Raw genomic sequence first — 288358 nt, forward strand, 5'->3', positions numbered from 1 at the left:
GTGTACACAGAGACAGTGACATTAAACTTAATATTATAACAAACATATTATAACAGGCAAACAGGCCAATGAGCTGGAGACTGATGTAGAAATGCTGGACCATGATTCTATCTGCTAGGCTGAGATATACTCAACAGGGTCTTGCCACGGGTAATGTCATCAGCAGGATTACTGTCTGAATCAACATAACTCCAGTTCTCAGATCCAACCAAATCCTGTATCTCAGCAACTCTTGTCCCCACAAACACTTTATACTGGCATGATTCAGATCTGATCCAGTGCAGCACTGTGGTTGAATCTGACCGCATGGTTGTCGGAGTGATTGTCAATGTGTGTTCTTGATTCAGCATCCTTGCCAACTGAGCTCCAGACAGTGCTGCACTAACCTCAAGACAGGGCATAGATAATTGTTTTTAGGTGCCACTTTGTATCTTGCCACGACAAATGCCACATTAATCTGGTTGCTCTCCTCTATCTGAAGATAAGCCACAGAACCATATGTCCTTTCAGAAGCATCACAAAATACATGTAACTTGATTGCAAAGGAGGACCTGTCACATGAAGGAATGCAGAGCCGGCCCTAGACAATTTCGGGCCCGAAGCAAACTGATACGGGGCCCGACCCCTGCAGCTAGGGGGTCCGGGGCAGAGCTCTGGCTGCCAAGCGATTTCCTACATTCTGAGCTGCAGAAATGCATTTTCCCGGGAATCTACAAGCATCACTTTTTGACGATTTCCGTTTTACACTGACAACCGTAACCGTAACACACGGACAGGAGCCAAATTTGCAGGCTGTCAGCGCAGACTGTCATACAAGGCCCTGAGTGAAGGGTATGAGTGATGGAAGTCAGAGCTGGCCCGCATAAATGTCTTTAGTGATGATACATTAACAGATTAAGCTACATTTTAGCCAGCTTTTGCTGTTTCCACCAGGCAGCACGTGGAGGTAAATAACTAGGCCAAGCACTTTTTTTTTTTGCTTTTTATATTTTTTATATATTTTTTTTATTTTATGAAGATGAGATCCACATTATTTTGTTTTTACATTTTTATTCGGTTTTAAAGCTTGTTTTCATACTTTCGAGATATTCAGATTTCCGTATAAAATAACTTACCAGCAGATATTGGAATCAGTTTTACACAAAAGACACTTTTCAAACCTTGGCACTGGCAAACTCACGAATAAGTTCAGAATAATCAAGAGTTTCGACTATCTCTTGTTCAATTGAAATCAATGCCAGACTATTCAGACGTTCGTGGCTCATGGAGCTTCACAAGTAATTTTTGATACGCTTGAGTTTTGAAAAACTCCTCTTCGCCGAAGATACCGTTATAGGCACAGTCAATGCTATTCTGTTATCTTCGACTAATGGAAGTTCAGTCCTGGTGCTAGTGCTGCTGCTGCTGCTAGAGCTAACCATTTTCGTTAGGAAGCGTTGCAAAGCGCCTTTTTGGGTAGCAAAGAATTCATCTTTTGCTGCTTTTTCTTTACATTTTTGAGCACCTGATATATATTTCTTTGGCGGTGGAACTGAAGACATTTGGAATACAATCATTTCAAACTGTGGAAATTCGGCAAGGCCTAACTACTATCTACAAGACGTTCTTTCTAACAAAATGGAAATATATTGATATGAAGGAAAGTGATGGCTTTACGAAGAGAAGGGCCCCTTTTATGCTCTGTCGAGAATGCAGTGCGGCGGAGCAGTCCTGACTGAAGCGTAAGTGGCCGCCTACTGTGGACAGAGGCACAGATGAGCCGTGGAGGCGGCAACAGACGCGCGGGCCTGAGTGAAGCGCAATGAAGATTGGAGTCCCGAATGGAGATGTCCACGTGGAGTAATTAAGTGATGGAATATGTTGCCCATGAATTATATATATAAAAAAATTAGTAATAGAGGTTGGAGTGAAGGAGTCTGTTGCTCCATTGGGCCGTCCGCAGTAGCGTCGCATCACAGGGAAAAAAAAAAACCTTGGGTGCAGTGGGTCCCCTCCAGCTGTGTGCCCGAAGCGATCGCTTCGTTCGCTTTGCCCTAAGGCTGGCTCTGAGGAATGTAACAGCAGGGAATGGTTATGTTCTGTAGGTTGGGAAGCTCCCTCATCCATTCCTGCCAGTCTTGTAGGAGGTCTTCTGATATAGGGTCATCCTAGTCTACAACCTTCCTCCACAACATCTGCACCAGGCTTTTGTCTCTGGTAGTGAATGGAATTATATACCCCAGTGGGTCATATTGAGTTGCCAGTATCCGATACATATTCCTCATTGCAGGTTCTGTGATAGCAATAGGGAGGTGTTTGTATCTCAAAGTGTCAGAGGGGCAGTGCCATATAAGTCCCAGTGTGGATTCTTGGGGGTCAGCTTTGTTTGTGGTAAGCCATAGTTCACTGCCTTTTGATTTGGCCTCAGTGGGTAGGTGTGCTACAACCTCCGGGACATTGCTGGCCCACTGTCTTATTTCAAAACCTCCTTTTGCCAGTAAGGATGTCAATGTGTTAATAGGCTTAATGGCCTGGTGTTGTGTCTGTAAAGATTATAAGCAATTATTAACATACTAGCAAAATACCCGCGCTTCGCAGCAGAGAAGTAGTGTGTTAAAGAGGTTATGAAAAAGAAAAGGAAACATTTTAAAAATAACGTAACATAATTGTCAATGTAATTGTGTTGTCATTGTTATGAGTGTTGCTGTCATATATAAATATATATATATATATATATACACACACAGACACACATAAATATATATATACATATACATATATACATACTGTATATATACATATCTACATATACAGATATATACATATATATATATATATTGTGATGGATGGCCGGCTACATATTCCGGCCTTCACCCCCAGGCCGCCAGGAGGAGCTCTCCCGACAGCATGATCGTGCCCCGAGTTCCAGCAGGTCCTCATGGACTATGTAGTGTTTATACACAGCCCTGCTGGATACCTTGGGGGCCACCGGGAGTCGCTGTAGGGGGGCTCGTGGGCTCTTATGTGCCCTATAACCCGGGAGTATGTCACGGTCACGTGACAGGAAGGAACGACGTGCTCCCGGGTTAAAGAAAAGGACTGTTTACCCTGACTCGGAAGGAATAAGGAACTGTGGACTGATTGGGCAGGAACACCTCCGGGTCAGGGTGTATAAAAGGACTGTGGGAAAGCCCAGACACTGAGCTGAGCTGGGAGGTAGGAGGGCGAAGTGTCTGGGTGAGGAGGATTGGTTTTGTGAGAGAAAATTATTGTATTTATATGAGTGTGGAGTGGAGGGTGCTTTGTGCACGTGATAGCAAAATAAATACTTGTTATTGTGCTTTTACATCGTGTCTGGAGTGGTACCTGAGGGTCCGAGAAGTGGACAAAGACTCTATCTGCTACAATATACATATACACATCCACATATATACATATATATATACACATGTCAACATATATATACACATATATATACACACATACATACACACACACACATATACATATATACATATACACATACATTTATATACACACATACATACATACATACACACATATATATATATATATATATATATACACACACAGACAGATATATATACATATATATATTTACATATCTACATATATATACACATATATATATACATATCTATATATATACACATATCTATATATATATATATATATACACATATATATATACATATCTACATATATATATATATATATACATATTACGATTGTTATAGTTCTCTTTGTATACCACGTTGTCAGTTCAGCACTCCGGTTGTAATATGACCAAGCTGTGCAAGCACACTCTTGAGAATGCAACGCATAGTTGTACAGGAGAAAAGCAATCTTGCCTCAAATCAATGGCAACCTTTTGTAGGTCTATGAACTTAATTTAAACTTTAGGTTTACACGGTGCTCTGTTTCCGACGTGCTGCGTTCAGTCAGTTCACGTGAGCCGCTCTTTTGTGTGATGTTGCGATGTCCACGGCTTTATTTAATGTTAGCTAAGACCCAGCACTTAAAAGTTTCTCGCTACAGCAATTTTAACTCCGTTACAAAGTCATCCAAAGTCTCGTTTATACCTCGTGTTTTCTCATTAAACTTGTATCTCGCGAATATGGTATTGCAAACGGCAGCGGGAGCGTTTCTATAAACTTAATTTAAACTTACGGTTTACACCGTGCTTTATTTCCGCAGTAGCGAAGTGATCACTCCTGCTGCGTTCAGTCAGTTCACGTGAGCCGCTCTCTTGTGTGATGTTGCAATGTCCATGGCTTTATTTAATGTTAGCTAAGACCCGGCACTTCAAAGTTTCTCGCTACAGCAATTTTAACTCCGTTACAAAGTGATCCAAATCTCATTTATACCTCGTGTCTTCTCATTAAACTTGTATCTCGCGAATATGGTATTGCAAACGGCAGCGGGAGCGTTTCTATAAACTTAATTTAAACTTACGGTTTACACCGTGCTTCGCTTCTTATTGTTTCGCTGCCTTCTCAATTGTGTAATGAATGTTTTCTTCAGCGCTCTTTGGGGCTGTTCCTTGTTTTGTACGTACTGCGTTCACAGTCAGTTCACGTGATTACGTGGGAGGCATGATGACGCAATACGCAACTCCGCCTCCCACGGCCAGCGAGCTGCAGTCCATTACAGTATATGGACAAAAAAGAGGTTCTAGTTATGACCGTTACGCTTTGAATTTCGAAATGAAACTTGCCTAACTTTTGTAAGTAAGCTGTAAGGAATGAGCCTGCCCAATTTCAGCCTTCCACCTACACGGGAAGTTGGAGAATTAGGGATGAGTCAGTCAGTCAGTCAGTGAGTCAGTGAGGGCTTTGCCTTTTATTAGTATAGATAAGGCCTGCAGTATTGACTCAACCATGTTCTCACTGTCAAGTAAGTTTTCTTTTATGTGTCTATGAAGGGCATATGTAGCACAGCATGGACTACAGGTAGGTTTAGGTTTAGGTTTAGGTTTATTTGTCATATATAGGTTAACACAAGGTCAACATACAATGAAATGTGTATGACGAGAAAAACAAGTCACTCAGCCTAGATCCAATAAAGCTAAAAAATAATTAAAAAAAATTACAAGTTAAAAATAGACTAGCCATATACTGTAAAATAAAATGTGTACGTTTTAAAAGAAGTTATAGAGCAATATGAGTTGAATGAGCAACAAGTACAAATGACAGTTATTGCACAGATAATGTTTTATAAGTACAGATGCATATTCCATAAAGTGCAGATGCATGTTCCTGTCAGTATTCAGAGTGTGTGCAGGTACAGTTTGTGTGTGAGTAGTGCAATGTAGATGTAATGCAATGTACTGTAATATTCAAAATGTGAGAAAACCATGGAGGCTTGGGGAACTACCCAATAGGCAAATAATACAAGGGGAAGGAACTGGTCCCAGTTCCTTCCATCCTCACTGACCACTTTGTATAGAATTTATTTTAGGGTCTGGTTAAACCTCTCTATAACACCTTCGCTTTGAGGATGGTATACCAAGTTTATAAAATGCTTCATCCGGAGTAACATAGCCATTTCCCTGAATGTCTTCATGGTAAAAGGCATCTCTTTGTCTGTTAGGACTTCTTTAGGGATGACAACTCTCATAAAGACCCCTACCAATCCCTGTGTCATTGCTTTTGTAACAGCTGTATGCAGAGGGACAGCTTCAGGATATTGGGTGGCATAATCAACAAGGACAAAAATATATTTATGTCCTCTATTCGAGGGCTCTTGGGGTCCTACTAGGTCAACCCCGATTCAGTCAAAGGGAATATGAATAAGAGGAATGGGGACTAGCATAGCTCAGTCCACTTCAGGAATTTGACTCAATTGACAATCCGGACAGGAAGTGCAAAAGCGTCAAACCTCCTCATTAATCCCCGAATCAGAGCTTAATGTGCTCTAGAGTCTTTTCAGTTCCCAAATGGGCCCATAGAAGATGGGTGTGTGCTAATTCACAGACTTGCCACTAGTAAGACTGCGGCACTAACAACAATGATCGTACCTCCCCCTCACACTTGACTCCTCAATAGAGAAGACTGTTATTTAGGGCAAAGTGTGGGCCCTGTGGAATAGGATGCTGAGTGTGTTGGAAATTAACCAGAACGACTGCATTTTTCGCAAACTTAATGGAATCATCATTCCATTGCTCCTCTTTTAAAGAGGCCAGAGTTTACCTGAATTGAAATTGTAATGTGGTGAGAGGATCAGAGTCGACCTCAATCAACATGGTTTCATCCTGAGACTTGTCTTGAGACGTTCCAGGAGTCACCACATCACACTGAATGGTCACATGACTCCTCAAGGCTGGCTGTAAACATGGCATGGAGGCAGCTTGTGATGAAATATTCTCATCTGTTACTAGTCCCAAAACTTTCTTAGGAGTGGGTTGTGTAAAACCACTTTTAATGTCAGACAAGTCTCGCCACAGTGTCACCAGATATGGAGGATTCTGGAGGACTGTTACTGTGAGTGTTTTTAGTGAGTCCTCGTATTTGATGAAACCTGTACCATCGGATTTCGTGGTGGATACAGGTCAGACTGGTCTTACAATCCAACCACTGTTGCTGTAACACAAAACGGCAAGCAAAAATGGAAATGCTACTGACAGAATCTTTTAAAGCTGTCACCTCATGCACATTAACTAGTACCACAACTGTGCAGGGAAGAGATAGAGGGTTAGCAAGGGCACAATACCCTTTTCCCTTCATCCAGCTACAATCCATGGGCTCGCTGAGCTGAGGGCAGTGGGGGGTATGGTGTACCAAATGTCCCCGCATTTGAAACAGCACGGGGTTTGTGTGCTTGTACTTCGGCTTCGACACGGTCTCCATGCTGTGGCGGGTGGGCTGTTCATTCAGAACACTTCCTATCCTGGTTTGGCATTTAGACCATTCTGTCCTCTCAGATAGCTGCCCAGTGATGTTCTGTGGTAACGATGGAAGCCTCTATATTTTTAACAGACGGCCACTGGACCAGCTGGGCAAGGAAATCAGGAAGGGTGTTTATCAGAAGATCAAAAGAGATTTGCTCAGGGACTTGTCGCAAGTCATTTACTACAGTAAAGTGTCCTGCCTTGCTTCACAAATCAAAGTCCTGTGAGTGTGTTGGCTTCTCTGGGTCAAATCGCTATTCATGACAAATCCTTGCCTGCTGGTCCAGGGAAACGTGATACCCTTTGAGGACCTCAATCTTCAGAGAATCATAATTGGTGACTGTCTCCTCCGTAAGGTCATAGGAAGTCTTCCGTGCTTCCCCCTTTAGGAATGGCACTATTATGTCAGCCCATTCCGCACACTCCAAGTGATTCCTGTTGGCTGTACATTCAAATATTAAAAAATAAGATTTAATATTGTTGTTACTCTGGAGGGACAGAGCCCACACCTTGTTGGACAGTGACACGTGCTTGTGCTTATGCCTCGGACTCAGCATTCATTATTCTCCCACGCCTGGAGTTTCAAGTTCAGGAGCTTTGAGGCCATATTAACCAGAATTGTGTTGAGGTCCTGCTCCTGGCTCATCTTCGAGAGCAAATTCTGCTGAATATGCCAATTGTGGAAATAAAGAGCAGAAGAAACAGAATGAAGTTTGGGGTAACCAGCCCGTAAACTTGGCAACAAGTAGGTTGAGTGAAAAAAACGGTCTCTCTCATTCTCTTCATTCATCAACCTCTCAAAGTACTCTTTCCATCTGCTCAACACACCCTCCTTACCTGTGAGTATGTTTCCGTCTTTATCCTTTTTCACCTTAACCTGCTGCACATTGTCACGGATGCCTCTTCACTGTATGGACCGGGGAAGCAAACCTGGTCAGAACAGTACCTCCCCTGGGATGCTAGATGGCAACCCCCCTGGGTTGCAGTGGTGCCTCGGATTCCCATAGGGCTCCATGGGAGATGGAGTTTCCTACCACCCTGTTGTGATCCGGGGGTGGCGCCAGGGAGTGCTGCAGTTGTTCCTGAGCCCATGTGGGCAGTTCCTCTGCCACACCCGGAAGTGCAGCCGGAAATAGGTCACCAAACAACTGAGAGCACTTCCGGGTGGGCTATAAAAGGAGCCAGCAGCCACCACTCTGAGAGCCAGAGTCGGGAGGAGAGGGACTAAGCTTGCTGGAGAGGAGTGGTGAAGATGGAGGGTGAAGAAAGGAAAGTATCGTGTGCAGTTCTGAGCTTTGGACTGTGTTGTGGGCTCGTGGAGACGGGGAAGACGTTCCACATGAGTGAAAAATAAAAGCACTTTATTTTAGTAGTGTGCCTCCAGTGTCTGTCTGTGTCAGGTTAAGTGCTGGTATAGCGCCATCTACAGTCACAACATCTTTCCCAGCTCGGTTCCTAAGTCTAGCCAATTGATACAGGTCCTTTTCTCCCTCCTTAGTGTCCAGCCTCTCATACAACTCATCATACTCCTTTTCTTTAGCCTTTGCCTCTCTCTTCACCTTACGCCTTATCTTCTTGTACTTCTGTCTACTTTCTTCATCTCTGATTATCCCACTTCTTCTTTGTCAGCTTCTTCTTCTGTAAACTCTACTGTACTTCCTACTCCCTCAGCTCAAAGTTGCAGTCTTCCTTTTTCAACTTCCACCATTTGATCCGTGGCTCTGCTCTCACTCTCTTCCTCTTCTAGATCTCCAACATCATCATACACCCTCATACCATCACACCATCATATGCTGCCTAACTACACTTTTCTCTGCCACCACTGCAGTCTTCAATCTCCTTCAGATTGACCCTCCTGCACAGGATATAATCTACCTGTGTGCATCTTCCTCCACGCTTGTACATCACCCTATGTTCCTCCCTCTTCCTAAAATATGTATTAACCACAGCCATGTTCATCCTTTTCGCAAAATCCACTATCACCTGATCTTTTTCATTCTTCTCCTTGAGACCATACCTGCCCATCACCTCCACATCCCCTCTGTTCCCTTCACCAATATGTCCATTGAACTCCACTCCAATCACCATTCTCTGTCCCTTGAGTACATTGTCCATCACTTCATCCAACTAACTCCAAAAATCTTCTTTCTTATTCATTGCACACCCAACTTATGGGCCATATGCATTAACAACATTCATCATCACACCTCCAATTTCCATCTTCATAATCATCACTCTCTCTGACACTCTTTATATTTCCAAAACACTCTTGACATACAGTTCTTTCACAATAACTCCTACCCCATTTCGCCTTCTATCCACACCATGATAGAACAATTTGAATCCACCTCCGGTCCACCTGGCCTTACTCCCCTTCCAATTAGTATCTTGCACGTACAATATATCAGCCTTCCTTCTCTTCATCACCTGACTTCCTCCCCTTACCAGTCATACTGCCAACATTCAATGTTCCAATGCTCAGTTCCACACCCTTTATCTTCCTCTGCTTCTCCGGCCTCCAGAAATATCTCCCCATTCTTCTTCAGCAACCAGTAGCCCAATTTCGGCCAGCACCCTGTTGGCTAACAGTAGTGGTGGTGGCCATAGTTAACCCGGGCCTCTAACAGTCAGGTATGGAAATCTGTATTGTTGGCAGCATATTGATCTGGCAAAATTTTACACCAGATGACCTTCCTGATGTAACCCTCCCCATTTATATGGGCTTGGGACCAGCAAGTAGAAACAAGCTGGTTTGTGCATCCCTTGTGGCTGGGTTACAGTAGAGACAATAATATGTTTAATTCATGAACAGAGTTCAAGATGTGACACAAAGACCTAAAGAAACAATAAAAAAATGGACAACTTCACACAAATCAGGGCAATTAAAAATGACAACATAATACAGAATCGTGTTTAAATGGCACACTCTTATAGTCATGAAGTCTAATTACAAATATATAAAAATGGACCCAAATATATCAATCTAATCATCATCTGAATATGTTTATTCATTGTCCATTTCAGCATGAAGTTGGATGTGAGGCTCCAATGTAAGTATGGCTGTAATATAAACATGTCTAGCATTAATATGCTTTTGATATCATCTGCACAGCTAAAAAATAGGCATTAATTTCAGAGAAGACATGCTGGTCAATACCAGAAAAGGGCTAATTTAGTTCTGGGTTTAATGCCTTTAGAGGAAACAAAACTATTACGTGTTAAACAAGGCAGCATGTGACGACACCCCAAAGCCACATAACCTTAAATGGTCTCCTCCTGCTGGTGTAATTTAACAGCCAGACACATTTCTTTAGGTTCCCTTCAGTGGAGGAATGACTGGCTTCAAAATACAATCAAACTTGTTATCCCTGATGTTTCGTAGTAGTGACTTTTAATATCCACAAAAAAAAAAACAATTGAGACATGGGTTTCAAGTCTAATAATACTTAACTCTTAAGATGTCTGGCAAAGATCTGCTTCTGTTACCACTTTTAACAGTTAAACTTAAGCATTTAATTGACAGCAGACACATTGGTCAACAGCAGAAAAGGGATAATTTAGCAATGGGTTTAATCCATTTAGAGGAAATGCGACCATTAACTGTTAAAGATGACAGAACGTGACGAAACTGAAAAGCCATAAACTGGGTAGCCATAAACTACCCCCTCCTGCTGGTGAAACTAAACAGCCAGATAAGTTTCTTTAGGTCCCTTTCAAAGGAGACACGACTCATCTTTCCTGTGTCAAATAGACGCGTTCCTAAAAAAAATGGAAATTTGCCTGGGTCAGCTTACTGCATCATCTTATGACAGACACCTGTGTGATTAACCTGCCGTTATAGCAAAACGGCTTTGTCAGCTATTAACCCTAAGTAGCTTGTAAGCAGTTAATTTTTCTGTCACAGCTGTCATCTCTGGCGTTTTGTATTCACTGCCAGTGTCGCTAAGAAAGCAAAGGAGAGGCGCGCTTCAACTCTCACAATACCTATCTTTAAAAAATGTTAAGGTACCTTCTGCTTGTGTAATCGGCATCAAAGCTAAAATTAAACACTTAAATAATATGAGAAATGTTGGTCAACAATAGCAAATGGTCCATGTATCTCTGGGTTTAAGCTCTTTAGAGTAAACGCGGCAAAAAGCAGGACAGCGACAAGAGTGCAAAGCCACACAGCCCAAAATGGTCTCCTCCTCCTGGTGCAGGCATCATTGGAATGAAAATAAAACCAAACATGTCATCCCCGCTGTTTCGTGGGCACTTCCAACCTCCGTAAAATAGCAATTGAGACTTGCTTTTCAAGAATCATAGCATTTACCCTTAAAAACATCTAAGAACGCACAGCTTCCGTAATGGACTTCACAGTTAAAACTAAGCACTTAATCGAGAGAAGACATGTGGGTCAACACCACTAAAGGGTTCATTTACCTCTGGGTTCAAGCTCCTTACAACAACATTTATTTATATAGCACATTTTCATACAAATAATGTAGGTCAAAGTGCTTAACATAAAGGAGGAGAAAAAAAGACAAAATAAATAAGAATTAAAATTAGGGAACACTAATTAACATAGAATAAAAGTAAGGTCTGATGGCAAGGGAGGACAGAAAAAAAAAAAAAAAAACACTCCAGACGGCTGGAGAAAAAAATAAAATCTGCAGGGGTTCCAGGCCACGAGACCACCCAGTCCCCTTCTAGGCATTCTACGTAACATAAATGACCTCAATCAGTCCTCATTGTATTCAGGGTTCTTATGGAAGAATTTGATGACTGACGGTCATATGGACTTCTAAGCAGACACTCATTTGAAGATCTAAAGTTACGATTTGGAGTGTAAGGTACAAGACATTCTGAAATATAAGATGGAGCGAGATTATTTAAGGCTTTGTAAACCATAAGCAATATTTTATAGTCAACTAGCAAAATACCCGCGCTTCGCAGCGGAGAAGTAGTGTGTTAAAGAGGTTATGTAAACATATATATACATAAACATATATACTTATATACATATGTACATATACACATATCTACATATATACATATATATATATATATATATACATATAGACATCCACATATATATACATATATCAACATATATATACACATACATATACACACATACATACATACACACATATATATATATATATATATATATATATATATATAAATATATATACTGTATATACACATACAGACACACATATATATATATATATATATATATATATATATATATATATATATATAGCAAAATACCCACGGTTTGCAGCGGAGAAGTAGTGTGTTAAAGAGGTTATGTAACCATATAGCTACGCAAACCCAGGAAGACATGGAATCGTTTAAATCAAGTATCATTACATCTTCCTTTCTTAAAGAGAAGTAAGGCAGTACTTATAAGCTTACATATTTATATATAGACATATATATATATATATATATATATATATATATATATATATATATATATATATATATATATATATATATCCGAAGCCGTGCAAGCACACTCTTTTGAGAATGCAACGTATAGTTGTACAGAAGAAAAGCAATCTTGCCTCAAATGAATGGCAACCTTTTGTAGGTCTATGAAGTTAATTTAAACTTTAGGTTTACGCGGTGCTTTCTTTCCGAAGTACCTGCACTCATGAATATGTCTGTATGTGTCAGTCGGTCAAATCCACGCGCTTCGCACCGGCGAAGTACCGTTTTTAAATTTTTATTAAGAAGAAAATAAAAGGTTTTTAAATTGAGGGAAAATATACAAATAACAGTTTGTTAAGGATCAGTTTTTTTGTGAAGCTGCCTTTACTCGAGTGATCACTTCGAGCTGACTTGGTGGCCAAGTGTAAGCGTTACCTGGAAGTAACCACCCATACAATCAGATTGTGAATCAGACTACGAATGCCGTGAATGTAATTACACACTCACTGCACTTGCTTACGGTAATCGAACCTCAGACGTCAGCGCTACAGGGGCTTAGCAGCGGTGAAGTATTGGTTTTAAATTTTAATTAAGAACAAAAGAAAACCTCAGAGGTTCGATTCCCGAAAGGGAGTGAAGTGAGTGTCCGGCTACCTACCAGGTAAAGCTTATGGTCGGACAGCAAGTGACGTAACATCAGCCACGGTGCCTTCAGTTGTGAGAAGCAGATCATAGAATGATTGAAAATAGTTTTGCATTTACCTTTTTAGTAAAAGACGAGCTTTTAAGCCTGAGAAATCACCCCGTAAATGCACACGTTTAATTGCACATGTGTTAATATGTATGGTTACACAGTATTAAAAGACAGTGAAGAACGTGATTTACCTTTGTTCCCGCGTTTGATAAAAGGCGAGCTTTTAAGCCTGAGAAATCACCCCGTAAATGCACACATTTAATTGCACGTGTTAATATGTATGCTTACACAGTATTAAAAGACAGTCAAAAATTAACGTCATTTACCTTCGTTCCTGCGTTTGACTCGTGCTGTAAATCTCTTCCTTGTTTTTAGGTCACGTGATTAGGTAGGAGGCGTGATGACGCGATACGTGACTCCGCCTCCTCCATTACAGTATATGGACAAAAAAAATATGTTCCAGTTATGACCATTACGCGTAGAATTTCGAAATGAAACCTGCCTAACTTTTGTAAGTAAGCTGTAAGGAATGAGCCTACCAAATTTCAGCCTTCCACCTACACGGGAAGTTGGAGAATTAGTGATGAGTGAGTCAGTCAGTCAGTCAGTCAGTCAGTCAGTGAGGGCTTTGCCTTTTATTAGTATAGATTCTAAATGAAACAGTTAAGCAATGTAATGACATCAAAACTGGAGAAATGTGCTCTGATTTTCTTTTCCTAGTTAAGATCCTAGCAGCTGCATTCTGCACTAGCTGCAATCGATTGATGTCTTTTTTGGGTATTCCAGAGAGGAGTACTTTACAGTAATCTAGTTGACTGAAAACAAAAGCGTGAACTAAATTTTCAGCATCTTGCAATGTTTAACTTTTGTTGCATTTAAGTGAAAAAATGCTGTCCTAGTAATCTGATTAATATGTGATTTAAAATTCAGGTCAGAGTCGATAGTTATCCCTAAATTCTTTACCTCCGTCTTGACTTTTAATCCAAATGCATCAAGTTTATTTCTAATAACCTCATTATATCCATTATTGCCAATTACTAAAATTTCTGTTTTCTCTTTATTTAGTTTGAGAAAATTACTACTCATCCATTCAGAAATACAAGAAAAACATTGTGTCAGTGAATCAAGAGAGTCGGGGTCATCAGGTGTTAAATACAGTTGTATCTCTTTAGAGTAAACGCATCCAGTAACTCTTAAACATGACATTATGTGACGACAGCGCAAAGCCAAACAGCGCTAAAATTGTCATCTCCTGCTGGTGCAATGAATAATCCAGACACGTATCTTTAGGTTCCCTTGAATGTAGGCATGAATGGCTTCAACATAAAACCAAACTTGTCTTCCCCGGTGTTTCGTGGGCACATACATCACTGTTCAAGTCTCACAGCATTTATCCCTTAAAAATGTGAAGGAACGCATAGCTTCCGTAATAGATTTCACAGTAAAAACTAAGCACTTTATTAAGAGGTAACACGTTGGTCAACACAAGGAAAGCGTTTATTTATTTCAGGGATCAAGTTCTTTAGAATGAACGTGGCCATTAACTCTTACAAAGTACAGCATGTGACGAGTGGCCAATACCACAGAGCACTAAATGGTCTCCTCCTGCTGGTACAATGAAAGAGCCAGACACATGTCTTTAGGATGCCTTGAATGCAGTAATGACTGGCTTCAAAATAAAAACAAACCCATCGTGTTTCATGGGCACTTCAAGCCTCCATAAAATAGCAATTGAGAAACACGTTTCAAGTCTCACTTCATTTATCCCTTAGAAATGTCTAGAAACACACAACATCCATAATGGACTTGACAGGTAAAACTAAACACTTGACCAACTTGTCTCCTCTCGGTTAACACAAGGAATGGGTTCATATACAGTACCTCTGGATTCAAGCTCTTTAGAGCGAACACGGCCATTAACTATTAAACAGGAAAGTAAGTGACGAACAGCAAAAACCATACAACCCTAAATGGTCTCCTCCTGTTGATGCATTAAAACAGCCTGACATGTATCTTGATTTTCACTTGAATGAAGTCACGACTGAATTCAAAATAAAACCAAACGCAATATCCCCACTGTTTTGTGGGTATCCGTCAATAAGGGCGCGCACGTAAAGGCGACCTTCAAAAGGGCGACCTCAATTGGGCGCGGCGAATAAAAGCGCACATAAATAAAAGTGCTCTTCAAAAGGGCGACCTCAATTGAGCGCCGAATAAATGCGCGCGCAAATAAAGGAGTGCTTCAAAAGGGTGACGTCAATTGGGCGCAGCGAATAAAGGCAAACGCAACAAAATTACAGAAAATTTATTAGATAAAGGCAGTGATTGAACGTATAAAAAGGTGAAAGCAAGAATATTAAAACATCCAATTAATTAATGCATGAACTTCTAATGAACTATTTCTAAAGCTCTCTATATTTCGTTGTTTTCAAAATTACAGAAAATTCGATTAAGGCAATGACTGAACATATTTCGTTGTTTTCAAAATTACAGAAAATTAGATTAAGGCAATGACTGAATGTATAAAAAGGTGAAAGCAAGTTACACTTGAAGCTGTAGATTATGTGCAATGCCACGTAGATATTCGAGATGCGGTCTATTAGCATAATCAAGGACAATTAATTTAATTCGCTCCGAAGGTCATCCTTTTGAAGCGCTCCTTTATTTGCGCGCGCATTTATTCGGCGCTCAATTGAGGTCGTCCTTTTGAAGCTCGCCTCTATTTACGCGTGCCTTTATTCAGCGCTCAATTGAGGTCGTCCTTTTGAAGCTCGCCTTTATTTATGTGCGCTTTTATTCTCTGCACCCAATTGAGGTCGCCCTTTTGAAGGTCGCCTTTTTGTGCGCGCCCTTATTGAATAGAACCGTTTTGTGCGCTGTTTTAGACTCTGAGAAGTATTAATGGACACTTGTGTTTCAGGTCTCACAGCACTTATCCCTTAAACGCTTCTAGGAGGCTTCACTTTTGTAATCAATTTCACAGTTAAAACTAAGCGTTTATTTGAGAAGAGATGTGTTGCTCAACAGTAGGAATGGGTTCGTTTAGCTCTGGGTTCTGGCTGTTTCAAGTAAACATAGACATTAATGTTTAAAACATTAGGACAGGACAGCATGTGACAGGAGTGCAAAACAAAATAGCCCTATGTAGTCGCATCCTGCTGGTGAACCGAAACAGCCACAAACCTATCTTTGGGTTCGTTTTAATGCAGGCATGACTGGCTTCAAAATAAAACCAAACGCGTCATCTCCGCTGTATTGTGGGCCGTTCTAGACAGCGCGAAAGAGCAATGGACCCTCGGGTTTCAAGTCTCACAGCACTTATCCCTTAAATGCTCCTAGGACAGCTCCGCTTCTGTAATCTACTTCACATTTAATACTAAGCATTTAATTCAGAGGAGATGTGTTGCTCAACAGCAAGAATGGGTTTGTTTAGCTCTGGGTTCTAGCTCTTTAGAGGATATGCAGACATGAATGCTTAAAACAGCAAAACAAAATAGCTCTATATAGTCTCATCCTGCTGGTGAACTGAAACAGCCACAAACCTATCTTTGGGTTCGATTTAAAGCAGGCATGACTGGCTTCAAAATAAAACCAAACGCATCATCCCCTGTGTTTTGTGGGCCGTTACAGACTCCACAAAATAGCAAAGGACACTCACGTTTCAAGTCTCACAGCACTTATCCCTTAAATACTCCTAGGAAGACTCCGCTTCTGTAATCGACTTCACAGTTAAAACTAAGCATTTATTTGAGAGGAGTGTGGAAAGCAGCCCGGACACAGACAGGTGGACAGCGATGGTTCACCCAACACACGTTTATTATACATACTATTATTTACAGTGAAGCACACAACTCCCCAAAACTCCCCCAGAGTCCAGGCCTCTTTATAATGCCTCTTTTTCTTCAGGCCGCCTCCTTGCCTCTCCTCCCGAGCTCCGACCTTCTCCACTCCCAACTCAAGCCATCGAACGGAGGGAGGCGGCCCCTTTTATCCCCACCTGGATGTGCTCCAGGCGCCTCCCGATTAGCTTCCGCTGGCACTCCCCAGTGTGGCAGAAGTACCAGCTGTGCACCCAGAAGCACTCCAGGTGTCCTTGGTCTTCTTCCCCCCAGCACTTCTGGGTGTGGCGGAAGTGCTGAGGGCCAGGGCTCCACAGGCATCGGGGCGCCCCCTGACGGTGACCACTGGGCCCTATAGGGTTGGGCTTCCAAGCTCAGTTCCCGTGGTCCCCAAAGCAACCAGTGCGGTCGCCCCCTCGTGGTCTGGAGGAGGCGTGAGCCCTCCTCTGGTCCTCCTGGGTGTCCCGGCTGGGTACCACCCCCAGCCGCTTGCCACAGGAGATATGTTTCTCAACACCAGGAATGGGTTTGTTTAGCTCTGGGTTCTGGCTCTTTAGAGTAAACATGGACATTAATGCTTAAAACACGACGGCATGTGATGGGAGTGCAAAACAAAATAGCTCGTGTGAGAAGGAGAGACCCAATATATTGTAAAGGTTTGGGGCAGCCACCCATATAATGTGTTCCTGGCTGCAAAAGTAAAAGGTCTGGTAGCAAGTAAAGTTTACAAGACAGAGTTCAAAACAGAACTGAATTCCAGAGGAACGGAGTGAGGCTTTATAGGAAGTCTGGGGGAAGTGATGTCGTGCTCAGGGTCAGGACCGGAAGTGATGTTGTCCTTGGGGCTGGGACCGGAAGTGGTGCGTCCCGAGTCAAGGTAGTGGCTCCTGGCAGGATTTCCCAGGAAAGGTCTGCAGGGATTATTTTCCAAGCCTTTCAGCTGCCTCCTATTCACACATGTGTGACATTCTATATAGTCTCATCCTGCTGGTGAACCGAAACAGCCACAAACCAATCTTTGGGTTCGATTTAAAGCAGGCATGACTGGCTTCAACATAAAACCAAACACGTCATCCCCGGTGTTTTGTGGGCCGTTCTAGATGCCGATAAAGAGCAATGGACACTCGTGTTTCAAGTCTCACAGCAATTATCCCTTAAACACTTGTATGAAGACATTCATTTTTCATCATCTAATGTGGTCTACCTCATTTGCTTTATGAAATGTCCTGACACTGCACTCTATGTGGGAGAAACTGGACAAACACTCCGCCAGAGAATGAACTTACACAAGTTCTACATCAAGCATGTTAACGCAGATGTTCCTGTAGTAGCAGCTCACTTCAACAGCCATGGACACTGTGAGAGGGACTTTAAAGTCACAGTGCTTATGGGCAACTTCAAAACACAGCAAGAGAGAAAAGAATGGGAAGTTAAACTCATGCTAAAATTTAACACATTACAACATGGTTTAAATAGAGACAAGAGTTTTATGGCCAGATATGAGGATTGTTTGCATCTCTTGGAATGACAGACAACCTGTCTACAGACCCACATTGTATTGTAAAACTCATCAGAAACTTCAAAAGACTTATCTTATGCAAAGATCTTGACTATATATTGTTCTCCTCTCTTGCTTAATGAATGTTAGCCTGAAAACATCTATTAATGTTTTACATTTAAGATGTCTCACTTAAAGGTTTTCCAATGTTGTATCTGCCCTAGTGTCTATATAAGCACAGGGAATTCCAGTTTCTGTATTACGTTTTGCCTGAAGAAGGGGCCCAAGTTGCCTTGAAAGCTTGAATATTGTAATCTTTTTAGTTAGCCAATAAAAGGTGTAATTTTACTTGACTTCTTACTACATTCATAATGGCTAACACGGTACAACACCCTAGTACTGTAATAAATAGATGAATCCAATACTGTATATGGAAATGTGTACAAGTTAAACATTAGTATCAAGTGTCTTTCTTCTTGGATGCTACTATAAAACAGAGAAAGGAAGCTGGAAGGGGACTGACCCCATTGATGCTATAAGAAACAACTGAATTAGAGATGTGTCAAAAAAGCATCCACAATTTAAATAAGCATTGTACAATTCATCATTTTCAGTTTAATATCCACTGATGCTAATAAGACGCTGTATATCTGTGTGGAGTGATAAGATTTTGGTGACAATGCTATACTACTTTAAGTCTATAAAAGATTTTAACTTTGTGATTTCTAGTGAGAAAAAGTAAAAAATGAATTCAGCAATTGTTTTTTGTTGGCAATTCTCTCCCTGATGTATCACTATTAAATTTTTCTGTTGATCTTCTCCCACCTCTGAACAACATTTTAGGCCGCCTGGGAGAGTGATTCACCACAGTGAATCTGTTGAGACCAATGCTGAATTGAAAGTTAAATTTTGACTTTGGAACTGATACCAGCTTTTGTACATCATTACCAGCACCAAAACTTTACTGAAGCAAATAACAAACAGTTCACACCCAGGTAGTGCAGGAATTGTTCAAATACTTTAATGGCGCCAATGTAATGGGTCATTGTGGCAACACTGAAAGTCTTACTGCAAAAGGCTTATCTTAAATCAGATTGAAACCGTTTCCTGCTTAACCTCATTGTTGTTAACAAAGAGCGTGAAATTGGGCTTAGAATTGTATGTAAATTCGGTCAAGCCAACGTCAGACTTGGGGTGACGTGTAATGCTCTGCTTTACAGTATTAAGTCCAAGTAATTCTCAGGACAGTATTCTGCTACCATCTAGTGGATGAAATAACATCATGCTGTTAAAAATCATGATTATTTCTATGTGTTCTGCCACTTTATGGTAACTCTAAGGCACCTCATCAATATTCATGACTGGGGCAGAGCCTTCAAACAAAAACACAATGGCAAATGTAAAGCCAGTTTTAGAATAAACGGAATCATTGCATAAATTGGGTGATAATGATGATGATGTGGATTGGTCATCAAACTTTGACATGGAGAGTGAAACTGATACCTGCTTGGATAGATTTCAACCTGCCAAGTGTCAGTGATGTTTGATGTCGGCTTTACACTGCTGCTGACAATTATGCACCTCTTCGTTGCACATTTGCGGATAACTCTCATCTAAAGACACTTGTTGATCTTGACTGTCTAGATTGTTTACAATTTGTCAATTATAGTCTGGAGGAGAAAATGGTTGTTGAAGTTAAACTGCTATGCTGAGCAGTGTCGAGAAAACTCACAAACTATTTGCTTGTTGTTGTCACTGGCGGCCTATTGCTGCAGATGATGTGTCTGTGTTTTTCACTTTCTTGGTACTGTAGGGCAGGGGTGGGCAACGTCGGTCCTGGAGTGCCACAGTATGTGTAGGTTTTTGTTCCAACCCAGTTCCTTAACGAGAACTCAATTATTGCTGATGAAGCACATATTGCTTAAGTGACATTTTAATGCTTCATTTTAGTAGTCTCGCTTGTTAAGGTTCTCCAACCTTAATTGCTTATTTCAATCTTAAACTGCTGCATTCAGTGTTTTAATTGCTCCTTATTAGCAATAAGATGTAAAACAGGGGTAGGCAATGTCGGTCCTGGTGAGCCGCAGTGGCTACAGGTTTTCATTCCAACCCAATTGCTTAATTAGAAACCAATCATTGCCAATCTCAGACCTTATTTAATTTTATGGCTTGTTAGTCTGTGCAATGTAAGGCTTTTATATCGTACATTTTTTTCCTTTCCAAGGATATCATCCAAATGATTTGAAGCCTAAAACAGATCATTTTCAGTCTGTCACATTTTTCTATTAAGTGTTTTATTAAATCAAACCGTGCATGATGAACACACACAGATGTAATTGGAAAAAAGCTAGCTGGAGAACTGCTGGCTGCTTTGTCTTTTACATCTTATTGCTAATAAGGAGCAATTAAAACACTGAATGCAGCAGTTTAAGATTGAAATAAGCAATTAAGGTTGGAGAACCTTAACAAGCGAGACCACTAAAATGAAGCATTAAAATGTCACTTAAGCAATATGTGCTTCATCAGCAATAATTGAGTTCTCGTTAAGGAACTGGGTTGGAACAAAAACCTGCACATACTGTGGCACTCCAGGACCGACGTTGCCTACCCCTGCTGTAGGGCATATGGGTAAACCAGTCTAGAGGCGGTACTGGTCCACAAACTGGTTGTTGCAGACACCCATTTTCAGCAAAGTCATGAGTGCGCGTTGTTTTTCACTTTTTATTAAACGCCTGCGTTTCACTAATAGCGATGACTATGATGAAGCCAATCACCCAGTGACTGTGTGCAAACTGTGGCATGTGTATATGGCGATCATCAAAAATATGCAGAAGGTGTACAGTATATTTCCAACCGTGACATAAGTACTGGCGAAAGTCTCATGAGTTACAAGGGAAGGCTGTCATGGATGTAGTATATCTGATCCAAATGGGCATGATTCATTCTACATAATGTGCAAAGCAAGCTCTGGGTATGTCTGGAACTCAATACTTTGCAACAGTAAAGGGACCAAGTGGGACAGCAAGTACAGTCAATACAGCGCCACCAAATCACCTGTGCTGTGGTGGACCCTTTTGTTGACCTAGGTTATTGTATAAAGATGGACAATTTCTATACCATAGAAAACTATCCATTAGCGAGAACACATCAAGCTGCACTGTGGCAAAAAGGCAAAATGACTCTAAATCAAGTGGAAGGACAAAAACTACTTTATCCTCCTTATCACTGTTCACAATGCAGCAACTGTCAATGTTTGTGTCAGTGGAAATGTGGAAGTCACTATGCCTTGAGCTAAGGTAGGCTACAATAACACAATGGGCAGTGTTGATTGTAGGGGTCCAGATACTGACATTCTTCCCAATCATGCACAAGCAACAGAAAAACTATTACAAAAAACAATTTGTCATCTACTCTAACAGTGCCTGTGTGTGTTGGTGTCTGCTTAAAAGCATATCACAAAGACCTATAGTAGGTCTGCATCAGTACAGCAGTGGGCACTAGACATACCTTTCCTACTGTGGCCATCTTGACGTTTTGGTATTAACATGTTTCTGGTACACATGGTAGCATTTTTGATTTTTGAATTTTTTCCAGAGGTAAACATAATGATGAGGAGACTACCAGAGAAATTTAAAATATTGAAAACAGGAGGAAGATGACAAACCCAGGACTAAACTATCCAGGAAATCAGATACAAATGTTTTCCTGCTGTTCTAGATAGATAGATAGATAGATAGATAGATAGATAGATAGATAGATAGATAGATAGATAGATAGATAGATAGATAGATAGATAGATAGATAGATAGATAGATAGATAGATAGATAGATAGATACTTTATTAATCCCAAGGGGAAATTCACATACTCCAGCAGCAGCAGCATACCGATACAAAAAAACAATATTAAATTAAAGAGTAATAAAAATGCAGGTAAAAACAGACAATAACTTTGAATAATGTTAACGTTTACCCATCGGGTGGAATTGAAGAGTCGCATAGTCTGGAGGAGGAACGATCTCCTCGGTCTGTCAGTGGAGCAGGACATTGACAGCAGTTTGTCGCTGAAGCTGCTCCTCTGTCTAGAGATGACACTGTTTAGTGTATGCAGTGGATTCTCCATAATTGATAGCAGCCTGCTGAGTGCCCGTCGCTCTGCCACGCATGTCAAACTGTCCAGCTCCATGCCTACAATAGAGCCTGCTTTCCTCACCAGTTTGTCCAGGCGTGAGTCGTCCTTCTTCTTAATGCTGCCTCCCCAGCACACCACCGCGTAGAAGAGGGCGCTCGCCACAACCGTCTGATAGAACAATAATAGAACAATAAGGTGCTGCAGATGTTGAAGGACGCTAGTCTTCTAAGGAAGTATAGCCGGCTCTGTCCTCTCTTGCACAGAGAATCAGTATTGGCAGTCCAGTCTAATTTATCATCCAGCTGCACTCCCAGGTATTTATTGGTCTGTACCCGCTGCACACAGTCACCTCTGATGATCACGGGGTCCAGGAGGGACCATGCTGAGAACACATCAAGTTTCTGAAGAAACAGTGCCAGGCGTTTTCATTCAGCTTGCTGTTTTGAGCATCAGCTCTCCAGCAGACTTAGATTAGCTTGTCTGGAAGTGAAGAGTCATCAGCAGACATGGTATTGTTTTGCTTTCTTCCCAGTAATTAACTGAAGGCCTTGCCACATGTCTCTCCTATTACTGGTGTGTTTAATTTGTACTGCAAGTGTTTCCTCAACCACATTTCACCAACCTGGCACTGGAATGGAATTAAATTGTACTACCATTCCACCATTCTTCTTGTTCCAACTGATTCAGTGCCTACAGCATATCGTAATATGCTAGCAGTGAGAAGTCAAGCAAGATGACCCCTTTTATTGGCTAACTAAAAAGATTACAATATACAAGCTTTCGATTACATCTTGCCTGAAGAAGGGGCCTGAGTTGCCATGAATGCTTGCATATTGTAATCTTTTTAGTTAGCCAATAAAAGGGGTCATTTTGCTTGACTTCTCACTACATTCATAATGGCTAACACGGTACAACACCCTAGTACTACAGCAATATGCTAGCTAAAATATGTTTGCTTTTATCCACCATTAAGGTTTTGCTTGAGTTTGTTTCTGTCTGCTTTTGTTTTCACTACTGTCGTAGGAACAAATAAATGAAGGTAATGAGTCAGACTGTATCAATATGCACAATGGTGTGTAAGCAGAAAAGGACCATTTAAAATAACACAAAAATATATCCATATAGAAACCTGACCATAACTGGTTATAAAAGTACATGACTACATCATGTTTGCAAAATGTATCACTTGCTCACAAAAAAGTATTATGTACACTTGCAAAATGTATTATTTACAATCAGAACGTCCTACGGGTTATTGCAAAATGTGTGGAACTCTCCATGAAAAACGGTGACTTTTGCCATTAATTTAAATCCAAAAAATGCTTCCAGCAAAATGTTGTATGCACCACTACAGTGATCTTTTGTGATGAAACATTTATAGCTATACGTATAACCAATAATGACTACTTGATTTCCACAAAAAAAAAAATCTTCATATACAACTGTTTTAGTAAAGGCACTCTGAAACAAGAAAGTAACACAAACTGAAATAAATTATTTATTCCATTTTAGTTAATTCTAAAATATACCATTGTAGGTTATACAATAAGATAAACAAGTTCAGTATATGTCACATCAGCAATCGAGGTAACAATCAAATTATTAAAAAATTATAATAAATAATAACATATTGTGCTATATCACAAATAGACAATAAAGTTCCGTAATTGCAAGATCAGGGGTTGAGGCAGCAGTATAGTTAAGTGTGTGAAATTCTGCAAGAATGCAGAATTCTAAGGTATTTCAAAAAGCATGAAGATGATGCATTTTTAATGCTTAAGTGCCTGTATGCCCTCAAAAAAATGTGCAATGCCATCTTTCTCAATTTGCTGGTCACAGCTCTTCAACATTTCAAAATTTTGGGAAGTGGCTCTTAACCATATTTCTAATGCAGAATGTTAAAAGCTTTTATCCTCCACTTGTAGGTACAACTACAAGTAAACGTTTGTGTAAATTGTAAACTCTAACATGAATGTTTTCTAAAATCTAATCTGATCTTTATCTATGTTATAAAAAACAAATATAAAAACAAAGTTGCTTTGGTATTGCCATATTTTAATTGAATATATTGTTTCAATATCCAAGGTATTACAAAGGATCTTCCAGTTGAAGATATATAATTTAGGCATGGGGTTGAGGTCCATGTTCTGTTTAAGATGCACAAACAGGAGAAATTCAGTACCATTGTTGTTCTACTCAGGAGCAGGAGTTCCTCCAAAAACCACTATAAAATCAGACCGTACTGCTAATGGTGGTCACAAGTAGTCCTAAGGCAACAGCTAGGGATCTGCAGGTGTCCTTTCTGGCTTACAAGCGTCTGTGTGCATGTGTTTAAAATAAGAAAAACATTAAACAAAAGCAGTGTTTGTGAAAGATTCCAAGACAGGAAACTGCAGATTTGCTCCACTTCGCTGGCACAAAGTGTGGATAGCAGAGTTAAAAGTTGCCTAAATTACAGTGTAAACGGTGGAGAAAACAAAAAATTGCATAATACCAAGAAAACCTTTTCCAGATTACGAAGAATGGCTCAGACATCATCATGATGTGGGACGGCTGTTCTCCTGTACTGCCTGAACAGGTACGAATATTGAAGGAACAATGAACTCCTGGTTGTATCAAGAAAGTTTACAGGAGAACATCATAGCATCACTCTGTGATATGATGCTCAAAAGAAACTGGGTCATGCGCCATAATCAAAATTCTAAATAAAAGAATAATTTAAGGACAGAATATCTTAACCATAATGAATTCCACATTTTAGAATGGCCAAGTAAAAGACCTCAGCCCTATTAAAATGCTGTGACAGGATCTAAAGTAACTCATTTTCACAAATGTACAAAGAATACCATGAACTGAAAACATTCTGTACGGAGGAAGAGGCCAAAGTAATTGAGAAATGCTGCACTGGTCTGAGTAAGAGCTGTAGTTTTGGTTGAGAGTAATGCTGCTAAAGGAGCTGCCACTAAATCTAAATCATTACATACTTTTCCATTCTTAACTTTGAATATGCAATATTGATAGATAGATAGATAGATAGATAGATAGATAGATAGATAGATAGATAGATAGATAGATAGATAGATAGATAGATAGATAGATAGATAGATAGATACTTTCACCTAAAAAGACTAATCTTGACATCATTTAAAACATGATCATAAGTCATATTGTGTCCTCGTAAGCAAAGAAGATTCTACTTGCAACTTGGTCTATTTGTAATGTGACACTTGCTGTAACTATATATTCCATTTCTTTTTGGATACTTTTTTATTACTTTGATTTCTTTTTCTATTTTTTCTGTTTTAAACCACAATGTTGAAATTTCTTCTATTAAATATATGTATATTTTGGTAACCACTAAGTAACTAGTTATTTACAGTATTTTTAGACTTTTGTTTTTCTTTTCGCCTAAGGACTATTTATAATCATACCATACTATATCTGGACTGTGCTATCACAGCTTACCTCAATTTCCAAGGGGACTACTTAGCATCTTACCCTAGGTTTATTGCAACTGGATTTTACTATCATATCTTAATTTTAATCTTTACTACACCACTGCTGGGGTTTTGTTTTGTTTTGGACGTGCTCTGTCTCTTGGCATGTCAGAGGACTGGGACTTTGCGAACTTTGGTCTTGCCTCATTTGGAGGCAAGATGGCTTGGGGGAGAAAGAGAGCAAGTTACTTCTTATTTATCCTTTTTACCCCAACCACCATAAGTGCCAACATGATTAAAGACTCTGTAGCCACAATACTTGGCAACAATATGAAATCAAGGTTAAAGCTATTGTATCAAATTAACGTTCTACTTTTACTTAAGTTTACAAAATGTCCCCAAAAATACAGAAGCAGTGTCTGTTTCACTGTAAGTGAATTTTGTGAGCTGGAAATGTCTCATTCATGATCTAAAGAGAAAAAAAGTATTTTCTCACCTAACAGATCTAAATGCCAAGATAGTACAGGAGACTCACTTAATAAGTAAGGTCCAGTTTTGGTTGCAAAGAGATTGGACTGGCCAAATCTTTCACTCCAGCTATACAAAGAAAACTAGAGGTGTGGAAATCTTAATACACAAAACAATCTCATTTGCAGTATCAGACGTAGTATCTGATTCTGAAGGGCGATATGTCAAAGTGATTTTGATAAATACTGTATCTACGTGCCTAATGTGGATGACAGAGATTTCATCCAAAATGTAATTGCATTTATTCCTAATGTGATCATTCATAAAATTATAATGGCTGGAGACTTTAGTTGTGTTTTAAATCCAAACATCGATAGGTCTTCGTCTACAGTGGTGAGAACATCTGCAAAAATAATCACACATTTTGTAATGGATCATAACTTATCAGACCCATAGAGATTTTTAAATTTAAGCTCAGGAACATATTCCTTCCTCTCACGAGTACATCACAGTTACTCAAGAATTAATTATTTCTTTATTGATAATCAGTTATTGCCTACTATCAAACCTTGCAGGTATGATGCGATTGTTATTTCCAACCATGCCCCTCTGATCATAGAGCTTAAACCACTGTGCCTTACACACTCTTCTCATAGCTGGCATCTTAGCCCCCTGTCATTAGCTGATAAGAACTGTACAGAATTCATCTGTAAGCAAACAGTTTATTTTTTTAGAGACAAATGTATCCTCAGAGGTCTCTGCAGGAATACTCTGGGAAACTCTGAAGACTTTTTTAAGATGACAGATTATTTCATATCTTTCCTACAAAAATAAATTGGAAACCAAGAAGACGCCAAAGCTAATCAATGAAATTACCAGAATATATCAAAAATATGCCAGGTGTCCACATGAGGAACTTTAATGGAAAAGACAGGTTTTGCAATCAGAATTTAACCTCTTGACAACTAAAGAAACAGAACTGCTCATCTTTAAATTGCAACATCATTACTATGAACATGGAGAGAAGGCTAATAAGATCTTAGCTCATCAAATCCAAAAGCAGTAAGTTCGCAATGCAATATCAGAAATTACCAACACAGAAGGAGATAAAATCAATAACTATAAAAATATACCCCCCACATTTAAAGGGTGCTATAAGTCCTTATATTCTGCCCAGTTTAAAGATGATAAGACACAATCTAATAAGTTTTTTGACGCATTACAAATATCACAGCTAGATAATCTTGGTGCAGAGGAAATGGACAAACCTCTGACTCTCAGAATTACTAGACGTTATAAACTCTGATGTTACCCAGTGGAATTTTATAAAAAAAAAAATTTCAAATAAGTTAGCTTCACTACCACTAGCAAAGTTTATAGAAGCTACAGACAAGAAAAGTCTACTTTAAACTTTTCGCCCAGCATTAATTACTGTCTTTCCAAAGAAAAATAAGGACTTCTTACAAAGTGCATCATACACACCAATTTCACTTCTTTTGAATAAAAGTGTGCTTTTTCCATTGAACTCTCTAGCAAACAATACTAGACTGGACACCTACTCATTTATTTCAGAAGATCAGTTCAAATACCTAGGGGTACACATCACAATATAAAGATCTTTTTTCAACAAAATTTGGCTCTGCATGGAAAAAAATAAAAAAAGATGTGAACAGATGGTCTACCCTCCATCTCACATTAGCACGGAGAATCAATACTGTCAAGATGAACACCCTTCCCAAGCTCCCATTTCTATTTCAGAGTATTCCCATATACATTAAAAAACGGTTCTTTTGAAATTCATTTATTTGGAGTTTGAAACATCCACACATCCAAAGGGAAACTACAGCAACCTAAAGAAAAGGGGGGCATGGCACTACCTAACTTTCAATTTTATTACTGGGAAGCAAATACAGTGGGGGAAATAAGTATCTGATCCCCTACTGAGTTTGTAAGCTTGCTCACTTACAAAGAAATGAACAGTCTCTAATTTTTATGGTAGTTACATTTTAATGGAGAGAGACAGAATAGCAAACAGAAATCCAGAAAAAACACATTACATAAAAGTTATTGTTTTGCATATCACTGGGAGAAGTAAGTATTTGATCCCCTACAGCCCAGCCAGAATTTGTTGTGTGCCCATGTGGCACACAGATGACAATCAATCAATTGATCAATCAATCACAGATACTCCTGATCTCAACTCGTTATGTGTATAAAGTACACCTGCCAACAGAATCCATTTCTTCTATTCCAACCTCTAAACCACCATGGGCAACACCAAAGAGCTGTCAAAGGACGTTAGGGACAAGATTGTAGACCTGCACAAGGCTGGTCTTTTTCTACCCTCTCAAACCTACACAGTATTTAATGTTTGGAAAATGTCCTAGATTATTTGTATATAGATAATGTCTTTACATCTTATGAACAATTATATTTCAAATTTAACTTCTCATCAATACAATTTTTCCACTACTTTCAAATCAGAAACTTTGCTAAAAGGAACCTGCCAGATTTTCCTCACCTCCCACCCATTTCTATTCCAGACACAGTACTGATCACCCTTGAAGATTCAGACAGCATCTCAACAATATATAAAAACATGTTATCTTAAATTTTCTTCCTTTCAAAGATCCTAGAATATGTTAAAGAAAGGATCATCTCTATAAAGCAGTGGAGACTGCCATGCATGGAATACATTCCAGCTACATATGCGCAAAGCATTCAACCGTCCAACTTAACATCTTTTATCGAGCACATTTATCGCATTTAAAATTGTCCAAAATGTATCCAAGGAAAAACTCAACATGTGAATGTTACAATTTAGCTCTAGGCTCACTGGGCCACATGTTTTGGGCATTCACCAAATTAACGTCAGTCTGGACAAACATCTTTGAATGCCTATCAGACAGCCTTGGTGTTACAATCACTCTTAACCCATCAACAGCTTTGTTTGGTGTACTCCCAGATGGACTTAAAGTGGAGAAGGACAAATTGATTATAATGGCTTATACTACACTACTAGCATGTAGACTTATCTTGCTCAACTGTTATAAGTCAGTGATGTTCTATACTATTTGAAACTGGAAAAATTAAATTCTCACTTAGAGGATCTGTTCAAAACTTTTTTTTTCAAATCTTAGAACAAGCATTTATAGTGGGGAAAAGGACACTCTCTTTGTTTTGTTTTTTTTAAAGATTTGCCCATGTTGTAGTCTCTCCTCTCTTTCTCTGAGGCAGTGGTAGAATTATGGTTTGTTAAGATGGAATACTGTTTTCTTCAAATAATATTAATAAAATTCAACAAAGAATATGCAATACACATAATGTAGTTACAAAAAGGTATAATTCTTGTTTATGCTATTTGTTTAATTAGCAGTCTTGATCAGTTATTAGGACTTGGTCTTGGTTGAAGACCAGACTACACTTTAAGTGCCATCCAAGCAGGAATGCAGAAAATTCCAAAAGGTTCTCAAACTTTTTATCTCAACTATTAAAATTTATTTATGAGGGGCACCACACATTTCATAAAAAAGGGGAGACATGACCTTTACGTAAAATATATTCAAATAATTAATGCCAAAATATGCTTAGGAAGACTTTATAAAAAAGGAAAATATCCTCTAAAAGTGTGTTGACATAAAAATAAATTAAAAATGCACCATCTCAAGCATGTTACAGCTGTTGCTATATTGTAAATTTTCTTACACTCTTAAACAAGTTTTTTATCTTATAGCTAGTTATGTTCAATAAAGGAGACAAGTGTAAATATTTTAGGATTTTAAAATGCAGTATGGGATGTTATGATCTTACTCAAGCTTAAATCCTGGAATCAGTTGTGCGAGGTAAAAATGTCTTTTACTTAAGTATGTGTGATTAGATCAGCACAACACCTAAACAAGATTAATAGAAGTTGTGAATTAAAACAAATCTATAAAATTAAGGCAAGATTTGAATTTTTAAAAACAACATGATTAAAACAAAATCTTCACCTTTATGATCATAGAACTGGAAAATGCATAGTCCTTAGAAAAGAAAATTGATTACATAAAAATAATTAAATTTGTAGCCAAAAAGTTTTCAAGGCTTTGCTGAGGTTCTGTTGATTGTTTTACCAACTCCAGTCCGTGGTGCTGGTATCTTGCTAGATGGTGAGCGACCTTTTACGCCTGAAACTCCTGGTTTAGTCACAGCCAGACTGTTGGCCTTACCTGCAAAAACAAACACTTTTTTATGGCACCATGCTTTTATAGATAGATAGATAGATAGATAGATAGATAGATAGATAGATAGATAGATAGATAGATAGATAGATAGATAGATAGATAGATAGATAGATAGATAGATAGATAGATAGATAGATAGATAGATAGATAGATAGTTTATTAATCCCAAGGGGAAATTAACATACTCCAGCAGCACCTTACTGATACAAAAAACAATATTAAAGATTGATAATAATGCAGGTAAAAACAGACAATAACTTTGTATAATGTTAATGTTTACACCCCCGGGTGGAAATGAAGAGTCGCTTAGTTTGGGGGAGGAACGATCTCCTCAGTCTGTCGCTGAAGCTGCTCCTCTGTCTAGAGATGACACTGTTTAGTGGATGCAGTGGATTTTCCATAATTGATAGGAGCCTGCTGAGCACCCGTCGTTCTGCCACAGATGTCAAACTGTCCAGCTCCATGCCAGCAATAGAGCCTGCCTTCCTCACCAGTTTGTCCAGGCGTGAGGTGTCTTTCTTCTTAATGCTGCCTCCCCAGCACACCACCACGTAGAAGAGGGCGCTCGCCACAACCATCTGATAGAACATCTGCAGCATCTTATTGCAGATGTTGAAGGACACCAGCCTTCTAAGGAAGTATAGCCGGCTCTGTCTTTTCTTACACAGAGCATCAGTATTGGCAGTCCAGTCTAATTTATCATCCAGCTGCACTCCCAGGTATTTATAGGTCTGCACCATCTGTACACCTCTGATGATCACGGGGTCCATGAGGGGTCTGGGCCTCCTAAAATCCACCACCAACTCCTTGGTTTTGCTGGTGTTCAGGTGTAGGTGATTTGAGTCGCACCATTTAACAAAGTCATTGATTAGGTCCCTATACTCCTCCTCCTGCCCACTCCTGATGCAGCCCACAATAGAAGTGTCGTCAGCGAGTTTTTGCACGTGGCAGGACTCGGAGCTGTATTGGAAGTCCGATGTATATAAGCTGAACAGGACCGGACAAAGTACAGTCCCCTGTGGCGCTCCTGTGTTATAGCCTATGCCCTTTGGATTACCTATTCTCTGTGGCTTCAATAAACCGAAACAACTCAGGATAGTTATAATGATAGAAGAACAAAGTACATAAAACAGATATTTTTCTAAAATAAGCCACGAAAAGTACTCCAAAGATGAAAGACCAGCCAAAGAAATTTAATTTCAGACTCAGTGTACTAATCCAGTTTATAGTCAAATGAAGAGCAGCACATTAGGGTAAAGTGTATAGTACATGTAATGAATATTAATTATTTACTTAGCAATATTTATTATCCCAATATCTGTATCATTTATTCTGAAAGGCTACATTTCAAAAGGGATTAAAGTTATTCTAAAGAGACAAGACAGATAACATAACCAGACATTCTTCAGACATCTAGGATGCAAGAGGAATAAACATCTACTACATTATAATCTGAAATGAGTGCATAATGATGGATGTTTGTGGACTATGGGTGCAAATTTTGGACAAGTGATTTAAGTGAGGCCCGTTTTCACCAAAAACTAAAATAAAAAAAACACCATGTTTCTATTCCAACATAAAGGTAAGACAACACTACAGTACTGTAAAAAGTTAATTTCATATCTATCTCTCCAGGACTCAATGAAAGACATAATTAATTCCTTGGTCCTCGATGTTTACAAATCTGTTATAAATTCCTAGTAAAAATATATTTTATTAAAGTACATGTTAAACTATATTTGAATTTGTCTCAATCTAATGTAGTATCAAGGTGCTGGAGCCTATCCCAGCAGCACTGGGTGCAATGGCACATATCCACATCACCCATTTTTACAAATTCAGTTTAGAATCATTAATAAACCTATGGGAGGAAAGGTGGAAGTATGGCGAGAAAAACCAATGCAGACAATGTGTGAACATACAAACTCTACTCAGATTGTGACAGGACTGTATGTTTCCTGGCATTATGAGGTAGCAGTCTAATAGTCCAGGCATGTATAGAAGGAAGCAGCTGGGAAAGAACCAGCCTGATGTTGCACCAGTGCAGCTTAAAAACTGTTCATTTGCAAAGCAGGGGGAGTCCTCCTTTATGGCTCACTAAGATGAGACACCTTCTTTGTCCTTTAAGCCTCCAATCTGTGACTGGCAGGCAGTGCTTTGCTGTGGCATTTCAGGTTAAATTCCTTAGCAGATGCAAATGGTGCTGTGATCCAGATTCACTCAGCGCACTGGGGGTGGGTGATTATTTATAATTATTTACACACACTCACTCACACACACGCACACACGGAAAAATGCCAGTATAGTTTAGCAGCTATCCTATCCATAGAGCAGGGGCAGTTCTCCTTTATGGCTCACTAAAATGAGACAGCTCCCTTGTAATCTAAAGACTTCAGGTCAGACATCACTGAGTGGATATTTGAGCACAGACATCTAAGTTATTGAAGGAAAATGTAATTGCCATGTTGATCACCAACACCTTTGCTGACTATGCCTTTAACATACTATTATAGGAAAATGTAAAATATGTTTTTTTGAATAATGTATACAGTATGGTAAGTCTGAAAATCATCTAGCTTTTTCATGTATATGTGAAAATATTGTACTTATTATTTTATACTCTCATAGTTATACTTGTCCGGAAGTACATTCCTCACAAAAATCTGACAAATTCCACTTAAGGACAGAAATAGAGGGTGATTGAGTGACTGATAGAGAGTCCAGTGTTTCCAAAATAAAAATGAAAGCTGCTTTCAATGTAATTAAACTCATTATAATAAACTAATATAAAATTATTAGGGCTGTCAAAATTAAACATTTTTTAATCATGATTAATCACAAAATATCACTTGATTAATGGCACGTTTAACTAAGGTAGTTCACCTGAGTCCAGTAGTACCCTGAGACTGCATTACAACTTTTTCTCTGCTCAAACTGCGAAGACTTGTGCCTTTCATACAAATTCATGATATGCAATACAATTGCCCCACGTTAAGGTAATGTTTATGAACAGCAGACCTAGCCTAATGTCTTCTCAAAGTTCTGTATCTTGAACTACAGTGGTGTGAAAAACTATTTGCCCCCTTCCTGATTTCTTATTCTTTTGCATGTTTGTCACACAAAATGTTTCTGATCATCAAACACATTTAACCATTAGTCAAATATAACACAAGTAAACACAAAATGCAGTTTTTAAATGATGGTGTTTATTATTTAGGGAGAAAAAAAAATCCAAACCTACATGGCCCTGTGTGAAAAAGTAATTGCCCCCTTGTTAAAAAATAACCTAACTGTGGTGTATCACACCTGAGTTCAATTTCCGTAGCCACCCCCAGGCCTGATTACTGCCACACCTGTTTCAATCAAGAAATCACTTAAATAGGAGCTGCCTGACACAGAGAAGTAGACCAAAAGCACCTCAAAAGCTAGACATCATTCCAAGATCCAAAGAAATTCAGGAACAAATGAGAACAGAAGTAATTGAGATCTATCAGTCTGGTAAAGGTTATAAAGCCATTTTTAAAGCTTTGGGACTCCAGCGAACCACAGTGAGAGCCATTATCCACAAATGGCAAAAACATGGAACAGTGGTGAACCTTCCCAGGAGTGGCCGGCCGACCAAAATTTCCCCAAAAGCGCAGAGATGACTCATCCAAGAGGTCACAAAAGACCCCAGGACAACGTCTAAAGAACTGCAGGCCTCACTTGCCTCAATTAAGGTCAGTGTTCACGACTCCACCATAAGAAAGAGACTGGGCAAAAACGACCTGCATGGCAGATTTCCAAGACGCAAACCACTGTTAAGCAAAAAGAACATTAGGGCTCGTCTCAATTTTGCTAAGAAACATCTCAATGATTGCCAAGACTTTTGGGAAAATACCTTGTGGACTGATGAGTCAAAAGTTGAACTTTTTGGAAGGCAAATGTCCCGTTACATCTGGCGTAAAAGGAACACAGCATTTCAGAAAAAGAACATCATACCAACAGTAAAATATGGTGGTGGTAGTGTGATGGTCTGGGGTTGTTTTGCTGCTTCAGGACCTGGAAGGCTTGCTGTGATAGATGGAACCATGAATTCTACTGTCTACCAAAAAATCCTGAAGGAGAATGTCCGGCCATCTGTTCGTCAACTCAAGCTGAAGCGATCTTGGGTGCTGCAACAGGACAATGACCCAAAACACACCAGCAAATCCACCTCTGAATGGCTGAAGAAAAACAAAATGAAGACTTTGGAGTGGCCTAGTCAAAGTCCTGACCTGAATCTAATTGAGATGCTATGGCATGACCTTAAAAAGGCGGTTCATGCTAGAAAACCCTCAAATAAAGCTGAATTACAACAATTTTGCAAAGATGAGTGGGCCAAAATTCCTCCAGAGCGCTGTAAAAGACTCATTGCAAGTTATCGCAAATGCTTGATTGCAGTTATTGCTGCTAAGGGTGGCCCAACCAGTTATTAGGTTCAGGGGGCAATTACTTTTTCACACAGGGCCATGTAGGTTTGGATTTTTTTTTCTCCCTAAATAATAAAAACCACAATTTACAAACTGCATTTTGTGTTTACTTGTGTTATATTTGACTAATGGTTAAATGTGTTTGATGATCAGAAACATTTTGTGTGACAAACATGCAAAAGAATAAGAAATCAGGAAGGGGGCAAATAGTTTTTCACACCACTGTATATGTATAGGCCTGTAGTCTGCTGTGATCCATTTGGTAATTAACAGTGGTTGGTTAATGGTTTAGATTTTGTTTCATTCATGGACATAAATTGAGTTGTACATTCATGGATAACAGTCTGCCATAGATTTTGCTCCCTAACAATATGCAATCAAAGCAAATGCTTAACTACAGCATACAGTATATAATTAAATATCACACAATATCTCTAGGCCTGGGCTTTTGAACCTTTCTTCTTGGCATAGCATCCCAGGAGTTGAACAAAATTGAAAAACTACTATTTTCTTATAGTCTTAAATTGTTAAGTACTTAACTTTTACTAGGAACAACTAACAGTGGTACTTCGTAACTCCCATCCCTCTACCTAATTTTGCACTTTGGGATTTTAACAAGTGATTACAGGATTTTTGTGTGGATTTGTATATCCTTTGGTTTTTCTTATGCACGTGAAATGCTTTTTTAATGGATGATTTTGATAAGGAATAAAAAACAGCCTCAAATTTCTTTATTTTTTATTTACAAAAATTAAAGAGTTACATATAAATCCAAATCAAATGGAGCAAAAACTATAGGTCAAAAAAGAGGAAAATAACTCAAAAGTCAAATGTGAAGGTTGAGTATCTTTATGTTTTAAAAGGCCATTATTGTCAATACTGGGTTCCAGTTTTGATATCTTTAAGCATAGTTTTTTTCTTCTTAGTTCAGACTAACCCTTTATTTTTTTAAGGAAGGATAAAAGTTACCAAACATTGTCTACTCTGTCTGAAACAATAGCTTTCTACTGTTCATTAATATTAATAATTCTAAAATTCAATATTAGATGTATTTATTGATAATAATTGTGAAAATTCATCTGTGTTCTTCATTTTATATTTTTCAGCCTAAGTCTGCCAATTTCTAAAACTAAAGCAGTTTAAAAACCGTTGTCTTGGATAGTACCAGTTGTCAGTTAAGTTGATTAAGGAAAAACATCACAATTTACCTTTAAAAATTGATTGCATGCATTAGCGCATTAACTTTGCCAGCCCTAATTATGTTACCTAATTCTACAGTGGTCAACCAATCTAAGTAAAACATTAGTAAGTGAAAAATAGATTGATAATATTACTATTCTGATCTGATTTGCTGTAATATGACATCAGAAAAGAACTGCAACTGTATTCTTGACATGGTTTCTAGTGAAAGAAATGTATTTCTGTCTGTGATGTTAATTATACATCAACAGTTTAAAATATAATTTGACTACACAGATTGTGCACTGCATGTATAGACAGACACATGTATAGACAAAGTGGTCTGAGCAGTGTACAGTCTTTAAAGGGATTAACAGCAGCGTTGGCATGACAGACCTAACAGACCTCTGAACTCCTGAAATCAAAAAACTGTATGTCAAATTTGAAAATTAAGGAGCATGACTGCTAAAAAGGTTTGGTTCGAGTACTCAGTATCTTTTAATTAAAAATTAGGATAGTGACAGAATAATCTAAACAGAATGCGTGAAAAATAAGTAGATGAGAAGCATCATTTGTTGTATCAAAGATACAAATAATGAGAAAACAAAGCAAGGCAATGAATTAGCATTCAAAAATTCTTATTAATCCAAACCCACCCTGGTTACATTACTTTTCAAACCCACCAACAGAAAAACAATTAATTATAAACAGGGAAGGTTTGCTTGATCAACTAAACTAGGCTAAATCACTGAATTCACTGAACTTTTTACTTAAAAATTTACATTTTGTGAAATAATTGTGGAAAATATCATGGTGACATAATACATTATGTATTCAGATCCCATGCTTTGACAAAAGATGGCACCAGCCGAAAGGGGGAAATGGGATACTGTTAAACATGCTGGATGATTCATCAGTGATGGAGAGTTCTTGAACAAAAGTTATACATTTGAAGTCCAGGAATTTGAACAAGCAGTGATGAAAAGTATAGCTGACATATCCAAAGAAATCAAGATGGTACAGGCAAATAGACCAGAAACTGTAGTCCAGTTCAGAAAAGTTGTTGAGTCATATACAGTATGAACCTTTGCTCAGTTCTCAAGGGATTTTGGGTACTATTGATTTGTGCTTTATTTTCATTTGTGTGTATGAAGGGTTGACTGGATGTTGATCAGTACTGTTTAACAACAAGAACTATTTCATGCTTAGCCTTAGCAAGTTGAAAGAGAAGAAGGACAGATTGTGAAACAATAGGCACATCTCAAATCCTGCAGTATAATGGTTTAAGGAGTGATCAGCTATGACACAAAAAACTATTTTGTGCTTATGGAATACAACATAATTAGCTCTTGTTTTGGCGAAAACATCTCTCACAGAATAATCACAATTGGCAAATATGTATCATGTCAATCTACAAACCAGAAACATTATCTATTACAAGACTGCCATCTTGTGACTGTCAAAATTACTACATCTGGGTCCAATAGAACATTTCAGGGATATGAAAGAGATCACCCAGTAGAGAGCTGAAGTGCACTACAACTTGCTATACAGCAAGATAACATCCAACACCTCTTCAACCAAATGCATGCTGGAATCGGTGCTTCTATTATAACTATTATCATTTTTATTATAGCTTTTAAAGCTGTGTGTAGTCTCAACTGATACTTAAAAAAATCGCAAATATTTTACATTGCTATCTGAGACTGAATTTACCTTAATCATTAGAGAATTAAAAACAAAATGTTTTTTTATTCTACCACTTGATAACATTATCACTGCTTCAAATCACTTTTTATAGCGTTTTGGTTTTACTTCCTTGTATAAACACAGAATTGTGGAGTATTCAGTGTCAATTCTCTTTAGAAAACAAAGGCTAAATTGCTTTAATAATATATTATTATCAATGCGTAAAAGTAGTTTAATGGACTTTAAGTCTTTTAGCGGTGCATTTCTTTGTCTTTGCTAACTGGTTACATGTTTATAAAAGAAGGATGCATCAACATGACTATATTGCTAAGCCTGGTATTTCTTTATTAAATGTTTTCCAACAGTCAATATAGCAACATTTAGGAAATTATTATATATATTTAACTGAAATTCAAACCAATTATTCAATTTATAGTGTTTAACTTGCTTGCATCTCCAAAGTTATGCTTAAGAACAAATTACAATATTTACCTTGGATTGACTGGGTTCTCTGTAGGGCCTGTATCCTTCGTGGGTTCATTTTACATCCATCTCTTCCCATTAAGTGAGACTTCCAGGCCTGTAGAGAGAGAACGTTTTATAGAATTTGTAATATTTAACATTTCTGTGAATCTCTGAGGGACGCAGAGTGGCATAAGTGTAGACTCAGGAACAAAACTTTGGAGTAGGTACAGTTACACTTCAAACAATATGCCAGTTAATTATTACATAATATACATCTCCAAGCAAAGGCCCAGAACACTTTCTAAAATTTACATATCATATGAAATATATGCTATTATATGATAACAGTACACAATTATTCTTTAAATGCATATTTCTGGTTATATAAACATTAATACAGAAGGCAATGTTGTTGGTTAAAAATAACCAAACTCATGTTAAAATGAGTAAGGTTGCCGGGAACAAAACACAGCCAGTTAAAGGAGAAAGACTGGCAAAAAAAAAATCAGTTAAAAGAATTTTAAGAGAAAAAAAATTCACAATGCTTTGTAACAAACAACGTTATAGCAGAGTCACAATTCTTTCAGTTCCTGAAAATGCTTAATCAGTGCATTATTTTTATTAACATAATACTCCTCCATGTAATGACCAAACATCTTCCAAAGTTTAATAGCTACATACTTAAGGTTCATTGTCACTGAATCACTTCAACCACCCCACCATTACATGTTCTGTCTAATGTAACAATATGAATAGAGTGACTTCTTTCATGAGTACAGAGGAAAAACATTGTAAAATTGTTTTGCTACTATTTCTTTTTATTTTTGAAATCAAAATATACACATTTTCCATAATATATATTGCACTGTTGCCAGGGTTGGTTCCTGCCTTGCAATCCAAAGGTTTGAATAAGAACGTTCTGAAAATAAACAAGAAGATAAATACATACTTCAATTTAGTATGATTTCCTGTATTTTACATTGGTACCATGTTACTTACTGTTCTGTATAGAACAGAAACCATCAAGGCGAAAGGAATGGCATTAAGAGTGTTTAACAGACCTAATGAAGCAAAAGAACATATTGCAAATGTAAGAAATGTGTGTTGTTTCAGATTACTAATGACAGAGGAGCTTTGTCTTGTTTCATGGAGCTCTGACAAAGCATAAATGCACACAAACTGAAAAAAAACTCTAAAAGTTAACTTCAGAAAGGAACATTTCAAAAAGTAATAACTAAGTTTTAAATAAATACAGTAGAATGAAATACTAAATGTCGAGAACAGAGTAGGCTAAGAACTATATTAGGCGTATGCAATAAAAAATGTGATGAACACGCTAGGATACTTGGCTTCAAACATGGCTGCTGACACAATCCTCACCTCTGACTCAAGGTGTAATATTCAGCCAATCACTTACCCTTCATTGCTCCATAAGCAAAAAAAAATGTCAAGTATCCTGATGTTGTAAGCTGTTTTGGTTAAAGTTTTCTGCCAAGTACTATACATAGTAATATACTACTGATGAAAGACAACAAGAAAAGCACCATTAAATCCATGGTTCACTAAACATGAAGAATACCCCAAGAGAGGCTGGACATGTAACTAAAAAAGGAGATGTTCTAGATGCAGTGTTTAGATGGGTGCAGAATTGGCTAAAACATGAAACAACAGGTAAGGAACTTTTTCTGATCTCTGATTCTTAATTGTACATTAGTTCGTTCTAACACTCTGGAATCCCTGTGTTCACTGCTCAAGTCATTTCAAATTGTCAGCACAGGTCATCATTATGAAACTGAGCTTTTTACAGTTTCAAAAGTTTTGGCAAATTGTCAGTTTCATATCTACTACTTTTGGGAACTCTCCAAGGCCATTTATAAAGCTTAGAATGCCTTGGAAGATTCAGAGTCCAAATTCACTGTTTGCTCTGGATTTTTAATGCATTCCCTTCACTTACAAATGTAAACATTCTTTCCTGTTCACTGTTAATAGTACTCCAGCACACTGCATACTATGTTAAGACTGCTAGCTATAAAAGATCTATTTATTACTTATCAGTTTGTCCACTACTGTTACTTGCCATTTTTGTTTGCCTTGAATCTTACTTTACAGTTTTATATTATAATACAGTTTTTAATAGCTTACATTTAACGTCCGTCAGTTAACAGTTTTTAATAGCTTACATTTAACGTCCGTCAGTTATACTTCCTTGCTTTGCATAGTTTGTTTCATTGCTGGATTTTTTTTTTGCTTTTATTTACTTTGACCTTTTTTAAATTACATTAGGTCAGTCAGTTGTATATTTGAATATGCATTACCTTGTTTGCCATGCAATGGTGCATATATTTCTTAGTGTTCTAGAAACTAAAGACTCCTCATCAACCCACCAATTAAGAATGAAATGCATAGCTAATGTTAGAGGAATTGATTGTTGAATTTCAGGAAGCAGACTATTAAGAAAACCTCTGAATGACTTGAGTGTCATTAATATTCACATAAAAAGTCTGACAAAGAAGAAGAAACCAACATAGAATGAGGTGGGTTTTGCTGTTTTTGCTAGGCTTTTGACAACATAGACGGTCTTGATAGAGATGCTGCAGCAGGAAAAAGAGCTATCTTTACCTATAAATTACTAAAATACATTTGTTGAATAAGCTGAACTAAGATGCTTATGAAATTCCAGTATTACCCAACATCTGTTTAGCAGGCCTTCTGAATTTTACATAATTATTAGTGCTACTAATAAAAAATGAGTTGGCATCTCTGCAGAATTTGCAGGCCAAGAAGCACCAGGAAGGATCTTAAGGTTGTACCCACAAAGTGACATTTGAGTGGCACACTTAGGCATCTATGAGTAAGAAATTACCTGTACCTGAAAATGGAATCTGATCCAAACAGAAGAAACTTAAAAAATTAAAAACTTAAAAAATTGGTGCTTGCATTGGAGTCTGGGTGTAGTCTCCCCTTAGAGCTCTTGGAGCTGGACACTCTTTGGAATCACTCTGAACTCCCTAAGGGATCCCTTGCTTTATGATCTGCTTTTATTGGCTATGACTCTGTACTAGTGACTCAACACAACCTGGAAGAAGATGCCTTATCTTAAGTAAGTTAAACACTTGTGCCATAAGGAGTGTTTCCTTATAAAGCTGCAGAGAACACTGTAAGGAGCATGTAACAGGTAACCTTCTAGATTTAACAAACATTTGGCTAAACTGTAAATTGTTGTGCTTGCAGCACACAAAACTAGCCAAGTGGTGTGATGCCTCCAAAATGCAACAAAACAGCTGGCCACAATTCTAATGAGCCTGGTCGGAGAAGAAACTCCCTAGGACAGACTGAGTTCGTACTTTACAAACTGGCTTCAGCCAACACCTGGCCAAATGTGATTTGACCTCTAAAGTTCAAAAAATATAAAAGCAAACTTATATATGTTTAAAATGTTAATATTAAGTATTAACTTAAAAAATTATCAAAACCCCTACAAGTTAGAGGATTACCGTAAACCACTGGCAAGCAGACAGATGAGCGGCAAAAGAATCTTAACCTCCTTAGCATTAGACACGTGCGTCACTCAGCTGTAAAAACAATACTAAAAGTGTTAGTTCCGAGTGTCACTTGGGCAATGGTATAGATGCTTCTCGCGCAAGACCAGGGGATTACTCGGGCTGTAAAAGTGCCAATAGCATTAGTGCCGAGCATTACTTGGGCAGTGGTAGAGGTGTGTTTTACATAAGCTTCAGGCCTGAGCATTACCCAGGCAACAGTGTAGACACGTTTTCTTCTAACCTCATATTGGTGTCTCGTAAGAAAAGCAGCAGTGACAACGTGGTGAATCTGTCTTCAGGAAGTGAAATTGAAACAATCAGTAAAACTGAAAGTGACTCTGGTGAATCTGAAAGTGACACTTGTGTCACTCGCCCATGTGCAGTGTATTACTCATATTATTATTATGCATCATTATTATTATTTGTATCATTATTATATTATTATATCATTATATACTTCTGACTTTGTACTTTTAGTGTTTTGGACGCATTAAAGTAGAAAGATGAGATTTAATAAAAATGTAATTTTTCACGCCAAAAAATGGAATGCTTTTTACATGTTTCTTTGAGAAAAAATGTAATGCTAAGTAGATTAATAAATGGAGGATTTAACAACAAAAATCATAAAATATAGCAAATGCTCAAAAGAGCAAACAAGAGGCAAAAGGAGTTGCTAAATGGGCAATCCAAAAACAAACAAGTCCCTGTACAAAAATTCTAAATCATAAACTTAAAACAGAAGTAAAGAGACACTGACAAAAACAGACAACCCACTTTTAACAATGATAGTCACAAAACTCCTCAAAAGTGCATTCAATGAACTGCAGGGACTACAATTTCCAGCAGTCGTTTTATAAGCGGTCCTTGGCAGTAATGCAGGGGGTGGATCCATCTCCTGTGGTTCCACCCCTAAAGCAGATGGGACATAAATTCATTTAACATGAGAATTCCTTCACACCTCTACCACCAGCGTCTTTTGTTTTGTAAATGCATCAATCATCACAAGCAGCCTGCTGTCCAATCCCCTGCCTTGACGGAGCTCAGCTCATGGGCAAAAATGTCCACCAGCTCAAGCCAAGGCTCCTTATCAGAGTGTGATTTGCCTGTAGTTGTATAGGGTAAATAATACAGTATATCGTTATTTGGAATACATGCATTTCATGTGTGTTATGTGTCTTCAAAGATCTGGGTAAGTGTAGGATGAAAGGAAATGCAAGAAATGCTGAACACATACCTAAAGCAAAAACTGTTTCCATGTTATACTAATAATGGTGAGAAGTGTATAATGTATGAAGGCTTTAGTCCAAATATCAAATAAACACGTGCGCTTTTATTCAAGTATATAACCAAAGCAAAAAAAAAAACATTTGATGTACATGTTGCTGTCAATGAGTTAAAAACCCAAGCTCAAATATCAATTGACAGGAAGTTGATATGTATTGTTGAATGGTGTAAAGGTAAGAACTGCTGCCTTATAACTCAAAAGTACCGGATTAGAGACCGGGCGCTCCACGCTTTGGGTAGTGAGCTGCAATTATTATTATTATTTCTACAATATAATAAAACATACATTTGATTTGAGTCTGCAACACCAGGTGTAAATTTTGGCTACTTGTAAAAGTTAGCGCTTGTTTTTTATTATTTAGTTTTATTCTCTCAGTGATGTTCACTTGGTACAACGAACTTGCCTTTCCCTCTTTGTGTTGATGGCATTTATCTCTATTTATCTCCCCCTGGACTGAGATTAAGAATGATTGCTCTAAATGAACTAAGAACGGTGTCTTCTGTGTCATAGGTTTGTCTGTCTGATCCATTTTCCATCCAGTCTTTTATTTCATTACATAAGCAATTATCTTATTTCATTAACCTTTTGTTTATTTATAAGTAGTAGCAAGTCCATGAAAATTGTCATAACAATAGTTTTGTCTGCTGGACACAATAAATGAGTATGTTTTTTACAGTCAATTTTGGTGATGAAGTCATGTACCTTGAAGATTTTGTGTAAGTGAAAACATGCAGTTCAACAAATGTTACTGATATTACTCCTAAATCTGGTGTTGTAACCACAGACAATGTCAAAGGGATTAACAGCTATTTTATCTTTTAGGAGGAGAGTGCTAAGCCTGTATATACATAAGCAATTATCTTATTTCATTAACCTTTTGTTTATTTATAAGTAGTAGCAAGTCCATGAAAATGGTCATAACAATAGTTTTGTCTGCTGGACACAATAAATGAGTATGTTTTTTACAGTCAATTTTGGTGATGAAGTCATGTACCTTGAAGATTTTGTGTAAGTGAAAACATGCAGTTCAACAAATGTTACTGATATTACTCCTAAATCTGGTGTTGTAACCACAGACAATGTCAAAGGGATTAACAGCTATTTTATCTTTTAGGAGGAAAGTGCTAAGCCTGTATACTAAACCCAACTCCCATTACTGACTATTAGAACCCCAGTTTTGATAGTGTTCAGGTATAAAAACATTTAGGACCACTCAATTGTATGAGAACTAGATGCTTGTCAATTGGATGCAAATATGGAATCACAACACTAGTATCACTTAGGTATATCCATTCATTTATTTACAACTAAGACATGTCCCTTATTTTTGCCAATGAACTACTAACAAACAATTAATAAAGCAGAAAAGTTATTAGGAATAATTGGAAGAGAAACTCACAACAAAATGATTTTGTGTATGCAGACATAACATTATTCAATCTCAGACCTTTTATTTTCACATGTTACAGATAATGGACAAATGTGTTTCTGGGTTCAAGGTAAAGGTGGATAAAGCTGTATTATTTCTGTTAATCCTAGTGCTCATCAATTTAAGTTTTATCAATCTCCTTTCACTGTAATACACAAATTCTCATACAGTCCTAGGACCTCATGTATAAATGGTGCGTACGTACAAAAATGTTGCGTACGCCCGTTTTCACGCTCACATTGCGATGTATAAAAGATAAACTTGGCGTAAAGCCACGCACATTCTCATGCCAGCCTTACCCTGTCCGTATGCAAGTTTACACTCGATTTTGCAAACTGGCAGCACCAAGCGTCAAAGCAGTGCTACTGTTCCTGTGTGGTTTCCCATTTGTTTTTAGATTCACACCCCTGACGCGGCTTTATCAAATACACTAAAATTAACTGCATATCATTTATAAATTTAAGGCATCTGATTGTAATCAACATGTAACAATATAATGGTCCATGGAATGGCCAAACTATTCCAAATACCATAACTGCTTTAGCATTGTTACTCTCGGTGCACCATTTAGAGTATTTTAACTCACTGTATCTGAGTTTTGAATCACAGCTGTACAGCAGCTGATCGGAAAGCTTTACAGTGGGCTATATTGAGAGTGCAGAGGATTATCAGGATACAGCTTCTACCCTGGAGAACATATTATAGCATACACTGCCTCAGCCATGCACACTGTCTATTTGAACGCCGGCCATCTAAACTGAGCAATCGGGGGAGAAGGGCCTTAGTCAGGGAGGTGACCAAGAACCCGATGGTCACTCTGTCAGAGGTCCTCTGTGGAGAGAGGAGAACCTTCCAGAAGGACAACCATCTCTGCTGCAATCCACCAATCAGGCCTGTATGGTAGAGTGGTCAGACAGAAGCCACTCCTTAGTAAAAGGTACATGGCAGCCCACCTGGAGTTTGCCAAAATGCACCTGAAGGACTCTCAGACCATGAGAAAGAAAACTCTCTGGTCTGATGAGACAAAGATTGAACTCTTTGGTGTGAATGCCAGGCGTCACGTTTGGAGGAAACCAGGCACCGCTCATCACCAGGCCAATACCATCCCTGCAGTGAAGCATGGTGGTGGCAGCATCATGCTGTGGGGATGTTTTTCAGCGGCAGGAACTGATAGACTAATCAGGATAAAGGGAAAGATGACTGCAGCAATGTACAGAGACATCCTGGATGAAAACCTGCTCCAGCGCGCTCTTGACCTCAGACTGGGGCGACGGTTCATCTTTCAGCAGGACAACGACCCTAAGCACACAGCCAAGATATCAAAGGAGTGGCTTCAGGACAACTCTGTGAATGTCCTTGAGTGGCCCAGCCAGAGCCCAGACTTGAATCTGATTGAACATCTCTGGAGAGATCTTAAAATGGCTGTGCACCGACGCTTCCCATCCAACCTGATGGAGCTTGAGAGGGGCTGCAAACAGGAATGGGCGAAACTGGCCAAGGATAGGTGTGCCAAGCTTGTGGCATCATATTCAAAAAGACTTGAGGCTGTAATTGCTGCCAAAGGTGCATCGACAAAGTATTGAGCAAAGGCTGTGAATACTTATGTACATGTGATTTCTCAGTTTTTTTTATTTTTAATAAATTTGCAAAAACCTCAAGTAAACTTTTTTCACGTTGTCATTATGGGGTGTTGTGTGTAGAATTCTGAGGAAAAAAATGAATTTAATCCATTTTGGAATAAGGCTGTAACATAACAAAATGTGGAAAAAGTGATGCGCTATGAATACTTTCCGGATGCACTGTATACTGTTACTAATTAAATGTGTGGGCACAGTGGCGATGAGCTGTTCTTGCCTTGCGCTGTATGCTTGGTGGGACTGGATGGATAGATGGATGCAATAATTAAATATGTAATACGAAGACATTTCAATGTTCCTTAAAAGTTTTGAAGAGTTGGTGTTCTAAGCTTAAAGGAAGCTTCATATTTATTAAAGAGCTTATTGTTTTCTCAATTGGTTATGTGGAGAAAGACAAGGAAGGACTGGGGGTTGGTACTTTTGAAAGAAACTGTACTGCTGCAATCAACTAATTCATCAAGAATCATGCAAGTCCCGGCAAGCATCTTGAACGAGGCAGGAACAATCTCTGGATGCGGGAGCCAGGCTCATCGCTACTACTGCACTACCGTGCCTCCATGTTTAATACATGCTTTAATTCATTTCATCTTAGTATTTAAAGTGTGCAAAGAGCCGTAATTTCATGAATTTAATGTGTTCTGTATCCTGTCGGTGCAAAAACGAAGGTCCGTTTAAGAAGCACGTAGTGATTCACACACATATATCACCTAAAAGAACACATACAATATGCAGCATTAAATGTGCTACTTTAGTTATGATGGTATCTGAGAAAATCTAGTAAATTTAACATTGATTTTAAGATTAACTTTAATGACAAAATAAACTACGAGATTAAAGTGGACATTTCAAACCTTTTATTTCACTGTGTCCCTATTTTTTTTTCTTTTCTCTCTACCCTAATACGCTTCCGTATGACACTCAGATGGCGGGCTACAACTCACCTTTTCATGTTGACTTTGATGTCTGACCACTTCTTTTTTATTTCGGGCACTGTGTGATTTTCTGAACTTAAACTTCCGAGTTTCTCCGCCACTCAGTATCACTCAATCAACTTCCTTTTGTTGTTTATACCACTGCTTAAGCCAACAAATAGTACGTTTTTCCTTGCCTCCAATTCTTTTTTTCACGTGATTTTGCCATTGTCTTTTAACCAAACACTGAATGGGGAAGGTGATATTTTTTATTGATTTGCATATTAAAAATGCAAAATTCCTGGAGGAGTTTACGCTGGCCGGCATTTATGCAGCTGAAGTATGTGGAAGTTGTCTTATGCACAGTTTTGTGCATCTGAATTTTTTTTGTTCATGCACACATTTCCACTTTTGTCCGTACACCATGTTTTAGTGTGAGTTCTATGCATTGCGTTATGCATGAGGCCCCAGGTCATCATTATTGGCAAAACTGAAATTTAAGTACAACATGCAAAATATCTCCTGGAGAAAAAATTAATCTAGTGAAACAGCTATGGTCTATTGACACTCATGTTTGGAACAGAACAGCAAATGATGAAACAACAATTTTAATAAACAACAGGAGGAAAAAAGCTGGAAAAACTAAGATTACCATGACGCTGGCATTAGCACCCTTTATATCAATGTGAAAAAAATGATTGTGTTTGACTCGTCTGTACTAACTTGGAAATTACACTCACCTGCGATAAATTGTCAGTGCCTACATAACTTGAATTACCCAATGAATGATAACATTAGTGCTTTAAAAAGTCTTATGTTATTCCCTGTTCCTTTTTCAGGATGGTGAAAACAAGGGAGCTCTCTGAGAACATCAGAAATGCAATTATCATCAAACACAAGGGTGCTAAAGGGTATAAGGCCATTCTGAAGACTTTGGCATCTCTGTTTCAACAGTGTGCAGTGTTATAAAGAAGTTTGCTCAGAATAGAACTGTCAAAAACCTCTCGTCGTGGAGGAAAGAAAAAAATTATTGGGAGAATTCTTTGGTGCAAACTGTGGATAAAACACCATGTAAAACATCCAAAGACCTAAAGGCTGAGCTATAACAATCTGGAGTCATGGTTTTGACACATACTATACGCTGCACACTAAACGAAGAAGGGCTTTATGGGCGAAGGCTAAGGAGGACCCCACTGTTGAAGAAAAGACATCTTAGGAATGACTTATCTTTGCCAGAGAGTACCTGGACAAACCACAAACCTTCTGGGAAAATGTTCTGTGGACAGACAAAACCAAACTACAGCTTTTTGGCAATGCATACCAGCATTTTGTTTATAGAAGGTGAAATGAAGCTTATAGCAAGGTGGAGGATTCATAATGATGTAGCGGTGTTTTGCTGCCTCTGGAGTCCATATCACAAGAATCATGAAATCAGCGGATTACCATGGTATTTTAGAGCAAAATGTGCTACCCAGCGTAAGAAAACAAGGTTTGAGTCAAAGATTAAGGATTCTCCAGCAGGATACTATGACATAAAAAAAAACACATATCCAAAAGCACACATGAATGACTGAAAAGGAAAAAATGCACAGTTTTACACTGATCAACAATGAGTCTGTTGAGGTTTAGATGAATGATCAATATGCCTTATTATTGGTTTAAGATCTACAGACTATTAAAAGGAGTTGCTTGAGATCTTTCTAAATGGCTTAGAGAGGCACTATTATATTACAGGCCTCTGCTTTTGGTTTTAATGTTGCCTGCTTGGTTTTCACTTGCCTTGTTTCCAATGAACCAAGGATGCTGTGGTTTTAGGGAACTGCTGGGACTTTTGATGCACCAAAGTCTAAACAAGTACAGCAAACCTTCAAGGCTCTTAAACTTAAAGAAAACTAAGCAAGATTGCACACTAGCACATAAACACTTTAAACATATAAACATTTTAAAATTACATTTAATTTTATATATTAAGGCTTACGAATATTCTAGATGATCAAGTTAAAAAGCAATCTGCATTGTATTAGCTAAGACTGAGCTATATGGGAATTTAAGAGTTGATTATCAAAACAGATGTTCACATTTAGCGCCAGCAGCTCAGCCCTTATCAGCACAGGTGCCTATAATTTTACTTTTACTGGATGCTGGTGACATTCCACGTCCCAAGAGCCAGTTTCTGTAGCCGAGGATCGGACCGCCAAGGTCCCCGCCTTCAGCCACCACCCAACTCACACTGCACCCGACCTCCTTGGCCCCTCCCATAGGTGGTGAGCCCATGGGAAAAGGGACCCACGTTGCCTCTTCGGGCTGTGCCCGGCCGAGCCCCATGGGTGCAGGCCCAGCCACCAGGCGTTCGCCATCGAGCCCCACCTCCAGGCCTGGCTCCAGAGTGGGGGCCCGGTGACCCGCGTCCGGGCAAGGGAAAACGCCGTCCAAAATTGTTTTTCTTCATAGGAGGTTTGTTTAACCGCTCTTTGTCTCATCCCTCACCTAGGACCAGTTTGCCTTGGGTGGCCCTACCAGGGGCATAAAGCCCCGGACAACAGAGCTCCTAGGATCATTGGGACACGCAAACCCCTCCACCACGATAAGGTGACGGTTAAAGGAGGGGCTTAGAAAAGGCATTCGACCGTGTCCCTCGGGGAATCCTGTGGGGGGTACTCCGAGAGTATGGGGTACCGGCCCCCCTGATAAGGGCTGTTCAGTCCCTGTACGATCGGTGCCAGAGCTTGGTCCGCATTGCCGGCAGTAAGTCGAACCCGTTTCCAGTGAGAGTTGGACTCCGCCAGGGCTGCCCTTTGTCACTGATTCTGTTCCTAACTTTTATGGACAGAATTTCTAGGCGCAGCCAGGGTGTTGAGGGGGTCCAGTTTGGTGGGCTCAGGATTGGGTCACTGCTTTTTGCAGATGATGTTGTCCTGTTTGCTTCATCAGGCCGTGATCTTCAGCTCTCTCTGGATCGGTTCGTAGCCGAGTGTGAAGCGGCTGGGATGAGAATCAGCACCTCCAAATCCGAGACCATGGTCCTCAGCTGGAAAAGGGTGGAGTGCCCTCTCAGGGTTGGTAGCGAGATCCTGCCCCAAGTGAAGGAGTTCAAGTATCTCGGGGTCTTGTTCACGAGTGAGGGAAGAATGGAGCATGAGATCGACAGGCGGATCGGTGCGGCATCCGCAGTAATGCGGGTGTTGCATTGGTCTGTCGTGGTGAAAAAGGAGCTGAGCCGCAAGGCGAAGCTCTCAATTTACCAGTCGATCTATGTTCCTACCCTCACCTATGGTCATGAGCTATGGGTAGTGACCGAAAGAACGAGATCGCGAATACAAGCGGCTGAAATGAGTTTCCTCCGCAGGGTGTCTGGGCTTTCCCTTAAAGATAGGGTGAGAAGCTCAGTCATCCGGGAGGGGCTCAGAGTTGAGCCGCTGCTCCTCCGCATCGAGAGGAGTCAGATGAGGTGGCTTGGGCATCTGATCAGGATGCCTCCTGGACGCCTCCCTGGTGAGGTGTCCCGGGCACGTCCAACCGGGAGGAGGCCCCGGGGAAGACCCAGGACACGCTGGAGGGACTATGTCTCTCGACTGGCCTGGGAACGCCTTGGGATTCTCCTGGAAGAGCTAGAAGAAGTGGCCGGGGAGAGGGAAGTCTGGGCATCTCTGCTCAAGCTGCTGCCCCCGCGACCCGACCTCGGATAAGCGGGAGACAATGGATGGATGGATGGATGGATGCTGGTGCAACAAGTAATTATTAATTGAACAGTTCATTTTCTCATATGTGGGTCACCCTGGTTCCAACTTAATGATGAGGACTGATCAATTAAAAGGCATGAAATGTAAACCATGATCAGATGATGGCCATCTCCAGGCCTGGTGGCAAGCATGACCTTCGAGTCCTAATGATTGTTATGGAAAGATTGATGATTATTAGGGGAAAGGACTTTAGAAGGAAAGATAATTGTTATGAAAACAGGTACAGCACAAGGTCAATATTACGAAGATAACATGTAAAGTAAATGACGAGAAATATCCAGAAAATGGGGATGTTTTGTGATTAGAAGTGAAATAAAAACGAACCGCACCCAAACCACTGGGCTCACTCCATGAACTGAGATGGCTTTATGTGCTCTGCAATTGTTTCTTACGGTCTGAAATAAATCTTAATTTCTGACTGCCTTTCTGAAGACAAGCCCTGATCTCAATCCCATTGAAAATCTGTGAAAAGAGCTGAAATCTGCCTTTGGGCAAACATTCAAGAGACTGAATAAATTACAAAGGAAGAATGGGAGAAAATTCCACCTGACAGGTGCAAGAAGCTTATAGATGGCTACAAAAACATTTGGAGGTAGTAATCATTGCCAACAGCTGTGCAACCAAATACTAAGGAAAGGTGTATTTATTACTGTCATATTTCTTGTTTCTTCTTTCAAGTTACTACATGTAAGTTGAACAATAATGTTTTTTTTGGTTAAAGTACACTGGACATCCAAATAAAATATTCTGATGATACAAATTTGGTACATTTCCATTTATTTCTGAATATATTGTACAAGTTATGCAGAAAGTGAAAAGGCGAGGCTAATTACAGCTGCAACAACTATTCGACATTATAGATAATCAATTATTAAAAACATCACTTTAATTGATTTGTTGGTTATGTTGTGACTATAAGCAAGTGGCAGAAAACAAATATGACCTAAGACTTCCAGGGTTTGGGAGTGCATTACTCTGAACGCTGGAAAAAAGTGTGTTGCAAAATGTGTAGGTCTGACCACATGTAGTACAATAGCACAATGGAGATGCACAAACGGAATCGTACTGTTACAGGCTCTGTGGAAAAGGAAGACTCGCCATTATCACCGTAGTTGAATGTTAACTTCTGCGTTATGTGATTCAAATACATAACGCAGCATCTGCTAGGTTAGGCATAATGACATGACTTCCAATTTGAAGTAAGGAATAATTTGACTCATACTCCAGCCCCCTATAATGCGAATAAAATATTAGCATATGAGACAAAGTGTTGTGATATGTGACTAAAAAATATGTGCCATTAGCCACTAGCTAGTAAATGTTCAGTTTTTCAATTGCCATATTTGTTTTTTCTGTTCGAGCAGAAAACTTTTTTCCCCAGTGTCATATGCAAAGGAAATCAAAATCTCAGCAAGAATGAATCCCACAGCATATCAACCGTGACTGACAGGATTATCATTCATTTCGAGTAAAACATAGGAACGGTATGGAAAAACAAAACTTACATAGTTGGCTATCGGACTTCAAATGGCTTTTATACAATCTGGAGGAAGACAGGATAATCTGCAAGTACTGCTACAGCAAGTCTAGTGTAGCCAGTAAAACAGATTTTGTGGCTTGATCACACAATTTTAAAATGTGAAAACATAAAACTTGAAAATCAAACAGAATACTCCCAACTGCAAATGACATGCAGCAGGCTATGACAGCGTGTTGGCTGCAAGTGAGTGTGCCAAAGAATCTGTAGTGGTAAAATGTTTCCAAACACAAAAAGGACGAAACGATGATGGAAAAAGATACCAACTTTAGTTAAAATAATCTTGACATATTACTAAGTTTCACACTTGCTTTGCTGTAAAAGGAAAACAGTCTGGACATTTCCTTAACATATCATAACTTATTTCAAACATTACTGCAGAGTTACTAAAAAAAAAAATCATGATGGTGCAGCAGATTATATTCTGTGGTGTTGTGGTGGTTAGATATTTACATGATGCTTTTGCCAGTAAACCTTCTTTTTCATAGACACTGAAAAAAGCTTAAATTACATTTAATTTTTGAAGTGTGGGTTTAGTGTGATTCTGAATACATATGGAAATTGCAAGGTTAGTTAATTTATTGAAAACAGTTGTGTTAAGTGTTACTAATTTCTATTTATTACTATTTATTTTCAATGTATTATTACATAAATGTTGTATAAAAAACGATATTATGTTTAAAATATCTACAAGAGGTTAATTAAAAATAAATTTCTGAAAATTTTATGCAAACGTGTATTTGGTGAAATGTTTCATTTCATGCACTTTGTGTTTAATTTCAAATTATTTTTTTACAATCCAACTAATCAATTAATCAACAAAATAATTGCCAGATTAATTGATTACCAAAATAATCATTAGTTGCAGCCCTAGTGCCAATAATGGTAACAGGACTGTATGTATGAATTTATTACCCAAACCCTAGCATAGATGGCTAAATACACTGATGGATAGATACATACATATTGCATAAAGGCTTGAGGACCTGTAAAAACTAAATTCCAGCCATATTATTGGAGAGAAACTGTCCAACATGTTTGAATGATGTTAAAAGAAATAACTGATCGCTGAATACTTATACAGAACTTACAGTGCCCTCTACAATGCTTGGGACAAAGACACATTTTTCCTTGATTTACCACTATGCTCTACAGTTTAAAATTACAAATCAAACAATTCAAACATGATTAAAATGCACATTTCAGTCTTTAATTTAAGAGTATTTGCATACATTTTAGACACACTATGTAGAAATGACAGCATTTCTTATACATGGTTCCCCCATTTCAGGGTGCCATAACATTTGGTTATAGCAATGGTAGGTATATTAAAGCAGTCATATTTAGTTCCTTGTTGCAAATGCCTTGCATGCAATAACTGCTTAAAGTATGTGATTCATAGACATCACCAGGTGCTGAGTGTCTTCTCTGGTGATGCTCTGCCAAGCCTCTAATCCAGCCATCTTCACTTCCTGTTTGTTTCATTGTCCCATTGAGTTTTCTCTTCAGCATATGGAAGGCATGCTCAGTTGTATTTAAATCAGGTGACTGGCTCGGCCATTCAAGAATTTTTCATTTTTAGGCTTTGAAAAACTCCAGTGTTGCCTTAGCAGTATGTTTGGGATCCTCATCATGTTGTAGGATGATGTGCCATCCAATGAGTTTGAAAGCATTTACTGGAACTTAAACATATGTTTCTATGCACTTCAGAATTCACTGTGTAACTGCCATTAACAGTTACATCATCAATGATGATACAGTAAGTGTGCCAGTACCTGTGGCAGCCATACATGCATAAGCCATAACAGCCCCCCACCATGTTTAACAGATGAGGTGGTATGCTTTGGACCTTGGGCAGTTCCTTTACGTTTCCACGCTTTGCTTTTGCCATCACTATGATATAGGATCATCTTTGTCTCATCTGTCTACTAGACCTTTTCCAAGAATTCTGCAGACTCTTTTAAGTCCTTTTTCACAAACTATAATCTTGCCATCCTGATTGTGGCTAACTAGTGGTTTGCAACTTTCAGTGTAGCCTCTGTATGTCTGTTCGAAAAGTCTTCTGCAGATAGTAGTCTCTGACACATACACATCTGCTTCATGAAGAATGTTTCTGATCTGTCGGACAGGTGTTTGGGGCTTTTTCTTTACCATAGTGAGGATTCTTCTATCATCAGCAGTGGAGGCCTTCCTTAGCCTACCAGTCCCTTTGTGATTACTGAGCTCACCAGCATGTTCTTTCTTCTTGATGATATTTCAGACAGTTGATTTAGGTAATTCTAAGGTTTTACCAATGTCTGTAATTGTTTTATTCCTGTTTTTCATCCTCATAATGGCTTCTTTGACTTTCATTGTCTTCATGTTGAACAATGGTAACTACAGACTTTAAAGGTAGTCTCTAAGTAGAAGCAAGCCTGGGTATCTTATGCCTGCACAAATGAAGCAACACAACACACCTGAGTAATCAGAAACACTTGTGACGGCAATTGTCCAAAACATTATGGTGCCCTGAAATAAGGTGGTGGTCCATGCATAAAACATATTGTAATTTCTGCATGGTTTGACCAACATTTATGCAAATACCCTTAAATCAATGTGTGCAATGTGCACTTTAATCATGTCTGAATTGTTTGATATGTAATTTTAAATTGTGGAGCAGAAGGGAATCATCAAGGAAGAATGTGTCTTTGTCCTAAACATTATAGAGGGAACTGTATATACTTCTTTCAGTGTATACCAGTATAAACCGACTTATGATACAAATCTGTGCGCTCTCTCTCGCCACCTGTTTCAGAATGTGAGAAAATGCAACTTGCTGAACAATCCAGAACAAACAGCTAAGAAACATTTATTGAATAAACAATTTAGCAGGAAAAATATTTACAAAAAGTGAAAGAATGAATATGAAAGGCATATCTCTAAATCAATGCAAAACAAAATTAGTAATGTCAGTTAAATACACCTATTGTTAAATACATTAATATGACATGTTAGTCTATAAACAGATACATTATATAAATCTTACCTCTTCTCCAGGTGAAAAGTTTTCATGACACAAAGGGCAGTAATTAGCAACTTTTTCTGACTTTGCAGCTGATGAATAAAACAAAGAAATGTTGTGTCTCCATCACTAAGGTTTTTCTAAGTAAGCTGACAAAGAATTTAAAATGATATACCCATATTAAACCAATATTTTTTGTTATAATAAGGCAGATAATTTAGAAACTGACAATAATCACACATCGAAAAGATTTTTTCAATTTCCTTACAAATAGATTGGAATGGGTTAAACAATATTTCATTACTTGGCTCCACATTCATCTGAAGTTAGTTGGGAGAATCAGTATGACAGAATCAACACCATGAAACTGAATATTACTTTTTCCGACATGTCCCTCTTTAAATAAATAAATATACCTGTATACTTGTTGCAAAACCACAATATAAGGGAGGTTTACCACACAACTGTTATAAACCACAATCTTAAAAGGGTAGATGATTACTTCACAGATCAACCATAATGCTGTCGCTCTTACTAGCCCCAAGAACATGGATTTCAACCATTCACTTCCCAATTTAAAGAATGTAAAGAACTGTATGAGGAACAAAGAAATGTTCATACTAAGAAAAAAATAGCACAAAATTTAGAAACAATTTTAGAAAAAAGACCACTGAGATGGAACTAACATACACTCATTAAAAAGTTGTACACCAAGTTCATATCTTGAACACCTTTTGTAAGTCCCATGCAAAGTCTCAAAATATGTTGGTATTGCATCCAAGGTTTGTATTTAGTATCTGCTTCCCAAAAGAAAAGTAATACTAATGATCCTGTTGGTTCTTGAAGAGTCAGCATTTCAAAGCATGTTTGAATCTGTATTGTCACCTGCAGTCCTCAGAAGCGCACTTCTGTTGAGTTTCAGATCTTTCTGTATTCTCACTGATCTCAGCACCAGATGATTCCCAAATCCAACCAATGAACATTCTCATTGGATTTGGCAGGTTACTCTTCGTGGGCAAGCTCACCTCTCTGCTGATTTTGATCTCTCTATGTTCTGTCCCCTTCAAGATTTATGAATCAAAATGAAAGGTGTTGAGACAGGTCTTCAGGGTTTGTCTAGGTAAGGTCACTCTTATTTTTGGGAAACCCATGCCCTAATGCTACAATGTGAATTTGTCAATATGTCACTGCCACTATACACAAACTAAGCGACACTCCAGAACAAGGATATCATTTACAAACACTATAGTATAATATATGGTGCTGCAACATAGTCCTAACTCCAAGATTCCTCTCAAAGCCAAAATACAGCTTAAGGTTAGTCACATATACTGAATCCACTTTTATAAACTGCTCAAAAAATTAAAGGAACACTTTGAAAACACATCAGATCTCAATAGGAAAAAAATCATGCTGGATATCTATACTGATATGGACTGGGGAATGTGTTAGGAACGAAAGGATTCAACATCGTTTGATAGAAATGAAAATTATCAACCTACAGAGGGCTCAATTCAAAGACACCTTGAAAATCAAAGTGAAAAAATGATGTGGCAGGCTAGTCCATTTTGCCAATATTTCATTGCAGCAACTCAAAATCGTACTCAGTAGTTTGTATGGCCGGGGCATGCTCCTAATGAGACGACAGATGATGTCCTGGGGGATCGCCTCCCAGATCTGGACCAGAGCGTGGAGGCCAGTCAATGGTATCAATTCCTTCATCCTGCAGGAACTGCCTGCATACTCTCACCACATGAGGCTGGGCATTGTCGTGCACCAGGAGGAACCCAGGACCCAGTGCACCAGCATAGGGTCTGACAATGGATCCAAGGATTTCATCCTGATACCTAATGGCAGTCAAGGTGCTGTTGCCTAGCCTGTAGAGGTCTGTGCGTCCCTCCATGGATATGCCCCCCCAGACCATCACTGATCCACCACCAAACCAGTCATGCCGAACGTCAATATGCCAAATCAGCACTACATTGAAATAAACTGTAGTTGTGCATCTGTATACAATGACTTCTTGGCCACTAGCATCACCCAGCTTTAACGCAAATATTTATCAATGGTAAAGCACTTGTACTATTTGAATTCATTACAGCCTGCAACTTGGATATGTTATGCTTAACTGAAACATGGCAAAAACCTGATGTGTTTGTGTCTCTAACTGAAGCGACTGTGTTTAGTTATGTGTACTTTGCAGGGCAGATGACTTGCTGTAACTGTAAATCAAAAGTAAACATCAAAAGAATACCAGTTGAATGCTTATTGTACTTCAAGTGTTGGTTCTAAAACTGATAACGAAATCTGGCCCTATCCTATTACTATTCTTCATCGTCCTCCACAATAAAATGGTTCTTTTTATCCTGATGTGACTGAACTACTAACACAGTTAAGTTCTCTCTCCCAGTAAGGCATTCTTATAGGTGATTTTAACATCACATTGACATTCCTACATTATAGCTGACCAATGAATTCCTATCCCCTGCTGGACTGTTGACTATCCTACCCACTCTGGTGGTCACATATTATACCTGATATGGACATATGGTTTATCTGTTGGCAAAAGCACTGATTTGGGCCTCCCTGACCATAAAGCAGTGTTTTCCACTACCTCAATGCATCTTCCTGCTCTTAAATATTAATGTCAAATTTCTTTCATAAACCTTAACAATATCTGTATCTCTATCTTGTCATTTTTGATACACATTAGATAGTCTTGTTGATCACTATAACTTCGCCTTCCTGTCAAAAACTAAATAAAATGGTTCCTTTTAACACTAGAATCACTGAAGCCTACAAAAATATTCGTAAGGCCAGGCCACCTTAAATTTCCTCACAACTCCTCATCAGTGTCTTTGTTTTGCAAATGTGTCAATCAGCACAAGCAGCCTGCTATCCCATCTCCAACTGAGGCAGCTGAAGCCAAGTCAGATGCAAAATTTTCAGAGCTGATGTCTGTGAGTTAGGTGTATGGAATTGTATAGGGTCAATAATATATCATTATTTGGAATACATACATTTCATGTGTGTTTCGTGTCTACAATGATCTGTGTAAATGTAGGATGACAGGAAATACAAGGCAAGAAATATTCAACACATAACTAAAACAGAAACTTTTTTCATGTTATAGTAATAATGACAAACTGCTGATGTGAAATGTATAATGTCTGAAGTCCAAATATCAAACACTTTCACAAACGGTATAACAAAACAAGTGCCCTTTTATTCATGGATATAACCAAAGAAAAAAGAAATTATTTAATTTACATATTGCTGTCAATGTGTAAAAACTGAAGCCCAAATATCAAAATAGACATGTCCACATGGCTGGTGCAGAGGTAAGAACAGCTGTCTTGTAATCAAGAGGTTGCGGGTTTGATCCCATGTCCTCCACTCATTTACCATATTGAGTAGTGAGCTGCTATTATTATTATTTCTATTTTTTTAAACATTTTATTGAATTTATTAAAAGCATGTAACTTTCCATACAAGCAAGTAAAATGACAAAACTAAGTTCAAATCAACCCCCACCCATGAGAAAGAGAGCAAGGCCAACAGCCAGAGTAAAACTTTAAGAGTAGAAGAAATTTCCCAATTTAATTGCTTATTCTAAAATGTTACTGATTACAGTACATCCTGCTAGGTTTTAAAACAGTTTTGAATAGATCCTGTAAGTGAGAATTTGATTTTTTCTAATTTCAAATAGTATGTAACATCAGTTGCCCACTGACTTAAAAGAGGTGAGTTAGGATTCTTCCAGGTGAGCAAGATAAGTCTACATGCCAATATTGAAGTAAGGGCAATTACAGTTTGTTTGTCCTTCTCCACTTTAAACCCATCTGGGAGTACACCAAACACAGCTGTTAATGGATTAGGAGAGATTACGATACCAAGGCTGTCTGAGAGGCATTTAAAGATTTTGGTCCAGAATGATGTTAATTTGGTGCATGCCCAAAACATATGGCCCAATGAGGCTGGAGCTCGACTTCAATGTTCGCTGGTTGGATCTTGCCTTGGAAACATTTTGGACAATTTTAAATGAGACAGATGTGCACGATGAAAGATTTTAAGTTGAATACTCATTTGCATGCTTTGCGCATATGGAGTTAGAGTGAATTCTGTGCATTGCTGCCTTACACTCATTTTCTAAAACGTTAAGTAAAAGATCCTTTTCCCACTGTTTCTAATTTGGAGTTAGTGAAAGGATTGTGTTGATGGAAAGTTAAATTTGGGAGTGTAATTGTTCATAGGATGCGAAGACGTTATCTATGTACAAATCTCTAAGTGATTTAATGTTTTCCAAACATTAAAAACGGCGTACATTTCAGAGGGAGGAAAAATGTAGTAATCATGCAGAGATGCTACAGATAAAATCTTCTCTATCTTGAAGTACTTCCTACATTGGTTCCATATTTTGAGTGAATGAAGCACAACTGGGTTGTTAGTATATTGATGATAACTCATATTTACTGGTGTACAAAGGAAGGAATATAAGAAAGTATAACAGGATTTTATTTTTATTCCGGACCAAGCCTGTGTGTGTTCATCTATTTGTGTCAATGTCCAGATTTTTAAAGCTAGTATATTTGCCACCCAGTAATAAAACTGAAATTTAGGTAGAGTCTTGCCACTCTGCCTTAGGACTTTGTAGTATCGCCCTTTGGATGATCCCTATATTAATATTATATAATTAAAATATACATTTGATTTGAGTCTGTAACACCAGGTGTACATTTTTGCTACTTGCAAAAGTTAGCTTTTTTTTTTAGTTTATCAGCACACCAGCAGCCCCGCGATTCTCGAAAGAATCGCAAATCCAAGAATGGCAATCACTTTCTGTTCCCTCCGATATTTGTAGGGATGAAATATCATGGAGGGTGGGTGCGTCCACAGTGCCACTCACAGTATGGTGGCGACGTTGACGTACGATTCCGCTAGTCATGAGACGTGTTTCAGAAGCACGTTGTAGGCGCCTTCGTGTATTGTTTTTAACTATGCAGTCTTGCATTTGGCAGCGGCGGTAGTGTAAACGACTTGCCTGTTGCCTCTGGCATCTGTGCATATATACTGTACAATCTGGCGTGCACGCTGTACCTCAGGTTTAGTTTACAGGTCGCAGCCATACGGGCTCGTTTTTGTATTAGTAATCGTTGAGCTCCTTCGTTTTGGAGCCGTGACCCCTATGCGGTCTCGTCTTTGTTGTTCTGTAGCTGTGTCGTTAGGTAGACGTCGTTTACTGTTAGGAATCATAATTCAACTTACTTTTAATACTGATTGGTAGATGCAAAAGCAAATGAACTATTGTAGGATCTAATGCATTCCATAAAGCTGTTACTTTCGGGTACATTGTTAGCCAAAAGCTTCCGTACATATTCAGGATATTCATCCAAAGGAGGCAGCTTAACTTGACCTTTTTGACAACAACGTGTAAACTCATCAGTTGTACTGCCAGTTTTTTCTTCAAGGAAGTTACGTGAATGACAATGACTGCAAATGACACTCATTAATCCCAATGAATTTTCATGAACAGTGGACTCATTATAGAATGCGTTCTCAGCTAACTGGCGGAATTGTTCAGCGTCTGTCCGTCGTTGCTGTCTTTGGCTTTTTCTTTGTTGGAATACTGAACATCTTAAACCTTTTAAACGACTTTGTAGCCCTTCTGCAGTTTCTTTTTGGATCCGTGCCTCTCTTGCATGTAGTGTTTCAGAAGCGCGTTGTAGGCGCCTTCGTTCATTGTTTTCATCCCTACGGGCTCGTTGTTGTATTTCCATTACTTGAGGTGTTTCGTTTTGGAGCCGTGACTTCTTTGCTTCTGGTGTTTGTGAAGCACATTGTAGGAGCCTCCGTTTATTGTTTTTATCCATGCGGTCTCGTGTTTGTTTCTCTGTTACTGAATTACCGTTATGTGATTCAAACATGCCACACAGACTGCTGGCACAGTGGATTAGAGCAAGTTTAGTTTACAGGTTGTGTTGTTTGGGCACCACCTACTTACTCTGGGAAGCCGCTGCGTTTGACTCTGGGGCGCCGCGGCGCAGTGCGCATGCGCTTCAGTGCGTCCGCCGTGCATAAATTAAACTGTCGTTTAGTAATATAGATGCTCCAACCTCAGTTTTATTCTCTCAGGCTCTCAGTCACTATCATGTGGTACAACGAACTTGCCTGTCCCTCTCTGAGTTGATGGTGTTTATGCCTGTGTTATAACTGGGAAACATCCCTTTGGGAGTTCCACCCTAGTGACCCCATCATCATCCTAGTGCCTACCTCCCACTCAAAATTGTTAGCCCATTGGCAAGGGCCATACGAAGTTAAGGAGAGAAAGGGGTTGGTCGACTATTTAGTAAAATAACTCTACGTCCAGCCAAGTGGATTATCATGTTAATTTGATGAAACCTTGGAGGGACAGGGATGTTGATCCTGTCCCCACTCAGCCACTCTCTTATTACGCTTATAAATTATCACTTAACTTTGGCTCAAATTTGACTCCCACTCAGAAACAGGAGCTGGAATCAGTAATGCTGTCAGTTCTGGAGGTAGTCAGTGAACAACCTGGCCAGACCTTGCTGATTGGGCATGATATCATCACCAAACCCTGAGTGACAGTCAGGAAACATCTCTATCACCTCCCGGAAGCAAAAAAAGCAGAAATCGAACATGAGATCAAGAGAATGTTGGAGGTTTTACAATGAATTCCATTAGCTTAATCAAGTATCCCAATTCAACGCTGATCTTATGCCATGCATGTACAACCTCCTCGAGAGGGTGGGGGCACGAAATATTTGACCACACCTGACATGACCAAAGGGTATTCCATTTGGATTGCATGGGGCAACAGACACCATCCAGCATCTGGCGGATAAAGTCCTACAGCCCCACAATTCCTATAGTACCGCCTATCTAGGTGACACTGTCATCTATTCTGGGACATGGAAGCAACACATAGTGTAGGTTCAAGCTGTGCTTCGAGCACTTGGTGAAGCCGGTCTTCGGATCAATCCCAAGAAATGTTTCTTCAGATTTAAAGAGGCCAAATAGTTGCCAAGTGGGCAGGGGAACAGTGTGACCACAGTGTTCTAAAGTTGAAGCCATCTTGAGATGGACCCGTTTGAGAACCAAGTGGCAGATCCAAGTCTTTCTCAGTTCAGTGGGATACTACCGCTGGTTCATTCCCCGTTTCTCAGAGAGAGTGGTGCCCTTTGGAAATTTGACAAAGAATGTGGTGGTATGAGATGAAAAGGCTAACTTTGCATTTCGTGACCTAAAGCAGGCTCTGACCTCGGCACCTGTATTAATTTCTCCTGATTTTTCTTTATGTTGCATTCTCCAGACCGATGCTTCGGACACAGGTCTTGGCACCGTGCTGAGCCAAAGCAGCGTTGGTGTCGAGTTGGTGTCGATGTTCATGAGCTGGAAACTGTTGGATCGGGAAACCAGGTATGCAGCAGTGGAACATGAACACTTGGTGACCAAATGGGCGATTACACAGCTGAGGTATTACCTCTTGGGCTGTGAGTTCACCCTTTTTACCAACCATGCTGATCTTCAGTGGATGCTGATACATAAGGAGTTGAACCCACATGTCAAATGCTGGTTTTTAGATCTTCAGACTTACAGGTTTTTGGTCATTTATCACCAAGGCTCTCTCCAGGCCAATGCAGATGCTGTTTCTCAGGTTCACAACCTCTCGGTTCGGGCCACCCATCCCAATGGGTCTGGGCTGAGGGGGGAGCTGTGTCACACAAGTGCATTTGGGAGACAGTTTACAGGCTCAAATACATGCAGATAGCCACTGAACCAGGGGTTGGTGCTGCTCTCTAACTCTTTTCCTCTCTCCCTGCAGAACAACTGAAGAATGCACACAATAACATCACTTCTGGTTCAACCCTCAAGATCCAACCTCTTCATGACGCCACTTTCGGTTCCAGAATGCCTTTCACCTATGACATAACTTCCTGCAACTAACTATATATACTGCCTCCATTTCTCTTTTTGTCAGTTCCATTTTGAACTCTGTCTGTGAAGACGTCATTTCCTTTGCTTGTGCTACAGCATATGAGGGATGCCCTCAAACCTTTGACGGTGTTTGTGTCCTCATTTTACACCTCCTTTTGTATTTTCCCTGTCACACTTCTCCATCTAGCTCCTTTTCCAGATTTTTACTAGTTTTATCTACATTTATTAATGACCTTTTCACCCCACTTACCAAAATTCTGTCTTCATGTCATAATCCCAATTGTTACGACAATAATAAATACATTTTTGACAATGGCTCTATGATACCTACTTTGAAAATTGCTTCTGTAACCCCAATGTAAAAAAAAAAAAAATCTGGCCTTAATGATGACAATATGAACAATGTTTGACCTATCTCTCACTAACCTTTTCTGTCCATAGTTCCTGAGTGTATTGTGGCCTCCGAACTCACTAGTTATTAAATTTGTAACAAATTGATGCAACCCTGGGGCAGCACGGTGGTGCAGTGGGTAGCGCTGCTGCCTCGCAGTTGAGAGATCTGGGGACCTGGGTTCGATTCCCGGGTCCTCCCTGCGTGGAGTTTGCATGTTCTCCCCGTGTCTGCGTGGGTTTCCTCCGGGCGCTCCGGTTTCCTCCCACATTCCAGACATGCAGGTTAGGTGGATTGGCGATTCTAAATTGGCCCTAGTGTGTGCTTGGTGTGTGGGTGTGTTTGTGTGTGTCCTGCGGTGGGTTGGCACCCTGCCCAGGATTGGTTCCTGCCTTGTGCCCTGTGTTGGCTGGGATTGGCTCCAGCAGACCCCCGTGACCCTGTGTTCGGATTCAGCGGGTTGGAAAATGGATGGATGGATGGATGATGCAACCCTTTCACTCTGGTTTCAGATTACAGGACAGCTGTAAAACTGCTCTGCTTCAGGTACTGTAACTAATGATTTGCTTATGACTCCAAACTATGGGCAAACCAATATATTAATTCTATTAGATCTTACTGCAGCATTTGATACTGTCAAGCATGATATTCTGCTATCCAGAATGGAGAATATTCTGGGTATCACTTGAAACACTCTCCAGTGGTTTACATCCTATCTGACTGATAACCAAGAGTTAGTCTTGGCAACTGCAGGTCTAACTTAGCACCAGTCATGGAAGGAGTCCCTCAGTGCTCTGTCTTCAGCCCTCCGCTATTCCATAGGTACATACTTCACTACAGCTTTGGCCTGCATTGTCATTTATGTGGATTATACTCAGATCTATTTTAATGTTAAAAGTAATAGTTCCTCAGAGATTTTTCAGCTCATAACTTGCCTCAGTGAATTTTAAAAAGGGATAGTATGTAACTCTTTAAATTAAACTGGAAAAAATTAATGCTAATTGGCACTAATCTTTTCATTTACTCTTTGTTGATGATATCATTAGGCCTTTTTCTTTTGCAAAGAATCTTAATGTCATTTTTTTTTATCCCCCACCCCCTTTCTTATTCTACCCATATAAATCACATTACAAAACTTTTTTACTTCCACCTCCGTAACATATCCTATGTTTGCTGACTCTCCTTTTCTGGTGCTGAGAAACTTGCCCATACCTTTATTAATTCCTGCTACTCTGTACTGGCAGTTGCCCCTTCTAATCTGTTATCACAACTCCAGATGTTTCAAAACTGTGTTGCAAGAGCCTTTACACAGACCCACAACAGGAAGCGCATAACATGAATTCTGTTCTGCCTTCAATGGCTCCCTCTGTCTTATGGGATTTTACATAAAATTCTATAATTAATCAATAAATATTTAAATGGCCTTGCAAGATATTAGTATATCAGTAACCTCCTCAATCAGCTATGTTCCTTTTCATCCACAAAGATCTACTGATTCTGGAAATGTTGTTGTGCCCCACACTAACCTGAACTTTATCAGTGACAGAGTCTTTAGCTCTAATGCACCCTGACTTTAGAAGACTCAGTTCATTCTTTTAAAAAAACTACTTAAAAACTCATTTGTTTAAGTAGACACTTAACTTACCTTGACATTCAGACCCTTCTTTCAGTTTACTCTCTCTGCCCTGGGGTCAGACTTACAAATCACAAAAAAGAGACTGGAAATGTGCATACACCGCTTTCCACACAAACATCAGGATTTATAAAAGAAAACCTGACAGGAGAACATAATTTACCTAGATTTTCAAAAAGCATTTGATACAGTCCCACACCAAAGATTAACTCTGAAACTAGAATCTATAAAAATCTCTAGTTGGTTAACTGGGAGGAGAGAAAGAGTACAGATAAGAGGAGAATGCCCCACATGGAGCAAGGTCATCAGTGAAGTCCCTCAGGGATCTCTCCTTGGACCATTACTTTTTCTGATCTATTTTAATTACGGTGATTCTAGTGAACTTCTTAAATTTGCAGATAGCACTAAAATTGGAGCGCAGGCAGCTCAACTGACTTGCTCATGGTCACAAAGCATTAATGTAGAAAAGTGCAAAATGAACATCAATTATAAATACAAGATGGGAGACACTGTTATACTAAGAAGCAAACTCTGAAAAGGATTTAAGGGTATATGTTGACACAAAATTGTCATTGTCCAAGCAATGCACAGAAGCAATTAGAAAGGCAAATAAAATGTTAGGTTATTTCATGAAAACTTAGGGTGTGCAAATGGAATCTTGATTAAATGTCAGTTTACACAAATCTTAAAAACCTCTTCTAAACCCAGAGAATCATAGATAAATGAAATAACTTACATAGTAGTTGGGTAAACAGTAGTTTTACTGAAACAGCTGTCACTAATGGTGAGGAATAGTAGTTCAAAGTACTGTCTTTGACATTATTTGAATAACTGTGCATTCATGCACATTTGTCACTGAATGTAACTGGCAGCTGTGCAATAATAAGCTCTGTCACAGGTAAGCATATCAATCAGCAGCTGGCCTTTAAGCTGAGTGGTAGAAACTGGTTCTTGTAATTCCCAGATATACAGACTCAGAATAAGACAGTGGCAATTTTTACCGAATAGAATCAGGAGATAAAATATAGTTCAAAACTCAAGCCAGAATTATAATGAAAAGTGACCAATCTGTCATCAAGCGTTCAAATGCTATCCGAAAATCAATGACCTAAATTCCATAAACAAGTACCAGTCTCAGAAAGTAGGAAGTGTATTTAGCTGACCTTAATGCCCTAACATGTTCCTGCTGTGGGATCAGTTGTTAGTGAGTAGTGGGTTTTTGTGCAATTATTATAAATTTGCAATTGTATGAGGCACTGTGCCAATATTAAAAACTGTAGGATGTTTAATCATAATTCTGACATACTGTACATATCCTTGATTCATTGTAATGTATTTGCATTTTGAGATTTAAAGTACAGCATATTGCATAACTGTTATTTTGCTAATATGATGATGTTCTCAATAAAATAAAAAATAAAGCAATATGCATTTTTGCTTATTTTTCTGTTAACCTACATTTCAGTACAGTTCAAAATCACATACAAAATAAAGTCATGAAAAAGTCAGCCTGATTATGTATTTGTAATTTAGTAAAATCTGAATACTTTTTCAAAGGTACTGTATAATGATTAACTTTCTTATATAATAATGCACAAAAGTCCAAAGTAAAACATAAAAAAGCAAACAGTTCAACTTACGATTACATGTTTTTGCACGGATATGCTCAATCAGTTCTTCTTTTGGAATTGCCTCCGTACAGCGCTGACATTTACCAAAACTGTCCTTTTTGTCACATTCTGTTAGTAAGTGATCTGTAAGGCTAGAAATTTCCACCACCTAAAAACAAATATTTAAAAACAGTTTTAGTCTCTTCTTTCACTAAAGAAGTCACAAAAAATACATATACTGAATATATATATATATACTGTATACATATATATCAACCTTTCTGTTATGGGTCTGAGTGTGCTACACTAAGCATGGAGAACAGAAAGAAGAGCAGAGAATTGTCTGAGCACTTGAGAACAAAAATTGTGGAAAAATATCAACAATCTCAAGGCTACAAGTCCATCTCCAGAGATCTTCATGTTCCTTTGTCCACTGTGCGCAACATAATCAAGAAGTTCACAACACATGGCACTGTAGCTAATCTCCCTGGACGTGGATGGAAGAGAAAAATTGATAAAAGACTGCAACGAAGGATAGTCCGAATGGTGGATAAACAACCCTGTTCAACTTCAAAACATATTCAAGCTGTTCTGCAGACTCAGGGTGCAACAGTGTCAGCTCGAACTATCCGTCGACATCTGAACGAAATGAAACACTATGGCAGGAGAGCCAGGAGGACCCCACTGCTGACACAGAAACATAAAAAAGCCAGACTGGAGTTTGCCAAAATGTACTTGAGGAAGCCAAAATCCTTCTGGGCGAACGTCTTGTGGACAGATGAGACCAAGGTAGAGCTTTTTGGTAAAGCTCATCATTCTACTGTTTACAGAAAACGGAATGAGTCCTACGAAGAAAAGAACACAGTACCTACAGTCAAACATGGTGGAGGTTCTAAGATGTTTTGGGGATGTTTTGCTGCCTCTGGCACTGGATGCCTTGACTGTGTGCAAGGCATCATGAAATCTGAAGACTACCAAAAGATATTGGGGCGCAATGTAGGGCCCAGTGTCAGAAAGCTGGGTCTGTGTCAGAGGTCATGAGTGTTCCAGCAGGACAATGACCCCAAACATACCTCTAAAAGCACTCAGAAATGGTTGAAGACAAAGCGCTGGAGAGTTCTGAAGTGACCAGCAATGAGTCCGGATCTAAATCCGATTGAATACTTATGGAGAGATCTCAAAATTGCTGTTGGGAGGAGGCGCCCTTCAAATCTGAGAGACCATGAGCAGTTTGCAAAAGAAGAGTGGTCAGAAATTCCAGTTGAGAGGTATAACAAGCTTGTTGATGGTTATAGGAAGCGCTTGATTTCAGTTATTTTTTCCAAAGGGCGTGCAACCAAATATTAAGTAGAGGGTGCCAATAATTTTGTCCAGCCCGGTTTTTGAGTTTTGTGTGAAATGATGTCAGATTTGGCTTTTTTTCTCTGTTTTTTTGTGTTGTTCAAATGCACATAAAGGAAATAAACGTGTATACCAAAACATTTGTAATTGCAACAATTTTCTGGGAGAAATGGTACATTTTCAAGGAAAATTCCAGGGGTGCCGATAATTTCGGCCATGACTGTATGTCTCTGTTTTGTTTTTTGTTTTTTTTTTATGACATCATAGACCATAAGGTGCATACTAATTCAGCGTGAGCAGGAACAATCAATAAAACTGAATAAAAAAAAAATCAAGGGGCGGTGAGATACGAAGAAGGCAGATTCACCAGTGTTTGTGTGTCAGCTTTTATCCCTCCAGATCAGAGAATGTTCAGTTCCATTGCCTCAAAACACCACTCACATCTAGTTACTCCCAGTTTCAAATAAAAACTAACAGCGTCAGATCCCTAGGGCGGTGGTATGTATCGCGCTCGTGAGTGAGAGAATAAAAGTGAAAAAAAAAAATGGTAACTTTCACAAGTCCTGTAAATATACACCGTCTGTTACAGACGCAAACCAAATGTATGTGTGTACTATATAATATTAACAATAAGAGCAGCTCACTATTGAAAACGGCAAATACAGGAGACAGACGGGATCGAACCCGGGGACTCTTGATTATAAGTCAGCTAATCTTACTGCTATGCCACGGAAGCTGTTGTATCGTCCTTGAACCTTTTGTGAAAGTGTTTATTTGATCTTTGGACTTCAGGCTTCACACATTATATAGTTTATGTCAACATTTTGTCATTCACTACTAAAATATGACAAACGTTTCTGTTTTAACAATTTGTTTACACAGATTATTATAGAAACGGAGCACACATGAAATGCATGTGTTCCAAATAACAATCTGTTATTTCCACTCTAAAACTCCAGCACTTGACTCCCAGATAATCAATCAAGGCATGAGCCTGGAGAAGTTTGTGCATGGTCTGTGGCGGTGGGGGATGGAATAGCAGGCTGCTTGCTGCTCATCTTAATCGGCACATTTACAGGACAAAAGACACTGAGGGAGAGGTGCGAACGGATTTAAGGTGGGCCGGATCTACAAGTTTTTTCGTAGGCTCTGGTAATTCTTGTGTTAAACATATTTTTCAGAGATATTGTGGTAAGGTGTCTTCAGAATTTAATGAATGTTTCGGGCACACACGTCACATCTCGTGAAGTATAAACCTGGCCTTAGGTGCCTTACTTTTCAGCTGACGATCTTGACTAGGGCTTATTTTTGGGGTAGGGCTTATATTACAGAGCAGCCTGAAAATCATACTAGGGCTTATTTTTGGAGTAGGTCCTATTTTCGGGGAAACACGGTGTATATATATATATATATATATATATATATATATATATATATATATATATTTGCAGCTGGAGATCCACAAAGGGAGAAAAATGAATCACATATCATAAAGTAGTTTTTATTCCTGAGCTTTCAACCCCTGCCAGGGGTCTTCATCAGAGGATAATGCTTAGACTTACAAGAATCAAAGGCATTATATAGCAAAACATTACGTGGAGGGGTTGGGGGGGGGGTGGCTAAGTCAGTGTGATGGGGGGGTATTGGGTGTACAGTTTATTTATTATGAACATGTATCCTGACCAAGTCAGGCGTCAGAATAGCACACAAACCCACAAACAATTTGCGCACGGTCCTCTTTAATGCTAAAAACAAAAAATCGATAGCAGAAACTAGAAACGCAGTTTATAGCATTCCATGCAGTTCTTGCTCAGCGGTATATATAGGACAAACTTCAAAAAGAATCGCAACACGTATACAGGAAAATTGCAATGCCGTCAGAAAAAAGGACTCACTTTCATTGATCTACACGCATACTAAATCAACAGGACATACATTTAACTGGGACAATGTACAAGTAAAATTTAAGGCCAGTACTAAAAGTGGCAGAGAGCTGGCCGAATCTTGGCTATCAAATGAGAATGCCATCAACAGACAGTTGGACATAAATCCAGTATATACAAACTTAAGAAGAACATGTTCATAATAAATAAACTGTACACCCAATACCCCCCCCCCCATCACACTGACTTAGCCACCCCCCCACCCCCTCCATGTAATGTTTTGCTATATATTGCCTTTAATCCTTGTAAGTCTAAGCATTGTCCTCTGATGAAGACCCCTGGCAGGGGTTGAAAGCTCAGGAATAAAAACTACTTTATGATACGTGATTCATTTTTTCTCCCTTTGTGGATATCCAGCTGCAAATATGCAAACCGTATCGTATCACAGACCTTCTCTTCCATATATATATATATATATATATATATATATATATATATATATATATATATATATATATATATATATATATATATATGGAAGAGAAGGTCTGTGATACGATACAGTTTGTTTGCATATTTGCAGCTGGATATCCACAAAGGGAGAAAAAATGAATGAATATACATATACACATATACAGTAGACTCCTGCAAAGTCACGGTTCAGAGTTCGTGGCCTCAGTCATTCGTGGATTTTTCCTTAGAACCTATCTAATAATTGTTAGCAGAAACAGTAAATACCCTCCGCAATTTTTATGGCTTTTTTCATGGCAACACTGTACTGTAGAGAGAACAGGAAGCAACTGTAGAGGAAAACATGGCTTGGGATGGTGAAAGTAGCCAATAGAATTTGAAACTGCAACTCCCAGCAGTCCCTGCAGTGGCTCTGATTGGTTTTCTGCTGAGGGTGCTGGGGCTGTTGGAGTCAAAGGATGTCATGAACGATTTTCATGATTTACTGTGTGTGTTTTGTTTGTGCTTTGTTGTATTTAGTGTGTAATCGCCGTAAGGGGAACAGGAGTGGTATCATTGTTTCCATTTATTTTATTTGTTTTCATTACATTCTTTATTTGCTATTTGATTACCAGTTTGCTTTGTTTTTGTCTCTGTTTATGAGTGCATGCTGGTCAGGCCAAGGCTGGGTGCATCCCTGGAATCTCCACCATAAAAATAAAAAATCACTGTAAATCTTAGTGGCACCGGACCGCTACAGCGCTATTCATTTCTCCTTGCTGCTGATTGACTGTGATGAATCTCCAGCTGAGTGTTCTTGTGTTTTCCGTTTTGTTCCTCTTAACCCTTAAACCGCCACAACCGGCTATAGTCGTTTCTCAGTGCCATTTGCGAGCATACAGGAACTGATCAGTCAGTGCCATACATTCGTTGAGCAGCCAGCTCACGACCACTGCCAGCCCCTTGTGAGCAGGGGGGTTGAATGCACCCCTAGAAGACATGGACGCTCCTCAAAAAACTCCTTAAAAAACGCTGATAGACTACCTTCACATTGCTCCCTTACTTGCTGGGTTTACTTGTGGCTGCTCAGCACCTGTCCTTTTTGGCTGATTGCTTTGTTTCTTTCTCCTCCCCCAGACATCCTCTACTCCTGTTGGTGGTCCCACTCCCATTGTGCTCCCCTATGATGTTTGTCAATTCTTTAATCGAGCTCGTTTTACTTCTGAAAGAGACATGTTTGTTTGAAGTGTTTGAATAAAGTTCCTGTCTCTACAATCTCTTGTGTTCTGTGCAATTCTGTGACCCAAGCGTGACACCCTGCAGCACTGCAGCCTCACTGTCCCTGGGATTGAGCAGCTGCACTAGACTAGCTTGCCAGCATCAGCGCTTACCTCTGTGTGCTTGCATGCAGCCAACTCAAGCGCAGTTGGCTCAGTGATTTACTGAATTTCATCAATGGCGTTAGTTGCATCTTGTACATAATGTTCCAGTAGTTTTTAAAATAGCTTTTACAGTTCTGTAGCAGTGTGAAAAATGATCAGTTCTGTAGTAATTGTGTTGCTCTTTACATGAAAAAAATGTGTTCCATTAAAATTTCACCTTTTCTTTGTGAATTGTGACATTTACTTAAAAAGTGCAGCAAAAAAGTATTTGGCGTCCAGAGATGTATTAACCCCTAAGTATGTGGCAGTTTAAGGGTTAAAGAAATGGCTTGCAACTTCTAAGGCTTCTGGCAATGAAAACACTCTTTCATTTTACATTCTAGCACTGCGGGAGACATAGCAGTACAGTATTGTACAGTATACGGGTTTACCTTTACATTTTTTTTTTTTGGTAATGTATTAAGCCGAGGTTGAAATGAAATTAAAGTGTTTTGGGGGCATATTTAGGGTTTAAACTATAAAAATAGGCATTTTTTTTAACCACATCCAAAATTCAAATTTTTTCACAATTTGCAGGTGCTCTAGGAACATATATATATATATATACATAGCCCTGGTTCCTAGAAACTATTGAAATCATCAGAACAAAAATTGAAATGCAGAGTTGGCAGTTTCGTTTTGCAGTCTATCAGTGGCTAAGCAGGTTTCTCTCTCGTTTGTTTTACCTTGGTAGTTTCACTTTGGCGATGGAGTCACTTTCTTTCAGCTTCATGCTGTAGCCTCGTACTTCTTCCAACTCGTTAACCGACTCAGCTCTTTGAGCTTCATGCTGTACCCTCGCATTTCCAGGCCAGACAGACACACTTCTATGCGTAGACGTTTTTATATATGTATATATGTGTGTGTATATATATATATATATATATATATATATATATATATATATATACACAAACTAGCAGTCAGAGGTTTTGGTACAGTTTTTCTTCATATTTAATGCAATAAATGACCTAAAATCATGAAAAGGTCAGTACTAAATTGCCAGAGGTATAAATTTAGAGTTTAGGTGGGCAAAAACTAACAATTTCAGAATATTATAAATGGGCCTTTTTCAGGGAACAACTAACAAGTTACAACCTACAGATGCTCTGCAGCAGTTAAAGTAAATTAAGCCTTACAAGTAGAAGCAAGCACTTTGCACAGGTGTCCCAAGTTCTGTTGATTACTTAAAACCCCCTGTCTGCCTTAAAGCAGAGTTGGAACAGACTGCGTTACTACACCCTCTGAAGTACTACTTGGACAATATTACAGTGTAGAAAGTTGTAAATTCCAGTGATAATGGCAAGAAAACAGTAATTAAATGAAATGAGACAGAGCATTATTACTCTTGGAAGTGTAGGCAATTTCATTTAGAGAAATTGAAGAAGAAAAAAGTGTCAGTGAGTATCGTGTACACAATTCAAAGGCAATTGGAAACTGGAAGAAACTCTAATAGGAAGAAATTTGAGAGACCCAAGGTCACAACCCAATCTGACGAGTTTCTGAGGGTCACCACGTTGCGTGATAGGCCCCTTACAGCAAAACAGCTTCAAGCACAACTTAGCAGTGGCTGAAAAAAAACAAGTCTCAATTTCTATAGTGAAGAGCAACCTTTGTGCTGCAGGCTTGACAGGGCAAGTAGCAGTAAAAAAAGCCATTCCTTACAGCACAAAATAGACCCTTGAAATACGAGCAATGGACTACTGCAGACTGGAAGAAAGTCATATAGATTGGTGAATCAAAATTTGAAATCTTCGGTTCATCATGTAGGATGTTTATACACCATCCAGTTGGTGAAAGCATGGTTCCTCAGTGTGTGTCGCTAACTGTCAAACGTGGAGAAGGAAGTGTGATGGTCTGGGGTTCTTTTGCTGGAGGCGGAGTTGGTAACTTGCACTGAGTGACTGGAATTCTGAATCGAAAGGGTTACCACAATCTGGCTGTTATATGAGCAAAAGGTGGCTACTTTGATGAATCAAAAAGTTGAATAAAATTTTGTACACTTAATGATTCCTTGACCTATTTTTACTTGCAATTGTTTATTTGTTCTATGCCTTGATTTCAAGAAAATTTAAGAGATTAAACGGGTGCATTTCCATATAAACACAAAAAAGTGGGGTGTTCTAAAACTTTTGACCGATAGTGTATAGATAGATATATTTACTTTTAACAAAATATGTGCCATGATTATTGGCACCCATGCATTTACTGCTTTGTACAACTTCCTTTGCCACTAGATAGATAGATAGATAGATAGATAGATAGAGAGAGAGAGAGAGAGAGAGAGAGAGAGAGAGAGAGAGAGAGAGAGAGAGAGAGAGAGAGAGAGAGAGAGAGAGAGAGAGAGAGATAGATAGATAGATAGATAGATAGATAGATAGATAGATACTTTATTAATCCCAAGGGGAAATTCACATACTCCAGCAGCAGTAGAGTCGCATAGTTTGGGGGAGGAACGATCTCCTCAGTCTGTCAGTGGAGCAGGACAGTGACAGCAGTCTGTTGTTGAAGCTGCTCTTCTGTCTGGAGATGACACTGTTTAGTGGATGCATTGGATTCTCCATAATTGATAGGAGCCTTTTGAGCGCCCGTCGCTCTGCCACGGATGTCAAACTGTCCCGCTCCGTGCCTACAATAGAGCCTGCTTTCCTCACCAGTTTGTCCAGGCGTGAGGCGTCCTTCTCCTTAATGCTGCCTCCCCAGCACACCACGGCGTAGAAGAGGGCACTCGCCACAACCGTCTGATAGAACATTTGCAGCATCTTATTGCAGATGTTGAAGGACGTCAGTCTTCTAAGGAAGTATAGCCGGCTCTGTCCTCTCTTGCACAGAGAATCAGTATTGGCAGTCCAGTCCAATTTATCATCCAGCTGCACTCCCAGGTATTTATAGGTCTGTACCCTCTGCACACAGTCACCTCTGATGATCACGGGGCCCAGGAGGGGTCTAGGCCTCCTAAAATCCACCACCAGCTCCTTGGTTTTGCTGGTGTTCAAGTGTAGGTGGTTTGAGTTGCACCATTTAACAAAGTCCTTGACGAGGTTCCTATACTCCTCCTCCTGCCCACTCCTGATGCAGCCCACGATAGCAGTGTCATCAGCGAACTTTTGCACATGGCAGGACTATGAGTTGTATTGGAAGTCCGATGTATATAGGCTGAACAGGACCGGAGAAAGTACAGTCCCCTGCGGCGCTCCTGTGTTGTTGACCACAATGTCAGACCTGCAGTTCCCGAGAAGCACATACAGGTCTGTTTGTAAGATAGTTCACGATTCATGCCACCAGGTATGAATCTACTCCCATCTCTGTCAGCTTGTCCCTAAGGAGCAGATGTTGGATGGTGTTGAAGGCACTAGAGAAGTCCAGAAACATAATTCTTACAGCACCACTGCCTCTGTCCAAGTGGGAGAGGGATAGGTGTAGCATATAGATGATGGCATCCTCCGCTCCCACCTTCTCCTTGTATGTGAACTGCAGAGGGTCGAGGGTGTGGCGTACCTATAGCTTCAGGTGGTGAAGCAGCAGCCGCTCCATGGTCTTCATCACATGTGACGTCAGAGCGACAGGCCAGAAGTTGTTCAGCTCACTAGGACGTGATACCTTTGGGATTGGGGTGATACAAGATGTTTTCCAAAGCCTCGGGACTCTCCACTGTTCCAGGCTCAGGTTGAAGATGCGCTGTAGAGGACTCCCCAGCTCCAGAGCACAGGCCTTCAGCAGTCGTGGCGATACTCCATCTGGACCCGCTGCTTTGCTGGCACAAAGTTTCCTCAGCCCTCTGCTCACCTGCGCTGCTGTAATTGTGGGTGGGTTTATTACTTAATTGCTACTAAAGCAGCACTGAGGCTTCTCCTATAACATCCTATAAGACTGAAGAACATAAGAGCAGGAAATCTGAGAGCATTCATCTTTATAGAATCTCCCAATTATCCAGTGTCTGAGAGACCCTCTCTTAGGCACTTTCCTCTTTAGCTCACCCCACAGATTTTCAAAATTGTTTAGGTTCGATTTTGTGTTCCTTTAGCCATGTTTGTGTTGATGTAGACATATGTTTTGGATAACTGTCGTACTGGAAGATCCAATGATGACCCAGTTTTAATTTCTTGGCAGAGTCAGCCAGACTTAAATTTTAAATCTGCGGTATTTCATGGAGTCTGTGTTGCTATGTACCCTAAAAAGGTTTGCAGGGGCTTCAGAGAAAAACAGGCATACAAATTCACAGAAAGTCCACCATAATTGACAGTGGGGATTATGGTCTTTTCTATATATCCATCCTTCTTTTTATACCAAACCCATCTTGCATGTTTGTTGCCAAAAAGTTTCATTTTCATTTTGTCTTGACTATAGAACCTGGTTCCAGTCAAAGCTCCAGAAGCATTTAGGAAACTCCACACGCTTACACTTGTGGTTAAATGACAGGAAAAGCTTTTTTTCTGGCATGCCTTCCAAATAATCTGTTGACGTTGAGATGGTGACTGATGACAATTTTGGAGACTTTGTGAGTCCAAGATGCTACATTTTTTGTATTTTTCCAAAAGTGTTCATTGGGGAATTTTTTCATCTTTCTTAACATCCTGCTCACAGAGCAATGGTCATATTCCAAAAAAGCTGGTGACAGTTCCAGTTGATTTGAAATTTTCGTTTATTGTTTTAACTGTAGATGTGGGCATTTTCAGGTAAACAGCATTTTTTCCAGCTGTTCACTAAAGGTCAAAACACTTTTTTTATTTGGATTGTGTGTTCTCTAATCTTTCCCATGTTGATAAATGAATAAGGCAATTGAATTTTTTACCACCTCTTATTTATTTCCCAATACAACAAGAAGTCATGGATTACTGTTTGAAAGCTTCTACACACTTTGATCAACTTAGAAAAGTCAGATATACAGTAAATGAAAACATGCATCAGTAACACTTTGTTCATTTGAATTTCTAGGGGTGCCAATAATTGTGGCACAAGTGGTTTTGTTAAAACAAACTTTTTCTTGATGACGAGTTATTTTTTCTAAGAATAAGTTTACTTCAATTAAAGGCTGGATTTCTCTAATTTTTTCAGTGTAAGATTAAAGGCAATTCACCAAAAGGAGATTATTTTACAATACTTTTTTACTCATTACTGCCAGCGGTGCCAGTAATTATGCACATACTACCAGTGTTACCCGGTTTTGTCTGGAAACAGACAAGGGGTGCCAGTTATAGTGCCATCAGTTAGTTTTGGCTTTTGTTGATGAACACTGCAAAACACAATTTTACAGGAAACTGTATTGTTTTAAATTGAAACATTATCAGTAGGAATAATGTAAATTTTGAGCATTTATTACTACTATTAGTATTATCATTATGATCATATGTTTAGAATTTATTTGTTTATGTAATTCACTCAAGCTTTATTTTTCATCAGTTATATATTCACACTTCTATTTTTTTTTGTTGCCATACCTATGGCCAAACACTAAAGCTTAAATACTAAATCATGTTTTACTTTAACTTGTTACAAAAGGCAAAGATGTTTACAGGCTGCACATTTAGGCAGCCCATGTAATATATTGAACATTTTAATTTTTGGGTTGTTTTCTCTAGTGATTGAAGTAGAAGAAAATAATTGCTAAACTACAATGCTTTGGAGGGTTCTTAAATGATCTTTCACATCAATCCCCCTTTAAAGGCTACACATGCAAATGTATATTCATGCAATTTCAGAGGGTAGGGGGCCACTTTGTAAGAAACTGCCTGTACTCTGAGGGTCAAAAGAGGAAAATAATGGTACTGAGTACTGGTGTGTACTAGCCCACTTCAAGCACTGTTTTTCTCCCTGTTGAAGTATTATAGTGGCATCTTTGTTGGTAGAGAAAAGAAGACACTGGGGTCTCAAATGTAGACAACCAAGAGAAAAACATTTTATGAAGGAGTGACGTTTAAAACAGGAGAGAAGCAAGGACTATACAGAAAAAAATAATATCGTGGACTATATGTACGGTGTCCACCCTCTCTCTCTCTCTTGTAGTCTCATTGGAGCTCTACAACTGTTTAAACTGACGCCGACACTTGTGATTTGTCTTGGACAGGAGTAAACCATTTCCCTCCCTGTCTTGACTTATCTGAAAATTATAGGTTGGACATTACACAGTGAGCTCCTCACTTATTGTGATAGTATGTGTTGCCAGAGGCAACTAAATTAATAAAGTATTAACAACATTGAATGAGCTTTATAAGTAAAATAAAGTTTTTTATTGTCTATAAAAGAAACAAATGGAAATCTTGCATATGTCAGTCATTTTCATTGTTGCTAATACATCATTGTTATGGACAGAATATGCTAGTATTCACAACAGACTCAAAAGTGTTGTACCAATGGCAAAAGTGGGCACTTGGCAAAACACCCATAGAGTATTGTGATCTGCAATTTTATAAGGAGGAGTTTAAATAGTTCAGTTGAGGTTCAAAATGGCACAATGAGGTGCAGAGTATGCAAGACTATCCATATCAAAATGAAATGCAATCCAAAGTGTAAAATTAACTGAAATGCAATGCATATTCCATCCATCCATCCATCCATTTTCCAACTCACTGAATCCGAACACAGGGTCACGGGGGTCTGCTGGAGCCAATCCCAGCCAACACAGGGCACAAGGCAGGGAACCAATCCTGGGCAGGGTGCCAACCCACCGCAGGACACACACAAACACAACCACACACCAAGCACACACTAGGGCCAATTTAGAGTCACCAGTCTACCTAACCTGCATGTCTTTGGACCGTGGGAGGAAACCAGAGCGCCCGGAGGAAACCCACGCAGACACGGGGAGAACATGCAAACTCCACGCAGGGAGGACCCAGGAAGCGAACCCGGGTCTCCTAACTGCAAGGCAGCAGCGCTACCACTGCGCCACCATGCCGCCCCAATGCATATTCACATAATGCATTTCATTTCAGCTCAATTTTTGTGTTATAATTAAAAAGAAACAGATTGCTCTCTTTCTTTGGGGTGGGGTTGATTTGTTTTCAATCCTATTCTTGTAAAATTGATCTATTTGTATGGAATGTTGTGTGATTTCAATAAAATCAATAAAATTAAAAAAAAAAGAAACAGATCAACTGATAATGTTTTTTTAGAATGGTACGCAATGGAAGGTCTTACATTTATTTTTACTAACACATCCTAATCTTTTTAAAACAAAACAAAATCAAACGATCAGATTGCCAAGAGGTAGAGCAAATGGCTTCAACAGTATGGGTAAAAGGCATTCAAATCATACCTGTGTGTTCTCAATCAGCATCAAGAGATACTCCATCTAAACCTTTAATGGTCTGCTCGTCCATTAGGTTGAGCTTATTTTGAATCCCAAGATCTAAATGAGAAATCAGCTGTACTTAACTCAATCTGTTTTGGTCATTTCTACTATTTAATTTAAGTAGGTTATGGACAAAATAGTCATTAGGTGGCACTGGGAGTTCAAGAAAAGAATGTTTTCAGGCAGCATCTGAACAGGAAGTAAGCCACTTTAAAACCACTGCTGACTTGTGTTATTATTTTCACAAAATTTTCAAAGATATGTTTATTTTTTTGATATAGCTTGGCACCAGAGGGTTTACTGAACACAATTATTCAACCAAGTAGCAAGAAATAAGTGTAATGAACTTGTAATATTTTTTTAAATGTGTTACCAAATGGTTGAGATGGTTGTTTTTAATAAAAGTACAGCCTAACATTAATTTTTCTATATTTTCATGTAGAATATGATGTGTTCTGATAATATACTGTAGTCAGAACAATGAATGTGTGGTTACTTTACTATGTATTTGCCACAATCTTTTTCTAATTTCTGTCTTTCAAAAGATGGGACATAAAATTTTATGATGCTAGGCCATGCAATACTTATCTGATACCAGATAATCCTGATGAATTAGACACTGAACATTTGAGTGACAATGATGAGACAGGGGATTCAGATTATGTACCCCTATCTATCTACAGATAAGAATTAGGTCTCAGAATGCACTTCTACACAAGAACCACAGTTTAAAAAAGGAAAAGTGTGAAAATACCCTAAAACCTGCTTCCTATGCAGTGGCAGTTGAGTCACCAAGCCGTCCCTTAGCAAAGTTCCCCTAATGGCCCAAAATAGATTAATGGATGGCAGTACAAGTTCAATAGGGTCCTCACTGGTCCAGTGACAGTTTGGTAACACTGGCCAATCTAATCACTACCCCATAATTGCTTAATTTTTAACACTGTTGTAGAGTAAGTAACACAACCTCACAGTAAAATGGCCAGGGTTCACATTCTGAGCCCTCCCTGTGTGAAGTTTGCATGTTTTATCTGTGTCCATGTTGGTGTCCTCCAGGTGCTCCGATTTTCCTCTCACAGTCCAAAATAATGCAGGTTAGATGGAGTGGTGGTGCTGATTTGTCCCTATGCTGTGTGTGTAAGTGTGCTCACCCTGTAATGGGCTGGTCCTTTGTCCTGGGGTTGTTCCGAACTGTGTCCATTGCTTGCTGGGGTAGGCTCCAGGAGCAGGGCAACCCTACCTTGGATAAGCAGGTATAGAAAATTGATGGAGTTTTTTCGGGTTCATGACCAAATTTGGGATCCCTGCCTATTTCCCCTCACAGGGCATGTGTTTTGGGGCCAATGTTGCCCCGATGTGCAATGGAAATCAACAATGCTTGCAGACACCCATAGAAATGTTCATATATCATTTTTTGGAAGCCACCTTTATTACTTGTCGCAAAAGAGATGGCACGTGGTGAGGAGTGGGTGTTCCATTATCTTCTGACACACACACACACAACTCTTCCCTCCTCCCATCTCAGAAACTGAAATCGCATCTCTGAACTTTATAAAGGGCACCCCCATTACTCCATGATTCCTCTCAATCTCCTAAATTATTTTCTATAGTTGATTGCATCTTCGGACTTTGCTAGGTGATCATTGAAGAAGCCCACTTATGTTTACTTCTTCTACTTCAAACACTGATGTTAATGATAAAGATAACAAGGTGGCACTAGATTAACCATTAAGTAAAAAAAGGCACATGCTTAGGATACTAAAGGAAAAGGAGCACCACACCATAGACTCTATGGACATAGACAAAAAGTAGGAGAAAACTAAGTATAAATATAGAAAGTAGGCAACAATAAGCATTATTTTTACATCTACACTGTTCCGTTCCATTCCATTTGAGCTAGTGTAGTGCTGAGGTGTAACCAATTGCATGGCTGTACTAGGGTCCTAAATTGGGATCCTGAGGTGGTTCGTCGTACAGTGGGTGCAGCAATGCACTGAATCATTGCATGCTCTCAGCGTCTCTCTCTTTTAATTCATGTGTGTTGAAATGCTGTATATTAACAAAGATAGAAAGCAATAGAGTGGGTGACCTTTTGTTTCATACAAATAAATATGTTTCTTCATTAAATTATCTTTCTAAAAAAATGTCCACCAACATTGATATCTGTGGAAAGATGATTTTGAAAATGAGTAGTGTGACAAGCGTAAAGACTTTCTTTGATAGGTCGTTTTGCATGATTTGGGCTTATACTTTTTTTGAGGTAGTATTCAGTTAATGTAGATCTAAATTATCTTTGGTTTGTCTTTATATCATTTTTCTTCATGTACATAAGAGTGTTTTGAAAGGCAATATGAAAATCTAACTAGGCTTGTTTATTTTTATTCTATGGAGAACCAAAGGAATTGGAAAGAAGAGCTTTTTGAGTATTTTTGATTGTCAATCTTGTTTCTTTTTTTTTGTTAAACAGTATAGTGTATACAGTATGCATTTTCAAAGACTATGGTTTGGTTTCTCAATAATAAACAGTCTTACTTGTATGCTTCTCACTAGTCTCTCATCAAACTCTGTCATCCATTTCTTGAAGGCTTGTGAGAAGACCGGTGAGAATTAGGAATCTCTCACTGGTGAAAGAGAACCACATCTCAAAAAACCTTCCCTTAAGTGGAGTGGATGTGTGAAGTTTTAGTGAAAGGAGCAGTTTAAAACAGGGATCCAATGAGAAACAATTCATTAAAAATTGAAGTATAAAATGAAAATTGCATTTGACATATGAATTTAGGGAAATTGTTGTTGCATACAATAAGAAAGCAGATAGGTGCAGTTTGTCTCAGAGAGGAAATTATTCCGGAACCTGAACTCCTGTCAAACCCCTCTCTCTAACCGCAAACACTTTACAGCAAACAGGCACATATTGTTATAAAATGTTAAGTATAACAAACATAACATTTCACCACCACCACCACATACACTTTCTCCCAGAAAAAAATAAAATTAGTATTGAACTATTCCTGAAATAACTAAACTATAGAGAACAGTCTTTTTTTCTTCTGTATCTGTTTCTTCCAAAAACCAAATATTACTTTAAAGTCTACTTAGCCATGAAAATCAGTAAGAAAATCTTTGAATCGGGCTGACCAAGTTCAGAGACGTTCAGGTCTGGAAATGGTTTCAGTTGGAGGTTACAATACCTCAGGGCCCTCAGTCTGCACAGGGTCTGGTGATGCTGAAGCTGAATCAAGCCACTTTGCTATAAAGCCTGAAGATTCACAGCTTGGGACTGGTAGTGTAGCCATTAGTTAGACATAATGTGGCAGGTCCAAACTGGCTTATTACTGTTAAAAGAGAAGATCAAAAAGATTTAAACTTGTGATCTTGGTGCAGCCTTTAGACTCTGACCCAGTCTGATACAGTTATGTCTGCTTTTTGGACATATTATTATGTACATGTACTGGAGTGGGCAGAGATGGTTGAACATGATCCAGTGAAAGCTGAAGTTCACGACCAATCATAAGAGCAGCCTGCAGTTGAGTTCTGTGTAACTATGTAGTGAAGAAGGTACAGTAGTGGAGGAGTATTGTGCCAGGAAACATAGATAGTATGCAGTCATGCTGAAAAATGAAGCAACTTGTGCTGCTTATGCAGGTTCTGGAATTTTCTGAATTGCATCTGTGTTAGACTAGACTGTGGCTAAACCATCTGCATGGAGCAGGAAACCAATAAACTCAATTGAAGGTGCAGAAAACACACACTCATCACCATTATGCCTGGTGAGTGCTGAAAATACTGTGCCAAGATGCTCGTCATGGGTAGAGGATGTGGGACTATGCACAACTATATCATCAAAGTAAATAAGAACTCTTGCAATCCCTGCCAAGACGGTCGACAATTATCTTTTGAAAGCAGCCTGGGCCTGAACTTAAGTCAAAATGGAATCCTGGTATATCGGATGACCCCAATGTGAGTGATACACGCAGTCACCTGCAGATATATTGATGAGAGATCTAAAATTGTAACAATACTAGATTCATAAAATTGTGTAGTTAACTCCTCTGATATTGGCAGAGGGTATTTGTCAGGAATGAATTCATGTTTACTGCCTTTAGATCAGCATAGATTTGTGGTTCCCATTATGTTTTTTTGGCAAAAACCAATTGGAAATCCATGAGGCAGTATGAATATGTTCTATAATTCCAGCCTCTAGGAGCCATTGCAGCTCAGAAGATACTCCTTCATAGAAACTCATTGGGGTCCGGCACGGTGGCTGGATGACAGGACACACAATAGACTCTAGCAAAGACTGGTAATGAAAGACAGAGAGAAACACCCAAGTCCATCGAAAAGAGATGGCCACTTCTGTTGCCAAGTAGAGCAGACATTGAGAATTACAGATTCACTAGTGTCAACAAGGGTAAAACCAAGGCTGTTAAAGACATCCAAGCCCAGGTGGTTGGCACCACAGTGAGAGACATGAAATGTGCATTTAGGAAGAAGCTTGGAACGATAGCACAGTGACAGCTCAATTGAACCCATAATGTTAATTTTAGAAGCTGGCATAGCCACAGAGAGTGGTGACAGAAGCACATAGATAGAGATCTGGAAAAAACTGCTTCTTAGTCTTTAGATTTAACAGAGACACTATTGCTTCAGTATCTAACAAAAACAGAAGGCATATGTTGTCTAGTTCCACCATGAAAGTTTTAAAAGAGGTATGCCTGGACGTCTCCTTTATGAATTGTCACTGGCTTTGACAATGCTGGAGCAGAACAGACAAACTTTTTGTGGAAATGATTGGATTTTTTCCCAGCAGTGGCATATATGACTACAAACAGGGTAGCCCAGAGCTCTTGTAGCGTGTGATGCAGAGCCACAAGTTCCATAAAACCGTTTGGGTTTTGGAAGAAGCTGTTGCATAAGATGCATATTGAGATGCTCATTGCAGCTGTCCGAGTGTTCTGTGCACTGCAGTACCTAAGCCACGTCTCCTGTCACTACTGACAAAGCAGGAGATGTGTTGAGTTTGGCAGTGAATTCCACTGCAGACTATATCTGAAATGCAATGTGAATAGCCTGTGAAAGGGTTAAATCATTCGACTCTAGCCAGAGATTTTCGCAGGCTTTTGGACTGTTAGTGTGCTCAGGCAGTTGATCCCTTATATTACATTTTGCGTGTCTCTGAGCTTGCATAAACTGGATAAACCTCTTACATTAGCCACATACTTGTGAACTGACTCGTCTGCCTGCTGTCACTGTTTATAAAATGGGATTCGGTGGAGGATAACACTCTGTGAATAGGATATGTGCATGTGATTAAATTGATGGTGGAGGCAGTGGGCAAAAATTATACTAATTGGACATTAAGAGTTGGTATCAGGGTAAAAATTAACCAAATACAGCAGCGCAGTCACATAATTTTGGACAATATTATAGGCCATGACCTGACTAATGCAAAGTTATGATGCGTCTTGAGTAGCTTCTCACTACTTCCTGCCATTATTAAATTCTTAGATGATTAACACATCAAGGGAGAAAAACCCATCCATTTTCTAAACCTGCGTATCCAGAACGGGGTCACAACTGAAATCCCTGGAAAGGTCGTCCATTCATCGCAGGGAAGGAAATCCTTTTCTACCAACACAGAATTCGAGGTTCACCAGGGAGTGATTTAATTCCAATACGTGTTTCACACCATAAATGTACCTTTTTCAACTGTTAGAGTGTTAGAAAGTAACTATTTAAGAGTTGATCCATATTTACACTAAAATGTTTATGTTCAACTATTTCACTGCACTTAAAAACCTTTGACGGACAGCCATGTTATATAGTACTGTAAAAATGTTGCATTAGTCTGATACGGGTTAGATGCACAGAAAAGGTTGTGAACAAGTCCTCTCAGCAATTGTAAATATATTTTAAATAATTCTTTAACTTTCTTTCACTTCTGTGGTGTGGTCTTGTCTCTGTGTTGAGGATTATTTTGATGTCTTAAGCAGACATTGAGAATTAAATTGCTGGATTTCCATTCTTCAGGAAAGCAGCCCTGTGTCTTTGTAATGGTATGTACAATATACTGTATATCCATTTTTCCGTTCTTACTTTTTTATTTTGAACAATAAATCTTGATAATATAATAATATAAATAATTAGGCCAGCTGACTCAATTCATTCTTTTAAAAAACAGCTTAAAACTGATTTGTTCAGGAAGGCATTTAATTTATCCTGACATTTTAACCCTTTCTGTCAGTTTACTTCACTGTGCTCAAGATGATTTGCATTTGTATAATAAATTCTGCTATTCGTTCAGGTCTTTCTTGTAGTGTTTGAATTTTTGTATTGTACTGTGTTTTACAGTCTGTTATTCTAATTCAAATGTTTGTGTTTCATGTATTTATCTTTATTTAGTGTTATGCTGACCTTATTTTGTATCCAATTTTGAGTATTTGATCTTTTTTTCTGCTTTCCCATGATGTTCATTTTGAAATTCTGTGAAGCACTTTGAGCAAGGAATAGGTGCTACATAAATACAATATATTGTTTTTTTTCAGCTGATTATAATGGTCCTTATGAAAAGAAACATTATAGTAAAACTACCCATTAAAATTAGGCGAACAGATGCACTTAAACTGGATTGAGTCTGAAAATGAAATGCATATAGATTATACTGTGATATATGCCGTAACTATGGTAATTTTTATTTAAATTGTGTGTCACACATGTGCACATGGGAGGCAGCTACAGGGCTTAAATTAGAGTAATTCTGAGTCAGACCGGGATGGGGCAGAGTGCACTGACTCTTTTTCTCGCTTTTCTGCAGACTGTTCACAGGAAATTCCACCTGGCCCTGATGACATCAATTCTGGTTCCGACCCCCTTTAACGTCACTTTCGGGTCCGAGCCTATGAATGAAAACCCTTCCGGTTCCGGCCCCTCTGATGTCATTTCCTATACTGGCCTTTAAAAGCCGCTACCTTTCCCCTATCCCATCAGTTCTGTTTTGGAGTCCGATTTTTGCACATCAGTGCTATCACTTTATTCAATTTTGCAGCCAGGAAACTGCATACGGGTGGCTGCCCCAAACCTTGCTATGGCTCTTTGTCAAGTTTGTGACATGTGATATAAACCTTTGGCCATACCACACATCCCTACTCTTAGGGGATCTGTCTCATGCAGACTCTCCTCTTCAGCTGATGCCACTGGAAAAGCCAATTCGACTCTTATTTAATCACCTGTGCCGTGGCATCCCTCTCAGTCCCTGGACAAGGCTTACTAGAAAGATGTGTAGTATACTTATAGGGATTTAGCAGTCAATGTGGTAGAGGACACCACCCAATCAATGAGTGCTCTTCTCAGCAAGCTGCAACATTATTATCTCTTACTCTGTACTACATTCTTTGAAAAAAGATGAGTTGATAAGGTAGGACTACAGACTGTCACTAGAAGATAGGCCAGTGGCAAAGCTTTTTGCTGTTTGTCATGTTTCAGCCAGGGTATCTCCCCTGGATGAGGTTCAAATCATTGTTTCATATCTTCAGCGTTCATTTTTGATTCATTGGTATTAATTTTATTTGTTTATTTGCATTTTTCTTTGTATTTGATTTTGCCTATATTTCAATGCCTATGTTATGTTCCATATGCTTTGTGGGCAGTCCCCCCAAAGGCTGGACCACCTGCCAATCACCCCCAGGAACTGCCTTCTACCTTATAAATCTGGATGGTCTCCCACAGTTCCTGCCAGATAAATGTGAATGAGTTTTGGTGAGTTCTTAATGCATTTTCTATGCTTTGATATTTACTGGGATTTTGACCTTTTTACTATATTTTTTGACTATGTTTCTGCATCACTGTATTGGGACTTTGTGTGCATTGGATTACCTTTGTGTTTTTGGGCAATTCATTTGCTTCTTGGGTTCCAAGCAGCTTCATTGTTTTCAACAGAATTTTATTAAGAATAAATATTTTATTTTATAAAGATTCTTTGAGACCAATGTATATATAGCTGGGGATTTTGAAAGTGTTTTCCTCCTCTAGTGAGAATTACTGGAAGTGCCTTTGAAACATTTGGGCCTTGTGTGCTTTGGAACTAAGTTCACTGTTAGAGTGCCAGCATTAGACTACTTGTTGCTCAAAACCATCCACAGCTTGCCTAAATATCTCAGTTACATCAGTCATGGCTAGTTTATTTTTCAGAATTAACATCTGTCAAATGCTCAGCAAAGTTCAGACATAGAAGACAAAAAACACAAGCTAACTGATCACATTAATGCAGACAAATATTTTTCTATATTAAGTATTTCAATAGGTAAAACAAACAAGTATCCACTCTTTAAAAATTTAACCAAACTAATAATTACCAACAAACATCATCAGAGTACTTAACCTAAGATTAAACATTTTCAGTGAGACCAGAATTTCACCTCACACTATTTCATCAAGTCAGATCGTCTGTTAAAGAACATGTTTATAGCAGTGACTGCATGACAACAAAGACATGTTTGGAAAGCCTTCTTCCACTTGACAAGATACCCCTTGTCTCACCTCTTGAAACTGATTAGTCAGTTGATTTCATTTAGTTTTGGCACAAATAACGTTGAAAAAAGAAATGCAATATTCTTTAAGTAGAAATTTGGTAAAATGAAATTAATTTGCTTTACTCTTATTTAAGGCATGTTTATCGTATCATAAATTGACATGAATTAAAATATATTCCTTTGTACTGCATTTCAAATAGACACCAACAGTACATGTGGCATTGAAAAGCAAAGAACCAATTCACTGATTTATTTTTAATTATGACACAAAATGATTGTGCCAGAATTAGTACATTGTACCTGCTGGATTGCATTTAATTTTGGCACTGATACTCTTTCATTGCAAAGAGTTATCCTGGACAAAGAATATATGCATGGTCAATGACTAATGATGAGTCCCAACATGAACCTGCAATGGCATGAAATCGTGATAGTGTTCTCATCAGTACTGGACCTACTGGCTAGATAATTATTTCAGATTTTTCTTATATTTACAAGTATTGTGATTAATCCATTCACTACAAAAACTTTTTAATCGATTCAGAATACTTCAAATTATTACAAGAAACTGCACGCTTGTTTTTATTTATCACATTTCTTTGTCACGCTTTTATTTTCTGATGCTACTAATGTCACTCCTAATGTTTGATTTGGTAGATGGCTCAAGAAATACTGCTGGTCTTGGTACTCCTGGGTGAAAAAAATATTATGGAGAACTACAGTGGTGTGAAAAACTATTTGCCCCCTTCCTGATTTCTTATTCTTTTGCATGTTTGTCACACAAAATGTTTCTGATCATCAAACACATTTAACCATTAGTCAAATATAACACAAGTAAACACAAAATGCAGTTTGTAAATAGTGGCTTTTATTATTTAGGGAGAAAAAAAAATCCAAACCTACATGGCCCTGTGTGAAAAAGTAATTGCCCCCTGAACCTAATAACTGGTTGGGCCACCCTTAGCAGCAATAACTGCAATCAAGCGTTTGCGATAACTTGCAATGAGTCTTTTACAGCGCTCTGGAGGAATTTTGGCCCACTCATCTTTGCAAAATTGTTGTAATTCAGCTTTATTTGAGGGTTTTCTAGCATGAACCGCCTTTTTAAGGTCATGCCATAGCATCTCAATTGGATTCAGGTCAGGACTTTGACTAGGCCACTCCAGAGTCTTCATTTTGTTTTTCTTCAGCCATTCAGAGGTGGATTTGCTGGTGTGTTTTGGGTCATTGTCCTGTTGCAGCACCCAAGATCGCTTCAGCTTGAGTTGACGAACAGATGGCCGGACATTCTCCTTCAGGATTTTTTGGTAGACAGTAGAATTCATGGTTCCATCTATCACAGCAAGCCTTCCAGGTCCTGAAGCAGCAAAACAACCCCAGACCATCACACTACCACCACCATATTGTACTGTTGGTATGATGTTCTTTTTCTGAAATGCTGTGTTCCTTTTACACCAGATGTAACGGGACATTTGCCTTCCAAAAAGTTCAACTTTTGTCTCATCGGTCCACAAGGTATTTTCCCAAAAGTCTTGGCAATCATTGAGATGTTTCTTAGCAAAATTGAGACGAGCCCTAATGTTCTTTTTGCTTAACAGTGGTTTGCATCTTGGAAATCTGCCATGCAGGCCGTTTTTGCCCAGTCTCTTTCTTATGGTGGAGTCGTGAACACTGACCTTAATTGAGGCAAGTGAGGCCTGCAGTTCTTTAGACGTTGTCCTGGGGTCTTTTGTGACCTCTCGGATGAGTCGTCTCTGCGCTCTTGGGGTAATTTTGGTCGGCCGGCCACTCCTGGGAAGGTTCACCACTGTTCCATGTTTTTACCATTTGTGGATAATGGCTCTCACTGTGGTTCGCTGGAGTCCCAAAGCTTTAGAAATGGCTTTATAACCTTTACCAGACTGATAGATCTCAATTACTTCTGTTCTCATTTGTTCCTGAATTTCTTTGGATCTTGGCATGATGTCTAGCTTATGAGGTGCTTTTGGTCTACTTCTCCGTGTCAGGCAGCTCCTATTTAAGTGATTTCTTGATTGAAACAGGTGTGGCAGTAATCAGGCCTGGGGGTGGCTACAGAAATTGAACTCAGGTGTGATACACCACAGTTAGGTTATTTTTTAACAAGGGGGCAATTACGTTTTCACACATGGCCATGTAGGTTTGGATTTTTTTTCTCCCTAAATAATAAAAACCATCATTTAAAAACTGAATTTTGTGTTTACTTGTGTTATATTTGACTAATGGTTAAATGTGTTTGATGATCAGAAACATTTTGTGTGACAAACATGCAAAAGAATAAGAAATCAGGAAGGGGGCAAATAGTTTTTCACACCACTGTAGATAAATATGTAAGATTTTGTAGGACGAATGTTTTCATAATAGATTCTTTCTCAGAAAATATATTTTAGTGAAACTGCATCTCTTACTGAACTCTCACCTTTCAAGTTTGCATGATGTCACATTGCAAATCAGTAGGTAATTTCTGATTGGCCACTCTAAATTTGCTCATTATGAGTGAATGTAAAATGTGTGTGTGTGGGTGTGTGGGTGCGTGTGTGTGTTTGTGTCCATGTGCTCTGTAATGAACTGGTGACTCGTCTAGAGCTGTTTTCCATTTTGCACATGCTGTTGTTGAATTCAGAGTTTTTTGAAAATCAATGCACATTTCTGTGGCGTTACATTTTTCAATAAGCCTAGGCTTCTGTTGCAAACAAAACAGATGCCAAAAATGGATAAAGACATGTTAAACATCTATGCATGGTAAATTGTGTGTGCACAGTTAACTTTATAAAACTTACAGTTAACGCACAGGTCAGCACATATTTGCACAGTTTACTATCTGTCAAAACATAATTATATCACAAATTTCCTTTCTGTCGGCAACACTCTCTCTCCTTAAACACTACTTGACTGCTTAGAAAAAGTAAGAACTGACCATAAAATGAAAATGTTGTAACACCAAGTTTTACATCTACTTATTAGTCCACAGAAAGATGAATTTATTCTTTTTTTAATCCAGTGCTGTGGCCGTGCCTGCATGAAATTGGGGTTCTTTCTGTTTAGGAATGAATGTGAGCAGAGCTATACTCTTTAAAAAGAGGAAATAATCTGTCAACAAAAATTATCAATAGTTATTTACAGTACAAAAAAACAAGGCTTCTTTAAGGCTCACACAATTTAAGAAAATTTTAAATAAAAGTTTTTAAGAAATCAACCGAATCTTTCTTTCCTAATCTTTTACCGACATTAATACTTCTAAAAGACTGTTCAATGAATATATAAGACTCTTTTTTTCTTTCCTTTATGTTGTAAGGCAACATACAGTACTTTACAAAACAATACAAGCTGAATACACAATAGCAATTTTCTGTTCACTAACTCTACCAAATCCAACAAAAAAGAGTTTTAACACTGCTACAAAAGCCTGTCCACAATATAACTCCTTCATTTGGAACATCATTCTCAAAGCCAATTACAAAGTGAACTACTTACAGCCAACATTCACTTCTTAGTGTCAATTCCATGAAACAACAACTGTTCTATTTTATTATGTTATGTTATTATATGGATTTATGTGAAACTAGCCATATTTAAATTTAATATTGCTGGAGTTGTGTTTTAAAAGTTCTAGATTTCTGCAATAATAACCACTTAGCCCCCAAGACAGTATAATACTGATGCAGCATAGGTGGCGTGCATCACCAGCCACATAAAATTGAGAGACCGCCTTGGCCAGAGGCAGGCTCTCTAGGTTAACATTAAACTATATTTAAAAGTGAGTCTTCCTCAGTGGTGTAGATTGTCAGAGACTAACCAGAAAATGTGGAGTGAGAGAGTTTGATTGCTATAAGATAATAGAAGTGGAACAGGAGAGAATGAAACGGAAGTAAAAACTGTTATAATTCATCAGTCAGTCAATCAGTCAGTCAGTCAGTCAGAGAACTCAATAGTTGTTGTATTACAGCTATTTTAGAAGGCAACCTGCAAACAGCAGGAAATTAAATAGACTTGTCAAGCACACAATTGGAGGAGTGGCAGCATTAAGTGGTGCACACAAAGCAGAAGAGATGACAATATCCCTTCATGACAAATGCAAATTAGGAGGGGTGGCAGAGTTTAAAGATTTATAAAATCATTAAGTGGGAAGAGCAATAAGAATCTGCACATGCACAATTGGCATGGGCTGTATAGAAGAGTTAGACACAATGTTGGTTTTATCTGAAATTCTCAAACTATTTAAGATCATGTACGTCACAAATCCAGTTCCATCTCTGAACAATGGACATAAATTTACTTTAGCAATGTGTATCCATTCATGTTGTGTACTGAGGGTGGAGAAAAGTCAAACAAGAGCAGAAACCAGCCCTGGAGTGAATGCCACTATATATATTTTACCATGTTCACCCATGCTGATTTAACATAGTGTCATTAACTTTGCTTTTGACAGAACAAGTGTTGCACCAAAATTTTATATCCCTATCAGCATTGTCCTTGCTTCCATATGTATAGGCACACACTGTATTAAGAGTGTTGCTTGATAAAGTGGCCGAATGCATGCAGGTCTTAGCAAATTTAGTTATTCTGTCATCTCATATACACTGCAAAATCAGCAACAGAACATTTGAGTATTGGACAAATCTAGCCTAAAAAAGCTGATTTGAATCATGGAAGCATCTGCCTGTTTAGAATAGTTAAAATAATCATGATGACATATTCAATGAAAGATGGTTTCTCCCTTCCTTTTTTGCTCATTAGAACCCTCAGAAAAGAGATGAATGAATACAAACAGATATGACAAAGATACTGTAAGTTTTTCTTAATTTAGAAAAGGGGTTGTCTTTAGTTAGTGTATCCTGTTTTAATATTATGTGAAAATTGTAAAAATACTGACTGCACAGATGTCTGGGACGTAAATGTGCGACTTGTGCCTTTAAAAAGTGTTTGATCTAATGCAGTTATTATAGCTATTGTTTGTATGGACTGAAAGTGGAGGGTATAGTGGGTAAACTTTGACTGTAAAATCATCTTATGAACATCAGCAGCAAAGGGTCGCTTTATTGAACTACAGTATATTTCCTATAAGGATCTATCCTGCTATCAGTTGCAAGAGACAGACATGAGTAGTTTATACTTGATCCACAGTGTGCTTCAGCGAACAGAACAATAAAATAGATAGAACCATTTTGTGAAATCCCATTATTGGGAAGTGGTTTCAAAAGGGGAACAATACATTGCATCTTTAATACGAAAAAAAAGTTTAGTCCACATTTGTATTTACAGTACACTATTTACAGTAAAAACTGTTTTGACTTTTTATATATTGTCTGTGGGTGTTTTCATGTACATATGCCTTACATGTTTGTGGTGTTTAGTTGTATATATATTTTAGTGTTATATAATATATTCAGTCTTTTTTTTAACACTTTTCCTGGTATGGATGCGTCTTATAAGTTGGTAGTGGAGCGGAAAATACAGTAGGGATTTGATTTTCACCTAACTTCATTTGTCCTACATTTTTAAAGGGTGGCAGCACAATCACTATGCAATTCTGTGTGTGACCCTGTCACATTGGGCTGAATGATTTGGGGAAAATATCTAATTGCAATTTTTCTGACAGATAATTTTCTGAAGTCAAGCTTCAGTTCAAAAGTCAAGCTTCAGTTCTGTGTAATAGATTTAAAACATGATGGAGCATTACCACATGACATACTATCAAAATATTAAGTGCTTTATATTTTAAAGCAAGGATGACATTTTTATTACATTTTTTATTGACATAGAACATAGAAAAATCAAATATAGATCATTTATCATAAAAGCTGTGACTTGTGGCTCAGGAGCAGCATCTAAATATTGCACATTCAAATAAAATTTATTTGCAGATAAGCAGCATTTCACTTTTGAACTTTTTTCACAAAGGCTGCCACTATAGGATAAAGTGAAGAACAACTATAATCTTAAAATTACTCCAAACAACAGCAGCCTTACATAATACTTTCACGTCACACTTTGCAGTCTCACCGGTGAGTAAAAAAAGTAAAAAATATTAATAATGATGTTGCAGGGCATAGTCCCAGCACTTGTAGCTTGCAAACATTTAGGTCCTTTTAGGTGGCTGCTTTTATGACTGGTTGTCCTGACAAGGATCAAAACAAAATTGGGCTAGTCAGTTAACAATGCCATGACAGTTTGAGAATGGTGGTAGTGCTGCTGCTTTGCAGTAAGGAGACTGTGGAAGATTGTGGGTTCGCTTCCCGGTTCCTCTCTGTGTGGATAGCGCTTTGAGTACTGAGAAAAGCGCTATATAAATTTAATGAATTATTATTATTTATTATTAAAAGAGTAGGAAGATCGAAGGCAGACTTGTTTGATTATTTTGGAGGCAGTCACTGCACCTCACCTGTTTAATTTTATTGCACTTTTTTAACAAAGTACTGATTTTAAAATAAATAAACAGCAGAGATGCTGACACATTAAGCAATCAAGCACAGGTTTAAAGAGATGATCTGTAACAACAGATCTGTGCCATATTGAGCATTAACAGAGCAGACCCCTAGCTCATATACCACTTAACCAAGTAAACAGAAGAAAAGCATTAAGCTGAGGTCTGCAAAATAATAATAAAACCAGTCAATAAACGCATTGGCGGATATAGAATATTAATCTAGTACTACAGACTATACTAATAACATGCTGGACATCAGAATGATGCATCACCAAGCCAAGCCGCATATATGAACAAAGCAAAAGAGACAACACGGCGGCAGTGTAGCATGTGCCCACAAGTGGCTAAGCACAGAAAGAAATCAAAGTAAAAACTGCCCCATACGGAGCTCCCTCGCTACAACTAATGTTTGACAGCTGAATTCTGTTGCCAATATGAGGATATTCTGGTGAAATATAAGGTACACAATCATGTAATTAAGAGGCATGGGCAATGTTCAACATTTTGCAATATCTGTAATTTATCTTATTTTAATTACTGCGTGATGCTTTGAAATTATTAACAGTCCACATTGGTGACTTTGGACGTACGCACAAAATCCTCCCAAAGATAATGCATAGTTACTGTCTATGTCGATTAACCAGTTTGGGTATGATATGTGATCAGACTGGCTAGAAGGGCTCCTATCAATTAAAAATCACCTTTTCGGTTCTTTGAGAATCTACAAGTATGTACAGTATGTACATTTTACACAAAAGAGTATTTTGTTCTTATTAAAAAATTATTAATGGATGGCCCTGGCAATCTGTTTGGACAGGCATGGACCCCTGAGGCCCACCCAGGGTGACAGGTCTGACTTGTGGATCAAGGAGCACAGCAGTGGGGCAGAAAAGAAAAGAAAAAAAGAACGTTTTGAAGGGGTCTAGCTGTACATTTTGCTAATGGAAAAAACAACAAGCTAATCATTCAAAATTATGAAAAGGCTGATTGTGGAACTGGAGTGCAAAAAATAGATCTGCAAAATAGTACATATTTGCATATCACAAGTAACACAATTTCAAAATTATTGCAGGTAAAATAAACAATCGTTCTTTTACAATCGAATGTCATCTTTTGTGTTTTTAAATAAATCTGAATTACACTCAAATAGCAATGTTCAAACTGACAGTCCTATTCATCAGATACACTGTATAACGTATACCTTAAATCTTAGCCTTCATGATTTGTTAATCGCTTTGTCTTAAATCACAATTTCATTTTGAACTCAATTAATCATTCAGCCCTACTGTCACCCCTCTAAAATTTGAGGTTCACTACATCTTGATTGCTCATAAGTGGAACTGAAAACAATTCAGTTGTACACAACTGTAAATACCCTGTGCCTAACCCAGAGTACCACCTATAGACTGATCCTTCCCTAGAGTACATGTATGTAAAGTAACAGAAACTAAGAATTTGTACCTAAGTTTTCTTCATGGTCCATACTGATTTTGCTTGAGCCACTTCTTAATTTTGCTATCCCTCTATTTTCAGCATGTTATCTTTGAATGTTATCTGTCTCCTCCTATATATACATTATATCCTATATATATATACATGCCACCTTTTAAACGTCTGGTAAAGGGCTGGTGCCTATCCCTACAATTTAGGGTGCAGAATTCACTCGTATTAGACCAATTTAGAGTTGACCTCATATGTAGTTCTTTGGAATGTGGGAGTAAAACTGGAGCACCCATCAAAAATACCATACAGACAAAGGGAGAATATGCAAACTCCACTTAAGCACTGGTTGGACCAGAGATTCAAATCTACTGCTCTGTATCTGTGCAGTCCTAGGGTACAACTCACAATTAAACAAGATAAATAGTTTATGTACATTAGCTCGCACTCTACACAAAAGCATTGATGGAATACTTTGTGAAAGTGCATTAATCCTGGTTGTACTCGTTCATTAAGGTATTTTAAAGTATTTCATAATGATGCTTCATTTGTCTTTAAAACAAAGTGAAAGAATTATTTACCATTAAATGATATTTTATCTATGTTCTGGCTTTCTCTGATCTTAGCACAGTATATGTAAAATATTTAAAATTTGTAAAAAAATTATAAAATAGCATGTTAAAAACACAATAAAAACTAGGTATAGTTATATTCAATATGAAATATTCATTAGTATATTGTTTTTAGGTAATGCTAAATTTAAAAAAACTCATAAAAAATGTCAATGTGACCAAAAGTGGAAAAATGGGTTGTGAAGGATTGCCGGCTTTTTACTCCGGTCCTCACCCCCAGGCCGCCAGGAGGAGCTCTCCCAACAGCGTGGACGTGCCCCGAGTTCCAGCAGGGCCGCCTGGACTATGTAGTTTTTATACACAGCCCTGCTGGATACCTTGGGGGCCACCGGGAGTCGCTGTAGGGGGGCTCGTGGACTCTTATGCGCCCTATAACCCGGGAGTACGTCACGGTCACGTGACAGGAAGAAACGATGTGCTCCCGGGTTGAAGAAAAGGACTGTTTACCCTGACCCGGAAGGGATAAGGAACTGTGGACGGATTGGACAGGAACACCTCCGGGTCAGGGTGTATAAAAGGACGATGGGAAATCCCAGACGCTGAGCTGAGCTGGGTGGAAGGGTGGCAACGCGTCTGGGAGTGTGGAGGATTATTGTTTATTGTTATTATTATTGAGTATTGTGGAGAGGAGGGTGCTTTGTGCACTTTATTATTAATAAACCATTATTTGGACTTTTACCTGGTGTCTGAGGTCTAGTCTGAGGGTTCAAGGGGTCACGGAGACCTCTATCTGTCACAGGGTTTAGAGAATTACTGATGAATGAATGGAATTTTAAAATTGTCACTGTTATTGCAATTTGTAATACAATGTTCAAATTTTTAATATGGTCGAAGTAAGGGATTTTCTACATTCCCCTTACCTTTACTCATCATACCTGTCTGCAGTGTTCACAGCGTTTCAGCATTGGACAGTGTTTCCAGTAATGCAGATCTAAGCCTTCTTCTGTAAAGGAGTCATCTCTCTCACCACAGAATATACATAAGCTAACACAAATACAAATAAATAACAGTTAATTACATATTCTTCTTTTTCTTCCGGCCGCTCCTGTTAGAGGTTGCCACAGCAGATCATCTTTTTCCATATCAGTTAATCACATATAAAATATCCATCCATCCATCCATTATCCAACCCGCTATATCCTAACTACAGGGTCACGGGGGTCTGCTGGAGCCAATCCCAGCCAACACAGGGTGCAAGGCAGGAAACAAACCCCGGGCAGGGCGCCAGCCCACCGCAGGGCACATACACATACACACCAAGCACACACTAGGGACAATTTAGGATCGCCAATGCACCTAACCTACATGTCTTTGGACTGTGGGAGGAAACCCATGCAGACACAGGAGAACATGCAAACTCCACGCAGGGAGGACCTGGGAAGCGAACCTGGGTCTCCTAACTATGAGACAGCAGTGCTACCACTGCGCCACCGTGCCTCCCATATAAAATAAAATAAAATAAAAGTGAGCCAATGTCAAACACATTTTCTACAATAGAACTTCAGATCAGAAACACAACTAGTATTCAGCATTGTTTCAGGTTTATTTTAAAAATGTATGGGTCCCATAAAGTTCAGTGACCAAAAGCACAACATCTCACTTCATGGCGTACAAATATTTCAAGTTCTTTGAACTGTCTTTCTTATTTTTTAAATGTTTTTTTATGGTTAAAGACCTACTTCTCACATTTACAAATAGTGGTTTTATCATTAAATTTAACAGAGCTTGATTTAATGACACAAACTTTTTTTTATATACATGTGCTGCTGTTTTGCCTTTAAAAATGTCTCATTTTTAAATATACTAATTTTGCCCTGAGAATAAAATTACAAAAATGCCCTGAGAATATAATTATTTTAACTGCTTATCAAATTTCACCATTCTATTAGAAGCTCAATGCATCTTGTACAAGCCATTTTCTTTCATTCACACAAGACAAGGGATAAAGCATTGTCATTTCCTTTTCTGTCTCCATCACTAAAACTGAGAGGGAGCTCACTTGACTGCAACCTGATAGATTTATCAGTTTACATTAACCAGCTTTTCAAACATTTCTAATTAATATTTCATTACTTCAACATTTCATTTGACTTAAACTTGAACTCAAATTATTATTAGAAAGATTTGTGACAACACATGATTTACAAAGACAGTTACCACCACAGAATGAAGCAAAGTGTGTTAATAACATGTTTAAGACACATTTTGATGGCTAACCCCTAGACATTCTTGATGGTAACATGCAGCAGCAGCAGCTCCAGTAGAAAATAGGTCCATTTCTGTAGCTAAGGCTACTGCATAATGCTAAAGCCACATGGGTCAAGAAAAACCCGAGCAGAACTCCTGAAAGTGTTGAGTATTGTGGGGAAGCTTTGGCTAACACACCTCTTAAGCTATGTACATAAAATACTTTTAAGGTATCAACACTTATTTTAGAATGCATTATAATATGCTTATGCAAAAAAGGGGAGCTAAACTTTTAAATGTATCCCTCATTTTCCTTTAGTAATGTATATACCAAGACATGTGTACACTAATATGAAAACGAATAATATTTTTTAATTGGAACTTATTAGTAGGCTTTCAAATATTCAAACATGCTTATTTTTTTGCTTTGCTGAACTTATTCTGAAAATGCAATGTAGCTGGAATCTTGAAACCTTGGCTAATGAAGCAAAACAATTTTAGAAGAAAAAAAAATAAAATGCAGAGGAAGCAAGCTAGAAATTTGTCAGACAGGTTTCAGCAATGCAGTTAGGGGACCCCATATGGCTGCAGGTTTTTGTTCCAAGCACTTCATTAAGTTATTTTCTCTCTTGCTGATCTCATTTAATTATCTGGTCTTTTTTCTCTTCTCTTATTTTGTATTCAAGGGAGAGAGAATGGTGATTGGAGCGGATTTCAATGGATATGTTGGTGAAGGGAACAGAGGGGATGATGAGGTGATGGGTAGGTATGGGGTCAAGGAAAGGAATAAAGAAGGTCAGTGGGTAGTGATTTTGTGAAAAGGATGAACATGGCTGTGGTGGCTACATATTTTAAGAAGAAGGAAGAACACTGGGAGACATATACAAGTGGAGGAAGAAGCACACAGGTGGATTATATCCTATGCAGGAGGGTCAGTCTGAAGGAGAATGGAGACTTCAAAATGGTGGCAGGGGAAAGTGCACTTAGGCAACATAGGATGGTGGTCTGTTGGACGATGCTGGAGATCAAAAAGAGGAGAATGAGGAAGAGGAAGGCCTAAGAGAAGGTTTATGGATATGGTGAGAGAGGACATGCAGGTGATGGGTGTAACAGAACAAGATGCAGAGGACAGAAAGATATGGAAGAAGATGATCCGCTGTGGCAACCCCTGATGGAAGCAGCCGAAAGAAGAAGATTAGTGACCATTTTGTACCCACTACTTTGATCTGCTACTAGAAATAAAACTTCTAGGTTCAAGAACCAAATTAAAGTTTTAATAGGACAAGGACTGCTTTAGTTTTTCTTTAGACTCAGTGGTAAAAATTAATGAAAAAAATTTTGTGATACACAAAAACCTCCTTGAAATTATTATGAAATGTCATCATTAGATCCTACTCAGTGAATGTAAAGGGAAACACTCATCATATTTTCACATTTTACCATCAATTCATGGTGATAAAGGCCTTTCATTTATAATTAATTTAATTTTAAAAAAATCACATAAAAATTCCTTACTTGTCTAAGTAATTTACAACAGAAGAGTGATCATCCCCAGAATCAGCTATTGCAGAAGGGGCCTTTTTTCCACCTAAGAAGAAAAAAAACCATTTATACATACAGTATATATACACATACATACATATATACCACCACCACCACCATGGACTCATCTCACCCAGAGAGATAGAGGTTAGGAACACGCACTGATACAGCACATTGCCTCACCCACCACATGACAAACCAACTCAGGATCCCACATATATATATATATATATATATATATATATATATATATATATATATTATATATATATATATATATTATTATATATATATATATATATATATTATATATATATATATATATATATATATATATATATATATATTATATATATATATATATATATATTATATATATATATATATATATTATATATATATATATATATATATATTATATATATATATATATATATATATATATATTATATATATATATATATATATATATTATATATATATATATATATTATATATATATATATATATATATATATATATATATATATGGCTTTGCTTACCAACTCCCCAGCCTGTGCTACGTGCCAGCCACTTCGTGTCTCTACCGCTCGCGTATGTGGATTTCACTTTCACTAAAAACAAATCTTTTAATTCTCATGGATACGCCTCTTCATTGGGAATAAACACTACTTTTCCCTGATGGCAACACGAATTAGACGATCTACAAATCTCTGACTTAAAGTTTAAATACAAACAATATATTCGATCTCTTTTCTCTGTTACGTTATTGCACTGAGTAATAATTTCCATTTGTTTGCGCTAATGCGATCTTTACTATCTTTTTTTGAGACGTTCGAACTTTAGTACTTTCATTATCTTTAACCTGCTCTGCATGTGTATCGCGCCAATGTTTTTGAATTCTTTATGATGTTCTACTTTGTCATCTACTCTTTGCCTTTTATTTCCGGCCCTGGGTGTGGTTAAATCTCTTGGCACAAAGTCTTGTCTCACCGGACCTGAAATTATCTCTCTGAAAAAGTCACGTCTCATCCCAGGATTTTTTTATAATATAATATATATAAGCCCGGGCTCCTAGAAACTATTGAAATCGTCAGAAAAAAAAATTAAATGTAGAGATATCAGGTACTTGAAAGGCAAAAGTATGACGTGTATTCTTTCTCCGAGGTAGAACCCTCGTCATCATCTGAGTTCACCTCTGCTATAGCACATCTTTATGTGAAAACAGCAGTGTCAGATCAGGGGGAGTGTGAATGTAACTGGGAGAATAAAACTGAATAAAAAAAACAACGCTAACCTTTACAAGTACCATACATTTACACCGGCTGTTACAAACTCAAATCAAATGTATGTTTTTATTCTAAAATAGTAATAATAAGAGCAGTTCACTTTTCAAAACAGAGTCGTGTGGGATCGAACTTATGACCCTTTGATTACCAGTCAGCAGCTCTTACAGTTACGCCACCAAAGCAGTCAGGTTAAAGATGCGTCAATGACGCACCCCAACATGGGTTCTTTTTCTGCAGTTATATTCTTGAATAAAAGCACACTTGTTTTGTTATACTTGTACCTTTTGTGAAAGTGTTTATGTGATATTTGGACTTCAGGCTTCACACATTATATGCTTCATGTCTACATTTTGTCAATTATTACTAAAACATGAAAAACGTTTCTGTTTTAACGATGTGTAGATTGTTCTGGACACGGAACACACATGAAATGCATGTTCCAAATAACGATATAGTATTTACTCTAGTCTATACAATTCTAAGCAACTGACACGCAGGTAAAAAGAATTGAGCTGAGAAAACTTGTGCGGTGGTGGGGGGATGTGAGAGCAGGCTGCTTGCTGCTTGCTGTTTATTGACACATTTAAAAGACAAAAGACGCTGATGGAGAGGTGCAAAGTGATTTAAGGTGGGACGGATTTACAAGTTTTTCTGTAGGCTTTGCCAATTCTAGTGCTAATCAGAACATTAGAAAAATCTAGATGAGAACAGGACATTCAGCCCCACAAAGCTCGCCATTCCTATCCAATTAATTGTTCCAAAACAACATCAAGTCTAGCTTTGAAAGAGACTAAATTCCTACTGTTTACCACAATACATAATAACTTTTTCCATGTGTCTATGGTTCTTTATATGAAGAAAAACATCCTAATGTTTGTGCAAAATTTACCCTTAACAACTTTCCAGCTGTGTCCCTGTGTTCTTGATGGAGTCATTTTAAAGTAACAGTCTTGATCCACTGTACTATTTTCCTTTGTACGTTTGAACACTTCAATCATGTCTACTCTTAATCTCCTTTTGCTTCAACTAAAATGGCTCAGTTCTTCATGACTCATTCTCTGTAGCCTTAGAATCAGCCTGGTCACTCTTCTCTGGACATTTTGTAGCAATGTTATGTACTTTTTACAGCCTGGACACTAAAACTGCATACATTACTCCAGATGATGTCTAACCAGTGTGTTATTAAGCTTGAGAATAGCCTCCTTAGACTTGTACATGACACATTATATTTTAATTTACAGTTGCTTGTATCTATAAATCATTAAATGGTCGAGGTCCGGCTTACTTGTCTGAACTTATCATGACTTACAAACCAGACCGCACATTAAGATCTCAAGATGCCGGTCTGCTTATGATTCCAAGGATTAATAAAATAACAGTGGGGGGTCGAGCTTTTAGTTACAGGGCCCCTAAACTGTGGAATGGTCTGCCTGCTACTATAAGAGATGCCCCTTCGGTCTCAGCTTTTAAATCCTGGCTGAAGACTCACTACTTCAGTTTAGCATATCCTGACTAGAGCTGCTGGTTAACTGTTCAGACTGCATCTCTGTTGTTAGTCATTAGCACTTAAACATAAGTAACATGACAGTTATAATTGTATACTAACCCTCACTTATTCTGTTTTTCTTCTCGGTACTCAAATGTGGCACTTGGTGCCACGGCCCACCTGCCAAGTTGTTTTGCCTGCCTAAGGAAAAGTCATCCCAGATGGAGGATCGCAGGAATCGTGGGAGAGAGGGGTCCTTTCATCGGATTGGCTGGCCCAGCACTGTTTCAGCTGTGGAATGGCCAAATGGGGGAGGCAGCTTGAAGGATGAGGTCTCCATGACTCTATACAAATACAAATCTTATTATGGGATATATCATCTACTGTTAAATTCTGCTCTGTACTACTAAAATTTATATATATTTTTTTTTTATTTCTTACTATATTGAGAAATTGTTCTGTGTACTGTACTGTATTGTATTGACCCCCTTCTTTTGACACCCACTGCACGCCCAACCTACCTGGAAAGGGGTCTCTCTCTGAACTGCCTTTCCCAAGGTTTCTTCCATTTTTCCCTACTAGGTTTTTTTGGGAGTTTTTCCTTGTCTTCTTAGAGAGTCAAGGCTGGGGGGATGTCAAGAGGCAGGGCCTGTTAAAGCCCATTGCGGCACTTCCTGTGTGATTTTGGGCTATACAAAAATAAACTGTATTGTATTGTATTGTATCTGCCCGATCATCATTTTTGTATAACGGGGTATTATTTGCCATTTTCCAGTCCTTCAGAATTTCATAAATGTGCAGTGAATTACTAAAAATATGCATCAAAGGTTTTTATATATGTACTCAATAACCTTCTTAAGAATTCGAGAATAAATATCACCTGGTCCTGATGATTCTTTTGATTTCAGCCTATTTAATTTAATCAGTTCTTCTCCATCTAAAATTTCCAAATCTTTTAGTACCTCCTTAGTAGTCCCTTTTACTGCTGGGGGGTTATCCACTGTCTCACATGTTAAGACCTTAGAAAACTGCAATTTTAGAACATCTGCTGTTTCAAAGTCTATATTTTTTTAATTCCCCTTTACTACTCCTGATGTGCTTCATCTCCTCCTTGACTGTTCTTTTACTACTAAAATAGTGAAATAATCTCTTTGGGTCATCTTTCACCTTCTCTGCTATATTCTTCTCTAACTGCCTTTTAGCTTCCCTAATATCCTTCCTTAATGGTTGCCCTCATGCTCACTCACATGGCCTACAATTCACATTGGAGTTATTAGCCATGTATACTTTATACAGCTGTTTTTTTCTTTGTTGCTTCTTTTTCAACTCTTTATTAACCAACTGTGAAGTTTTTTAAAATTTCCTATTACTACCAAGTTTTGTACCTGTCCTTTGTTATACAGTACTGTGCAAAAGTTTTAGGCAGGTATTAAAAAATGCTGCAAACAAAGAATGCTTTCAAAAATGGAAGTGTTAATCATTTATTTTCACCAATCAACAAAATGCAGTGAATGATCAAAAGAGAAATCTAAATCAAATCAATATTTGGTGTGACCACCCTTTGCCTTCAAAACAGCATCAATTCTTCTAGGTACACTTGCACACAGTTTTTGAAGGAACTCGGCTGGTAGGTTGTTCCAAACATCTTGGAGAACTAACCACAGATCTTCTGTGGATGTAGGCTTCCTCACATCCTTCTGTCTCTTCATGTAATCCCAGACACACTCGATGATGTTGAGATCAGAGCTCTGTGGGGGCCATACCATCACTTCCAGGACTTCTTGTTCTTCTTTACACTGAAGACAGTTCTTAATGACTTTGGCTGTATGTTTGGGGTCATTGCCCGGCTGCAGAATAAATTTGGGGCAAATCATACGCTTCCCTGAAGGTATTGCGTGATGGATAAGTATCTGCCTGTATTTCTCAGCATTGAGAACACCATTAATCCTGACCAAATCTCCAACTCCATTTGCAGAAATGCAGCCCCAAACGTTCAAGGAACCTCCACCATGCTTCACTGTTGCCTGCAGACACTCATTATTGTACCGCTCTCCAGCCCTTCGACGAACAAACTGACTTCTGCTACAGCCAAATATTTCAAATTTTGACTCATCAGTCCAGAGCACCTGCTGCCATTTTTCTGCACCCCAGTTCCTATGTTTTCGTGCATACTTCAGTCGCTTGGCCTTGTTTCCATGTCGAAGGTATGGCTTTTTGGCTGCAACTCTTCCATGAAAACCACTTCTGGCCAGACTTCTCCGGACAGTAGATGGGTGTACCTGGGTCCCACTGGTTTCTGCCAGTTCTGAGCTGATGGCACTGCTGGACATCTTCCGATTTTGAAGGGTAATAAGCTTGATGTGTCTTTCATCTGCTGCACTAAGTTTCCTTGGCCGACCACTGCGTCTACGATCCTCAACGTTGCCCGTTTCTTTGTGCTTCTTCAAAAGAGCTTGAACAGCACATCTTGAAACCCCAATCTGCTTTGAAATCTTTGTCTAGGAGAGACCTTGCTGATGCAGTATAACTACCTTGTGTCTTGTTGCTGTGCTCAATCTTGCCATGACATGAAACTGTCTTCCACAACCTCACCTTGGTAGCAGAGTTTGGCTGTTCCTCACCCAGTTTTAATCCTCCTACACAGCTGTTTCTGTTTCAGTTAATGACTATGTTTCAACCTACGTGTGACATTGATGATCATTAGCACCTGTTTGGTATAATTGGTTGATCATACACCTGACTATAATTCTACAAAATCCCTGACTTTGTGCAACTGTACCTATAAGAATTGATGCTGGTTTGAAGGCACAAGGTAGTAACACTTAATATTGATTTGATTTAGATTTTTCTTTTGTTCACTCACTTTGCATTTTGTAAATTGATAACAATAAACAATCATTATTTATATTTCTGAAAGCATTCTTTGTTTACAGCATTTTTTCACACCTGCCTAAAACTTTTGCACAGCACTGTATGTAAAACATTTTTAAACCTGTTCCACTGCTCCTTGATTGTCTCCAAACGTAAAAGTTTATCCCAGTCCATCCTCATTTGAGATTGCTGCATCTGCTCAAAATTTGCCCTAACAAAGTTAAACTTAAAAGTATTGGTCTCTGCGTTCTTGCTGTGTCAAAACACTGAGAATTGTATTATGTCATGGTCACTTGACCCTAGAGGTTCAATCACCTCTACACCCTCAATTCTATCCTGATTATTACAAAATACTAAATCTAGACAGGCCTGTGTACTGAAATTACTGTTTGTATTGGGGGGTTTATAACACACTCCTAAAATAAGACCTTGTCCCTTTTTATTTAGCCATGTTTCTGTCAAAATTATGCTCAGCTACATACAACTCCAACTCACTTGTTGTATTTTTGATACTTCTAGCATTGAAGCAATCTATTTTTAATGTATTACTCGTTTTATTTTTGCACTTAAACTTTGGGCTAGAATTTACTATGCATATTTATTTTTACACTACTGATTGTTCCTTTGTGTAAAGTTTGAAACCTGGCCTGTTCTAAACTCCCTGCACCCCCATTCCCTAGTTTAAATAATTTTCGACTACTCATACGCCTACTCATACGCCTCTCCAACACATTGGTGCCTCTCCAGTTCAGAAGTAACCCATCGTGGCAGAGTAAGTTCCATCTGTTCCAAAAGTAGTCCCAATGACCCATAATCCTACACTCTTTTACCCTACTCCAGGGCTATTCAATTACAAATTCAGTTGGGCTGAGCAAGACATTTTCAACAGCCAGTAAGCAGCAGGTAATGACAAAGTTTACTGTAAATCAACACAAATTAATGTATTTAAAAACAAGTAATATTTTTTCATTGTTTCCCTTTTAAATTTGGTCACATCTGACACAGGCACATTAAAAAATATATAAAAAAAACAAAAAAAAGCTATATCTGAAAAGAATCTGATGTAGTAGCAATACATTTTTTCTACTTTTGAAATAAAAAAGGAATTATTTTATTCATATGACCTGGGCACATCTCAAAGTGCATAAAAATATAAAAAAGTGCACAGTATTAGCATTAACATTTGTTTCCCTTTTGAAATATGAGATCCTCACCCAATTTAAATGGGTGGTAGTTTTTTTTTTCATAGAACTTTCACTCATACAGCTTTAATCACTCATATGACAGAGGTTAAATTTGAGTTCCACAACAACGCCTTTCCTGTGAAAATTTTTTTTTCCCCTGAGTAAATGTTTAAGAGCAAGGCTGCAAGTATGGCATGAAAGTGGATTAGTACATTTATTTTAAAATGTCTTTTATACAGAGTTCTTGGGTGTCAAGTAATGAATCATTAATTATAATTATTACTACTATTATTTTTACTAAATCATTTTCTATGTGTCTTTGTGGGCAGCACAGTGGCACAGTGGGTAGCGCTGCTGCCTCGTAGTTAGGAGACCCGGGTTCGCATCCCGGGTCCTCCCTGCATGGAGTTTGCATGTTCTCCCCGTGTCTGTGTGGGTTTCCTCCGGGTATTCCGGTTTCCTCCCACAGTCCAAAGACATGCAAGTTAGGTGCATTGGCGATTCTAAATTGTCCCTAGTGTGTGCTTGGTGTGTGTGTGTGTGTGTGTGCGCGCCCTGCGGTGGGCTGGTGCCCTGCCCAGGGTTTGTTTCCTGCCTTGTGCCCTGTGTTGGCTGGGATTGGCTCCAGCAGACCCCTGTGACCCTGTAGTTAGGGTATAGTGGGTTGGATAATGGATGGATGGATGTTTCTTTGTTGAGTTTCCATTGAAGAATTTATTGGTAATAGAACATATAGCGCACGCCAAAACGACTAAAGTAACAGCTAACGAAGTGCCATTTTTTGATACCATTTTAACAAAGTTTACTGTCCGCCAGCAATCACAGAGTAGCCCAATAAAGCAAAAGTAATACACTGGCACCTTAAAACGTAGATTTCATCACATTGCTGTGCATGACGAAACAGCATGCAGGCGACTGCTCTTACATGTTTACTGATGGACAGGTTGGCATTTTGCATGAGGTATGCGTTAAATCAAAAGAAAAAAGGCATGCAAAGATGTGCGAACACACGGAGATCGGTGACAATTACACCTTAGTGTGCCGCACCAAATCAGAAGGGACAACTGAATTCCACGGGGCACAATTATCTTCATAACAGGGGACCTACTGTATATGATGGGCAGATGAATTTCAAATATTTTGCATGCCTACCTTTTGTTGTGATGTCTGGTTGCGTCATATTCAACCCTTCATTCATTATTCTGGCACAAGCGTAACCAGCCTCTCACTGAAATTCACAGCCATCCCATCTGCAGTGCCGTGTACTTAGAAATATTTTCCCACACGCGTCTCCAAGTCTGACGTCATTTTCGCCGCAACTCCCTCGCAGCACAGGGTATAAACCAGCCTTTATGCAGCTCAGTGATATGCAAGGGGCAGCCCATACTGACACATATGTTAATGGCACATACGCTCAACAATAAAAAAAAATAGTCTTTTACATTTGTTACAATATAAATAGTTTAAAGTTTCAATGATTTCATTTACAATTGGCAAACTATATAGAAATGATAATCGCCAAAGCCTATTTTTGGTCACATTTACAATCATTTTATTTGCAGTCTGGAGCCCAGGTGGGACCATAGGCTGGGATATTCGGAGGTTGCTTCTGTGCTGCATGTGGCCCATAGGCCACCATTTGAATAGGCCTGCCCTACACCAAGATTTCAGCCATACGTTAAGCCTTCTAATCTCAGTCTCACCTGGACTGGTGTGTGGGGCAGGCAGAATGTCAGAGAAGACTACCTTGTCAGTTCTAATCCTCAGTCTGGCACAGAACTCTTTAAATTTGGATTGCAGAACTGGCAGACTACCTTTATGTACAGTCAGGTCCATAAGTATCTGGACCGTGACACAACTTTCATAATTTTATCTCTCTTCACCACTACAATGCATTTGAAACAAAGAAATCAAGATGTGACTGAAGTATAGACTTTCAGCTTTAATTCAAGTGGTTTAATAAAAATACTTTATGAGCTATTCAGAAAAGAGAGACATGTTATACAAACCCCCCCCATTTTCAGGGGCCAAAAAGAATTTGTACAAAATAAAATAATAATAAATATAAAGATCATTTTCAATATTTGATTGAAATTCCTGTATAGTCAATGACTCTCTGAATTCTAGAACCTTTGGCCTTGGCCATCTCCAAATTCTGGGTCTCCAACCTGGTAATACTTTGCCAGGCTTTTACGGCAGCTGTCTTCAGTTGCTGCATGTTTGTTGGACTTTCTGCCATCAGTTACTGTATGTCTTCAGCAAGAGAAATGCATGTACAATTGGGTTGAGGACAGTTGACTGACTGACAAGTGCATTCAAAAGCACTTGGTTTGCTTTCAGAGTATGTTTTGGCTCATTGTCCTCCTGTACTGTGCAAAGTGATCCTATCAGTTTTGCAGCATTTGGCTGAATCTGAGCAGACCGTATAGCCCTATACACTTCAGAATTCATCCTGCTACTTCTGTCAAAAGTCATATCATCAATAAATATTAGTGACTGACTACCATTCACAGTCATGCATGATCATGCCAGTAAACTGCCTCCAACATGTTTCACAGATGATGTGGTATTCATTGTATCATGAGTCGTTTCTTCCCTTCTCCATGCTCTTTGCTTTCCAACATTCTGGTATATATTAATTTTCGTTTCCTTTGTCCAAAGAAAACTGTTCCAGAACTGGACTGGCTGTTAAAAATGTTTTCTGGCAAAGTCTAATCTGTCCTTCCTATGCTTTAGGTTATTGAGAGTTCACAGAGACAGCTTCCAGATGCAAATTCCACACTTAGAATCAATTCAAGACTGTTTACCTGGTTTTTAGTTAATGAAATGATGATGGAACTGCTCTCACCTGGCTATGGAACATCTTGTCAGTCAACTGTCCAAATACTTTTGAGCAGATTGAAATAGAGGAGGCTATGCAGAAAAATGGCTGTCATTCCTAAACGGCTCATATTATATTTTTGGTAAACCCCTTAAATTAAAGTTGAAAGTATACACTTCAATCACATAATGATTGCTTTATTTCAAATTCATTGTGGTGGTGTACAAAGCCAAAATTATGAATATTGTGTCATTGTCAAAATACTTATAGACCTCACTGTATGTCATTTGTTCCAACAAGGACAATGTCAACTGGATCGAGCCCTGCTCTGGCCAACAGCCTATCAACCCATTCCAGGGAGGTCTCCCCATCTGTGTACCCGGAAGGAAACATACCGCACAAGACTAATAATTGAGTCTCCAACTACTACTACCTCTATCTTTCTAAGAATTGGTTTGAGGTGGCCCATTGTGGATCTTCATACCTGCCTACCACCTCAGAATCGTCAGAAACACTATTCAGCTCTACAAGGTCCTGAAAATGGTTTGACACTGCCAATTCTGAGGTTAATGCCCCCAGACAGTGTGCACTCTTTACCTTGCGACTTGTGATAGTGAGCCACCTATCTCTACCTGTCTGGTCTGGAATCTCCTCCTGCACCACCTTAGACTGGTGCCGCCAAGACAACCTCCAAAGAGTCAAACATCCAACAAACTTGCATTGCACTGTCCTCATTATTAAAATCTGACTTTGGATTACTAAAACTGTTCAACTTTTATTAAAATTAAATGCTTTTAACTTAATTGGTAAAACTAAAAAGATAAAGTTAAAAACTGGATTTAAAAAACTGCATGTATGCCCTTCTTTGAATTTAACTTTACTTTTCTCTGTCTATTCCTAACATTGCACTCCTTTTATTTGTTACATAATTTGTATTCTATTATATTAATAAACCCTTTCCCTCTAGCCCTCTTAATAGCTCTACTTTCCAGACTGCTAAGAACTGTTCCATCCAGTAAACGTATTTCACAGTTCTTCCTTCTTACTAAGAAAAAATGCTTACTGCAGAGCCCCTCTCTTAATCGCTTTGAAGTCAGGCACAAACCTGTGCTTAAAATTAATGCTTCTTGAGCCCTCACTTTCCATACTAATGTTAACACTTAACTGTACATGTGTTATATGGTGCTCTATCCAGTTTTTCTATATAAGCCTTGACTTTTTTCCACTGAGAAATCATCGTTACTTTAGCTATTTGATGCTACGACACCAGTTATTTATGATGACTTCCTCTATCGTCATATCACCTACTGCTTATTGTCTCACCTTGCAGACACTAGTTTCAATACAAAAAACAAGAATAAGAACAAGAACATTTATAAGTACAGGTAACAAGTAACTTTTCCAAATACTCCCCCAAACACTCAGCTGCTATGTGAACATTGACAGAATAAAACTGGAGCTTATTCAGTGCAGCCCCCCACGCCTGTCCTGATCTGACTCTAAGTAACAGCGCCAGCGTAAATTCACACCCGATCTGACGCTGTTCGTTTTCAAATAATATTGCATTAGTGCAGTGATGTTTTCTGATAAATTTTATACCCAATGTCCCATATATTTGTCTCTTTCTTTTTTTTCTCAGTGCTGCGTTGACATCGTGCACCAGAAGGCGTGAGCTTATTCAATGCAGCAGGAACACTCAATAAAACTGAATAAAAAAAATAAAGTGACAGTGAGATGCGAAGAAGGCAGATTCACCAGCGTTTGTGTATCGGCTTTTATCCCTCCAGATCAGAGAATGTCTAGTTCCATTGCCTCAAAACACTACTCAAATCTACCATTATTCCCAGTTTCAAATAAAAACTAACAGCATCAGATCCCTAGAGCGGTGTATGTATGGTGATTGTGACTGAGAGAATAAAAGTGAAAAAAAAGGTAACTTTTACAAGTACAGTTCTATAAATGTACATGGTCTGTTACAGACGCAAACCAAATGTATGTGTGTACTGTATAATATTAACAATAAGAGCAGCTCACTACTGCAAACAGCAAATACAGGAGACAGTCAGGATCGAACCGGGGACTCTTGATTATAAGTCGGCAATCTTACCGCTACGCCACAGAAGCTGTTATATTGTTCTTGAATCTTTTGTGAAAGTGTTTATTTGATCTTTGGACTTTGGGCTTCACACATTGTATAGTTTATGCCTACATTTTGTAACATTTGTTACTAAAATATGAAAAAGTTTCTGTTTCAACAATGTGTTTACACAGATTACTGTAGAAATGGAACACACATGAAATGCATGTGTTCCAAATAACGGTCTATTATTTCCACTCTAAAACTCCAGCAGTTCACTCACTCCTCAGATAATCAAACAAGGCATGAGCTGGGAGAATTTTGTGAACTTTCTACGATGGTGGGGGGATGGAATACCCGGCTGCTTGCCTTAATCGGCGCATTTACAGGACAAAAGACGCTGACGGAGGGGTGCGAATGGATTTAAGGTGGGCCAGATTTACGAGTTTTCTCGTAGGCTCTGGTAATTCTAGTGTTAATGCAAAATGTGAGTTGTGGACACCAACATTTTGTAAATGTTCAGGCAAAACAAGCTTATTCAGTTTGTTTGGGTTGAAATAAACTAAGAGAATAAACATTAGAAAACATGAGTAGCTCTCGGTCATTTTCATTTTGTAAAAGTAGCACACAGGGGAAAAAAGGTTGGAGACCCCTGGTCTATATTATGTTAGCTTTCTTCAATGAGTTTGTAGCTTTGAATGGCCTGCTCTTGTGAAAACTGTTCTAATGTTCTAATTGTAAAACCATCTCTAATCATATTCAGAACACTGAAATTGACCACCTCATACCTATGAAAATAACTTACTGCTATGATGAAACATGTAAAAAACAGTAGGCCAATTAATGTTTTTAAAAGTTTGACCTTAATAAGTTTAATGCACAACACTCTCTGTGCATAAAGCAGCTTTAATTTAAGGATATTTAGCATTAATTATTGTATAAGTGGAGTACACATATATTATATATATAAAATGTACACATTTGTTTTGTATTTGTTTAGCAGTTAATTTTCTTGAATTGTTAGATTTCCATGTATATCTAAATTATTTTTTTTCTTTCTGCTAAATATGTACTGTACATAAAATCATACATACCTGCTTTCCCAGCAATAAGCATGTCCCGTTCTTTATCCTGAAAATAATGAGGAAATACACAATAGTTAAATTATTTTGTTATTTCAGGTATATTACATTATGCAACATGACAAAAATAAGACTTCGTAGGCAAGAATAACTGAATACACAGTCTGATATTAACACTAGAATCCCTGAAGCCTATGAAAAAACTCATAATCCCAGCCCACCTTAAATCCCTTCGCAACTCTCCATCAGGGTCTTTTTTTTTGTAAATGTGTCGATCAGCACAAGCAGCAAGCAGCCTCCTATCCCATCACCCTCGTGACGGAGCGCGACTCGGGCAAAAACTTCTCCCAGCTTAAGCCAAGACTCTTTATCTGCATGTCAGGTGCTGGAGTTGTATAGGGTAAATAATATATTGTCATTTGGAATACATACATTTCATGTGTATTCCGCGTCTATAGCAAATGTAGGATGAAATGCGAGGCAGGAATTGTAGAACACATAACTATAAAAGAAACGTTTTTCGTAATTAATAATAATTGACAAAATGTAGGCATGAAGTGTATAATGTGTGAAGACTTAAGTCCAAATATCAAATAAACACTTTGGCAAAATATACAAGTATAACAAAACAAGTACGCTTTTATTCAAGAATATAACTGTAGAAAAAGAAATCGGGTAAGGGTATGACATTGATACGACAACTCAGTTGGTGCAGCAGTAAGAACTGCTGACTCGTGATCAAGAGGTCGCCGGCTTGATTCCAAGCATGACGGTTTTGAGTAGTGAGTTTCTCTTATTGTTACTATTATAGAATAAAAAATATATATTTGATTTGAGTCTGTAACAGCCGTTGTAAATTTATGGTACTTGTAAAAGTTAGCATTTTTTTTTTACATTCAGATTTATTCTCTCAGTCATGTTCACGCTCCCTCCGAGCTGACACTGCTGTTTTCAAATAAACATGTGTTATAACCAAGGTTATTATAGTTAAAGAAAACTAAAATCAAAACTGAAACTATTATTAAAAAAACATTTTCGTAAACTGAAATAAAATAATTAACAAAACCTAAATGAAAAACTAAAACTAAACGAAACTATTAAAGTTGCTGGAAAGACTAACTGAAATAAAATAATAATTTACTAAAATATTTTTAGTTTTCGTTTTTGAATGAATATTCTTGCCGTTAGACTTTAACCCTTGTAAGTTTTAACTCTAAAACAGAAAGTCATCCACCACAAGCCACCCGCATATATTCATCCAGTGAACAGCGGCTGTTCACACAGCATTTGCAGTGACAGAGCAAGCTGAGTGCAGGTGCGTAAAGCGTGTGAAATAGAAAGCGATTTGCGTGCCGCCTTTCCTTGTGCTTGTTGTATATCAAGATGTAATTCAAATGGCTGAAATCAGAATGTGCTGGTCAACAAAACGTTTACCATATGGACAGAAAAATCACGAGTGAGTAACGTTTCAGTTTATTTCCCAGGTGTCTGCTTTTTGTTGACAGCAATTCACCTGCCACTTCGCACAGGAGAAATCGTTTTTACTTTCTCATATACGAAGTATAAAGAAAGTATACTAATCATGAAAAAATTCGACCTTGATATTTTGATGAATCTTGACATTATAGACTAACAAGTGTCCAACAATACTGTTTTTTGGAGTTGTGTGTGTGCGCACGTGTGTGTGTGTATAAACACTATAAAACTCAAAAATGCACTCAAAAATGCAACTAGATAGTTGGATGAAATTCAGCATGTGGTTGTTACACCACAATTATAGATCTGTATTAACTTTTGGGTCAAATCCATCACCCGGAAGTGGTACTTTACCTGAACACACACTCGATTTTTTTTTAATTTATACAGCTGCAGAGTCCGATTTATTCAACTTTACTTTTATAATAATTGTTCAATATATTATTAATTGGATTTGTTGTTGATGGTTCCTTAATGTACATAATATAAAAATATAATCATTGTCTTGCGGTTTACTCCTCAAATATCCATCCCCATATCTGAGTATACAAGAAAGTCGAGGGGAGAGCACTCCCGGTTTTTGAAAATAAAACGGCACTGATCAAGAGACTGACTAGGTCATCATACAAGATCAGCATATTGTTGCTGACCAATCACTTTTGCTTTAAAAACATTGTTTAACAACGAAGCGATACAAACAAAGGTAGAGAGTCTGACAAGTGATGAAAAACTAAACATACTAATGGGTTTTTGTATTTGTTCCATTTTTATTAATTTATCTTTTTTAGTTCCTATTCACAACTCAAAATACCTGCTATTGATGAAAGTAATCCATTAGCAGAATTATATTTTAAAATATTTGTCTCCCTTTTTCAATGTTTTTCTCTCTCTCTCAAAATAGATAGTTGAAATAATAAACAATTCTTTTTGTTCTTAACATCAGACTTATAATACATATTGCACACCAGGGATTTTTCCTGCCTTGCATACAAGCCTGCTGGGGTAGACTCCAGATTTCCTGCAGTCCTACTCTGGATAAACAGGTTTAGATAATGTATATGTTGTTCTTAATTTCAGACTCTGTCTCTGTTGTTTTATGCCTGTCTGTACTCCTATTACCTGCTCTTGCTCTGCTCATTATGGGTTTACTGTCCTTTATGGTGGTCTATTCAAGACTCACTGCCCCTAACCTTGACACTACATGCTAGTTGTTCTTTGTTTCCCTCAATACAGCTAGGTGGGATCTGCACATTCATTCAAGTCTAAGAGCCCTGTTCTTCCTAAGCCCCTGTGATTTTCATGAGAAAATATTTAAAAAATTATAAAATTGTGTAAAATTGTTCATATTTAGTGTCTAGTTTTGATTATGCTTGTTTTTATTAGACAAAAACAAAACCAGATAGTAAACCATGTAGTGTAGTAAGCTACCACTAACATTAAACTCATATCCAAATCTGTTAAGTGTACAGTTCTGTCTGATTGTGACACAAAACTAATTCTTTAGGCGCTCCATGCCATATTTACTAAAACTAAAACTGAAACTAATATATATATAAATAAAATAGAAATGTCTTTGTGAAATAAAAACTAAACTAAAAGTAAAAATACACGATGAATGAAAACTAAAACTAAACTGAATTTCCAAGTAAGGTCAAAAAAATATAGAAATAAAAACTAATATAAAAAGGCAAAACTATAATAACCTTGTTTATAACAGATGAGGATGAGAGTTCTACATCGGAGGAAGAGAACAGAAGCCCTCCCCACAAGAAACATCCAGTCACACATAAGAACAACACAGCTGCACCAGGCATAAAAGTGAAAGATGGCACCATTTGGATGCAGCAACAGGTCAGGCGTCATCCTGCCAGTCAATGTGCCACATGTGTGTCCTTCAAAGAAAAAGTACGGCATGCCGAGCTCGCCAAGGTATTGTGCAAAGTCCTGTTTGTGATAATGTTTTGTGATGGTCTTTACATGAAAAACATTTCTTTGTGACTTATATAAACGTCAGTTCGAATGTTATTTACCTTGATTTATTTACTTATCTTCCTACAGTGTAAAGTCACAAGTAGACTGCAGAGCTTCCTGTGTTTGATCGACATGGGCATGCTGACAAAGTACACATGTAATACCACGACAAGTGCAACAGCAGTTTCCACCTGCAGCTAAAGACTCTTCAGTACACGAGCAACTTTCCACGCTAGTGTTTAGATCTGGATGGTGTATGTGCACAAAAAAAGAAGTCTTACTGACTGACGTGTCAGCTTTAGCATGTGAGCAATGACACTTCAGTATGTGAAAAATGGTATGAGAATGCAGTCAGACTTCATTTTTTGGGCACATACACTGTCCAGATCTGAAGAGGAGCTCACTACTCAAAAAGGTCGTGCTCAGAATCGAGCTGGTGACCTCTTGATTACGAGTCAGCAGTTATTACCACTGCACCAACCGAACTGTCGTTTCAATGTTGTACCCTTACACAATTTCTTTTTCTACGGTTACATTCTTGAATAAAAGCGCACTTGTTTGTGTTATACTTGTATATTTTAAGAACGTGTTTATTTGATATTTGGACTTCAGTCTTCACACATTATACACCTCATGTCTACATTTTGTCAATTATTACTAAAATATGAATAACGTTTCTTTTTAAGTTATGTGTTCAACAATCCCTGCCTCGCATTTCATCCTACATTTACAGAGATCGCTGTAGATGCGGAATTAACATGAAATTCATGTATTCCACATAACGATATATTAGTGCTGGGCGGTATACTGCTTCATACCAAAAACCATTTTTTATTTTTATTATATGAATTTTTCTTATACCGCAACACCGGTTTAAATAGCCTAAACAATGTGGCACAGCAGGAAACTGTTTAAGGAGGGACCTTTTTCACTGCTGCACTGCTAAGCACGCATACAACAGAGTACATGCGTTAGTGGAGGTATTGAACGGTGAAAATGGACAGAGAACATTCCGAAACAAGCTGTAGCAGACAATAAAGTTGAACATGATGACACAGAAGAACTTTCGCCGAAAAAAGGAGCCGTGTCTGTTGTCTGGAGATAGTTTGATTTTAAAAGGTCGGATGTGGACCATTATGTTCAAATATGTGAATACTGTTTCTATACTACTGGATAATACTGAAAGATAGTTTGGTTTTAAAAGGTCGGATGTGGACCATTATGTTCAAATGTGTGAATACTGTTTCTATACTACTGGATAATACTGCAAGCCAAGTTGTACTTGTTTTATTTTTTTTCAATACTGTGTAATGTACCTAGGTACTGTGTAATAGTGTGACGACATGTTGGCTTTAATCTCGACACTTATGACGAGAATAAAGTCGACATGTTGACTTTATTCTCGACATTTCTACTTTATTCTCACCGTTTATGTCGAGATTAAAGTCGACATGTTGACTTTATTATCGTAATTTGTCATTAAAGTAGAACATCATAAACTAAACTTCATCTTAAAATGAATATTTAATTTACTAGATTTTCTCAAACCCAGTCATAAGTTATGTAGCACATTAAATGCTTTGTGTTAAGTGTTCCCGGAGCCAAGTTAATCGCTATGTGCTTCTTAAACTGACTTCCTCTTGCATTAAGAGGAGGCACAGGCAGCACACAGAATACATTAATTTCATGATATTCCTGCTCTCTGAACATTTAGAATACTAAGACAAATACTTGATATCATTTTCATGATGAAATGCATTAAAGCATGTATTAATCACATGGGGGCAGAGTGGCGTGGAGGTTGCACTGCTGCCTTGCAGCAAGGGGGTCCTGGGTGTTCTCTGCCTTGAATTTGCATGTTTTTCTGGTGGGTTTACTCGGTGTGCTTCAGTTTCCTTTCAAAGTCGTGTAGGATGTGGGATTTTGTTACGTTACAATGACCCTGCTAGTGTATGTATTGCTCGTATTCACCCTGCGATGTGCTGGCGCCACGTTCAGGATTTGCTCCTGCCTCGCACACAGTGCTTGCTGGGATGGGCACAACCCTGAATGGTTGGCATAATTAAACATGTATAACAAAGATTTTTTTAAAGTTCTGAACACTCTGTGGTCTAAGTTTATAACTAGTTTTAATTTCACAAAGACGTTTATCAGGTGGCGATTGGTTATGTGGAGAAAGAAAAAGGAAGGATAGGAATTGGGGGTTTGTTATGTCAGACAGAGAAAGTACGCATGCAATAAAGAAAGTCTGCTCAGAAGAACATCCATTGAATTTTGTGTTTGTGTCACCAACCACCAGATCACGAACCCAACATTTACACAATATTTAAGTTAAACCTGTGCGATACCCATTCATACATCCAGTTTTTTTTGGAGCCTCGTCACACCTGCCATAAAGTTCTCTACACTGAACGTACACCTGGGGACTCCTTACTGCGAGGGAGCAGCACTACCGCCACACTACCGTGCATGTTTAATACCTGCTTTAATGCATTTCATCATGAAAATGATATCAAGTATTTATCTTAGCATTCTAAATTTTCAGAGAGCAGGAATATCATGAAGAGAATGTATTCTGTGCGGCGATAGCTGCCTGCACCTCCTCTTAGTGCAGAGGAAGTCAGTTTAAGAAGCGTGTAGCAATTAACAACTGGGTTGGGGAACACTTAACACAAAACATTAAATGTGCTACAATAGTTATGATGGGGTTTCAGAAAATCTAGTAAATTAAACATTGATTTTAGGATGAAGTTTAGTTTACAACATTCTACTTTAATGACAAAGTAAACTATGAGAATAAAGTGGAAATGTCGACTTTAATCTCAACATAAACTGCGAGAATAAAGTGGAAATGTCGAGAATAAAGTCAACATGTTGACTTTATTCTCGACACATAGTTTTTTTTTTCTTCACTGTGTCCGTATTTTTTTTCTTGACCGTGGCCCTAATACGCTTCCAGAGGGCTATACCACAAATAGCACTATAAATGCAAGTTGCAGTTTTATTTTTTATGTATATAGCTTAGCTTGAAGCAAGGTCCATATTAATGCAATTTGCCTTAATGATGGTTCAGTTTGTAAAGATGTCATAACCAAGTTGCACTTGTTTTATTTTATTTTATTTTAATTTGTTGAATACTGTGTAATGCACCTGGGCTTGAAGTAATAATATTATTACTGGAAGTTGCACTATTATTTATTTTATTGTTATTATTTATTAGTTTAAATATTATACAGTTTAATGATGGTAAAGTTGTTAAAAAGTCACTTTAACGTGTCAGTGGCCAGAGATTGTTAACATTAACAGAAAGTGTAGTTGGTTTACAAAAAATATTTACTATTTATTCCTTTCTAAGACATGTTCAGTGCAATACAACTTTTGACAAGCACCTCTGGATATTTTACTAAGTCTAAATGCTTCTTTGGATGGTTGAAAATATGTTGTCAAAATTTTAGTTTAAGTTGTTTGCAAACTTTGTTTAATAAAGAGGTTCTATATTTTGACTGCATCTGTCATGCAATGTGATTCCTTCTCTTCATTAGTGCCACCCCCATGAAAACTATCACTTTATGGGACCATGTAAACCTGCATTAATACTTGTGTGCACATTAAAATATTTTTTTATACAATGTACAATTCTCATGACAGTGGAATAGGTTGTTCTTAGCCAGTCTACTGCAGTAACTGCAGTGGAAAATGTGGCTAACATCCACTCATGCATGGGAAAAAAATACAGTGAAACCGGTATAATTTTGAAAAATACCATGATATAGAATTTTGGTCATACCGCCTAGCACTACGATATACTGTATTATTTAGCCTTGTCACACACGTGCGCATGGGAGGCAGCTAAAGGGCTTGAGTAAGGGCAATTCCGAGTCAGACCAGGATGTGGCAGAGTGTACTGATTCTTTTTTTCGCTTTCCTGCAGACCATACACGGGAGATTCCACCTGGCCCTGTTGATGTCACTTCCGGGTCCAAGCCTATGAAGGAAGACCTTATCGGCTCTGGCCCCTTTGATGTCACGTCCGGGCTCGTGCCTATGGCTGAAGAACCTTATGAGCCCGACCCATCTGACTTCACTTCCTGTCTTCCCCTTTAAAAGCCTCCACCTTTTCCCTATTCCCTCAGTTATGTTTTGGACTCGGTTTTGTGCACATCAGTGCTGTTATACATTTTGCAACTTTGCAGACAGGATACCAATATACGGGTGGCTGGTTTTTGCAACACCCTATACAACTTCAGACATCTTACATGCAGATAAGGAGCCTTGGCTTGAAATGGGAGAACTGTTTGCACAAGTTGAGCTTCGTCAAGGGGGGAGGGGTGGGAGGGCAAGATGGGATAGCAGGCTGCTTGCTGCTTGTGCTGATTGACAAATTTACAAAACAAAAGATGCTGATGGAGAGGTGCAAAGGGATTTAAGGTGGGCCGTGATTATGAGTTTTTTCATAGGCTTCAGGGATTCTAGTGTTAAACAGCAGCATGTGCTAACCAAAAGGGAAACCCCTTATACTTACAAAAAGTAGAAAGAAAGAGTTGTGCACTCTCTCCAAAAATAAAATACACTTATACTATAATCATGGTAGCCCTATAAAATGACCTTTGATTGCACATTCTGTTATTAGCTCAAAATAAAGCCAATTGATGTTAGACTTTTTTTAGTTAATCATTTAGGAAAAAATGCACCTCATTCATTCATCATTTTTAAAATAACAAAGATATTGTTGTTTGGTGACAGAATACATTGTCAAGGCAGTTCCTATACATGTCTGGAATCTAACATACTGCTCATAATGTTAATTTTTGTATATGTTATCAAAATTATATATGAATCATGAACATGAAACATTTCCAAATCATTTGACAAAAATGAACTGATACCTACAAAATACCTAAAATATCTAAGATATAGGATTTATATCAGATATACTTTCAAGAACATTTATCTTTTCTAAATAAGGATGTATGATAAAAACGTTATCAAAATGTGTCAGTGAAGACACCAAACACACATTTTGGATCCCAATAATGATCCAAAATCCAAAATATTTATGCTTGTTTTTATTCACAAGTTTGTCATTTTAACTGACAAGAGCATGCATGATAATCTAGAAGGTTAACTTTGATAATACACACCTTCCCAGATTGTACCTCTGCCTGAATTTCCTTTAAGGCAGCCAACTGTTCCTGCAGTGCAAGGATCTCTTCTTTTTTCTTCTTCTCTGCCTCCCGAGTAGCAGTTTTCCTCTGTAACTGTAAGAGCAGCAAGAAATTGCTTTAGAGCACAGTTGTTTTAGGGCACAACATTTAAAAGAAGTAACCAGAGAAAGAGATTATATAGCCCATATCTTGTTAACTGTTCATTACTGACAGACTTGCATGCAATCATAATTCACTATCTCTCATATAATCTCACACTTTCTTAGCTTTCTGTGTGATTACTATTACTCAAACTGTTTAAGCATTTGGTCTCCCAACCTTAATTGGTTCTGCTGGTATTTGTATATAAAACATATTTGTGCCCCATTCCAGCTCTGAGCACAATACATACTAATAAATATAATATCATTAGAATAAAATACAAATAATACCAGTTATGTTGCTGCATTAGGGGCCAATATGGCAAAGGCAAAGCCACAACAGATGTTGTGCAAAAAATAATATGCTACCCTCTATAGTTTAACTTATTATTGAAATATTTTAACAACCCTCAACTTTGTCTTCTTAAGGATTTTTTTCAATTGACACCATATGCTCCATGATATCTATTATCAAGAGAAGCACTGCTCTTCGTAGTATGTGAAATTGTCTATGTGTTGGGTACTGCATGCTTATTTCCATCTAAAGGGGCATGCTCTACTGGTCCTGCAGTATTCAAGGTTTACTCATTTGCGTGTGTGTGCACGTGTGCAACATGGACTTTCCAGTTTAGCATTAAGGTTTAAAAGCTGTAGCTCCTTAATACTCTGTGCTAAAATGAAGACTTTTGTGGTCCTAAATCCTCCATTTGAACTTCCAGTTGGACTTTTCATAAGAAAAGTCTATGCAGAACAAATAGTAAAAAACTTATGAAAAGTCCACTGCCATTTCCTGACTTAAAGGAAGTGACACTAATTTGGAATGCAAAGAGAAAAAACAGAAAGCAGATCAAGATCAAAAATACAAAGCGCAAGGCAGAGTAGGATTTTGATCTTCATTTCACCCACTAGTGAGGCAGAATGCCTGATGGTGCTAAATTTCAAAAATCTTTGTTGTCTTCATCATATTTTGTGGAAAAAAAGGCAGCAGTATGACAGGTTCCTGTTTAATAGAAGCACTGAGTCCTGGTGCAAAAAGAACAGGTATGTAGAAAATAATTTTTTCAGTTGTTTGTTGGCCTTGCATTGTCCAGCAAATGCCTAGCCACACTTGTGCTTGAGTGTTGCAGTGTGCCATCTGTGTGTTCTTTTCATTAGTCGGTGTGGCTTGTTCTTTTTCTACTCAAAGCCATTTTTTTCTAGACTTGAGGTGTTAGTGTTTTTATTTAGGCAGTTCATAGCCAATCCATTTTTCTGGGGAGTGAATGGGTGCGTGGCTTTTACTTCACTTAACCTTGTCATGCACAAGTGCATGGGGACCGGCTTAAGGACCCGATGTGTACCGTGAAACCTCATGCCAAGGAACAACGACGGGGTACTAACCTCTCTTTCTTTGTTCCCTCAGGAAAAACGAAGCAACACCACCATGAATACACCCAGACTCGCTAAAACTCAAGACACTTCTGGGTTCCCTCCTTCCCCTTGGTCCCCATCTGATGACGTCACTACCATCCATCTACCACTGCGACTCCTTCCCAGCATTCCATATCCACTTCCGTTCCCACCCCATAAATTGTCCTATTATCATTTGGTTTTTGTCTTTTGTTCAATGTACAAGCTGACCGTGAACTTTGAAAGTTTTTTTGCTACAGTATACGGGGACGGAAACCCCAACTCTTCATACTTTCTCGTGTGTTTTCTTTACACCTTTAAATATATACTTCTGTATTTTGTTAAATAATGACGATGTCAGAGGGTATCACAATAATTTGATGCTAGTAATACAGACCAGGTATTAGGATCCCATTGTTTGACTGATTTTTTTTGTGATATGAAAGGTACATGAAATTGCACATCTCACTTGTCATTTAGTAAAAAAAGGTACTGATATTATTACTATTTAGTTAAGTTAATGTTAACATTAGCAAAGTCTGAACATACAAAGGAAAATTCTGGTATTGCTCTATTCCAAACATAACAGTGAATAACAATATAATATAAACATAGGATTGGAGGGCTTTTCTCTTTTATATTTGTTTTATATATTTTGTGACAGATTTTTTGGGTACATTTTTGTTTATGTTAATCATACTTAAGCTGATTTTAACCCATTTTATATGTTCCTAGGGTTGTGTATCAGCACTGATATCCCAATTCGATTGCGTTTCACATTGTTTCGATTTGATTCGATATAGATTTTATCTTGATTGAATTAGTATGCACTAATATATTCAAAGTGTTGACTTTTTTAGAAATGACTTAACCATGCATTAAGAACATTAATATAATGTGACAAACTTCAGTAATACTTTACTTGAAGGTTGTCTACATAGTGAGTTCATAACATGTGCATAAGCATGGAATGTCATTCAAGAAGAAATACTTGATTAGTAATGAACAGTTAACATCAGTATTGGAAGATGTGGAGCAAAATATCATTGCTCTTTAAAAAAAAAAAAAAAAAAAAAAAAACGGCACTCATTCACAATTTAACTAACATATCAGAATCCACACACATTATGGGGGCATCCTTGTGTTAATACAATGCAATGGCATCTACTTTATAAAACATCTATATCATCTTTACGAATAATACTACTATAAGATAATCAAATACGTTGGGTTGGCACCCTGCCCGGGATTGGTTCCTGCCTTGTGCCCTGTGTTGGCTGGGATTGGCTCCAGCAGACCCCTGTGACCCTGTGATCTCGCTCGCTCGCCTGTGTGTCTCTCTCTGTTGCGCTGTGTGTTTGTGTGTCTCTCTCTCTCTCGCGCACCTGTGTGTGTGTCTCTCTCACACGCACCTGTGTGTATGTCTCTCTCTCTCTCTCTCTCGCACGCCTGTGTGTATGTCTCTCTCTCACGTGCTTGTGTGTGTGTGTGTGTCTCTCTCTCTCTCTCTCTCTCTCTCTCTCACACACGCCTGTGTGTGTGTGTGTCTCTCTCTCTCGCACGCGCGCCTGTGTGTGTCATGCTCTCTCGCTCTCTCTCTCTTGCTCGCTGCACAGGAAATGCACAGGGAGAGACTGAACACATACAAACCGAAAGGGAAACTGGCTTGTTCGTATACCGAGTGTGTGGCCGTGAACAGATGCAAAAGTTCGGCGAACTTTTTGATCAACCGATTTGTACGTGTTCCGAGACGTTCGTGAACCGAGGTTCCACTGTATCAGTCTTAAAAAACCTGATCTGAGCATCAGTATTGAGTAGCTTTGTAGCAAAAACACCAACAAAAATTATATTTTTATAATTTATATATTTTATATATCATTTTATATATACAATATAATAATAACAACAACAATAATAATAATAATATTTAATACATAATATAATTTATATATAATTGCGACTTACTTTTGTTTGAGCCTCTGTCGGCCGTCCATCTATCTTTGCAAATCCATCAAACAGAGTCTTGTAGAGAATATTTTTACGAATGTTGGCATCTTCAGATGGGAGGTAAGTTAGCACTGTGCTCTTATGCTTGTGGTACATGCTTAAAATTAGTCTTACTGCTGATTCACGAACCTCTGATGCACTGTGTTCTAGTGCTCCTGTAGTACACTAATGATAATAATAAAAACAAGAAAAAAAACACAGAGAATCCAAATAAATATGACGCTAGGAATTTAAAGTGCATTTTAAAGGCATATGACCATTATCTTTATATACATGACTGAATGCAACTGAGCTACTACATGCTGGAGCAAAACTTGTTGACCTGCATCTTTAGACCCGAACTTAATTGTGATGACCACCTGTTAGTTAGTATGCAAGCACCTGTAAATGCTAAGAAAATTTCTAGAGATGAGTATACTTTCAGTGCTCCTGCAATACAAGGAGACATGTACTGATACTCAAAGTTTTTGGAAGAATAGATGTCTTTGTAAACATGAATTCAGAACCTTTTGAGTTTTTATTTAAAAACTTAAAAATTCAAGATGATGGGCATAAACAATATTCATAGACAAAACAATACTTAGGAAGAAAATTAAAGAGTATTTGGACTGTAATTGTTTGCCTGAGAATGAAAAGAATACAAGTATATTTTTTTAAAAGGATGGTGTGAAAAATGTTAAATAAAGCTAATAATTTAGCACTGAACTTTAACTAATAATAAATTAGCACTGATTTATACATGCATGCACAAAAGAGTATTTCTAAGGAACAGATGAGCATATCGTCCCATTACATTTCTTCCAAATTTCTGCATCCATATAAATAAGATCGTGACATACAAAGCAAGGCACTTAAAAGTCATGAAGAATGCATTTAATGTAAGAAGCAAAGCATTATTCATCTTGCCAAACTGTACTAAAATTGTAAGGAATCTAATTTTTTACTCAAGATGTAAAGGTGTCATTAGAATGGATTTCTGAGTTTAAAGTAAGAGTTCAGGAAGTGTCTACTGTCTAATGATAATTGTATCTTTTTCCTAGCTTCAGAGGAGTTTATAATAATCACCCATCAAAGACTTAGTGAATAATCTAGACTACTTTAGCAACAACCCCTGGGGCCTCATGTATAATGCCATGCACAGAATTCATACTAAATCATGGTGTATGCACAAAAATGGAAATGTGCATACGCACAAAAAAAACTAGATGCATAAATCTGTGTGTATGCCAAGTTTCACACTCTTCCCCTTTACAAATCCTAATAAACGTGAAATTTAACGCACATGCATGTGCCTACAGCCCTTTCCCAACTTCTCCCAGAATTTTGCATTTTTTAATATGCAAACCAATAAAAATATCACCTTCCTTTCAGTGTTTGGTTAAAAAACAATGGAAAAGGCAGGTGAAAAAAAGAAGAATTTCACCAAATGCAAAGTGGAGGCATGGAAAAACATACTATTTGTTGGCTTACGCAGTGGTATAAGAAACAAAAGTGTAGCGGAGACACTTGATAGTTCAAGTTCAGAAAGTTGTTCAGTACCCGAAAGTGGTAAGATATCGCAGTCTACGTGAAAAGGTTAATTGCAGCCTACCATCTATTTAATCTTTTTTAGACAATATTACAAAAATTGATCCCCATGAGATGGTCAAGCGGTGATGATGCTGCTGTGCAGAGTACGTCTTCGGGGGCTGGCTGCACACACACCTCTGCCTCAGAAACAATTGGGAGGCCATCTGGCTGTGTGCTGACAGACACTGTTCTGGAGTCACAAAATGCTATAGTAGATGCTGTACGAGATGTGGCCAATAAACTAAGGAATATAAGGGCTGTACTATGTGATATTGACCACAAATTAAATGAATTGGTTAAAACGATAACATGGTTAAAATAAATGCTGCATCTGATTACCTGTTTTTACATTCTGCTAATTACATTCAAACAAAGTTGAAACGTTATCTGATCTGGCTGATCATGTTGTAGGTCAGGGTCAGGTCCATCATAGTGCATCTGTTCAGGCACATGCTTGCACACTGCAACACACTTTCTGTGTACTATAGAGCAGCACATTAATAGAGTGGAAATGCTTTCTATTTACATAAGCAAATTCTCTGGAGGTGCCTTTATAACCTAGCAACAGCACCAAGCGCCACAATGGACCGATTCGCCGCTCTTTACTTTGAGGTGACTCACTATCCTTAAAAGGAATGCTTGCCTTTTGCCACAATACTTGGAAAAAACACCTGCGACTGTGTGGAGCTGCCATTTTAATAGGTTTTCCCGCTATATATAATGTAATGTCAGCTCATTCTTTTAGTGATTCATCCCTGGCTGATGTAACTTGTCCAGCATAGTTACAATTGCAATATACACGCAGTTGACCGCTCTGATTACTTTTGGAAAATCGAACGTTAATTCGAATTGCACTGTTATGTTTGCCAATTCAACCACAGTACTGTATAAGGAAATCTTATATATCTGGATGACAAGCAGATAATACCATCCTCTATAGCTGGCATTGCATGATTCAGTGATGATTGTGAAATACCCGATCGGTCAGCAAGTTCAAATTGAAAAGCTCCTGCGACTAAAAATCCGACAGTGGACAGAACTTGCAAAGAAGCAGGTAGGGCACAATTCCTCAAAGTCTGCCCTTGTAAAACCTGCGCCAGTTCACCACACGTGTCCAAGAGGATAGCTGTTGGAAATTGAAATTGACTTAGAAGTCGTCATCATCTGTAAACACGTGCTCTCTTCTAATTCTTTCATTTGCAATTTCTTTTAACAACACTAAGGCAGCCATGATAGTTGGGATAGTTTGGCCATTCCATGCACCATTATATTGTTACAGAACGATTACGATCAAGTTAATTAAATTTGTAAACGATATGCAATTAATTTCGGTGTATTTGATAAAACCCGCATCATAGATGTGAATCTAAAAAAGAAAAGTAGACCACAGGAACAGTAGCACTGCTTTGATGCTGGGTGCCAACAGTTTACAAGCAGAAAAATGTGTACACAAGGGGGAACACTGCCTTGAAAATGTGTGTGGCTTTACAACAAGTTTAGCTTTTATGTATCTTGAAGTGAGCGTGGAAACGTGCATACGCACCGTTTATACATGAGGCCCCTGGTGCTTAAACAGACAATTATTTTTATGAAAGCTGAATACTAGCATGTTCTTGTCAACCAAGTAAATGCATGGGAAAATATTAAGCAGGATCTGATCACTTTTTCAATATGACAAAATACATTATTTTAACAAAGTACTTTTACATAGGGGTGGGCGGTATGACCAAAATTCTATATCACGGTATTTTTCTAAATTATCCCGGTTTCACGGTATTAGACGGTATTTTTTTCCCCATGCTTGAGTGGATGTTAACCACATTTTCCACTGCAATTACTGGCTAAGAATAACCTATTCCACTGTCAAGAGTATTGTACATTGTACAAAAAAAACATTTTAATGTGCACACAAGTATTAATACAGTTTTGCATTGCCCCATAAAGTGATAGTTTTCAAGGGGGTGGCACTAATGGAGAAGGTATCACATTGCATGACAGATGCAGTCAAAATATAGAACCTTTTTATTGAACAAATTTTGGAAAAAACAAACTATAATTTTGACAACATATTTTCAACCATACAAAGAGGCATTTAGACTTAGTAAAATATTCAGAAGTGCTTGTCAAAAATTGTATTGCACCGAATATGTCTTAGAAAAGGAATAAATAGTAAATATTTTTTGTAAACCAACTACACTTTCTGTTAATGTTAACAATCTCTGTCCACTGACACGTTAAAGTGACTTTTTAAACAACTTTATCATCATTAAACTGCATAATATTTAAACTAATAAATAATAACAATAAAATAAATAATAGTATTATTACTGATAGTTGCACTATTACTTCAAGACTTCAAGCCCAGGTGCATTACACAGTATTCACCAAATTAAAATAAAATAAAACAAGTGCAACTTGGTGATGACATCTTTACCAACTGAACCATCATTTAGGCAAACTGCATTAATATGGACCTTGCTTCAAGCTAAGCTATAACATGCAAATGCAAGGCAGGCACGCTGCCGTGCCCCCATATGATTACTGCATGCTTTAATGCATTTCACCATGAATATTATATTAAGTATTTATCTTAGCATTCTAAATGCTCAGAGAGCAGGAAGATAATGAAGTGAATGTATTCTGTGCGGCGATCGCTGCCGGCGCCTCCTCTTAGTGCAAGAAGAAGTCAATTTAAGAATCACTTAACACAAAGCATTTAATGTGCTATATAACTTATGACGGGGTTTGACAAAATCTAGTAAATTAAATATTCACTTTAGGATGAAGTTTAGTTTACGATGTTCTACTTTAATGACAAATTACGAGAATAAAGTCAACATGTTGACTTTAATCTTGACATAAACGGCGAGAATAAAGTAGAAATGTCGAGAAATAAAGTCAACATGTCGACTTTATTCTCGTCATAAGCGTCAAGATTAAAGTGGAAATGTCGAGAATAAAGTCAACATGTCGTCACACTATTACATAGTACCCAGGTACATTACACTGTATTGAAAACAAATAAAACAAGTACAACTTGGCTTGCAGTATTATCCAGTAGTATAGAAACAGTATTTACACATCTGACCTTTTAAAACTAAAGTATCTCCAGGCGACGGACGTGACTTCTTTTTTTCGGCAAAAGTTCTTCTGTTCATCATGTTCAACTTTATCGTCGGCTTCAGTTTCAGAATGTTCTCTGTCCATTTTCACCACGCAATACCTATGCTACAGCTACCTATTTGGTGGTGTAGCAGTGAAAAAGAGCCCTAGTGCAACATATCTGTGTTTAGCGGTGTAGCAGTGAAAAAGGTCCCCACTTGAACAGTTTCCTGCTGCGCCACGTTCCGAACGTCGTTTAGGCAATTTAAACCAGTGTTGCGGTATAAGAAAAATCCATATCATAAAAAAAATAAAAAACGGTTTTCGGTATGAACCGGTATACCGCCCAGCACTACTTTTACCTATAAATAAAATTAAAGTTTTCCCTGAACCAGTAACCATTTAGCTACTATGTATTTAAATCAACATTATTGTGAAAATATTTTATGTCAGACAACTGAAAAAACGTAGAAAGCAGTAGCTGCAATTATCTCTGTGGTTACCTAAAACATTACTTATACTATATGTGGTGTTATAGACAAACATTTCTATAAAGGGCTACAATCTGTACTGCATTTTCACAAGTTTAAAAATGATATTAATATTGAGAAAAAAATAATACCCATTCTATTTTAAGTACTACCCACTAACCCCAATACCATCACACTCATTTAAATAAGAAAACTGCAGAGGAAAGCTTTAAAAAGTAGTCTGTGTCTCCCTAACCTGGGAAACCTTTATTTGTTGTGCTATTCAAGCCGTCTTTTTCATTTGTGCTGTCGTGCATGGCTTTTATTTATTTTTCTTAATAAACAAGGGAACCTGACTGGTGCCCCAACATTCGAGGCAGCGCTGCTATTCTGTCCGCTGGTCACACCCCATAAATAACATAGTGAAACAGGTAGGTTCAGTTGTGTCTAATGTATTTAAAATCTGTAGAACATGAGACAAAAGCTTTGACTTTTCTATGTTAACATATGGAATCAAACAAAATAAATATATATACTGTATATTCACAAAATTAAATTGTTTCCAAATGTCACACTATACAGATTACAGGGGAAAAATCAAATTGTGTAAAGAGTTTATGAGTAACATAACAAAGACTCTTAATTCAGTTTAGGGTCATACAGGGTCTATCCTTGCAGCACTAAGCACAAGAAAGAATCTTACATTAGACAATGTGCCAGTCTACTGCATGGCCAATTCTCACAGGAACCATTTTAAAATCATCAATTAACCTAACACACATATTTTTGACATATATGAGAAAACTGGAGAATCCAGAAGGAAACTTTTGCCAACATGGTAAGTATGAAGCGAGCACCAATTAGGCAACATCTGACATCTGATCCCAGAGTGGTATGAAAGTAATTCTAACCACTTCCCAACAGTGACACCTGCATTTAAGAATAATATGGGTGAAAATAAACAGACAAGATAGAAACAATCAAGAAAGTGGGGTTCTTCTGACATACTGCCATATTTTAAAATTAAAGTATTAGAGTCATACCTTTTTCATACTGACTGATTTTTTTCACTTTATCTTAAATTACAATGAAAATAAGCATTTTTGCAGACAAAACAACAGAAAAAAAGATTTTCAAGAAAACAAGCAACCAATGGAAATTACCTCAATATAATACTGAACTATAACACAGCCACTGTCAGATTCCACATTACTGCAACTAATTTTCATTTTTTAAAATACTCATATTTTCCATACAGTTTATCAAATACTATTTACAAAATCCATGGTTTGGGTAAAAAATATGTAATTACAGATAATCATGGGCACAAACTGAATATATTCGGACAGTTTGTAACAATGTTTAGCTCTATCAATTTACATAGAACTGGGTTATACCTGCATAACATTGTCCACAGTAAATCCAGAGTTATCTGTGCCAAGATCTTTCAGCAGCCGTTCTAAAAGCTCCATCTGGCTTAAAGCAAGACGGGCAGGCATTGTTGTTTTCAGGGGTTTCACCAGCTCAGTTGGGATAACCTGCAGAACTTTCACTTCCTTGAAAAGAGCCATCTCCTAAGAAAAAAAGGGACATTATATAAGAAAGAGACTTCTTTAACTTAAAAATTAATTATGGGATCATCCCAGTTTTGACCAATTGATGTGAAGGTTCTCATAATGGTGAATCCATTAGACAGAAAATAATGTTTTCCAGAAATTTCTCAAATAATTCAATTAGGCAATTTTAACTTCAAAATAAAAGCATGAAATCTTACCAACAAGATATACAGTAAATGTGACAGTTATAATACATTTTCAGCAACTTGGTTTACTACTAATGCATTATTTTATAGGGACAAAATAACACCTGAACTGTACAATAACGTTAAACCGTTTTATTTTTTACATCTTAATTATACAACAGTTCTTAACATCTACATGCCATACATTTTCTTTTGGTAGTAAACTAATGGGCTGTTGATTTTTTTCTAGTGTCAATTCCTCTCAGGAAAATGTAATGTCAAATACTAATAAAGCACAATATTTATGCATTTATAATAACAATGCTGCTAACACTGGCATCCCATTCTGTGACTGATCCTGCCTTACAGCTAACTCTCTCAGGATGTGTCCATTAGTGTGAAGATAGATGAATACAGCTTCCTGACTGCAACCCTCATCATTTATAATACTTCCATAACAATAATGAAAAAAATAAAGGACTACACAGTCATTGTGTATATAATGTTATAATTTCTAAATGTATGTGCCATTCCCCGTCCCCCTAACACTTTTGAGAGAGTATGTGTGTGAAGCATCTCCTTAAACCCATATTGCAAAGTCTGTTGCAGTAGCATGCTACTTTCTGTGATTTTAAAATTATACAGGTCATTTCATTACATGCACTATATAATGTAAGCACTGTAACCTGTCAGTGCTCAACTGTATATACAGTGCCACTATTCCTCCGTGTGGTCATATACTTCCAGCTGTGCTGCAGAGCGTGTATTTAGTACATCAGGGATTATTTTAAGCTCATCAAAAAGCACTCAGTGGCGTGACAGAAGAGCATGTTGACATACTAGTCTTTCTTGCAAAAAAATTGTACATTATTTACACAAAAATGCAATGTGCACTCTTTGGTTTTAAGTAAAACCTTTAAGTGTGTTAGTGGTCTGTTTGTGTATTGCTTTTCTCATCAACCATTTACAAAATGCCACATTAATATTCCCTTTTCTTTAATTTTCATTTAACACTTGTTTTCATATTTTTACGTAAACTGTTTACAACGGATTGCAGCACTTACTCAATTGATATTTAATGGCATTTTGTTACATTATACTACCTCAGTAACAGTATTTGGTTTCATCAATGTTAAAAAAAGTGTTAACTGGATTTAAACGTCTATTTTTAATCGTTTACATAACTTTACTCTTACCTTTTACAAAAGATTGCCCTACTTGACATACCGTATTTGCATTTATTGACTAAATTTCTATTTGTTCTAATCAATATTAAGATTATAATGTATACTGAGGGCGGCACGGTGGCGCAGTGGGTAGCGCTGCTGCCTCGCAGTTGGGAGACCTGGGGACCCGGGTTCGCTTCCCGGGTCCTCCCTGCGTGGAGTTTGCATGTTCTCCCCGTGTCTGCGTGGGTTTCCTCCGGGCGCTCCGGTTTCCTCCCACAATCCAAAGACATGCAGGTTAGGTGGATTGGCGATTCTAAATTGGCCTTGGTGTGTGGGTGTGTTTGTGTGTGTCCTGCGGTGGGTTGGCACCCTGCCCGGGATTGTTTCCTGCCTTGTGCCCTGTGTTGGCTGGGATTGGCTCCAGCAGACCCCCGTGACCCTGTGTTCGGATTCAGCGGGTTGGAAAATGGATGGATGGATGGATGTATACTGAATTGCAATTTATTTAAAAACATTTTTATTGAGTTCAATTATATACTGTACTGCGTATCAAAAATGGTATTGAGTTTCAATATCTTTCTTAGTATTGTATTGAAGTTTGAAATTCTGGTTTAATGACAACCCTATTATCTACACACTTATTCATGTAGCAAGGCACAGTAATAATGCATTCATGAAACCATTTCCAAGTGGCACCTCTTCCGAAATATCAAAAAACATTTTTAAGAATGTGAAGATCACAGAATGTGACATTGTGATAAAACTATTCCCATAACACTCAACAGAGTAACCTGATGTAGAAGAATGTGAAGAAACTATAACAACCATCTATCCTTTTGATGATGTTGGATGTGGAAGAATGATGTTGTACCTTTAAAAGAGAACTTTCCCTGCATCATTTTTGCAAAGTGTCATTAATACCCATAGATCTTAAGACTTAAACCTTTTACATTCCAAAGGTGTTTGTTCCTGAGAAGATTTCTACTGTGTGTAAAGATTCCAAAGTTGTACTGTAAGTGATTCTATAACCTTTATTTAAAAGGACAAAATACTAGTATACACTGGAGTCACAAAAGGTATAAGTACCTCCACATTTGTATACAGTTTACTTCAAAAACTGAAACTAGTTTGAGAAATTAAGACTATAAGGTAATGTCTTTGTCCCAGTGTCTGATATTGCCATATACAGTATTACTGGACATGCTGCAAGGGAAGTCTGTTAACGACAAGGTTGAAAAAGTATATGAGCACAATGATATAGCAAGGACAAATTCTGAGACAGCACATGTAATAACTGGTTTTCCTCTTCCAGCTCGAGAGTAGAAAAAGAGTCCTAAGAAGAGCACTGACAACACATCCTAGGGCTGCCAGAAGTCCCACCTCTTCCAGCACTTGATCCATATAAGTTCCACAATGGCTTGAAGTCAGCATTCAATTTCAGATCTTTGACTGTTGGAGAAGTTTAACCTGCTGAAGTATTATAAAGCACAGCCATAATTGGCTAAAGTATTATTTTATTGTCTTCCTTGTTTGTTAACTTCATTAGCTTTTTAACTAAAAAATGTTGATCTCGGGTAGACCCCTGCTCTTCATATTGTTTTGTTCCATTTCCTCCAACCTGTTGTGTAATCAGCAGACTCATGATAGAGCAGCCAGTCCAGCCAGATCTTGCTAACCTGGAGCAGCAGTTAATAAATCAGGTCCACCAGCTGCAAATGCAAGTTGCCAGAAAGCAGACTTGACTTTGTGGAAATCATGGTGCCGCACACTGCAGAGAAGGCACTGCACACTGAGAAAGTGCACAGTCAGTCCCATGTTTTGATGCTGAGGAATGACATCGAAGCCTTCCTGCTGATTTTTGAGCACACCACTGATTGTCACCACTGGCCATAACAAAAATGGACAAACATTCTTTCTCTGTTCTTGACAGGACAAGGTCAGAAGGTCTATTAGGATCTTGATGAGGGAATGGTGTCTCAGTACTCAGTGAAGAAGAACAAGATCCTCACTCGGTATGGCATCACATCAGATCTGTGTGCAAATGAATGCCATTTCAATACTGACAAGCTAGCCTGTGCCTAGGCATTTGATCGATGATGTTGGGAGCTGGTGCAATGGCTTCAACCCGCGGAGAACTCCAACAAGTATGGATGGTCTTGTGAAACAGTCTCTTTCTCTCCCTGAAAAATGAGCACGGTAGGTAAGAAGGACCTCCTTGAAAAATATGGAGAGTCTTGTAGAGGTCCTCAATCGGCATCAGGTCACCTTCACGAATGAGCGACAAGAGGGCAAAAGAAGGCCACAACAGAACAGTTCCGGTAAACCAGAGCTACCCCTGCACTGTTACAACTGTGATTGACAAAGGGTACTGTGCATTGTCATTCACTAACTCACTGTCAGGCTATTTAACAGGTGTGATGAACAGATTTAAGATGGTTCTCCTCATTGTTACTGTGAGCAGCACTACCATTTACTGCTTTATTCTCCTATTACATTATAATAAAAAATGGACAAGTCTTAACTGAATCCATAGGTATGTTTACCACACTACCACTTGTACTAGTTGCACAGACTTTTATGGCCAGCAAGACCTCCAAGACCTGAAAACTGCCCTCAGTTCCTCCCCCAAGATGGTTGCCCCTGACTTCTCTAAACTTTTTATCCTTCAGATTGACACATCTGACACCAGCTTGGGCATCATGCTGAGCCAGATCATTGATGGGGAAGGATACCCCATCAGATATGCAATGGCTGAGCAAGAGACCATAGCAATTAAATTGGTGATTGCCTACCTGCAATACTACCAGTATTGGGCAGGGCAGCAGGTTTACCCTGGTGACAGACCATGCATCCCTATAGTGGATGGCCACCCACAAAAATGCAACCCACGTGTGACTTGCTGGTTTCTGGAACTATAGCCCTACAAGTTTAAAGTGCTACATAGCAAAGGAACACTTCGTGCCAATGGTGTGATGCTCTCTCCCAGGTACATGACCTTGTGGTGTGTGGGGTGTCTTGTGTCACATGTATTGAGGGACAGTGTCTTGGGGGATCAAAGCCAAATGACATAACAAGGACAGATTGTGAGACAGTGCATGTATTAATTGTTCTTTCTCTTCCAGCTCAAAAGTGAATTCCTATGAGGAGTACTGAAGACTCCTCTTCTAGCACCGAATCCATACAAGTACCGTGACAGCCAGAATTCACCATTCAATTTTGGACCCACAACTGTTGGAGCTACAGTATATCAGCCCACAGAAACACTATAGAAATTACCTAAAATAAAGTGGTGATAGGCAACACTTTCATTTTGTTTATTTCGTTTTTTATTTTATTAGCTTTGCAGCTAATAAACAGGGACATTAGGGAGACCCCAACACTTCATAAAGTTTTATGTCCTTTTCTCTAACTAAAGGCTATTTTGCTATACATTTTGTTGCACATTGTTTTTCTTATTTGTATATAATAATAATAATAAGTCATTACATTAGGGAGGAACCGGGAAGCGAACCCACAATCTTGCACAGTCTCCTTACTGCAAAGCAGCAGCACTACCACAGCGCCACCTGTGAGGATATGTAGTTTACTATGTATTTATATATACTGTATATATATATTATTTAGATGTAGTTTAGATTACTGTAACGCAATCCTCTCAGGAATACCCAAAAAAGACATAAATCGTTTGCAACTAGTGCAGAATGCAGCTGCTAGAATCCTAACCAGGAAAAGAAAATCCGAGCACATTTCTCCAGTTTTGATGTCACTACACTGGTTACCTGTGTCATTCAGGATTGACTTTAAAATTCTGCTTATGGTTTATAAAGCCTTAAATAATCTCGCCCCATCTTATATATCGGAATGTCTGACATCTTATATTCCAAATCGTAACCTCAGATCCTCAAATGAGTGTCTCCTTAGAAATTCCAAGAACAAAACTTAAAAGAAGTGGTGAGGCGGCCTTCTGCTGTTATTCACCTAAGATCTGGAGTAGCCTGCCAATAGGAATTTGCCAGGCTAATACAGTGGAGCACTTAAAAAAACTGCTGAAAACACATTATTTTAACATGGCCTTCTCATAACTTCACTGTAATTTAAATCCTGATACTCTGTATATCCAATTCATTATAATAACTATTCATGATGACTCTAAAATCTGAACTAACCCCTACTCTCTCTTCTCTTTCCTTTTCTGGTGTCCTTTTGGTGGTGGCTTACTCAAAGCAACGTGATGTTCCAACAGTGATGGATTAAAAGCCAGAAGTCTGCATGACCATCATCATCAAGTCCTTCCGTGAGAACCCTAATTACAAAGAGGACTATTTTCATTTATGTTAGGTAGAATGCCCAGAGGGGACTGGGCGGTCTCGTGGCCTGGAACCCCTGCAGATTTTATTTTTTTCTCCAGCCGTCTGGAGTTTTTTTTGTTTTTTTCTGTTCCCCCATGCCATCGGACCTTACTCTTTTTCTATGTTAACTAATGTTGTCTTATCTTAATTTCTTATTTTGTCTTTTATTTTTCTTTTCTTCATTATGTAAAGCACTTTGAGCTACTTTTTGTATGAAAATGTGCTATATAAATAAATGTTGTTGTTGTTGTAGTTTAAAGTTCATTTATATCCATGTCAACTGCCTTGACAAAGTTATGCCTAGACTGAAGCAGGTAGGAACAGGTGCTTAAAAATAAGCAGATGGACAAGGCAGGAATCATAATCAAACACCATGTCATAGTGAAAACAATAAGTTACAATAATGCTAAATATACAAGACCAACACATAATTCTTACTTGTAGCAGACAATTGGGTTGCATTATTCTGTAATCAGTAACCATTTCAGATGTTTATCATGCCTTCTCCCACACTCCCCTTAGTAATTCTGACCATTCCTTCAAAACTTCCACCTCCAACATACATAAATACACTGATGCTGTATCTTTATATATTAGTTTTTGTGAAGATACTTGCTTCTCAGCTTCCCCACCCTGCTATCACTTTATCTGCAGCTTATTGAAAAGGCAAAATATTAGAAAAGCTGCAGGCCTGGACCTTATTTCCCCTTCCATAATTGGGCACTGTGTAAAGTGCAGACCAGTTGTCTACAGTGTTTGCAAACATTTTCAACCAATCTCTGGATCTGGGCACTGTTCCTGCCTGCTTCAAGAGCTCTGCCATTATTCCAGTAGCAAAAAAATCAAAGGTCACATGTCTAAATCACTACAGACCAGTAAATGTAATATCTGTGGTAATGAAGACCTTTGAATGCCTTATTCTGAATTACCTCAAGAATGCTACAAAAGACTTCCTGGACCCATTACAGTTTGCATAAAGATCCAGCCGGTCTGTGAATGAAGTGAATTTAGGTCTGAGCTTTATTTACCAACACCTTGATAAGCCAGGGACATACTGTATGTGAGGATTTTGTCTGTGGACTTTAGCTCTGCTTTCAGTATAATCCCAGAGCTCCTAGATAAGAAACTCATCTAGTTCAACCTGCCTAGTCCAATCTGCAATTGGATATCAGACTTTCTTACAGATAGGAAACAGTATATGCAGTTGGGCACGCACATGTCTGACCCATCAGCCCTTAGTACTTTTGCACCACAGGGATGTGTCCTTTCCTCACTACTCTTCTCATTTTACACAAATGACTGTACCTCTGGTGATTCGTCTGTCAAACGTCTTAAATTTGCAGATGACACAACACTAATAGGGCTCATCTAAAAACAATAATGTGTCCATATATAAACAAGAGGTTGAAAACCTGACTTTGTGGTGCAGCCATAATAGTTTGAACCTTAACATTCAAAAAAATCAGGAGATGATAATATATTTCACAAAACAGTCACCTGCTCACCTATCACTTGCTATAAAAGGCTCAACCATTGGGTGTCACACACATGTGTATGGGATGCAGCTAAAGGCCTCAAATGAGAGTAATTCCATGCCAGACCAGAAGGTGGCGGACTGTGCAGATCCTTTCTCTCTTTCCACTGCACAACAGTTTCGGAAATTTCCACCTGACCCTGGTGACATCACTTCTGGTCCAGAAGTTGTCACTTCTGGATGTGACTCCGATGACATCACTTCCTCAGCCTTACTTTAGAACCACCATCTTTACTTCACATAGTCAGTTCTGTCTTGAACTCCAGTCCGTACACTACTGTAAAATTAATTTACCAATTTTGCAGCCAGGTTTCAGGTACACGGGAGGCTGCCCCAAACCTTTTTGTGGCTCTTTTGTCATTCTTTTGACATGAATAACAGAATCATTCACATTTCTGGGCACTGTGCTGTCATAAAACATTAAGTGTGACAATAACATCACATGCTTTATTAAGAAAGCCCAGTAGAGAAAGTTCTTTTTGCGTCAGCTGAGAAAATTCAATCTCCCTCAAGCAATATTGGTCAAATTCTACACAGCCATCATCGAGTCCATTCTGACCTCATCTGTAACTGTCTGGTTTGGCTAAGGCAGGGGTCTCCAACCTTTTTTCCCCTGAGAGCTACTTTTACAAAATGAAAATGACTGAGAGCTACTCATGTTTTCTAACGTTTATTCTCATAGTTTATTTCAACCCAAACAAACTGAATAAGCTTGTTTTGCCTGAACATTTACAAAATGTTGGTGTCAACAACTCACATTTTGCATTAAAACATCACAAAAAATAGTTCACCTGCAAATGCATTTTGTATGGTTGTATGCATTTTCTAGTGTATCTCACACTATTGAATTAAAACATGAATGCTGTCAAAACAAAACAATGCAATTACAAATACACAGGTATTACTTAATCATTTGTTATTTTGTTACATGTCACTGTTTCACTTCACAAGAGTATTCACATGTCCAGTTGCATGTGTGATGTGTTTTTTAGTTAGTCAGATGACTGGCACTGCATGGAGTCAAAAAGAGAGGTGTATGGTGGAGTGTAGCCACTTGGGTTCACTCTTTTGGAGTCATTTAAATGTTCATCTGTCAGTCTTGTTCTGAACTTTGATTTCATGACATTCATGTCAGAAGAGGCAGACTCACAGAGGTATGTAGACCAAAACAAAGCAGACATTTTCAGAGCTGCTTGGTGAAGATTCTTATAGTCATCTGGCTCTACTAAGCTCCAGAAATGCTGAGAATGCTGTTGAGACTTTAACTGCACATTATTTTGAGGGTTAACTAATATATAATATATAAAATCCAATGTCTGTCTGTCTGCATGTCTGTCCGCTTTAAACGAGAGAACTACTTAACGGATTTAGATCGAGTTTGTTTCTATAATTTGCTTGAACATTCCAGTTGATTTTGCGACTTCTCTTATTTCGCTATGTATAATAGTTCACTTGCGGTACCCATTTTTTTGTGCGAATCCAAGAAACATGCAGTGGGCCGGGGGGAGGGGCCTTCCTCACTCACTCACCAGCTTCGGGGCGTGTTCCTTAACTCCACTTAGCTAGCGGACAACAGAACAATTGAACTCAACTTTGTTTGATATTTAAAATAAAGTGTTACTTAGGTCTTGATGAGTTTGAGACCAGATATTCTCTTAAGTGTATGCCACATTGAAAAGATAGATTGCAGTTCAGATTGTGGATTGTGATATGATTTTTTGGAAAGATCGCCCACCTCTAATTTGACTAATCAAGTTTTCAAATTTATGTAGGATTCATTAACCCTTTGGCGAGCTACTTGGAAAGGCTCACAAGCGAGATGTTGGAGACCCCTGGGCTAAGGACAATCTGCAATGCATCATCTTCTGTGGATCATCAACTTTCACAGGCTGTAACTTACCACACACTGAAGTCCTGTATGAGTCCAGGGTAAGGAAGAGGACCGCAAAGATCATTGCTGATCCGACTCACCCAGGGCATCACTTGTTCCAAAGACTTCCCTCCAGCAAATGTCTTTGTGTAGTGAAAAGTAAAACAACCCATCACTTAGATTTTATCCATGTGCAGTTATTCTTAAAATATGCTCTGAGCCTCTATTCAGTATCTATGTATACCTGCATACTAGACTACCTGGACATTATAATCTTACTATTTCTTTATTTTTTTGTATTGCCCTTGAATGCTATATCATATTTTATTATTTTATATTCTATCCCTAAATTGCTCAAAGTAATACTCCAATTTTAAATAATACGAAAAGGAAAACAAATGATGCTTTATAGGTCAAGGAAGTAAATGTAATCGTTTTGTACTTTAAATCAATAATGATGTGCAAAAAGCAATTGTAAATATCTCAATTACAAAAAATATATATATGATATAAGTAAAGTGGTGTAATGCATAATGAACCTGCACAGTGGAGTAGTTCCAAAGAAAATTTAAAGCAGAATGGAGAAGGATGTGTCATGATTATAGCTATCTAAAATATATTCCCACCTATGTAAAGATGATTAATGGTACCACATCCCCACTCCAAAATACTTGCATTTTTCTTGTCTTTTGTGTCTGAAGTCTGAGGAAGGTGGGAGAATTGTTGGACAGTGGAATGCAGAAGCAGTTTTAGTCAGAGGTCGGATGATGGAAGTCATTTTGAAAGAGTTAAGAGGGAATATTGCTGAAGGATAGATTCTCTTTTCAAAATGGAGAATGCAGTTTTGAATGATGACTGCTGGAGTATGTGCTAAAATGGAGCTTTACTGTAGCTTCAGCCTGGAAAATTTCCTCCTGTCTCTCCAATTCTGTCTTCTTTTTTCCTCTCTTTGGCTCATTCCTATTTGGTTTTTGAATCATTCAGAGTTGGATCAGATACAAATGAAAAGTCTGTGCAGAGAAGAAAGGAAATGAAGTAAAGAGGAAAGATGGACTTGTTTAAAAAAGGTGGGGCCTTGCATCAATAAATGATTATTTCTGAAAATTATATACAGTAGATATGCACTTTTACGATATTCTAGAAAATTATTTGCTCTTAAATTAACATATTTGGGAAATTCTAAGTTTCATGTTTGCTCTGGTGTCCCATTCATTATTGCACTGCCATTGGAAGCAGCTAGAAAGAATTTTTCTGTTATTTATATATAATTCTTCACTTAACAGCACTTTACTTTAAGTAAATGTTCTGAGTATTTTCCTACATTAGCAGAACAGTACAATTAACACCAAATAATATTAATCGTTTTCCTGTAATATTGCATCATTTTCATATCAAAACTTAAGCAAATAACAAGAATTGGTGTCTTTTATGAAAAACGGGAAATATGCAAATATGATTTGGTTTGCATTCTAAAATGTGATTACAGGTCAGTCTTTAATATTACTAAACCTTAAAGGATCTGGCTATGACCATTCTAAGAAGGCATGTCTGTGCATGTGCATTATGAATTTGTAAAAGCTCTAATTGTACTTTGTCTGCAAACTTGTTACAGTGCACAGAGCCTGCATTTTAACAAGCATTATATGATAACAAATTGAATACAATTGAGTGCATGTTAATGAATCCCATTAAAAAACAAAAACATTGCCAGATTGTTTCTAGATTAGCTATGTAAGTGACTAGGGGGCTGGTAAGTACTGTATACTGAAACAATTTGGGAACAATGGAACTGAATTTTTTTTTTTTTTGTAGTTGGTGTAGCATTTTAAAGCCATACCTGATGAAGTACTTAGGAAAGGCTTCTGGTATTTCAAATGCCCCTTTAAAAAGTAGAAGTGAAGTTAGTGCCTTTATATCAAGTAAGCAAAAGAGAAAGCATCTTTAGAAAAATGCTAACATCTATCTTACTAAACCACAGTTAATTTATGCATGGCGGACGCACCGAGGAGCATGCGTACTGCGCCGTGGCGCCCACCCCAGAGTCAAACGCAGCGGCTTCCCAGAGTCAGTAGATGGCGCCCAAACAATACAACCTGTGAGCGCCCAAACAACACGATCTGTAGGGTCAAACGCAGCGGCTTCCCAAAACGCGGCGGATTCCCAGAGTCAGTGGGTGGCGCCCAAACAACACATCCTGTAAGCGCCCAAACAACACCACCTGTAAACTAGACTTAATGAACGAAGGCGCCCACACAAAGAAACCACTTTAGTTCAAATAGGGTTAGTCAATTAAATGGAAACTTTAACATGCCTACGACTTGTGAACTAAACCTGAGGTAAAGTGTGCACGCCAGGTTGTACAGCCGCCCAGACAATGAACGAGCGTGCCCACAACGCGCTTTTGACACAGCGCAGGCAAAGGAGGCACGTGTCCAAATGGAGGGAGCTCAACGATTAGTAATACAAACACGAGCCCGTTTGGATACAAACAATGAACGAAGGCGCCCACACAAAGAAACCGCTGTAAGCGCCCAAACAACACCACCTGTAAACTAGACCTAATGAACGAAGGCGCCCACACAAAGAAACCGCTTTAGTTCAAATAGTGTTATTCAATGAAATGGAAACTTTACCATGCCTACGACCTGTGAACTAAACCTGAGGTAAAGCGTGCACGCCAGGTTGTACAGCCGCCAGGACAATGAATGAGCGCGCCCACAACGCGCTTTTGACACAGCACAGGCAAAGGAGGCACATATCCAAATGGAGGGAGCTCAACGATTAGTAATACAAACACGAGCCCGTATGGATACAAACAATGAACGAAGGCGCCCACACAAAGAAACCGCTTTAGTTCAAATAGGGTTATTGAATTAAATGGAAACTTTACCATGCCTACAACCTGTGAACTACACCTGAGGTAAAGCGTGCACGGCAGGTTGTACAGCCGCCCGGACGCGACCACCCACACCACCGCATATACCCTCCATGATATTTCATCATGCGGTGGCTTCCCACCGAGGCGCACGCCCCAGAGTCAAATGCAGCGGCTTCCCAGAGTCAGTAGGTGGCCCCACAAACAACACAACCTGTTCGCTACACTTGCTCTAATCCACTATGCCAGTAATATAGATCACATAACGGTCACAGACTCAAACCCAGCGGCTTCCCCGACTCAGTGGCTGGCACACGAACACCACAACCTGTAAACTAAACTTGCTGTGCTCCACTCTGCCAGCAGTCGGTGTCAGCAAAGGCAACAGAATCACGTCTCCACAAAACGAAACCACTTTAGTACAGATATGCTTATTTCATTAAATGACATTTCCCCAGACACACCCACCCTCCATGATATGTCATCCATCCAAATATCGGACGGAACAAAAACTGATTGCCATTCTTGGATTTCCGATTCGCGGGCTTACTTGTACTGTAGAAAAGGGAGCTCTAAAAGACAGCTGACAGTGCTGACCAATCAGAAATAGAACAAGTGAAGATGGGTATTAAATAGGACAAGTTGGGTGGACTGCATCTCTTAACTGGCCTGTGAAAATCTGGAAACTCCAAAGGAGTGGCTGGAAGACATTGTTGAGGATACAGTAGCCTGGACTATCCAACTTAACAAGCTGCAGGCGCAACTCTCATCAGTAGCATGAAAAGTAAAGAGAATTGCAATGGACAAAATTTCAATATACCAATACCTGGGTCATGATATGATAATGTCATGTTTTTTATGTTTATAATTAAGTGTTGCAATTAATTGCTGCTATATATAGACACTTATTATTACCTTTTTGTGTGACAGAAGTTAAAGTCAACATCATATTCCTAAATTTAAACTTGTGTCAGTCTTTACAAATAAGAAAAACCCTTAAGTTCATCCACCTTAAATTTCAACTATATCAACAGTCTCCACATGAAGACTGGAAATACAGTATACAGTTATGGTACTTACACACACACACTCTAGTAAACAGTCCAATTTTACCTTTAAGTGAGTTCTTGAGAAATGAGCCCTTATGTTTGTAGCAACAATTTCAATCAATAATTGAGATTATAATGTTCTACATTTATATATGTAAAAACATCCATTTAAAATTTTTGGGGGGGGGGGTTCATTAATGTATTGCAATCATACCATTAATTTAAAATTTAGTGCAAAGCAATTTGTGTTGCAAAAGTTAAAGTCAACATCACACCCCTACATTTAAAAACATGTCACTCCTTACAAGCGTTATTATTATAACTTATTATTTGGAGTAAATGAGACATTAAACCGCCACAAAAAAACAAGGGTAAGGATCAGGCAGTGAATGTTAAAACAGAAAAGGGTAGAAAACCAAACCTGATTGAAAAAAACAGGCAAAGTCAAAAAACCTATACTTTTTGAAATAACTGCATTTATTTTAAAAATCAGCTAATATCATTTCCTTCTTAATTTTAGAATTTACACAAGATACACATTTGCCTCCTGTTCTTGTATGGCATTAATTACATCATGAGCTACCATTTGCGCAACGCTCCCTAAGTAATGGCAGTACTGTTCCTATTGACCAGCATGACAACCTGGAAGAATGTGTCACAGGCATACATGACAACAAAGAAAAATTCAGACAATAACCAAACATGATTATTTTCAAAATAAGATTCAAACAGAAGTAAAATTTTAATACTTTAAAAATTTGCCCTTTTATCTGTGAAATATGATTATCCAGTATAAATTAAAAGCAGGAAAAAAATAGTGCAACTTTTAAAAAATGTTGTTACATATTTACACAGTGGTTACTAAAAACACAATCTAGTTTCTGGTTTATTTTTTCTTATATTCTAAAGTTAAATAAGGAAACTTGAGAATGTCAAGTTGTTTCCTGTTCCTGTGTAATCATCTGCTTCCTTTATAAAGGAAAGCCGTACAGGCCTCCAAATTGTGAATTAATTCATCATAACGTTTTTTGCATGTTCTAGGCAATAAATAATATAATAATAAAACAAAAGAAATTAATTTGGTGCTAAACTTAAAATGACATAAAAATTATAATTTTCATGTCCTTTGGCTGTATGACCACTCTTTAAAAGACTGTCATGTAATTATTATTTTATTACGCTTTGCATTCCATAACTACTTTTAACATGCCAAAACTAAATAAGCCATCTGTCAAAATTTTTTTCTTTTGGAATGGAGTCAAAGAAAAGTGCTCTTTATTTAATGCATTAATAAAATATCCTTTTAACTAATTCCCTGCAAAAAGCAACCCTAGTGACAGAAAGCTGCCAATCTGAATCAACATTTGCTCTCAGTATTAAAAGCTCTAATGATGGATTTAAGTTCCAATTACAATTTGCTTACAATGATAGCTTTGTTTACAAAAGATTCTGAAAGTTTATATTTTTCTTATTCACAAACGTATTAATGATCTATTGAAGGGTATGCCTGATGTTTAGATGACTTCTGAAAGCTTAGTTTGTTATCAATGTAAAAAATTGGAATTAATGCAGATGTGATTATTTCAATAAATTGTATACTTTTAAATTTAAAAGAAATCAAGAATTTATAAGTCATTTCATATGAAACCAGAAAAACTGAACTGGACCTAATCTTAACACAACTAAGAATGCCATATTTTTTAAATTGTTTGAAGTGTTGCAATGAAACATGGCATTAAATACTGTTTTTTTTTTAATCCTTAGAAACAAACACCTGAATTACAGTACCTGGATAAAATTGATAGACACAACACGTAGTCGAGTAGTTGAATCACCAGTTTTAGCCAAGAGGTGAGGTAGAGTGCTCTCAACACAATGGGAGGTTTCAACTTTTCCAAGTTTATGTTTAGGGATGTACTGAGTTATAATCATCTTTAAAACCTTTAGTGAGGCTTGAAATACCTGCAAAAACAAAACGAGTTCAGAATAATTACCAGTGGCATTTTTGGTAAGAAAATTTAAAAAACAAAACATTACCAGTATGTTACTTTAATTCTTCAATAATATTAGTAACATTTTAGTTACTCTTATTTGAAAGGAAATTATTTAGGGTACATTCAGTTACAGGACTGAATTAGCAACAATTGTAAACAGAATTCTAAAGATGAATGTCTCATAAACATTAGATCATTAGATTTTTTAATTAATTAGGGTTTATTTTTAAATATTGCATTTTTCATTATAAGTCATTGCACCACTTAACGGAATGCCTTGCTGTCTTTAACAAGTAATACTGTGCAAAAAATTAGCTGGTTAAGAACACTCACATAAGAGAAATATTTAATGTAGTCAAATTACCTCAAATATCAAATATCACAAACTCTTGATGTGGACCGACAGACAGATAGAGTTGAAACACATGAGTCTGAGCACAGCTGACATTTTCAAACATGTCACTAAATTTATTTTGGAATGAACATATGGAACAACTCATGTAAATGCAAGAGTGGTGCCCCATCCAACTGTGCCTGCCTTGCATCTAGTGCAGAGTGAATTTGAAAATGCTCCCAGCTACCCTCAATAGAATAATTTGGTTATAGAATGGACGGGAGGTTCTATGCACAACTGTAGCCACATACATTACAAGCATAGGATGAATGGTAAGCCTTTGTTTATTTATCAGGGCTATGTATGATGCTGCAATTAATCTGGCCATCATTTATACTCCTTTATTTAAACATGTCACACTACAGATTAAAACAACTAGAGCTGACAGCTAATTTTTCACATTAACTTTCTGTTACTACAACCATGTATCAGGCATTTTTCTATTTTAAAACCAATTGCACAGATTTAATTGTTAACATAGATTTTTTTTACAGAACTTTTATGCTTCTTGAGGTGTAGCTACAACAGCAACAACTCTCTTCTCTCCCTCTCCCACCTCCCAACCTTTGCTTGTGCTTACCATTCCCAAGTTTTTTTGTGTGTTCTCTCATTAGTTTCTTGTAATTCCCACAGGTTGAGAACCATTTCACTAGAGCATTACACCCATGCCCTTTTCACATAATAGTTGTCCTCTGTCAGCTTCTTTCCATGATTTCTAAGGAGTGTATATATGACTTACCGTAGATACTCGCGTATAAGTCGAAAAATTTATGCCTTAAAATTCATTTAAAAAAACAGGATCGACTTATCCGCGGAGCAACACAATTTTCCATAGAATCTGGGTAATGACATTGTACACTCAACGCTTCACGGTGTTAAGTCCCTGGTCATCTGCCGTTTCCCATGGTCTTTGAAATAATTATAAGTCAGCAATACTATTGCTAATTAGCTAGTTTTTTTCTAATTTCATTAAATAATTCTTTAAACTGTGAAATACTTGAATCTGAGCATTAGCTTTTGCAGGTTTTGGATAACAAACATACCATTAGCTGCCACGTGCAACCAGATTTGGAATAAGAAGAACCAAGGTAACGCACGCTATCAATGCGATGCAAGCGCAGCCCGCGATTCAAAAAATTTCTCTGCCTACCTGTTTGTCTCGTCTGACAGTAGCTGAAAAGCAGCATCAGGAGAGAGCAGCCTGAAGTAGTCCAGCAGCGGGTGATCTGTCGTGTCCAACAGCAAGCCATGCTGTCTTGTGAAGTCCGGTAGCCAGTTCGGCTCCCACGGATTAATGTCTGGGTATTCCTCCCATGCGAACCTTGCCGTAGCTGCATCGGCTGCGCGAATGCGTTCAGCTAGCAGCCGATCAGCTGGCGCAGCATCGGCTGGTGTCCAATCAGCTGATGCCGGCTTCTCACTCTCTTGCTCGATTCCTGATCACTGTCAATAAAATCCGATTCTGAAAAATCAGAGTCCGACTCAGCGATAATGTGCAAAACATCGTCTGCCGAGAGTTTTCTTTTCTGCACTCGCTTCACTCCCTTGTGACATATCGACGCCATCTTGCCTTTGTTTACATTTCGCAACTCATGCACACGCAAGGATTAGTTGCCGAGTCAACGAGTCTAGCATTTCTCCAAGCACAGAGGGAATGCCTGTGACGTGACAGTGAGTTTTGTTGCCATTAACAGCTGATTGTCGCCCTCTATCTCTGATAGCTGTCAAGTTTTACCCTCAACTTATACGTGGGTCATAACAAATTTCGTAATTTTCGGCTTAAATAATACACTCGACTTATCTGCGAGATCGACTAATACGCGAGTATCTACGGTAATGAACTTTAGCACATTTAACCAGAGACAGCTATGCTTGCTAGTAGTTGTGATAGGTGAATATCAAAGGTGCTCCATAGCCACAGCATAATGAATTGTGCTTGAAGCATTCCTGGTACATGATCTCAGCTCCCATCAAATTTATTAGGGTAACATTTCATGAAAACAAATAGTACTTAACTTTTGCTATCTCATCAGTAGTTTTTATGTATAGCCTTAACTGTGAAATTCGCAAACAGTAAGGATAGGCAAATATTTACAGCTGTGCTCATTTTGTTTCTGAGAATATAGTTAATAAGAGCTGTAACCTTATTACCATTACTGAATTGTAAAGTTCAGGCTGTGTATGCACACACATGCAAGATTATGAATAAAACACTACAAGATCAACAGACTATTTCACATGTTACAAAAAGTAATATTATTCTTGATAAGAAAATGCATTGAGCATATGATGGAAGACTAGAAAAAATGGGTTAATATGACAAAATTGAGTTCGCTATAAATATCTTCATCATAAATTGAAATTACTTAATTTACATAACAGTGGCACTGTGTGGAACAGGGAGGGTAGTAATCCATCACAAGCAGAAAATCAAAAACAAAAAAAAACGTTTCATCATAAAAATATACATGTACATGCAGTCATCATTATCATTAGAATTAATAAGAGGCAAACGGAAAAAAAGTTAAACAATTTAAATGTTAAATCAAAACACAAGGACCAGGGCAAATAATGCTTTTAGAATCCAACTCCATCTAATGCTATGGTATTTACAGCTTTCCCCTATCTCAATATGTCCATAACTAAACATGTCAATCTACCAACCAACAAAAATTGAAAGTCAGGTTGGATGAAAATAAAAAAGTACACTAATACAGTAAAATACCTTGAAAGTACTGCAAGTCTTGTTAACTTTTCTATACAATTTAGCCAGTGCTGTTAGTGATATCACAGGAGGCAGCAAAACATAAAACAAGCAACATGTCTGCAATCTCTGTGTTAACAGGCTGGCTAATGTTACCTGAAATGCTGCACTAGCAAAATGGGCTGTAAACTTGTATAAGTGGTTGTCAAAAGTGTAGTCTGTGGATCACCTGCTTTACATGGGTGAGTCAAGTGTATCACAAGATGATAGTTATCATATCCGATTAAAGCAAGTTTAAAACAACTCAAATACTGTATGTCAAACCATTACATATGTATTTAGGTATTTATTTATAAGAATCGGACTGCTGCTCAACATCCATGTTACTAAATAATCATAGTTAGCCATCTAACACTACAACCATGAAGCACACCTTCCAAATTTCTGGCAGATGGTAAGAGTGGTTCATTAAGATTCAAATAAGCAAACAGGATTTATGAACAAGAAAGATTAATGAACAAAAGGAAAACTATGTTCATGCTGCCTTTAGTGCTTTTTATGCACACCTGTGTGCATTCATATCCGACATTACTCGTCTTTACAATAATTTTTCTAATAACTACCATCATCTCTACTTCTGAGCACTATGTAAGCAGCAGTCTTTTTACAGAAGCTCCATATTTCTCACAGTTTTTCTTTTTGTTCTGAAGTTATTTCCCAGTTACTAGTCTTATTTAAAATCAGAATTGATCTGGCTTCTAGCTTGTCACTCACAGTAGATCAATTGATTTTAAATTTTAAATTTACTGACGAACTACAATGCACACAAACCCAGGTGATGGCTTGTCATGACCAAGGTTATTATAGTTTTGCCTTCTTATATTAGTTTTTGTTTTTATATTTTTTCAGACCTTACTTGGAAATTCAGTTTAGTTTTACTTTTCCTTCATTGTGCATTTTTAGCTTTAATTTAGTTTTTATTTCACAAAGACATTTCTATTTTATTTTTATATCTATTAGTTTCAGTTTTAGATGTAGTAATTATGGTTATGTCACTGAGATTGCATTGGTGGTGAACCAGCTGAGGGTAGTGAAGGCTGCACGGATCTGTGGGATCCAGGGTGAACTTCTCAAGGCTGGTGGTAAGGTTGTCCTCTTGGCATTGCAAGCAATCTTTGCTTCCATTTGGAAATGGGCATCATCCCAGCTGACTGGAAAATAGGACTTGTTGTCCCTAACTGGAAAAGAAAGGGTGATCATCTGGATTGCGGCAACTACAGGGGGATAAACACTGCTCTCAGTGCTGGGTAAGATCCTTGCAAGGGTCATCCTCAATAGGATCCGTGACTACTTGCTAACCTACCAGCGACTGGAGCAGTCTGGTTTTATAACTAAGAAGACTATCATTAACCACATCCTGGCACTGAGGTTTCTTATGGAGCACAAACAAGAATATCGGCAGAGTTCCTTTGCACTCTTTGTCGATGTTCGTTAAGCGTTCGACTCAGTTGATCGAGCTGCCCTGTGGGACATCATGAGACTTCGCTGGATCCCCTCAAAGTTGCTGGATATCATTGATAGCCTGTACACTGGTACTGTGAGTACTGTGCAGAGTGGAGGCAGAACCTCTGCGTTTTTCCCAGTTGATTCAGGGGATCATCATGGGTGTGTTCTTGCTCCTGCTCTGTTCAGTGCTTGCATGGACTGGGTGTTGGGCAAAGCCGTGGGGTCCAGCAGCTGCAGAGCATCTGTTGGTGAAGAGAGGGCTCTCAAGGGACTGAGCGAGGAGTCTGAGTGTATGGGCTTGTGAGTGTCCTGGATAAGAACCATGACTGAGGCCTTTAATGACCTCTTGGGCACAGCAATCAGGAATATGTCTGTCTGTGGAGAGTGATGACCTTGTAGAGATTTTTACTAACAGTACCCTCAGCAACGACATTCATGTCTCTAGTGACTCTACTTATGAAGTCAGTAGACAGATTGGAAGAGCATGGAGGGGTCATGATGTCACTGGAAAGGGGTGTGTGGTGTTCCCGATATCTTTGCAAAAGTACGAAGGTCCAAGTCTTTAGAGTCCTGGTACTTCCTGTTTTGCTATATGGCAGTATCCAGTGACCTGAGACAAAAAATGGACTCCTTTGGTACTGTGTCTCTTTGGGAGAATTCCTGGGTACTGCTGGTTTGACTTTGTGTCGAATGAGTGGTTGCTCATGGAGTGAGGGAGCGTCAGTTACAGCACTACGACCATGTGGCGCAATCCCCTGAGGGTGATCTGGCTTTCAGGATCCTTATTGTTGAGGATCCAAGCAGCTGGATCAGGCCAATGGGACACCCATGTAACACCTGGCTGCGGCAGATAGATGGCCATTTCCAGATGGTAGCACTTGACCTCTTGTCTGCCTGAGCTGAAACCAGGATCTCAAGTTGTGTCATTGTGTGATGGGTTCTGCTATGTGCTGTACCAATTTCCAGTTTCCAATTGCCTTTGGATTATCTAGGACACTGAACTCACTGACACTGATTTTTTTTTTGTATTTTTTTCAAAATGAAAGGCCAACACTTCTAAGGTTAATAATTCTCTGTCTCATTTTATTTGTTAATTGCCATTTTCTTGTCATTATCACTGGAATTTACAACGTTTTACAGTTGTCCAAGTAGTACTTCAGAGGGTATAGTAGCACAGACACTGTGCTTTAAGACAGACAAAGGGTTTTTAAGTATTCTACAGAACCTGGGACACCTGTGCAAATTGTTTGCTTCAACTTGCAAGGCTTAATTTACTTTAATTGCTGAAGAACATCTGTAGGATGTAACTTATGTTCCCTGGAGAAGGCCCATTTGTAATATTCTGAAACATCCTACTGTTTTGTAGTTTTTGCTAACTTAAACTTTAAATATACTGTATATATATTGTTATTATACTGTATATATACACACACATACATACACTATATGGACAAAAGTTTTGGGATGCCTGACCATTACACCAATAGGGACTTTAATAACACTGCATTCAAAACATAGATTTTATTATGGAGTTGGTCAATTGCAGCTATAATGGCTTCCACTATTCTTGGAGATTTTGAAGTGTTTCTGTGGGAATTTGTACCCATTCATTCTGTAAAGCATTTATGAGGTTAGGCATTGATATTGGATGAGAAGGCTTGGCTGGCAATCTCTGTTCCAGTTCATCCCAAAGGTGTTCGATGGGGTTGAAGTCAGAGCTCTGTGCAGGCCAGTCAAGTTCTTCCACACCAAACTCATCCAACCATGTCTTTATGGACCTTGCTTAGTAAACACGGGAATACAGTCATGCTGGAATAGGAAAGGGCCACAAAGTTGGAAGTATAGTGTTGTCCAAAATGTCTTGGTATGTTAAAGCATTAAGATTGCCCTTCATTGGAAGTAAGGGGACTAGCCCAAAGCGTGATTCTTCACTCCATAAAACACGATTCTACTGCTTCACAGTCCAGTGGCAGTGTGTTTTACACCATTCCATCCAACTCTTGGCATTGAACTTGGTGATGTGAGGCATGCATGCAGCTGCTTGGCAATGGAAACCCATTCCATGGAGCTTCCACTGCACAGTTTTAGTGCTTACATTAATGTCAGTGGAAGTTTGGAACTCTTCAGCTATGGAATCACCAGAGTGTTGGTGACTTTTACGCACCATGCACCTTAGCAGTTGTTGACCCCGTTCTGTGACTTTACATGGTCTTCCTATTCATGGCTGAGTTGCTGTTGTTCATAAATGCTTCCACTTTCCAATAATACCACTTACAGTTGACCGTGGAATATCCAACAGGGATGAAATTTCACGAGCCATCTTATTGCAAAGGTGGTATCACTGTATCAAGCTTGAAATCACTGAGCTCTTCAGAACGACCCATTTTGTTTCACAAATGCTTGCGAATGGAGACTGCACCACTAGGTGCTTGATTTTATACACCTGTGGCAATAGGGCTGATTGAAACATCTGAATTCAATATTTAAGAAGTGTTCCCCAATACTTTTGTTTATAATACACACACACTAGGGCTGGGTGATTTTTCTATTTCTTGATTAAATCGTTTAACATGAATTGATGTTTTAAAATGAGACTCAAACGTGAACATTCACAATTTTTTTAACCAAATGGTACAGTTAAACAGTCAAGCAAACACCTTAGTTTAATCAGCAGGTCAAATTTGTACAGTCTAAAGATAATGTAGTAATGATCTGGCCAAAAATCTCTGTGAAGGAGGGTGTATCAAGAGATAAGTTCATGCAAATAGGGCTGCTCAGGACACCACATATGAGGTGAGCACAGAGGAGCTATATCAGCTCACTCTCCTTGCAAAGCAGAAATTTAGATGCCATGGGGCGGGGATTGGGCATGAAAATGGGGTGCAAATTATGCAAAGCGCAAAAACAATAATCAATATAACAGGTCTCGTGCAGTTAAGACGTTGTCTATAAATGACACACTGCAAATAATCGGTCCAAAATAATTAGAGGCAGAAAGAAAAGGACTATTTAGTATGTACAGGTTCTACATTTAAAGTTCTGCAGCCAAAAACTGTCCCCAAACTGTAAGTAATCTGAGGTTCTCTCAGCACAAGCACAAGATACAAGGGGTCATCCAGTCCCCATTCACGTGCTGACGCTACCTACATTAGATACTGTTGAACCAATGGGAAGCGGCTATAACTGCACTGTTGCTATGGCTCTGCAACTGCTGCAGCTCACTCTCTATGATAAGCCCTTCTCTGCCTTCGTGTATCTGCCAACCACTTATACAGTACAAGGACCTATGCATCACAAAGGTGAACTTTTTGGGACAACAGATTTGTGTTCGACAGCATGCCTCCGGTGTAGGCCTCCACCAGAGGCACTCCCTGGGACGGACAGACGCTGAACATTTTGCATGCCGTTATTAACGCACAAAGCTGACCTGACTATATATTCTATGCATCCATGCTTGTGCTGCGAGAAAAAGGGTAAATGCACTCTATTTAATAAAATGTGGGATTTAAATAGTTAACTCTCATTCACTTGAGCACAAAACCTGTTATTTTGTACTGGCACTAAGGTACTGTACCACAAGCATAGATCATACAAGGCATGCTCCCTGTTATATACCCAGTTAGACAGTGAGATTATGTCATGAGCAGAGAGTGACTTGTCTGGGACCAAGGGAAGAAAACACCAGAGCTGGCCATCATGTCTTATTACCCTGCAACAGTGGCTACCCTACAATGGGAAGAAGAACAAGTGGGATGTCATAAATGGGTGGTCAAAGGGCTACCAGAGCGTACTTGGAAGAAAAAACTCCTATACAGGAGCTCATGCTGGCGACTCATAGTTACAGTAGAGGAAAGAAGCTGGCTTGTGTGCTCTGCAACATAAACTGTGTGTTTAAGAGGAAAAAATGAAAAAGAAAAATCACCAGTGGTAAAGGCATGTCTTAGGTAGAGAGATGAGCAGTGAGTACAAAAAAAAAAAACTGCAGGAAATTTAAGGAATGGTTCCTGTAAGTGATGTGAAAAGAATGTGGAAGCCACAGGAAAAAATAATTAGGGCTGCAAATGTAAAAACAAATTGCAAAAGGAGTGCTGAAAAGTTTATACTAAAGGATGGAAGGACAGGGGAAGACACAGCATGCACGGGGCATTGTCTACCCCGGACTGCTAGATGGCAGCCGCCCCCTGGGTTGTGGCAGTGCCATGGTTTCCCATAGCGCATCATGGGAATTGGAGTTTGTCAGCCCAGCCCTGCTGGGTTACATGGGTGCTACCATGGGCTGCTGCAGGGACTAGGCAACCCCACTTTGTGGGGCTCCAGCCTTATCCGGAAGTGCTTCTGGGCCAAGCCTTTGGAACACCGGAAGTACTTCTAGGGAATCACATAAAAGAAGCTGCCTGCCACAACTCTGAGAGCCAGAGTTGGAAGGAAGGACACAAAGCTTCCTGGCAGGAGCATAGGAGGTAGAGAGAGAAAGAGACTCAAAGATGAGAGAGTGTTGCTATTGTGCTTATTGGCTGTATTGTGCTTGGTAATGTGGGAAACACACAAAGGGTATCCCACAACACAAAATAAAAGAGTCGTTTGTTTGTAGCACTTGTGTCTGTCAGGTGTTTGGGGAGCTGTATCGACCTCTGGTGGTCACAGAATATATACATTTTTGTAATTCTAAGAAGGATGCAATTGTATTTTCTTTCAGTTTACAAAATGAAAACAACTTTGTCATTTTGTTGTTTTTTTAGTTGAAAGTGATGTATGTGTTAAGATATTTAAATAAATCGTAAGTAAATCAGAAATTGTCCAGAAATATAAAAAACAAAGGTTTTATTGTTTTGCCATATCATCCAGACCTGATACACACACACAAATTATAGAGTAAGCTGCCAGTTACCAAAGGAGATGAATTCTAAGAAAGTGAAACACTATTAAAAATAACTTTAAATGGAGTATGTATATATGTATTTAATTAGATTCAAATATAGAAGAACAATACTGAACTTTTGAGTGATATATATTTTTATATGAAATTTACTGCCAGTAACTATACATTAGATGAGGAAACAGAGTTTTCCACAAAGAATAGCTTCTTAATGAAGTAGGTGTTGAAAGTTGTTTGTATTGAGTTGTCTCTTATGAAGTTGTTGGCAGAAGGATATAATTTCAAGTACATTCCACTTTGCCTTCAAGCTTTTCTAATATTATTATTATTCATTATTTACATGATTGTAGTTATGCTGTTCCTGTAGCTTATGTGCACTAACATCACTTGCAGGCTTCTTTCCTCAGACACGATGGGTGATAATCACTGAACAATTCACTAAAATGTACACTGTACCTGACCACATATATTTATTCTGTATGAAACATGGTGAATGACAGTAAGCAACTATGTGGGTGATGGCAGTTGTCAGGTATGCACTATAACAAGACATTCTTTAACAGGGCATCATTAAGATGGGTCTTACTGTATTATATTGTATACACACATACATACTATGTTATGCAAGTTTTTTTTAATTTTAAAGTGATAAAATAAACAAAGCTTTACGCTACTAACTACAGGTTTTCCACATTTCTAATTAAAGCGATAAAAGAACTATGTTTTAGTTCATATGATTTCAGTAAAATATAATCAATGTTTACATACCTGTGACCTTTAAATCACTACAGTTTAAAATCATTTTAAACAAAATTCACTTTTAAGAATATATTGAAAACGAAGCAAAGAAAAAAAAACATTTTGTTCTTACTGATGAAACTTTGTCCAAAAGGCCTCTCCGGACAAGAAAGATAGCAGCACGCATCATAGTTTTCAAATCTTCTTTTGATGTTCCCATTGGCACATCCATTAGTTTCCTATAGACAGCTAATAAGGCATCCTCACGATAGGACCAGGTTTTGGAATAAGCTCCTGCCACCTAAAGAATTAGAAAGCACAATCTATAACTATTAGCAATTACTTTAATCAAACAATTTTAATACACAGAAAAAGGTAAATCTAAGATCTGATTTTGATGGTATTATCTACTGAAAAAAATGATAAAACAATTATTGTTCTAAGACATTTAAGAGATTATTATTTTTTCAAAACAATTGAGAAAAAGTAATAAAAGTATAAAGCAACAAAGTGTCCAGGTAGCTTCAACGTTAATTAAGGCCCAAGGGGGCTGGGCTATGTTTGTCTTAAAGAAATACTCAATCCAAAAAATATATATTTTTTATGTTACTTACCCTATTTACATTGAAATAGTAATGGTATGCATGCATGACTGCCACAGTATGTATTACCTTCCACTTGTGTCAATGACCCAGTCAAAACAGGCTTCTTCAAAGAAGTTTTTGATGTGCTAATTGGGAGTGAACTTGACATAGTTAACCCTACTTTAGATAAGGTGTCTTCCCAGGAGTCTTTGAAGACTGCACTGATTTAACACTAGAATCCATGAAGCCTACAAAAATGTTTGTAATGCTGGGCCACCTTAAATTCCATCGCACCTCCTCATCAGCGTCTTTGTTTTGCAAATGTGTAAATCAGCAGTGGCAGCAGTCAGCCTGCTCACTCATCCCCCACTGAGGCAGACGAAGTCAAACACAAAATTCCCAGAGATGAAGTCTGGTAGTTATCTGGGAGTTAGGTGTCTGGAATTGTATAGGGTAAATAATATATTGTTATTTAGAATACATACATTTCATGTATGTTCCGTCTCTACAATGATCTAGGTAAATGTAGGATGACAGGAAATGCAAGGCAAGAAACGTTGAACACATAACTAAAACAGACAACTTTTTTCATGTTATAATAATGACAAAATGCTGACGTGAAGTGTATAATGTGTGAAGACTGAAGTCCAAATATCAAATAAACACTTTCATAAAAGGTATAACAAAACGTGTGCTTTGATTCAAGAATATAACTGAAGAAATAAAAATTGTTCAATTTACATGTTGCTGTCAATGTGTAAAAACCGAAGCCCAAATATCAATTGACATAATATAGACATGTCCTCTTGGCTGGTGCAGAGGTACGAACTGCTGTCTCATAATCAATAAAACATACATTTGATTTGACTCTATAACACCCTCCCTCTATAGACCAGATTATTGACAACCTCATTACCTCTGATGTTACTTCCAGTGTCTGAATCACCTCTTCATTCCTGGCTAGCATTTAACCAAAGTGTCACCATCTTAGATAGTGTGATCTGAGACTTGCATCATTAGTGACGCTCTTTTGCTGAAAAGCTACATTTATTCCTTGCATTTACAATATACAGGGTGACGGTGTTGCCCCAAAACTTTTTGTCTCTGTTCTCTTTTACAATATCTTGTAAAGCACTTGGAGCTACATGTCTTGTATGATAAAGTGTGCTACATAAATAAATGTTGCTAAGACTACATTGTAACTGACTAGCATGGTTCTTACAGCTGTAAAAGTCAGTTGTCAGACAATTATTCGCGTCCTTACTGAAATACTGAAAAGCTGCAATTATTTCTGGCCTTTACAATATTACAGGGTCACTGTCTCCCCCCCCAAATCTTTATCTCTGTCTTGTTCTCTTTTACAGTGGTGTAGTTGGCAGCATCAATGAAGATTCAGAAGACAAATGAGCCCAGGATGTCGCAACAACTTTGTGGGCCAGGGCAGCAGAGTTACAGGCACTCCAAATCCAGGTGGGAGAGCAATGGACTGAGCTTGCTGAGGTGGAGTTGTATAACCAACCATGTAGGGTCATCCAGCAGGAACAGCGAATAGGACCATCCCATGTATAGTTTCCTTTACATTCTGATAACAATGTTGAGATTTATTTCCTTATATTTCAGCCAATGCATGTCTCATCCTATGCCATCGAGACCACACTTTGTATTAAATAATGATTTATTGTATCATGTAGGACAAGATGAGGACACTGCTGCCAGTTGTCCACACCCACTGGTGGCAGGTCTGTGAACTAGCTCATGCCCACCTCCTAGGCATCCATTTGGGGACTAAGAAAGCATTAGTGCAGATTAAACTCTGATTTTTTTTAACTGGAATAAATGAGGTATGCCACTTTTGTGCATCCTGTTCATAATGTCAATTGCAGCAGATTCCTCGGGAAGGACTGTGCTCCTCTGATTCTCGTGCCCCTCACTGGCACTCTATTTGAGTGTATTGGGGTTAACATTGTAGGAACCCATGAGCCCTAAGCCTGCAGCCATAAATATATACTTGTGCTGGTGGATTATGTTACACGATACCCTGAGGGGATCCCCTTGAGAGTTGCCATTTCCAAAAATATCGCATGGGAACTGGTAGGGTTCTTTGCACATGTCAGCATCCCTAAGGAAGTCTTAACAAACCAGGGAATGCCCTTCATCTTGGAGACGTTCAGGAAGGTTGCCGGAGCAGTTCCATCAAATGCACAAACAGATACTATGCAAGGTGGTTAGTGAGGAAGGACATTCTAACTGCTTACCGGGAGGTTTTCATAAGCATCTACAGGGTTCTCCCTTTTTGAGTTGTTATATAGATGACAACCCAGAGAACTATTTAACATTCTAAAAGAATGATGTGAAGATGAGGTATTCCATTCCACAAATATTCTTGAAACATCATGCAATTATGAAATAGATTTGCTAAAAATTCAGCCTACATTAAATGAATATTGGACCATGCTTAATTAGCACAGGCCCACTGTTACGATCGTGGCACTACGCCCCACGACTGTGTCATGATACCCATTCTCATTTCCCATTTTAAGTAACTGGCCCGTTGGCAGGGCCCCGGCGAAATTAAGGGAAGAAAGGAACTGGTCGATTATTTGGTGAAATAACCAAATCCCCAACCTCCGGAAAGAGTTTACCATGTCATTCTGTTGAAGCCATGGAAGGACAGAGAACCTAATCTCAACTCCAGACAACCTGGTTCTTTCTTTGCACTAAAAAATGCAATTAGTTTCAGAACCAATTTGAGACCTAAACAATGATAAGAGCTTGACTCCATTTTGTCGAAAAACAAAGAAGGACCTCTCTGATTACTCATGACATCATGACAGAGCTGGGAGTAGTCGTCCGAGAATTCCCATACAGTCCCTCCCTCAGAAGCAAAACATGCAGAAGTGGAGCTTAAGATCAAGTGAATGTCGGACCTTGTTGTAAAAGAGGCAAGTTTTAGTCCCATCGTTCTGGTCCCAAAGCCCAATGGAAGCTGGAGCTTCAGCAACGACTTCCACCCACTTAATCAAGTCTCCCAATTTTATACTTATCTGATACCACACATGGATGAACTTCTTGAGCAGCTTGGTATAATACTTGACCACTCTAAACATGGCACAAGTGTACTGGAAAATTCTTTTAACAGAATTCGCAAAGGAAAAGCCCACTTTCAGCACCCCTAATGGCCTCTGGCAGTACTGCGTTCTCCCATTTGGACTGCACAGGGTTCCAGTGACTTTCCAAAGTCTGATGGACAGAACACAATTCCTATAGTGCCACCTACCTGAACGACGCCATCATGAATTCCGGCACTTGGGAGGAACATGTTGCACTATGTTTGTGCCATGCTTCTGACACTGCTTCGGATCAATCCATAGAAATACTATTTTGAGTTGACACAGGCCAAATACAGTACGTCCACAGTGTGCAAAGGTTGATGCCATCACAAAATGATCCAATAGAAAATAAAGCTTTTGACACCTTTGATTACTTTATTTGAAAATTACATTGGACGTTCCAGCATATTTATCAACTCAATTTCAGTTAAGAAATGTTAAGACAGTATTTTGATATTATATGCTGAAGTTAGACTTAGTTTTCCTCAGAGCTCAGTACTCTTACGTTGCTTGCTGCACATTAGATAAAAATATAGGAAAATACAGGTAATGTTTTGTCTAGCGTCACATGGTTAAAGTCTCCAGTGATTAGCACAAGCGCATCAGGGTGCTGCGTTTGTAACTTAGCAACAGCAGAATGGATGATGTCACTCGCTGCCTCCACGTCCGCCCGAGGAGGGATGTAAACGATAACAACAATGACGTGTCCAAACTCTCTGGGCAAGTAATAGTAATTACAGCCATTAGCAGTGTGTCTGTCTACGGAGAGAATGTTGACCTTGTCGAGAGATTTACTTACCTCTGCAGTGACATTCATGTCTCTGGTGAGTCTTCCTATGAAGTTAATACTGTATATATTTGCGCAATAGGTCGCTGGAAAAAGGTGTGTGGCGCTCTTGATATCTATGCAAAAGGACGAAGGTCCAAGTCTTTAGAGTCCTGTTGCTTCCTGTCTTGCTATATGGTTGTGAGACATTGACGTAATCCAGTGACCTGAGATGAAGACTGAACTCCTTTGGTACTGTGTCTCTCCAGAAAATCCTTGGGTACCGTTGGTTTGACCTTGTGTTGAATGAGTGGTTGCTCATGAAGTCCCGAATGAGGCACATTACCTGCATTGTGAGGGAGCATCAGTTACAGCACTACGGCCATGTGACACATTTCCCTGAAGGTGATCCAGCTCGTAGGATTCTCATTGTTCAGTACTCGAGTGGCTGGACCAAGCCAAGGGGTCACCTACGTAATACCTGGCTATGGCAGATAGAAGGTCATCTCCGGAGGGTGGGACTGGACCACATGTTTGCCTGGGGGGTTGCCAACCGAGATCCCGAGCTGTTTCATCATATGGTGGGTGAAGCAACGCACTGTACCAGTGCATGCTCCCCAACTTGAATTTGAACTTGTACCTTTTGTGAAAGTGTTTATTTGATATTTGGAGTTCAGTCTTCACACATTATGCACTTGTCTACATTTTGTCAATTATTACTAAAACATGAAAAATGTTTCTGTTTTAGCTATGTGTTCAACATTTCTTAGCTCGCATTTCCTGTCATTCTACATTTACATAGATCATTGTAGAGACGGAACACACATGAAATGTATGTATTTAAAATTACGATATACTGTATTATTTCCTGTGATTATTTCCTGTGATTATATTTAATCATGTACTGCTTTCTTGATCACATGTCTCAGAAGCTAATAAGATCAACTATCAGTTAGTTGTGGATTTTCTTGCCTACGTTACATTGTCTTTTTCAACTCTAGGAGGTTCTGTGTCACTATCAAAAAAATTCAAGAAATCTGAGAATAAAATCAACATACAATTCCTACTCGTGACTCATTTTGAAATTACTTGCATTTTTGATTTAAAGTACAGTAATAGTACTTCACTGTGTTTTACTTGCAAATCTCAAATGTTTTTTTACAAAATAAGCAATCAACCATTACACATTTTTTTCAATATTTCCAATACCAGACATTTCAGTGGAGATTTCACTTTAAATTCAAAATAAGGTTATGAATGTTAGCTGGAACAGGACTTGTTCAGTAGCCAAGGGCTTTCTGTATTTAATTATATTTAAATTATTTTCAAATAGTATAGTAAAGAAGGCAAATTTCTTAAAGTTAAAAAAAACTCATTACATTAATAGCACTACTAAAATATAAATTAATATACTTTGCTAACTTACCAAGCCTTCACCATACACGTCAATTGGGAAACTGGCCTCCCTCAGAACCTTTTCTGTTAAGGGCTCTGGTTCACCAGTGATGCCTGTTCCTTGAGCAGTTCTGTCTGAATCTGGAGGTGAGGGTTCTGAAGGAAAACTCTGCTGTTCACCAATTTGTTTTTGAAGAGCAGGTAGAGGTCTTTCATCATATGGCAAAGAATTAACCTGTAATGGAAAGACAGTTCTTTACTACCACTCTTATATAAAAGCACATTGGAGATTGTAAAAGAATCTTAATTGTACTTACAGTATATACATTGAAGTATATACACAAGGGGCGATAAGAAAAAATTTTGAGTCTGGCCAAAAAAGTGCAATGCTAGTAAAAACCAAAGTATACTTTTTATTATACTCACTATAAATATTGTTTGTTACAACACTCAAAAAACTGGGAAAAAGCAAGTAGTTTCTTTGGTATATGCAACCATTCTTCTGTAGCGGACTAGACATCTTTATAATTAACAAAGCATGTCCCCAATGTCATGATATAGGTTGAGTTTTAGGGTCCTGTTTCCGCATTAGATTCCATTTTGTACAATTGTCGTTTGGGTCACGTCTCCTCTTTCTAGGGGTGTGGTCTCTGGGGTATAAAAGGTCAGCATTTGAACCAAGCTGCAGATGAATCCTTTAAACACAAATTCTCTTTTTGCTAATGGTCTTCGTGTCTTGCCTATTTTGACTTCTAGTCTGATTTTGATTTTGACTCTTGCATCTCATCTGGGTTTTGATTGCTTTGTTTAAATTCTATTTGTTTGTTTGTTTTTTTTTTTTGTTTTTTTTTTGCCATTTGCACGCTTCTCCCAGTTTGTCTAAAAAAATTACTTATCTATCCCTGTCCAGCCAGGACACCAAGCATGTGGAGAAATATGTGGTAGTCACCCAGGGCGTTATCTGAAAAACAAGGTTGGTTTACCACCTCTTTCAATCCAAAGTATCACAAAGCAGCCTTTGAAATCCACCAACATAAGTATTGCACAGTCATAAATAAGTAGTGGCACAGTCAAAACGCGTTTCTGAATGCTTTTACTTGATTGACAGCCAACTGAAAATGCAAATTAGGATTATATTGACCAGTTAAATTAATCTTTTGAGTCATGTAGTCACTGTGGACCATACCCATAACATCATTAAGAAATTATGCACATGATGTTACCAACACTGGTTTCTTATGAAATAATTGTGTCCAGTTGTATTCCAGTTATTGCTTGGACTAAAACTGATGTAGCTAAATGCCATCCCCAGTTGTGAATTGCTTCTTAATTTTTTTCCAGTCCAAACTCATTAGCTTCTGATTCTCCCTGGAACATCAGAAGTAGTGATGCCTCACTACTGGATTCAATATTCTGGGTGCCCATTATGCACAGGCTTTGCTTACTTCCTCATCTGGCTAATAACACTGTCACTCTTTTGATTTCCCATTATACAAGATAAAAACATTTTCTTATTTCATAAATGTTGATAGCCTGGAAAAATTGGGTCACTTTCAAAAGATGTATTTCTCTTGATTACTCTTAAAAGAAGCCCATCTCTGGATTATGATATACAGAAAGGAACAGTTCTGGTTATCTGGTGATATTCCTATTGATTAGTTGCTGATTTTCAATAGACAGTGATCAATAAATTGTTCGATCTCAAAATATGTTTTTTTGCAGCATCAGCTTTTTTAGCTTTAGAGTAATTTAGTTGTAGTGCTTGTTTATGTAATGCAAGATATTAAGATAGTTAAGCCTGCATATGTGTTCTTCTTGCTATAAGAACTGTCCGTAGACATAAAGCGGTGAAGCAGTTTTTAGCAAAGAAAGTTGACCGAAATATTGTTTTTCATATTAAATTACATTACAGTAAAGAAATAAGAGTAATCAACTGAGAAAATAGAATCAGAGAAGTCATTTTATGAAATTAGACAAATGGCAAGAAAAGCTGTTTTAATGAATTCAGACCACTTATTTTCCATTAACACACACACTGTTTGCCTTGACTGTGGACAGTCAGCTAGCTTGTATTTATCACAGCAGTTCACATTTTTAATTACAACAAAAGCAGATAAATAAGATTTTGCAATCGTTGCACATTAGTAATGAGCGAACCCTGCAGAGTTCACTTCATCATGAGTTTAGCGAAATCATAGAAATGTTCAGGATCCAAAACAAAGTCTGTGAAATGCATTGATGTCAATGAGAAAGTATGAATGAAATGAAATACTTTGAGTGGAAAAATAAGGGTGCAATTAGGGTCTCAGGAAGCATCTGCCAACTATGCTGGACCAATTACTGTGGGCAAAAATGTGATCTGAGATGTGAGACAGCAGTGCTAACAACTATGCCACTGTGCCACTAACAACAAAAGACCCAGACGAAGATAACCACATTCAAAATACAATAAATGGTCAAGAAGTATTATATATACACACGCACACAAACATACATACATGTATATATATACACATATATATATATATATATATATATATATATATATATATATATATATATATATATATATATAGATATATATATATATATATATATATATACACACACATTATATATATATATATATATATATATATATATATATATATATATATATATATATATATATATATATATATATATATATATATATATATATATATACAACCCCAAATCAGAAAACGTTGGGTCAGTGTGGAAAATGTGAATAAAAAAAGAAAAAAGCAAGTTATAAATTCTCCTCAAATTTTATTTCATTGCAGACAGTATGAACACAAAATAATTCATGTTTTTTTTTTGTCAACATCATTTGATTTGTAAATAAATATCCATTCTTGCCATTCAGGCTTGCAACACATTTCAAAAAAATTTGGGATGGGGGCAATTAAGGGGTAGTAATGAGGTATAATTACTAAATAATGATGTGATTTGAAACTGGTGATGTTAACAGGTGATTGCAATCATGATTTGGTACAAACATATATATATATATATATATATATATATATATATATATATATATATATATATATCCATCCATCCATTTTCCAACCCGCTGAATCCGAACACAGGGTCACGGGGGTCTGCTGGAGCCAATCCCAGCCAACACAGGGCACAAGGCAGGAACCAATCCTGGGCAGGGTGCCAATCCACCGCAGGACACACACAAACACACCCACACACCAAGCACACACTAGGGCCAATTTAGAATCGCCAATCCACCTAACCTGCATGTTTTTGGACTGTGGGAGGAAACCGGAGCGCCCGGAGGAAACCCACGCAGGCACGGGGAGAACATGCAAACTCCACGCAGGGAGGACCCAGGAAGCGAACCCAGGTCCCCAGGTCTCCCAACTGCGAGGCAGCAGCGCTACCCACTGCGCCACCGTGCCGCCTATATATATATATATATATATATATATATATATATCATTGTGCTCACAGAGTTCCTGTCTTGGAGCACACACTAGCAGCAACCTGGGACTGGCTTATTCCAATGCTCTTGTAAACAGTAATAACTATTTTGTTATTTTTATTATTTCACAGGGTCACATGTGTTTTCTTTCTCAGGGAGGGCTCCTTTAAGCCATGTTTGGATCATAGCTGAAAAACAAGGCTAATTATGCATGCAAATAAGCCAAGTGGTGCAACACTGCCAGCTGCACAGGGTTCAGTGCTGTTTACCCTGTAGCAGAACTCGAGGTTAAAGAGAGAAAAGGGCTTGTCGACTATTTGGTAAAACAGCCAAACCGCCGACTGAGCGAGAGGGTGTACCATGTCAACTTGTTAAAGCCGTAGAAGGACAGGGAAGACCTCCCTCTCTCCGGCCCGACCCACTCCCTTTTCTCAAAAACATCTGTCCTTAACCTCGGTCCCAATTTGAGTCCCCACCAAAGACAGGAGCTGGAGTATGTGATCCTGTCTATCCCGGAAGTGGTTAGTGAAGCCCTGGGCTGCACCTCGCTGATTCAGCATGAAATTGTGACGGACCCTGGGGTGATCATCAGAGAATGCCCCTATCGCCTCCCGGAGGCAAAACGTGCAGAGGTGGAGTTAGAGGTCCAGCGTATGCTGGATCTGGATATCATTGAAGAAAGTCACAGCCTGTGGTCCATTCCCATCATCCTCTTTTCTAAGCCCAATGGGTCATGGAGGTTTTGTAATGACTTCTGACGTCTAAATCAAGTCTCCAAGTTCGATGCATATCCTATACCCCGAGTGGACGAGCTCCTTGAGCAATTGGGAAACACGCATTACCTGACTACCCTTGACATGACTAAGGGATACTGGCAAATTTCCTTAGCAGCATCCGCAAAAAAAAAAAAAAAAAAAAAAACGCATTTAATACCCCTAGCAGACATTGGCAGTACAAGGTCCTCCCATTTGGACTGCACAGGGTGCCAGTGACCTTCCAGCGTCTGGTCGATAGAATGCTAAGGCCCCATCAGACCTACTGTGCCGCTTACCTCGATGACATCGTCATCTTTTCCGACACATTGGACGAACATGTACTGCAGGTCTACTCCGTCCTCCTGACGCTAGTGAAAGCCAGGCTATGGATTAACCCCAAGAACTAATTCTTTGGGTTAAACAAGGCCAAATATTTGGGCTACCTGGTGGGAGGCGTGCAGGTTAAGCCGCAGTGTTCAAAAATTCAAGCCATTCTTGACTGGCCCCGTCTGATAACCAAGCAGCAAGTACAGGCTTTCCTGGGATTAGAGATGTTACTACCGCCAGTTTGTGCTTTGGTTTTCTGAGAGAGCCACGGCCTTGATGAATTTAACAAAGAAAAGAGCCCCTTTCAATGTGGTGTGGGATGAACTAACAGAACAGGCATTCTGTGATTTAAAGATGGCCCTTACTACGGCACCTATTTTGAAGACTCCTGATTTTTCTTTCCCTTTTATTCTCCAGACCAATGCCTTAGACACAGGTTTAGATGCCGTGTTGAGCCAAAGCATCGATGGTGTTGAACACCCCGTGATGTACCTGAGCCGGAAACTGTTGGACTGGGAGACAAGGTATGCGGCGGTAGAACGGGAGGCACTGGTGATAAAGTATGTGGTGATCCAACTGCGGTACTACCTGTTAGGCTGTTCATAGGGAGTCGAATCCCCGAGTTACCAGTGGTTTTTGGACCTACAGCCATATAGGTTCATGGTCATTTATCATTGGGGTGCCCTCCAGGCGAATGCTGATGCTCTCTCTCGTGTTTACAACCTCTTACTTTAGGTCGCCTGACCCAATGGGTCTGGGCTGGGGGGGGTTGTGTCACACGCGAGCGCTTAGGAAGCAGTTTAAAGATCTAAAGAGCAGCACGAAATCACACATCAGGGGACGACGGCAGTGTGCTATACTCTTTTTCTTTATTTTGACAGGAAAGATGAAAAAACGCAGCCCTGAATTCACCTGAATGACCCTAGCCAGCAGAAAAAGTTACTTCCGGGTTTTTTCCTTCCTTTTGGTCCCCCTATGATGACGTCACCACATCTCATCTAACTCAGCGGTTCCTTTCCCAGCATTCTCGTTACATTTCTGTCCCTACAGCATTTAATGTCCGTCATTCAACATGTAAACTGTCTATACTGTGTTTTCATGACTGACCAAACTTGTGTGAAAAAAGACCGGTTCTACAGTATACGGGGACGGACTCCCCAACTCTTACAATTTGTCTTTTTGCTTCTTTTACAATGGCAAAAAGAGAATGTAAGTGAATGTGCTTGTAATTTATCAGGAAATCTGTAGCAAGATATGATGATAGCAGTCCATAAATGTTCCTTAGCCAATCTGAAACAGCTTGACCTTATTCTGTAAAAATGAATGACATGGCCCAAAACTGCAGGATGGTAGACAAAGCCAACATTTCCATTACGTTTTTACTCAAACATGACAAAGGCCAAAAAAAATAATGCTGCAAGATAAGGGAAATAAATTTCTAATTTCTGTCATTTTCAAAATTTGTTGTGGTACACTGGAAATGTACACTTGCAGAGTACACTAACACATAAAAGATACCCTTCCAAAGCTACAAATTACTAAATTAGTTTATAATTAAATATTTTTGTACTACAAATAATGCAGAGCTACACAAACCTGTTACTTTAAAATGAATACTTTTTCCTTATTAACTATACCCACTAGGACTACTGCTATTCTTCAAATAAATAAGTACATGAGAATAAGATAAATACTACATACAATGCATATAAAAATAAGTGACATAGCTCAATCACACAGTATATAGACCAATCTTCTTACATTAATCTTGGGAACTACTTTTTTAACTGGAGTTGTTGGAGGCGTTGGTGTTTTGGATGAAGGGTTTGAAGGAGCAGTCTCTGGCTTAGACTCAGTATGTTGCTCTATTTCCTTTTCTGGTTTGTACTGTACTGGTGTTGGCTGTTCAGAGCCCTGTGGCTGGGGAGAAGGATAACTGAGAGGCTCTGGCAAGAAATCAGATGCTCTGCGTATCTGCAAGTAAAAAAATAAAAATTTTGTAAAGCATTATGCTAAATTAATTCAATTTCATTTTAGTGTTTAGTATATGCATTAGTGGAAATACTGTACTTCAAATTACACAGTGCAAGAATAAAAATACAATTATTTAAATTAAGCTATTCACTTAAATGTAACAGACAATGCTTCATAAGTAGTTATGTAAACCTTATAACAGTACACAACAAATTATTTAAATAAAAATACTGACCACCGCAGTATCCAGTAAATTATGTAGTTTGAGCTGCTGATAAACCTTCATACGATACTCATCCATTTGATGCTTTTTCTGTTTAGCTAAATCATAATCTTCCTTCTCTACAGCACAGCGCTTTTCCACCTCATAACGACCCAGACGTTCGCCTACCTGAAAAATAAGTTTAACATATAACATATTGTACATAACAGAGAAGACAGCTCAGTGAAAATGAAGTTCAAGACAAAGAGCTGATTGATCTATAACTAAACTACCTTTTGCAAGTCAGCAATGGCCTGCTTCAATTTCTTTGCAAGGTCATAACGTTCCATTCGAACAGCTTCCTGTTTCTTTTCATCTAGTGCTCGTATTATATGAGCCACTTCTGGATCTTGATACATATCAAAGGCAAGGTCATCCAGAGGAGAAATTAAATTGGTCTTCCTGTTAGAACATTAAAATATGAAAACATTAAGTTTTAAGGGAAAAACTAGGCTGCAGGAATTTGGATATACTTCCCGTGTTCTAGGTTATTCCAGAAGATAGGTTTATAGTTTCAAAAACTGGAACACTGACCCTTAAAATCCTGTCAGAGCCCAGATATTTGAGTTCAAGTACCATGCTGGCAGAATGGCTCTAAACTGTAGGAAACTGGCTAATTATGCAGCTAAACTAGTTGCGTCTCACAACTTCAGTATATTTCTGTAGGAATCAATTTGAAGGTTCAAATAAAGACATATGTAAGAAAGTGCAGTAGACATGGCTAAGTCAATTGAAATTTACTGCAGCATATATTAGTAAAACTGGACATGGGTCCTGGGCCAGCCTTGTAACTCTCAAGTTAATATAGGTCTCATTAACACTAGAATCCCTGAAGCCTATGAAAAAAGTCATAATCTCGGGCCACCTTAAATTCCTTTGCACCTCTCCATCAGCCCCTTTTGTTTTGCAAATGTGTTGATTAGCACAAGCAGCAAGCAGCCTGCTATCCCATCCCCCCACCGACGCAACTGAAGTTCTCCCAGCTCAAGTCTCTTTTTCTGGATGTGAGGTGCCTGGAATTGTAGAGAGTAAATAATATATTGTTATTTGGAATGCATACATTTCATGTGTGTTCCGTGTCTACAATGATCTGGATAAATGTAGGATGATAGGAAATGCAAGGCAAGAAATGCTGAACACATACCTAAAACGGAAACTTTTTCCATCTTATAGTAATAATGACGTGAAGTGTATAATGTGTGAATACTTTAGACCAGGCATGTCAAACACGCGGCCCCCGACCCACAACAGAAATCTGTGCGGCCTGCATGACAGATCCTAGTTAGCACTGAACTTGTACAAAATGATTACTATTGTTTGTGATTGAATCATTCTGCATCTTCGGTGTTACTTATTGACTTTTCTTACTTTTGCCTTCTGACAAAAGCGCGTTTTCCCATGGCATTACGGTACCGGAAACGTCATCTGCTAGTATAGCCATGAGCCTTGACCAAAGTTAATGAGCCGCAGCGTCACAACTGAAGTGCTAGGCTGCAGCAGCGGGCAGCAGGGGTGGCCTTAGGCATGTGCAAACTGTGCACCTGCACAGTGCTGCCAAATCCCAGGGGCCACCACGCCAATATACTATATTGAATATAAAACAGAAAGAGAAAATAACGACACAGCTGACGGCAATGTGGCCGAAAAACATTCTGTTTCTTGTTAATTAGTACGCTGTATTTACAAATGAGAGTCGGAGCAGTAAGCTGTATGTAGTATTATAACGTTCTGCCGTAATGAGAATATCATGGGCTGCCACTTGGTTTTCAGCACGAGGCGGCTATGCAGTGTCCGCAACGGATGTGGCCATCCGACGTGCATAAGATACCATATTGACATTGCCAGGCGAAGGGGCCACCGATTCTTTCTCTGCCCAGGGCCGCCATGAGCCTAGAGCCGCCCCTGCTAAGGCTACACTACTGACTGGGCTGCTGAGACTGGCCACTGGGCAGAACTGACCATCATGAGTAGTAATAGCTCGCATATTTTCACGTTTTTTGCTCTAGTTTCATGTAATTTTGTGCTAGTATTGTAACGAACAGTTAGTGCAGACTACAGCTGAAGATCTGAAGTGGACGCGAGAAGTTGGCAGGTGGCTTTTTGCATATCGGCTTATTTTACAATAGAAACTTTGAAGTAAACTTAGTAAAGTAAAATTTGATTTTTGGAGGATTTGTTTTCCAACTTGAATTACTGAGCAATGAATTCAGTGAGCATTTCCGTGATTTCAGTTCACACAAACAGGGCATTGCACTGTTCTCTTACAACATTGAGAAGGCGCCTGAGAATATCCAAATGGAATTGATTGAAGTGCAGTCAGATTCTATTCTGAAGGCAAAATACAACGAAGTTGGTGTGCCAGGCTTGTATGCTTACTTGCCACCCTCGTATGTGCAGATCCGTAAGTTGGCATCGACAGTACTGTCAATGTGCGGAAGCACTTACCTTTGTGAGCGATTGTTTTCGTTAATGAAAGCTACCAAAACCCCACATCGCTCAAGACTTACCGTCGAGCACCTTTCATCCCTCATAAAAGTTGCAGCTGGACAAGATTTCAAGCCTGATATTGACCCAAGTGTCGGGACAAAAGAAATAAATCTCACACTGTAAGGCTTCTATATAAGCAATGAATATAATATAATAAGGACCTAGCTAAGAGGCTAAGACTCTAATTCTACACTGTTGTATGGAGACTGTATGGAAATAAATTACTTTTCTTTAAACTTTAAACTTTAAGTGTTACATTTTTTAAAGTTTTCACTATTGGAAAGAAAGCTACAGTAACTTTGTATAATAGTATAATAGTATTTGTTACAATGCGGCCCGCTGACACACATATTGCAGTCGAAGTGGCCCACCAATGGTAGTGAGTTTGACATGCCTGCTTTAGACCAAATATCAAATACACCCAGTGTAAATTTTGTCTACTTGTAAAACTTAGTGCTGTTTATGGCCACTTTTTATAGGGGCACCCGGAAGGACTCTAGGTGCCCAATGAGCTTCTTCTGGCAGCACTTCCGAGTGTGGCTGAAGTGCTGCCAAATAGGGCCCTGCAAATATACATGTGCCCCCTGGCATGGCCACGGGCCCCAACAGGGTTGAGCTTCTATGCTCATGACCTGTGGCCCCGCTGGAAACCCCGCTGCCCTCTGTCGGCCCAGTCTTGAAAATACTCTCTCCCCCGGTCCTTCCATAATCAGGGTGTCCAGGCCAGGTAAGGGCCATAATTTACACCACGTGTTACAGACTCAAATGAAATGTATGTTTTTTTTTATATTATAGTAAGAATAATAGCAGCTCACTACTCAAAACAAGGTGCACCCATGCTCGACCGCCGCAACCTTTTGATTATAAGACAGCAGTTCTTACCTCTGCACCATCCAAGAAGACATATCAACTTTCTATTGATTGACATTTGAGCTTGGGTTTTTAATTCATTGACAGCAACATGAAAATTGAATGATTTTTTTTTCTTTGGTTATATTCTTGAATAAAAGCACACGTGTTTATTTAATATTTGGACTAAAGTCTTCACATATTATACACTTCACATCAAGTTTCTGTTTTAGGTATGTGTTCAGCATTTCTTGTCTCACATTTCCTGTCATCGTACATTTACCCAGATTGTTGTAGACATGGAACACATGAAATGCATGTGTTCCAAATAAAGATATATTATTTACCCTATACAACTCCAGGCTCCTCACACCCAGATAAAGAGACTTGAGCTGGGAGAACTTCAGCTGCCTCGGTGGGGGAAGGGGATAGTAGGCTGCATGCTGCTTGTGCTGATCGACACTTTTGCAAAACAAAACACGCTAATGGAGAGCTGCAAAGAAATTTAAGGTGCCCTGGGATTACAACATTTTTCATAGGCTTCAGGGATTCCAGTGTTAAATTCCTTCCTTGGCTGGAGTTTAGTTTAGAGTGCTGCAGAGAATGGAGCTTATACACCCTGTTTCAACAAAGTAATTACGATGAGTGCTTTGAATTTTACTTAATCTGGCAACTCATGAGTAAAGTTAACTTGTGAATAAAACTGCCAAGTTCCCCTTTATGCTTTGAATTTGTTTAGTAACTTGACCACTCTTCTACTGAAATAAAGTGTAATTTAGTCAACAAAGAGCCTTAAAATTAAAAAATATAAATTATACAGTACATGCTTGCTGTAACAACACGCCCTGCTGTCCACGCAAAGGCAGCTGTAATACTGGACACTTACTGCAGTAATTCCAAAAGGATTATGAAAAAATGGATAAATAGCTGGTACACTTACATGCTTCTATCTATACGTGAAACTTGTATGGTTAAATATTTGCTGTATATATACTTGTATGCTTACATTACTGACTATTAAATTAAATAACATATGTAAGCAGAAAATACTTCTTTACGCAATATTTTGATTTAACTCTTAATTGGAGATTAGTCTTCTTTGCTTTTCTATATCAAGAACTTTAACTTTTCCCCTATAAAACATTAGTCCATCATCAATAGAGAGCAGCATGGTGATTTTTGTTATTCCTTATTGGCAGCGTTTCATTTAAGAGTAATCCAGATCAGGAAGGAGTAAAGGATAGACCCTCTTTGTGTGGAGAAAACTGGAGCTGCAGGGTTTCTTATGTATGCTAATCAGTGATCATGGATACAGAATGTTGAGAATATTACTGCCTCACAAATAATTGATGTTTTGTGCCGAGGGTGGGCATTTTAACTATAAACTTAAGTTAATAAAAATCAACTCATTTATCTATTTGTATGCTACACTGACAAGTAATACATTTTATATTTTTTGTAATCAAGTTTGTGCTTTAGGTAAGATATTTTCGTGTATGTGAAATCCACAGACTAAGGCTGACTTTCTCCTGAGACTGAATTCTCTTGCAATCTCTTGCCTTGCAAGTAAACACCATAGGTATGTATTAGTCCTTTCTAATGATAACACAGTATATTGCACACTTAATCAGTAGTGTGTGAGTCTGATCATGTGTGTGTGTGGTGTGTGTGTGTGTGTTTTGGGGACAGTTTAACTATAAAAAGAGTTAAATATTGGCTATTTGTGAATATTCTGATCATTCTAATCCTTGATCACTGATCAACATTGCAAAGAAACAGCGCAACTCTAGTTTTTTCCTCCATAAAGAGGCTCATCCTTTCAGCAGACGGGACTCATATCCTTCCTGATGTAGATCGCCCTTTAATGAAACGCTGCCAATAAGGAATACCAGAATCACTGTGTGGCTTTCGGTCAATTAAAAACAAAAGTTTTATGAGATGAAAAAATGGGACATACTGAAGCTGCGATCAATGCTTTTGATAACTCAGCTTTTGAGAACAATCTGTCAAGGGAGGGACAAGAGGAAGCAAGTGAGGCAGGCACAACGATCTGGGGCAGGATGGATCAGGGCAAGTTGGGAGGTATCTGTGCAAGTGTTTTAAACAATGAAAAAAAAGTGCTTTGGAATCGAAGACCCAAGACCAAAACAGCGACCAAAGCTTGACAATACCTGTATAAAAAAAAGCACTTCCAAAATTACAAAAAATACTTTGTTTGAAAATGAGACATTAGTAACTTTTTTAGACAGAAATGCAGGTGAAAATACAGAATGAAAACCAGATGTTTGAGGTAACTTTTTCTTATAGAAATACAGGTATGAAAATCCAGCATGAAAATGAGATGTTACATGTAACTTTTTTATTAGAAATACAGGTATGAACACATAATAAAAACGAGGTATAGTATTAGATAAAATTTTTTTTATACAGATATACAGGTATGTACACAGAATGAAAACGAAAAATTAGATGTAATTTTTTTAAATAGAAATACAGGTATGACTACAGCATGAAAACAAGATGATTGATGAAGATGAAGGCGTGATTCCAAAATGCTTTCATCGCATCATTTTTCTTCATTCTGGAATCAACTTTTTCTAGGATTAATTTTTCTTTCAGCATAAACTGACACAGTTTTTCACTTTTTTTTTTTTTTTGTTCATCTCAAAGAAAACTTTGAGAAGCGCTATCAAACTTGAATGGTACAGTATCCACACACAACGCAACTACCTATGCAGACACTTGATGACGCACTGACTCAGAATTTGGCTATGTGTATGATGTCACACCTATAGGCTCGCTGAGCATGCCCAAAACCAGAAATTTCGCAACAGAGTGTCTCTGTTTTTGAGACAACCTGTTGCAGGGTTCCTGAAATTTGTTGCAGAAAGTGTACGAGCGACAATAAGTATTTTTTACATTGCATTATTATTGTCAGTGGCCATTTTTGGTCAAAACACGTTCATTATACTGAGATTTACATTTTGTTAAATTGAGATTCATTTAACATCATGCTCTATGAAGATTTGTCTGGGCCCTCAAAAAGTATTCATTATTCTGGAAATTTTGTTACTTCAGTATTCGCTATAACGGGATTTAACCTGTACATGTATCAACCAATGTATATATATATGAACAGATGTATTCAAAACAATGTATATATCCAAACCAATGTGTCTCAACCAATCTATATACTGTACTTCAACGGATATATTCAAACCATTGGTCACATCTAATGTATCCCAACCAATGTATGTACAGTATCTGAACCAATATATATATCTGAAGGGATGTATTAAAACCAATATATATATTCAAACCAATGTATCAAAACCAATATATATATATCTGAACCAATTTATACATTTACGAACAGAATGGCCCCTCATACAGTATATATGTTTTAAATTTTTTTTTCATATACTGTACAATATACACACATAAATAAAATAATAGCTGGCCTGGTTCATGATAAAATATGAATTATTTGTCCAGCAATTAAATCAAACTGCAGAAGCATTATCTATTTGAAATTAATTCAAAAGGGTTGAAAATGCAGTACATAACAGTATTAGCTGCATAAAGTTGCATTACAGGTAAAACAATATCATCTATATATATAAAATCCCCATGTGCGTCCAGGTGTCCGTGTGTGGGTGTCTTCTGATGAAGTGCGCATGCGCGGGACACGGTGCGATGCGCGAGATTACTGTCAGAGAAAGTTAGAGGCGTTTTACGGAAATACAAACCAGTATTACTGCGAGAGGAAATTAAAGGTACACAATACAGTGACGCGTATTACAGCCACATACAAGCCAGTATTACTGTCAGAGGAGATTAAAGGCATATTACCGACGCGCACGCCTGTATTACAGCCAGAGAAAATTAAAGGTATATTACGGACGTACAAGCCAGCGGACGTACAAGACGGTATCCTTCAATAAGGGCGCGCACAAAAAGGCGAGCCTCAAAAGGGCGACCTCAATTGGGCGCAGCGAATAAAGGCACGCGTAAATAAAGGTCTGCACCTTTGTTGCTTTTCACATATTCCAGAGCCATTTGAACTAAATTATCTACGAACGCCTTTATTCGCCGCGCTCAATTGAGGTCGCCCTTTTGAAGCTCGCCATTTTGTGCACGCCCTTATTGAATAGAGCCATACAAGACAGTATTACTGTCACAGAAAATTAAAGACACACAATACACGGCAGCAGCCCACAAAGAATGGTCAGCTCAGCAAGTAAACATCAACAAAAGAAAGGCTGAAAGAAAGAAAAATACGACCAACAAAAAGAATGAGGTCAAAGTCCCTTGCCATTTAATATAGACTGTTCCTACTAATGTTTATGCACTACTGTTCTAGCGCCCTTTATTGTAACAGGCTAAATGACTAGTCAATATATATTAGACCTAGAATTGAACCTTGTGGTAACTGGAAGATTCAGGTGTTTTTACTCTAATACACATCCATTATCTAAAAATGAAATGTTATGAAGTACAGTACACCAGTACAATTGAAGCATTTAATAAAGACACTGCAGTAAATTAATGACACTTCATTTTATTAATGAAGCCATTTTTTTACCATGAGAAAACTGAAGTGAAAATGTGGAAATGGAAGGTGGAATGAATGGGACAGATATGACAGAAGCTGTTTTACTGCAGTTGTTAAAATGTAAGAATGTAAATAGATTGTGGTTATTTGTAAAAAATATCCATCCATCCATCCATTTTCCAACCCGCTGAATCCGAACACAGGGTCACGGGGGTCTGCTGGAGCCAATCCCAGCCAACACAGGGCACAAGGCAGGAACCAATCCCGGGCAGGGTGCCAACCCACCGCAGGACACACACAAACACATCCACACACCAAGCACACACTAGGGCCAATTTAGAATCACCAATCCACCTAACCTGCATGTCTTTGGACTGTGGGAGGAAACCAGAGTACCCGGAGGAAGCCCGCGCAGACACGGGGAGAACATGCAAACTCCACGCAGGGAGGACCCGGGAAGCGAACCCGGGTCCCCAGGTCTCCCAACTGTGAGGCAGCAGCGCTACCCACTGCGCCACCGTGCCGCCCTTGTAAAAAATATGTTTGGTGCAAACAAAAAATGAAGAGTTGAGGCTGAAGGCTTTAAAGAGATACTGTATTTTAAGTGCAAGAGGAAAAGAAGTGATGACAAGAAGTTTCCTGCTCAAATCAAATTCAAATACTTGCAGAGAATAGCTACAGTAAGTGGAGCTGTGCCAGACTAGCACATGAAATTAGCCATAAAGCCTCACACACTGGCATTTTCAGCACAGCTATTTGAAAAATTTGTCTTCATGAATTTTGTATATTTTACAGTACCCATTGCAACCTTTTATTGTTTTTAATCAGTAACATACATATTGTATGGGGAATTTTGTGCAATATCTGCATTTTGTGTTTATTTAATTTTTAATTATTTAATAAATTATTGTTTCTTTCATTTAAACACAGTAATCACATAGAAAATGAACCAATTACCTATTTACTAATATTTAAACAAATCTATATATAGCACTGCTAATAATGTTTGTGATGTGCCATCTGTTGATATATATTTTGCCATATGTGTAATAGTTCAAAGCATTTTTCATTTCAATTAAGGGTGCATTACAAACATTAGCACCACTGTTAAAAATCCTATAGTGAATTGCGACAACAGACAAACTGAAAACTATAACTTAAGAAAAAACTGGTACTTCCATAAAAGACATTTTCTTTCTGTACTTGCCATTAATGTTTGCAATATGCCATGGTTTTTAATTTATAATGTGCATACAAATAAAATGCATTGTACTTTTAGTTTTCAGCTGTTTGGGAATGTAAACAAGATTCAAATCAATCTATAGAAATATATATATATATAGTGTATACATACACATATATACATACACACATATACACTTAAGCACACACATATACTGTCACGCACGAGCACTTGGGAAGCAGCTGATCGACCCGGTTTGTTGCGTAAAACGTCCCGCGAGGGAGCTACGGCAGTGTACTAATCCCTGTCTCTTTACTTCTTCAGAAAGGCCAAGGTGGGAGAGCCGTAAAGAGTGCCCGGACGAATCAAGGAAACGCACACTTCCGGGTTCATTTATAGCCTCTGACGAACCCTGATGACGTCAGACTCCCAGAATCCATCTCGACACTTCCTAGCATCCCTCCACTTTATTTCCTGTCCGCCCTTATAAAATGTCCGTCCTCCCTATTTTAATTGTCTTTTTTGAGTTACTGAAACCTAAACTGACCTTTGATTTACAGTATACGGGGCAAAAAACCCCAACCCTTATCCTGTTTTGTGTATTCTTTTCACAATACATAATATTCTCAATCTTGCTCTTAATCCAGGTTAAGGGCCATAGGGTGTCAGAGTCTTTCTCTGATTCACTAAGTACAATGCAGGAAAAAGCCCAGAACAAGGAACCGGTCCATTGCAGATTTCACTCATATAAACACCAACACAGGGTCAATTTGCAATCACCAGTTAACCTAATGTGCACTCCAGTATGCATATGGTAAGAAAACTATCATACCTGGAGTAAAAGCAAATGAGTAGATGGCAAGTAAAAGCAAACTCCACACTAAATGAAAAATCAGGACTGTGCTCCCCTCGACTTTCTTGTATACTGAGAAAGTCATCAGAACTTCATCAGAACCACTTCCAGTTGCGCAAAATTTCTCAAATATCATATCTCTCTGTTTCTCATCAAAACTAATTGATAATATCGACACACAATCATTTATCTCTGTTTATAATTAAACTTTATATTAAAATGATATTTTCACACTTAGGGAGGTCAAAAATGGTGGTGGAATTTTTTCATGATTACATATGTATTACCAAAATTGGATAACCAGATTTCATTACTTTTTTTGCACATTGATTGATGTTTATCCAGCGTAAAATAAACTATATGGCACATTGGAAAAGGAGTTTTTAAAGGATGGGGACCCAAAAACAAGTTCTAACTTAGGAAGTAAAATTCCCATCAGACAGCAAGAAAGTGATGGTGCTGATGGGAGGAAGCTGTTACCAATGTGCAAAGTTTTGTACTGGCCAAAGTGGGGAGGATTTCATCTAAGAATACAAGTATAGCATTTTCCTCTTAACTAATCTAGAAAACAATTGTATTATCTCACTGGCTTACAGCTTTTGTCTAAGACTATGTTGTTTTTTCTTCAAACCTTTAAAAAACGTATAAACTCTAAATCATGCTTTTTAAGTGAGTTCTGTCATTGCAAAATCACATGTAAAATGACGTTAAACTTCACTCTCAATTAATTTCTGGAAGTCCTCCTTCATTAATCTACAGTAGCCTTATTTGAACTTTCAGCAATGCACATCAAAACATCATCTGGCTCCAGTTTAGAGAAGGGGCAAGCTGGTGTGTGTTTGATGGCAGGCTGGTGGACCGGTGATCTGCACTGTGTTCCTAATCTTAGCCCTTAATTCTTCCCCTTACTATTTCTTCCCTTACCTTTGAGGCTCACTGTGCCTGTTACTCCTCTCTCCTCAGTTTATACTGGAATCTCTAACTTTGAATCCTAAAACTTTTTTTTTTTCGGTAGAGTCTTAGGTGGTATTTGAAATTATATATGCTATTTTAAGCAGGGTTCTACAGAGTTCACAAAACTGGAGAAATTTCTGTTGGAAAAAAATAACATGGTTTTTACTGCTGCTGAAACTCAAGTAAAACAAAAAGGTAATACTCCAGGGTATGTGGAGAACAGATCCCAACTCAATTACATATATTTGGTCATACTCAAAAGTATAGTAATAATTGAAAATAAATAAATATAGCTTTTAACACAAGTACATTTTAATATACCTTTCCTGTAGCTGCTATTAAAAAGCAATTACTCAAAAATACCTCTGAAAAGTGTCTCAAGCATATGAATAATTGATTAAGAAGATTTATATAATAGGCAACATTTTCTCTAAAGCTGCAGTCAGAGAGATTTAGCACATACTGGAAAACAGATTAAGATTCTTCATCAAGATACTACTTTACCTGGTGACAGATATTCAGTACTATTAATTGCTTCTGACATAGGGAAGTTTACAATGCCCTTTCTTTTGTATTTAAAATCAACTGCTGGTGTACTGTAAACAGTTCACTTTTATGTGCAAAAATAATAGTGTAAATATGCACATAAAAATGAAGTGTTTAGTAAGAATTTGGTACTTAACAATGTAAGAATGGAAAAAATAACTGTGGTACTTCAAAATGGTACACCAAGAAAAAAAGGCTGAGAACATCTGTGTTAAAGAGTATTTTAACACCTAAAATAAAGGTAACATTTTGGTTGAGAACATCTGTGTTAAAGAGTATTTTAACACCTAAAATAAAGGTAACATTTTTGTAGATGGGAAGGAAGCAAAAATATCCAAACATAGAGTGCTGGGTTTTAAAGGACCCAGAAAATAAACAAATATCCAGATAGATAGATAGATAGATAGATAGATAGATAGATAGATAGATAGATAGATAGACAGACAGACAGATAGACAGACAGACAGACAGACAGACAGACAGACAGACAGACAGACAGAGATAGATAGATAGATAGATAGATAGATAGATAGATAGATAGATAGATAGATAGATAGATAGATAGATAGATAGATAGATAGATAGATAGATAGATTCTAATCTTAAGACTAGTAATAAGTAAAAAAACACAAAAAGAAAGAAACAAAAAATGAGAAATACACAGTTTCTGTAAAAGGCTGGGAAGGAAGAGGAAGATATCAGTCTCCTCAATGAGACACATAAAAGTTAAAGGAGTAATAAACTAGCAGTAACATAAACATAAAGCTACTGTCACAGTAAACATATTTTATTAATTTTTTTCATTCCTGTCTAAGGTAGTATCAAAGCAGACTAAACTATCCAGGAGTAATATTTTTTGCATATTAAGTTATACATGCTGTCTGTGCCACATACTCTACAACAACTGAAGACAAAATTCATTCATCAAAATCCACAAAAAAAACTGGCAAGACTGATTGACATATATTGACAATATAAATAAAGAAAAATAACAAACAAACAACAATAATAGCTTACCCCATGTAAGTTGCATCAACAGATGAGTCATTATTTGAGTTATTAAGATAATGTTCAATAAGCTGTTCCCGTGTGGGCTAAAAGAAAATTTAAAAAAAATCTCTTTAGCAAATACCATGATTTGAAACAGTTAAATATTTCCTATATCTACCACAAATAATATGATTGTATAAACACTTAACTGATGGAAAACATAATGTTGTGAGAAAGAATGTTAAATAGCTTTATCTGGTACTGAGATCCATTTAAAACTTTTACATTGCTGGTACAATTTTAACTCTCCTTGCTGGATTTTTTTATCACTCTTTCTCCCTCAACCTATCTTCTGAATTTCATCTCTTACTCCATCCCTGTTATATATGTTTGTCAGTCACTCTTCCAATTTAATCTTTTTAATGTTAACACATTGGGGTTTCAATTAATACTGGAACTGTTGCAAATAAGGGAGTGAATTGATTTTAATTGTTTAATCATTGCAGTGGCAGTACAATCCGGGATTGCTCTGGTTGGATGCAGGCTGCACATTTGTCAGTGATAGTAATGATTAGTGTTTGCTAATATGGAAGCCACATGGCAATTAAGTATGGACCAGTTGTGCATGTTTAAAAAGGGAGCTGAGATGGTGTGGAGGATGAAAAATTGAAAGGAAGGAAAGGTTGAAGAGAGTGTTAGGGTTTGCACTGACAAGCCTGAAGTGAGCACAACACATGGCTCTCTGTTCAAATTGTGCTGTACAGTATATAGCTTAAAGTTAATTCAAAATGCTGAATGCTGCAAGAATCATTACTACAGCTAGAAAGAACAACTGCTGTACATAAATTCTGTTCTTAAGTATTTACATTAGCTTCCAGTGAAGCAAAGCTGATTTCAAAATCAGTATGAAACTTTAAAATGGCCTATACAGGCCCTGTTTTCCTCCTATGTGTACTTATACAAATTGGAGCACACATTAAGATTTCAAGATTTCAGAATACTAAAGATTCCAAGAATTTATAAAACAGTGGGAGGTTGAACTTTAAAATGCAGGGCTCCAAAGCTGTTGAACAATCCTACTTCTTGTATAGAGATACCCCTTCCATCTCTGTGTAGGTTAAACAAGGTTGAAAAAGTTGATTATAAAATATAGGAGCAAAAGATAAGAGCTTCAATATCTTAAAATGTTTCCTGCATTGGTTATGTAACTTTAGCATGGAGTGGATGACTGGGTTGCTGGTAAATTGACACAAATTCATTGTTTACCAGTTTTGGCTTTTTAAATTCATTGAAAACCCACTAGCTGCAACTACAACTCAAAACTCCGGCTTAGACAATTCACTGCAAATCATTTGTGAACCAATAATGGCAACCTGCAACCCACAGGCAGCACAACCCAGCGGTTGAGAAACACTACCTTACACAGACCCACAGTGTGTATTGGTAGTTAAAGTATATGTATCAGTGATGACCACCAAACGCACAAAGCCTAAACTGCAATATGTTGTACACACTCCCCATTTTCCTAACTAGTATTTCTATGTGTCAATTCACTTTCATATACACACAAACATACTGCATATTCTAACTATATTAGAGGTAATGGGAGCAGAGAAACAGAGGTAAGAATTATGTATTTTGCTACATTTGTCTATAGTGTTAATTGGCCATGCAAGTAAGAATTTCACTGTACCCTACTACTACTGCTTTCTGAATCTCTTTTTACTTATTCACAGAAATGAAAAGCACACATGTGAACAATGTTACCAACTGCAATTAAATAATAAGTTTGTGATTAAAAAAATGTGAGTGGAAGAAATAAGCTTTCAAATAGAAGGACAAAAACAACGAAAACAATAGCTTAAAAACAAATACAGTACAATAGGATACCTTATTGTAAGTCAATGCAGATGTTGTTTTTTTTTTTTGCTCAATATTGTATTAGATCAAAAGCAGAATAATAATATGCAACATAAAAAGAGACAATCAAAAAAGTAAAACAGCCAAGTCTAAATGACTATAACCTATTCTATCTCAAATAAGCCAGGGTTTTTTTTATTATGTAATAACTAAGTCACCAAGGTTAAAGGGAACACTTTCAGAGTGTACCACTACAAAAGAAAGACAGCATTATTAAGAGAAAACAATATGATGGAATACATGAAACCATGATTTAAAAACCTAAATAGCTTTCAAAAGGAATTGCTGAAGGCAACATTAATCCATGATGCATATAATTATAGAAGAATGCAGCAATGATGTAAGAGACAGCAAGTAGCAACTGAATTGTCACAAAGAGGTGTACAATTTCTATGGGTTCGGCTATTTTAAAGGAATTTCCACTCTGACCTTTGAGAATAAAAAGATAACCATCAAGAGAGAAATGGAACTCAAGCTATAGAAAATGTGGTGAATGAGTTAAAAACATGATAGCATTCACTTAAACCCCTGTAAAAAATACAAGAAAACTTACAGTGTTTTCCATTTCACTGGTGTGAACAGGATCACCAAGGACATTAACTGCCACAAGGGCAACCTGAAAAGACACAAAGGAAAACAGATACTTAAACATTTTCTTATAAAGCTCTAGAAATGCAACATTAAATAAGAAAACTTGTTGGAGATCCCCCTGCAAAATATGAATAAAAGATCTTTAGCAACTTACCACACATTTTTATCATTTAAGGGTAAAAGACAATGACTATTCAACTGAGACTTACACACACTTTTTTTCCATTTTCACTAGCTACCATTTTAGATTTGTCATATACTGTATACCTTCTCAGTACACATATGTACAAAGCCAGCTATGAAGAAATCCCACAAAAATGTGTGTTAGGAAATTAAAAAATAAAATAAAATAAAGTGCAGGTCCATAATCTTAGTCTTTATCATTGGCTATACCACTTATGGATTGTTGAGATTTCCATTGTAATACAGCCTTATATGGCAGTTTAATATAATAGTAATAGTAAGAATGTTACTGTTTTTTTTTTTTTATTTCACTGTAAGAAAGCAAAATGGTAGTTTGTTTTTTACCTTGTCATATATATCTTTACAATCAGTAATAAATACCTTATGCACTAAGGGGTTTTTGGCATTATGTACCCAAAAATAAATGGCTATTACTCATTTATTGCAATAAAGGAGCTGCATATGGCTATACAGCAGCAATTACAACACTTCAAATTTTTAAAAGAAAGTATATGATTAAAAAACTTTGTTTATACCAATATTAACTAAATAAAACATAAAAAATGGTGCTTTAGAGATTTTTCTCTAAAAAACTACATTTTACAGTACTGTACATAATTTTCTTTTGTGCCTCAATCTGTCAGTTATCATTGTACCAAGTTTAGAAGTCATATTCCATAGCACTGCAAAGTTAAACTATTTGGCACAAGGTGTCCCCATGTTTGGAAACATAGTGTCCCTTTTTTCAATCATTAAGTCTCTTGAACCTAAACAATCTCTCAAAATAAGTATTGCAATTGCAGTTAAATATTTTTTTAATTTTTAGAAATAAATATACATATACACACACTCTGTATCACACTGAAGCAACAGGTAAATTGTGACCATTTAAGTATAACTATGTATTCATCTAAACCTTTACTTTCAAAATTATTTTTCATGCCAGCATTTGAAACAATTCCTGCCTACAACTAAACACAGCAAATCCATACATTTTGTACAACAGATTGGTGTTTTGTGCTGCAATTCACATATCTTCTACTGCCTTCTGTTGAAATTACCCCACTGAAGTCCATGACATTTTAATTTATTTATTTTTCTTCTTGTTGCTTTTTTCATGCATTTCATGTCTGGAATATATTGTGTGCTGGATTACAGGGGTGGGGACAATGCCTATGCTGGTAGCCCTGGGCACAACACAGGAAACGGGCAGCCCCGAGTGCAGAGTTAATCATACAGACACATACACCTAAACCAATTTTTCTCAGCCACTTTTCAGTCACAGGAGGCCATCACCAGCTGACAGGCACGTGAGACCAGTTTGCAATATAATCCCACCACCCACATTTCCACTGTGATGGCAACGAAAGGATCCACACAGCCTTATGTGATTTCTTTATTCCTTTAATAATCACGTTCCCTTCAACCCCACTGAACCTATGGCCATTGTTCAATTTTATTTCCCTTCTGTAATCGTGCTTGTTTCTCCCTACCCTGGGGTGTGGCGTTGGTGGAGAAGCAGGCACGATAAGAAACGGGATAGAAAATACTATACAGCACTGTCTCTCTCTTTGGTGGTTTCGGGCAGTGGGAATTATACCATGAACAAGTCACCAGCTGAAACTATTTTTTTTTCCTCATATGCTCACAACACAGCAACACAAGTGGTGTGATACAGTGACATTTGATTTGGTAGGGGTAGGTCTTTGCGTGAAAGTTCCAGAAGCACAAGTAAAGCATAACAATTACTCATCGCTGCACTAAGAAACATTGCCAGCATAATAAGTTGAACTTGAAACAGCACTGCTTAGAAAACTAGCATAGGGAGAACATTCAGCAGACAGCATTCAGGTATGGTACTTGAACCTATAATGTCTGATCTGCACGCCACAACGTTTCTATTGTCATATCAAGCAGTACTTGCAAATCAAGTGTAGCCTTAAGTACTTCATCAAACACGTCATTCTCAATAAAGTCAAAACTTTTTTCAAAATCTGACTCGAGCTGTGTGCATAATGGTTTGCAAAGATGAGCTGTTAAATAGGCATAATATTTACTGCAGTTTACAAACAGCTGTGATGTGTAGTACAAATGACCAATGATAGACGACTATATTGTACATCATTAAAATGCTCTGAACTTCAGCTATCTAATGGTAATGAGCCTTTCGTTGTATGTAGCTTGATGTACAGTGTGATATTTGACAAATTAGACTAACTCAGCTGTGATGCGCTGCTCGCCTCAGGGTAAATGTGTACAAATCCCATATTTTACTAATGAATGGAAAACAGACAACATGGAAACGTATGATTTATTTGAAAGAAAACACCTATGAGTATTTCAAAATATCTTTATTGCTATTGATTGACTAGTGAGTTTACTGCATCGTACACAAACAACTTTAAAATATGGTTGTGTTGCCTGCAGGCCACCTTGTGCATAAGAGTTTAAATGCAGTACATGCTGTGCAGTTAATACTGATGTTTATGCACTGGCACATGTAGACGCTACAGTTAAATACTTTCATATAATGAAAGATACCTCATTAAATATAGAAACAATTACATGCTGCAGCCTGTAGGGGGCATCTTACGGCCTCCAAATCCTTGACACAACTTTACAGACATGGTTTCAGTGCAAATAAACAGTTTTACTTTACAACTGCATTGCACAGGTATCTTTCTTTCACAGTCCAAAACTATAACACATCTCTTTCTCTCAATCCTCTATGGAGAGCTTAGTCTGTCTCCACTCCCGACTGACTTTTCAAGTGGAGAATGATGATCTCTTTTATGCTTAACCCAGGAATACTTCCGGCATTAAGGAGGAAGCACGCCTATCTGCACCCACAGAGTTCAGCGGGGCAGCCTCACAGAAATGCAACTCCTAGGATGCCCCGTAGACACATGAATGGGCATACTGGATCATGAATGCTGCCATTTAGCGTGTTGGGAGAGCATGCACTCTTAGGTGGTAATCTACCCCTGTTCATCCACTACAGTGGCCTCCCTGCCAGGTAAGGGTACAGGGTTTATCCCAGCCAGGATGTCAACCCAGCCCTACTGTCTGTCACAACAAATATGCACAGCTTGGAACATTGCAGTTTCCCTGCCCTGGGCAACTGATCATGAAAAAAAACATTTCTTAATTTGAAGGTACTAACCTTTGTAAATGTAAATGTGTAAAGAATATATTCACTTCCTAGGTAACAGGACAATTAAATAAATTTACAAAAGCTAATGATTTAATATGTCAAGGGCTGGTACAGTGTTTTCTAAACAGGATGTTGCAACAACAACAATTATCCAAAAGTAAGATTCAAATGGTCATACCACAAGTAAGTACTGTACATATTCCAAAATATTCCAACATATCTCAAACATTCTTGTTGCTGCATAGTTTAGGTTTTATTATATATTTATTCTTGGAAATTATTTACTTGCATGCTAACAGTGCATTTGAAAATCATGACATAGTGATTCACAAATACCAGATTTTTTGCAAACACAAAGTGCAGGTAGCACAGAAAAAAATCTTCACAAAATCACTCATAATTGATTAAACACATTAAGAATAAAGCCGGTGGACAAAAGATTAGATTTGTGGGAACAAATTCAACTTAATACTTTCCAGGAACGTGTGATTAATGAGTAACACAGAGAACTAAACCAAAATTGCTTTCTCTTTTTTCCACATTTACACTTACAGCAAAATGTAGTGTAGTGTTTACCTTAATATTTACTTCCATTGCTGCTAAATGAGGAAGATGAATGAATGACATAATACTGTTCAAAATGAGACAACAAAATGACCAAGCTGTCAATTTGCAAAAGTGGTTAAAAACATTAAGTTAGGTAAAGTAGTGAGTGGTGTCAAAAATGTTGACAGAAGCAGGTGGCCCTGGAGTTAAATGGCTGACTGACCTGTGCAACATAGTTTATGTTTCTTAATGATTGGAAAAAAGGGTGCTTAATACAGTACCCAGACAGAAGAGCGATCCATTGGATTGTGGATCAAACTGAGTAAGTTTTTAGAATAGGTAATGAAGATGGTTGACAGCGTATTAGAGAAACGAATCCAGGATCAAGTGAAAAGGAAAGGAGATTTGGTTTAATACCTTTTATTGTCAGGCAAATGGAAAGAAGCTGGATTATGCATTTGCAGAAAGGAGAAAGCTTTTCACAGCTTGTCTTAAAAGGAAGTGAGGTGAGAAAGTTAGGTGTAGGCAGATGGTATCACCACAGACATTAACCAGTATAAAAAGAAACACATACAGTGGTCAAAACACGACACTATATAGTTAAAGTCTGAAGTGAAGGGGAGTGTGCAGCAGGAATAGACTATACGCTTGTTGCTTTCATTTAAGTGATAAATGTCATGACCAGAGAAGTGTATGAAGGATTGCCTTGGGTGCTTTTATATTCTGATGATCTCATATTGTTGGCAAAATGTGAAATAGATCTGTGGGAAAGATACTGAAATTGAACAGAAATTTGGTAGCAAAATGTCTCAAGGTAAATGCAGGAAAGACCAACATAATGGGTGGGGGTCATGGGACTAGAGGACTGGAAGAGGTGAGTGCATCACCATGAAATACTTCAACTACAGGTGTTGGGAGAAACTTAGTTCAATGTACAGGCTATCAGGAGTGGGTGCATAAAAGATGTAATGGTGTGAAGGGTAGTCTGCAGGGAGTGAATATGATCTTTGTTTGTAGAAAGTAAGCAGAGGGGTACAGAATGCTAAAGTGGTAAGTATAAATTTAGATCACAGCATAGCTTTGTTCAGGAGAAAGCAGTCAATGAAAAACCTGGAAGTGCTGAATTTGTGACTTAACAAAGAAATCCTGAGAGAGAGGGACAGGTCTTTAATTTATAAGCTTGATTCAGTTATGTTACACTTATGAGCAAGTGCATATTTTGTATATAAGTGGTTTATAATGCAACATTTTAGCCAAAATGCTCTTTTGGAGCATAAACCTAGAAACCTGACAGGTAGACTATGCAAAACAAATATCTTAATATTTTTTTATGGATGTTTTGATATTGTTTGCTGTGGCTCAGCATTGGTCCCTAATGATACCTATTGTATCAGAAATCATATTGTTACCATGTTCTCCATATAAACATGAGATTAACCATTTCTCTCAGTTATCACAACACTCAATAACAAACAAAATTGTCATTTCTGGGTGTAGTATTCCTTTAATGCTGCAGTTATGAGGATACAATGCCATTATATAATGTAGGATGAAATTTTAACTCAGTGTGTACAGACTAAACTAAAGGGTTAATGAGAAACATGCTTTGGTACGTCACAACAATATTCTGCTCTGGATTGCCTTAAAGCCACAGTTTGCACATTCCAAGTGATCCAGACATCTGTCTAATTAAAAACTTTTTACAACTTTAAAGAAATCTAGGCCACAATTATTAGAAGCTACAATTAGAAAATATGTAAGTACAAAAAAAAGGAAACTGTCATAAAGAAAATTAATGAAAGTTATGACCACAATTAGTAGAAGCTACAATTAGAAAATATTTAAGTACAAAAAATGTTCAAACTGTAATAAAGTTGACATGAGTTTAAAATGTTTGTGTACAAAAAAAAGCCTACTGAAATAAATCTGGGTCCAAGGATTTCATCCCAATAACTAATGGCAGTCAAGGTGCCATTATCTAGCCTGTAGAGGTCTGTGCGTCCCTCCATGGGTATGCCTCCTCAGACCATCACTGACCCACCACATAACCAGTCATGCTGTACGACATTATAGGCAGTATAATGTTCTCCACGGCACTCCAGACTCTTTCACGTCTGTCACATGTGCTCAGGGTGAACCTGCTCTCATCTGTGAAAAGCACAGGGTGCCAGTGGTGGACCTGCCAATTCTGGTATTCTGTGGTAAATGCCAATCAAGCTCCATGGTGCCGGGCAGTCAGCATAGAACCCACTAGAGGATGTCAGGTCCTCAGGCCACCTTCATGAAGTCTGTTTCTGATTGTTTGGTCAGAGACATTCACACCAGTGGCCTGCTGGAGGTCATTTTGTAGGGCTCTGGCAGTGCTCATCCTGTTCTTCCTTGCCCAAAGGAGCAGATGCTGGTCCTGCTGATGGGTTAAGGACCTTTTACTGCCCTGTCCAGCTCTTCCAGAGTAACTGCCTGTCCCCTGGAATCTCCTCCATGCCCTTGAGACTGTGCTTGGAGACACAGCAAACCTTCTCTTGGAGAAGTTGGACTACCTGTACAACCTCTGTAGGTTCCAGGTATTGCCTCATGCTACCAGTAGTGACACTGACCGTAGCCAAATGCAAAACTAGTGAAAAAATAGTCAGAAAAGATTGAGGAGGGAAAAATGTCAGTGGCTTCCACCTGTTAAACTATTCCTGTTTTGGGGGTTGTCTCATTGTTGCCCCTCTGGTATACCTGTTGTTAATTTCATTAACACCAAAGCACCTGAAACTGATTAACAACCCCCTCTGCTACTTAAATGACCAGATCAATATCTCAGAGGTTTCATTAACTTGATGCTATACTCTGATTAAAAAGTGTTTCTTTAATTTTTTGAGCAGTACAGTATATAATCAGTTCCAAACATTTCTGCAAACAAGACCCAGCAAACTAGATTTAAACATCAAACCTTAATTGCACAGTAAGTATAAAATGAATAATGATCAACAAAACATTTAACTTAAAAGTAAAATCAAAATTAATTAAGTGAGAAATAATGTCCTACCTGATTGTACAGATTGTATCGGTTGACATGATTTTTATGAAAAGTTAGCTTCAGATATTGCCCAATGGCATCTACATGTACAGACTTCAACTCACGAGCCTTAAAACCAGTTTTCTCATTATCAGACAGTGATATGTAACTGAAAAAAATTAAAAATAATAAAAAAATGTGAAATTCAGTGCTAGAGTATCTTATTCAAACAAATTTCCTTTGATACATTTATAATATGCTTTTAATTTGTAATTAATGGTTCATTGTTTTTTCTCCAAATTATTAAAACAGTGGAGTAAATGTACAAGACAAAACTTTATTAAAGTACAAACACAATTAGGCATAAAATATAACAATACAGACAATAACATAGGAAGTACCTACATTTTTCTAATCCCACTTGTTTTATTTGAAAATGTGCTACTTATTTTAGCTGTTGCTTTCTAATAAGCATTAACTTGTGAATGTCACTTAAGTAGCCACTCCATTCATGATTTTCTGCACTAATTTGTGTTTTTTGTTTCACTGTTTCTAGTTATTCAGATAATAAAACCAAGTAAACATAACTGGCAGGAAAAGTAAATTAAAATTAAATATTAAATAATAATAATAAAAAAAGAAAAAATAATAATTGTACATTTTAAATGTTATACCAGTGTAGCGTGCAGCCGGGGCTCTTACCCGGCTGGGACACATCCACGCTGGGAGAACCGGGGGAGCAAGCGCAGCCAGAGCGTTACCTCACCCGGGGACATTAGATGGCAAACCACCTGGGTTGCAGTGGTGCCTCAGACTCCCGCAGGGCTTCATGGGAGTTGGAGTGTGGTGCAGCCCTGTTGGGATCTGCAGATGCCGCCAGGGGGTGCTGCAGCAGGAGCTGTTGAGCCCTTTTGGGCAGTTCTTCTGCCACACCCTGAAGTGCTGCCAGAAACGAGTAATCAAGCACCTGGAGCACTTCTGGGTGTGTTATAAAAGGAGCCAGCAGCCACTACTCGGAGAGCCAGACTCGGAAGGAGGAGCGACAAATCTTGACCCAAGGAGTAAAGGAAGGGATTAATTGTTTGTGCATTGTGCTGTGCTTTGTAATGTGTTATACTTGTGGGGAACTGGGAAAGGTGTTTCCTACAAGGGAAAAACAAAAATAAACCTGGTGTGCCTTGAACTTGTGTCCCACGGTTGGCTATGTCGGGTTCAGCTGGCAGTGCCAGCCTGGTGGGCCACAACCAGAAAAGAAAAACTTCATTGAATGAAAGCAGAAAATGTCAACTACTTAAATAAGGAGTTAAACATAAGAACTCTCTCTCTCAAACTCAGTTGTAATCCAATTCACATTCATGGCTGGACAGAACCTACACTCTAACCATTGTGAGTAGGGTAGGGAGTCAGCCTTGGAAGGAGCACCAATCCAGTTCAGGGGCCATAACAACAGACAAAAAATAACCCACACAATAATACCGGAAACGTTCATTAAATTGTCAGTACAACAATAAGTTGCAAAGGAGAAACATGTTTCAGTAATACTCTAAGTTGACTTCATTTCCAGCTGTAGAGTTTTGCAGTCCTGAACTGAGCTGGTCTCATATCAATCTCTAACACAGCAAGTGAGGATGGATTGCACTGTGAACATACAGGTGTTTGCGACCGCAGACAGATAAAGCAAGACTTTTCTTGGATATCTCAGATATGACACGCCCAATTTAGGTCAGCAGTGACAGAGAGTTCAGTAAACTTAAAACGGCTGACTGCCTCAAAAGCACTCCACAAACGTAGGTGAAAGTATGGTGTGTTTCTTTCGTGACTTTTATGACTATAGTACTAGGGTGTTGGACTGTGTTAGCCATTGTGGATGTAGTGAGAAGTTAAGCAAAATGACACCTTTATTGGCTAACTAGAAAGATTAAAATAAAGCTGAAGCTTAATTTCTCAAAAACAGAAGTCAGCTTCCTTGACACCAACACCACTGTTCAACTGAAAGATAACACCCTTGTATCCTCTTTTTTCACAAACGGACAGACAGACGGACTTACCTGAGAAGTGATAGCTTCCACCCCAAGCATATAAGGCACTCCATTATTTTCAGCTAAGCAATACGTTACTGCCATATTTGCTCAGACCCAACAGACCGGCATAAACAACTGCAGGAGCTTAGACAAGACTTCATCTGACATGGTTATGCCCCCAAAACAACAGACACTCAAATAAATAGAGCTACTGCCATACTCAGAGACAACCTTCAGGAATATAAAAACAAAGCCAACAAGAACAGCATTCCCCTTGTTGTCACCTATAACCCCCATCTTGAAGCACTTCGAAAAATTATAAAAGAATTTCAGCCAATGCTAAACAATGACGAAACGCTGAAAAAAAATTTTCAATAACCACCCCTCCTGGCATACTGACAACAACCAAACCTGCAGCAACTAATTGTTCAAAGCTCCCTAAGTGAACCAACAGAAAATGGCACATCTCCCAAGCGATCATTTTGCTGCAGATAATTTAATGTGTTCTATCTAATTCTCTGTATGAAATGTCCCAACATGCATTCTATGTGGGAGAAACTGGACACTCTGCCAAAGAATAAACTTACATAGGTTCCACATTAAACATGGCAACAGATATGTTGCTATAGCAGCTCAGTTCAACAGCCATGGACACTGTTAAAGGGACTTTAAAGTCACAGTGCTTATGGGCACTTCAGAACACAGCAAGAGAGAAAAGAATGGGAAATTAAACTCATGCTAAAATTTAACACATTACAACATGGTTTAAATAGAGGCAAGAGAGTTTTATGGCCAGGTATGAGGATTGTTTGCATTTCTCAGACTGTCCCAGACAGCCTGAAAGACGTACAGGAACTTCAAAAGACTTTGTTGGACATTTATCTTATTAAAAGATGTTGACTATACATTGTTCTCCTCTCCTGCTAAATGAATCATAGCCTGGAGATGTCTATTACTTTTTTACATCTAAGATGTCCCACTTAAAGGTTTCCAAATGCTGTATCTGTCCTAGTGTCTATATAAGCACAGGGAATTCCAGATTCTGTATTACATCATGGGGTAAGTATGTACCAGTTTTACACATTGTTCAGGAGTGATTCTTCCCTATTCTTCTTGGCAGAATTTAGAGAGCTCCTCTACAGTAGGTTGTTGAGATGCCACATCTGGACAGCAGTTTTCCAATAGTGCCACAGATTGTCAACAGGGTTAAGATCAGAGCTTTGACTTGGCCATTTCAAAACATTCAACCTTCTGTTTATGAGCCATTCCAGTGTCACTTTGGCCGTATGCTTAGGGTCATTATCATATTGAAAGATGAATCTTCTCCCTGGGTCCTCCAACATTTACCATTTTGAGTAGTGAGCTGCAATTTTTATTACTCATACATAATAAAAACAAACATTTGATTTGAAACTTTACAGGGGCCTTGTGACGATGCGGGTTTTGCTCCATGCTCCCATCTTCAGTTCGGGAGCCCTTGAACCCAACACCGTCGGTAATGTCACCGATGAGCTAGACAGTGAGGCAATAACAATGGAGCAAGGGGATGGTTCAAAAGTGCAAAAGTGCTTTTATTCAACAACCATTCAAAAACAATGAGTGTTCAAATAAATAGTGCAGTGCTTTCAAAGTTCAATAAATCCAATAAATAAATAATCCAGTAAAACAAACGTGTGGAAGTTAAAATAGAAAAACACAATCCTTTATAACCGAGGTTAAAACGTTGTGCAGGAAGCAGTCTTTCTTAAAAACCAAATGCCAAGCCAGGTGCTTCTTTTAAACTAGCGTCTCACCTGCTTCTCCCGTTAGGGCCCTGGAGCAGGCGAGACGCTCTCTCTGCAGCTGACCTTCTCAAAGTGCTTCTGCTGCCACTACTACTGTCAGTCGCCTTACCGATCCTTGGCTCCGGTCAGCCCCTCCTGACAGTGACTTGGAATTCCACAACGACTAAGGCTCTCACGCTGGGGACACCACGTCCCAAGTCCCGACTCCTGCTGCCTTCCGCAGCCTTAAGCGGAGAGTCACTCATCTCCCGGTCACTCCCGTCCTTCGTAAAAGTAATCTCTACGGAGTGACCACATCTACTACTTCCCTGGGTGTCGGCCAAACACCCAGGCTGTCTGCTCAGCTGCCGCGTGCCTGCTCTCTCTCGCTTTCCTTCACCGGCTTTCTCTCACTCGCTCCCTTCCTGCTTCCTTCTGCAACCTCCGTTTCCTTCTCTTTTCTCTCCCCTAACCGTCTCAGGCTTCTCTATATATAATGGACGTGGCAGCTGTGGCAATCAACAGTTCCCGGGATCAATTACGCTGCGGACCGTCCCTCACCTGTGCACTTAGGTGAGACACGCCCACAGCACAAATCCACCCGGAAACCACTTCAGCCACACTACCACGCCCCTTACAACGCCGCAAGCGCAGTGATCATTTATTTAATTAAAACTGGCCTTTGCTGAGAGAGCTGTGGACCCATAACACCACAGGCCTTTACGGCACGGACAGTCTTCCACAAAGTACTAGTTTTATGGTCCTATCCACTGATTTGAAGTGGTCTGGATTAAAAATAAAAAATATATATCACAAATTGTACTTGTAAGTGCAGTAAGAACACACTGCCAGTTAACCAAACATTAACATTATCTTTTGGGACACAGAGCAACTAAACCTATATATTTATTAGGTACACTGATTAGCTTCACATTCAGTTTGCAATTACTCTGCATTGGCTGCCAGTTTCAGCAGATGCAAACACAGATAAGCAAACTGGCACTTTTGCTTTTCAAGTAAAATAGATAAATTCTACTACTTTCTCAGTAACTCAAAGCTCTTTCTTTAGTAAAATTATTAGGTTTACATATATATATATATATATATATATACACACACACACACGCACACGCACACACACATATATATATATATATACACACACACACATATATATACATACACGCATGTATGAAACGTGATGTCATAAAGTTTTCTGAATATTTTTGTGCATATGTTTGAACCACAACTTGTTTACAATACCTTAAGTTCTTGAGAAAGAAGAAAAAAAGCTTGCTTGATCTTTAGCTACTATGCGTTTGTTGTGAAGCTTGCTAGTATATTTGCATCAGTTTCCTAAGTAATACTCTCACTTTATTTACATTTATACAACTTTGCATTATTTTCACAATTTCAAAAAATTGTTATACCATACTGTATAGAGTAAGCGATACATAGATGTTTATTCCCATGTTTGCTGCTAGGTAAATAAATCACATCTTTATTTTTCTAATCAAGGTTAAAACATTACTAATCAAAGTTAAAAAATTACTAATATTAAGGTGAGATTCAAAGAAAACATTCTGACCCAAGTCTGCGGAATCTATCTGAGTTGCTTGAAGAAAAGTACTCGGGTAAACTGTCACTTATGTAGAATTCAATTTTTGCAGAAATCATATACTGGTGTGCCAGTAACTGCAATTTTCGAATATGACACCGCTCCACCAGCTGGATGACAATATCTTGCGGATATGAGCAAAACCTAAGAAAAAGAAAAAAAGCAGACAAAAAAGCATTCTTTAACACGAGCTGCAGCTATTATTTGAGAAAAGATGCCAATTTGCCTTATGTTACATTATAAAGGTCAGTCAGTCAAACCTGCTTAATTCAAGGAAGGGTTGGAGAGGACTGCAGCCTGAACTCAAGGCAGGAAGCCATCCTTAACAGGGTGACAAGGGTGCCAGTCCATCTCAGGGAATACTTATACCCACACTCTTACTTATACTGGGAGCAAGCATGAATCACCAATAAACCTAACCCATATGTCTTTGGGGATGTGGCAGGAAAACACACACAGGCAAACATGCAAACTCCATGTGAACAACATACAGACACGGGATTCAAACCTAGGATGCTAGATTTGTGAAGCATCAGCCTAAGCCACTGTGCTGTCTTGCTCAACTGTGAAGAGAAGACTTCAAGCTGAAGGTCTGACAGATCATGTGGCAGCAAGAAAGCCACTGCTAAAGTTTTAGAATAAGAAATATTAAAGTAGAATAAGAGGTTTGCCTGAGCCAAGAACCACTGCCAGTCTCAATGTACTCTGAAATTAAAGCACAGAACAAATAAACAATTGGAGACATAGATACTGCACAGCTAACCTTGAAGTTGTTGTCCTGTGAGGTGCCTGTTATGCAAGATGCTGACTCAAAATTTTGTCTCCTGATTCGGTTGTGGTTTTGGGTCTGCCAGACTTGTTCCTGTCAGAGTTTCTTTTTTAAAACATTTTATTGAATTTATTAAAAGCAAGTAACATTCCATGCAAGCAGGTCAAACTCGACAAAACTAAGTTCAAATCAACCCCCCAAGTGAGAAAATGAGCTAGGCCAAGAGACAGAGTAAAAATTTATTCTAAAATGTTATTGATTAGAACCTGTCAGGTTTTTAAAAAGTGTTGCACAGATCCTCTAAGTGATAATTCTATTTTTTCCAATTTCAAATAGTATATAACATCAGTTGCCCACTGACTTAAAAGAGGTGGGTTAGGATTCGTCCAGTTGAGCAAGATAAGTCTATGTGCCAATAGTGAAGTAAAGGCAAGTACGGTTTATTTCTCCTTCTCCGCTTTAAGCCCATCTGAGAGTACACCAAACACAGCTGTTAATGGATAAGGAGAGATTGTGACACCAAGGCTGTCTGATAGGCATTTAAAAATTTTGGTCCAGAATGATGTTAATTTGGTGCATGCCCAAAACATATGGCCCAATGAGGCTTGAGCTCGATTGCAATGTTCGTAGGTTGGATCTTGCCCTGGAAATATTTTGGACAATTTTAAACGCATCAGATGTGCTTGATAAAAGATTTTAAGTTGAATAATTATATGCTTTGCGCATATGGAGCTAGAGTGAATTCTTTGCATGGCTGACTTCCACTCCTTTCTGAAATGTTGAATAAGAGATCCTTTTCCCACTTTACTCTGGGGCCTTTGAAAGGAAAGGACTTTAAAGTGTTTTTATATATTACAGAAATGCTGCCTGAGTTCTCAAAACTAATCAATATTTCTTCCGGAATAGAAGTAGGTGGGTGGTGAGGAAAATTGGGCAGATTGTGTTTAGCAAAGTTTATAATTTGGAGGTAGTGAAAGAATTGTGTTGATGGAAAGTAAAATTTGGAGTGTAATTGTTCATAAGATAAAAAGACATGATCTATGTACAAATCTCTAAGTGATTTAATCCTGAATGTTTTCCAAACATTAAAAACTGCATACATTTGAGAGGGTGGAAAAAGTGGTTATAGTACAGAGGTACCACAGATAAAAGCTTCTCTGTCTTGAAGTACTTCCTACATTAGTTCCATATTCTGAGTGAATGAAGCACAATCGGGTTGCTAGTACAGTATATTGGCGATAACTCGAATTTACTAGGGTAGAAAGCAAGGAATATAAAGAATTACTGCAGTATTTTATTTCTATTGCGGACCAAGCCTGTGTGTGTTCATCTATTTGTGTCAATGTGCAGGTTTTTATAGCTTGAATATTTGCTCCCCAGTGACAAAATTGAAAGTTAGGTAGAGCCATGTCACCTTCAGCCTTAGGTCTTTGTAGGGTCACCCTGTGGATGCACGGATGCTTTCAATTCCAAATAAATGAGGTTATGATTGAATCTAACTTCTTAAAAAAATATTTGTTAATGTATATTGGAATGCTTTGAAATAGAAAAACAAGCTTAGGAAGGATATTTATCTTGACAATATTAATTCTTCCAGCTGAAGTGAGATGAAGGGTAGACCATCTATGTAAGTCTTGCTTGGGTTATTCCATGCAGAAGGCAACATTTTGTTGATAAAGAGCTTTATGTTAACTTGTGATGTTTACCCCTAGGTATTTAAACTAATCTGTGATGATAAAAGTGAAGATGCTCAATGTAGCATTGTGTGCTAGAGAGTTTGGAAAAAAAACACTTTTATTCACATTAATTTCCATCCATCCATCCATTTTCCAACCCGCTGAATCCGAACACAGGGTCACAGGGGTCTACTGGAGCCAATCCCAGCCAACACAGGGCACAAGGCAGGAACCAATTCCGGGCAGGGTGCCAACCCACCGCAGGACACACACAAACACATCCACACACCAAGCACACACTAGGGCCAATTTAGGATCGCCAATCCACCTAACCTGCATGTCTTTGGACTGTGGGAGGAAACCGGAGCGCCCGGAGGAAACCCACACAGACACGGGGAGAACATGCAAACTCCACGCAGGGAGGACCCGGGAAGCGAACCCAGGTCCCCAGATCTCCCAACTGTGAGGCAGCAGCGCTACCCACTGCGCCACCGTGCCGCCCCACATTAATTTTGAGTCCATAAATATTTTGAAATTCTGCTAGTGCTGTTAGGACTGCAGGCACAGTATTTTGTGGATCTAATATATATAGTAGCATATCATCGACATATAGTGATATTTTCTGTTCAAGTCCTTCACTGATAATCCCCTTTACCTCATAAGCTTTTCGAAAAGTGAACTGCCAGTGGTTCAAAGGCAATTGCAAAAAGCAGTGGTGACAGAAGCCATCCTTGTCTAGTACCATGTTCTACTTTGAAGTAGTCTAAAATAATGTTGTTAATTTAACCTGAAGCTTCTTAACTGTTAGATGGTAGTTTGATCCATGTAGATATGTTCGGGCCAAACCGAAATTACTTCAATGTAGTGAAAAGGTAGTCCCATTCAACCATATAGAATGCTTTTTCTGCATCCAACAATATTCATCTCTGGGGTGTTACACTTTGTGGGTGAATGAATATATTAAATTAAACATGCGTCAAAGACTGGAAGCGAAGTGTCTGCCTTTAATAAATCCAGTTTGGTATTGTGATAATACCAAAGCAAGCACTTTTTCAATCCTTCAAGCTAGAACTTTGGAGAGTATCTTAACATCATTATTCAGAAGTGAGATTGGTCTGTATAATGCACATTGTAATAAGTCCTTAATTTTCTTAGGAAAAACAGTAATTATTGCTTGGCGAAAAGTTTGAGGTACAATTTGATTGTCTCTAGCTTCTGTAAATGTTACTAATAAAATAGGAGCTAACTTAATTGAAATTCTTTATAAAATTTTTATAAAATTTGGCAGGGTAGCCATCAGGGCCTGCTGCTTTCCCACTCTGAAGTGAGTTTATAGCATCTAGCAATTCTGAGAGTGCTAGAGGTATATCCAATTCCTCTGCACTAAGAGTATGTAGTTGTGGTATTTGTAATGCATTCAAAAACGCATTAGGTTGTGTCTTGTCTTCTTTAAACTGAATATAAGGACTTATAGTAGTCTCTAAATGTGTGCATTATATTTTTATGGTCAGTGATTCTCTGTCTGCATTGATAATTACTGGTATTACATTGCAAACTTCGAAGAACAAGAGAAGAGAAGGAGCGCCTGGAGTCTTCCCCCCAATGATGTCAAGCCGATGGAGGAGTGGCGGTGGAGAGCCAAGAAACACCCCATGTAAAAAGTAAGGGGGTGGAGGATGTGCGTCAGGATCCCACCACCAAAAGAATACAGGCAGGGACGGTGAACCTCCACCCTAATCCCAAAGAACATCCGAAGGGGCTTGCACAGAAGGCGCAGGTCCTCAATAGCTCTTGGTCGGCGGGTATGGATGAGATAAACCCGAATCCACCAGCAACCGAAGAAACTTGTTGTCGGATGTATGGGACCTAGAAAGTGTGCTCCAGCCTGTGCAGTCTCTCTTGCAGGTCCTGTGTCTGCTGTGGCAGACTATTGAGAGGCTGGAGAAGAAGGTCGGCGCGCCATTGACAAGTGTACAGGAGTGGCTGGGGTGGTGCAGCCAGGCGCTGGACTCTCCAGTCAGAAGGATGTGGCGGTACAAGTAAGTAACGCATGCACCATAAATGAAAAGGGGAAGCAGAGTGAAAGCATGCTGCTACTGGTCAGCTCCTGACGCAAAGTAGCCACTACACCCAACAATGAACACAAGTGAGACGACCGGTCACACAGTGGGGCTGGGAACAGTAAAGGTGCATGTGAGGTTGGTAAGCGGCGGCTGCCACAGCACCCCGCCTCAAATGCCGGCGACGGTCTCACTTAAGTCTATAGGGGTGCAGATGGCACGGGGTCTCTTTTCAACCCATAGGGAGACCCAGACTGTCGGTGCGCACCAGAGTAAGCGGAGAACCCAGAAAAAGAAAACTGGGTCTCCAAACATTGCAGGACAAAAGCCTGTTCACTCTGGTGCAGTGCAGGGCTTCGCTGCATTGGGGCAGACAAACACACCAAACTAAGCTGGGCACAGAACGAAGCAGGACTTTCTGTCCTGCTTCCAGTCCAACAGGGTATGAGCTGGAGGGCAACAACAGTGCTATGAATGCCAAAATCTGGGCCATGGCTGCAGGTGCTGTCCGTTGAGAACGGCAGTAGGCGCCAAGGGGTGACATCAGGGCAGCCCCTCCCCGTCCATTTCTTCTTGTGTTGTTGCAGGGAGGAGCTGTGGACCCAGATACGTTGACTCCCCGTCCTTGAGAGAAACAGCCCTCGCAGGATGGGCTGCTTCACCCCATAAGCCTCAGCTGAAGAAGGGGCAGTGTGGCAGATGGACTCCTCTACACTGGAAGGACTGGGGGAGCAAGCAAGGCCAGAGCATTAATTCCCACAGAGCACTAGACAGCAGTCCCCCTGGGTTGCAGCGGTGCCAAGGACTCCCTCAGGGCTTCATGGGAGTTGGGAGTTTGGTGCAGCCCTGTTGGGATCCGTGGAAGCTGCCAGGGGGTGCTGCAGCTGCTGCTGAGCCCTGGAGAGCAGCACTTCCTCCACACCCGAAAGTGCTGCCAGAATTAAGTCAACAAGCACCTGGAGCACTTCTGGATGCCTTATAAAGGGCCAGCAGCCAAAACTCGGGGAGCCAGAGTTGGGAGGAGGGAGACAAAGCTTGCTGGGAGGAATGGAGGAGATAGAAAGAGAAAGAGAAAGAGAAGGGAAATGATTTGTATATTGTGCTGGTGCTATTTGGACTGTGTTGTGCCTGTAGGAAATGGAGAAGATGTTTCCCACCAAGGGAGAAGAAAATAAAACATGTGCTTTGACCTTTTGCCTCTTGCATCTGTTTGTGTCAGGGTTGGCTTTCACTACATTATATATTATATATATATAGTGGCACGCGGCTGGGGGTGGTACCCAGCCGGGACGCCCAGGAGAACCGGAGGAGGGCTCACGCCTCCTCCAGACCACGAGGGGGCGACCGCCCTGGTTGCTGTGAGGGCCACGGGTACAGAGCTTTGAAGCTCAACCCTGTAGGGGCCCGTGGGCACCGCCAGGGGGCGCCCCAATGCCTGGATAGCCCTGGACCTCAGCACTTCTGCCACACCAGGAAGTGCTGGGGGAAGAGGAGCAGGGACACCCGGAGTGCTTCCGGGGATTCAGCCGGCACTTCCGCCACACTGGGGGCATGTCGGTGGAAGATTGCCGGAGTACACCTGGATCACATCCAGGGGATAATAAAAGGGGCCGCCTCCCTTTATTCAGGGCTGGAGTCGGGTGGAAGAGGACGAGGTCTGGGAGAGGAAAGAGGCGGCCTGAAGAGAGGAAAGGCAGTGTGGAAAGACACCTGGACTTTGGGGGTGATTGGTGCTGCAGCACTGGGTTTGTGCATTTTAATAATTAAATAAACATATGTTGGACTTTTAAATGATGTCCATCTGTCTGTGTCCGGGCTATCTCCTAAAACATATATAAAATACGAATGCGGTTATTGTCAAACATAACCTCTTGTTTCTGTCTAAGAAGTAACATTATATTTAATTTAGACTATAATTTCTCAAAACGCACAAAGAGGCTTCTAGGTTTATTGAGGCATTCGATCCATGTATGTGGTAACCTGCTGCTATCTCGGTGTCTTATTTGAAGTCCTCTCTAATTATTTTAGAGAATAGTTCAGCTATGAATTTCATGGGGTTTGGACTTCCACGGTTTTCAGGGAGACTTTCAATTATATTATTCCTTCTGTATCCATCTTCCAGTACAGCTAGTTTGTCTCCGAGCACTTTGCATTCAGAATTTGCAGCCATTGGTTTTCCGTCAGCAGTAGATGCCAGTTCTTCAACAACTTCAATATGAGTTGTGAACATTTGCTTAACGTCTTCAAACTGAGTACCAAGTGCTCTAAATTTATTTTCCTGTATTTTTTCCAGCATACCTTTAAAGTTTCCTGAAAGCGTTTGCTTAACACTAGAATCCCTGAAGCCTACGAAAAAAGTTGTAATGCCAAGCCACCTTAAATTTCCTCGCACCTCTTCATCAGCATCTTTGTTTTGCAAATGTGTCAATCAGTACAAGCAGCAAGCAGCCTGCTATCCCATCCCCGACAGACACAGCTGAAGTTCTCCCAGCTCAAGTCTATTTATCTGGGTGTAAAGTGTCTGGAATTCTATAGGGTAAATAATATATATCGTTATTTGGAACACATACATTTCATGTGTGTTCTGTGTCTACAACAATCTGGGTAAATGTAGGATGACAGAAAATGTGAGGCAAGAAATACTGAACACATAATTAAAAAAGAAACTTTTTTTCATGTTATAGTAATGACAAAATACTGACGTGAAGTGTATAATGTTTGAAGACTGAAGTCCAAATATCAAATAAACACTTTAACAAAAGATATAACAAAAATGTGCATTTTTATTCAGGACTGTAATTAAAGAAAAAGAAATTATTCAATTTACATGTTGCTGTCAATGAGTAAAAACCCAAGCCCAAGTATCAGTTGACAGAATGTTGATTTGTCTGCTTGACTTGGCGGGTTGAGTAAATACAGGGTACTTCAGGATGATAAAAAAAGGATAAATAACACCACTACTAACAGAGATCCGTCTTAGACGTCTATCTCCCGAAATGGATGAGACCAAAGAGAAAGTTTTCTCTAGTTTTTAAGTTGTGTTCGGTGATATAGGCTTTCTTTGCAAGTTATCTACAGGAAAGACCTGCACTCATAAGGGTTTTAATAACCTGTCTGTCTTCCTTTGTTAGATGTCTTTTTCTCACCACTATGATAGCAATACACAGTACAATATAGTCCAAATAATGCTTCAGAGGATGAAGCAACACCTTTTGTTTCAACACTTTTTCTGTACAGATGGAGGATTTGTAATAATAAACAAAAGCTAGGACACCTGTAGAAACTGTTTGCATCAATGTTCAAGGCTTAATTAACATCTTTTGCTGCAGAAACGTTGTTAAACAATTGCTTGTTCCATGAAAAATGCTCTGTGGTGGGTTGGCACCCTGCCCGGGATTGGTTCCCTGCCTTGTGCCCTGTGTTGGCTGGGATTGGCTCCAGCAGACCCCCGTGACCCTGTGTTCGGATTCAGCGGGTTGGAAAGTGGATGGATGGATGGATGGATGAAAAATGCCTTTAATATTAGATTATTTTCAGTTTTTGGTAATGTAAGCTTTCTTTTTAAACTTCTGGCAGATTACTGCTTACCTTTGCACCATTTCCAGTAATTCACTGGACTTAAACTGCTTAAAACTTCAATAAAAATTGGAAAAATGAGAAATCATTTGACTGGCTGTGTATATATGCTAAAAAAGAAAGTAAACTTCCAGGTTAGACCTCCAATTAGACACTAAACCAGTCAAAGGACAAAGGGACAATTTAAAGTTACCCTAGCAAAGGTAGAACATCTTATTTCAATTTATTTTTTATTTCTGTTGTCAGTTTTAATTTGTTACTGGTCATTGCTTCTTCAATTAATAAGTTTGAAATCTGCAAGTAAAAATGGCTGTGTTAACTGAAAACATATCAGCATTTGCAAAAGAAGAATGTAAATTCAGAAGCACAGCCTCAGAAGCACACATACTGAGCTTATGTTGGAATTTCTTTTTCCTCTCCTCATGTGTTTCTATGAAGTATCATTAACAAAGGTCCCAAGTATAAGTGGTTTCCCAGTATTATACACATTTTCATACAACATATGACTTGCTCAAACAGCTTAATTATGTTCTAGTTTTTTGTTTTTGTTACTGCTGTGCTCTTTAAAGGGATTCCACACCAATTGACTGGTGCACTCTAAAAGGTGTCTATAACCAGTGAAACACCAATGTTAATACATTAAACAAAAACACTTTCCCCCAAAAAAAAAGAAAAATCTTCTCTTTACTCTCCCTTGTAAGAGCTGAATTTGCACCCTGGTTCAAATTGCACATAGCAGGTGACCAGGTAATTGTTACAAGAAGCCCAAATTTATTATCTGCTGAGTTTGTGCTTGAGTTTAATATTTTATCTTCTGAGCTTATGCTTAAAGGCTGAAGCTGTTATTTTATTATTCACTACTACTCATTTAGCCCGTTACAATAACGGGCGCTAGAACCGTAGTGCATAAACATTAGTAGGAACAGTCTATATTAAATGGCAAGGGACTTTGACCTCATTCTTTTTGTTGGTCATATTTTTCCTTCTTTCAGCCTTTCTTTTGTTGATGTTTACTTGCTGAGCTGACCATTCTTCGTGGGATGCCGCCGTGTATTGTGTGTCTTTAATTTTCTGTGACAGTAATACTGTCTTGTACGGCTCTATTCAATAAGGGCGCGCGCAAAAAGGCGAGCTTCAAAAGGGCGACCTCAATTGAGCGCGGCGAATAAAGGCGTTCGTAGATAATTTCTCTGACAGTAATATCGTGCATCGCACCATGCCCCGCGCATGCGCACATCATCAGAAGACACCCACACACGGACACCTGGACGCACATTGGGATTTTATATATATAGATGATAAAGGCATTTTTAGTGACTTTATGGCAAAAATATATAGAAGCTTAAGAGAAGGTCATATTTAAGGGCATAATTGTTGATGTATTGTAATGCTTAGGCTAAGTTTCCTGTTGATGATCCCAGCTGGATTAAAAACGAAGAGCCCATTGTCTCACAGACCTCTAGAAAAGGAGTGAACATGTAAACCCTTTGCCTGTAACATACTGTTGGACACATTTTAAAGTTACTTAATCCTAAACTGAGAGGACTATCAATCAACATACTGGACAGGGTTAATTGTGGTTATTCAACGTCTCAACGTTTGGCATGTCCCGTTAGCAACTGGGTGTAACTAATCATGTTAAAAGTTATCTGATTATGTAATGAATTCCTTGAAATTGTGATCTAATCATTGAATTGTATATATACAGCGCAGAGGACACTTGATAATAAGATATTCTGTGTTGCCTCATGTAAGACTTAGATAATAAAGAATAACGATTGATGCTTTCTCCTGTAACACCATGTTGCCCAAGTATATAAAACTAAACATCAATTTTTGATGGTGTGAGCCAGAGATGGATGTTACACTAAATAAAATGAATTAACACAAAAATACTGACATCATTTTATCCGATGTATACACAAAAAAATTCACTTAAGTAAATGTACTTGCCCTGAAAATATCTTTCTGAATGTGCCAGTTTATGTGATTTGAACTTATTGCTGCCTTCTGTAAGTGGCATAAATTGTGTGTAATTATCATTAAAGATTTTGTTAAAAAAGTGCTTACATTGTACCAAGGACACAAGAAATTGGACACCACTCTAGCACAGTGTTTTGAACTACGATGCAACCTCTTAAAACATAATTCCACTATTCACTCTCAAATGGGTCTTCTAAATTGTATAACACTGTGTTTTTTCAAGAAAATACTTTGTGTGGAATTAGATACCTTCATTTAGACCACAACACAGAAGATGTTACTTTTTACATATTAGGTTGTATTTGAGAGATACCATAATTAAACAATTTGTTACTATAAAATCAGTGTCTTTACACAAAAACATATTACTCTTTTAAAATAATTACCTGGCTGACCTCCACCCACTGACAGTTGGAGCATGGACCATCAGCTCCTTAGCACTGTAGCCGTCCTCATGCCCAGAGGAACTGATCACTATAAATCCTACCTTGTGAGGCATCCTGCAGAGCAAGACTAAAATGAAAAAAATAAACATCAGCCTCCTCTGAATCTTGAACATAACCAAAAACAAGATTGTAGAAAGAAATGCACAAAAACCTAAGATGTATTACACCATTTACACAAAAATACTGTGCTTCCTTTCAAAGCTCTCTGAAATCTGTATTAAACAGAAAAAACAAACACAAATTAATCTCTTTTTTTAAATAAGTGCCTTCAGAATGTATTCGGACCCATTAACTTTTTACACTTTTTTGTTAGGTTGCATCCTTTTGCAAAATGTTTTAAATTACTTTTTCCCTTTACCATGCAACACATAATGCTCCTGAATAACAAAGTAAAAGCTCAATTTTAGGAATTTTTGCAAACTTATTAAAGATAAAAAAGCTGAAATATCACACTGACAGAAGTATTCAGACCCTTTGCTACGGGACTTAAATCTGGCTCAGGTACATTCCATTGTATTTATCATTCCACTAATTTGGGCTTTGAGTCGACACATAACAAAAACTCCCACTTGAAATTTACCAAAAGGCACCTAAAATACTAAAATAAGGACAGATTAAACACAATATTGACCTGTCTGACTTCAAATTTAAGTGTCACATCTACAGGAAACAAGGCAGCACTCATCACCTACAATAATAACATTCCAACAGTGAAGTATGGTGGTGGCAGCATCATGCTATTGGGTTAATTTTCAGTAGTATGGATTAGGAGACTAGACAGGGTTGAGGGAATGCTTAAATGCACGAAATACACAGATATCCTTAATGAAAATGAAAAACTGCTCCAGAGTTCTCTGGACCTCAGACAGTAAAAAGACCCTAAGCACAAAGATAAGACTGCACAGGAGTCGCTTGGGGTCAAGTATGTGAATATTCTTGGGAGGCCCAGCCATAACCCAGACTTGAATTCGATCAAAGAGAGAGACCAGAAAACACCTTTCCACTAACTGTGTCCATCCATCCTGGTAGAGCCTGAAAGGAACTATAGAGAAGAATGGCGGACAATTTCCAAATCCTGGGATGTGAAGCTTGTTGCACGGTACCAAAGAAGACTGGAGACTACAATATCTGTCAAAGATAATTCAAATAAGTACAAGGGTGCAATCACTGAATAGTTTGAATATGATATTTCTGTTTTCTATTTTTAAAAATTAAAAAAAAACCTTCTAAAATCCTGTATTTGCTTTTTCATTCTGAGATAATGAGTGTTGCGTCATAAAGGACAAAAATAATTTAAAAGATTTCAGCATATTGCTGCAACATAACAAAAGGTTGTGGAAGATCAGCCTCGACACAGACAGACACACAGACTCAGAAATCCCAAAAGCACACACATTTATTATTTTGTTCTTTTCAGCACACAGGATAATGCACAAATCACGAATCCAATTACTCAGTCCTTTTCCTTTCCTTTCCTTCTTCACTGCCGCCTCCACTCCTCTCTCGCAAGCTCTGTCCTCTGCCACCTGACTCCGGCTCCCCAAATGGAGTGAGAGGACCTCTTTTATACTGCACTCGCAAGTGCTCCAGGTGCTCCCTGATCAACTTCCAGCAGCACTTCCGGGTGTGGCGGAAGTGCTTCAAGGGAATCCAGCTCCTCTTCAAGCAGCACTTCTGGGTGTGGTGGAAGTGCTGCAGACCAAGGCTCTGGAGCTGTTCAGGTGCCCCCTGTCGGAGGCCCCAATACAAACAAGGGGGGCTACCCTCTCATGTCTTGGAGGAGGTACGGCCATTGACATGTCCTGACCCCCAGTCATCTGTCACAAGGTTTAAAAAGTGAAGGGGTCTAAATAACTTTTTGATGGCATTGCACATCACATAAACCTTTTTGAATAAAACTAACAATCGTGTGCTCTAAAATACAAAGACTGTGGTTGCTACATGTACAGTATACTGTATAATATAAAATAAACATTTTATATTATTAAACACAAAGGGCAGGCACAGAATGAAATTACAAATATTGTAGCGCAATTATATCATCCCTAAATTTAGAAAAATACCGCAGCACTAGAAGATGTGCGGTGAGCAGCTCAGTGCATAACAGTACTAACAGACATATCCTGCTCTGGCAGGCTAAGGAAACTAAATCTCTTTAGTCTTGAACAGAAAAGGCTGCAGGCAAAGCCAATTCAGATTTTCAAAGGCATTAAGATGATCTAGCAGAATTCTTTACATTAATCAGTCAATCGTGCTGAAGAACATTGGTAGATATTAAGAGGAAGTATATTTAAGACTGAAGACAGAAAACATTTTTATATAGAGTAACAAGAATCTGGAACGAAAAAACAAAGTTATGACACATAAGTTGAAACACTGGAACTTAAAAAAACTGCATGAGATACTGGGAAAATTTACCTAGGTAACTAAGTAAATAAGCCTGAATAGTCTCCTCTCATTTCTCAAATTTTTATGTTCTTTTAATTTTTATAAACTGTCTTCTTTAGCAATTGTAAAGTATGATGCAATACTACCATGTTACAGGAACAAATTATCACTGTAATAGTTGTAACCAAAATGTTTAAGACATGCTGTGTTTATTTAAATTCAGTTTTATAAGAAACACCTACTAACTCATGCAGTACTTAGCTGCAGTTGATATAAACTGCCAATTAACCAACTTGCTACACAATAGTTATCTGTAATAATAAATGGGGCTTGTCACTGGGTACAATGTTATAATTAACAATCTATGGTCAGCAAATAACATTCACCTTCTCCCTCTCATCATGCTTTTTGTATCTAAACTGAAACAATGCTTTCATTCAGTTTTCAATAGAAATATAACTAATACATTTTATTTATATACCACTTTCCCATCCTGAAAGCACTTACAGTCAATACTTAGAAATAATAGCATTACACAAAGTACATCAGCAAAACTACCTCACAGAAATGTATATATGCTCAGGATCGTCATAATAAAGGAGAATCAAAATTACTGTTCTGATAATGTAAATTGTGCTCTCAAATACTTTTTGTGACATTCAATGCTTTTTCAAACATCATTAGTGAATAAATCCAAACCATAATTCTTAATAATTTGTTTATAGGTCATTTTAAACTCTTGCTCTGTAGCAACAACAGTAATATTCCTAATATTTAGAATTACAAAAGCCAGTATCTTACATGTAGTATATGCTCCAAAAAAGTGTCTTTCAATGTGTTTTAGACGAAAGACTGCTTTGCTAGAGTCAAAGATACAGTGTACAATCTACAGTCAACAGTAATTCCTTCACATAAACTTAATGCTATTGTTACCACAATTATTTTACATACATGCATTTAAATGAAAACATTAACATGCACATCCAACTTTTGCCCACATACAATAAGCATCACCTTGCAAACCACTTAACTTATGCTTACTGCCTACCACAATTTGAAAACCACTGCTCTAGAATATAAACATTAACATGTTCAGCAAGGCAAAGGGGAGTCTAATCTCTTATAGATTAATATGAATAGAAGGAGAACTTTGAAACTGGGTTAAAGCATAAGCACTTCTTTAGCTCTCCGAAATGGTTAGCAACACCATCCCATGTCAAGAGGGGGCTCTGTCAGTAACAGCGTCTTACTTTTCACCTGAAGTTCAGAGGAATGCCAGTTGGAAGATGAATGACATTACTTACATATCCTCTAAGGCCGTGCCTCTATCAGAAATCTACTATAAAGATCCAGAGGCCACTGGAAGTAGTTCTTCATTGTCAAACCTGCATCTTAAGAATACTGACCTCTGAGAAGTTCCTTTCCTTTCTTAGATACTTGAGCTGTTAGTGTTTTGCACCCTCATGTGCTCTTCATTATCCATCATTACCATCTTTTAAAAGGGACTACCCTGCTTGTGCGCCAACACTTTTTACTGACTGTTTTACACTAGTCATACACCGAATGAACATCCAATGCCAGATCAGGTTTCCTCCCACAGTCCAAAGATATGCAGGTTAGGTGCATTGGCAATCCTAAATTGTCCCTAGTGTGTGCTTGGTGTGTGTGTGTGTGTGTGTGCGCTCCCTGCGGTGGGCTGGCGCCCTGCCCGGGGTTTGTTTCCTGCCTTGCGCTCTGCGTTGGCTGAGATTGGCTCCAGCAGACCCTCATGACCCTGTAGTTAGGCTATAGCGGGTTGGATAATGGATGGATTGATGAATATAAATGTACAGTATATATATGTTTCTTTTATATATACGGGGTGGGCATAAAGATCGGAGTTGAGAATGCAATTATTTATCTACTCCACAAGGCTTACCTGACAAAACTGTGAGGATTATGTTTTTTTGATTTTTACAGTGTTTTCAACACCATCCACCCATCTCTGTTAAAGGGTAAGCTCATAGTTATGCAGGTGGATGGTGTTCTGGATAATGTAATATCTGTCAGGCAGACCCCAGTGTGAGAGACTCAAGAACTATGTTTCTCAAATAGATGTGAGCAACACTGGAGTACCACAAGGAACTGTCTGCTTTTCACTTCAATCTGTATATCTCAGACTATAAATATAATACTAGATCATGTCACTTGCAGAAATTCTTAGATGACTCTGCGTTTATGGGGTGTATTGATAAGGGAGATGAAACAGAGTACAGGAGTCAGGTGAAGAACTTTGGTTCTTGGTGTAGAAACATCAGCAAACCCAAGAAACTGGTTATTGACTTTCACTGCACTAAACAGCCTCTATGTCTAGTCACTATTCAGGGAGTGGGTGTAAAGACGGTGAACTCCTACAAGTACTTGGGGATCTAAATCAATGACAGGGTGGACTGGTCTCATAACACAGAGGAACTATATAAGAAAGGGCAGAGCAGGCTCTTTGTTCTTAGGAGACAGCATTCCTTTAATGAAGATAATAACATCCTTCACAGCTTAAATAACTCTATGATGTCAAGTGCAGTTTTCTACCCTGCAGTGTGCTGGGCTGGTAACATCATTTCATGAGAGGTCCACCGAATTAACACTAACTAAAAGGTGAGGCTCAGTTATGGAACATACGGTGGACCCCCTGGGGGTAGTAGCAAAGCACAGCATTAAAACAAAACTAAATGTCATAATGAACAATGCTGCACTTCCTCTCTCTGAAACACTAACAGTGAATACTTTCAGCCAATGAATTATTCAGCAAAAATGTGTCAAGAAACACTACTGTGGCTCCTTTATATCAACAGCAATATGCCTTACTGTGAATGTGACTGCCAAGTCAGAAGTTTTTCTTTCTTTTTAGTTTTCTTCCTTTTTAGTCATTTTGTTGTGTCCAAACTATACTGCGTGTATGTATATATATATATTTACTTATCTGTGTATTTATTTAGTTAAAGAGCTTCTGTAAAAAGCCAAATTTCCCCATGGGGACAAAATAAATAAAGTTCTATTTATCTATTTTACCCTCCAAACCTCTTCGCTAATAAAATGCACACAAACTGCAACATGTGTCGAGCAGTGATTTACACACAAAATGAGACACACTTGCAACAACTACAAAATTAAAATAAAACGGGTAGAGTGGGACCTGACCAGACTCCTACTATGCCTCACTACACAGGAAAGAGTCCAACTAATAATCATTTCCATATCCCCGGCAGTCATTTATTGTATTTTATTTTCTCCTCTTAGTATAATTCATATGGAGACCTGAACTTCACAATGCCACACAATGAAGAAAAAAAAATAATATCTGACACCATACTATCATATCCATCCATCCATCCATTTTCCAACCCGCTGAATCCGAACACAGGGTCACGGGGGTCTGCTGGAGCCAATCCCAGCCAACACAGGGCACAAGGCAGGAAACAATCCCGGGCAGGGTGCCAACCCACCGCAGATACTATCATATACCTTAACTAATTGACTATTAACATAGTAACAGTAACGTTTCACAAAGATGTGGAGCATTGATTTTTTACTATATGGAATTGAAACTTATTCAACTCAACCCTCTAGACTTTCAGTTATTCAGTGAGGATCATTTGGCTTTTCCAGGTGAGTCAAATTACACTTTTCAGTTTCTTAGAAGCACAAGTTAATGTTCTTTAGATAGTAGGTCCTACTAAATTTTTCTTGTGTTATAAAATGTTCATAGTTATTTGCCATTCTTTATATAATTTGGCCTAATGAATGCTGCATAATTGGTATTTTGCCAATAATATTTCCAGTAGCCTTTCACCATTTAATCTTTAGTTAGATATCATATCAATAATACTGCTTAAGTAAGCTTTACAATTATATTAGCAATGAACAAGTAGTTATACTTAAAGATAAAGGCATTCAGGAGTTAAATTAACATGCTTTCTAAATTGTTTTCAGAATAATCACAACTCCCACTGATGTTCTCAATCAGCATCTCTTTGCTTATGTAGCTCTTAAGTATTAGGTAACATAGCTACAAATATAAGCTTATGATAGAGTTTGTTAAATGTGATCTCTCCCAGTTTTGTTGTATTTATTAGCACTCTTTTTAATCTTTCATTATTTTTATTGGAATATGCGTTCAGCCACCCTAACCCCCCCCAAAACCCTTCACAACGCGAGCGGCAGAAACGTGAAGTGGCAAAAGGACAGCTGCTATACAGGCTTCATAATTATCGATAGGCAATGCGACAGCAGCAACAGCAGCAACAAGACAGCAGATGATCCGACGGCATCTCCTTAGCATGCGTTCAGCCAACCCCCCCCCCACCCCCCCTTGACAACGCGAGTAGCGTTATACGTCCTGCGAGAAAGAGATTTAACCACGTCCGGGGCCGGAAATAAAGGACAAGTATTGTTTTTACAACATCACACAAGACAAGGCAGTGAGACATCGTTTAAAACAAGTCCATGGACATCTAACATAGCAGTTGTTGGATTGCTGTTGGTAGACACACTTCATGTGCTCCCAGCTCTTAAAACAACAGCAGATGATCCGACTGCTTCTCCTTAGCGTGCATTCAGCGCACCCCCTTCACAACGCGACCAGTGTTATACGTCCTGCGAGAAAGAGATAACCACACCCGGAGCCGGAAATAAAGTATTGTTTTTACAAAAGTTTTAAAGTAAAAGCGAAAATAATGCATATGTTACAATTCCCATGAAACTAACAATCTCTTTAAATTGTATATCCGGTAAACCAAACCCAGGGATGGGCGAGCAAAGCTAGCAGGGGAGGAGCCCCCTAGTTTTTACAATAATAAAAGACAAACTTTATAAATTGTCATTTCTATGGAGAGTGGAGTCTGATCAGCCAGATCCAGTGGGATCATTAATATAGCCTGCATTCTTATCCATGAAACTCTTATGCTAAGTCACTGTAGTAGCAGCCATACTTGGAGGATGCATCAACAGACAAGCTAGAGATGATTGCTTTGCCTACGTAAATTTAACTGAATATACTGAAAATTAACATTTTACTTTGCATTAGTAAAACAAAGATGTGTAAAATGATAAATGTCTAGTGGATTTACATACAATAGACTCTCCATTTTGGTAAAAAGACAAAACATATATTACATGTCTTAATAAAAGTACTACAAATAAATACAGGGGATTTCTGTTTCTGCTTATATAGCATGAAACCACGGACACCAATTCCAACTCTTGGCTGCCTACTTTTCTGAAGTAGCTGAGTACTTCAAAACTTGAAGAACACCTTGGGCTAAGTGTGGAATGTCTGTATTGCTGACACCTACATTTTGAATTAAGGCCTTTTTAAAACTGACCTGATAATGCATTATAACCTAGATTTAATTGAGTAAGAAGTGCCCCTAACACTAAAAAAAACACAGTGCTTGGAATATTGACAGATACAGTGCCTTCAGAATGCTTTCAGACTTTTTACACATTTTGTTATGTTGCAGTCTTATTCTAAAATCGTTTTTCCCCAAATCACACAACATGACAAAGCCAAAACAAGATTTTAGGATCTTTTGTAAATGTATTAAAATAAAAAACTGAAATATATTGACAAAAGCATTCAGACCCTTAGCTATGGCACATGAAATCTGGTTCAGGTGCATCCCATTCTACTGAGATTTTTCTACATCTTGTTTGCAGTGCATATGTGGCAAACTCAATTGATTGCACATGATTAGAAAAAGCACAGACCTGTCTACATAAGGACCCACAACTGACAATATGTGTCACAGCAAAAACCAAGCCATGACGTCAAAGGAATGGCCTGCGTAGCTTAAAGGCACTGACCTCAGGAAGGCTGAGAAAACATTTCTGAAGAATTAACACTAGAATCCCTGAAGCCTACGAGAAAAGTCATAATGCCGGGCCACGTTAAATTCCTTCGCACCACTTCATCAGCACCTTTGTTTTGCAAATGTTTCAATCAGCACAAGCAGCAAGCAGCCTGCTATCCCATCCCCCACCAATGCAGCTGAAGACTCAATTCAAATGTATGTTTTTATTATGTAATAGTAATAATAATAGTAGCTCACTACTTAAAATGGGGAGAACCCGGGATCGAACATCCAACCTCTTGATTACAAGGCTGCCTGCTGCCAGTGCTGATTAATACATTTGCAAAACAAAAATACTGACGAAGACATGCAAAGGAATTTTTGGTGTCCCACCATTACGACTTTTTTTTTGTAGGCTTCAGGGATTCTAGTGTTCCTAAGAGCACAATGGCTTCCATAATTCTTAAATGGAATAAGTTTGGAATACCAAACCAAGGTTATTAAAGGTAACGAAAAACTAAAAATCAAATCTGAAACTACTAATAAAAAAAAAATTTTGTAAACTGAAATAAAATAATTAACAAAACCGAAATGAAAAACTAAAACTAAACAACACTATTAAAGTAGCTGGAAAGACAAATAGAAATAAAAAATAATTAACTAAAAATATTTTTAGTTTTCATCACAACTGGACTTACACAAGGCCTAACCTGGGATGCAGGGGTCCCGAAATTAATCAATATATATTACTAAGAATTTCATATTTAGTTTTTGAATAAATATTCCTGCCGTCAGTCTTTAACCGTTGTAACTTTTAATTCTAAAACAAAAAGTTATCCACAAGGAGCTGCCCCCATATATTCATTCTGACGTGTGAGTCTCTGCCATGCACCCCAAAAGACAAGGCCGAGTCTAAGGACTTCAGGAAAACCAGTTTTATTCAATTTGAAACAGAAATAGCAAGGGTATTTATTGTAGCAGGAGCTACCACTCTACTACACACAGACAGAGGCGGGGCCAGGTCAGTGGCCAAGGTACACTGTTCCCTGCGTCACCCATCAGGCGACAGATGCGTTGCACACAGAGGCGGTGAGCTTGCCATTGCCTCTGTGGTGCTGCAAACCTGTGAGGTGCTGCAAAACTGAGGTTGCCTCAGCGACGGACAAGCAGCCCTTGACAGATGCGTAAATCGCATTTCAGCCTGTCGCCCCATTGCAGAGGGTCTCAAAAGAGTTCAAAAATCTCACATCCCCCATTAGGCTTTGTCTGTACCGGTATAGGCAAAGTGACTGCTCAAGCTGGGCTTGGCCAGGCACGAGAGAACATCAGAGTTGACGTGCGCAGCCCTTGAACTGTGGCAAACATCAAAAGCAAACGGCTGTAAACTAATAAACCACTGAAGCCGGGCATTCACATCCTTCTGTCTGTAAAGCCACTGAAGTGGAGCATGGTCAGTCACCAGGGTAAACCGCCACCCCGACAAGTAGTACTGGAGTGTCTCCACTCCCCACTTAATCGCTAAACATTCCTTCTCTATGGTTGAATATTTTAGCTCCCAGGGAAGCAGGTTCCTGCTGAGAAATGTGATGGGGTGTTCTTCCCCCTAATAACATTGAAAAAGCACTGCCCCTAAACTGAAAGCACTTGCATCCATCTGCAGAAATGTCTGGATTCTGCAGAACTGGGAATGAGGATAAAGCGGCTTTTAAGTCTGAGAAGGTTCTGTCACAGGCATCGGTCCAGACAATACTACAATTCTTAATGCCCTTTGTCAAGTCAGTGAGGGGGGTGGCCCGATGCACAAAATTGGGAATAAACCACCTGTAGCACCCAGAGAGCACCTCCCCCATCTTGTCCATCTGAGGCTTGAGCAGACCCTTCCCCATGGAATACCCCAAATAATAGGTTACTTGGGGTTAACTGTCAACCCCACCAGCCTCAAACTGTAAAGCACTGCCTGCAGTCAGTCGTGGTGAGATCTCTAGTCATTACTAAAAATGATCATATCATTGAGATATGCTCCCATGTACATGGAATGTGGACACAGGATCTGGTCCATCATCCACTGAAAAGGCAACAGAGTCCCATGGAGACTGAAAGGGAGCCTGGTGAACTTCGAACAGCATATCTGGGGTACTGAATGCAGTTTTCTTGCAACTCGATTCCTCCAGGGCACCTGCCAGTAACCTTTTGTGAGATCCAAGGTGGACATAAACAAGGCTTGACCGAGTTTCTCCAACAGGTCATCTATATATGGCATCTTGTACACATCAAACTTGGAAATCTTGTTCAAGTGCCGGAAATCTATACAAAACCAGACCAAACTTTCTAGTTTTGAGACCAGAACAATAGGCTCCGCTACTTGCTTTTGCTTTCGCAGATAATCCCCCCAATTTGAGAATTTGTTTCACCTCCTCGTGTATCACCTTCCCTATTCCCTGGTGATACAGCAACATTGGGTGCAGTTATGATCTTGTGTTCCGCAGTTTCTGTCCAGTCAGGCAAGGTCGAAACAACATCAGAGTTCCTTCCAATTAGTGTCAGCAACTCTGCCTTCTGTGCATTCGTCAAGTCATCACCAATAGCGACTTCAGTCGCCTTGCATTGGTCGTGCTACTCTTTCAACAGATTAGTATGCAAAACCTGCAAAGGCTTCCTCGCCAACCGGGAATTCTGACTTTATAATTCACTGGACTAATATGCTCTTCCACTACTGCTGGGCCGAGCCATTTCACCTGAAATTTATGTAGGTGCAAAGGGATCAACACTAGCGCCTGATCCCCTTCTTAAACTTACAGAGTTTGCTTTTCTTGTCATAATTATGTTTTTGCGCCTTCTGTTCTTGCTGCATATGTTCCACCACAATACAGGACAATTTCAGAATCTGATCTTGGAACAAAACAACTCTATTAACAAATCTCCCCTCGCGAGGTGGATCGTAGAATCCCATCCATTCCTCCTGAAAAATATCTAACACCCTGCAGGGTTGCGAGCCAAACAGCAGTTCGAATGGATTCAACACAGTGGATGCTTGGAGGGACTCCCAAACAGCAAACTGAAGAAAATGCAACACAGTATCCCAGGAGGTTGGGTTGTCTTTGGCTACATGCCGTATCATCTGTTTCAATGTTTTATTAAACCGTTCAGTCAGGCCATTTGTCTGTAGATGGTAAACAATGGTACTCAATTGCTTAATTGCAAGGCTCTAACACAGCTGCTTCATCACGAGAGAGATGAAGACCGTACCCTGGTCAGTTAAAATTTCACGTGGAATGCCAATATGCATGAACATTTATGAGAGTGCTTTAGCGACAGTCTGTGTATTCGCCCTCTGTAGAACGGCCACCTCAGGGTATCTTATCGCATAGTCAACCAACATGAGCATATACTGAAAACTAATTTTACTCATTGGGAGTGGGTCCACAATATCCAACCCCACCCTCTCTACATCCAACATAGGCATTGGTGAAAGGGGGGCCCTAGCGGGTCTATGAGCAGAAACAATCTGACAGTTGGGACACGTCCTGTAAAACTGCTCCACATCCCAGCCCATATTCGGCCAATAAAAACATTTTGAAATGTGTTCCCTCGTCTTCTTCACACTGAGATGAACTCCTTCTGCCCGCTTGGCACCACCAACTGCTCAATCCACCCATCCCCCATGCAATCATACCTGATACAAGAAACCATCCTTAATTAAAAAGTGTGGTGTTTTAAAGTTCGGGTACTCCTTCTCCAGATAGTCATTCGCAATGTGGGCTTGTTTGAATGCAAAATCTAAGTTGCTGTCGGCTCATTGCAGGTGGGCAAACTATGTCTGAGTGGCAGTCTCTGCTTCCTCTGTGCCCGACGCAGCATCACGCACACCCCCTGCTGCTACTCGTCCTGGTTCATAGCAGATGTCTGGTCTGGGGAGGTTGCTGGCGTAAGCGATGGGGAGGTAAAGTCCTCCAGCTGTCCCGGGTCCTCACTTGAGGATTCATCTCCCACCACACCGGACAACTTAGGTTCAGTTTCAAACCCGGCTCCTTGATTGACGTTGTCAGTATTGAGCCCCTCTCTATCTACTACAGAGGGAGGCACTCTGCATGTGGCCAAGACCTGTGGGAAAAAGACATTCCACTTCCCTATTAAAAGAGGCCAGGGTGAAGTGTCTGATATGGCATTCCAAACCTTAAAGTTCTTCCCTTTACAATTCAGAGGGTGTAACATAGTCTCATATGTTTTAACATCTCCATGGGCACAGCTAAGGTTCACCCAGTCTGTGGTCATATAAGGGGTCTGCCAGAGCAAGTCAAGGCGGACTACAAAGAGGTTTCTACCAGAGTCCAGCAGTGCCGGGACTTCCCATCCACCCAAACATAATTGTCCTTCACTACCATCTTGGGGGAAACTTGCGAGCGGCATACCTGAGTCAGAACAATGTCCATGGTTTGTGCAGGTAGAAGGCACCACTCCCGAGCCAGATGTCCTGGTTGATAACTGTAAAAATCACCTGCACTCAGTTCTCACTATGCAGTTCCAATGATAGCATCTACCACCTGTCACATCGGTGACCCAAGGAGCCTGTGCTGGTTAGATCAAATTCGGGGCCAAATCTGGATAGCCCCTCTGTTTCCAGGTAACTTGGGCACCCTCCAGTCTGTGGGTCTAACAGTGAGTGGACATCATTTTGGAACACCTCGTCACAAAGGTCCTTGTCTAACCCTAACAGGACTGTGGCAATAACGAGCTTCTACACAATGCGCTCAAAGGTGTCCCTGCAGAACCAGCTCTGAATCAAGTCCAATAAGTCTTGAACCTGTCCTCATATAGGGTGGTCCAGGCCAATGTGTCACAGACGAAACTGGCGTCCCTTGGCCTCCGGGCCCATAGCTGTTCGGAGTAGGATCTGTTGTTTCAGGAAGTCATAATCATTCAGCCTTTCAAGAGGGAGGTTTCACATGATCTATTGGAGCCTCTCCAGTTAAAAACAGGGCCACAATAGCTGCCCAGCCTCACCTGTCCCAGTGTATCAATGTTGCCGTGTGCTCAAAGCAGAATAGGAAACACTCCTGGTCATCCGAGGGAGCCATCTTCACCAGCACATCCCTGGGGCACGCAAAGACAGGAGTGCCCACAGGAGCCTCATCTTGCTTCTCCAGTATCAGGATGTTATGTGCCTCTTGGGGTTCCATTGGTGCAAGACCACACTCCTGGTACCATGTGACGCGTGAGTTGCTGCCTTGCACCCAAAAGACGAGGCTGACTCTAAAGACTTTAGGAAAACCAGCTTTGTTTAACTAGAAACAGAAATGGCAAGGTCACTTAATGTAGTGGGAGGTACCACTCTACTACACACAGATACACCAAATGGCATGGTAAGGGCCAGATCAGCAGCCAAGTTACAATGTTCTCAGCAAAACCCATTGGGCAACTGGTGCGATGCACATGGAAGCGGTGAGCTTGCAGTTGCCTCTGTGGTGCTGCAAACCTGCAGCGACGGACAAGCATCCTCCGACAGCTGCAATCTCATTTCGGCATGTCCCACCTTTGGGAAGGGTCTCAAAAGAGTTCAAAAATCTCACATCATCCAGTGATCTGCAGCTGGTGAAGGAGGCCGGGTGTTCACACAGCATTTGTGGTGACAGAGCAAGCTGAATGCGGGCACATAAAGCATGTGAAATAGAAATTAATTTATTGTGTGAGAATAGTGACAGTTCTTCTAGAGCTGATTGTGACAGCATGATAAATTCTGGTTCAAGTTTTAGTGAAGAATACCAAGGTGATGATTATGCTTTGAATGTTCTTGGTAGCTTTCACAGCTGCCATTCACTGGATCTCCAGGGCTCAAGAAAGAAGTATTAGATGCAGATGATCCCTTACAGAATTTCAGTCTGTACATAAATGAGACCAAGATACCGTATGTACACAGCAATTATTACAGCAGCACACACTAAGCCAAATTCCAGTCTGCATGTGAGTCAATTCCGTTACAATAAGCTGCAGCATTTTTTGTGCTTCTTTAATATATCAAGATGAAACATGTGCTGATCAACAAAACCTTTACCGTATGGACGGAAAAAATCACAAGTGAGTAACATTTCAGGTTATTTCTCTGGTGCCAGTGTTTTGTTGACAATAATTCTTCTGCCATTTTGCACAGGAAAAATCCTTTTTGAAAAGAAAACAGCACTGATCGATAGACTGACAAGGTCAACATACAAGATCAGCATAATATTTCCAACCAATCACTTTTGCTTTAAAAAGGTTGTTTAACAACGAAGCCATACAAAACCTTGTAAAATTCCTGAGTTGGCAATGTCTCTACTGAACTACAGGTAGGTAGGTGAAGAGAATCTGCCATCTGGTTAAAAACTAAACCTACTATTATGTTTTTGTATTTATTCTTTATTTATCAATTTATTTTTTTAGTTTACATTCACAGCACAAAATACCTGATATCGTGAAAATAATCTGGTGGCAGAATTATGTTTTAAAATATGTGTCCCCCTCTTTTCAATATTTCTCTCAAAATAGATACTTGAAATATCATACTCTTTTTGTTCTTAACATTAGCCATATCATACATATTGCATACCAGGGATTTTTACTACGTGCTTTTTTTTCTTTATTTCCCTCAATACAGCAAAGTGAGGTCTGCACACTGATTCATGCATAAGCAGTAGATTCTGTTTTCTGATTTTTTATCTTTTCAGGCCTGCAGGTGGCAAAATTCTGTCTATAAACTGTTTGTGCCCGAGATGAAATCAGAGCTCAATATGGCTGGTAGGAAATAACAAAGCCCAGTATTTGAGATTTTTGTATGCAATATTGAAGGCATTCATTATAAGCACTTTGTCATTGAAGCAGGATGTGTTGTGTGCTGTAGACATTTAGAGTAAAAAACCCTCACAACTTAAAATTCACCTAAATTTCATTACCATCCATCCATCCATCCATTGTCTCCCGCTTATCCGAGGTCGGGTCGCGGGGGCAGCAGCTTGAGCAGAGATGCCCAGACTTCCCTCTCCCCGGCCACTTCTTCTAGCTCTTCCGGGAGAATCCCAAGGCGTTCCCAGGCCAGTCGAGAGACATAGTCCCTCCAGCGTGTCCTGGGTCTTCCCCGGGGCCTCCTCCCGGTTGGACGTGCCTGGAACACCTCACCAGGGAGGCGTCCAGGAGGCAATTGGCCCATTCTGGGCAATAAAAGGAAAAGTAAACTGCCAACAGTCAGCACAGATTTGTTCAGCAAAAATGACATAGAAAATATTTTAAAAATTATAAAATTGTGTGGGTGGCACGGTGGCGCAATGGGTAGCGCTGCTGCCTCGCAGTAAGGAGACATGGGTTCGCTTCCCAGGTCCTCCCTGTGTAGAGTTTGCATGTTCTTCCTGTGTCTGCGTGGGTTTCCTCCAGGTGCTCCGGTTTCCTCCCACAGTCCAAAGACATGCTGGTTAGGTGCACTGGCGATCCTAAATTGTCCCTAGTGTGTACTTGGTGTGTGGGTGTGTGTGTGTGCGCATGGGCTGGCACCCTGCCCGGGGTTTGTTTCCAGCCTTGCGCCATGTGTTGGCTGGGATTGGCTCCAGAAGACCCCCATGACCCTGTAGTTAAGATATAGTGGGTTGGATAATGGATGGATGGATAGAATTTGTAAAATTGTGTAAAATTGTTCATATTCAGTATCTGGTTTTGATTATGCTTGTTTTTATCAGACTAAAACAAAACCAAATAGTAAACTGTGTCGTGTAGTGTAGTAAGCGTCCACTAACATTAAACTCATATCCAAACTCGTTAAGTGTACAGTTCTGTCTCATTGTGACACAAAAACTAAACTCCATAGTAGCTCTTTAACCATACTATAATTACTAAAACTAAAACTGAAACTAATATATATAAAAATAAAATAGAAATGTCTTTGTAAAATAAAAACTAAACTAAAACTAAAAATGCATGATGAAGGAAAACTAAAACTAAACTGAATTTCCAAGTAAGGTCAGAAAAAATATACAAATAAAAACTAATATAAAAAGGCAAAACTATAATAACCTTGGAACACAGTAGAATCTATTTCTAATTTTTTATATGTTTCAGGCCTGCAGGTGGCAAAATTCTGTCTATAAATTTTATGTGCCTGAGATGGAATCAGAGATCAGTATAGCTGGTAGAAAATAACCAAGCCTAGCATGGGAGATTTTTGAATGCAATATTTAAGGCATTGATTGTAAGCACATTGTCTTGGAGCAGGATATGTTGTGTGATGTAGACATTTAGAGTAAAAACCCTCAAACCTTAAAATTCACCTAAATTTCATCACAAATTGGCCAATTCTGGGTAAGAAAAGAAAGAGATGAAAAGTGACAACAGTCTGAGCACATTTTCATAATTAAAAAATTATGAAATTGTATAAAATTGTTCATATTCAGTGTCTGGCTTTGATTATGTTTGGTTTTATCAGACAAACCAGATAGTAAACCATGTAGTGCAGTAATCTTTTAAACTCCTATTATATCCAAAACTGTTAAGTGTACAGTTCTGATTGTGAAAACTAAACTCCATAGTAGCTCTTTAGTAATACCATAATTACTAAAAGTAAAACTGAAACTAATAGACTTAAAAATAAAATAGAAATGTCTTTGTGAAACAAAAACTAGATTAAAACTAAAAATACATAAAGAAGGAAAACTAAAACTAAACTGATTTTCCAAATAAGGTCAGAAAAAAATATAGAAATAAAAACTAATATAAAATGGAAAAATTATAACAACCTTGCACCAAACTCCTTCTAGAGCTGGCTGCCCTGACAAACTGTAAAATTGGTGACCAAGAACCTAATGGTCACTCTGGTCAAGCTACAGAGAACAAGAATGGATATGAATGGCAACAGTGATTGCAAACACTCCACTAATCTGGGCTTTATAGAAGAGTGGCCAGACCTCACATGAAAGATCACTAGAATTTGTGAATTCACACCTAAGGGACTCAAAGACTAGGATAAACAAGATTATCTTGTCAGTGAAGCAAAGATTAAACTATCTGAAGTCAATTCTAAGCGCCATTAAACCAGGCATCACTCATTAACTGCACAATACCAGCCCAATGGTGATGGTGGTGGCAGGATCATGCTGTGGAGTTGTTTTTCAGCAGCAGGGTCTGGGTGACTAGTCAGGGCTGAAAGTAAGCAGAAAGGAGCGAAGTACACAGATATTGTTATATCATCCCTAATGGAAACCTGTTCCAGAGAGCTCTAGATCTCAGACAGAGCAATGACCCTAAGCACAAATCAAAGTCAACATGGGGATGGCTAAAGGTCAACTCTGAGAATGTTCATGTTACCCAGCCAGGAACCAGACTTGAACCCAATCGAACATCTCTTGAAAGACCTGAAAATAGCTGTCCACTAACTGTCTCCATCTGTCCTGACTGAACTTGAGAGGATATTTAGAGAGGAATGAAGAAAACCCTGAAATCCACAGTTTGGTTTGGTTTTTAGCAAACTGGCATCTCTCCATCTCTCTCTCATAGCAGCAAATAAGTTGATTGGTACAGTCTCTCAAGGAGTGTTTGAAGGAAAAAAAGCAGATATCAGCTAATGTTCTTGAAATTAATCAGAAGATTTCATTACATTTTTCACAAATATACCAATTGTGCATTTTAAGTTCTGATATGTTCTTGACTGCAGTTTCACACACATTGAATAAGTATCTTTGTTAAAGTGAATACTAGTACATTTATATTACATTTTGCTCATAACCTACTTTAGTTATTTATTGCTATTTTAAAATTTAAATACTTATTATTTATTTAAAACTGGGTCATGATTAAATACATTTAGGCAGACCTATATTTTAAAAGTTAAACACGGGATTTGTTGCCACGCAACATTTTTAATAATAGAATAAATTATTTACAAATAAAATAATTACATAATGCACAATTTTCTTATTACAAAACTTATTTTGATTTTAAAGCTGCCAGTACTATTAGATTATTAAAGAATACTGCATAATATCAAACTCTCTTTAAAATTATAATATAAAATTGTAGGCAATATTAAGAAGCAAACAGTCTTCAAATGGGTATCTTTAGCAAAATCAACACCAACAAATTCCTATTAATAAAGCTATTTTGATAATCATCAGTTCTGAGAAACTTTAAACAGTTCAAATGTCATACCTTTTTACTCCACCATGGACATTTCAGCTGCATTAATCCAGTCAGGAGTGTCCAAAGAAAGACTTTCTTCATAGATGATGATTAGATATCAATTTACATCAAAAGTGAAGTGAACATTCTCTATGAAAAACAAATTAAAAATTATTTATAAATAAAACCAAGCAAAATAAAGCTTAAGAGTAAATGTTAAAAATGCAGATCAATTGAAAACTGGAAGAAAACTTCAAAAATGCGCTTAATATTTCACACTAAACACACACACACACATTATATATATATATATATATATATATATATATATATATATATATATATATATATATATATATATATATATATATGTACACACAGAATATATTCTTGAATTAGATGACTATTAATATGGTTAATTTTGTTATTGCCTATCATTGATCTCTAGAATATCAAAAGCAACGTTAAATTATTGTTCTATATTTATACTGAATTCAAATACAGAAATTGTACCCTAGTTGCTGTATCTAAAATGTTGCTGAAATACAGCAACTTCCAACAACTTCTGATGGGCTTGTCTTTGCATTAAACATAATTCATAATTTCATAATTTTGATAGGCTCTCACATCATCGAGTTGGATAAATTTAATTTCTACATTGTTTTACGGTTTTGCTTAACAAATATATCGAGTGTCCGCTACGAAAAGATAAAATTAAGCATGTGTACATTTTTAGTCCCGATAGAAAATAAAATCTAATTTTAATTCTCATATAAATCAGTTGAGTACATGCAGTTAAAAGCTTAGCTCTTACGACTGTGCCTTGAGACGAACATAAAGGGACAATAACACTACATAGCTTCATATCTGTAGTTATACAAATTCATTTCATAATGTGCATCATCCAGTACTGTAAATCATCAGCAAGTTTTGTGTGTGTATATATTTTTTAACTAATTTGGACCAAGTACATTTTTTAAGTTCGTCTTTAAACTTAAGAGGATATCGGCGTAAATTACATTATAAATCTAGAATATATAAGAAGTTCTATGAACTGCTGCATAAAAATACTAACTGCTTTAGTGTAAGCTTTGATCAACACGACTGCGACGGTGTGTGATTTCTAATGTAAGCTGTGCATTTGAAATCGGAGTTCTTTGACAGTTCCTTTTACATGCTATGCTATAGATATTTAATAACTTACCTAAAACAAGCTTTTCTTTTATATGAAGATTCTGGACACATTAAAAGATGTCAACAAAGTATGACAGTACGAGAAAGACGAGTGTCAGGAAAACTCCAGAAGAAAAGAGACCTTGCGAAAAAATAAAACGTAAGAACTACATCCACTGAACGATCTCAAATTTTCTGAGCTATCAGCAACCTTTTTCTGTGCAACCCAAGTTGATCTACTGGAGCCTCTTTTCAAGCAACATTAACTCTATTACTACCATAATTCCACGTCTCCATAACCACCGCTTGACAACAACTAGCTATTGCGCACACCCGGTCAGAAGAGTACGCCCAGAGGAGCGTCAATCCGCACCATACCGCAGGAACGTAGACAATGTCATCATGGGAGTTGTAGTCTTCGCCGTTTTTTGGCAACCATCGCAGCTGCTGTCTATCCGTAACTGAGATGCACAAACTAGTATTTCAAAAAATGATATAACTACAGTTGTTTAGTCCTATTGCTGAGATTTAAAAAGACATACCAGTGGGTAGTTTTAGGATTAAAAGTACCTCTGAATCGGTTTCTGACAAAAGGACATGCGGGTAAACAGTTTTATTTGTTCAACTGCGACCCGCTAATCACAAAGTTGCAAGAAAGGAGTTATTGTGAAGAAGCACACTTCACACACGATCCCATTGTACTCAACCTGTTATAACACTTATGCTACTTTTATTAATGTATTCCCTACATATAATACTACACTTACGTCCCCCTTTATGGATCTTACTCCAAATCCCTTGGCCAGACTTCTGAACGAGCTAAACTTAAATCAAGATTTTTTTTTTTTATTTCACTGGTGCGAGAAAACCAACACTTATTATGTTCAAGGCATGTTATGCCATGTTATGTTATGCAGGTCTAGTTATGCAAGACATCAGGTTTTTGGGGGTTCCTCTTATTTTTGGCCCTCTAGACCTAAAAAGTCCTCTTTTTAGGCCATTGAGACCCCATATGTTCCATCCATCCATCCACTGTCCAACCGCAGGAAATTACACACTTATTATAAAGAGTAAACTAATAGATGTCTTCAGTAAAAATGACCAGAAGGAGCTGAAGTTGTGCATCCCACACCAACCAAACCCAGGTGTTCACCTCCTAATGGGATACGAGGGGTCAAAGTTACTCTTTTTCACAAACGTCCAAACAATGGAGTCGGTAATACAGGCACGGGGAGTGTCATTTTATGCTATTTCAAGGTTTATTATCACTAATAAGATAATATTTTTGATAGTTGATTCATTACCGGAGGTCCTAGGCCTCTAAGAGCCACTCCCAAAAGCTTAAAAATGTCAAATTACAAACATACGCACGTGGGCTATAGTTTTAGAGAATATGAAGGTCAGTGATTATGAATACGAATATGATGTTATTTTTAATTTTTGATCCTTCACTAGTGATCTAGCCCTCTATGGATCTCTGTTTGAGGGTGAAAAATGACAAGTTTCCATTACAATCGAATGTACTTACACTTTAGACATTTAGATTAAAGTACACATTTTAATATGTCAAATATGCGATTCAACTGTTCTTGTTTATAATTCGATCTCATGAAGTAGATCGTTACATTTCTTATGAATATCCAGAACTAGAGCGGTGTATGCTAATTCAGACTCTTTTGTTCTTGGTTTTTCAAAGAAATTTTCCTGTAGCTAGCCTAGAGAATCGCGTCCTCTTTAACCGTCTGCGAGTTTACCCATCTGCAATGAACCGTAGGGAATGCCCAAGGCTGTTGGACAGCAGTAGAGCTGAACGGACTGTCAGAGCATAAAGCACGTATTTAGAAGAGAGCGATTTGTCGTGTTAAATTAAGTGTCAGCTCTCAAAAAGACCTCTTTTTGATTTAAGGTAATTTTAGTAGTTGTAATGAACTATATTAATATGTTTGTTCAACTAACGTAATTTTTTGCCTTACTTCAAATTGAAAAACCTTGCTGTCGCTTAATGTAACTTCTTCTATTTAGTCTAAAGCAAAAAAATCGCTTTGGAGACATTGCCGGCTCCGACCCTTGTGATGTCACTTCCAGGCTTGCACCAATGGCAGAAGACCTACATGAGCCTAACCCCTTTGACTTCACTTTCTGTCTCCCCCTTTAAAAGCCTCCACCTTTTCCCTATTCCCTTAGTTCTGTTTGGACTCGGTTTTGTGCACATCAGTGCTGTATTATTTTGAAAAGCAACTTTGCAGCCAGGAAACCAAATTATACAGGTGGCTGCCCCAAACCTTTATATGATTCTGCCTCGAGTTTGTGACTATATATATATACATTTTATGTATACTATATAATGTTATGTAATGTTCAAAATATAAGGTATATTTAATATATGTATATATAATTATTTCAAATAGATATTTTATGTATAATTTATAAACGTGAATTGTGAATTTCCCATTGGGATTAATAAAGTATCTATCTATCTATCTATCTATCTATCTATCTATCTAAACATTTTTTGTGAAAAGCTTATAAAATATATTGTGTATTTAATATGTATATATATGTATTTTTTGTGAAATGTTTGTTCTGAATATTTACAGAAAAAACATGTTCAAGGAATGACCAAAAAATTGATTTTTGTGTTGCAAATATTCAGTAATAAATCTAAAAGATTTTTGCTATAGTTGGTTCAGTAACATTCACCACCATTAGATCAGTTTAAAAACATGCTTCATGTTTGAAGGCACTGTACAAAATGTAGCACTAATTTTAAAATAAATTTGCTTCCATTGTTTAAAGCAAAACATTGTTGTGGTTTGTTTTTATTAAAAACAATTTCACCCTAACAAACAGTGAATTCAACACCATATGAAGAACATATTTAGTTGAGTCCAATTAAGAATTTAAGTTGGCATTACAGTGAATACAATAATGGACAAAATTTTAATTTGAGTTCATCTATCCATTATCCATCCATCCATTATCCAGCCTGTTATATCCTAACTACAGGGTGACGGTGGTCTGCTGGAGCCAATCCCAGCCAATACAGGGCGCAAGGCAGGAAAAAAACCCCGGGCAGGGCGCCAGCCCACCACAGTTAATTTGAGTTTTTAAAGAAATTTGGTTTGCGCTAAATACATTTTTTGCTTTTATTCAAGTTTTTGAAAAGGTTAAAACAAACTCAAATGAATTAAGTTTACTCGAATACTTTTTAAAATTTGAAAGAAATCAATTAAATTGCTTGTTACCTTGTGAAGTAATTTATTTAGGTTGATCCAAAAAAACATTTTTTACAGTGCATTCTGAATGTGCATGATGTAACAACAGCAATGGGTTTAATTTTCAAAGCTGCCATACACTGATCTTCAAGTCTCAAGGCACATATATCATGTACAGTTTATTCCTTGTGGAATTTATGTTTGATAATAAGTTTCAGCACATTAGATACAATTGTAACTGAGAATAACCAACATACTCAGCAAGTCATCTTCATACACTGAAATCTAATGATAGGATCTCTTCAGTTGGCATCCAAGTCTGAATAGTGAGGAAAAGGAGGGCTACGAATGGGTGGCAATATCTGAAGCATGACAGACTCACAAAGTGTTACTTGGGACCATGGCAACTGGATGGACAGGGTTAGCCTTCCTTCTTGAGGATATTACAAGGCCAAAGGTAAGGAAAGGCCTCACCTAGTTCAGGAAAAAGTGTGAATCAGCCAGGCAGTAGGAATGCAGCAGCAAGGAGCTTGAACCAGGTGGGAGAGTGCTCTGGAGAGAAATATCTCCTAGAGCAGATATTTGACAAGAAGAACTTCAGCGCATCAAGTTCATAATCCAATCAATCTATGACATCCTACCAAGCCCAGCAAACCTCTTTGTCTGAGGCAGGAGTGATGTGCCATCTTGTCCTCTTTGCCCCAGAAAAGGAACCCTGGAGCACATCCTCAGCAGCTTCACAAAAGCTATTGTTAGAGGCTTCATGTAAGATTGTCATAATGGAACTAATAGTACCCTGGGAAAGCAGCATTGAGGAAACACATGAGAGTAAAAGGAGTAAGCAAGATTTGGAATTTGTTAAAGAATGCACAGGAAATGATGGAGAGGACAGTGTGTGCCTATTGAAGTCAGGTTCAGAGAAATCAATGGCCACTCGTTCTTCAAAACTTAAACTCTGCTTGGAGTCAAAGGGGTAGTGAGGAGTAGAGCCAACACAGCAGCCACAGAAGCTGCAGAGAAAGCCTTCAGAATGCCCTGGATAAGGAAGAATGACTGATGAGCTATTGCTGCTGGGACACAAATCAGGTCTGATTAACCCCGGCTAGGTTGCCTGGGTGAGGGTGTCTAATGTTGATATACCCAAAACACCCGATGACCCTAGGTAACATAACCGATGATGTGTCCCAGCACATCAATAGATCTATATTAAATCAGTGAATTTTGCTGACAATACTTGTAACTCAGCACATTAGTGAGAATTCTTTTTTAAAAATAAAAACATTCTCTACACTTTACACATTTGAACAGAATTCTGAGGTGGACAAATCACAAGGTTTGGAAAGGTCGTTTGACAATGAAGTGATACAAACTGTACCTTGTACAATTATTAAGCTGTCCATCTACGGAAAAACACGTAAAGTTTATTAGTATAGCATGACAAAAGTTCTACAAACTGGTGAAAAGCTAAACCTACTGATTTGTTTTTCTGTTTTATATTATTTTTTAAATGTAGTTTTGATTTTTATTTTTGCTTTTATTTTTTATTTTTTTACTTTGCCTTAACAACTGAAAATGTCCAATATTGTGGAGATAACTGGTGCCAGAATAATGTCATTAAATACTGGTTACTAACTTTCCTCCTTCTCTGTCTCTCTCTGTCTCTCTCTCAAAATTGATGAATTGGATCATAGTCTTTGTTTTTTAATATTTGACAGGCCATATACAGTAGTATTTTGATAGCTATCAGTATAATTCTAAGTTTTGGCATTGCATACTCAGTCTCTCTCTGTCTCATTGTGGTTTTTGCTATTATCCATACTTTTATGTCAATTGCAGTTTTTAGTGTTTATCCAAGGTTAGATGACTTCTAAGCTTTAATATTAGATATTAGTTTTTGTGTGGTCTACAAATCATTTTACATGATATTCTCAGTAAAGGAAAAGTCTACAATAAAAGGATCCCTCAAAACGGCAAAATGAAAGCCATAAGTTAAATACGTTCTGTTATCAGAAAGGATTGGCTTCTAATTAAGAAATTATTTTGCAACAAAAACATGTAGCTGTTGCAGCTCCAGGACTGAATTGGCATAAAGACAAACACCCTTTGTGTAAAAACACTATGAAGTATTTCAGTTACCCCTTTACATGGACTGACAAGGCTGCAGTTACTTAACCTACCAGTGTTTGAACAGCAACATTCTCAAATAACTGTATAATGCACATGATTTTTATTACTTGATTTCGATAAAAATGTGAGGTTTTTTTTTTTGTTTTTCTTTTTGCAAATACTCCCTTTAATGGGTGCCTCAAAAAACTGTCCCAGAGTGTTTTGTGTTTTAGCATTCTATGCAACGGATTGGAACCCCATAAAAAGTTCATTTCTTACCTGCACATGATGTTGCTAATTTACATTTAATTTAGCAGGTTTCATAATTAATGTTAATTTACCGGTCAACATGTAAATATGAATAGTTTATTGTTTTAGTGAAAAGCGACTTCACTAGACATAATGTTCTTACTATGTAAGACAAATTTTCAACACATCAAAACCAAATTAAGACAGTACAGTTGTGCAATGGTTAATACTTCTAGTGCACATCCTCAAAAGGTGGCCTGACCATATATGTGTCTGCACATTTTCCCAATGCCTGCATTATTCTTTTCTCCATGTACTCTGATTTTTACACCAAAGCCATGTGAGTTACTGTACGTTAGCTGGACACTCTAATTTGTACCATAAAAGAGTGTAGTAGTAGCAGTTGTAGTAGAAGAAGTAGTAGTATTGTCAGTGTACAGAGGACAGTAAATTTCCTTGTTGTATATCCAGTCATTAGAGTGGAGTCAGTCCTCACTTTCTGCCATATATCCTGGTATGGCACTATCTCAGTTCAAGAATGAAAATTACCACAGAAGGTGATGAAGTCAGCTCAGTATTTTACTGGTACACACTTTCCTTCTATTCAGGTGTCTGCTTTGTAACAGACCAGTGTCCCATATCAGGATGATTTCTTCCTTGCACCCAGTGTTGCCAGGTTAGGTGTATGCAACTTATCAATTATATTTTACTAAAAAACAGTGTAGGAAATAGATGAATAGTAAATCAATCTTTTATAGGGTTTTGAGTTAAGGTGTGCCATTTGATGGACTGCCACCACATCCCAAGTTGATTCATTCATTAAACATATAATGTATATCTATTTATGACTGAATTAGGAAAACATTTATCATACTTTTTAAAGTTTTATTTAAATTAGTGTATCCCTCATCAAGATTTTTTTAATAGGCAAATTATAATTTAATTTTCAATAAATTGCATATCTAAATGATTTATATTTGAGTCAAAGCATTAAAGTAAACAGTTAAGTATAGTTAAAACTATGTTTATTTATATATTTACTGTATATAATAAAATTTTAATGAATGTAATCAGAAGTGGAGAACTTGCACATTTTGTCTCATTCTGCATTCTGTATTAAACCAGGGATACATACTTTTCAGGCAGTGATACAGAGCTATTAATATTCTTATTTTGTACTCACTGCATAAGGTGACAACAATAATGTTTTAATGTTGAAATTGGGAGATGAGGTCAAAATCAGAAACATGCCAAGGTCAATACAGTACTAGAGAGTCAAATACATCTTTCAAACAAGCCAAAAACTTTAAACCAAAATCGAGTGAATTAAATAAAGCAAGAAAGATCAGAAGACAGTTACATTTTATGAGTAACCTATGCCAAAACAAAATTTTACTTGAAAATGGAAGTGAAAAGTAAATTTGAAGCCAAAATATCAGGAAATCAATGAATGCTAGAGTTTTTCTTTAAATTATCCACAAACGCAGCATACTTCCAGCTGATTTTATCCAGCAACAGTTTGGTAAACAAACCAAACAAAATGTACAAGATGGCAATATCCAGAATAATAGAAAAGTGGTGCTGTGGAAGAATACATTTCATTTTTAATTTTAATAAAAACTCTTTGGCTTCCTAAATCCCCAAAATGATGCCTTGGTGATCCTTAAAGATCAAGGAATGACTATAAAATGTCAAACCTATGTCTGATCATGACAAATATAGGTAAAATACACATATCATGACACATATAGGTAAAATTCACATATAGGTGAAATATTCAAAAATGTATAAAAGTTTAAATATTTATAGGTATGAAATAAATGCTCCAGTAAATCAAATGCTTGGTAAAAATATAAAACAAAATATATCCATCCTTGTCAATTTTAGTACAGTATTCTATTAAATCTAGAACCAGACAGGTGTCATTATGGACAGATCTTCTTTTTTGGAATCTAAATTGTGTTTTATTAATGACATTGGGTAAGTGTGTGAGAACATTAGTAAACTTTAGTAAAAATATTATAGTCCAAGCTGGGAAGGGTTATGGGTCACAGGTTGTCAAGAAATGTTTTATCTTTCTCTGGTTTGGGAATTAAAGTAATTATGTGCTGCTTCATAGAGTAGTATTCACTTTTCTATGCAGTTCTGTAATATTTTAAACAGCAAATACTTTAATGCTTCAAAAAAATGTCAAAATTTGAAATCAGTCAATCTGTCCCCAGGTATTTTACAAGACAACAGACTTTTAACTGATAAATTCCATGTGTTGATTGGATTTACATGACTCCAAAATGTCTCTTTTGGACTAATATGGTTCTTTATGTTATGCAATAGAAAAAAACATAATTGTAGAAATAGGCTGAGGAGTAGAGTTTAGGAAAACAGTGTAGATTTCCTTAACTATATCATCCTGCATTTCAGCATCACTAATAATTAAGCAGCAAATGGTATTTCTTTTCAATCTTCTTTTTTCAAAATTACTGAAGAGGAATTTTTTTCTTCATGCAATTTGGCTCTAAATTTTATGAATGTCCCCTTAGCTTTTTTAATATATAACAAATCCAGTTGAGAATGCAAAGTCCATTATTTTTTCTCCCCACCAACTCCTGGCCCCATCTTCATTGTAATAGGTTACAATATAATGTGTATATTTTCTGGCGAGTGTAAATGCACCCACTGTTGAAAAAACAAATACAAAATGTAAATATATTTTCATATGATTGTGATCACAAGATTTGAAAAAATCCATCCAAGTTCTGAAGAACTGTTTGGGTCAGGGGGAAAAGCACAAATTATCAATCACCAAGTTATACTCGCTCCAGTGTGAAGATGAAGAACTACAAAGCCTTCATGTTCACAGTTTCAAAAAGAAAAAAAGAAGAAGGGCAGAAGCCTGCTAAAAATAAATGCTTTTTATTAAGCCATCTATTACAGACATTTGATGTAAAATGTTTAGAACAGTACCTTGTGATTGAGTCTATACCAAGCTCCTTCATCACACAACAAGCATGATTGCATGAGCTAGGTTTACAATAAGCCTTCAGCTGAACTCTCTCCTTTAATGTCCACAGAACAATATAAACTACTGTAAAATAAACAGAGCAAACACAAAGAAAAAGGTTTGGGTTATCCACCCCATACACCTGGCAGTATGGATTGGAAGAAGCTGAGCAATCAATAAGCAGCAAGGTCTTTACAGACATGAGTCCAAACAGAACTGAGGTACAATGATAAACATGTCTGTTATATAGATGACTGAAAAGAAGAGAAGGAACAAAAAGTATAAATAACATCTTTAAGAGGGAAATTCTGAGGGACTGGAAGTGGAAGTGAAGTTTTTAGGAAGCGGGTTCTTCTGATGGTCTGCAAAGGAAAAGTGGAGAAAGAGTTAGAGCACAGTGCCAACCCCTGGCCTGGTGGGGAAACACATTTATTCAAACCCGTAAACTGTCTCCCATGTACATGTGTGTGACACTATCAAGTTGTTTTTTTTTTTTGTTTTTGTCTAACCTTGATTGTAAAAATATGCAGCACTGCTGAATTTTAAACTCTCTATTGCTAACTGACATGTGTGAAGATATGAATGTGGAGCCAGTCCTGAAGCACAAAATAGCCTGAGATCCACAAATCAGCATGAGTTTAATGACGAGTCTATAAATGTTACAAATGTGCACTTAAAAAGCTGGAGGTAACTTTTTTCAATGTAGAGAGAAAAGTTTGGAGTGCTCTCAGACTCATAAAGTCGGCTGAGGAGCTGACAAAACTATCTGAAGCCCTTGGTAGCACATTATGCTAAGGATGATGGTCTGGTTTGCTGTAGATGGAAGACAACTTGCACAGGAGTTCAAGAAATTGCTTAATTTGCTATCAATATACATGACTGTGCTTGAGCTGCTCACATTCATTTATGAAAAACTGCTTACAGAGATGTACCTAAACCTATGGATCACTTTTTCAGTGACAGTGGTTGGCACAAAGGGGAGATTTTTAAAAACTTAAGCTCATTAAGACTTACCTGAGATCCACCATGATACAGGAGCACCTCATGTGTATTATGTTATTGATGGCTTTGCAGTTTTAAGGATCAGTTTTTAGATTTGGGAATTCAATTCACTTGAGATGTGCAGTAACATGTTTTATTCTGAATTTAAACAGTGAAAATCCAGTATGTATAATATAAGCTTTAATTTATATATTTTGTGGCCATTAGGGGGCATCCCAGAGCCCCAAACCCCAGACACAACTGCAACAACGCAGTCCTGGGTCCAAATGCCCTTCTCTTTTTACAAATACTTTATGCAAACTTCTTCTTCCAAAATCCAGAATACAACAATATATTTCATTTCTTTTTTCTTTCTCCAAACACCGCGGGCAAGATTTTTCCACCTCCTCTCCAGACTTCACTCACCTGAGTGAGGAAGAGGGTTCCCTTTAACCTGGGGCTTGGAGGACTTCTGGTGCATAAGCACTGTAATAAGGAAGCACTTCCAGATCCGGTAGAACCTCCATTTGACAGGGTAGTCTCCTCCCAAAAGCACTCTCCCAAGGACCCAACCAATATGACCCATACAAGTGGTTGGCACAAAAATTAGCCTTGGTAAATACATTGCCTTTTGTGCCAGCAATAAAAACACAAGGTGATAGTGTTCCAAATTCACCCTCCAATCTTAAAAAACACAAAGAGGTAAGTGTGCTCACATGTCCTTTTTTGTTTGACTTGCCATTTTGGTATATTGATTATTAAAACGATAACTAAAAATCAATTAAAATGAACTATGAATATTAGAGAAATATGAATTTTCAATGACATTATTGGGATAGGCTACCAAGTTAACCTAAATAATGGTGAGCGTGGAAAACAGACTGTTATTTAGGTTGATATATATATGTATCGTATAAACACACGCACGTTGATAATAATATCAGATGGCAGAGATATGGGGAGATAATTAAACGGCTACTTAACTAATGATCAATTCTTGATTTACATTGACCCTTTGGTTTAACTACGAGTACTCTCTTTTATCAGGGTTTAAATCTCTCCAAATATCTATCAAAAAATTAAGAGTTGCTTAAATAAAAATAGTTTAAACTAAACAGACCGATTCAAACACAAAAGAATATACTGTAGATCCAATTATCAGGTGAAATATTAAAATCTCCAGCTAACACACAATCCGTTGGGTAAACGGCACAGAGCTCAGAAATAATATCTGTAACTTTACAAAGTAAAGTTCACTAAAATAAGATAGGAACCCTCTATGTCATATACTACCACCAACCAGTGTTCATTACCGTCAGTCTCGATAGTAATTTTCTTTTTTCTAGAAACTTATTAAAAATAAACGACCACCCCAACAGAGCGATTAGTCCCATGACTGAACAAAATGTGATCACCCCACTGATTTGACCAGAAAATACCATCCTTGGCGCTTGAACTACATTTTTATATGAAACATGCACATTCAGTTTGACAAGCTTTTTATATGATCCTGTTTCTTATCACACACACACATATCGACAACAAAGCGCCCTGCCATGCATGGCAACTTACGTCTGATTACTAGTAGCGTCTCTGACGTTCAGTGCGGAAGGGGCGGGTCTTCAAGTGCGCTTCAAGATAGGACAGTTCTTAACCGCTGTCTGTAATAATGTTTTGAGTGACTCGTTGGAAAAAAAATTGGAATAGTTGATTTTATTGAAATTTATCTAATGTTAATGCTTATACAAGAAAATCTGTCATGAGACGAAAGCAGGTAAGGATGTGCAGCTCTGGACTTTTTAAAGTATTGGGCGGGCAAGATTTTAAGCAGCTGTAGTTTCGAAAAAGTACGCGAAAGATAGAAGGAGAGTAAATTAAATGAGTGAAATTTTTTGAAAATATGATTGAAGTGGCTGTTTTAGATTTCGAATGCTTTTAGTAGAAACTTTTCTTGGTCTACCCGTGTAACATTTAATATGCGTAGTGTACTGCACAATGAGCAGGAAACTTTTCAGCACTTCCTTTTGGAGTGGAAAATATTGTGGTCGGTTTGAGAGGCGCACTTTCCATGCGTTGTTATGTTGTCTGTGATTTTTCTTTAAACACGCAGCAAACTAAACCACCAAAACAAGCTTCATTGCATAATATGTGAAGCATCTGGAGTTATTATAGAGTTATAGTTTTCATGCGAAGGCATCAGTTCGGGTTACTTTCGATTCAAGTTAAACCTGTTCACTTACGTTTATTGCCCGCCAGTTGGACGTTTCCATTCGACACTGAGTTTGAGCTCAGTGGAGCACAAATAGAACTGAGGCTTCCAGTCAGCAAGGCGTCCAGCAATGTCTCCATTACCGAGTTTGCTTTATCGTTTTGTTTTATTTTCAGCCTACAAGAAAATCTCGCAGTTCGGATCGACGGAAAGAAAGATGCGGAACAGAGGGATCGCTAGAAGAGGTCAGTAAAATGAATTATGGAGAGGTGTGGGTTTCCAAGGCAGCACCTCGATGTTCACGTAATTAAGGCAGCATTGGTCGTTACAAAATTGTCTAAATTGTTTATACATGTATATTGTCTACAAAATTAATTTTTCATTGCAGCCCCCTTTTCGTAAGTAATCAGTTTCTGGATTTTAATGAACTTTTCTGATGTCATTGTGTTTGTTTGACCCGCTGTTTTCCCCAAGGGACCCTGCAATATGTATTTTATTTTATTTTTAATTCGCCTATTTATTTTCAGATCCCACGTACTTTAAAGACACCAATGATGGTAGGCAGGAACACACCGTCACTGCATCTCACGGCATACTCGTTTGTACGGAGCCATTTTAAGGTCGCTCAGCCCAGCACGCAAGTCCTTGAGAATATTGGAGTACTATGAGAAAACCCACGCAAAGTCTACATGTTGCCTAAGACAGTAAATAAAGAGTAATTGGTTCCCGGGATCGTGATTGCCAAGTGAATGGTATTCAAAGATATTAAGTTGCCAAGGTTCTTCATGTCGTCTTGATTCGTTTAAGGGTCGTTTTTTTTTTTTCTTCCTTGAAAGATGAATACTGTGCTCCCACTGAGTAATACTTATTCAGTGACAGCATGTCCTTGTTCACACCTTTGTTTCATTTTTAGAAAAATAAAAGCAAAGGGGAAAATTTTAAGAGAATAGATACACCTGCACATTAAAAGTCATTACTTTGCTGAATCTCCAAATGCATCGTAGAGCAGAAACAGTAAGGTAGTGATGTCAATTAGCTTTTGTAGGTCTTTAGAATGACAGGTTGACATCTGTTTTTATTTGTAAACTATGCATTAAAGTCCATCATTTAAATGTGCCACATGATTTAGAAACGTGCTTGCTGTTATTGCAAGTACACATTTCACTGTACACAATACATGTGACTTTAATGAACCTATAGGGCTATTTAAATCTTACTTTGAAGAAATTTGTGGTCAAAAACTCAGTAATCAAGGTGAACTATTAAAGAAGACCTGGAATAAATTAATATTGATATTTATGTTGCCTAACTATTCACCATTTGGCTGTGTATGGCTAATTGTGGCATCATTGTTGAGTTTGGGTATTACTAGCCACAGTACAAAATAAACACGTTCAGGCAGGGAACATGCAGTTCATGAGTTGGATTGCTTTTTGTTAAGTTGGTCTGTGTTATGGTGGCAAAGGAAACTACAAAGAGAAGGCTTTGTCTCTTATTGTTATGATTTGGTTGGTTTATACGAAGCCAATAACCTTTGAGAATCTGAAGAACATGGTTGGCAGCCTTTGCCTTGTTAACAATGATGAGGAATGTTTTCCTAAATGAGCTATCACTAGACAATCCTTTTCAGTTAACAAATTTCTACACAGTTAACCTCTTTTGTTGCCTGTTATGAATTAATTGTCAAGGCAAATTTTGAAACAAATTTTTCAGTCAGAATAAACAAGGTATCTTTTTTTTTTTTTTTTTTTCTTCGGAATAAGGGAAGTAGACTGTTTTTGTACTCCAATTCATAATTGCACATGATAGGAGTTGTTTGTTATTTCCTTTGATTTTAAGTTCCTTTGTGAAAAGTCCTTGTTTCTTGAAAAGCGATGGCTAGCATTTTAACTAGTCAGGCCCCTACCAGGCGCTGTGTAGACCAGTACCCTTGGCAGAATCTCCAGACAGACTTTTCAGTATTTTTAGTACTTTGGAGCTAGAGTCATTTCCGTTTTTATAATCCTTTCCAGGTTAAGACAATTGTGTTTGCCTTGAATTCTGTTTTTTGGTGTTTAGGAAAAATGTTGAACTTTTATTTTATACATTTGGTGACATAAACTGTACTCTTGGTTTCTTGCAGTGATATTTATATTTGATATATTTCTCATAACCTTGTTTTCATTTTTATGTCACCTATTATTATGTGCAATTCTGTAAAATTTTAAGCCTTATTTTACATTCCTTACACATTACAATTAAAATAATCCCTTGTGTTTGCAATTTTATACAGTGGTGTGAAAAACTATTTGCCCCCTTCCTGATTTCTTATTCTTTTGCATGTTTGTCACACAAAATGTTTCTGATCATCAAACACATTTAACCATTAGTCAAATATAACACAAGTAAACACAAAATGCAGTTTTTAAATGATGGTGTTTATTATTTAGGGAGAAAAAAAATCCAAACCTACATGGCCCTGTGTGAAAAAGTAATTGCCCCCTTGTTAAAAAATAACCTAACTGTGGTGTATCACACCTGAGTTCAATTTCCGTAGCCACCCCCAGGCCTGATTACTGCCACACCTGTTTCAATCAAGAAATCACTTAAATAGGAGCTGCCTGACACAGAGAAGTAGACCAAAAGCACCTCAAAAGCTAGACATCATGCCAAGATCCAAAGAAATTCAGGAACAAATGAGAACAGATGTAATTGAGATCTATCAGTCTGGTAAAGGTTATAAAGCCATTTCTAAAGCTTTGGGACTCCAGCGAACCACAGTGAGAGCCATTATCCACAAATGGCAAAAACATGGAACAGTGGTGAACCTTCCCAGGAGTGGCCGGCCGACCAAAATTACCCCAAGAGCGCAGAGACGACTCATCCGAGAGGTCACAAAAGACCCCAGGACAACGTCTAAAGAACTGCAGGCCTCACTTGCCTCAATTAAGGTCAGTGTTCACGACTCCACCATAAGAAAGAGACTGGGCAAAAACGGCCTGCATGGCAGATTTCCAAGACGCAAACCACTGTTAAGCAAAAAGAACATTGGGGCTCGTCTCAATTTTGCTAAGAAACATCTCAATGATTGCCAAGACTTTTGGGAAAATACCTTGTGGACTGATGAGTCAAAAAGTTGAACTTTTTGGAAGGCAAATGTCCCGTTACATCTGGCGTAAAAGGAACACAGCATTTCAGAAAAAGAACATCATACCAACAGTAAAATATGGTGGTGGTAGTGTGATGGTCTGGGGTTGTTTTGCTGCTTCAGGACCCGGAAGGCTTGCTGTGATAGATGGAACCATGAATTCTACTGTCTACCAAAAAATCCTGAAGGAGAATGTCCGGCCATCTGTTCGTCAACTCAAGCTGAAGCAATCTTGGGTGCTGCAACAGGACAATGACCCAAAACACACCAGCAAATCCACCTCTGCATGGCTGAAGAAAAACAAAATGAAGACTTTGGAGTGGCCTAGTCAAAGTCCTGACCTGAATCCAATTGAGATGCTATGGCATGACCTTAAAAAGGCGGTTCATGCTAGAAAACCCTCAAATAAAGCTGAATTACAACAATTTTGCAAAGATGAGTGGGCCAAAATTCCTCCAGAGCGCTGTAATAGACTCATTGCAAGTTATCGCAAACGCTTGATTGCAGTTATTGCTGCTAAGGGTGGCCCAACCAGTTATTAGGTTCAGGGGGCAATTACTTTTTCACACAGGGCCATGTAGGTTTGGATTTTTTTTTCTCCCTAAATAATAAAAACCACCATTTACAAACTGCATTTTGTGTTTACTTGTGTTATATTTGACTAATGGTTAAATGTGTTTGATTATCAGAAACATTTTGTGTGACAAACATGCAAAAGAATAAGAAATCAGGAACGGGGCAAATAGTTTTTCACACCACTGTATATTATGGCCCTGTTATTTCGGTGAAGATCACAAACCTTTTCACAGCACTATACTAAAAAAAAAAAAGGCATTTGCCCTCTCCTAATATCATGATTTTTTTTTTGTATGTTGTACAGTACACTATGAATGGCCTTAAACCTTTAGACAGAAAACAATATTCCAGAGAGAGAACACGAGTGAACACACAGTATTTTAAATCATGACTTTCTTTATTCAAGGAACAAAGTTATCCATCACCCATGGGTAAAAGTAATTGCCTCCATAGCTTCAGTGCTTGGTTGCAGCACAAATCATAACTAATGACTTCTATGATCTGATAATTAGCCTTTCACATTGGTTTTGAGGACTTGCAGAACAGATAGGTTGGTGAGTTGAACTGCTTGTTTCGAGTCCTGCCACAGCACCTCTGTTGGGTTCAACTCAAGGCTTTGACTAGGCTACTCCAGAACTTTAATTTTGTTTCTTCTGAACCATTTGGATGTAGACTTGCTTTTATATTTTACCTTGTTGTCCTGCTGCATAACCCAGTTACCATTCAGGTCATGAAGAGATGACCTGACATTATTCTTAAGAATACTCTGGTAAAGTGCAGAATTCATTGTTCCTTCAGTAGTCCAGGTCCTGAGACAGCAAAGTATCCCCACACCATTACACTACCACCCACATGTTATATTGTAAGTGTGATGATCTTGCTGTCAGACACTCCAAAGAACTCTACTTTGACTTGTGTGTCTATAGAATATTATTCCAAAAGTATTGGGAAGAATCCAGTTGTTTTTTTTGCAAATGTGAGGCAAGCACTGATGTTGGATATCAAGAGGTTTTCGACTTGCTAGTGTTCCATGAATCCCAATTTTACCCTGTCTCTTTCTTACTGTAGAGTCATATGCCCTTAAATTAGCTGAGGTAAGAGAGTGCTGCAGTTCTTTGAATGTTCTGTACTTCCTCTGTGGCTTCTAGAATGAATGATAACTGAGCTCTTGGGATGATTTTGGCAGGTCGCTTTCCTGAGAAGATTCACTTTTCCAGATATTTTACCTTTGAAAGTAATGGCTCTTAGTGTAGCACTGTGGAATCCCAGAGCCTTAGAAATGTCTAGTTCTCCCCAGAAACCTTTTTTTTTTTAGCTGGGTGAGATGGAATATCCAGGTGGAGTTTTACAGTCTGTTTAGTATTTGTGATTACTGAACTTAAAATTGTATACTAGTTTAATTATTCTTTTCTCCTTCGAAACCCAGGTGTCTGAAGCATTTTCTTAATCAAAATCACATGGGTCTGTCCCACCTCAAAAGAAATCTGCATAAGATTGTTTAGCATGTTCTGACTCATGTGACTATACAAAAAGGTTTTTATTCTTTTTAGGGCAGAAAATCCCTTTCGTATTCTGCTGTGCTCACTGGCATGATTAGTCCCAACAGCAGCTAGTTTTACTAAATTTGGAAAAGGATCTTTCAATTTGGATGCTGTTGCTAACTTTACCAGTCATTGTTTTGAATTTAGATTTTTGTATGACTGGCCCTTGAATCATTTTGAATGCAATAGCCCATTCATGTTTAGTACAGTCATAGTTTTAAAATAGCAGGACTGTCATTTTTTTAGAGTAGTATTCAAAAAGAATCTCATTAGCCTTGCTCTAGACAATTTCTACAATAAAGGCAACGCATCCAAAAGCATCAGTTATGCACTAAAACTGTTTTTAATATTTAAGCTTAAGCCTTCTATTATAATATCATTTTGTTTGTTGGCTTCTTGTTTAAGTTCAGCTGTACACTCAAAATGTATTCTGTCAGAGACTATATTACAGAATCATGAGACCACTGCCTAGTGTTGCTATCCGTACAATTTTGAAGTATGTTTAGGATATCTTGAATCGGAGAAAAAACAGCCCTAGTGATGGAAGAATTTTAGAAGAGGAAAAACAGTTGCCTTAAAGTATCATTACATTTCATCTAATAAGACACTTCAGCAGCTGCTTGAGCATTAGCAAGAAACCGTTTACACAATTACAGTTGACTATATGTCAGTCTGTTCTGTCTTTGAACAGTTTTGCATCTCCCCTTTGTGTCCCAATCATATCAAATGCACCATCAGTTCCACTTATTTACACCTTAACTATCAAGGGTCTTAATTAGTGTGTTAAATGGTCTCCGCTTTTCCATAAATTACATTGATGGTTGCTACATAACTAACCCTAACCTCTTTACTTAGTTGACTACCACATTTAATTTACTCAAGCAGCTGTTTTAAAGCCAGAGATGTCAGTAGACTTGTAGCACAGCCACATAAATGAAAATGTTTTTCTGTTGTCAATCGGGTTTTGTTGGGTTGTTCTTACATACTGAGATTGACAGCGATGCTCCAGAGATAGGACTTCTGGTTTCCTTTTTTTCATTTTCGGGGAGCAATTTGCATAAAGCGTGCTATTTAAAGGGAAAGAATATAGCCAAGAATATAGCCGGGGTTTGGATGGTTTTGGATGGGTGATTGAACGAAGCAGATCAGCCATGAGACAAAGTCCTGGAACTTCTAAAGTCCTGACGGTTAGGGTTAGGTTGAAGTTGGTAATTCTTTTTTGACTGATGAATTGGGCGTTCTGCTATTTCCCACGGACTTGCTGTTATTTATCGTAATCTTTAACTGTAAAGATTTTTTGGTGCTATGAGTCAGCACCTATTGGTGCTCTTTGCTTCACCCGCTGCTCGGAAGGGGATGGAACTGGACTTACTTATAAGCTGTGGAAGGGGAACTAGGGGAGGGATAATCTTATTGTACATAGATATATTTTTTGTATCATTATTTTTTTTGGGGGGGGGCAGATAAAAGGGATTGTTGTGTTTTTGGGTTTTTTTTTTTTTTTTTTCTCCTCTCTTTTTGGTTGCAATATATCCCTCATGTGTTTATGGATATTGAACACTAGTCTTTTTTTTTTTTTTCTTTTGGTTGTGGACTATAAATACTCTGGCATCAGATTTGACAGAACATTTTAAAATAAGGTGTGTACGGGGGACTCTACAGGCTGTGTTATTGGCCTATCCTTTTTATCATCTGCCACAAATTAGGACAGGTTAGTGGTAACGATAGTCTTGTCTCAGCATGGCGGGCCAAATTGTTACAGATTCATCACAGAGAGCACAAAAATCTTCAGAATCTAATTTCCGATGCAATAATATCAAGCCATTCTTGCATTATTCTTTGAGTTACAGTCCACATTTTTTTATGAAGGAACAATCTATGCCCTTGCAATGCTAATGTAGTACTTCAAATAGTGTTCAATGTGGGGAATCATTTTTTGCTAACCAATACATAGATCGTAATGCTCCCAGAAAAGCATCTCTTTGCAGGTTATTCAAAAAAAATTAATTTTTCAGTTTGCCCTTTCCGAGTTTGTGACAGAAAACATTTTCTTTTATAGCTGCACAAGTATCTGTGTATTTTACTTTGCTCATGCTCAACCAAGCTTGCCCTTCAAAGTCTTGTGAATGGCATGGTTGCCCAAGTCTTACTGTATATCTTTGTGGCTCATCTCTTTGACATGACATACATTCACCTATTTTTTTTTTTTTTTTTTTTTAAACAACTCACTGTTGATATCTGACCAGCAGTATTTAGGTGAAAGGTTTTCATTCGAAACATAGTTTGCAGTAGGTCATTTACCAGATGTTGCAACCTCCATAACATCTGTGTTGGAAGTCAACAGTTCTGTCGTAAAATTGGTATCTTCACCACAATGTTCAGACATTTTATCTCTTTCAAAGTAATTAAATAGTGTCATTTTTTGATTAGTGCTTTATTTTGAATATGAACAAACAATGAGGGCAGCGTGGTGGCACAGTGGTAATGCTGCTGCCTTGCAGCAAGGAGACCAAGGTTCATGTCCCAGGTCCTTCCAGCATGGAGTTTGCATGTTCTCCTCATGTCTGTGTGGGTTTCCTCCTTCAGTTCTAAGTCATGCAGGTTAAGTAAATTGGCAGTCCTCTGTTGGCCCTAGTGTGTAGGTGCGTGTGTTTGCCCTGTGATTGACTAGTACCCTGTCCAGGGTTTGTTCCTGCCTTGTGCCCTATGCTAGCTGGGATAGGCTTCAGCAGATCCCCCAACCCTGTTCAGGACTATTGAGGTTAGAAAATGATTGACTGACAAACCAATGATTTAGACTAATTTTAAGGTTTTTAATAGGGATGCACCGATACCACTTTTTTGGAAAACGAGTACGTGTACGAGTACTTGCATTTCAGTACTCGCCGATACCGAGTACTTGCCGATACCGAGTACTTAATAAAAACATGATTTAAATTTACAGGTACAGTGGAACCTCTAGATACGAGTTTAATTCGTTCCAGCACTGAGCTTGTATAGCGAATTTCTCGTATCTAGAACAAACTTCCCCATTGAAAATAATGGAAATCCAGTTAATCCGTTCCGCACCCCAAATATATTAACATAAAAATCAATTTTCCTAACAAATAACACTGATAAATTATATATACTGTAGTCTACCTTTAATAAATAACACTGGTAAATAATATAACTGATTATTAAAAGAATCAAAACAGGTGTCCAAAGTGCAGTAGAGCATTCAATAAATCTTTAAATAAATAAATCTTAAAACAGTTGTGAAGTGGAGGTTTAAAATACACAAGAATAACAATCCTTTAACACGAGGTTAAAACATCAAAAGGATGCAGTCTTTAAAAAACAGATGACAATCCCCGGTGCTTCTTCTCTGTTAGCGTCTCACCTGCGGGCTCTGCAACAGGCGAGACACTCTTAATGCAGCTGACCTTCTCTACACTGTCCTGCTTCAGCTGTTTGGCTCGCCTGTTCAGCTCACTGTTCAGCTACACGCGAGCCTGCACTCGCTTGCTCTCCCGCACCGACTTCCTACGCCTGCCTGCCTGCCGCAACCTCCGTTCTCTCTCCTCTCTTTTCTTTTACTTCTTCTCCCCCTTAACCGGCTCGCGCTTCTCTATATATGCTGGGAGGACATGGCAGCTGCAGCCCATCAGCCACAGGAACAATCATGGATGTGGGCAGTTTCCCACCTGTGCACTTAAGTGAGAAACGCAGACACCGCAGATCGCGGCTCGCAACTGCTACCACGCCCCCTCGCTAAGCCGCGAGCTATACCCACAGCCTGGCTCGTGGCTCGTTACACGAGCCAATGCTCGCATTTAGATCTGAATTTTTCGCTCATACTTTCCTCGTATTTTGAATTTCTCGTATACAGAGGTGATCGTATCTCGAGGTTCCACTGTAACAGCTTTAGTCATATAATTTAACAAAAAAAACAAGAAACTCTCGTCTATCCACTGGGAGGTTAGGCTAATTAGCGACACGGGGCTAACACTGCTTGTCCAAATATCCGTGGTGAAACTAAACGCAGAGGAGGCTTGCAGTAGGCTGTGGATATGTTTTTTCACGGAGTCGTGTAGTTTAGGCAGCTCCGTGTCAGTCATGTAGCGGCGGCTTGGGACATCATATCTGGGCTCCAGAACATGGAGGAGACGCAGGAATCCCACATTTTCTACCTCCGTGAGTGGCTGGTCACTCAATGCAATGTACTCGATAATTGCCTGTGTTATTTTCACAGCACGTGGATTGTCTCTGGACATTTTCTCTCGTCTTGCAAGAGTTTGCTGCAGCGTGGGTTGTGTTGGTTTAGAAGCGTGGGTAAACTCTTTGTACTCGTTGTCGTGTTGGGATTTTAGGTGCTTGATTAAATTACTTGTGTTAAATGCGCTACCTTTTGAGCCTCCTCTGGAGAATTTCGCTGAGCACAATTTGCAGTCCGCCTTTGTTTTGTCGTCTTCGTTCACTTTGAAATAGTTCCACACGGCTAGGGTTACCACTTTTAATACAAAAAAATAAGGGATGCATACTGCAGCGGGGGCCACATCCTGTATTACCCAATCAAAAGTAGGAAAGGAGGCATCTTCATAAAATGCGTGTGGGATGATTTGCATGAGACGCTGCTTTAAAAAAAATACGGGACAAAACCCGTCCCGTATTGATTCAAAACGGGACGCGCAATTTCATTCTCAAATACCGGACGATTCCGTATTTTAAAGGACGGGTGGCAACCCTACACACGGCTGACATGTCTCGCCTCGCCTTCTCCCCGCTCTGAGCTGCAGCCGGGGCCTGGGGGCGGGCACTCGGCGCTTGTGATTAACCCCTTACACGCCGCTCAAACATAGACATTTCTCAGACCGTGGTATCGGTCCCCGGTATCGGGGGACTTTTAACGAGTACGAGTACTTTAGAAAATGTGGTATCGAGGCCGATACCAGTATCGGTGCATCCCTAGTTTTTAACTTTAATTTCTGCAAATTACCCAGCATCAGACAATATAATTTTCCACAATTATCTTGAACCTCTTTACAAGGGCGATTAACAGTAAACTATACCTCTTTCACAAGGAGAATTCTGATTTAAAGATTCTGCTCTTTTACCATTTCCCAAGTACTACATTAACTTTTTTCTGTGCTGACTTTTCTGTACAATTTCTTTTATAGTTTATTTTTTAATTCACGGCCTATGTTACTATCCCCTGAAGCCAGCACACTCCTTTCCTAACTCATACAGGTAACATTCCCTGATTTCTCTGTTGATTTAACCTTTTTTACCTAAACTCCGTCACCCCCATCCCCCCTGGCCACCCTACCAAACCATTCTACATGTCACCGAGCTTCTTCCCCGCATTATAACTGCAAGTCACTCGAATTGACCTAATGTCTCCTGGAGTCACTTCCTGCAAGCAAGCTCCTTTAAGGCCTACCATAGTCAGTTAGAGATTACCAGTGGTTTGGCTGCAAGTTCTTCTCATTACTTTAGACGCTGCTAAGATGACATGATGGACTGCTCCATTGTATTCTTCACCCTACCTAGGAAAATGCACGTTCTCCATATAATGTAATTACACTACCAGGTGGCATATGTAATAGGAAATGCATCTTGTCTGGTGTCTACTAAGGTGGGGAGTAAAAATATGCCAGAGCTGTCCATTCACTGAAAAGCGCCCCAGCCAAAGGCAGGCAGTGTGGTGTAGAGGTTAAGTCTTTGTACTTCAAACTCTAAGGTTGTGGGTTCAAATCCCGCTACTGACACTGTGTGACCATGAGCAAATCACTTGACCTGCCTGTTCTCCAACTGGAAAACCAAAAGAAATGTAACCAATTATATCATAAATGTTGTAAGATAAAGGCGTCTGTCAAATAAGTAAATGTAAACTAAAATGCAAAGTGGCTGCAGCAGCTGCGTGACTTGAGAAGTTGGCAAAACGGCCCTAAGGAGAACACTGGAAATGGCTTTATAACTTTTTCCTAACTGGCAAATTTAAACAAGATTTTCCCTTATCTCTTCTGTAATTTCCTTTTGATCAAGTCCTAGTGATCTTCTAGAAATCTTGTGGTGACTACTGTTGTAAAGGTCCGTATGTGGTTTATTTTAGATTCAATATGGCTGGCTGTGTTGAGTCTAATACTAAATTAACATTGGTCAGCAGTTTGAGCAAGTAATGGGGGGGGGGGGGGGGGGCAATTAAATATAGCACAATTTCTTAAGTGGTACTTGATAAATTTACTCTAGCTGCCTTTGTCTATCTAATATTACATGTTGTCTAATGATCTGAAGCCATTCCTTATGATAAATACATAAAAATAGAAGATAACAGTAACGGGGCAAAAACTTTTTCATTCCACTGTGTAAGAAACTAAATTGCAACAGATTTTTATTAAAAATATTAAAGTGTTGTTTAGTATATTTCCAAAATGAAAAATGATTGTTTATTAAGAGATTCATTTTCTTGATTTATTTATTTATTTTGTTCATTTTTTGTGTGTTTCAGAAAGTGTTGAGTGACTCTATATCCCAGTGTTCCAAGCGTCAGAAATGTACTGAGCTGGTTGGTGATGACCCTACTGTAGCTGAACAGACTAAAGCTATGGACTCTGAGCAGTGCCCTTCTATAAGCAAAGAGGATGATAAAGTCCCTTCTGACCTTGGCAATTCCTTGCTTCGCACACAGCCAGAGGAACAGTGTAGTGGGTTATCTGTCAGGAAGCAGCTGCTTAATGAAGAAACTGAGAACAGTGCTTCATTAGAAATAAACTCCAGTGTTTCAAGAAATGGTTGTAATCTGGATGTTAACTCTTTGCCAAGAGTGGAATATGAGGTAGACAGCAGCATTTTTGTAGATGAAGATAGTAACCAACCCATGCCAGTTGGACACTTCTTTGGGAACATTGAGCTTGTTCAGGTATTGTTTAAATTTTTCTACAATATTTCTGTGATATGTGTTGTGTGGTGTTCATTTATCTTAGCTTTTAGGGGTTTAAAGTATCTTATTTTGACTTTCAAAGGACTATCCCACAAGATCACCTGCAGCAGTGTCCATGAGCCGGAGGGAGTATCGCAAGTTGCACTTTATTGCAAAAGATGATGATGAAGAGGAGGAAGATGACGACGACGATGATGATGAAGATGATGGAGTCCATGAAAACCTAGAAATTCTTCGGTCAAATGGTAATATTCACTTTGCCTTATTTAGTATGTTTCTGATGAACATTAAGCCAGAAGTTAGTATATTTACTGTATTGTGCAGTAGAGCAGTGCTTTCATTTCATCTTCATGCATGCAGAATACTTAAAAGTAACTTATTGCAGCAATATTAAATATAAAAGGGTGAACATTTTATTTATTTTTTTAACATTACTGACATATCTAGTGGCAGCTTATTAAAAAGAAGGCTTTTCGCAAATATAAAAAATATTTTTTCTTATCAGATCAATGGATATTGGCTTGTTTAGTCTCATATATAGCATAAAGAAATACAAATCAAGCTTTTCTCACTGAATTTTCAAATCCTTAGCAATCATCATCCAATCAAACAAAAACATTTATTTTTATGACTGAATGAAGTAAGTGCAAATTTAGATATGAACAAATGTTGTAATTTTATAGAGGAATAAGTAATGTATTACAAATAGGAACTTTATTGCATCATCAGCATAGTGAGCATGTTAAGAACATTCAATAAGAATAATCTTACCATCTTCATAATTGTTAGCCACTGGAGATTCTGCTGCTAGTTGTTTACCATATGGCTTGAATTCTGGTAATTTTGTCTGTAGAACCGCTGCTTTATAGGCAATGGTGGTCTCTGTACTCTAAAGACACCATCCCAAGATCTGCTATGGTTTCTGTGTCCAGATTGATGCACTAATATTACATAGTTCAAAAGCAAAAATGATCTCTCCAGCTTTGAGGTGGATGTTGGCATGACCTGAACAATTTAATCTCATCATGCCACTGCTATTTCTAGTTCATACATTGTTGACTTTTTCTTGAAGCAGCTGGACTTCGGTTAGGTCTTCATGCTCATTTTTTGGATCCAGCTTGCACTTAGCCATGAGGGTTCTGTTTAGTCTCAAATCTCTCCTTCTTCATGCTTGCTAGGACATCTGAGGTAAGCAGGTCTGTACAGCATTTAAGCTTCTCCATGGCAATTTCATAGTTGTCTGACTGATCAAGCCCACTGTATATTTCAGTGCAGTACACCAACTTAATTGATCTAAGTTTTGGCCCATCACATGTGGATATGTTTTTGTGTGCAACATTTGCTGTGTAAGCAACCTCCAAAGCAGTGGGAATCAAGACTCTGGTCTTCTGAAACTGGACAGACATAAGAGGGAGACCTTTGTGCAGTTATGGAGAAGGAACTTTATGGACTTTCTATTTCAGCTAACCTATGCCTATAGCAGCGTGTGCTCTCTTAATTTCTTCTCTCCTTACTTCAACCTTCATCCAGATGCATGAAACACTTGAAAAGTTGCTCCAGTGAGCGGCAATACCGATTGCTCCAAATCTCAACCAGCTATTTCATCTCCAAGCATGTCTTCCCTGATCCTCTTTGAAAAGGTGTATTAAAGTAGATGACCTACCTGCTAATCTGAAAAAAGGTGTGAATTGTAGTTTGGTGGTATTACAGTTGTTATTCATATGTATTATGAATGCTCAATGGAGTTTTCCAAAGTGTACATTGAAGTTTCTGGTGTTAATGAATTGTTCCGAAAACCAACACGATGGACATATTACTAAACAAGTAACATGCAGTAGGTGCCCTGGAAAGGATTTTTCAGTAGTATAATGAAGTGATGAGCCAAACAATGGAGGCCCTTTAGCCTCAGACTGTTGTGCAACACTGTATGGGTACCTTGTCTGCATTCAAAGTTATTTCAGGCTTCATCTCCTCCAAATCCACCTAGATTATTTGTTCATTTATATAAATCTTTGGAGTTGAATAGTGGCTGGATACACTGCAAGATGCTATCACATGTAATGTTCTCAGTGTCCCTAATTCTAATTGAATGATTAAAATATAGTTCATTATTCTTGATGTCCACTTTGGACTATAAAAGTAACCTGTCCGTGTAATAATAGACTGACAATAATAAACGTACAAACTTTAGCATTGTGTAATTACTAACCTCAGGAATTTAATGTAGAAAAACAAAAAATTATAATTTGTGAAAATTTAAATCGCCATTAGTAACTGACACAACTTTTTTGTTTCTGGATTGATATTTGTTCACATTTTATCTGCTGTTATTTATGTATATCATCAAGCCCTTTACTACCATCCCTATGTACCGCACAGACTTATCTCGTCATTAATATGTAGGTAATGCCTACTTCATCATACCTTGCGGCAACTGCTTTTTCAGTTAATCAGTTGGTAGGTGGCCATTTGAACATATGTAGACGTAGTAGGACCAAAGCAATTTATTGTGTGATAGCGGGAATGAATTATATTTGTAGTGATCCTGAAACATACAAAGAGCATACATTGCGCTCAGACTGTAGACTTATGGTGCTACTTCTGAATCTATGTGGTATGAGAAACCTTTCTGCCATTCACTGAATTTCCAGGGAACAAAGCATATGTTTTGGATTTGGATGATCCATTACAATATTTTAAATCTGTTCATAACTGATATATTAGATGTAAGACTAACAAACATAGGAACACAATTGCAAGTTGAATATAATTATTAATGCTAATTTCCCATTTTTTCCCCCCATGGATTATATATTAAAGCATAATTCTGACCTCCAAAGGTCATGCAAAAAGACCATTTCCCCTCGGATTAACACTTGGTAGCCTTAAATGGAAACATGGTCGAGTTTTTTTCACAGCTAGATATATCTGATTTTCTTAAATATAATTCAGGTTTCTGCAAACCTTTTACACTCTATACCTGAACTGTATTGGCTAAGCATAGAATCGCCTAGTGGTTTTTTGACTACTGTAATTGATCTTCAGAAATTAACATATAGGTTAATGTGAATATTGGAAACAGTACATCTAAACATTCATCTAAATAATGTAAAGAAATATTTTTGTTGATTGTAAGCTGTTATTGAAAAAGGTTGAGGACTGCAGGAATCCATTTGCTTTTGGACAAGGGGGTATCATTATCCCTTAAATGCAGCATCAGATTTGCATCTCAGCCCTTGCAGTGAGTATAAGTAGGAAGGCATGCCACGTTTAAGAACTGAAGTTGCCACTCCTCAGTCACTGGAGCTACAACTAGAACCCCCCCCTGGAGTTGATCACAGTATATGAATAATTACAAGATTCATTCTAAGCTTTAACACTGCACCACACATGTAGTACAACATGGAATCAATCTGCAAAGTGAGGTTAATTTTGGCAGTCATTTAATGTTCAGAACGCCATAAGAACAGGAGCAAACGTGAAAGTAAACACCACTAACAACTCGTTTGCAGTGTTTCCCCTTTGAAAATCTACACTCTTGATAAATTAATGATTATATGCCACAGTGCCTTTACCTGCTTGCTAATTTTAGTGGTCAGGGACTCTCTGGTTAATTATTCCTTTTTATAATATGAAAATTTTAATTGTGAAAGATTGTAATACTGATTTTGGGTGGCACATTGTTGTTTCATAGAACTGTTGTGATCTCCCCACAGTGGGTTGCCAAAAACCATAAATAATCCCTCCTAGAGCCCAAACTCTAATGATAGGGTATTTATATTTGTTCAGCAAAAGTTTAATAATTGAGCAAAATTAATACAGAGTTGGGATTAGGAAGAAATCAAAGAAATTATAAGTAATGGGCCACAATTATATTAATAAAACCAGGAGAGTACTTCAAAGACCTCCTCAATCCCACTGAATGTCTTAACAGTGAGGAAGCAGAGCCTGGAGACTCGGAGGTGGGCTCTCCCATCTCTGGGACTGAGGTCATCGAGGTGGTCAAAAAAGTCCTTGGTGGCAGGGCCCCGGGGGTGGATGAGATATGCCCGGAGTTCCCCAAGGCTCTGGATGTTGTAGGACTGTCTTGGTTGACACCTCTGCAACATCGCATGGACATCAGGGACAGTGCCTCTGGATTGGCAGACCGGGGTGGTGGTCCCCCTCTTTAAGAAGAGGGATGGGAGGGTGTGTTCCAACTAAAGAGGGATCACACTCCTCAGCCTACCTGGGAAAAGTCTATTCAGGGGTCCTGGAGAGGAGGGTCCGTCGGATAGTCGAACCTCAGATTCAGGAGGAACAGTGTGGTTTTCGTCTTGGTCGCAGAACAGTGGACCAGCTCTATACCCTTAGCAGAGTCCTGGAGGGTGCATGGGAGTTTGCCGAACCAGTCTACATGTGTTTTGTGGACTTGGAAAAGACGTTCGACTGTGTCCCTTGGGGAATCCTGTGGGGGGTGCTCCGGAAGTATGGGGTACCGAACCCCCTGATAAGGGCTGTTCGGTCCCTGTACAACCGGTGTCAGAGCTTGGTCCGCATTGCTGGCAGAAATTTGATCCCGTTTCCGGTGAGAGTTGGACTCCACCAGGGCAGCCCATTGTCACCGATTCTGTTCATAACTTTTATGGACAGAATTTCTAGGTGCAGCCAGGGTGTTGAGGGGGTCCGGTTTGATGGGCTCAGGATTGGGTCACTGCTTTTTGCAGATGATGTTGATGATAATAATAATATTTATTTGTATAGCACATTTTCATACAAAAAAGTAGCCCAAAGCGCTTTACATAATGAAGAACAGTAAATTAAAAAAAAAATAATAATAATAACATAAGAAATTAAAATAAGACAATATTAGTTAACATAAAAAAAAGAGTAAGGTCCGATGGCCAGGGTTATCCATGTTGTCCTGTTTGCTTCGTCAGGCTGTAATCTTCAGCTCTCTCTGGATCGGTTTGCAGCTGAGTGTGAAGCAGCTGGGATGGGAATCAGCAACTCCAAATTCGAGACCGTGGTTCTCACCTGGAAAAGGGTGGAGTGCCCTCTCAGGATTGGGAGTGAGATCCTGCCCCAAGTGGAGGAGTTCAAGTATCTCGGGGTCTTGTTCACGAGTGAGGGAAGAATAGAGCGGGAGATCGACCGGCAGACCAGTGCAGCATCTGCAGTGATGCGGGCTCTGCATCGGTCTGTCCGGGTGAAAAAGGAGCTGAGCCAAAAGGCAAAGCTCTCAATTTACCAGTCGATCTATGTTCCTACCCTCACCTATGGTCATGAGCTATGGGTAGTGACCGAAAGAACGAGATCGCGAGTACAAGTGGCTGAAATGAGTTTCCTCCGCAGGGTGTCTGGGCTTTCCCTTAAAGATAGGGTGAGAAGCAAGGCAGGAAACAAACCACGGGCAGGGTGCCAGCCCACCACAGAAATAGACTCCTTATACCAAAATTAAAATAAACTTGTTTTTTGAAAGTTAGTTAAAGGAACCAGAAATACAGGAAACCGAACTGAACAAGATTGTTATTAGAAGTCCAAGTCCTAAAAGAAGAATGAACCATAGTTGCCATAAAAGTACCCTAAGTTCTTGTCTATAAGCCGGACTCATGTATTAGCCGGAGACCAAAAATCATACGAATTTTTAAAATAAAATCGTATCATAGATAAGCCGGACTCATGGATAAGCCGAACGTACTATAACCTATAACTAATAGAAGGGAGGGAGGTCAGTGGTCTCACTCGCGCCCATTTAATTTCTTTAAGGGGGGAGAGAGTGTGAGATATTGCCGTCTCTCTCACTCCCCGCATGGCGCGGTTGGAGCGGCCGGAGCGCGTTCTTTCTGCTCTGGGCGTCGCCGAGTCAACACGAGCGCGTAGCGGGCATTTAAATTGTGATTTTATATGTAAGCATATTTAAATATATATCGCGGATTTCTGCGGACAATGGGTCTTTTAATTTCTGGTACATGCTTCCTCAGTTGGTTTGCCCAGTTGATTTCATACAAGGGACGCTATTGCCAGATGGCTGAGAAGCTACCCGGCTTACTTTTCTGTCTCTCTTGCGCTGACTATCTTTGATCCTGACGTATGGGGATTGAGCAGGGGGGCTGTTTGCACACCTAGACGATACGGATGCTTGTCTAAAAATGCTGAAAGATTATCTTCACGTTGCTATCTTTTGTAAAGCTGATTCCTGAAAAGACATGCTGCACAGTGCTTCGCATACTTAAAAGCTCGAAGGGCACGTATTGATTTTTGACTGAAAAACAAACTCTCCCTCTCTCTCTCTTTGTCTGCTCCTGACGGAGGGGGGTGTGAGCTGCCGCCTTCAACAGCTTTGTGCCGCGGTGCTTCGCATACTTAAAAGCCAAACAGACATATTGATTTGTTTGCTTCACTGCTTTGAAGAGGAAGATATGTTTGCATTCTTTTAATTGTGAGACGGAACTGTCATCTCTGTCTTGTCATGGAGCACAGTTTAAACTTTTGAAAAAGAGACAAATGTTTGTTTGCAGTGTTTGAATAACGTTCCTGTCTCTCTACAACCTCCTGTGTTTCTGCGCAAATCTGTGACCCAAGCATGACAATATAAAAATAACCATATAAACATATGGTTTCTACTTCGCGGATATTCTTATTTCGCGGGTGGCTCTGGAACGCAACCCCCGCGATGGATGTATAAGCCGGACTTATGTATAAGCCGATATTCTATTTTTTCATTTTCACAACTTTTTTCCTTAGATAAGCCGCGGCTTATTGACAAGAACTTAGGGTAATAATGTGGTTTATATAAGCGATTATACAGTATGTAAAAGATATGGAAGTAAAGAGAAGCTGCAAAATGATGTAGACTGAGCAAAAACAGGATAGATGTATTTAATGTATTAAAATATGCTTCAGTTTAGAATACAATTTCATGTAGAAAATTAATGTATACCATGATTGTGAATAAATAACTTTCACTTGGAAAACACCAATCTGCTGAACTGGTGAATTGAGTTAAAGTACAGATTATTAAAAAATAACTTCGTTTTTTGAACATTTCAATTTCCTCTGGTGATGTAGTGTTTCTTGCAGTACTTGTAGTAATTTTATTTTGTGAAATTTCTACAGCACATTATAAAGATTGGCTTTGAAAGTCAATATACAGTGGCAATAAGTATATGAACTGTTTGAAAATCACTCTGTTTTGAGTTGTCTTAAAATATGATATAATCTTTAAGTTACAATAACGAGCAACAAAGTCTGGTTTAACTAAATATACATTACTATATTGCCTTTGCACCTATTAAATGCATCATTCAAACATTCACAGCGTAGGTTGGAAAAACTATGTGAACCCCTAGGTTGATAACTTCAACAAAAGCTAACTGGAGTCTGAAGTTGGCAGACCTTGTTTTCAACCAATGAAATGAGTTTGGAGGTGTAGCTTAGTGCTACTTTGGCCATTTAAAAAAACAAAAAAAAAACCTCAATTTGAATTTGCTATTTACATGAAGCATCTGCTGTTGTAAAGTATGCCTTGCAAAAAAGAGATCTTGGAATGTTGATTCACATAAAGCTAGAAAGGGTCACAAAGTCATTTCAAAGAGTTTAGATATTTGTGTATAAGTGGAAATGATTTAGTACTCTGACTTCTCTACCTAGAAGTGGGTGCCCAGCCAAGTCCAGAGGAACTTGGTAGTAAAAGCTAAAGGCTTGAAGGAATCCATGAAACAGGTTAATATTTCTGTTCATGGGCCTACCATATGCAAAGCATTGAACAGGCATGGTATCAATGGACTGACACCAAGGAGGAGGCTATCGCTCCCCCAAAAGAAAAAAGCTCTCCTTTGCACTCCACAGTTCTGTTGGTGTTCGGGGGGGGGCTTGAATGTTTTAGCAATGATGAAACTGAAGTTAAGTTGAAGATGCAGCAGTACATATGGCGTAAAGGGTACGACATACCAACATAGAAACCCTCTTCTTAGTGATGAAATATGTTGGTGGGAGCATAATAATTTGGAGTTGCTCTTGGGTCTGGATAGCTTGTCATTATTGATTATCAAAGTATCCTACAGAAGGACGTCAGGGTGGCTGTCTGCCAGCTAAAGCATGGTAAAAGCTGGGTGATGCAGCAGAACAATAAACCTAAACATAGAAGAAGTTAGCAGGATTGTGATTTAAAAGCTACCGGTTTCCTTTTTTCTATCTCTGTCATTTATGCTCTGTGTAGAAAAATAGTCACCTCGTTCTCTTTGCAGATTAGCTTGAAATAACTTCTCCCCCATTTAATGTACCATGCAAACCATCTGCAGCTACAGGCCACACAGCACTCGTGAGGAGGGGGGGGGGGGGGGCGGGGGTTGATGGGGTGATACACAACTCACTACTACAGAAGAAAGCACCAGAAACTTAATCAGGAATCACTATTCAGTAATTTTATAAACATAATTAAAAAATTGATTTAACTCTGCTGTGAATCACAATTTTGTATTGTCATAACAACCTTAAGCAGAAGTACCTCACCTTGTTGGGCTTGAATAAATTGCAGCTGACAAGAAATGCTAAAAATTTATTTGCTTAAACTTGTGGTCTTCAATATTTATATTTCTCTATCATAATGTCAATTGTAGCATTTTAGCTAATTTGCATAATATGTGGTTTTTGAGAAGAATAGTCTGCAGCTCCAGTGTTTCCTCATTTCCTCTATTTTTCTTCTAGTTTTTCTTTTCATTTGTCACATACTGTTATACACAGTACAGTATGTAGTGAAATGTTTAGTTGTTAAGTTCCAGGACTGTGCATTAGAAAGAATAATATTAAGATGATAAATATAAAACTCTAAGTATCAGTATATACAAAGGCTACATTAGTGTGCATTATATTCATATTGTAAATATAAATGTATAAAAAACAGCAACAAGTATGTTACTCAATTCTCATGTCATGTTTATGTATATTTATATTAAGAATAGGACATCAAGTAGCCCTATGCACTGTCTTTAGGATTTGGATGGACTGTGGAAAGAAGGTCCTCCTCAGTCTTTCTGAATTGGTCTTAAATCAGCTGTAGCTCTTTGCTGACTGCAGCACAGAGAAGAGGCCGGTGTTGGGTTGGCTGGCATCTGTAATTTTCTTTGCCTTATTTCAAAATCAATTGGTATAAAGGTCCTGCTAAGTGTTGTTTCCAAATCAGGTGGTAGTACTTCCTGTCAGGAAGCTTTTAGTGGTGGATATGTAGAAGTTCCTTAGTGTCATTTAGGGAAGCATAAAACCCCTGAGGAATCTGAGATAGTTAAGATGATGTTGTGGCGCCTTCACAAGGATGTCAAAATGCTTGGACCAGGTCAGGTCCTTTGTTATGTGAACACCGATGTATCTGAACCTGTTCACTCTCTCCATCTGAGTGCTGTTAATTCTGGAAGGTGGGTACCACTTCTGCTGTCCATCCCAAAAGTCCACAATCAACTCATTTGTCCTTTTGACATTCAAGTAAAGATTGTTGTCCTGACACTAGTGTGACAGATTCTCTATCTAAATAAGCCTGCTCATTTTTGTTAAAGTTCATACCTAACATATCTGCATCATCATCAAACTTGACAATGATGTTAGTCATGTGCACCCCTGCAGTAGTGTATAGAGGATGTATAGCAGAGGACTCAGAATACAGTCCTCTAGTGCCCCTTTGTTGAGGGTGATCGATGATGAAGTGAGACTACCCACTTGCACCACCTGGGGTCTGCCTGTCAGTGAAGTGCTTAGTCTGTGATTCCTGTGCTTGATGATGTGCTTAGAGGTGTGTGTTGTGTTAAATGCTACACCCCATGAAATGTTTTTTTTCCTTTAATGTATTGTACACTCTCTAATGAAAAATGCAAACTGTTCAGTTTATTAAAAGCCGCCATCTGATACTTTAAGTCTTTGTAAGCTGTTTCACATTTAATTTTAAGGAGACCTACAATCCCAGTCAGCTACTAGACTTAATTTGCAGCTTCTTTCATTTACCACTCACCACTGTTAAAGTGTACTTCCATGTGGAATGGAAACAGAAGGAAAATAGACTACTTGTCCAAATGGTCTTGAAGTTAATATTCAGGTTGCCTTTAAAACTGAAACCAAAACGTAAGACACAATTATATAGCCAAAATGATATGGCTTCCATGCTAATTACATGGTGATCCTATAAATCCAAATTGAATAAAATTAAGTCTTACAAAAAAAGTGATCTGTGACGGTTTCAGGACACCGGTGGGGTAGCTCTTCCTTGCTGGTCCTTATCACTTTGTGGAATGGGATGACACAGACAATGGGAACTACCAATCCAATAAGTGCTCCTACACTAGTGCCTCTTATAAACAATGACATTGAAACATCAAGCAAACAAAGTTTAAAGAAAGTATACTTTAGTGAGATTAGAATTCAGGAATATGTGGTATTGGTGGATTAAGAAAATGCTTTTTTTGGATTACAGACTCAATATGGTGAGTATAATAACCAATATTTATCGTATAGAAAAGGTGTTGGTGAGCATGTGCTGCTTTAACCTTTATAGGCACTGATAGTGTTGCTTATAGCTGGGTTGCTTTTTCTGCTTGCAAGAACATTGGTAGTCTGGTTTTGCACAGAGCAGTATGTTGTTCACCATGTTAGCTTTGCAGAAGAAAACAACATTGCGTCTAAAACCAATGTGTTTTATTCTCTTACAATTTTCTATCTTTCTCTCTTTGTTCCTACCAGATCGGTGACAGGGTTGTGCATTTTCGACTATAAGCTTCCAGGAACCTGTGAGTGATTTTCATGTTGTTTTAGTACTTAAATTTTCTTTTTATAAGGGTCATTCCACTTTAATTCAACAAATGGTTTTTATCATTTTTGTTCTTGATGAAACTTGGCATTTGAATTTTACTACCTTCTAGGGTTCAGAAATATTTTTGTTTATTTTGAAAAAAAATTCACCTTGAGATAAAGGTGACTTTCTTGACTGTGGACCGGTAAAAATAATTTAGAGTGAACTAACTTTTTTTCCCATTAAAATTACATAACACAGTTGTAGGAAAATCTCAAAAAAGAGGGCTTTTTATTGGAACAGTCAAATTTCATGTTTGACCTTTTTAAGCAAAAACCTAGCCTTATGCAAAGTCTGCAGATTTAGTATACATACTTCATCTAATATGTTTTGAAACAGTCACCAACGCTTATAAGCACTATTTGACCAGCTGTTGAAAAATGTTTTTGTAATATTTTTTTCTTTTGCTTGCATGTGATTGGGTAGAATGTCTGTGCCTTACCCATAATCAAAACCATCTGTTGTGTTATTGTAGCCTACCGCTGCAGTAAGGCATAGTGACAGTTGTTGCATTATGAATATTGATTAAGTGGCTAACATGTTTGTTGTCTTTCTACTTCATCGCAGTCATCTTGCCTTTTTGCCAAACAGCTACTTTATGAAGCGTTCGGTCGTACTGTGTTGTATGCATCAGTTTTCCTTAGAAGTAAAATCGAAAGCTTTTCAAGTGAGAGATATAAACTGTCCATCATTTATACAGTAACATTGGTGAAGTAAATTGTACTTTAATGACTGCAAAGATGATGTAGCGATGCCATATTGACTGTACCTGCCATCCCACTTGGTTCTTCTATCAGTGTACAGTATTGCATTCCAAATCTTGCCTTACACAGCATGTAGAACTTTATACCAAATGCATTGTACTGCATCCACGACAGCCTTCCCTTGTAACCCATGAGACTTTAATCATTACTTTATGTCACAACTGAAGACATACACCTTCTACTTATTTTTGATGATTGACTGATCCACACCCTACAATGTGTACAGTTTCAGTGCTGAATGATTGGCTTCATCGTAGTCATCATTATTAGTAAAATGCAGGTATTTCACAATGAATAGGAAAAATTAGTTATAACTGTCGAAAATGGGTGTCTGCAACAACCGGATTATGGACCAGTACCCTCTCTGAACTGGTTTACAGTGATCCCCCACCCATCGTGGAAGTTACCTTCCAGACCCATCAGTGATAGGTGAAAATCCACGGTATAGAAAGACCGTATAAATAAACATTTTTTTATAGTTTAAGCCTTAAAATAACCCTCCCACACACTTTAAACACAAGTAAACTTGTAATGGTGAGTGACGCTGTCCTTCCCAAAGCATATGCAGGAGTTTTACCTTCTCCTAAATGGTTAAGGCCTTCCTCTGGCGCTTAGGCTCACTACTACCAGAAGGCTTAGAAGATGCAGGATGTTTGGGAGCCATCGTAGGGCTTAAAATAAAACGAAAAGTTCACAAAAAGTTTGCTCACAACATTCGGACCACAAGCAAGGTACACGATACACAGAGAACTGAGATGCGTCGGGGGCCCACGCTCACTGTTTTTGCAAGATTACACTACGTTAGCAGCAACTAATCAGAGCCCAAGAGAATGAAAATCCCGCTCTGATTGGTTGAGTCTCTTCTTTCAGCCAATAACTGGCCTTGTAAGAAATCATCTGGGTACTATAACGTGAAACTTCATCTACCGTAGTGTACAATGTAGTAATAATAATACATTTTATTTAATGGCACCTTTCTTATCACTCAAGGTCACCTTACAATAAAGTTAAACAACAATTAATAAAATAAAAACGAGAAAATGATAAATCACAAATCAATAATTAATAAACAAACAAATATGAAAGGCAGTAACAGTGTAGAATTCACAATTGATGTGCCAGCTTGAAAAGATAAGTTTTGAGGGTAGTTTTAAACTGTGCTATTGAATCAGGCTGACAAATATGAGAGGGAAGAGAATTCCAGAGTTGAGGAGCACTATGAGAGAATGCTGGAGCTCCCATAGAACTGAGTGTGATGTGTGGTACAGAAAGTAGAGCTGCAGATGAAGGTCTGAGTAAGTGAGAGGGAGTGTAAATCTGGAGGAGATCAGTGAGGTAGGGAGGAGCAAGGTTGTGGAGAGCTTTAAATGTTAAGAGCAGTATTTTGTATTGAATTCTGTAGTTAACAGGGAGCCAGTGAAGTTGAGAGAGAATAGGTGTAATATGTTCAGTGGATTTAGAACAGGTTATTATCCTGGCAGCAGAATTTTGAATAAGCTGTAAGCGATGAATAAGTTTTTGTGGGAATGCCAGATAGAATAGCGTTACAGTAATCTATACATGAGGTGACTAGGACATTAACCAATACTTCAGTATTATGCTGGGTAAGAACAGGGCGAAGTCTAGAAATGTTTCGGAGATGGAAGAAGGCAGTCCGAGAAATGGTACTTATATGGGAAGAAAAATAGAGTACTGTCAAGAATAACGCCCAGACTCTTAACTTGGGAAGAAATGTTTGTGTTAATATTGTTGATTAAAATAGAAGAATGGTTAACCTTAGCAAGTGTAGATTTAGAGCCAATGAGGAGCACCTCAGTTTTATTACTGTTTAGTTGGAGAAAATTGTGAGTCATCCATGTCTTTATGTCTTGGAGACATGCCATAAGGGCATCTGGAGGGAAAGCAGAAGTGGATTTAGTGGATAGATATAGCTGTGTGTCATCAGCATAGCAATGAAACTTAATACCATGGTGGCGTAAAATATTATCTATTGGGAAGATATAAATGAGAAAAAGAAGCGGCCCCAAAACAGAACCCTGCGGAACTCCCTGAGTAACGACTGCATTCTCAGATTTAAAGCCCTTTATTTGAACAAATTGCTTCCTATCAGTGAGGTAGGAAGAAAACCACTGAAGGACAATTCCACAGACTCCAAAACTAGCTAGATGTTTCAAAAGTATCTGGTGAGATATGGTGTCATGGTGTCAAATGCAGAGCTGAGGTCAAGTAGCACAAGAATTGATAAAAGTCCCATGTCAGCTACCCGGAGAAGATCATTTGTGATTTTGACCAGGGCAGTTTTTGTGCTGTGTTTAGGGCGAAACCCAGATTGAAACTGTTCAAAAAGGTTATTTTTTTGAAAGGTGGGACTGGAGTTGGGAGGCAACTATCTTTTCAAGAATTTTGGATATAAATGGAACATTTGAAATAGCTGATAATTGTTAAGGATATTTGGGTCTAAACCAGGTTTTTTCAGAATTGGAGTAATTGAGGCTGTTTTTAGTGAGAGGGGGACCGTGCCTGTAGTAAGGGAAGAGTTAACTATAGTAGTTATCATGGGGGGAAATATGTGACAGACAAGACTTAACAAAGCTTGTAGGTACTGGATCTAATTGGCATGTGGAAGAATTAGATTTTGTTACAAGCTCCGAGATATTATTTTCAGCTGGTAAACTGAAATCTGAGAATAGGGTGGTTGGTAAGGGAACATGGGTGATAGTGGAGAGTATGTCATTTTCTGCAGAAATAGTGGAGGCAAGTTGCTGGTGGATTTTTTCAATTTTTGAGTTGAAGAAATCCAAAAAAGTGCAGCAGTATTTAACAGAGAGGTTATGGTGAGCGGCACTTTCTGGTGGTATAATTAGCGTTTTCATTGTAGAAAAAAGAGCTCTAGTATTATTCCCTCCTGTATTGATAATGTTAGAATAATATACAGTTTTGGCAGCAGAGAGAGCGTTTTTGTATTTCAACATGTGATCTGAGTACATTTCCTTGTGTACAACAAGACCCGTCTTTTTAGCTAGGCGCTCCAACTGTCGGCCCAAGGCTTTGAGCTGACGGAGTTCAGATGTAAACCAGGGAGCAGCACAAATAAATGAGACAGTCCGTGTTTTTAAGGGAGCTAGTGTATCAAAGGCAGAGGACAGAGCAGCATTGTAATGGTCTACTAATTCCGATGGTGTGGTAGCGGAAGGAGAAACAGACTGGCATTGCAATAAATGTATAAGGGTCTCTGGGTTTACATGCTTGACATTACGAAATGAAATTACACGCAGAACCTTTGATTTACTGAGAGGTAAGCTAACATCAAATGTTATCATTCTATGATCTGAGATAGGTAATTCAGGTGGAATAAGATTGTGAGGTGTGATACCAGAGCAAGAAATTAAGTCTAAAATATGACCTTTGTTATGAGTCGGAAAGTTGACATATTGAATTAAATTTAAACAGTCAAGGATTTCATTAAAACCATTTGTCAGTGCATCAGTTGGCATGTCAACGTGTATGTTAAAATCACCCATGAGGATGACATTAGCAGACATTGCACACAAAGTTGTTAAAACAGTAAAAAGTTCAGCAATAAAAACACTTGATAGTTTAGGATGTCTATATAAAACAGCAATTATAATAGGTGAAGGTCCACAGAGTTTGCTAACTAACAGTTCAAAGGATGGATACACTGGAAGAGGTATTGGTGACAGTTTTAAGTCTTTACGGTATATTATTGTAAGTGCGACTCCCCTCCCCGAAGAACGGGATTTGGAAATGCAGACAAACTCTGGAGGGAGCGCTTGATTTAGATGGAAATAATCACCGGGTTGCTGCCAGGTCTCTGTAAGACATAAACACTCCATCTTAGTTTCTATGATAACATCACCAATCAGTAGAGCTTTGTTAGAGATAGATCAAGTGTTAAATAATCGAAGCTTCAAAGCATCTATGGACGTATATTCCAGTGATTTTTACCAAAGGAATCAACAAGTTGTGATTAGCACATTATTCAGAAGTACGTGGACATGTGCGTCCTTCAGACCAAATTGAAGGAATAGACCCGCTGCTACTCCTGCTGAGGCAAAACGACGACAAGAGCCTCGGTGAACGTACTTTGGTCGTCGGAGAATACCGCGGTGCAGCAAGAGATCAGCAGGCACTTCATAGTTTGCTCGAATTCGATACAGTTCATCTGGTGAATATTTTAGCTTTGAGGATGTGACTGCATTAGATAGCAAAGTAGACATGATAATCCAATGACAACCAATTGAGGTTTATCATAGTAAATTTCCAGAAGTCACCCAAGCAAATTCCAGATTAAAAGCAAAGCAATGTACCCCTTGTGTACCTACTCAGCCCAATTAAAATAACACGTTAGCCAGTAGACTGTCACCTCTGGGATTTCCACAAGTACTCAGCAATTGACAAGGGGCAGTTTCAACCACCTATTCATCAAAGCTAGTTACTTGAGCAGAGAAACCGTGAGAAAGTTTACACTTACCCACACAGGTTGCAGCCAGCAAAGAACAGTTCTACGAGGGCTCGTGTTAAGTCCAAAGGAGGCAAGGGACGCAAATGCGTGTTATCGGTTTTTAATCCAATGCAAAGGCGAAGGAAAATCCGATGCAAAAGGCAAAAAACTAGTAAACAGCTACAAAAAAGTACACAAACAGAACACCGGCAAGCAGTAGCAGACAAAAACGCCAGCGTTCACTTCCGGTCAGGAGATCCATATATGTGTATATATTTAATGATTTACTGTACTGTATTGCATAAATGTTCATTATTTTATGTACATATTGACTTTTTACTGCATTTTAGTCAATATTTACAGTTGTTAGTTATTTTAAATTATAATACGTATTGTTCTAACAAACTCTTGTCTAGCATGCGTAGTGACAAATGAAAAGCATATGTACATTTCGTTATGAATTGCGACTCTGTCTACGTATTCCTGTACGTAGCAGTATGTTTTATGATTTACTAGTGTATTGCTTAAATGTTACGTATACATTATTATAAGTTACATTGTTCTAACGAACTTTTGTCTAGCACACGTAGTGACTGCTGAAAACCGTATGCTTTATGAATTGGCTGCAAAGTACACTACAGGTAGGATGTACTTATTGAATTTTTCTGCGATATAGTGGAGGCATGATAGCTGAACCGCGATATAGTGGGTTATCACTATACCCCCTATGCCCTATAGTATCAGAGGACTGAAAAAAAAAAACAAACGCCATCTGCAGCGACTGCGACAAGTAAATGATTAAATGTGGCTATTGTGACATTGCTTAGCATAGTGGTTTGTTTCAACAACTACTGTATTTTCTCCACCAGACTATCATTTTATCATAGCCCAGCGACTTATGATCAACAAGACCTTTTTAGATCAGGGTTATCCACAACTGGGCATTGAGGAACTGCAAGATTGGCAGCAATAGTATGAAGCCAACATCAAATGAACAAACATCAGTGAAACTTGGCAGGTCGAAATATACTGAACCTCTGTCAGTTTGACTGTCTTTGTAAACGTCTGATGATCAATTCACAACATCATCATTCGATTAAGCAATGATCATTTTCAGTTTTTTCCAAAACTGGCTTTATGGCTTGTTTGCCGTTTTGTTTATGGTTGAAAGCTCCACCCTGCTCATGAATTTTGATAAGTTATCATAGACTTACCATAAAGAGGTGAAATTCTTTGAAATATTAAAGATTTATAGAAGCATGATATTATTTCACTAGATGGCAACAGAACACTATCACAAGAGCAATATATTTGGGCTTAACACTGAAAAGCAAATCATTAAACTTCATCCTTTTTCTGACTCAGGCTTAACCATATTTACATAGAGTCAAACTTGGGGTTAACACCACGGAGGTTAAAAAAAACTAAGGAAGGGCTTGGAGTAACAAGCCAAAGTTTTATTGTGAAATGCATATATGTTGGTACTACTTTTATTTTAAAAAATTAACATGTTACTTGGTTCTCTTCCTCTTTCGAGTCTCAAAAAAAAGGCCTGAGGGCAGGGGGTGATCTTTGTTTCACTAGGAAGAAAATAATGTTTAAGTGCTTTCGGTTCAAGAGAAAATGCTCTAAATTCACATTTAAATGCTACCCACCATGAAGTGAGTGCCTGTTTCTCAGGGGACTTTTTGTAATAAAAAAAAAAGTGTAATTCATATGTCAAGTTTCATAAAAATCTAACTTTTTTTGTAAATTTGTTAGATTAAAATGGAATGAACCATAAAGTAGCTTGAATTTTATGGTTTATTTTTAGTCTTGCCAGATTGTGTGCAGTCAAAACAGGAATCTCCTCTTTTTCAAATGGAACTTTAGCACTAGGTTGTTGTACCGTGTTAGTAAGATATCAATTAGTTCCTTACTAAAGAAAAAAGGTTTGGCTGTTGGGGGTGGTGTAGATCATAGTGATGAAGAAAATTATATTAAGCAACCCATTTTATTTAGCACTGTGCATTTTTGTAACTGGTTTGTTAGGTTTTGTGCATTTACTTTTCACGAGATGTCCACATTCCCATATTTTAAATAAGCAGATGTCTCATTTAGGGATAGTGTATTTTTATTTCTGCCCATGGATTAGTGTTTGAAGTGCAGCTTTCCCTTTCATAGCTTACTTATTTCTTGGTGTTTGCTGTAATGGGAAGTGAATGTCACCATTTGAGTATTTTTTTTTTTTTTTTTTTATTAAAAAAAAAAAGTCTTGTTTGAAGGCAGAATCTGACATTAGATTGGCAAAAAAGCGGTTTGTTTTTATCTCCACTAAGTTTGGCATTGTGTCACTCGAGACACCCTTTATAAAGCTGCAGTATTTTAGTAATCTGTTTTTGTGTTTCACTTCCCCAATCAGCCTTTTTGTAATTTTGAATGGTTAGCTTATCTTCACTAGTAAAATTTATAGCCAGACTCCTTCGTAATGTACTGTTTGTTTTTTTTTCTTCTTCTTCAATCCCATTACTCCGCACTTTGATCTACAGGTGTGCTCACAGAACACACATGAAATGTATGTATTTCATTACTTATATAATTGCTTACAAACGCATTGCCAGATAAACACTTCAACACAAACTTAAGTTGTGAGGGTTTCAGCAGGGCAATGCCTTCATCTGACTGAATGGGGAGTGGGGGTGTAGCAAGCTGCATTCTGCTAAACCACACATTTGTAAATTAAAAGTGGGCCATTAGCGCAGAGATAAGGAGCTATGAGCTTCTTGGCATATGTCAGGAAAATTTTTTAAGGAAGTCAGGGACAACAAAAAAAAATGTAAACTTCAGGGATTCTAGTGTTAAACCACTCTGCTTGTGCCTGTTTTGCAGCAAAACATGTTAAAATATGTTTGCACTGCAGGCTTCCGGCCGAGTATTGCAAATGGGACCCATGCAACAGTGCCATAAGTTCTTGATGATTTGCAGATGCACAAGGAAAACAATTGTAGCAAAGTGCAATGCCACCGCATGTGGTTCTTAATGGAATTCTGCTCCATTTCATGGCTGCTTTTGAGACTCGCTGACTTTTGCTCCCAGCTGTCCGTACTAAACTGAAACAAATGATGGCAGTTCAGATGCACAGGATTTTGAAAGCTCTCATAGTTAAGTACCAATTGCCAGAGTACCACTAGGATTTTTTTTTTTGCGCAGTGTGTTTATGCTATGGCCATAATAATTAAATATTAAAAAGAAAAAGCAAGTACATTTAATTTCCAGAATCATTAACCTAAGTTTGAATATTATTTTTAGTATGAATATTCAAACCTTATTTTTGGTTCTCTGCACTATGTAAATAGATCTTATGTAGTTCAAATTCCTTTTTACTATGTTTTTTTAAAACAAATTGAAATGAGTTCAAGGGGCTAAAAACTACTAGAAACCAGCAGAATCTGCTGAATGGTCACAATCCTATGAACATAAGAAATTTGACAAATGAGAGAAGACCGTTCAGTCCATCAAGCCTGTTTGTTTAGCTGATATAAGCAATGAATCGACAAATAACTCTCCCTTTCCTAATCACCAGTAATAAAAATAAATAACAATAAACACTACACTGTCCATAAACCAGTCCCATGCATCTGATGCAATGGAATATGGGAGAGTGAAAATCCTGTGAACTGTCGCAGAGATGAATATAAAGTTTGTCCTACCGTATCTGTAGCGATGCAAGGGGAGGTGAATGGGAAAGCAGCTCTATACAATGTAAGATTAAACGGGTTGGAGACAAAATAGAGGTCTAACCAGGAACAGTAATCAAAGACATCCATGTGAAATGCAAACAAGTGAAATGGCCACTGCCCAGTCATTATCACCTTATCAAATACATCACATCATCTGACTCCTTAATATGCCGAATTCGATCATCTTGGCCAATCAATCACAGCCACTAGTAACTTCATATATATATTGATTCTTCCATTATTCTAAAAATTGGTTCTTTAATAGGGGTGTCCTATGGGTTTTCCCCATTGATCTTCTCACCGCTTTGTTCTTGCTTTTTAACAGGGTGTTTTTTTTGTTGTTTTTTTTTTTAAGGTAAAAAAATTAAGTAAATGAGTAATGATTATCTCGGTGGTTCTTCAAAGATGAGGCGGCTTTAAATGCTCAAGCTTTAAGCCACATTTAGTTAATGCTTTAGTTAATTTCAGTCCTATTCCTTAAACGTTTAATAATTCATTGTTAGAACTTCATTTAAGTATATACTTGTATTAAATTGTAAAAATTTCCATGTATTGATACTTCATTAAAATTCTATAGTATGTTATTCACCCTTAAAATGAAAGACTAAACAGGTTTAATTCTCCGTCTGTCCGAGTAGGACATGCCCTTAAGTCCTGAGATGTCCTTTGTTGCTCTCCTCTGCACAGCTTTAAGTGCTGTAAGACCTGCACTATATAGTTTTAGAATAATGTCCCTTGCATTAAATTCAGCAGTTTTTATATTACCTAACTTTTAAATTGCCGTTTTAATTGCTTATATACATTGCTTAATTGATGAAAATGTGTTAAAATATACCCCAAAATCAATTTCGGAGGTTTTTCCTGTAGCCCAGTGTCTCCCATCTTGTAAACACTTGGGAAAAAAACACAAATTGCCTGAAGACGCAGTCACAAAACCACTTGTTTATATACTGAATAGTAAAATCTGTACGGTCAGACTGGACACTTTCATCGCAATGAGAGACCTTGGGTTTTAACTGTTATTAAGAAGAATTTAAATGTTGTTCTTAATCTTAAGTACCTTCAGATAACTTAGGCATTAGTTGAAGATTTTGATAACATTTACAGTAGTTAATGTATAAAAATGACAAAGAGAGTACAGCAGCAAATATATTTTTGATACTCTTTACATTATGTTTTTAGAAAACTGATGAAGGTTTTATGCCATTATTTGGGTGAGGCCCTCATTAGTCAGTCAAGTTTGTGTAGTGAAAGAAAACTTGCAGCTAAAATCACACTGTGCCTTTCTGTTTGTTAAATACCAAAGCCGAAAAAAGATTTATAACTTGGGTCATTTGTAACAAAAAACTGTAAGAGTACAGTCCTGCTATACAGGTTTCTAGGAACAAACACAAGACCAAAAAGTGACCAAAATTCTACTTAAGATGGTTCAATTAGTACATTTAAAGCACATTGGTTGGAATTAAAGATGAGTTATATATAAAGTTGATACATAACTGTTTCTTTTCATTATAAAGGTGCTGTGCAGCAAGCAAAGAGAAGGAAGAATGGCCTGTTTTGAAAAACGGATTTTGTTCAGCTTTGCTTCATTTTTAACGGACATTCTCAGATGCTACGTCGGAAGAAAGTAATTTTAACATATGGTGTAAAAGAGGTTTCACAAATAAAGCAGATCATGGTGTATTGTTATCTAATGGAAGAATTATTTGAAACGCCCCCTATCAATGTATTGCTTACACTTCGAACATATATGTGTTTTACTTCTAGAATGTAGCAGCAGCATGCTATGAATATCCTATCAGAAGCTTTTTCAAACCCAGGAACTTCTGGATATCTTTTGGAGTTTACGTGACTGCAGCCTGTCCTTGTTGGATGGGCTGTTTAAATGAAGGACATTATCTGTGGGAAAGAACTAGAAGGTCTTATGAAGCACAATAATAGATTGCACTCGAACAGTAAATCATACAATTAGCTATGCATTAATTTTATGGCCTTCCAAAGGATTTGCCTGAGTGTGTGTGTGCGTGTTTTCTTTCTATATGCTGCTTGGACCTTCTTATACTTTTTAAAGAATACTAACCCAAATGTTCTACGTTTTGCAAGTCAGTTTTTCTGTCTGCCTTATGTAACAGGAAGTTGGAAAGTAAATTTCTGCCTTTGTTAATTCTACTAAAAATGCTATTGTATATACTGTATTTTTCCTGAAGCAATTATTTTGTTTTATATATATTTACTGTTTAAACTGTATCCATGTAAATTAAAATATTTCACATTCACCTGATAGCTTGTCAGTTATTTGGGAGTAAAACAGTAATCATATAATAAACTTTGAATTTCATTAATCAGATATATTAATTATCAAGGAGCTGATGTGTTTTACAGTAGTATAGTTAGACTGGGTGCAAGCAACTGTATAACTGTTATGTCTGCTCTGTTTCAGGTGGAAGCCTTTGTGTACGTTCTCTTCTGTTTCATTTTGTTTCGAAGCAAAAGTGCTTTGCAAAATTGGGCTGATCTCAATCTTTTGGATTACATTATGAAGGCAGAGTGGTGAAATGGTAAACTTGCTCCACAAACAGTTTTTATACTGCACATTCCTGTGGCTGTCTGTCATGCAGCCAGTTCAATTGTGCTTTCTCTCTCTTTTTTGTTCGACTGTATATTTCAGTATTTCTCCATTCTTCATTTCTAGCACATATTGAATTTTCTAGCATCAATTTAATATATTCAACTGTGTGAGTCCATCCATTGATTATGTTACTGAACTTGGAAGACACACAAGGCTGTTGGCAAAGACGTGGGCACACCAGACACCTTAGTTGGTGAGAAGTCCTCCATGCATTTGTGCAACAAAATCAAACTATTTGATATGCATTTAATGATTCCTTTAGGGGGAAACAGTACGATGCACATTCTAGCGATGCATGATGTATAAGTGGGTTGTCACTCTGGGAAATACCAAGCAGTAGTCACAGTGTTGAATGTTTGTGTACTGATATACACTCCTTTGAGTCATTTGTGAAAGTCGAGGGAGCTTCTTATAAACTTGAAAACATTAAGTGATGCATTATCATAAACTCTAACTAAAACCATGAGAAGAGTAATATCTTAAACTTTGTATTTCAACTCTCACTTTGTCTTTTATTCGTGCATGTTTTAGTAAAATCCAGTTGCTTCAATAGGAGTTCCTTTTTGTATTTTAGGTGACACTTGGCATTTGAAGATAATTGTGCTTACATGAAACAATATACCAAATATTACTTCAGAAATTGTGTGTGTAATAGAGAATTAGGTTTAAGATTACTACACTACAGTATTATATATTAAATGCAGGGATGAAGCAGTGCACTGTAGTACTCATTGTGACCAAAAAAAAAAGACGAGCTCTGAAGTGGTGGTTCATTACAGCAGAATGGCCGGATGTTTAGGTGATTTGATCTGAATGTCTGTGAGGGGGACACTGTAGTGTAATGAGCAGTGGTGGAAGGTACAACCCAGGAGTTTCTCTCGTCGTTTTGTTTTTTATTTATGTATTTTAAATAAAAAGATTGAGTGCACCCTTCAAGTGATGCAACACTATTGGAGAACTAGAACCAGTACTGCCATACAGTTCTGGAATGTTCAGTGGGGTGACTTAATGTGTGCAATTTTATTTTCCTCCTGTGCCCGCTGGGGTGTGTGTGTATTTATTTCTGTATGTGTTTTTTTTTTTTTTCTTCTTTCTTTCTTCCCCGTCTAGTTTTTATCCCACATCCCAGACCTGTGCATGTTTAGTTGTCTGGCAGTGCTAAACTGCTCCAGTATACAGGAGTGTAACATTGAGCTTAGGTTTGCCCCAGCAGTGAATAAGCACTCCGCACTAGTGATATGCAAAATGATTCTTTTTAGTGATTCGATTCATTCAGTTCACCAAATGATCTGAATCTTTAAATCACTGATTAGTTCACTTCAAAAACAACAAACTATATTCAAGTTTAAAATCTAGAATTGTATCATATCTGTGTAACAACTTTAAACACCAAACAATATATAAAGCAAGCAACAAACTAAGTAATTCACATATAATTCCCTTTTTGGAATTTTGGCAATAATTACACTTTCAACAATAAACCGAAAAAATACAATTGTACAAATAGAACCTTGGAATAGTGCACACATCAAAATAAAACTGTGAGAACATTGAAATATGACTAAATAAAATTATTTTCAGTTTTGGATTAATCACCTACAGTTTCCTTCATTTATATCCTGTTCTTTCTGATGCTGTGTATCATACATATATCATCAATGAAATGAACTGCGATCAATTGTCTGCAATTTATTCCTCTGTTCAGTACATAAATGGATTCTTTTGGTGAACTAGTTTAGCAGTTCATTCCCGGTTCAGTACACGAACTGATTGTTTCAGTGAACTACAGTAGTTCAATGTACTGTAAGAGTCTTTTGTCTGCATTTCCTGAATGAACTTGCAATGGTTCCCCTGACCAGTAGGGGGCATACTGGTTCATTAATTCAGTCCGTGTACGAAGACAATCATAATCACTCAGTCAGAGAGAACTGATCAATGAGTGGTGCTTGGTGTCATCTACCAGGTCAGTCATTGGCTAGTTGTCGTCATGACCGTTTTACTGAAACAGTTTACTGATAGGCTATTTACTGAAGACAGCAGCCATTTAAGTGAAGTGACAGTGATAGCTCCAATGAAATATGCAGTATCTCAAAAAAGTGAGTACACCCCTCGCATTTTTGTAAGTATTTTATTATATCTTTTCATGGGACAACACTAAAGATATGACACTTTGATACATTGTAAAGTACATTTTTCACTTAAGGGTGTACTCACTTTTGTTGCCAGTGGTTTAGACATTAATGGCTGTGTGTTGTTATTTTGAGGGAACAGCTAATTTACACTGTTATACAAACTGTACACTGACTACATTGTATCAAAGTGTCATATCTTCTGTGTTGTCCCATGAAAAGATATAATGAAATATTAACAAAAATGTGAGGGGTGTATGCACTTTTGTGAGATACTGTAAAACGTAACACACACTGCATGCCTCAAAGATTTGTTCTTTAATATCGGTGAACCATATGTTCATTCAGAGACCAAGACGAGTACAAAAGAACTTGTTTGTTCTTTCACTGCACATCACTACTCCTCGCAATACTTACAGGTGGTTTATGTGTCTTGGAAAGGTTTTAACCCTCTGCAATGCTGCATTGGATTAGGTTAAGGATGCATGGATTGATAATTTGAGAGAGAAAAAAAGATCACAATAATGCCTTATTTACAAGGTTTGACAAGGAAAACCCCCAACAGCATATTAACATCCAGGACCTAATATGAAGTAGGGCCACCCTACCTGCAGGTCAGTTTCCATTCTTCTTAAAATTATGTGGCACAAGTTATGCACTGTGAATAATGGGACATGGCGACATTCTCTTAGAAGAAAAACATCCAGATTTTTAAAAAATCAAGCAGGTAGAAATCACATTATTACTCTGCTTCAACACTTCCTAGAAATGTTCAGCCGTGTTTAGATCTTGTGCTTGGGCAGGCCATAGAAGGTGTTTGAGCTCACCATGGGGTTCACAAATTAGATGAGCAATATATTGGGGAATTAGCATCATTGATTAGCAGGGACATTATTAAGCAGCTGATTGCACCATAAGGTGGCCAAGGTCCTGTTAAATGGCTTCATATCCTTTGACCATTATAAGACCATGCAGAGAAATCAGTGGACATAGTAAATCTCATGAGATGGCTATTCAGACATTGTGGGTTGAAGGCACCCTTTGATTTTCTCCAAATTTGAACCCATCTGGGATTTTTTTTTTTTTTTTTTTTTAGAATTATTTTCCAATTACTCAATAGTCCTTTCACCAGGCTAGCCATCTTTAGTAGTTTCTGAATGGCATCCCTGCCGTGAATTTCCACTCAATGATGACTGTTGTCACAGAGGTTCTGATTAAATACTCTGGCAATTATGGAAACTGTGACTTAGTGGTATTTTAGCACCTATCCTGTGTCCTTCTGTCCATGCTGGGGAGCTCCAGCCTGCGGATGCCATTCTCCATGTTTGGTATATGCCATCGTAGATATTGGGTCTGCTCTCTTTGATGCATACAATGATTTTCCAATTTTTTTTGTAACTGATGCCTCTAAATTTGAAAACGCACATCAAAATTCTAATTGTCAGATCTCTTTTATGGCTGAAACATACTAAGCAGCAGTCCACCTAACATTTTGTAATGCTAATTGACTTACTTCAAAGTATTGTTTTTTCATTTGTTGTTTTGTCCATTCCCTTGTGCAAAGGTCCACTGCAGAAGGGTATTGTTGAAAAGATGGTTGAAACGTTAAAAAAGGCTTTGTGTTGTGAGCTGAGTTCATTGACTAAACGAGAGTCTAAGCAGTGATTTTCAAGGATCTCCATAACGGTATGTTTTTTATTCCAAGCAATTTCTTAATCAGTATATCATTCTTACTTTTCCAGTTTCGTTGTCTGGCCTACAGTTTTTGTTTTTTTAATCATAGTTTTATTCTTATCTTTAGCTTTAAATATTTACTTTTTAGATATTTTGTTTTTAATTTACATGTCACTTAACCCTTAGCCCTTCATCCGCCTACACAATGCTGTCCCTTTCAGGTTTTTGTAGACCCGATTCAAACCCCTCCTTTTAGGTGCACTTAACGTGTGATTTTTCACTGATCATCTTAACTGCAAATAGTAACTTTTAGATGATATTGAGGGTGGTTTTATGGGCATTGAACAAATTAAGTACCTTAAATACATTTAAAAAGAACAAAAAACACTAAAGTCAACGATGGGTCAACAGTAATTCGAAAGACATGGCAAGGTAAAACTGTTTTAGAAGCTGTACGTATTATGGGATGTTTACATTCTTTTTACTGTTCAATAATTGGGGGAATTGTAGGGAAAAAAATCACAAAGTTTCATCCAGACCACATTAAATTGGGGGGCTTTTACTGGTTTTTAAACATAAAACTGGGTCAAATTTGACCCAGAGACATTCTAAGGGTTAATTAAATCCAAATGCTGATGCTTAGTAATGAGCAGTACAGACGTACAGCAGGTGCTGACGGTATTGAATGCTAAAAGGGAGCAAAGACTTTACTGCTGTTTGCATTTGTCAGTTCATTTATAAGAAATGCTTTTTAATAAACAATCGAGTGAATGTGACACTGTAGTAAAGTCTGGTTGAAAAGGTTTGGCGGGAATCTGTTCACCGTCCATGTACAGAGCCAGGAACTCTACATCGTTGTGTTTGAAATTGAACGGGTTCCGTGTATAAGACCCCGAAAACGCCTCATTATCCACCATGCCAATCACCACATACTTTGGTAGTTGACCCAGAAACAGGTTTTCTTGATTGCATACTCGGATTCCCACGGGCATACTGAATACTTTCATATTCACCCTTTCCACAGGGTATTTAGCATTGGCTGATGTAAGGGCATGAGCGTGTCCTAATTTCACGGCTGGTGAAACTTTTACTTTTTTTTTACAAACAATGAGGCTGATGTTATGATTACTCTAACGTTCGGCATCACTGGACATTAAGCAGAACTCATCTTTGTTCCGAACCATTTTAATCTTCACGTCTAGGCCGTTCAATAGTAGTTTTTCCTGGAAAAAGAGATCTGTATGTATGTGCCCCAGAAGTTCGACAGTCCTGCTACCGGCTGTATAGGCACTTCTGTTATTAAAACTGATGTTTTCTCCGGCGGGGTCTGTCTCTTCCAATTTGTTAAGTGTATCTTTGTAAAAAAGTCCTGTAGCAAACTGAGAATGAAGAGTCTCTCTTGGCTGTAATTTAGCAGACCTTCTAAGACCGCTCGGTAAGGATAACAATTTGAACTCTGCGACATTAGGCGGTCCCCCAGGGTGACATCAACTTGGGAAAACAAACTGACTATAGGGTAGTTGACAAATCCGACCTTTGCCCCGGCAGGTATGTTAGTCCCGTCAGCATTCACTGTCTTTCCCCTTAGATGTAGAAGAGTGTTATTCAAGTCCAGGTAATCTTCCCTATTTCCAGCTATGAGAAATTCTAGCGGAGCTACTTCAGAGAGGGCTGAGAGTGGTGGGACTTCAACGCATATACTTTTATCTACACTCGTTTGAGTGAAAGGCACCGTAAACAGATCCAGTTCAGATTTGACACACTCTTCAGACATTCTGTGTACGAAAGCCATCTTCTCTTAAAAAATGTCTCTCTTCTTCTTTTTGCTTGCTTTAGTCTTGTTCCTCTTCTGACGTTTAGATAATGCTGTAAAAATAGTGCGCCCGGCCTTTTTAGCTGGCAGGGCCTGACGCGACCCAGGTGGTCTCTTGCGTTTTGTCTTTCTCGTGACCATCAAGCCCGCTCCCTCCTGCTTTTCTAGGACTCCACCCACAGCACTGGATATAGCCCCTGTGATCACATCTTTTACAATATTTTTAGCCGCGGATTTGATGTGTGGTTTTGCGATGTCAAAGCCTTTTTTCAGGAGAGGTAAAGCTCTTCTAAACAATCCTCGAAATATACCTCCAATCCCCCCACCATACATTACAGGGGATCCAGAGAATCCCGGTAAGCCGTTAACCCGCTTGGGTCTGATAATATTGGATGTAAGGTGTCGGGTCCTGGTAAGACCTCATTGTTTCAGTTGTGCATACAATGCCTGACGGGTCTGAAATGCAACTTCACTATCACCTTACCAAACTGAAATGGCACGTTTTTGTTCTGGTCCGTCTTTATTTCAATAGTCACTGTGTCAAAATGATTCTTGCTGGCTGGGGCATAATGCGGCTTGTCATATGTGATGGTTGTAATTTTATTCGCCTGATCCTCTATATGAACACACCTCAAAAGGGGTACGTAGCTGTCTCCGACTCTCTGATGAGATACCATATCCCCGTACACGTACAAAGTGTAAAAGCCGGCCCTGATGTCGGCGGGGAAAGGAGCCTTATAAGTTAAACCCCGAGTCTGATAAGGATGCGCTCCTAATATTCAACCCAGCTGTCCTTTCAAGTGTATAGTTTCATCCTTTTCACCCGGTACCACGTAGACTCTTCTTTCCACAGCATTATAACTGAATATCGCAGAGCTCTCGGAAGGGACAAATCCAGCTGCAACATCTGTCAAAATGGGTAGGCTTAAGGTTGTCGAATTCATAAAAGACAGTAGGTCGTGAATACCTTCGTAATATCCGCATGGAATGTAGTAATGTTTTTTTACCCCTGGAGCTGAAACGTAGAATTCGTTATCCGGTTTGTCTATGGTATTCCACGTATGTGGGTACTGAATTTCGGCTAGACCGACTTCCCAAGAACCTTCTAATTCTATGGGTTTAGCAAGCTTCGTCGTGAAATTGGAAATTGTGTTGTTAGGGAAAATGTCTGAGGAAGCGTTGCTCGGTAGAGTCACAAAAAAACTTTTGCGCTCCATGGTATACCGCTAGAGAATGAAGAGTCGATTAGGAGCGTTCTGGATTTTATTGAACATCTAGGGCTTGGCTGTCCGGTATCCAGCTGTTAAATTTTTCTGGCCAGCCAAGCCATTTGACTAAAATGAGTCGTTTTTTATTCTTAACTTTCCCAGCCAGTATTTTTTCAATCCTGTAAACATCTGTGGATCCGACTTTAATTTTCTGTAATTCAGGGTCGTAAAAGGATCCTACAATCTCTTCACCATCGTAGTCTTTCAGTTTGTACACCACCGGTTCCCTAGGTACAAGTTCAGATACGGTAAAGATTTCATCTGAAAATGTTTGTTCATAACCTTTCTCAAAAGGATGTCTGGTTTTAGACACCCTAACTGTGTCTCCTACTTTGAACTTAAACAACGGCGGACCCGGGGGGCTGGCTACGCCGTATAAATTTTTGAAAACTTTCCAGGAATTTAACGTGTTAACATCGGAAGGAGCCATTTTTATGCTTCGATGATAACTTTTGTTGTAAGAGTATACTAGATCTGGCAATTTATCGATGTAGGTTCTCGTGTTGTAAGCGCTGAAATATTTCCACATTTTAGATTTTAGTGTGCGGTTAAATCTCTCCACCACAGAGGCCTTTAATTCGTTTCCTGTGGTGAAATGTTTTATTCCGATCTTCTTTAACAGCTTTTGAAAATCTCGGTTGAAAAACTCTTTGCCCTTATTGGTCTGGAGCTTCTTTGGAGTTCGACCGGCGCTCAGAATGTCTTAGAAGGCTCTTGTCACTTCCTTACCCATTTTGTTCTTCAGGGGTCGTACCCACGCATACTTAGAAAGTACGTCGATACAGGTTAACAAATATTTATAACCCAGATTATGCTCGGACACATTTGTCATGTCCGCTAAATCCATCTGCCATTGCGAGTCTATATCAGATACATAAACCTTATTTCTCCTAAAATGCCTTCTAGCGGGTTTGTGAATTGTATAAGCATATTGACCAGATAACCAATCTGACACCTGTTGGTCATTACTTTTCTGACCTGAAACCTCAAGAGCTCTTTTCAAAAAGTCTTTTCCCCCAAAGCTACCAGGATTTGCCGGGTTATAATAAACTTTTTTCAAGTAACCCTCCATCGCCGACGGTGAAAGAAAAATGTCAATGGTTTAAAAATCAAATGAGTCTTTATTGTTAATTTTCAAAACGACATTGTTTAAATTTCACAACAGCATGATTAAAAACATTATTAAAATTTCAAAACGGCAGTATTAAAAAACATGATTAAAACATTTCATAGCACAGGCACATTGAGTTCAGACACTTTGTCTGATTTTTCTAAGTCGTACTCCCCGTAAAACCCCAAAGGTGCATCGGTCGTGTTCGGTACAGAAAAATGTCTTTTAGAGAAAGCATCGGCTATTTCACGTATTTTGGAGTAAGAGGGATCGTCCATGTTGTGACAGGCTTGTACAATAGCTTCGCTAATAGAATGTTAATTTTCCAGTTTGTCGACAGCATTTTGAACAAATGAATGAACCTTGTGAAAAGGCGGAAAGATGTTGAAGCAACCCAGAGTCTTTATGACCAGGCTCCTGAGCCACGGTTTGCGGAAAACAGTCAGAACCTCTTGAAAGCGGCCAACTCGATAAACAGAGTCAGGCTCAAACAGACACGTATGCTGCGTCTGGCTGGGGTGATCTATGAAACAGCCATGACAGGTGCTTTTTAGGTCCCGATCGACTATTATGTCCAGCAGAGCCGCAATCAAACTCTTGACCAGTTTCAGAGTGTTTCAAAGTGTTTCACCCAGGGGCCCGTCAGTTTGTTCAAGGTCCATACCCTCATAATCAGCATCCCGGGATGATGGCTTCCATGCAGACAGAGCATCTACCAGTTCGTCCATGGCCTCTTCTTGCCGCATGGCCTGCACGGCTATCTCCTCAGCGCCCGTTAGGCTCCCCCGAGCATCCTCAGCAGGGACAAAAAGGTCAGGTACTGTATGGTTCTCCAGGAGACTGTCCAGCCGATACATATCATCAGGGGCGGGTAACTGAGGTTCTGGCCAATAGATCTGGTCATTTGAGGGCATCAGAAGATCCGGCCAAGACTGTGGGTCTGAAGGAGAGTTGTTAGGAGCAGAGTACCCGGAGTTAGGTACGATGTCGTCGGGCCAAAACAGGCCGTCGCGGAGCGCCGTCTGTTCCATAGACCAACAGGTCTGATCAGGAGCGTAGCCGGCGGGGTGTTGGTTGTCACCCGACCAAAACACATCGTTGTCTGTCAGCATCTGTTCTGCAGCCGAGTAGCGGGGCTGTAGGTTAGTGTCGATCATCTCGTCGGGAGTAGAGTAGGCGGTGTTGGCTTGAAGGTTAGCCGGCCAAAACACATCGTTGTCTGTCGGCATCTGGTCTGCAGCAGAGTAGCGGGGCTGTAGGTTAGTGTCGATCATCTCGTCGGGAGTAGAGTAAGCGGTGTTGGCTTGAAGGTTAGCCGGCCAAAACAGGTAGTCAGCGGTGGATGTATGTTCCATACCTCCGGAGCTTGGTTCTTCGGAGCGCATCAAAATGTCGAGGTCTTCTGCCACCTCAGAGGCCGAGAGAACAGGGAGACGACCGTCCCAGCTGGCACCAGCTGCGGTAGGGTAAGTAGTTGAAGACATCTCGATAGGGTTTTAGGTTAATGTAGACTATGGAAAAGACCTCTGTATTTATCCCCGCTCACTTAGGGGGTGGTTGCCTCCCAGTTTTCTTCCTCCTCCGAGGAGCATGAATTATTCAACATGCTAAACTCCTCCTCCAATTTTCTTTTAATCCTTTTCATCTGGTCAGACAGTTTTCCTTGATAAATAGCTTCATCAATATTTGGCATAAGAGCTTTAAAAAAAGTCCAGTCTTTTATAGAAAAATTAATTTCACTCACTCGCTCCTTTATCACATTTTCTTTATCTTCCTCCTCTTCGTGACCGGCCTCGTTATATTCAGGAAGGATAGGCTCCTTCTTGGAAACAGCAATCGTGAGCTGTCCCTCAGCATTTCTTTTCACTTCTACCCGGCACAAAGCACAGTTAGAATCGTACCAGACTGAGCTGAAGCGTGGTTCCCGTAACTCCCGTAACGTTCTTCTGGACACCTTGTTTGCTTTCAGTTTCTTAGGAGCGTTCACAAGACCGTCCATTCTATTTGCTTTTGTGTGTCGTGGCGTTTTCACTAAATGACTAGAATTTTATACAAGAACTCTTTCGTCTCCTCCCACAGTCAGGGGTGAGAGACACGCCTCACCCCTGACCCTATAGGCGGGTAGAGAGATAAAGGCGTACCTCGGGGGCGTGAGTATTGTTAATGGGGCGTGATAAGGGTCCGATTTACGAAAGACCCACCCTAAAAGGTGTGGTTTAGAGATGATCAATTATGACGGTGGTCCAACCCCCCAGGGGCAGGGTATAGTTCATATTTTTATAGTTTCATAAATTTTCGTATTTTTATATTTACATAAATTATATTTTTATATTTTCATAAATCCTATTTTCATATTTTTTTATATTTTCATATTTATTTTCATATTTGGGGGCGGGGCTTAAAGTCATAAATCAATCTAACACCTCCTTTGACAGTTGCTTTCTGTATGTACTACTACTCACCCAGAAGAGAACATGCAAACTCCATGCTGGGAGGACCCGGAAAGCGAACCCAGGTCTCCTAACTGCGAGGCAGCAGCGCCACCATGCCACCCCTTTGTTATGCTGAATTCAAAATAAACATTATCAGCTACTTCACATGTTTCTGTGGCATTTTTGGCATGACACATTTCTGATGAGCCCACACAAGTAATTTGAGATTTTTTATCCACATTTTTCGTATTGATTTCTATTGTTTACTGTTGACTCCATTCAACACAGTTGTAACGGGAAGTTTGTGATCTCCTGTCTCTGTGAAAACATAAAAATTAGAGTTTTTATCAGCCATCACTATAAACCACATGGGGTAAATAACAGATAAAAAATGGTGATTTCTGTGTGGAGTGGTACTTTAAACCCAGTAGCTTAATATGACACCTGTGGTGTGTTATATCGGTCTGTCACCTCGACTGTTGGGTATGTTTAACTCGTCCTCCAAAGGTATAGTAGGCTACTCTGCTTATCTCTCAATTTTTCGCATTGCCCAATAGCATGAGCTTTTGCTAAGAAGTGACCAATTACAGGAGATCTATATTAATACTGACGTAGAATCAGCATGTGGTAAAAAACGAAATTGCCAGATGGGCTTTACTCATTAATGCTCAGGGGTCTGTAATCAAGGCTACATTCATATTTGTATAAGAGATTCAAAGTAGGTAAGATTGAGAAAAAAAGAGAATGAAAAAGAGTTGAGAAATAGTCTAAAGGTTAAAGTAAATGATGAGGAGAAACAAAAGGAAAAGGAGGATCATAGCAGAGGCAGTGCTGTGGAATGAACACAAGCAGTTGAGATGTGGCGCCATAGGGAGCGAGTGGATGGCTGGGTCACTGCTGCTGAGCACCAAGGAAGCAGAAGCGACCAACTTCTCCAAGTGGGCTCTCACTGAAGGCCAAGGGATGGCGGTGGGAGAAAGAAGAAGGGCTTGAGAGGTTCCCAGCTGAACACAAAAAGATGGCAACGGAAACAAGAGCCTCATGTCTAAACGGTGCATATGCACAAAAATGTTGCATACGCCTGTTTCCACGCTCACATCGAAATGTATAAAAATTACACTTGGCGTAATGCTATATATGTTTTCACAGCAGATGCGCATCCACTTTTCTGCTTAGTTTTGTAAACAGGTGGCACCTCGCATCAAAGCAGTGCCACTGTTTCTGTGTGGTTTCCCTTTCTTTTTAAATTTTTTGTCCATTATGTGGGCTTTATCAGCTAACACTGAAATTAATTGCATATCGTTTACAAATTGAAGGCGTTTGATTGTAATCAGTCTGTAACAATATTTATGGTGCACAGAATGGCCAAACTATTCCAACTACCATGGCTTCTGTAGCATCTTTAGAAGGCATCGCAAGTGGAAGAATTGGGAGAGAGCGCGTATTTAGAGATCACACCGATTAATTGTCACATGATGATGACTGGCTTCTAAATCGATTTAGATTTCCAAGAGTTCTCCTCATGGAGCACTGTGCTGAACTGGAGCCGGCTTTACAGAGGCAGACTTTGAGGAATTGTGCCCCACCTGTTTTTTTTTTGCAGCTCCTTGGGTTTTTAGCCACAGGAGCTTTTCAAAATGAACTGGTTGACCAATTTGCTAGTTCTCAGCCTTCTCCAAGTCATGTCATGCCAGCTGAATGGGATGGTATTATCCGCTTGCCATCCAGATATATAAGGTCCCCTTACCCTGTGGCTGAACAGGCAAACATCAAAACGCAATTCGCAGCAACATCCGTCTGTCCAAATGCTATAAAGGCACCTTCAGAGAATCAATTTGGTTATGTAAATAGAAAGCTTTTTGGCTTTATTAATGTGCAAATTATCTGAGATATGAAAATGCATCTCATTAATGTTGTGGTGAGATGGCCTGGCTCAACTCATGATGCATTCATTCTGTGAAATAGTAGTGTTGGGAAGAAACTTGAAGATGATGTGTGTGATGGCTGGCTTCTCAGTAAGATGAGACATTTAATATTACTCTTTTTCGTCAAAATTGTGAGTTATCTGTATGATGTAACCATATAACACAATTACGTCGGTGACAGCGGGTACCTGTTGAAGACATTTTTTCTCACCATCCCACTGACTGAACAAGAGTGATGTTATAATGACCTCCACTGTCAGGCTCGGGTGGTGGTAAACTGCCAGTTAAAAGTGTCTCGCCAATAATTGTAGCATCTTGCTTCTCAAATGGTGTGAGCACTGGAATTCTGCTACCTCCTCCAGTAGTGTTGACGGTCGGCTGCAACTTGCCTTTTCACATCGACTTTAATATCTGTCCTCATCTTTTCTATTTCGGGCACTGTGCGACTTTCTGCTCTTGAATTTCTGAGAATCTCCACCATATTGTACCTTCTCATCAATTTCTTTTGTTGCTTACACCACTGCCTAAGCCACCAAATAGTACGTTTTTTCTTTGCCTCCACTTCACTGAGTAGACCTCCATTTTGTGCTTTTGCCATCGTCTTAACAAAACACTGAATGGGAGGGGCTATCAATATTGATTTCCATATTCAAATAGGCAAAATTCTGGGAGGAGTCAGAGTGGGGCTGTAGGCTCGTGCATGTGTGTTAAAAGTCATGTTGATTGTGATTTATATAGGGAAGGTGCCTAGAACTTTTTTTACGTGTACGTACATTTATAGTTTTGTATGTACACCATGTTGTGTGAAATCTACGCAAGGTTTTATACATTAGCTCCCAGATCTTACAAGATGAGCTGCTGAGGCGTAAATTGGATGAACACACTGGAGTGCATATTTTTTATCAAAGACAGATTCCCTATTTAAGACCTTCTTTTAACTGCTTTGGGAATTTGCTTATTTATTGATAGCCTCCCCTTTCATCACTGTTTTATTTATTGAAGATTAGCTGTACCACACTTTAGAAACAGTTTGCTTCGGATTTGGTTTGTTTTAATAAAAGCACAAAGCATATTTTGCACCATCTCTTATTGTGTTATATGTCCTCATTATTCAGGTCATCCTCGGTTGTGACTATTGATGTCCTGGTATCAATGACATTAATGCCAACTGTAAGCAACCTTGGTATCACACATGTACTTTAGTTAAAATGTAGCCCAGAAAGGCTTGCACAGTCTTGTTTATCTTTCCTAAATATCAATTTCCAATCCCAATGATGTAAAACTGCATTTTTGTAGTTTGTTAGTTGATGGTTGTGGAGGGTATATGGCTAACTGTAGTTACATTTCTTTTAAAGTTAACATTTTTGTAAGAACTATATAATAGAGAGTGAACATTTCTGCATCAGAATCAAGCTACAATTGTTGGTTGCATTGGACTGTGATGCAGAGCAGCTGATTGGGCCACTTTACCGATTAAAATAAATAAGTGTTGGACAAATACTGGATCATGATGATCTGGAGATAACGTAGCCATGAGGATAGCCTAATACTGAGTTCATGCTTATTAACTGTAATGCATACCTTATTACCAAGGTACATTTTATCCTCCATTCATTTCTAGATAAGTTAGTTGCATTTTTATTTTTAAGGACATGAAGATCATATCATTTATAATTGACCGAAGTGGCTGCAGTGCACACAACTCTGCAGGGGTTTCACCGATTTGCCATCAGGAGCGGTTATCAGACAAGTAAAAGAGGAAAATATAAAAAATCTCTCAAGATAAATTTAAAACAGTAAAGTAAATTGCAATTGAAATCACATAGAACGCTTCTCTTGTTTTAGATGAGATAGAAAATTCACCAACACGTTTTAAGTGAAACTTTTCAAATCACTAAAGTGCACTCTATTTTAGATATCTCAATGGAAAATGCATTTCCCTGAAGAATAAGTATTCTAAATTTCAACAAAATCGGTGCACTGGAAGCAGCAACATTAGGTCCTTACCGCAATATATGTGAGCACACGTAAACGAGTATGTGATGCAGTTGCTATATAACCGTGAACAAGTTGGTCAGCTACAGTTGTATGGTACTTAGAATCCGGTTTGGACAGAAACAGATTGCAGCCATCAAGGAGAAAGCATCCATTGGCCAGAAAACGTTAACAAAGTAAAAAGTGTGGATACAAGAGTGCTTATCACTTGACAGAGAGTGTCATACGCTCTTTTACAGCGGAGTCTTTTATTTGGTAATAGAATAACAGCTGAGAACAGTCTATATTGTAATTCATAAATACAGCAACATGTTTATAAGCCATAGATAACACTTTATTTTAAGCATAACACTGAAAAAAGTATAACATTGATGTTGTTCATTCAACGTAAATTTTCTCTTTCAAGGAACTTAAGATTAGTCATTTAGTGTTGTAGCTTGAAATATTTCGTTTCAGATCTCAATCAAGGTAAAAAAAAATGTGTTTGTACCAAAGTAAGTTATGGTGGAGGGAATAAACATAAAAATCCTATTTCAGTTAACCTAATATTTTAGGTTGTTCGTGTGCTGTGTGGGCCGTTTGTATATTCTTCTGGTCGAACTTTCCAGCATGCTGGCTTTCCAACTGCCAAAAAAGAAGAATACTTTCCCAAGTGGAGTGGACTGGCTATACAGATCTGGTCATTTTCAGCAGCAGACTTTTATAAGGGAGGA

At 38.5% G+C, this 288358-nt stretch overlaps 2 protein-coding genes across 3 annotated transcripts; one reads left to right on the forward strand and one right to left on the reverse strand.

The window, feature by feature from the left end:
• Nucleotides 1–23956: 23956 nt before the first annotated feature.
• On the reverse strand, nt 23957–227322 carry cep104 (centrosomal protein 104). The gene is made up of 23 exons (XM_028807321.2): nt 227016–227322; nt 225842–225961; nt 207408–207534; nt 196928–197101; nt 191586–191724; nt 184631–184693; nt 182185–182261; nt 169974–170142; nt 169714–169869; nt 169266–169478; nt 162997–163200; nt 157244–157411; nt 146687–146860; nt 131709–131885; nt 125129–125335; nt 121611–121727; nt 113035–113071; nt 100186–100258; nt 97359–97467; nt 67089–67227; nt 55490–55557; nt 38411–38498; nt 23957–30584 (listed from the first exon to the last, which is right to left on the reverse strand). The coding sequence occupies exons 3-23, from the start codon at nt 207518–207520 to the stop codon at nt 30454–30456; spliced, it is 2796 nt and encodes a 931-aa protein (XP_028663154.2). The 5' UTR covers nt 207521–207534; nt 225842–225961; nt 227016–227322; the 3' UTR covers nt 23957–30453.
• Nucleotides 227323–238148: 10826 nt separating this feature from the next.
• On the forward strand, nt 238149–272945 carry c8h1orf174 (chromosome 8 C1orf174 homolog). 2 transcript variants are annotated; one of them, XM_028807323.2, is made up of 6 exons: nt 238149–238310; nt 238922–238990; nt 250480–250890; nt 250994–251156; nt 261616–261662; nt 272187–272945. In XM_028807323.2, the coding sequence occupies exons 1-5, from the start codon at nt 238296–238298 to the stop codon at nt 261621–261623; spliced, it is 666 nt and encodes a 221-aa protein (XP_028663156.1). In that variant the 5' UTR covers nt 238149–238295; the 3' UTR covers nt 261624–261662; nt 272187–272945. The 2 variants fall into 2 exon arrangements, with proteins under 2 accessions (XP_028663156.1, XP_028663155.1); XM_028807322.2 differs by lacking the exon at nt 261616–261662.
• The last annotated feature ends 15413 nt before the right edge of the window (nt 272946–288358 follow it).

Source organism: Erpetoichthys calabaricus, chromosome 8, assembly GCF_900747795.2.
Source record: "Erpetoichthys calabaricus chromosome 8, fErpCal1.3, whole genome shotgun sequence".
Lineage (NCBI taxonomy): Eukaryota > Metazoa > Chordata > Cladistia > Polypteriformes > Polypteridae > Erpetoichthys > Erpetoichthys calabaricus.

What these genes read in the sequence shown, in the direction of transcription:
- c8h1orf174 (XM_028807322.2), top strand. An exon ending in CAGAGGGATCGCTAGAAGAG is followed by an intron (nt 238,991 to 250,479) that starts GTCAGTAAAATG and finishes TGTGTGTTTCAG; the next exon opens with AAAGTGTTGAGTGACTCTAT. An exon ending in AGAAATTCTTCGGTCAAATG is followed by an intron (nt 251,157 to 272,186) that starts GTAATATTCACT and finishes TTCATTATAAAG; the next exon opens with GTGCTGTGCAGCAAGCAAAG.
- cep104 (XM_028807321.2), bottom strand. Translation starts at nt 207,520, where the DNA reads ATGCCTCACAAGGTAGGATTTATAGTGATCAGTTCCTCTGGGCATGAG. An exon ending in TTTTGGACAAAGTTTCATCA is followed by an intron (nt 146,861 to 157,243) that starts GTAAGAACAAAA and finishes TTGTTTTTGCAG; the next exon opens with GTATTTCAAGCCTCACTAAA. An exon ending in GCTTATTGCTGGGAAAGCAG is followed by an intron (nt 100,259 to 113,034) that starts GTATGTATGATT and finishes TTTTCTTCTTAG; the next exon opens with GTGGAAAAAAGGCCCCTTCT.